The sequence below is a fragment of the Hoplias malabaricus genome, chromosome 11 (genome assembly GCF_029633855.1).
Source record: "Hoplias malabaricus isolate fHopMal1 chromosome 11, fHopMal1.hap1, whole genome shotgun sequence".
Lineage (NCBI taxonomy): Eukaryota > Metazoa > Chordata > Actinopteri > Characiformes > Erythrinidae > Hoplias > Hoplias malabaricus.
Window position 1 is genome coordinate 15,938,250 of NC_089810.1, and position 236,298 is coordinate 16,174,547.

Below are 236,298 nucleotides of genomic sequence, written 5' to 3' on the forward strand. Positions count from 1 at the left end.
GTAATTATTCACAAAATAGAAAGAAAACAGAAGTGCTCTGACTGTGGTTTTTATGCAGAGAAGATGTGAAAAGATTGATATTCTGTGAAACTTTATTCTCCTGACAATCAAACGTCTTATGCAACACTAGCTGCACTTGGGAAAGGTCAGAGGCAAAGTGGGTCAAACTGATCTTTGAGCAAAACAGTGTGGTGCGCAACAGTCAAGGTAACATGGTGTTTTCTCTTATTCAAAAACATCACAATTTCGAAGCGATTTTTGCAGTTTTGCTGCTCATCATCCCTTAGGTTCATTATGATTTCCGTTTGAATAAAAACAAAACAGCAAATCATTTAAGGCCTGCTTTTAATTGAAAATAGTACAAAGACATTATTTAAAATTAAATCTATACTTATTTTCAATTTGATGCCAACTGACAGTTATGTAATGCTCCTAAGAAACAAATTAGCTTAACTCTCAACACTTCAGGTCAGAGAGAGGGGACAGGGGTTCACCAATCTGAATATGCAAAAAAAAAAAAAAGCAACAATTCAAGAATCATGTTTCTCAAAAGTAAACAACTTGGGGATTTCATGATGTAACCTAATGTGGGAAGGTAGTGGGAATCGCTGCATGAGCTCAGAAACATTTCCTAAACAAATCTCTGTCAACACAGTTCTTTGCTGATTCCATAAATGCAGGTAAAAATCAAGAAACCACATATAAACATAATCTAGAAATGCCAGCACATTTTCTAGGCCCAATCCGATTTAAGATGGACTGAGATTAAGTAAAAAAAAAGTGTCCTGTAGTCAAAATCATGGATGATGTGTCCTCTGGGCTCGTTCAAATACAGCATCCACAGTGGTCTGGGGGTGCATTAATGTACATAGCATGGGTGGTTTTCTCATCTGTAAATGTACAGTTAATGCTGAACGATATGTACAGGTTTTGGAGCAACATGGTGCCATCCAGACAATGTCTTTTTCTAGGAAGACCCTGCTTATTTATGTAGGACACAGCCAATCCACAATCTGCATGGATTACACTCTAGTGCACTGTGCTGCCCTTGAGCAAGACACCTAACCCCCAACTGCCTCCCATGCCCAAGGTGGGAATGGCTGCCTTCCACTCCATGTGTTCACTGCCCCTAGTTCACTAGTGTGTGTGTGTGTGTGTGTGTGTGTGTTCACTGCCAACTATGGGTTAAATGCAGAACACATTTTGTTATATGCTGAAAAAATTTTAAGTTTAAAAATGACACTAATTGTTCTCTTCAATTCCCAAACGTTTACAGAGTGTTAAGAAAAGTGGTCTTGCAACACAATGATAAACAAGCCACAGCAATCTGTTTTTATTCAATTTATCACTGCTTTCTGGAAATGGGATCTTCTTTTCCAATATTTTGATGTAATATGGCAAAGAGTCTAGATGCTACATTTAGTCCATATTTGGAAATTAAATGTTTCCTTACATACCAGCTTCTTCAGTCTCCAGCACTTTAGCTCCTCCCATTCCCACCAAAGCTAAATGAACTGATATTATTTCTGAACATCTGGACTTCCATCAAAAATCTAAAGGACAATTTTAGTAGCCTCAGTGGGGATTTGCCACAAGAAGTGGAGAGTTGTGATGTTTGCAATGTCACTGATATAAACAGACAGATGTACACCTATACACAACACACATGCCCTTCTCTTAAGACTTTATAACCTTCTAAACTCCCAGACAGTGACAAAGCAGTAGTCAGAGCTTTTTAGGAATTTAACAGGATTTGACCAAAAAAAAAAAAAAAAAATAAAAATCAGAGAAGGGCTCCTGATCAGACACAGGCTAAGCTCCAGTAATGGAAGTGTATGCCTTCTTCATATCCTTTTTCCCCCCTTAGCATTACCATATCCATAAAAATCACATTTTCTCCTTCTGTGCCTTTTACTGAATCTGACTAGGCGGCAGATGCCAAGTTTTAAATGGGTGACCATATTTCTTTTCCAAACCTGCTGTTACTAATAACCTGTTTATTCCTTAATAACCCACTGCAATGTTTCTCTTTTTCATACACATCTGAAATGCAAATACTACTGTGAAGTGTACTGGAAGGGGTCCGTATCTTTTAATTTTCATAATTCACACAATGCTCAATGGATTTTCTAAGACTTTTATTACCCTCTTTGCATCGTAAACAAACAGCCACCAGAAGATTCTAATGACAGTCCAAAAAATCTGCACAGTAGCTTCATTTATTCATCCATTATCTGTAAGCACTTATCCAGTTCAGGGTTGCAGTGGGTCCAGAGCCTACCTGGAATCATTGGGCGCAAGGCGGGAATACACCCTGGAGGGGGCTCTGGTCCTTCACAGGGCAACACAGACACATTCACCTATGGACACTTTGGAGTCACCAATCCACCTACCAACGTGTTTTTGGACTGTGGGAGGAAACCGGAGCAAACCCACGCGGACACAGGGAGAACACACCAACTCTTCACAGACAGTCACCTGGAGCAGGAATTGAACCCACAACCTCCAGGTTCCTGGAGCTGTGTGACTGCGACACTACCTGCTGCACCACCATGCCGCCCTAAAGAGCTCGCCAAACAGGAACTTGAACCCTGGACCCTCAGATTAAAAGTCTGATGCTCTACTGACTGAGCTATCCAGGCTCTTCAGTAGTTTCTCCTATGCTCATTTTATAATGTTATACATTCTTTCACTTTCATATATTTACTTTTAATGTTCTTATTCAACAGAGAATGGGCTGTATCCAGCCTGCTATAAATATGTGTATTTTCTGATTCTATGTGGGCCCCACATGAAGAAACCTTACAGGTCTAAACATGAAGCCCCCCCAAGCACCCACACCCCTTTCCACATTCCCCATACGACTTATATTTAAGGACATGGTTATGTACAGATATCATTGATGAAACTTGTTTTCTGAGTATGTTTGCTTTGTAACGAATTAAAGAATCATATTCCTTTTTTGAGGTAATATTATATTTGTTGGTAACAGCATCTTTTCTGTTTGTGATTTGCCATTCTTTAACTCTGGTGCCTTAGCATTTTATTATAGACCTTTCAGTTTCAGTGCTGATACATGCTGGATATTCAGTGCTAAAAATGCTGCACATTCTGCTGTTGCACTGTAGTTCTGTATGTTATTCAGTGTTTGCGCTCATACTTCTGTAACTCCACTCAGATTGTTTTCTGGAAATATATATTTTTATTGAGCCATTATTTTGGCCCAGTAGCACTACTTTGAATTGACGATAGATTTATGCTTCTCTCTAACTATAGAGTAAATAAAATGAAACACACAGAATATAGAAATTAATGTGGAGCTGTAAAATGATAAACAACCCAAAAGAACTGGGTACAGGATGCTCATGTATCTGTCACATTACTCAGTGTGATTTCATTTCCCTGTGTATTTCACACAGCTTTCTGTAAAAGTTGTTCTGATTATATCTAATCAATGCATTACATAAATTAGAATCTAGTCTGGAGTCAGCCCTGCTGATTATATAAAGGATAAAGGATTGATCTAATACTGTAGCCTTTGAACATTTTCAAGCTTGAGTCATAACCCTTTATAGCATAAACCCATAATCGTTTAGCATACAGTAGGAAAATGAAGCAGCTGGTCTCTCTGGGGAGAAAAAAGAAAAGAAAATTGTGTTATGTCTTTCTCTATTCTTTATTTCACATCCTAAAACAATCGCTGAGCAGAGGCCCAGGGCTGAAAAGACAACTTTAAAGTCTTTAAAGAGATAGTAAAGCATCTCACAGCAGAAATGGTGACTATTAAAATATCTCATCCTTTCAGAAAGCTCATGTCCAGTCTCGTTACTATATTAAGTGTATTACAGCCCATTCCCTTGTTAGCGGCTCCTTTCTCTTTTGACCTTTGTGCTCTCCATTGTTCAGCCAAAACACCCAGCTCCAGACTGTAGCACACTGACATTTTGCAGGTGTTAAACGCTACATTGAGTCTGACTTGTAGGACATGAGAACTCCAGCGTGCTTTCTTTACGCATTCATGGATTCAGTCTCAGCTGATTGTTAATCAACACCATAAAGTGTGTTGTGATTATTTGCAGCTCTGATGTGGATTCACTGATTAAATATGAACTCTCGTGATAAGACGTGCAAGGATTAGAGACCACCTGCTAGGGCTCATTTAGATGTTTATTAGACTTTGAATATTGTATCTCATCTGTATGTTGATGTGTGTGTGTGTGTTTGTTTGTCAGAGATAAAATGCAAATGCTAAATCAAACTAAGCTGTAGTCCCTGAAGGTTTACATACAATCCTCCATTGCTCTTCTATTGACTGACTCTCTTATAATCAAGCACCATTAATTATCACATATTCCATTTACAGTGAGGAACTGAATTTGAGTAAGTTACTAATGTTGCACTTGTATGCGGGGTTATGTATGTTCATCATTGCTGTCATGACAAACCTTGCATCTCCATAATGGTTACATTACAGGAAAGATGAAATGCCTTTGTGACCAAATAGTATTCTGTGATATACATTAGCATTATCTGTTAGATACAACTCTTTCAATTAAGTAATTAACTGGAAAGTATGAAATGATATAAATGAAATGGGGTGACCTCTTGAAGCTAAACATGAGCTTGTGGTCACTATGCTCAAATCAAGATTTATTTATTTATTTATTGAGTCTAAAGCCTTCCAAGAAGATTAGCAGCTGTAACTGCCACAGAAGGGAACCCATTAACTCTAATTAGCCTTAATTAGTGTAGTTTACAGAAACGAATGACAGAAACCAGTCACACATTGGTGTCTTCACACATAATGTAAATATTACCTGTCTATTTTCAAAGTGTATAAAAATGACAAAAATTACAATTGTTCATTGCTTTATTGCACCACACAGCAATCATGGATTGTATAAGGGAACATTCTATAGTGGTTGTGGGCTGGAGTCCATAGTGAAAAAGTATGAATCTAGACACGATGTGACTCAGAGTGCCCCTTATGAGCACAAACAACAGTGAGCAGCTAAATTTATCAGAATGAGGGCGGAGACAGGTTGTAGGTAAGATGCCAGTTGTCAGTGTGGGTGAAGTTAGCGGCTCCTACAGTACTAACAGCAACGTTGTTGGTGTGATTAGTGTGATAATTTTGAACTATATTATGAGTATTATCTGTGGAGCAGTGAAACTGTGTTCTCTGGAGCAATTGAGTTCCATTCACTACCTTTAGAATGTGTTAGAATGGCTCTAGCCAAAATGATCCAAAATTAATTAATCATAATTATCAGAAGCTTTTACCACAAATGGGTCAAACCTTAATGACCTTTTGTACACAAACTCTTGGCCCTGTAAAGTATATTGTGCTGTTATAAATTGCATTGACGCCCCATAGATATTTTTATGATGTTATATAAGTATACACACATGCATCTCTCGCTTTACCACATTGGTACACAGTGGTACAGTTACATTTTTTAGCTTTGGAAGTCATGGGTAGGCACTGGGAGTACCCCCCCCCCCCACCCCCCTTAGACAAGAAGGCTTGGACAAATGGCTAATAGAGATCTTCAAAACAATTACACATCCTCAAAGGTGTCTGCTGTTTTTTAAAAACAATCTGAGACACATTCTAATTAGTGACTTCACTCATTAAAAGCCTTTACCCGCACAGGTGATAGTTTATGCATGGCTTGTATAATCTGTACAGAAAAGCATGAAATTAAATAATGTGCTCTGGAGCAGCTGAAAGGGAGCTTACTTATAGTCACTGTTCAAAGCTAAGCATTAGAGGTCTTTGAAGCCCATAGTGCTGTTTTTGGAACAGTAGATTGATGTTTTCTGGAACTCCATGTAATAATTTGGGGAGGAGTCAGAGTGGGTTTTGTAAAGTGAAAAATAATCATTCACCATCTGTACTTGGCGTAGCTATTGTCCTTGCTATCAGTCCAACACAGAGTGTAAAGCCTTTTCTGAGTAGAGGATGTTTATATTAGGTAAAGGAAACTCAATTCATTGTGCCCATATTTCTGTACACAGGCTGTGGTCATGGTAGTGCTGAGATTCAGAGGCTCTACTATTATCAGAATTAGCAACTGATGTTGCAGAATGTTCAAGCAGCACTGGGAGTTCTGTTTATTCCAAAATGGCTGAGTGTCTAAAACCTAAAGCAATCAGCTGTGAGTTCATACCTGCTGCCATAGGCTCTACATGAAAGAAGTACCTTTGACAAACAGAGGTGGAATCAACAGCAGCTTAAACCACTGTTTTTCAACACAATTCACTCACACGTGCCCTCAGCCCTCCAGTGATTTCAGTGGACATTTAACACACGTCAACAGCATATCACCATAACAATTACCAGCCATGCTCTGTGAAGGCAGTGTCAGTGGTGGGGTGGGAACGGGGTCTCCTGTTACCATGGTGACAGAGATGTACAACACTGGCATGCCAGCACTGAATAATTCACTCACACACTAGGCACATGCATATGTATTGCTGTCATCCCTGTCATCCCATCTCCCACAGTGAACTGGAAGCTGTTTTGAAATTTGTTGTCTGAAACACATGTATGTTTAAAGAGGCTGGTGAGTGTATTTGTGTGAAACTCTCCCCATCATACAAGCCTTTCTTGTTCCTGTCCATTCACATATATGTTAAACTCAGAGAAAAAACAGTTTATTCCAAGTCTGCAGTATCACACTAACATGCAAAAAGGCCTGGATTTAATGTGCAAGTTTGAGTAAGACTGTTCTCTGCTGAAAAATACAAGAGAATAATTTCCTGCACCTTAATATGCTGCATGACCCGTGCCAGCTACAGAAGTGTAAAGGAAGAGCTTAGCTAAGTGGGTATCGCAGCAGACTTTTTTCAAAAGCGACGGTCGCGTATCGCAATATTTTGGTTGCCATGGTAACCACGTTTAGCGGGTACACGTAAAGCTGTATTGGCTTGATAGTAATCAGTGTTAAAGAGGGGACATTCCTATAGCTATATATTTTCGTGCAGCCCCTTTTTTCCTTCTCCAAGGCCACTCTCAACGCCACTTTTTTTTCTATATATAAGCGCTGTGATGGGCTTTTAGCATCACCTAGTGTACACGGCCTGGAACTGTATCTGCATTTATTCCATGGGAGTTTTATTTTGGGTGTTTTGCTAGCTCCATCTTGTGTACAACCTTCGGAAACACAGCTGCTGCGTTAATGGAAACTTAAGAGTACAATTTCCATGCCAGTATTAACTAGTTCATAGGTAATTTGCTCCCTTTGCTTCAGTAATAACATATTGACTTGTGGTACAATATGTAAGAACATTGCTGTGAGGGTTTGATGTGATTCAGCTGTAAACACACATTAGTGAGATGTATGGATGTTGGAGTATTAGTTTTGGATCAGTTCATACATGAAATTAAAATATTGAGCTCATCATAGCAGTTCCACCTGTTGCAGGGGTTTCAGAGCCCTATAGCAAACACTGGATAGTGAGGCTTATGTGTAGCTGCTTCAGAGCATCCCATTCTATTGTATGCTTACAGAAGTGATTGCACAAGCAGTAGATGTAACACTGGTGTCCACGGGTGCAGTTCAGCTAATTAATTAATTCAAAACATTTGGGTGTTTATTTTAAATGTAGTACATATAATTGGTAGATAATACAAGAATTAATTAGGCAATTTGTCACATTCACTTTTATTGTAAAGGTGGAATATTCCAAAATATTTTTTTTGTGTGTGTGTCAGGGGAGCAAAGATGGTGAAAGACAACTATAAAACATCTACACAACACTTTGGTAAGAATCTTGGATTACAATCTGAAAAAAAAAAAAAAATCTCAGGACAAATTAACACTGAGCGAAAACGTAAACTAGAAATATGGCACCTACATATTACAGCTGGGTAAAACTAAAAACCACAACAGTTTTGTTTCTCTAAAAACTTTTTGGGAGGTTTAAAAATGCTGGAATGGCTAGTTAGCTGTGCTTTTATATATGAGGGATATGACATTATATACGATAAAACACTTCTATAACTCCTGAATTGATTTATAGCCAATATCATAAAACAACAACTTTACAATAAATCTTGCAAAATAATTCTCTATTCAGCACAGCTAGATTTCACGCACTGCAAAATCACCTCTAAAATGAGTCCAAGATCTAAAAATGTTCAACTAAAGTAGTGTAACGTAAACAGTCTCATTGCTCCATGGCTGAAAGGCAGAGGGAAATCTCTGGCACTCTGAGAATTGAGTAAAATCCTCTGGAGCTTTACGGTGGTATTGTCGTGCTTTTATACCACCTGTCAGTCCAGTTCCTTCAAGTTAATACTTCAGATTCTTGTCTTGGCTGAAAAGATGAGGCCTTGCATTTTACATGGCATTGTATGGCTGTTACTTTGTTTTTATTTACTTATTTTTAAAGTAATCACTGAGGCAGAAAATATAAAGGGCATGTCAGCCAATAATTTAACAAATGCCATTGCTTGCAGCGCTCTGAATAAATGTATTGACCACTTTCATCTGTGAGCCATATGTAACACTGGCAGCGACGTTTATTGAAATATTGAAAAAAGGTATACCTCCCTAATAATTGTTCAGTTAGACCATAAAGCGCACACAGTCAGTTTCCTGCCCATAGGTCAAGTAGGAATTCTGATGGAGAAACCCCTATGACTACGTTCGGCACGGGTTTAATGTTTATCTAGACTGAAACATACCCTGAATAACTGATTCCATTTTTGTCTCAGATCAGTGAATCTTTGTATGCTCACTGCATAACAGACGATCTTGCATTTGCCTTGGTCAGCACTGTAAATGTAACCTCTAAACCTCACCCCTTCAAATCCTGTCAATGGAAGGTAATTCAGCAGTCAAACTTAGATAAAAATGTACTGGAAATCAAAAACTATTTAAACAGCAACTCTAAAGCTATCCCTTCATTCCTTTTCCAACAAAATGTGGCTCACTAATATTCTAGTTAAAAAAAGGAAAAAAAAAGGCATAAAAATGACCAAAATGTTGCACCATGCCGACCCTAAACAGAGTGCCTCGTGCCACTGAAAGTCAGTGATCAACATTAAAGTCCTATCTCCAAGCCACAACATGTCCCTTTCAATGAGCCTCTCCAGCCCTAGCAGGGATGGACGTTACACGCTCGGATCTCCTTCCTGTCCTTACAGCTGGTTAACTGGGAGATCTTGAACCTCTTCTTGGCTGTCATTAGCCTCTCCTGGATCCCGCCGCCACACAATTTAGTACAGTCTGTCCACCCAGACCATGGCTTCATCTTGCAGCCTGTTGGAAGAGCCAATGTAGAGTAAGAGGAATACGATTCACGTAGCTCTCTCTAATACTGAAAATACATTACCATATGTAATAACATTGTTCTCTAAGTTTCAGGTAATCCTCTAAAAGTTTGAACTGGGATGTGGAAGTCAAATGGATAAGGCTAAAATAAATGACTGGAAAGAACGACACTGATGCCCACATTTAGTCAAAACTTAAAAGAGTAATAATGATGTTCACCTGCAAGCTCATCGGTAGCCTCATCTCTGCCCTGTTTGTTCTTCCTTTTCTTGCGAGCCTCTTTGCGTTTCTTCCTCTCATCACTGTTGGCACTACCTTGGTTACATTTCCTGATCTTGCATTTTTTCCTCTGGATGGTCTCGGGGCAGGGGTCTCCCCCAAACTGAGGCTCCAGCTTTATCATTCGAGTCCGGATCATGTGACCCTTCCCACATGATTTATTGCACTCCGACCATTCAGCCCACTCAGACACCATACAGTCTGAAGCTAAAATTAGAGAAGAAGAAAAAGAAATTAACTGGGTTTAACAACTTTCACAATCAACGCTTCTTTGCTGAGAAATGTATTTATATTCTAAAGTATTACAAATAAACTGAGCTTAAAACTATATAAATAAATCATACTGTCATGCTTGATCCTATTTGTCTGACGGATGTCTGTGATTTTCGTATTTTCTTGTTAAACCCATTTCCTTAAAACATTTACAAGTTCAAATTTATAAAAACTTTCAGCTTTTATACTGACTTTTCTAGCTGAGGCTACAGTGGCAGCCAGGCCAGGAACTAGCATTTAATCTCACTTTTCGTACAGTGCATTTTGTATTACATCATTGTATTCCCTAACCAAAAGTGTGTAAAAGCCCTACAGTACCCAGCATGCATTACTCCCATAACTGTGAAATTAAGCACACCTTCAATTATCCACTCCAGAGTGCTTTTTTCCCATTTGCTAGAAAATTCCTAGTTTTTAAAATAGGAAAATCTCACTTTGGAGATTACTGCAACAAGGAAATAGTTGAGCAGGAATGTTTACAAGAGTGGCAGCCGTGGCCTAATGGTTTGAGAAGTTGGTTTGGGACCACTCATTCCCCACAACCTGCAGAAAAATTTAAATTTGAATTCAGTTTCCCCGCTCAGCATCCTCGGCTGTCCCTACTGCACTAGTTTGTGTGTGTGAGTGTAAGTGTGTGTGTGTGTATGTGTGTGTGTGTGTGTGTGCATCTACAGCATGTCTGAGAGCCAGTTACAGTTTTCATTTTGGCTGGAGTTTTCCTTTGACATTTATATGATATTATTTCAGAGCAGACAGCTCACTGTAGGTGATCTGACGTGAAAGTACATCATCTAACAATGTCTATACTCACTTCTTCACAATGATTATCATGATCATGTTCAGACAATTTAAATTTATTTTAAATTTCAGTATAGTCTCCTGTGCTTGCTGCCAGTGTCATCATTGCCGTAGCTGTTTGAATCAGTCTCACTTTGCATCCTCTGACCCTTGGGCTGGTTGGATGGTCCAGGGACGTTGTCATCCTCCAAATGATCTGTTCCACTGTGTGGAAGGCTGTTGTATAATGGACACCATGCTGGAGAATTATGTTCACCTGAGGCCTCAAAGGTGAGTCCCAAGCCATCTGCGTTTCACCGAAGTGTGTTTTCTTGCACAGAATCCCCCTTATACCATTTATTTCTGTTTGTTTCGAAAATTTTTTGTTGCACTTGCCAGCAGCTTGCCTTTTTGGACGCACCTCATTAAGCTATTAATTGCTTCTTCATTATAAGACCCGAGGGAATGGATCCAGCCCAAGGATCCTGACATGCTCTCCTGAGCCGGGTTCAACACAGTATCCATTTCCCACACATAAACAATGGGTGGAAATTGAATTTCAAAATCTCCACTCTGCACTACAAGGCCCAGTGAGATGTCGGGATCCTGACCCTTAACCTTAACCTAATCCGATAATTCCTCCCATTCATTCTCTTAATCTTCATCATTACCATCATATTCAATACATTCTTCCATACTTTCACCACAGCCATCAACCTGTGCCTCGTCCTCACTGCTGCCGTAAACAGCACTAAAGTCCCCACTTTGTGGTTCTTCCCTCTTCATCACTGAGGTTTCTGTCCACAGGAGCTAAGCCAAGCAATGGAGATTAAAGATTTTCTTCATTGTCACTAAGCATGTTTTCTCTGTCCTGCTCCAGAACCATTCAGACCTGAGCGTGTATGGCATCATTAGGCCTGCTTGTTTACTGTTACAGCGGCCATGACGGTTCCATAAAACATCATATGGTTCCTACACATCAGGAAACACTTCTAGAATATTGTAAAGCTTTCTACAACATTCCAAACTGCGCTGTCTACATGGGTTTTGTATTTTAAAGAATGGCATAAGAATAAAATGAAATATTAATTAGGAAAACTTTGACCATAAAAGTTCATTTTCATTTAAATTCACATGAAATATAAATAAATAAAATGATGTCATGTCCAACAAGCTCAGAGGGGTTAAACGTTTCTGAATTCCAATTTATTTTTTGAACCTTAATCTAATTTGAGGCAAACAGAGTTTTTCTGCTGCTCTGCCATCTACATGATTTGTATTGATTCCCCGGTGCATGGTAAGGGCACAACCGCCTACCTCCATAAATAATGAGTTTTTTGAGATCAGATTTTTTTTTCTTGTTTTGCGTTAAAACACACAATACAAGCAAATGGATTCATTTACAGGGATGTGCTGTGTGTGAGTGTAAAGGGGAAGGGATGTGCCTAAAAATGCTTTTTTAAATATGCACATTACATATTAGACCTCTGAGGTTATACAGTCAAAGTATTTCATAATTTTGGCATGAACATGTGTTTATAATCATGGCACTTTGGCAGCGTGCATTTCTCCACTTGAGGTGTTAAAGGAGGTGCAACAGACTGCATTTTAACTATGCACAGCATTTCATACAAAATATCACTTCAAAATGTGGTTCAAGTGTCAATATTTAGATATCATCCACTGAGAATACACTTATGAAAATTTAAATGCAAAAAGAAAAGAAACATCTATACAATATCACCTGTGTAAATGTTAAGGCAAATGTTATATTTTATGTTTTTTTCCCCTCTCCAATATGTTAAACTCAAGCTAATAAATTGTGCATTCAGATTTACAGAACATCAGAAATACTTTAAGCGTGTGTCAGTTTTTACTCACGACATTCTGGAAGCATGCATTTCTCCACTTGTTCCAGTTCCTCAGTGCACTCTCCCAGTTCCACAGGGGATTTAAGCATGCGTTGGCGTGTGCGTGTGCCTTTACCACATGTCACACTGCAGTCACTCCAGTCAGACCATGGAGACAGTAAGCATGGGATTGTATCTGTGAAGACATCCATCATTTATGTCAAAAACTTTAGAACATTGAAAAAAGAGATTCTGTACAATTCACATTTTTAATTTCCATAAATAAGATAATACAAAAATACTGTATATACCACACACACACTCAATTCAATAAAAACTACTGACTGTTTAATAATAAAGATTATTGCTTTAATTCTGATGGATTCAACTCACGACACTCTGGCATCATGCACTTCTCCACCTCCACCACCTCTGCCCCGCAGATGGAGCCATCAGATGGAGGCATTTTTACCATGCGCTCCCGGCGCTTCATCCCTAACCCACAGGTGGCACTGCAGGCATCCCACTCCCCCCACTCCGTCACCAGACAACTGCTAGGAGCTACAGAGAACATACAAAAGAGAGGAGGTTGATTGATGAGGTAATGTTATTCAGACCATGATTATTACTGATTAGGACTGTCTGCATATGGAAATACCAGTAACTAAACACCCTACAATAAGGGTTCATTAGAAACGTGCATACTTCCTTTACCCCAAACAGCTGGTTACCAAGAAGCGTTTAGTGAACTAGAAATGAAGTTATAAGGCTATTATAGATCATTTGTGATAGAAACATTCACCCCCGGCACTTTTTTAGAAGAAATAACTAAAGCGCACAATTTCCTTTGAGTTAAGGGACACAATGCTGATATAAAGTTTGTTCAAATGCTAAAAATAACAATGGCATAATACAATTGTTTTCAGCATTTGCATAAATTTAGTGGATATACTGTGATAATTCATTATAACAATACATATATTCTTTTATGTAAACTGTCCAAAACCAGCTACACAAAGAAAACCTATATGAAGTCAAAACAAGGCCAAACATTTTGTGGAAAAAAGCAGGATCCATAACAATTTAAATATTGTAAAGGAGAGGACCAATTAATATCAAGAGTTTTAAAAACAGTTTGTGTGGATTATACTCTGTGGGCAGGTCTCATCTCCAACAGCCAATGACTGACTAGAACCAGCTCTCTCTTCTAAAAGGGCCAAAATTCTAGAGAGAAACTGTTCCACCTGAAAGTGAGACTGAGAGACGCGGATGTGTTAACTTATGTGAACATAGGTTAAAAGCATATAAAGTTAAAAAAATTCAAAATTCATAACTCTAAAGAAAACTTCATAAATGGTAAAAATGTGTTTCTCCACTAAATATCAGCTCCTTTGAAAATAGGCTTTTGTCCCATGTTTAGAGAGAATTTCAACAAAAAACATGAATGACATACAGACTTCTCTCACATTACTGTTGCTGGGTTTGTGATGATTATTAGAATGTGTAGCTTTTTGGGAACAAACTGTTTTAGGTTGGTGAAATTTGTTAAAATGTCAAAGCATGTCAGAACACCTCAGACGTGGCTGAAAGGCCTCAGACTCTAGGGGGTTAAGGATTCTGATTAACGGTTCACATTGTGTCTCGTATTGGAACAGTGCCAACAGAGCCATTTCAATTCAGATCTTTTGGACATTCAATACCTGTGCTTTTCAGTGAGAAGTTTCTCCAGGGAATTTACATTTTCAAAATAAGACTTTAATCTCTATGACTTTAATTTCAAAAATCTTTTAAACTTTATGACATGGCATATTGTTTATTTCATATTTATAGACACTCTGTCCATTTAATGTTTTAACTTTGTGGGTATATATTACACTGTAAAAAAACCAAACAATAATTAATCATTTATGCTTATTTTAAAATATTCCCTTCAGAACAGTGCTGTGTACTCACAGCAGTCTTCATTGACTGTGCATGGCTCAGTCTCCTCAGTGGGTAGTGTGCAGGTGAAGCCATCATCAGGAAACTGCTTTACATAACGTTCTCTGGAGCGTGTTCCCAGACCACATGACACAGTGCACGGAGACCAGGTGATCCACTCTGACATCATACATGTTGTAGCATCTAGAATTTACAGACAGGTCATTTCTTGCTGGTTTTAAAGTGTAATACAGTTTAATTCAAGTATTAAACAACACAATGGATATTTTGCTCTTTTATTTTTATTTTAACTATTTACTTAAGGTCACTTACACTAGTGTCCTCACTGCACCAGTTCTCATTTATTTATTTTAGTGATAAAATACCCCTAAATAAAATATATTTTATAAGTGAATCTGTTTTACATTATCACAGTAATCTAATACCCTGCAGCAACAATGCATTTAAAGTGGACTTCCCCTTATTATTTACAATGTCTGCAACAATGAGATTTCAACAAAAATGAGTGGGATTCTGTGAAATGGTGCACTACAGAGAGACTTAACGTCTCACACGTCTTATTGTCTATATGAGAAATCAACGTATCTCCTTCCCAAAACGTTGTAATAAACATGTACTATTTATACTGGTACAATTGTGGTAAATCTGAAATAGAATGTAGCTTTTGTCCAGTTTTACTTTATACTGACCTGCTTGATTTACGCTGTGCTGAATGCACATTCATTTAAAAATTTTTTAGACTGAACATAGTAAATGATCTGAAAAAATCTAATGATCCTCTCTGAAAAGCAGAGTCCAATCACTATGAAGTAAACAGCTGTAAGACATTTTAATTTTGAGGTATTACTTAGCTCTATTTTCAAGGTCAATTATATAATTAATAAAAAGCTATCATTACCCTTGCCATTTCAGAAAAGCTTTTTCAGCTTAGACACAATCATCAGTCAATAAGAGCTGTTAATGACCCATTAAATGCTAAGGAAACCAAAGCTGCCTAGTGGGGAGTGCTCATACGTGACAGTGGGATAGTAAAAGACTGACACCAGACTATCATTTTGTTGAAAAAAGAGGGTGGGTGGGGGTTAGTATGACAGGACCAAAGATGAGCTCCAGAGTGGCCTAGCTAATCTAAATTAAAGGGACTCTTGCATGTGTTCATTTTAGATCTTCAGCTCCCTGCAGTGAGAGTCAAAAAACACTGTAGTTCTATAATTTTGTAGGTGACATAAAATTTCTATTTCCTACTCTGTCCCCCACTCTAGACTACCTAGAGCCTCATTAACACTTACTCTCACAGCACAGTCGCTCGCTTTATTGGCCAGTGTACAAATGAGCCAAGGTTTTCATTGATCCCTTCTGGCAAATAAAAAAACTGTATAGAACCAGCTTTGACCTTTTAGTGTCTGCAAGCAGAAATCAATGCAGCAGCTTGTAAAAAGCAAAGCCAGAGGCTTGTCCAGACATGATATGCAGGTTCTGACTCCTAATAAAACCTTCCCTTATTATGACTTTGGGAGTTATTTTTCCCCCCAAAATGTCTTTCAGTAAAACATGATGACCCATGTCCCATTCATGCACCTCTAACCACCAACCTGGCATGACTATGAAAGTTCTGCTCCCCTTAGAATGACCTAACATAAAGCTAAGAAGTTTAGCTCCCTACAGGGGAAAGTACAGTGTTTCATACAGATTAAGCTTCCTTGTCAACAGTTAATATAGTTGTAATTTCAGAATGTTCTCACTGATGTGATATAAAGGAAAATAGATGGATATAACTAAGAGTTATAGGGCAGTATCTAATATCAAAGTTGGCTTATATTAAGGTCCATAATCTCTGGATTTATTTAAGTAAAAAGAATAGATTTTCATGTAAAACCTTATTTTGACAAAATATTTGTAAATATTTTAAATAATTTGAATATATAACAGTCACACAGCTCCAGTGATCTGGGTTTGGGGTTCCAGTCCCACTCCAGGTGACTGTCAGTGAGGAGCTTAGTGTTTTCTTCCGTGAAAGTGTGAGTTTCATCCGGGTGCTCCGGTTTCCTCCCACATTGGTAGGTGGATTGGCGACTCAAAAGTGTCTGTAGGTGTGAGTGAATGTGTGAGTGTCTATTGCTCTGTGAAGGACTGGTGTCCCCTCCAGGGTGTGTCCCCGCCTTGCACCCAGTGATTCCAGGTAGGCTCCGGACCCACCGCGACCCTGAATTCGTTAAGCGGTTACAGATAATGGATGAATGAATGAATAAATATTTAACTAAATAAATGTCTATCACAGTTTACTGTCAATGTCCATACAAAAATATTTATCTAATTTTAGTCAAATTAAAATTTTTAAATGAAGCACCTCATGCAACTGGCTTGTAAATTGTGATGGAAAAATGCAGATTAACACTAATGAGTAATGGTTAATGATAACTAATGATTTATATTAATGATATAATATATTCAGGGAGTAATGGTATTGATTAATCTTTATTTCTTACTAAATTAAGTGTGCAGCTTAGTGTGCTTGTGACCTGAAAGGACTTGTTACATTGTGTTGTGTTACTGTGACCCAGGAGACAGCGGAGACTGTGGGAAAGTGCTGAAAAGAGCAATTCTGAGAGTAGTAGGGGAGACTAAATGGAGTGGAAGAAGGGTGTCAACAAACTGAAAGACACCCCTCACCTGCAACCATTTCTCCTGACAGTAATACATTAGGATCCACCAATAAGGGAGTGTTTGGGTTGATGTAATAACGCATGATGGTGTACGTGACTGGGGTCATATATATACTGCATGTTTTTGTTCAATAAATGACAGATAAGAGAAAATCCTTGACTATGTGTCTTTATTCCTCTGGTCTCCCCAAAGAATTCTTTGAGCATTGATCTTCTTTCCTGGTGATACTTAAAGATTAATTTTAGATTTGCCATAACATAAATTACTAGCTCATATACATACACACTAAAGTTTAGTAACTGCTCCATAAGGGACACTACTCATTCTTCGCTTCAATGACACTGTATCCTTGTGTGTCATTTGATTATATCAGCTATACATTAAACTGAGTTGAGTTGCTTAAAAACCTCTATAAAATGACCTGCATTAAAACACAAGGACATTATTGTTTTCTGCTGTGAATTTAGCCATTTACTGATTTTCTGTAACATCTTTATCCTGTTCAGTGATGGGGAGTGTCCCAATGCATGAACAGACCCTTCAAACTGGCATGGAGAGTGCAGTTTTGTTTAATTTGTCTCCATTAAAATCCATAGCATTATAAGTAATAACTTCAGTTTCAACCTTCTACCACACAGAAGTCAGGATGCTCACCTTCATCACTGCAGCCAGGCCCCATACAGGGTTCAAAGTCTTGTGTGTGAGGACAGGGCACACTGAGGTCCAGCTGGGCTTTCAGCATCCTCTGCCTCATCCTTTTGCCCTTTTCACAGGTGGAGGAGCTACAGGCCGACCATGGTGACCAGTTGGAGTAAATACATGTCTCAGGAGTGTCATCTGATGAACGGACAGCAGTAGATAGAGAGAGTTTGAAGCCAAGTAGAAGAAAAAAGGGAAATGTAAAATCCTTTCCTGTGGGCTCTAATGTCCTTCCACAAGGACAGGAGTCCAGGACTGTAATATATGCAAAACTCAAACAACAAACACAGCACTTTCATCCACAACTTCAACACACACACACACACACACGCACGTGTGCCCCCTGATTTAACAAGACCCTGCACATTTATCAGTACTGCCAAAATCCTAACAATAAACCTCTGTAAGTCTCTAGGGATTTTATGCTTTTGTTGGCTGCTAAACTGGTTTATGCTAAATTGTAATACCTGGAACATTTAAACACAAAAATTGGTTAAATAAAAGGTCAAATATAGAATGAATCCTGTGTCAGTTTGGGTTCAAATACAAATAAGAGCATATTAATACTAACGAAGGCTTGGGAAGCAGCACAACAGTCAATATTATTACAGCCTTTTAAAAATGTTTAGCATTTCTCCAAAAGATATACTTGTGAAACTTCTGGTGCCTGGAGACAGCAAATTAAAAGTATATAAAGTTCACATCTTGCACAATGAACAGTTTTGTGAATTAAAGTATAATAAAATTAATATCCAGGGGTGACGTATGTTTCAACTGTTGAGATCAAATCTCTAGAGTCTAGAGAGACATCTTATAGCAAGGCTAGGTATTAGCTTCATCTTAAAATCATTGTGATTCTCTGACCTGTAATGGGAAGAAGCCTCTAATTGTTACCTTACACACACACACACACACACACACACACACACACACACACACACACACACACACAGGCTGATTTAATGTCCTATGTTTCATATGTAATGAAATATATGAAATATGCCGACCTTCCTCCTTCTCCTCCTGGGCGATATCTGCCACTATGTCGTCCACGTTATCGGGCACAATGTTGCACTGCTCACCCTGTGGCCACAGAACACACAAACCAAAGCACACACTCACCTGTTTGCAGATGTTTATCACATCAAAAAACAAAGATTCTACCCACCCCTTGGATATCATGGATATCATAATAAAAGACAGTGTTCAACAAGCTGAACATTTCACTTTTGGTTGCACAGTAGCCATGGACCCCACATCTGAGGAATTCATTAAAATAAAATCCAGTGGTGCCCACTGGGTCATGGACTTAATTCGGCAAGCATAGTAATGGTGTGTATCCAGCAGAGTATTGATTCACACACCGACACAGGGCGAGATATTAATAACTTATAAGTATCTGTCCTCAGACAGCAAATAGACATGTCTGCAATAACAAATCACTGAGCAGGGGTTAAGGCCAGCTGTCTGGCTGTGGGGCAACTGCTATACACTGCCATTTACAACAAAAATATCCAATGCCTCATTTAATTTATAGTAGCTCTTTCAAAGGGCGCTACACGACTCATGAACACCTTCTGAACTGAGCTTCAATAAAGTTTCAGAGAGCTTCAAAAAGTAAAAATAGAATTTTGTCAACAGTAACAGGAAGAATCCTCTGTATATGAAGCACATAATCCTATTTACAGACTGATGGCAGAACATACCTTGCGGGCAATTCTCTCCACCACCACCCTGGCCACGGGTGTTATAGCGCCCCCCTCTGGGTCATAAAATGGACTTTGAGGATGGTCCAAACTAGTGAGAGGACGAATCTTCTCCTGCGGCACCGTGGGCTTGTTGGGAGACTGTGAAACACAAGTAATGCATTATAAATGACTTATTTAAAAAAAACAACACTGCTTTCTAAACTTCCTTTATGTTTTATAATTAAACAATGTATTTGTTGATATAGATTTGTTGATAAGAGAAATATAAATGATATGTCAAAAGGATAAAGCCGATAAATCCTTATAGATGTGTGAAAAGGCAGAGCTAAACCACTGTATCCTGAAATGGTGGATGTACATTTCATTACAAAAACAATGAATGCAAATCGACCTGTTTGAAGTTTGAAGTACATATCGAAGAAATAAAATGAGGCAAATCTGGTTTTCAAATGAATTGCCATTTAAGTTACTGTACAACATGTATCACACTTTCATGTGCTGTTTTATTGACCATAAAAGTACTGGCGTTAATGGAGTAATACAGTTCACATTACTGTGAATTTTTACTTGTGCTCTGAGCCTCCACTGTGTCTCTGAGTGTTAAAATCCCATTAAACTCCAACTGCAGAACTGTCATCGTGGCCCTTTGGGCTTCACACAGTGAGATTTGTTGTATTCTGCTGGGGCAGGGTCAGTGACAGGGGACAAATCCACCACACACTGCCAGGGGGTCTCACAAATTACACACATATCAGCTCCCTACAGAGTGGCCAAACTTCACAATCCACAAAAGATAAGCTACCTGCTAGACGCTTTCAGTCCCCAGGGCTCCAGCAAAAACAGCATAGTGTATGACAGGGATTTGATCAAAGAGTCTCATGTTTTATCCATAGATTTGGCTCTTTAATGTTTATGAACAGTTGTTTTGCTGAAATATTATGAGCCACTGCAAAGGGAACTGTCAGAGTTTACTGAAAGATGTTTTTTGTTCCCCTCACATAATCTATCACACCAGCAGATGGCAGAGTCATGCTGTGGACATTAGGACTACTGTCCAAATCCATACTCATAAAATTATGTTTGCATAATCTTTGTGATAATAAACATATAAAAAGCTGATTTTTTCCTGTTTACTGTCTGATTGTGTGAATGTGTCATACATTTTCAATGAGGAAATATCCTGTGCAGGAAATCTAAATCAGTGTTACAAACAGCATGACAGCATTTTTTTCCGGGATCATAATTGAATGTGTAATAAAAGAGCAAACAAATGTGTTTTGGTAACTAAGGTTGAGAACAGACTTTAGTAAAGTTTACTGTGAGCTGTCTTCTATAACGGGCAGCAGGTAATGTTGCAGTCACACAGCTCCAGGGGCCAGGAGGTTGTGGGTTCAATTCACGCTCCGGGTGACTGTCTGTGAGGAGTTGGTGTGTTCTCCCCGTGTCTGCGTGGGTTTCCTCTGGGTGCTCCAGTTTCCTCCCACAGTCCAAAAACACACATTGGTAGGTGGATTGGTGAATGTGAATGTGAATGTGAATGTGTGTGTGTGTCTGTGTAGCCCTGTGAAGGACTGGCGCCCCCTCCAGGGTGTATTCCTGCCTTGTGCCCAATGATTCCAGGTAGGCTCTGGACCCACCGTGACCCTGAACTGGATAAGCGCTTACAGATAATGAATGAATGAATGAATGTCTTCTATAACACCAGGAAGAGTCGGAGTGGTGTTTGTGACTCAAAACTAATCATCAAACCTCGGTACCAGAATTACTGCTGTTTTCTTGGCTGAATGCCATCCAAACCTCACCACAACATTCCAACATCTACTTGAGATGACATACTCAGGGTCACACATGGAGAAGCAGCATATGTTGCAGGATGTTCAAGGTCCTACCCTTTTTATGGCTTAGCCCTTTTGTAGTACATCTAGATGCCAAACATTCTTTAATTAATTATGAATTTATTAATTAATAACCTTTATTTCCAATTCCTATTTCTGTTATATATTTAAAAGTTTTTAAAAAACAAAAACCTTAGTAGCTTAGCAATCTCTACTTATTGGCAGAGTTTACAATTTGGGGGAATATCTATAAATCCTGTCATAACTTTTACATATTGTATGCTTTATATTTGTTCCATAGTTTCAGCACATAAACATTTTGCAGAGGGTATACTTTAAAAAAACCCTTCATTGAAAGGTTCTTCAAGGAATCAAATGTGGTTAAATTGTAATGAAATTGTAATGACACTGCACCAAACACAGCTTTATGGACAATTGTTTTTACAATAGTAAGATTAGTGTCAGAATTGTAATAGAGAACTATATCAGGTTGAGCTTTATGGGTTTAAAATGCCGTGATTGTATTAATGGGCGTGTATGCGCTTGATTGTATTAATGGGATTTTATTAATAAAATCAACCCAGAATCATCAAGGGCAAGGCAGAAACACACCACGGATGGAAGCCAGTCTACAGGGCATCATACACTCACTGACATTTATGGCCACTTTTGCACGGCCAATCCACCTACATTTGTTTCTGAACTGTGGGAGGAAAGCCACACAAACTCCTCTCAGACAGTGACCCGAGGCAGGGCTTGAATCCACAACCCCAGGACCCTGGAGCTGTGAGACAGTGACACCTGTTGCACCACCATGCTGCCCTCTCTAAAAATATATATTTAACTCCTTAACATGCCACACTGTCTTGCCTTCAGTCACACCCTCACACTACTCTAAACCTTCTGAAAAGTAGTAGAAGCAGTTTCTGCAGCAAGCTTTGAGAAAGTACCACTAATAACTACTATTATTAAACCTAAACTACATTTTGCCATTTGCTCCCATAGCTTCAACTTCTTCCTGTATCCCTGCAAATGTGTGTGTGTGTGTGTTTGTTTATGTGACTGTCAAACCCCACATTAACCAGAGTCTCCAGTGAACACTAAACTGCCAACTCCTGCCCACAACATGGAAAGTCATCTGCAGTTCAGCAAGTTTAGAAATGAGCGCCAGCCATCGCTCAAAGTCACACAGAGGGCTTTCCCTGGAAAGATTTACATAACAGCATCACTCATCAGTCTGACAGAAGGGAAGTGAGTCACATGGACACTGACCTCATAAGTGACCCCACTGTCTGTGCCTGCATCCCATGGGATCATATCCTGGACCAGCTTCTGGACCCAACCGCATTCTTTGGTGCAGAGGTCCTCAGCTGAGAGCCCCACATTCCAGTCAGGGCTGGGCCCCAGCATGGTCAGGAAGGACATGAGGTGGCGTGTGCGGTCCACAGAGAACTCTGCAGAGGGGGCCGCCCGGCTGCATGAGAATAGAGACAAAAGGCAAAGATATATTTAGATGAGGGTCTTTATTTCTTTATTTTAAGTTAAAACCTTAATACCTTAGCAATCTCTCTTTATTTGCCGAGGTTACAATTTGGGGGAATATCTATAAATACTGTCATAATTTCCACACATTTAGATTTGTTCCATAATTTGAGCACAAACATTTTGCAGAAGATATTCTTTAAAAACCCTTCTTTGAAAGGTTCTTCAAGGAATCAAATGAGATTATTTATAATGACACTGCACCAAACACAGCTTTATGCACAATTGTTTTTTACGAGTGTTGTCACGGTACCAAAATTCCAACTTTTACCTGCCTAAATATCTCGACACCAATATAGAAACAATACCATGGCAAAAACGTCAGGAAAAGTAATGCCTTTTCTCTACAAGCGGAGGGTGGTCTGCAAAATCCCTAAGGAGGCCAGCGCTGCAGAACCAGAAATCCATAGGGAGGAGTTGGATGTGATCCAGCTTCTCCCCCATTGAGTTTTCATTGGATTAGACTAAAACTGGCTCCTCCCAGTACAAGCTCACCCTTATCCTAACCTCCCAGGAAGAAAGAGTTGGATGTGGGCGGAGCTGGATGTGATCCGACTCCACCCAGTGGATTTCTGTCTCTGCAGTAAGGAGCATTTGGGGGGAAATCCCTGGTGTCTGCTTGTTAAAAGTGAAGCCATACGTGACGTTTTGCCATTTCTGGGTCCAATCACGCCTTCTGCTCCACGTCGTACATTCATAAGGCATGTTTACTGTTTGAATAAAGCTGAATGCCTCGATCAATTATGGGATCTCAGTTCAGGAGTTCAGAAAATAGGAATACATTCAACATAAAAGGATGCAAACGTGTCTTTGGCAGCACTTTTTGCACATTCGCAGCTCATTCTGATCTGTGTGAGCTGTCATGTGGACCGACAGTGCTACTCCATCTCTGGAGCAGACGAGCCGTGTTGAGGGAGCTGTAGAAGCCGTGGAGAGTGAGAGACGTCATTCCCGCTCATGGTCAGTCCTGGTGTTCTAATGAGTTGTGCTACAGGTGATTCTCTATATAAAGATGTTAAGGTTTGTACAGAAAGTTGCTGGTGCTAGTCTGTTTTTTTAAGTAACTAACTAGAAGGTCCAAAAGTCGCTAAGGGAGGGAGAGAAGGCAAAGCACTGTGGGTGCCCCCTGTGGCACTCATTGGAAATACAACTCATCATATTATTCTTAAAGTACTGGTATATGTCGCAGTCACACAGCTCCAGGGGCCTGGAGGTTGTGGGTTCGATTCCCGCTCTAGGTGATAGTCTGTGAGGAGTTGGTGTGTTCTCCCCATGTCCGCGTGGGTTTCCTCTGGGTGCTCCGGTTTCCTCCCACAGTCCAAAAACACACGTTTGTTGGTGGATTGCGACTCAAAAGTGTCCGTAGGTGTGAGGGTGTGAGTGAATGTGTGACTGTGTTGCCCTGTGAAGGACTGGCACCCCCTCCAGGGTATATTCCCGTCTTGCACCCAATGATTCCAGGTAGGCTCTGGACCCACCGCGACCCTGAACTGGATAAGGGTTACAGAAAATGAATGAATGAATGAAGTACTGGTATTCACTATATGGGGTATTGTACCATTTTTAATGAAAAAGTATTGAGATACTTTTATAGTATCTGTGTACTGTGTCTAAGTAAGACACTGGATAAAGATGCCAGAAATATATATAAAAAATAAATAAATAAATAAAAATAAATCACTTCTCTAAAAACTGAAAAAGGACAAGGGGAGTAACGAATGGTTTAAATAATGGCGGAGCACAGGGAGGTCAAGGGTGTGGACAGAATAACAGAGACTGGAGAAATAGCTGAAGTGAGGGAAAGGTTGAAAATATTCTCTATAAACAAAAACAAAAACTACATTGAGTAAAAGAGGGCTGAGGGGAGAACCCAGAAGCAGAATGAAGTGGAACAAAGCTTTCCAACAGTCCAGAGACAAAAAGGGGGATTAAACCCCAATAGGTGACAATTGTGTTTGGTTTCATAAACAGCCCTAAAATCAGGCCTATGTTATTTAATCATTGGATGAATTTTCTTACGTGATAATTGCACTTTGATGGGTCCACCTACCCCCACCCCCCTCCACTGCCCCCTGATCCCTTCTCTCCCTCTCTGCCACTCTCTCTTTCTTTCATCAAAGCATTTTGTTGTGGCTGGCAGCACTAACTTGGTGCTGAGCAGTAATTGTTTCAGTAATCAGACATAAAATTGCTGTGTGATTGGAGATGTTGAAGTGCCAGTTTAAAGGAAACAAGCTAAGTGATTTTATCATGAAAAAACTGAAAAGGGGACCATTAAAATGACATAAAGAACCTTTCGGTCTATACATTTAGTGATTTTAGAGGAAGTAAAGTGTATAGCAAAGGTTAGCTTTTCCTCTGCTTGTGAGACTCACTCCTGACTTTCAACAGAGTCCACACAGGCTTCCGTTTGACCCCTGTACCGAAGACTAGGGTTAAAATGGTTAAAAGTTATCTGAGAAATTTTATTGGATGGAATTTGTTTTTTTTTTCCAAATTGCTGAACCCAGTGCACTATATCTATCTATCTATCTATCTATCTATCTATCTATCTATCTATCTATCTATCTATCTATATATCTATCTATCTAAACAATTTAAAGGTTAATGCATATCTGCTAAGAGGCATCATATCCCAAAATGTTGAATTGAAAGTAAATGAAATGAAAGTAGTTTATATGAGCCATTTGCTGTTGATATTTTGTGTTATAATAGACTGGAAAATATATAGCCTTTCCTTTTTAAATATCTTTAATAAGACTTCAGAAAGCATCCCACAGAGCAAATACACAAAGGTATAAAGTCTTAGCTCTGCCCTTGCCCCACACACACACCCAACCACACACACACACTTCACATAAAAAAAAAAAAGAGTTGTTAGTAGCAAACTGTGGTTATATTTCTTTCTTCAGGGCTTGATAACCCTCCCACCTCTTTCCCTTCCCTGGCAATTACAGCTCGCCTTTGTGTTGCCCCAATATGGTCGTCAAAGATAAAGCTAACACCTATGAGGATCCCCACAGAATGAGGAGGCAAACTGATGCTGGATTTGTGTGTGAGAGTGAGAGTGTGTGTGTGTGTGGTTGTGTGCGAGAGAGAGAGAGAGAGAGAGAGAAAATGTGTGTGTGTGTGTGTCACGCTGGCAGCAGGATTATGGAGCCAAACGTGTCGTTACACACTCTTATTAGAGTGCACGTAGGAGTGTGAAGAGAAACTACAGCTGCTGCTAATTCATTGTGTCCCTCTGGGGATAAACTAAGAACTAGCACCCACGTAACTGTCTTCAATGTGTCTTGCATCCATGTGAATGTACACAGTGCCAGAGGCAGTGACCACACATGATACTGCATTGCACCAAGTGCACAGGCACCTGCATGCAACAGAAAATAAAATGGAGAAGAATTCACTTTAAGGATTAGCATGTTAACATGTATAATGTTCTCTTACTGCTTGACCATATACACAACTCGACAGTACAAGTACTGCCAAAAAAACAAAACAAACAAACAAAACAGCAATTTGTAAATTTAACCTGAATTAATTAAAACACCCTCATTTTCTTTTGCTTTTTTTTCTTTTGCATTCTGAATTGTAATTGCAGCATGCAATGTATACAAGAAATATTGGTAAATGTTTGTGACAACAGTTAGAATTCATTTTCAACAGGTGTTCAGTACCAAATGAATATAAAAGGTTGATCCAGGAAAGGCCTGGAGAAATCTGGAGAAATGTGAAAGCATAAAATTCAAGTTGCCTGCAACCTTCAATTCCTTTAGACACCACTGAATTAAAAACTGTCAGGCTATTGTGATGTCAGCCTCAAGAATACATGTGGAAACACTGCAACAAAGTGAACACTGTACAGGACTGCTGCATCTGAAATGGATTGACGTACTGTGGAGACATACACTGTGGCTTGACAAGTTTAGAACATAAAACATAAAATACCATACTTGTTTGTAATAATGTAGTAATACTAATGTACTGGTATCAAATTAACACCACATTTCATCACTGCTAAATGCATCTTTGTTTTGATTTGGATTTCATATACTGTCCTAACTTTTTTTTTGGAACTGATAATTGCTATATGCAGTACATTACTGAAAAAGACCCAGACAGTATTATTTGTTAATGTCACGTCCATGCATACACACCCATGTACTTCAAATCATGCAGCTAATTTAAGACATTTCTTGAATTGACAACCCATTATTTCACTGTCTGCATGTCATCATACTGCTAATCAACTCAACTCAAGCCTTCCACAGCTTCTGGAAACTTCTCCAAAGAAGACTTTTCTTTGTTTTTTTTTCTTTCTCAAAAAAGAAAGCTACTGAGTCACAAGACGGCGTGGAAGGAAATAGACAGAAACAAAAAAGGACAGTGAAAGGTGAAAGTGCATTTCATTTTCACATTTGAAACATTTCTGTATGGCAGAAGAAAGATTCCAAAGTGACTGAGGTTTCTGGCAGTAAATAAGTCAAGTCTAGCTTTTCATGATACTTAGAGGAATGAAAACTTGAAACGGAAATATCTAGCATTGTTCAATAAAGCTGGAACTCAGCAGTGGACATAATTTTTGGCTGAGTGAAACTGGGCAACAATCTATAAACAGCACAAATCATCAGTTACATTATCTCTTATGAAAAAAGTGTTAAGCTGGTCTCCAGTCTGTACTGTGAAGTTACACTGTAGATGCTAATTTAATACTGGGGATTTTGCTGTGAAAAGAGGTGCAAACGATCTACAGAGGAGTGAAGCATATCAGCTGATACTTGTGTCAGCTCAGAACATACACTTGCCATGAGTCCAACTCTAAATACAATTTCAAGTGTCATACCACAGGATTGGAATGGTGCTTTTGACCCTTAGCTAATCACCCAAAATCAGTGGGGGTCTCATTGAGGAAATGTTATAAAATAATCACAGTAGATGATCCAACATCTAATCTCAAGTCTTCCCAAACCAGTAGCGGATGTTACTGCGGCATATAGAGAGAGACCTACCTGTTAATGTACATGATTTGAGAAGAAATGTTGGAAGAGCACGTGTCATGCGTTTTGATCATGCTGACTGAAGCTTATGGTATTAATATATGAACTCTAATATCACATCCTCAATAATCAACCAGTAATCATTATTAATTCAAAGTGATCCAAAAGTGCCACATTATGATAAAAGAAGTAGAAGTGCTATTATAACTGAACGCCTGAACTAGTGCCTCTTAAAGTTAGAACAGATTAAACATCTATTTGAACTCATGGGCTTCAGTATGTTTCAGACATTTCTAATTCAGCACATTTCACATCCTATTCTGGAGCCTCAAGAGAGTCAAAACTGATGATACGGACATCATATCTTTGGAAGCCACAGCTCTCTCCAAACCTCCATTAAGCAGTGAAGCAATACATGATTGGACATGAGAGCAGGAGAATATATTCCAGAGATTCATTGTTTTTCTTACGTTGTTAAATGTAATTATTTTTTCTCTAAAGGAAGAACATTTCTGTGGCTTAGTTGAGAAGCACAGGTTGAAGCTTTAAATTTGATGTTGTGATATATATGGGCCACAAGGTGCCCATTAACCTTAATAGCAAAAAATAGAAATAAATCACTCGGTTTTTCACTCAAAACACACACAGAGAGAGGGAGAGAGAGAGAGAGAGAGAGAGAGAGAGAGAGAGAGAGAGAGAGAGAGAGAGAGAGACTTTCTCTCTTTCTATTGGAGAGTTCACAACAAGGTCTTCACTCGGTACTGATTTATAAAATGGTACAGTTAACCCACACTCCCACCAGGCATGAGTTTCATTTAATAAAAAGCTCTGTACAGTAGACTTATTCATCTTTGTTTTTTGTGGGTTTGTTTTTTAGCTAAACTGTTTGTTCAGATCTCCAAACATATAGATAATTATGGTTTACCACCTTTTCTTTGTCTAAGATGCTTGACTGGGGGTTGAAAAGTGACAGGATTTAAAAAGATTTCGTAATGAAAACGTTTTAATATTTCTTTAATTTTTATTTCTTTATTTTTATTTTTTATTTTTTATATTGTGCTGATTAAATGATGAAAATTGGTCGTAGTCAATCTGTAGAGAGAATCATAATTTGGCATTCATCAACATTTCATATTCAGTAATGCAGCAATGCCATTAACTGAAGTTCTTTTAAGGTTTGATGAGTTTTACATTTTACATGATAAAGTGTGGTAGTGTAATTATACCTAGAGTATTGTATAATTTTAGCCCCGTCTGAAGGCACTAGGGAGCATACCCGGAATCACTGTGCACAAGGCAGGAACACACCCTGGAGGAGGGGTCAGTCCTTCGCAGGACGACACAAACTCACACATTCATTCACAAACAGTTTTGAGTACTGTCCTGCACCCAGAGGAAACCCACGCAGACACAGGAAGAACACACCAAACTCCTCACAGTCACCCGGAGCAGGGCTCGAGCCCACAACTGCAGGTCCCTGTGATATTACGTAAACAATTTTTTAAATATATGTTTATATATGTTTTTAATGTTAAAATAATTTCCCCTGCTCAAGGCCCAGTAAATATGTTCACAGAGTTTGTGCTAATTTAGATCGCATTTGCATTGTAGGCATAAGATGAAATTAACTTCCCTTCATATAAACAAAAGAGCAAGCTAATTAGACATCACTAATATGATTGCTTCTTTGCATCACTCTTTTTAAAGATGCCGGCAGTGCTCTGTGTGTCATTGAGGAGAGACAATTTTCTCTGTTAGCACAAACATTTATGTCTTGCTATAAACTCAATCTACACAAGCAAACATGTAAACAAGCATAAAGGACACACATCACACACAGGAGCTGCACCTTATGGATGAATCCTTACAATCTCATCAAAGCGGGCGAAAGCTGCCTAGGGAGATTTAGAACTAAAAGCTTCTGCAAATGGCAAGAGCACACAGGGTTCAAACGTGCCAAGAGATAAACAAGTTTTCAAGAAGAGTGCTGATGGAAGTTTGTTTTACATGTTTTTCAGTGAAGAGTTGCAAAGAGCTGTTTGTGCGTCCTCTCTATCTCTCTCTTTCACGTACACACACAAAGGTGGCAAATAATGGTACTTACACATTCAGAGGCTGCCAGGCAGGCCACTGGGCCTTCATCTTAATGACCGTCAATACTTCATCACCCTTTGAGAGAGAGGAAAAAAAAGGCACATAAATAAACACAGAAAAGAAACTCCCTAGAGCTGCTAAGATTCATTGCATCTGTGCTCTTAACATGACACAGTACAGGGGAACACCAGATCTTTAATACTTTCATTCTCAGTCTCTCTTTCTCTTATTTTCACCCATCTCTCTCCATCTCTCTTCTGCTCCTTTCATCCATTTCTCCGCATCTTTTCTCTTTCAGCATCTTTCAATCTCATCCTCTATCCCCATTTCTATTTCTCACTCTATTCATACTGAATAATCCCTCTCTCTGCATTTATTTTGCTATTTTTTCTTTCTCTCCATTCCCTCTCCTTTCTATCTTTCTTTCAGTTTCTACACCACTGGTCCTCTTTGCTGAAGGAATGATGGCGTCAGAGGCTCATAACGTCTATATAAATATTTAATCAAATGCTCAAGGCATCCAGGTCATCTGTGTCACACTATGTCTATTACAGAGGAGGAGTGAGGGAAGTGAGAGAGAGAGAGAGAGAGAGAGAGAGAGAGAGAGAGAGAGAGAGAGAGTTTCTCTCTTTCTATTGGAGAGTTCACAACAAGGTTTTCACTCTGTACTGACTTTTAAAATGGTACAGTGGACCCAGCTACAATCAAAGCTCCTTAGATATTCTTGTAAGCCAGAGCTGGCAGGGTACTCTTCTTAGCATCACTTTGAAGAGACTCTGTCTAATGTTACAGACTATGTTTACATGATTCTGTAAGATTAGTCTTAAACTTCATATGTAACTTCTGTCTTCACTATTAAAGTTTCAAGGAACATGAGCATAAATAATTAAATACATTTTTAATTTGTACAATATTAAATTAAATATACCCTCAGGAGGATGGTACACATTTTGAGCAGAGATATGACAGGAGAGCAGGGTCAACTTACCCACCCAGACAGCAGTCATTTGAGCTCATATGGCAAACTGCTATTACATTAATTTTTGGAAACAAATAGATATCTGTGAATCATTTTACAACTAAACATAGTATATTAAGACATCAAAAAAGGTATTTTGACTCTTCAAAATCTGTAATATGTCTGGTTACACAAAGTAATGTTAAGTCTTGCCATAGTGCCCCCAGCCTTGAATATCTGAGCAACCTCAAAGGTTCAAACTCCAAATGAAAGGGTTAGATGCTTAAACCGCTGGACCACTCAGAACTGGATTTCAAAGAATCACAGGAAAAGCATGTTTCCACGAATATTAAACCATATAAAATATGTGCCACAACCACCAGTAAATGACAAAAACACAGCTCTAATCAGAAGGGGATTTAGTTAGGTTCACTCTTTATATGAGAATGCCCTGAACTATGGTTATACTTTTTGCAGAGTCAGGAATTTGCTAAAATCTCTCCAACCATACTGGAGTTAATATGCAAGTTGGTGTAGGGGGTGCAGAAAACATCCATTAAGACTACCCAGGAAGCTTCTTCTGAGCAGCTTGTTTGACTCATTTTGGAAGCAGCCGTGACAGTCTTAATCATAAAGTGAAAAACAACAGAATGCGAGTGGCCCAGTGGCATAGCAGCCCATTTATTTCCACAAGTATTCATTATGCACGCAGTTTATGACATCACATTTCCTCTGTAATGAATCTTGGGCAAGGCCAAGAACTGTTGGATGTTGGCACAGACATAAACCATGATGAATTGTGCATGATACACGCATTGTTTTCCAGAATAAAAGGAGTATGATATACTGCACTGTGTACAGTTGGTCTGTAGCCTTCCTGATATATGAGTCTTAAGGAAAGAGTCACACTTTTCAGAATATATGGAGATATTGTTCAATTAAACATGTATCGCCATTTTATGATTAAGGGACCAATATAAATGTTCCAAAATTTGAAATTGGTAGTAGATTCCAAGAATTATTAATCCATCTTACAGCCCAGATTTTTCACAGAGTGATTTTTATCTGCTTCCAATTATTATTTTTTTTATTTCTTTTTGAGTTAAGATGAAAATGGATCTTATTTCTTTCAGGGTATTCAACTATAGAAGCCTGGAAGTGTAAGAAAGTTGAAAGTGAATTGCTGAAACTAAGTTTTATTACATTATTGGATTTTTTTTTGGTTGGTACAACAGACAAATATCAGATAATGTTTTTTTTTTTCCTGAAGAGCTAAGTGCTAAAAATTAGCATGCTGCACCTGCTTTTAAGCAAAGGGAGCAGTCCAACTCAGTCTGCCACTGCAGAGACAAGTTTGTGGGCCATCATACAGCCACAGGTGAGAGAAAATTTTCAGCTGTCCTTCATTGTAAATATATCAATTGTAAATAATAAATAACAACTGAACAAATTGTCTCAATTTATTCATAACACTGTGACCAGTAGGCAGCAGGGTAAAAAATTCTGAGGGTCAAACTGGCATAGCTTGCTAAATGTTAGCAAATATTTCTTTCTTTTTCTGTGTTTTATTTCATACCTAAAATGATACATGTATGAAAATGCAGGCATCCAGTCTTTCACATGATGATCGGTGTACAGGAGTGATGAACTTCAGGGCTTATCTTATTTAATTTAGTTTTACTTGGTCATTATGCTTGGTCATTATAATGTTTTGCAATATGCAGTCTTCCTTTGTGCTCAACATCCAATTTCCTCTTGAGCTAGAAAGCTCAAGCAAAATTATTTTCCCTTTGCCTTGTTGATGGGGATCTTTTTTGATCATGGTGCAGGTGTGGATAAGATTTTGGTGTAGTGAACTGCGTAACAACACTGCTCTCTACCCAAAAGACTAGGATTCACACACACTGCATGAAGCAGGCCCTCCCATTACTGTTACATTGCCTTTGCACTGCCAAACGATTATTTTACAATGACCACTAGTCACAGTTCTGACATTCCCAGGGCTATTGTCCCCACAAATGACCACCCAGGCTGGGTCTTAATCCAAACAGATCAGTGTGGAATTAAACAGCATTAATTAGACCTCTGAATGGACTTGCCTTAAGATTTCTGACCATGCTTCTGCAAAGCGCTCCACCACACAATGGGAAGTCGGTGAACAGAGCCTTGGCAGGAAATACATTATTCATGAAAGGGCTTTCAAATGCCTTTGAGGTTGCTCTTTGCATTGACTCTTCCTGTGAGCTATGGCAGTGATTGAAACGGTGTAGGATAATCTCGGTGACTCTCTCCCAGTGCTCCGCAGAAGCATGCAGAAGCACTTGTCACTGATAAAGCCATTTCAGTATACATTCAAAGTTCCTCACAAACTCGGCTCATTGTATCTTCTTTATTATATTTTTTTCAATGCATTTCTGCCTGTGAATGGTGACAGTTAACAGAGTTACCAAGGGTAATAGCTTCACTGGAATGAATTTATTTCATACAAGCTTCACTTGTATGAAATAAATGAACAAATTAGTTTTTAATCAAGTGGTAAATGAGATTCTGTCATAAATACCATATGCACTATCTTTCACTGATATTGTGTTTAATACAACAAACCCATTGGAGATTGTTCTGCAAATACAGCTGTTGAGCTGAGCTAGTTAAACATGCTCAGTGATGCATGTAGATATCATGTTCATTCTGTAGGATATCTTTTAGGTTTCTGACACCAGACAAAACAACTTTAGGTTTTGGGAAGAGTCCACTCATGCTAATCTAAAACTGTAGATGATACTGTTCATGTAACATTTGCAATTCCATTCTTCATTAATAGATTAATTTTTGTTTCAATGTCAAATACAAAAGCAATATATAAAAATCCAAAGTGTTTATTGTGGTCTTTCCTTTGCCCATAATTAAGCTTGAACTCACTGTGTCACTGTCTTGAACCTGTTGTCCACTTCAGTTTAACACACTGTCACAAAGAAGCATGAACATTTGGCTTTTATTAATAACCATTTACTGTGGTTGGTTTCCACACTGTTGCCCACCTAAAAGCATACTCTTAATGATATAGACCTCATTTCATTTGAAGTTATTAACACACAGCATTGCAAAACGAAGATGTCAAAGTTTGCAAAAACAACAAGGCAACATATGTTGCTTCAATTCAAAAACAGAGTCTAAATCAGCAGAAGACAGGATCTACAGAAATCAGTGACCAGCTAAAGATCTGATCCTTGATCTCTCTGCTTTTCCTAGAGAACATTTCTACATTACTATTATCCTGATTGAAGACATGTCATTGGCTTTAAAGGCAATCTTCTAGCAGGGCTTTGGGGCAAAATCAAAACCAAAATTGCCTCCACAAAAAACTGCAATTGTCTGCACTCAGCTGTTTCTGCTTGGCACATAGATATAATGAGAGGTTTCACAAGCAGATCTCACGCAGAGACAGGGAGCTCTCTTGCATTATTATGCAACACCATCTGTCAACATGCAAACATCACAGCACATATTCTAGATATAACTATCCTCACTATCCTCCTGGTCAAGTGGATTTATTCCATTTCTCAGAAATCTCATCCAGCACAGCATGAAATTTGAAAAAAAAAAAAAACATTTCTATTTACCTATAGGAGAAATAATATGTCTAAATCTCTGGGCAAGAAAATGACATATATATATATATATATATATATATATATATATATATATATATTATATATTGCTTTAGTTCAATAGAACACAAGCATAAAGCTGTTTTGTTGTGATTACAGAGACATAGGTCAGTACACATTCTGAGAAAAAAAAAATGCATCTTTGGTTGGGATTGTTTACTATGAAGTTCCAAGTTTGCAGTTCCAATAATAACAATCAATACCATCTTACATTAACTTTTATGAGCTCATAATAAATCCTCTTGTTTAAAAATAAAAATAAAACACCATTACTAGTTAATTCTGGTATGGGACTGGATCAACTGGTTCATGATGTTTGACCATCCCAACAACATCCATATGACAAAATATGCTAGTTATGTTCTTAGCTGGCCTTAGCTGGCCAGGGTTAGATGGTAGAATGAGGTTAGATGGTAGAATCAAGTGTGTGAGCAAATGCAGTACTAAATTCACTATGTAATTACTACAGTGACTGGGGATAAGCTATCACTGACAAAAAAAAAGAAAGAAAAAAGTGTCAGAGTGATCAGATAGCACTCTTGTAGTTGGAATTCAGAATGCTTCATTATGCGATATTAAACAAATGGAGGCAGAATTTGAGGCAGGGCTCTATGCACAAGTAAAGGGTTATTCCTGCACTAGAGCTTCCAGAAAGTACCAGCTCCCCACTGCACTAGAATGCACTCTGAACTGATAACCACATTTCTAAGCTTCTGCAGCCCATGCCCCAGCCACTTTAAAATCCATTTGATTTAATTGAGGGAGCATGATTCATTTTTCTGAGAGAACGAGGGAGGGCCCCCACTGTTACCTTCATCCTGTTGGGGAGAGAAAATGCATTAGAAATCCCTTCTTATTGTCCCTCAATGGGAATGCACCACAATAGGGCTATGGTAACATTGTGGATGAAATGGATGTATTTTGAGTGAAAATTATACTTCATTTCAGGAAAAAGAGAAAAAAAGAGTAAGACTCCTAAACTCTCTGAGTCACCTGGACATGTGCTTTTACCCAGAAAGATATGAAAGAGAATAATTTTTGCCAAGACATTCTATTGAGGAGGGTATTAACAGTTCTGGTAAAAAGCATACTAGCAAATGTCAAAAGAAAAGGTACAAACACAGAGTCCTAATTGCAACAGTTGGATTATATGAGAAAGTATTTTGTTGCAAAATCAGATTACATTTACACCTTCCTCTTTTCATCTTAGCACAGGCCTTTCCAGGAGCAGCAAGGTTGCCAGGTTGCTTCAACAACGAAACAAAAAAATGCATGGGGGAAAAAAGGAAACACTAGGAAAGCTACCTCTCATATGCACTAAGAGCACAGCAAACACGAGGCTGTATTAAAGAAAGGAAAGCACTAGTGATTATCCATCCATCCATTATCTGTAACCGCTTATCCAATTTAGGGTCACGGGGGGTCCAGAGCCTACCTGGAATCATTGGGCGCAAGGCGTGAATACACCCTGGAGGGGACACCAGTCCCTCACAGGGCAACACAGACACACACACATTCACTCACGGATACTTTCGAATCGCCAATCAACCTGCAACGTGCGTTTTTGGACTGTGGGAGGAAACCGGAGCACCCGGAGGAAACCCACGCGGACACGGGGAGAACTCCTCACAGACAGCCACCCGGAGCGGGAATCGAACCCACAACCTCCAGGCCCCTGGAGCTGTGTGACTGCGACACTACCTGTTGCGCCACCGTGCCGCGCTAGTGATTATCATATAGCAAAAAAAAAAAAAAAAAAAAAAAAAAAAAACTGGGATGTGTATGTATGGCTGTGACATGAATACATAAAGAATCAGAAACACACTTGCAGTCACAGTTATGTAACTTTATACCCACCTCTGTTGTAAGTATAATGGGCAACTAAGAAATCACTTTAGAAACTGCTGCAATAGAACAATACCCTATTTATATCACAGGTATTCTTCTCTTATTCGTGAGATTTCTTTTGTGTTCGTCTGTACAAGTGTTTTATGGTATATCCAAGTAGCAACAAAAAAATTGAGAACTTGGTGTGCAGCTTATAATGTATACATTTGTGAATGTGTGTGATTTTGTGATGATGTAGATGTAGTATGAAGATGTAGTATATTTCAAAAATGTGTGTGTTACAGAGAGAAAAAAAAAAAAAAAGAGAGAGAGAGAGAGAGAGAGAGAGAGAGAGAGAGAGAGAGAGAGAGAGAGAGAGAGAGAGAGAGAGATAACCTGGCATAACCAGGATTTTTTATAAGGAACCTGGTTACAACTCGAGGGCAGCAGCTAGCAAGCTTTGCCCCGGGGACACAGCTCAACTCCATGAATCTGAAAGTATGTGAAGTATGTTTCTTTCCTGAGAAATCTAAATAGACAAAAATCAGAAATGAAAACACTAAATACTGAACAAATTATATTTATGTATTTGTCTATTCACATTTCACAGGAAGGGCTTTTTGCAAGCTGCATTTTTCTGTTACATTTTTTAATTTAGATGGATTCCAAATGTGTGGACTACCTAAACCCTTGTGTGCAGGTGTATGTGCATGTGTTAGGTGGCATTGATGAAAGCATTTCATTGCAACTCCCAAGCCCTTTTTGAAGCACCCCCATTTCAAACTGTATTCCCATGACCAAATGTAACTGCTGTTTGCTCTTATTGCAGCATAAACTCATGCACAAGAAAATCTGATACTATAATTATATATCTGTAAAATGAGATGTTCTAGAGTACATCAATATAAATTCTCCTCAATTCCAACAACATTCCACAATACCCAGTGAATGCTAACAGAAAAAGTGAAATTTTTCTAATGAAATCTAGTGAATCCTAGTGAAATTATTATTTATAATTTACTCAGTGGAGGGAGCTGAGAGAGACATAAGGACACAAGACTGATGCATTCTCCTTGTTTGAGTAGTAAGTAAAACCACGTTGCTGCACTTTCTTGGTTTGTTACTGTGTTAGTTAGCGAGACATTTTGTTGAACAAATGTTAACTCGATTATTGAGAGCAACTGGGCAGTAAGTCATTGTGTACAGCTGCTAAGTTTAGTTTAGTTACACATTGTGTCAGTGGAACTCAAGCTTTGTTGCCAAGCTTAGTTATAATCAGGTTTTTGAGAGCTACAGATGAACGTGGGCCAGTGGTAGCACCTGCTAACTTTAGCACTAGTCATCATTGCAGGTAATAAGTGCTTCTTTGATACATTTTATTGTTGTAATAACGAGGCCCAGTACATATTTTGAGTGATATTTAGCTTTATCATGTAGTCAACATTTTATTCAATCACACCCATTCCCCAGGCTCAACGCTCTAACAGTTTAGCAAACAGTGCAAAGAGAGGGAGAGAGAGTGTGTTTATCACTAGAAGAACTGAGAGCTGTTGACCAGTGTGAATATCTGTCAAAGGGGTTTTGTGTGTGTGTGTGTGTGTGTGTGTGTGTGTGAGTGAGTGAGTGAGAGAGAGAGAGAGAGAGAGAGAGAGAGAGAGAGAGAGAGAGAGAGAGAGAGAGAGAGAGAGATTGGTGTGTATTGATGTCACAATAGTACTGTAAGTGTTAATTACACTAAGCAACAGGTAGGGGGAGCCCAGGTGACCAAAAATCCAGTTCTTACATAGTATTCCTTTAGGGCTGATATAATGCATTTTAGCAACTAGTGCATTGTCCCCAGTTCTCACCTTTATTGTATACTGTTCACAATGAAGAGGGTAAAGAACACCTCTTTTCTAATGTTAGGCATATGAATCTTATTCAGGATCAATAGACAGCATTACTCTATTGGCAATACATTATATTACTTTCATCTCAGCAGCTTAATGTAGTATTGAATCTTCCTCTCTTTGGAGAGAGTGAGCAACATCAATTACCCAAACAAAGTCACAAGCGAACATCAGTAAGGAGGTTATTTTAGTCAGAAGATGAAAAGAAAGAAATTAAAAGAGAAAAGTACAAAGTCAGTTCCAAAAACAGTAAGCGGTGATTAATTAGTCAAATATAACTTGTATTCAGAAGTAATAGTCAAAGATGATGTAAGAATACATGGTATAAATCCTGCCTCCGGGTGTGGTCTACTTATGAGTAAAGTTCAACGTTTGCCACTTTGCTAGAAAAACACTAGCAAATCATTCTGCAGGTTAAAGTATTTTAAGTATTTGACCTTCTACACTGCATGATATCATTAAAATATTCAGGAAATCTGGGGAAATCCCTACATAAAAATTAAGGAGTAAAATACAACAACGAAAGCCCAGCATAATTCCAAAATAGTCAATTAATAGCATTAACAGTTAATGCAATTTTTTATTAATTGCTGACAAAATATTTTGCAGTAACATTTTTGATGAAAATGTTCAAAAATATACAAGAAATTTCATAAGGAAGTGAGATTCAAGCTTTCACTTAACAGTTAAATATAATCATATTTGAAAGCTCTCCAGTTTTATTAGCATGCAATTGGGTAATGAAATTCTAGCACCAGAAAGGGGAGGGAAGAAGCCTTATATGAAACGAATAAGAGATTATGCAAGGGAACCAAAGGCGAGGAAATCTCAGGGGTTAAATAAGTGAGATATGCATTTACTGAGAGTGGTGTGAGTGGGAAGCACAGGAATGAAAGGAAAGTGTTCACAGACATCCTCTGAGTAATCTAAATGGACAAAGTGATCACTGGTATTTAAGACCCAGACGTGGCACTGTAACGACACTTATCAGTGACAGTAAAGCTGCCATCCAAATTTTGCTTCCTCTCTGGGGAGGCGCCAGCATTCATCTTGGTAAAGCTTTAAGTGTGAAGGGCATTAACAGCCTATAGTAGAAGCTTCTTGGCAGGAAGGAGCTTGTTAATCTCAGAAGACAGAGGACATCAGAACATAACACAAAGCCTCCTGAAATGACTATGAACAGCAGCAATTGTGAGAAAACCTTAAGACTGTCTACAGTCAAATTTGAGCATTCAAATGTACCCTTGGAGGGAGAAGGGATGAAGAAATATCCAATACTGTTCACTAGATTCAAACTAGAGATGGAAGAATACCACTTATTCTCTAATACCAACACTGAAACGCTGATTATCAGTCTATACAAATGCTGAGCTTTAAAATGTGCTACTTATATATAATTTTAAGATGAGCATCTAAAAAGGCTAACATGTACAAACTACTTAAATATTATCATTAGCCCAAAGGAAAAATCCAGAGCTAAAGAAGGCAACAGACCTAAAGAAGAGAGTATATAGCCACTGTCCATTTTTTTTTTCTTTTTCCACTGTTTAAAATGTTCTGGCAAAATGGAATATATTGACTGAAAGAAATGAAGACATTACCTCTACATTAGCCTGGCTTATTAACTCACACATCTTGTTTCTGGAAAATATTGGAAGTAATAAAATTCAACAGAAACAATAATGTGAGAAAAAATAATAATTATCTTGAACCTTTTAACAATTTAACTGACAAAAGTACAAAGAAAAGATATTCTGTGCTTTCATTGGGTAACTAGATTTTTGTTGAAATAAGTAAAGCAAGCAGGCAAAAAAAAAAAAAAAAAAAGCTATAGACATGTTAACCACTATCTTACATCACCTACCCTTTTAATTACATTTTTTAAATCATCTGGGAACAGATGATACTAATCTATGCAGTTTTGCATATGTAATTTATGGCCATTAGTGCTTGATATAAGTCTTCATATGCTATACACTCTGTAATGACTTTTGTCTGATTCACTTTCTCATAATGTGCCACAAGGAAAAGATCTGGTCTGCAGGTAGTACAGTCAAGCACACACATATATATATACACACACACACAGTCTACAAAGCTACATATGTGCAAAATGTGACCTGGTATTTTCTTGCTGAAATAACCATGGACTTCCTGGAAAAAAAAACATTTCCTTTTTAGCACTGTGTATCTATCTATAACACATCAAAAATAACTTTACACATATACAAGTGAACCATGCAATGGGTGCTGATACAAAATGAACGTTTGCCAAAAACAACTTGGAGCATTGGCTCATCTGACCACAGCACACATTCAATTAAAAACCTGAGATGAGCTTGGGCCCAAAGAAATTGTCATTGTTTGATATATAAAAATGAATATATGGCTTATTCCTTGAGTAATAGTTTCAGGGTGCAGTGCCTAATGAAGCAGCGGACTGTTAAGTAACAATAATGAATCCATGTGGCTGAATTAATCACACCAGAATAAAGGTTTAACATGCTATGCCATCTGAGGGCTCAAAGCTGATACATATACAATATTGTTTTCCAGTCTGCAAGGACTGAGATTTGTCTGTATACCCTGAATGTTTTCACTATATTGTGTGTGCTCTTGCTGAATTCTTCCTAAACATGCTTTAAGAAATATTCTTTTTGAACAATCAGACCATTTTTTTTACTCAAACGTGCTCCTTTTATACCTTAAGTTGGAATATTTCACAACATTGTAAATAGCTTTTCTAATAACTTTTCACTCTTATTTGGCCCCTGTTCACTCAAATTTTTAATGTTTAATTATGTTTAGAAGTTGAAATTTAGTATCATTTTGTAACTTGTAAAGTCACTTGTAAGGTTTTGGAGAAAAACAGTTTTGTTTATGATGGACATATGATAGACACAAGAGCCGATTCCAGCAGTTCACCAGACAAAGAATCAGTATGTGGACAATTTTATTGCAGCTAAGTTCTTTGTTTAAAAGGAGAAGATTTAAATGCCAAAGCTGTGAAAAAAATCCTCTCACAATTACAATGATGAATCATTTTGTCAAGCAGTCATTAAACAAAAATAAGGCAAGGAGTCAGCTCTCAGAACTATGCTCTGACATTTAACAATGTCTGGGACTTTTACCCACAGACTGAGCAATGCATTATTCTCATTTCAGCACAGTGGTACTGTCAAATATGATTTCCTGACATGAATACGGCTTACTGTGCATTTCTGATTGCAGACCTATTTCCATTTTATGCTAGAAATGGTTATGGTTAAGATCTGCGATTGGAAACTGTCTAGGAAAGAGCACAGAGATGCAGCTGTACATTTTCCTGGGAGTGACTGCAGTAGGGATGAGCAGGAATATTTCACATGCTGCTCCAGCCAAGTCCACACTGGCAGCTTCTGGAATATATCTGTAATATTACAGCTTCCATCAAAAGTAATAGGATAGTGCCATATAATTTAGGGCACAGGAAATAACTTCTGGCATGGGAGTTTATATCTGTAAGCATTAACACTGCTGCAAGCTCTGAGCAATTTTAAGATATTACAGCTTTAATATGCATGTCATAACTGAACTGTCACAGTTCACTGTTTGTTGTCCTGAACACAGATGTACGAACATGACGAGCAGAAAATGCTAATTCTGTTCATATCAGCAGAACATCGCTCTGATTGTTGTTATCCAGTGAGTGGGTAGCTTCCCTTAGTCTTCAGTACAACATTGTGAGTATGCATTTCACTGGTTTATGCTTTGAGAGCATTGACTAAGATAAAAAAAAAAAAAAGAAGAAGAAAAGGCAGCTGTATAAAAGTGCTTGGTTGCCTTGCCTGCTGTCACTCTGGATTATGAATCACCATCCTATTTCATTGCAGAAAAAGCATGCCTGACCATGCCTAGTACCATATTTAATTCCTTAATCATACCATTCCCTTTAGAAAGCACTTCATCTTGGTCACCCATGAATCTTGCTCTAATCACAGTCTTACATTCAGGTGTGTTTAATATTTGCACTAATATAATTGCAGCAGTTCATCAGTAGTATGACTTATTGAAAAAAATGACATAAAAATTGAAATTATATATTCAAGGGAAAAAAATAACTGTAGTGTTGAAAAATAATAGTGTAGTGTTGTAGTATTGACAGGAACATGAAAAACCTTGACAATTTCCAATGAAAGTAAACACTTAATTCCAAGTAATGTTGGAGCATTTGTATTGATCTCTTCAGCATGGAATTTTAACACAATATGAAGGACATCTGCTGTGTTCAAATGATGTAGTAATCCACACACACATATGCACACACACCCACAAAAATGTATCTCATTGGATCAATATGAATTGTGGAGTTGGATATTGATGAATCATATATTGTGTGGTTGAAATGCAAGATTACAGATACAAGATTCAGGGTTGTATGTAGCATATATATGACTAAAATTTAAACTTAGAGTGAACATGAAATGAAATCCTTTGACTGTAAGCCAAAATAAATGAATGAATGAATGAATGAAAGAATGAATGAATGAAAAATGCTGTATGATTTTAGTGTTTCATACAAAGTCAATCCTTCACAGCAGGTCTAAGCAGTTGGTTCAGAATTCCCTTGTCTGCTCGAGATTCAATCAGCAGCTTATTTCACTCTCTTTTGGAGACCCTCAGAAACCCTGGCTGTGTCAGAGCAAGCTGCCCTGGTTAGTGAGAATTATTTCAATTAGCCACCTGCACTTCAGGCCACACTGCTGCCTTTAGGCCACATTAGCAGTTGCCTATTTTAAGGTCATTTCATCATCATATGGAGAACTACGATGATTAGTTATATACAATATATCCTCGGACAATGTATTGTTTGCTGATATGTGGAATTTTTTGTAGTTAATCTTAACTGTCCGATATTGAACTTTTAGCTGATATTACAACCGATAACTTGGCTCCCTTGTGTGATTGTGAAAAAGACACTGAACTACACAACTATGTCTGTTGTGTGGACATTTACACAGTTTCTGCAGAGAACTGGCTCTGGGACTAAAGTTCTCCTTTGCTGTAAAGTATTTTGATTTTATTGTTGGTTTGAGGGTAAAAACAAAGGTGAAGTGTCAGCGAATCTCAGACATCAGAGTAAACAATGTACAAACACACACAGCATGTTAAATGACAGAAAAATACTTTCCATGACCACATGGAATAGTATAATATAAAACACATGAAAAATTAGATATACAGAATGCATTGCTGAAACACAACTAAAACGATTACACACATTCACTCAAACACACACTGTCCCTCACAATTCCTTGCTCTCAAAAAAAAAAAAAAATGATGTTGCACTAATTAGCAACTCTCTATAATTTCACGTGGAATCATCAGTAAATATTTGATAAGGTATACATGATTTGATAAGGTATAAACTACACATAATAAACTTAAATGTAAAATTAAAAAGTAGAGCAAAAGTATCTGCCCCAAAATTTCAATATTGGTGCATCCCTAACAGAGATGCTGGAATTTCAATCAGTCCTCTTATGTTTTACAAAACGAAATGATTATAAATCACTACTTTTCACAATGAAAAACAGGACCTTTTCAGACATGACGTTTGTGTGTGTTTGTGTGACGTGCTAAAATTCTTACTTACCTCTCAAACTCACTATCAATTCTTTAACACTCAACATAAACCCTCTCTTACAACCCACCAATATTGAGTTTGATAGTGAATTTTATCAAGCATAGCATATTTGGCTATATGTGAATAAGAAACACAAAATTTAAACAATAACTCTTTCGGCCAATCAAAAAACATGGACCATCAATCACTCATTACCAAGTGTCTCAAATTCACTGTCAAACTCTTATACACTTACTTTGAGAGGATGTGTAGTATGTGTGAGAGAGTTTGATGTTGAGTGCGAGAGGATAGGTAGTATATATGAGAGGTAAGTTTGAAATTTGGCATAAATTATATAAATATATATATATATATATATATATATATATATATATATGCTCTCTTGGGTAAAGAGAGGCCTATCTTCTCATTACAATGGAAGCATCTCACAAACAGCAAAAAACGTAAATAAACTCATCGGCTTAAACCATTACTCTCTCCAGTTTTGCTATTATAGCTAATGACCAACATCAACAGAATTTATTGACTTAATGACACATTGCCTCACAGATCATTAGCTTATCATGCAATCTGCCATCACAGACCACATTGAACATTTAAGGAATTGGGAGGCAAAGGCATCCATTTGTTTGTTCAGCAATTTAATAAATAAACAGCAATACTCTGAATATTAAAATTTGTATTGCTTTCCAAAGTTGAAGCACAAATTTCTGGCTTGAATGAGAACATTTCTTTTAAGGAGGTGACCTAATCTGAATGCACAACACATACCCATGAACATAAGTATCTGTTCATTAGATGAGTGGGGTGGAATCATGGATCAAAAACAAGTACCAGTGTGTTCTTGCTATGAGCGAGGTAGGTGAACAAGTTGAAGATGAAATATAATCCTTCAAATACCTACTACCTGTTTAATCTGTCCAAAATTCCCATGGCACCATAAACAGATATCTAAAATGGAACTGCACAAGACACGATAAACACTGTTACAATCAGATAAACGGTATTTAAAGTTTTCGTCATTGAGGGACAGGAGAAAAATCTAGATGCATTTCCACAAACAAAACTGTGGATTCCAAAGTATGTGTAACAGTCAAGAAGCAATTACTGAGAGAATTAAATATATTAAAAACAATAGCAAATAGAAATTGCTTATGCACATAAAGAAGCTGCTGGTGTTTTAGAGCAAAACTCATCCCCAGAGCGAAGAATACTTATTACCTCTAATAAATGTGGAATTGATCACATTGGGATTACTGAGGTATTTAATGAATTTATTCATTATTATTTTATTTGTTTATTTTGCCAGACAATTAAGACTACTTTGTAAGACTACTGAATTCAGCATATTTTACGAGATGAATGAAAAAATGACTAAATTACAGCAAACGATTGCAGATTTAACAGTCTTTCCAACAAAATAGCATGAGCAATAGCAATAGTAGTGTAATGAAAAAATAGAAAATCCAGTCAAGTGACAGCTGGACCAAGCTCATAAGAGAAAGCCTCAAATGGACAATTCCTCAACAACCACACCTCAGAGCATCTAACCCTTAGTTACTAATAATCTCTCACGCTCTCTCTGTACCACCCACACTAAATGCAAATTAAGCACTTAAATGTGTGCTTCGCAATTTTGTAAGCTTGTTTTGCCTTTATGAATTGTAGCATCATAATTTTTGTAGTATTATTTTTAAGCAAAGTGTCCATGCCAAATTTAGACCATTAAAACTTCCCTGCTATAAAGCAGTCCTTGAAGATTTCATCATTTTTAATTAAATAAAAAAAAAAACACTTCAGCATTCGCATTAAAAGAACAAAAACCTACTGCATGTGTTTTCTTTTTATGATCGACAAGCAGCAAAATACTTAAAAAGCATCTAAAACTCTTAAGTTAATAACAAATGGCAGAGGAGAAGTGGTGACATTTTGTGATGGAGTCTTGTCCCTCATTAAACAGTGCTATGAAAAACAAGAAAATTACACTGGACTAAATAGCCATCAAGTTGTGTTTCCCCAAGAAGTATGCATGCTTTAAATAATACGCTAAATAAGACACAATGGCTGCTGTAAGTTCATTATCTTGGTACTGCAATATTTATGGAGGAAAGAGCATCAATCACATGTGAGATGTGGTGTTCTTCAAATCATTTGGCAATTTGTAATAAAACACTTGACAGACCTCTCTGCAATCACAACAGTTTCTAAGCAGTATTTCCCCTAGTTTATCCCAGTGGTGCTTCTCAGAACAGAGCTCCACAATGATGTAGAGAAGGCTTCATTCACATCAGGTCATTCATTCATTCATTATCTGTAAGCGCTTATCCAGTTCAGGGTCGCGGTGGGTCCAGGGCCTACCTGGAATCATTGGGAGCAAGGCGGGAACACACCCTAGAGGGGGTGCCAGTCCTTCACAGGGCAACACATTCACTCACACACTCACACCTATGGACACTTTTGAGTCACCAATCTACCTACCAATGTGTGTTTTTGGACTGTAGGAGGAAACCGGAGCACCCAGAGGAATCCCACATCAGGTCAGCCATTATGAATAATGACCTTAGGTTCATATGTGATATCTATAGAGATATAGATCATCCCGAGATATCTGCATGTAAATAAACAGGTAAACAATTGGTGAACCTTAAAATAAAGCTGAATTCAATTATTAAATCTGCAGTGAAGGGAAACAAGAGACTCCAGAGTATCTAGGTACTGGCCATAACAGGAGATCGAGATTTTATTTTCTGGTGATGACACAGTCATTGATTTCCAGAGGCACACATAAATGGTGTCCGTCTCTGAGGTTGTCTGATGCTAACAAATATAGCGGTTTTCCTATAAGTATGCAGATATGACCAATGATATTGCTGCAATTGCTGTTCAAAAGGATGCAGTGCTTAGCCTCATTTCTTGGAAGAAGCATGTTTGTGTTTGTAAGTAGAAGAGAATTAAGATTTGAATTTCATGAAAAGCTGTTGTGTACAGTTTTGTTTTTTGCACTAAAATAAATTCTGACGTGCAAACTTTAGCCTAACAACAGTGAAGGCAAAAAAGTAATAGAGCTCGCTATTCCACACGGACTAAGAAACATGAAAAATAAAAAAAGAATATAATTTAAACTGCTGGCATTATGTAATATTCAATATCTGCTTTCAAGCTTAATTATATAGTTAAACTCTGAAGTACATGTCATGTATCTTAAAAGCAGGTCTGCATTGGTAAAGCAATAGATATATCCTGGGTTATGCTTGAACTACCGTAAAACTGACAGCAATAAATTGCTGCATGCTGCAGAGCAAGTTGTTTCTAGACAATGCAACTCAATTGCTTTTGTTTTCACAGGTGCAGATTCAGAGCACTCACGCAATTGGATTTGTTATTAGACTCTTCAACCTCTCAACCATGAGCCATGATCTGCTCTTCAGAACGTCACGCTTCCTTGCTCACTCTCCATGTAACCTTCAAAAACATATGCAGGCCATCTGGTACATTCTACTTGAGTACATTTAGCAAATTCATCTATTTGTGTTAGTGTCTAAGCCTATGATCTGAATCTTTCATTCTGTAAGTGTAGGTTATGTGTAATTTGCTTTTTCTTTGCACAAGGTCATTGGAGCAGGAAATAGCCCTCTAAATTTCTAAGCCTGCATTCACCACCAGCAGAACTCCCAAGGACACTTATGAATATTAAAGCCGGCATTAAGTTTAATTAGCGATTATGCGGAGGCTTTATGCATACTTTAATTTGCTCTTGACCCATTAAATGGGGACAGTAGAAGCCGAATCCCCCTCGTTCTCCCTCTGTGGACCCTTGCTACAGGGTTCTCTTGTCCAGGAAGAATTGGCCTGTCGTGGGTAAAAGCTGAGCAGATCAGCCATGAAATTGGTTCAAGATGGGTTGAAAATAAAAACGAACTATAGTTTAAATATGGACCCCGCGGTCAGGAGGGCAGCTCTCAAAACAATAATAAGGCACTGTGTTTGTTGTCAGCGAAGAGCCAGGAGCAGGAGGCCCTCTTCCTGGTGAGAAATTAAAAATCAAAGGTGATTTACTTTACTTCATCCTTTTTGATTTGCACCAGTTACCACAGCATTTTTTTCATTCTGTCTGAGGTGGTGAAGTCGTTGAGATGCTAATTCTCTTACTAAAAGTGTGCTTTTTGTAGCACATTGAATTTGTTTGACTAATCTTCAATTAGCATAGCTAAGGCAGGGACTGGTGACGACTCAAAAAACACAAAAGCAGAGGGTGGCTCAGCCATGCACAGAGCTTCACTGGAATGGCAGAATATCTGTGTGTTTTGTGTTACTCCTCTGCTGGTTTTCTAATGCCAATTTACTGTGGTGTGGTGAGATAATGCAGAGACATACATGCTCCGGTGCTTCATTCCCTATTTATCTGTAGCCGATTGGAGTCTAGTTAATTAGGCAAACAAATCAGAGCAGTGAGCGATGGTGCAGTGGAGCACAGCAGGCTTGGTGATGATGTATGACAGAAAACTCCACACCATGTTTTTTTTTTCTTTTTCTTTTCTTTTTTTAAAAACACTTACTGCCTGCTCTGATGAAAACCAAAAGATTATTTTACTGCTGGTAAACAGCTGCACAAACTGTTGTTTACACCGATGATCTTGATTTATTACTATCATTTTTTACTATACATTAATCAGAATTTAATGTAGCAAGCTAACTGAAATATCATTGCCATAAATTCCATTAAGACATTACAACTAAAAGTCGTTTAGGGTGAGATGCAATAAACTAGAAACTTTTTCCTTTAAATGTCATAAGATTGATGATGGAAGGAATAAAATGTTATGTGCAAAATTTCAAATTTGCCAAGAGCATCCTATCATACTCTTAGTGAAAATGTTTCTTAACTATATATATATATATATATATATATATATATATATATATATATATATCAAACAAGCCGAATTGTTTGCTATTATATAACTACGTAGTCTGTGGCTATGTTGTACTAGAAGGTTAAATATTTTTTTTCAAATTTCTCACTATTAGTTTTAAATACATGTGAAACCATTATGCCTCCATATTTCACTTGTTAACTGCAGTCCTCTCTGAAAATCATCTTTAGCAAATCATGTCATTATCAACCTTTAACAAGCATCTCTAGTAAGCCCTTACCACAGAATAATGAAAGGAAGCATGGTTCCCCTTTTTTCTGGCATGAAATAAAGTACCTGCATGGTTCTTTGCTTTCACTCTTGTTCAGATGGATGTATTAATTAGTAATGTAACATTATTCTTCAAGAAATCAATTCATTGCATATCATATACCTATGAATACAAGGTGTTCATAAAAAACAAACAAACAAATAAACAAACAAAAAATGGTTGTTTTGGAATAAACAGATGGAAAAGCAATAAACATAAACTAGAAGTAAATTGATACATTTTCAAATGTAGGAAAAATGTAATCTAAAAAACATATATATTATGAAATATAAACTAATCGCATTGTCTAATGCACTGGCATTGTACCATAATATTATATTTTATTTAAAGTAATAACAATATATTTGTACCATAATATTATTTTCAAAATAAGTATATCAAGCAATTAAATAACTGTATATATTAATTTATATTTATATTATGAACACTCTAGTTCGCCGTAATATGCGACTTACATTTGTTGACATGAAGCATGACTTCTGACAAAACATTTTGCTAAGTGTTCACGCTGTAGAACAAAAAATGAGAAAAAAAATCTTATCTTAAGGAAAAAGGAACTGTGCTTGTAATTTCACCAAGAATGTATTTTCAACATGAACTCCTACACACACCAGTATAGTTAAATTGTAGACAGCATTTAGTGACCTTGTGTGCTAACACCCTAATAAGACAAATTTGACTCCCCCGTAAATTAGGCTCAACAGGAGCTCTTGGGTGAATAAGATACCTGTAATATGTGCCCATTATCTCGATCATTCCAATCAGGTTGGGCTTAATTGCTTTGACCTAGAGATGCTACAGACCTTATTGCTAGTACTGTGCACACATCAACAACAGAGAAATCCTTCATTGAGACATGTTCCATGATGATTTTTAAGTAAAGGCTTAAAAAATCATTTTCACTTTACCATTGTGATCATAGACTTGCTATTATTTATTATAATAAATGCCTTACTATTTGTATTTGGAAATAAAAAATATATATTAGTGAATGTGATTTAAATAGCTAAAGTTTCCTAAAATTGTAGGTCTCTTGTTCTACTCAAGAAGACAACCACATCCTCTCTACACAGATGGCGGCTTGACTATATCATCATAGTTTGTGATGTTAGAGCCCCTGAGTTGCAGCTGCAGGTGTTTAGGCTGAAAGCTTAGTTTTGCTAAGTTACACTTTGGAACTTAAAATTTATAGGCTGTCAATAAACACTTTCTACACAGCCAATTTCAGAAAACCTGAGATACTTTGTAAATTTCAAATAAACATGAATTTGATTTTTTAATTATCTTGAAATTTAATTTAACCGACAAATTTACAAAGAAAAAAATTCCAGTGTTTTCACCAACCCACTTGATTGTGTTTTGTTAATAAAAACATTTTGACTCTGATGCTTGCAACATACTATTATTGGGGCAATATTAGAGTGAAGGTTTTGTAGAACATTTATGCCACACTGTTCTAAAGGATTACAATATAAGCAGGTGAATACAAGAAAAAAAATTCAATAAATAAATTTATAAAATTAAATAAAATAAAGAGAGCATTAACCAAAGGCTCAGTGTTTGCAAGCAAATATAGGTCACTGCACATCATTTTATGCCTAAATTTATGAGAGGATTGTAACACAGATGTAAAACAGTCCCATCAACCTGAAACTGTATTATGCAAAGAGGAAAACCATATACTGATGTGCACAGTATATGTCTGCAAATTCTCTCACAGAGGACCCAAAGTCATCTGTGACATTGGAAATGTGTTCTGTGGTCAGATGTTTCCACATTTCAGATTGCTTTTGGGGGAAAAACGGATGTCTGTTTCTATGGGCCAAAGATGAAAAAGACCATCCAAACTGTTAGCAAGGAAAGTACAAAAAACAGCATCTGTGACAGCATGGGGGTGCATCAGTGCCCATGACATGTGTGATGGGTGATCTGTGTATATGTGAAGACACCATAGATGCAGAAGCTTGTATTGGTGTGATATGTTGCCTTTTAACTCCATGTCAGTTTCATCAGGACCATGTCAAGCTTCTTTCTGCACAAGTTACAAGGGCTTTATAGACAATGTATGTGTGCTTGACTTGCTTTCCTACAGTTCAGGTCTGTCTTCTATTAAAAATGTATAGTGTATCATGAAGCATGAAACACCCCCCCCCCACAATTTTTTGGTGTGGTTGTGAAGGAAGCTGAAGGCATCTATCCCCAAATTTGTTTTTATTTAACAAATAGACTTAAGATCATTAGTGGACACTGAAAATATTATCTGGGTCCTAATGAATTGAAGTACAGATTAGTTTTTTTACATTATTCCCATAGAAAATCAATCATTTCTCAGCTGTAGTTCAATAGTCTTTAAACCCAGCATTTGTTTAACCCGAAACAACACCAAACCAATGATCTTATTTACAAAAGCAAACTCAAACTATTACAAGACTGTGAAGCAATTTGGGGTATTGCATGATCTTACAGCAGCATTTATCAGATGAAGAGCCACCAACCAAATGCTACAATGTTTGTAGCTATACAGTAAACTGAAAATAAGCCTCATGGATAATACATAAACCCATTCCTCTGAATTACTACTAGTTAAAATTTCTCCAAGAATTTATAAGGCTTAGAATATCTGCTGAATCATTTCCTCCCTTGTGTTTGCAGGGAAAACATAAAGGTAAGTAATGCTTTACAATTGTGACATTCATTAACGCCTCCTGCAAAAATAATAAAAGAATGCAAACTTAATGTAGGATTCATCATGAAATAACACTGTAAAGGAAAAACGATGTCGCTTTCCCATCTTCCTTGATAACAGACTCTTCCTAACCTTAATTAAAAAACTCACCCTTTGCTCACCCTTCTTAATAGTCTGTTTGGACAATGGCCCAATTAGATCTCAATCTATTCCCCAAAAATTTTAATCTTCTTGTTTTTGCCTACATAAGCAGCCATAACCAGCCTAGCTGAGCATCATTCCTAATTCATGGCTTCATCTGATTATTCATGAAATGCACAAGGGGCATCTTGGGTGATTTTCTCTAAGCTTTTTCACCCTGCAACGCCACTGCTCAGCAAACAAAACAAGTTGGACCATCTCTCCAAGCATAGTCCCCATAGTGTCCCACTACAGCCTAAAGCAGTTGGAGAAAAAGGTTATCTAAATTAAAGCAGAATATCCATCAGCATTTAACAACATGAACTGCAGGGACCAGTGTGTGATACATATTCATTTTCTTAATCTCATTATGGGACAAAAATCTCTCCAAAAGTAATGAACTGCCTCAATCTTATATCTAATCAAACAGTTTATCTTCCATCTAAGGCTCCCATGGAAATTCAGGAAATTTCAGTCATAAATTGTTTGCTGTTTCTTAGACAATTCAACAGAGAAAGCAGTAAATGGGAGGCAGCTGATGACAGAAAATTTGACCAAAAAGTAGCTTGATGTTTTTGTTTCTCTCAAAATCTTCAGGTGCATTTTCTAAGACTTTCCATTGGCTATGTGATTCTTGTGAAGCAGAAACGAAGGAAGTGTTCCTAAGCCTTTTGATACCTTCCTGAAAGATATTTTAACTGTTCTGTTAAATATAAAACCTTTTTACATGGCTTCTGTTTAAACAACAACTTCTACTTTTAAAAATTATTTAGTTTTATTCTCTCACAAACACACACAGCTGTTTACTGGACATTTTTGGATATACATTGTTTTATTTTTCTAGCTCCATTATAAACTATTAAGCCCTGTTTGGAAAGATGCTCTGAGGGGTTTTTTTTAATGTGAGGAGAATTGATGATTTAACTGTTAATCATTGCAGCTTTTGTGTGAATTTTTATTTTATAAATTGAGAATTATATCTCATACATATTATACCAATACTGAAAATGGTCTTATAGTCACATATGCATGAATAAGCTACATATTGGATACATATACATATTGATATTACTCCAACTGGAAGTACTTTTGAGTGTTCACCATGTGTTTGAGGGGCAACCGTGGCTTACCAGAGGGTAGCTGTGGCCTAAAAGAGAAGCAAGCTTGAGATTGGAAGTTCGAAGGTTCAATCCTCAAAACCAGCATGGAAATTGGGGGAAATGGGGAACAACCCTGTCCTCCTCCCACGACTGTGGTGCCCTTGAGCAAGGCCCCTAATTCCCAAGTGCACTTGTGTATGTATGTGTATGTATGTGTGTTCACTGCCACAGATGCCCGCCATAACTGGTAAATAAACTAAGACATAAATATCGATATAATATTCTTCATGTGAGTCAAGGTGTGAGCCATTGTGTGGAATCAGGAGATGTCAGTTAATCTGTCATTCTGACTGTGATATACCTAGATGTAATGTGGAAAAAGTTGGCCTGGACTGAACACATTATGCTATCAACAAATAGACATATAAAGTGCAGTGGTCCCCCCCGCCCCCCCCAAACAAACAGACAGGTTTGTCCTAAATCTGAGAGGAGCTCAGCAACAGCTGGCGAGAGCTGGCAGCTGCCTTGTGGGACACAGTACCTCCCTCAGCTAAAGGGGATGGGTGTATTAATGCAGTGGATGGAGGGATAAAAGGATGAGTGTAGCATGACAGACAGCCAAGCAGATGGCCATTACATCCCACAGATAGGGAGGGATCAACCAGAACGTAAACCAGAAAAATGTTGAAAATGTTGACACCAACTACATGTACAGGAACGCTCAGAAAACTTTGCTGCTAACTTGATATTCTTCTTTTCACCTTGGTAAAGGATGGAAATTCAGGGTTTGTTTTCTCAGAATATAATGTGTTTTTACATTTTAAACCAGCCATAGCGTTTGATTGAACTTATTCATTTAGCTAATTACCAACAGTCTATCCACATTTTAGCGCTTACGGATGTTGACTAACTTAGTGGGTTATCAACTAAATAAATTCATGCAATGAATTCAGATGCAAGGGACAATATAACCCCTTATCTGGTTCACTATTTTATATTTCTTAATTTTTTATTGATTTATTTATATGAAAGCTTATTTTCTTTCTGGTTCACACTGGGATTTTTTTTCTTTTTAGTAACTGTGTGAATATCTGGGTTAACTTCTAAAGTTTTTATGAAAGCCTAAACAGTTACTATGTAAAATATGTGATTATGTTGATGTTATTTAAGATAATAACACATTTACAACACAGTATTTGAGAATTTCCATAAAGTAGTAATATACTGTATTTTACATTTGGTTACAACATGTTCATTTTGTAGTGTAAAGAGCAAAAATAGAGTTCTGTGTCAAGTGCATTTGGAAATACTGAAAACCTAAATTCTATAGAGGCATTCTATCAGTTTGAAATGTGAAATTTGCAAAACATTAAATGTGAAAAATGATATTGTCATTGCACAGCAGCAGAAAAATAAATAATGAAAATATTTAACCCACCCATGGCAGGATAGGTGCACACATGCACATACAAACAGTTGTGATTGGAGGCTATGAACACACAAAGACATACGAAGCAGATGCGGTTTGGGTGGCTTGCTCAAAAAAGATCAGAGGTGGAAGCTGAGGGAGAAGGTAATTCATCTTTTTCATTAACTTGGTAATAGTCCTTTTTTTAATCACCAAAACAGGTTTGTAATGGTGCAGAACATCACTAAGTCTGAATATATACAGCACGCTCATGAGTGACAGATTGCATGTATGGATAGGACATCTGAGTAATATTCACTGATTTTTTTAGTGAATGACATCTGTTTCTACTTTTGAGGCTCCAGGGAATGGGTGTTGCCTCATATGGAGACATTACGTGGTTAAATCACAGAGCATAAACGGCTGGTTTGATGTATGCAAGTAAGTAAACCAGTACACTGTACTAATGTTATAGCAATAAAATGGGATTGAGATAAGTGAAGAGGTTTTGTTTTCAGTGATCTGGAGTATGTACTCTGGGTTTGGCTCCCAAATGATGTCTAGAAACAAAATGGAACAAAGCAGAGAACAATTTGATTTTGACAATTTGGTTTTGACATGCAACATAAATTCTCTCATTTTTGAGAGTACTGCATCTTGTTTGCCACTGGATTTGCCACAATAAAATAGGCTGCAGTTGAAAACTAGATATAAAAAGAGAAATTGAGTGGATGACATAACTCTTGGGGGAACTCATGGGAACAGATTAATAAATTGTGGCACAATCAAAAGAAATATTATATGTAAAAACCTGCAATTCATTAAGAAATATCAGCCACAAATTATGAAAAAATGAACTGCAACAAAAAACATTTCTTATCCTTGGACCTACTGGGACAAGACAGTAAAAATATACCGTGCATGACTTACTAAAAAGTTCTTGCATTTGCTCTTCATTATAAGAATCATTGTTATGCCAGAACCATTTTACTTCAATAGTCCCCCAGCACTGAGTTTTGTTCAGACATGGGTCAGAGAAGTGACGTGATAAGAACAAACACTATTCTGCTTTCTGCTGGAGGCAGAGGAGACAAAACTGGCACTGAAGAACTTATATAGCATAAATAATTTGCATTGAGCAGTGACAGGCACAGTGAACTGTCATTTGAAATGCTTGAATTAGCATAACTAATTCCTCATAAGGGCAAGTACAGGGAGTGTTACCCGAACATGATTACCAACTTGTAATGGCTGGGAGAAAAGTCAGAGTGTTAATATGTAGAAAATTCACTGCTTTGGTCCTGTAGGCTCAGATATGATTGAGTGGGATGATGAGCAGGACGACAGATTGGATGCTCTCTGCCTGTTCTGCTCAATAGACACTCAGCCCAACGCCTCATTTACAATGCCATTTCTGACACCGTTTAAAATCCAAAACAATTACTCTAGCCACTAATAACTGTCACTGCATGGCAAGCCTGACTGGACTAACAAGCATACGCAGCAGAGAACTGTGTAACTGTCTCAGCTCTCTGAAGCTGTGACAGCACTGGTCTTGTTTAAGAAGTCACTTAAATCTATGATAGACACTGGGTTATTTGATTCTTCTGGTGCACACTGCAGCACCAGTGATGTGCAAAGAAAAGCTTGAACAGGAAGTAACCAATGCACCATTTATGTGAAAAGAGAGAGGGTTTAGGTGCTTTTTTTTTTTTTTTTGCTTTATAAACATGTACTTCAAATATTGGTATGTGAGTGTCTGGTTTTGTGACCGATACAAATACAATTTGGGATGCTGGACAATATGTAATTAGAAACAATGTAATGATGGACAAATCATTAAAACCCTATGTGCAAAGGACTCTATACACTATAGTACACACACATAATATTTTAATAAATCTATTATTAAATAAATACATTTATTTATTTATGTCCATTTGAATTTAGTTTGCAATGGGGCAACAAATGACTAGTAAAATTGTTGTAATGCTATGCAAAAAATTGGTTATTTGGCAACAGGTTTAAAAAACAAGCATCTGAGAAAGACTGGTGAAAAATTCAAGAACAACACTTCTCAACTTAAGATAACTTTCCTCATCTACCATAAATATCATTAAATGATTCAGAGAATCAGGAAATGTCCCAAAATCAGTAGTAGCTGACTGTTGTCTTTGAGCCCTCAGGAGGCAATGAATCTCTGTTGTGGGAATGGCCTCAGAAACACTTCCTAAATCCACTGACACAATTTGTCACTGCATTCACAAACAAGTTAAAACTCTATAATACCAAGAAGAAACTCTATATTAGCAGGATCCACAAACACCACTGCCGACTCACAGCCTGAGCTCATTTATGATGGACTGAGACAAAGTGGAAAAATGTCCTGTGGTCTGATTTATTTTTCTTTTGGAAATCAAGGATGCAGCATCCTCTGGGTTAAAGAGGAAAATACACTATTCAGATGGTTTAAAACACACAGCTTAAATAACATCTACAATGGGGGAGCAATAGTGCATATGGCAAGGGTGATGTGGACATCGGTGATGGCACTGTAAACACATACAAACGGAGCATGTTCCTGTTTTATTTCCTATTATTTATTTATATAAAACGTAAATGACACCGTCCAGCTCCACTGGGCGATAACGCTGTGTGAGGCTCTGAGCTCTTTCTTAAGCTACTGAAACTTGACACCACCACGGATGAACGGTTTTTGCTGAAGAATCTACTGTTCTTTGGTTTCAGCCAAAATTTTTTCTGGTTCACGAACCAGTTTATGTTGGTGCAAACGATTCCAAATTTAGTTCACGAGCTGGAACCATTCTGTTTCCTTGCTGATGGAAAATCACTATGTGAAATATGGCTGAACTAACAGCAGAAGGTGAAATTTCTACTTGTGCATGCACATTTCAACATTAGGAGTCAGACAGTAAAGGACACATTTTTCAACCAACAAACTTCCTCAGTCACAACTTTTTAAATTTCCAATTAGCAAATTAAGGCTTTCAATTATTTGCTAAACAGTTTAAAGTATTTGGGGCCTAAGAGTATTCTCGCATGTTTTAAGAACTTTTTCTAATGACTGTCAGCTATAAACATTTACATAAAATTAAGAGCTATATGACATTACTCAACCCCGCATCATAATCTCATAACTCTGGATGAGAGCAATTTACAACCTCTAAATAGGATAATCAGGCTCTACAGTGCTGTATTATTGCAAATATACTAACAAAACATTGATAAACATTTAAAGTGACACCTGGGTATATTCACAGACAAAAGGTTTACGTTTGTTTTAAGGATTAGTTTTGAAGTCAAACATACTGTGAATTTTATGCATCACTATTCTGTACTTGTGAACTGAATTGCCATCCAGCATTTACAGGGAATGACACTCTATAGCCAATATTATTAACATCTCTGTCACTGTTTCAAACCCAGAGTGATTACTCCAGCCATTAACAATTGTCACACAATGGCAAGTATGCAGAATTTACAAAATGTCACCTGTCCTTTGAAATAAAAAAAAGCTAAAGCTTCTAAATATGCAAACTGAGCTGCCATCTAGCACTTGCAGGTGATACCTTCAGGCACTGCCCTTAAGGAATGCATGGATGGTTAACTGTGCCCAATTATTTCAGTCTGCCTTGGGGTAACTTCACATTTTGTCCAATGGCTTCTCCGGAGAGCCTGTGGCTTTAGACTACATCATTGCCACTCTCCGACTCTGCACATCCTTCCTTGACACCAACTGCAGTTTGATGGAACGCTGTCTGCAGAAATGTGCAGAAATTTTATTCTCATGGGATTTCAAGGACCTCTTGGTTGCACTACCATAGCAACCGGGTCTTGCACAGTGATGAAGCATTCTAATAGTTTATGGCCATAATGAGCGCTGAGGCAGAGAGAAAGTGGGCAGGCCTTGCATTCTAATGCTAATGTAAAGCATCCACTGGACAACACTATTATAAACAGTGCTGAGAGGTGAAGGTATGGTGTTCATCAGGTGGATACCAAGCCGCAATGAGCAACAACAGCTGGAACTGGAGCTTCTCTGTGGTACAGCTGATTCCCAGCTGCACAGCGTGGAGATAATCATCATGCTAAAAGATCATTACGACTAATTACCATGCAGATACCTCATTATTTATTCACACCATTAATACTTGGAGGGAATCCTCCATCAACTGGAGCATAAACTGCATCAATATAGATTATTTGTTCTCTTTCTTGTTTGCTACAGTGATATAGATTTGTGCAAATTTGTGGCTCTAATGGACAGATTCATGTCAGCATGGCTGATCAAAGCTGTATTTTTAAAAAGGAAATTAAATTCCATCATTTTCAGATTATAAGCATTTGGATGAAACAATATTATATTTCTAAAGAACAGATGAACATTTCTCAGTTGATTAAATTACCGTGCTACCATATACTCAAGGTTCAAAAGCTGCTCTAATTAACAGTGCTGTTTTTATACAGCAAAAATACTCTAAAGGGGATAATAACTCTTATCATTGGCAGTGAGCACCAAGAACTTAATTCTCTAAGCAAGTTTAACAAGTGTGGCCAAAACCAACACAAAACAAACCACATAATAATATCCATTTGTGTGTTGGCTTATTTTTCAACAGCCCAGCACCACTCTAAACATTTGTCTGGGGAACTATCTAATTTCACATAGTTGCTAAAATAGATTGTTATTCAATTATACTTTCAAACTTATAGTAATTAAATTCTCAGTTACTGAAGAAGAGCTAATTCTTCTTTGTCACTGTGCTGGTACTGCTAGCTCTGACCATTGGTTTGCGCTTTTGGACATACTGCAATTTCCTTTATGAAATCACAAACCCAATCACAGTTTCTCAACCCATGAGAAAAGGAGAGAACACAATGTAAAACAGGTGTGACCAGAGCGAAAACAAGAAAATACCTGAAAAAAAGAGAACCATGAAAAAAACTACAAAAATAAGCCAAGAAGGAAAATAGTTAAAACTGTGATTCTTTTTTTGTTTGTTTTGAACTTCAGTTATGGAAAATTCTGTATTCCCATTTTATTTTCCTTTGACTGTCTCCTTTGGGCAAGTGGACTCGTATAAAAACATTTTGAAAAATTAAGCATCTGACATTGCCATGGTCTGTAAAACATTTTGCATCCACGTTTTTATACAAAGAAATGATATTGTTTATGAAGCCCTGAGTCTGAGTGGTCTATTAGATAATATGTCATGTATGATTATCTGGGACTAGTTCATTGTCCTTCCATGTGCATCACATGGAGTTACTGGCAGTAAACTATGGAGTATCTGAGACAGTTGCACCTTTAGCACCTCAATATCTTAACACTCCATCCATTCCAGTCATCAGCAGGTGTTGTTCTAGTTTTGTCTAGGACAATGATCCCTAATTTCCTGTGCTTACACAACAGTGTCCCAACAAACAATCCACACAAAAAAAAAACAAAAAAAAAAAAAACAAAAAAAAAAAAACAAGGAAACAAGATACTTGCTTTCATGAGGAACACAGGTTCTGCAACTGAGTGAAGGAGGGCAAACCTCGAGAGAGCTCATCATGTGTGCTCCTCCTAAAACAAATCATGTTGTTAGGTAGAGGTAACTAGCCCGAGTGTGGGGAAAAAAACTTGAGCTCAAAACCAAAAATGCTTTTGCAGAATAAACACATTTTTCCAAAGCAAGTAAAGAGCTGAGATTTCCTTGCTATCTCTGAGAACAAAGGTCTTTACAGTAGGACAGTATCCTTTTTTCTGGTCTATAGAAGCAGCCAGTTCATTGGAGCAACTGGAGCACTCTGATGTAGTAGTCAACATTTGCTCACTTCGATTTGAAATGCATAAAATAGAACAAACACAAAAAGCAGTCTCAGAGGCTACTGGGATACACTCAGATGGTTTGTTGTGTACACTGGCATTTACATTAGCCCTTGCTCTTAAGGTCAGTATCATTGTCATTCCAAATCTATTCCATCCTCTTCCAGAGAGTGATATTTAAAATACAGCAAGAAAAGAGCAGCTCATAAATTTTTTCATGAAAGGGTCTACATTTGCTGCACAGGAACCAGTTTGGCTTTGACAGGGTAAAATATGCCCCTCCTTTAAACCGATAAGTTACAGTGGTATGCTCTTCTCTTTGGGGGTATTTCAAATTGATTAGCTGACTATAGGCATCCACTGTGGGCCTCACAGAGAGCACACCATCTCACAAGGCCCTACACACTCATTCATCAGAGCTCAGCAAGTGACAATAAAGAGAGCTTAAGAGGGCGGAGGAGGAGATTTAGAGTCAGCTAAGTCATGGTAACTGGCCAGGCTGACCTAATTTGTGCTATCTATCTATATCTCTCTATTTTTTCCTCTCTCCTCCTCCCTGCTGAACCTTTGTTCTTTACGTAGGTCAGTGTTTCTCATGGCCTCGTATTGCTAGCTGCAATGCTTTGCTCCATATAAGCTGTGGCCATTGTTTATGACTCCAAACGGAGAGTCCCTATTTCCTATTTTACCTGTTTTAGAAACCTGTCAGTTAATGTGAATAAAAAACTTAAAAGGGATATGGGATATTAAAATTATGGATATATATTAAAAAAATTATTATGTTTATTTGCATGGGGAAATCTTTAAAAACATACATGAGACATCCCATTTAAAATAAAATATTACTAGAATTAAAGTTAATTCCAATATTCTTTGGGCATACTGTAGAGTAAGGTTCGATCCCTAGCGCTGACAGGAACACTGCGCTATACTAAAGAGACCCTAGGTAAGACTTAACACTCCATTAGTTGGCATCTGTTTCTGGGTAATTATGTCAAATGTAATAAAGTAAATGAGAAAACAGCCATCTGAAGTGTATGTGAAAATGCCTTAGAGTCCTGCTTGATCTAGCAGGACTCCGCCCTCATAATCTCTTCAGTGTTCCATGGTCACAGAGAGCTTTGGCCTGCTGTTCAGTGACATCAACCCCCTCATTGCCATCTCCTCCCTTCACTGCCCTCAGCCTTCTCCCCAGCAGCTCTGCTGATGAGCACTCTCTGCTACTGCCACACTCACTGGCCCTTCTCTCCTCCAATTAGGTCAGCTTCTCCAGGTGTCAGCTCTATGCCTACCCTAAAGAGCACCGCACCTGACAGTCTCCCTCTCAATGTGTGTGTGCTGCTACCTAAACTTAGCAACATCTTTCTCTCTCTCACACGCAAGTAGATTTCTACCCTACATACTCTCCTAACTCTCAGGAGCCACATACCCTCATCATCTCTCTCCATTCAGAACAATCCTCAGCCTGAGAGACAGGCAAGTGTGGTGGCTTGAAAGGCACAGACAATTCAGGCTTTACGAATATTTTATTTTTTTCCTATTAATTCAGAAATTCTCCATGAGTCTACACTCATTGCATATGCACCATACTTTATGTCTGTAGGAACACCACAGTCAACATCAAAGAAATATGGTCAAACAAGAAAAGCTCTTGAAAATAAAGGGACAAAGTTGTTTGTTGGACTGATGCTTAGGGGAAAAAGATTGGTTTCTTAAAGAACAATGGAGGCTTTGCTAAAAGAATACTCCAGTACCTTCACATGTAAAATGCTGCACCTGTGGCTTATATGTATCAAGTCTTTTAAAAATTCATAGCTCATTTACTTTATAGGCCTCTCCAGACACTCAGAGAAAAGAATGTCAAAAAGAAGGTTCAGAAGTGCATTTCTTTAGTTCATATACATGAGGATGTTAAGCAATTACACATAGTAATGTTCATGTTTATATATGATACGAGCTGTGAATCGAATACATTAAGATTTTACTTTAAAAAACCATTCTGAGTCATTTGTCAACCTGTGTTGCAGCCATCTACAGAGCAGGACATGGTTCTGAAGCGTGCTATAGTGTCATGTGACATCTGTGGCATGATGTGTAATAGGAATGCGGTGCTACTTTGACGATGCCGGAGAAGTGTTTAGAGTTACTGGAAAACAACGCCATGCTATTGTTGTGGTTAGCCTGTTGGACAATTAGAAATAGATGGGTTGGAAGTGAAATGGCTAGCGATGAGGGCAAGACTGAGCTGGAACTAGTGTTGCCAACCATCCCATAAAATACGGAATCGTCCCATATTTGGACACTTAAAGATGCGTTTTGTTCTGTATTTTTAAGGTCACACTTATGGCGATGGTTTGAGACAAAAACACATTCTCCACGGCTCCTAAACAGAGAAAGTGCTTCCCATTGGTCTTCGCCCATATTTAGCCAATGAAGTCACAGTCCCTCCTACAGGCGGTTGTTTTGCAGCGGCGCTGAGAGCAGCAGGTCAGTGCTGAAAAACTGGGAATTTAAAGCTCTGCTTTTAGATAGAACTTATGTAAGCACCATGTCCCCATTTTTTATATAATAATTTTTTTATGAAAAAATATACTGCTGTGTTTGTATTGGCCTCTTTGTGCTCTACATCCAAAATTAAAATGAATTAAAACCCCTATTAAGTAATCACAGTGTGATTAAACAGCTTTAGCATTTGTGGCCTGAGGAGCTGATGTTATTATTTAAAAAATACTAATAAATAAATAAATAATAGGTACTAGCCAGACATTTCAGACAGAATCATTTTAATTCTCACATTATTTATTTTGTTTATAAAGTGCATGCAGCGATATTCATATTTCAGCTATGAAAAAAAAAACATGAAGATTTAGTTACTGTCTATGATAGTGTATGCAAAGTAAATCGATTAGCATGGAGGATCCTTGATTTCTCCCTTTGAGTACTAGGCATTAAAAGGTTCTTTTCCGGAACCAAAGTGGTTCCAATGCTCCAACAGACCCTTGCAACATTTTTATTTTTAAGAGTGTTGTTTATTTTATGTGTTAGGTTTCAGCTATTTTACACGTAGCAGCCACACAACAGTCTGGTCATTCCAGTAAATCTGTGTCTGCTTCAGAGTCTAAATAATAAAGACGACACCAGACTGCATTTCGGAAAAAACACAGAATGTGTGGTTGCAGATGTCTGAGTTGGATTTTGTGGCTCTAAATTTAAACACATACTTGCACACATACACACCCTCAGTATTGTCACTGCTTAATTAACTGCTATTGTTTTTGTGGTTGTCTTTCTCCAGGCGCGCCCCATGTTGCATTAGGCTTTCACCACAGCGCTGCTGATGGGGGCTTTGCAACAATCATTTTACAATTACCTGAGGTTGCATTTACCTCATAATTAGCTGTACTCCAAGCTGCAGTGCTGAACGCAGGCAAGTATAGACAAACTGCTTTGCCTGCTTAGAATGAAATATTGGATATAAAGTACAGGACATCTGTTTGCTATTGTCTTGTTTTCATAAAACTTACACAACTGCTCACTACACCAGGAAATCTCATTAAAATGCATCTTTTATGTTAACACTTAAAACATCACGTTTCATTAGCCTTAGAACGTACAAAGTAATGCAAATCACATTCAAGAGGAAGGTTTTCATCCACACAAGTAAGTAGTGATGAATTATGGATTAACTGAAATGATTTATGAGCAAGGCTTGTATTCGCTAAAGCTTTTCTGTGTCAGTCTCATAAAAACATCACAAACAGTGGAAATAAACAGTAGGACAAACAATCTCTACTCAATGTTTATTTCAATTAGTCACCAATCACCTCTTTCTCTAAAATGACCAGCATGGTAATGCAGCAGGTTATTATGTTAGAATGATACTATTTATTATATTTATTATATATATATTATTTATCTAATATTAGATTTAATTACATTTAGAGAGATATTATAACACATTTATATTGGTCATATTAAGCTGTAGCAAACATCCAGTTGGCTTATTACCATTTAATTAAGCAAAAGAGTGAATAATGCCTCTTCCAGAGCATTTTTGTTAATTTTGAGTTTTACTGCTATTACCATTGTTAATGAAAATGTATTAGTGTTATTATAGGTCACAATTAAGACTGGAACCTGTATAACTTAGCTTATTAACATTGCTTCTAGGCAATATCTATCCCATTAGACTGAATTACAGATCAATTGGATGTCATTTTACTAACATTTTTCTGTAAAATTGAGTGAGTTGCTTCATAGACTATTAATTATTCTCTGGAAAAGTAGTGGGCTGATATGGTGGATTTGAGCTCGTAATGGAAATTTTGTCCTATCCTCATTTCCTGACACCTATTGTAGGGAAAACTTTCAGTTCTGTGTCAATGGACAAAAGCACTAAATGCACTTTAATGAGGAAGCCATTTTGTGGCAGATGGCATCAAGATGACCAGAAAAAGACATATTAGTAATGAATGCTAATTACATTCATTCATTCATTATCTGTAACCACTTATCCAGTTCAGGGTCACAGTGAGTCCAGATCCTACCTGGAGTCATTGGCCGCAAGGCGGGAATACACCCTGGAGGGGATGCCAGTCCTTCATAGGGCAACACACACACTTTTGAGTCGCCAATCCACCTACCAACGTGTGTTTTTGGACTGTGCGACCGTCCTCACAGACCCGGAGCGGGATTCGAACCCTCGACCTCCAGGTCCCTGGAGCTGTGTGGCTGCGCCACCGTGCCGCCCCATGCTTACGCTCATGTTCTTGTAAAGGAGTATCAAGGAAAAATATTGCACATATCCTACAACCTATTTTTAACTATGTTGAAATATATGTTCTCAGACTTGCTGGTTTATGAGAAAGATGTCAAGGTAAATGAGGCAAAAAATATTAATAGGTTAAGAGTCTTGAGATGTAGCTGAAGATTGCATATACAGATCTTTTATGATAGCAGGACATCATCAAGTCAGGGGAAGGGAAATTACTTCACATCCACATGGAAATGAGCCCTGTGTTGAGTGTGTGTGAGCATTTGTTTACATTAATGTGCCTTAGAAGAGAAAACAAGGGAGGTTCAGAACTTAATTATTTCTCCACTATCTCAGCTATCAGTCACAGGTGCATATGGGTTACAGTGTTGTCTTTTCTCCCAGCTTTATGCCAGGTCCATAAGATGCTGCAATGTGGAGCCAAAGCTCAGTGACTGCATAAATCAGATGCAGATTACAGCGGACAAAGGCCTCTGTAGTGGAGGGCTCATTTGCATAGTGAAAAGAGGGCAGGTATGGACCATTACAGTAAACAGATTTATGAAGAGCAACTCATGAATTAAACATGAACCATAGGGGAATGATTGGGGTTTATAGTTTTTACAAGAACAGTGAGTCTATGACGATCTTAAGAGGAAAAACAGTGCGAGACAATGGCTTTATTTTTCCCGTGTGTGTTGTGCGTGCATATACTCTTTACATTATTAGATTCATGGGGATAAACAGTCTGACCACAAACTTTAATGCATGCAGATTTAGGATATTCCATAGTCATTTGCATCCTCAGTGCTCTTAGTCAAGGACACTCAGCACACTTAAATTACATCAGTGGCAGCACTGGTTTCATCAATGTGCTTCAGTCAAAGCTCCTGCTTGGAGTATATGAAACTGTGTGTGTGTCTGTTTGTTAGCTCTTTATGCCTGAGGAACTGACTAAAGGAGTCTTTATTTAACACTCACCACACAACATCAAACAACTGCCACGATAAACAGAGGATCAAAGCTTTTTGCCCTGGTTAAAAGATTTGCTTGAGAGAACAGCGTAGGTTTGTTAGCCAAGGTTTTTGATATACACCTTGGAGATGAAAAGTGGCACACATTTTGCACATAACTACAATGCATGTTACACTCAAACTGCAAAGTCTGGTAGTGATTCAGGACAGAAGAAGCACATTTTACAACAATTAGATGCTCTCTAATAAATTATGTCTAAGATTGGCTTCTAATCTACAAAAGCAGTACTACGTACACATTATGTAGTAGACACGCATTATTCAGCTGGTCACACTGGGGACACGTTAATCTGCAAAAACAGTTTGTATAATCTAAATAAAATAAAATGGAATGAGACATTCTGAAAAAGCTGTACATGAGCTTAAGTCTCATGAGCCCTATGATCAATATCAGGCATGAAGCACAAAGCATTGGTCTGTGCAGCAGTGGAACGTGAAACTGCATTCTCTGGTGTGATAAAGCACCATCCAGTACCTTTAAAGTGTGTTGGAATGGGGTAGAGAACCACAACTAATCATCAAACATCAGTACCTGACCTCCACCTGAACGTTCCAACAGCTACCAGAAGAACCAGCAGGTTTTGCAGCAGGGAGGATATATATATATATATAGTCAATAAATATCAACCCACAATAAAATATTCTTACCTTCATACATACACACAGTATATGTCTACAGCAGAAGTCTCACTAAGTCTGCACTAAGGTCAGGTAAGCACGACAACAGCTGTTGGTGACCAGGGCCTGGGAGTGGCAGCATGTTGTGAAGCATGGGGCTACAGGGGGCTGCAGGACTCAGTGAGCCGGACCCTCCCTCCTGGCCAGGGAATGGTGTGAAGCACACAGTGGCAATGAAGAGATAGATGAATGAAACATGAGCATATGGAGCCAAGTGGCAGGGCCTGCTCACACACGTTCGACCACTCTTCCACGCACAGCTCACACTGACGAGAATTGCTAGAGAGCTGTAAAACAGCAGAGCACTCTGCTGTGGGAATTCGTCATGCCACCTGCTGCTGTCGAACACCTCTGAAACTGTGCTGAAGCTGATGGTGATTTATATTTTTGTACTGTACAGAAATGGTGATAACTCAGGCTGATGCTTCAGAGATACATGGTTCAATGTGCTAAGACTGTGGTAATTTCAGGCACAACTTGGACACAATCCTGGCAGGCATTGTTTAAGATGTAAAAACAAGCCTCATCACAAGCCAGAATATGTTGTTATTGGGCTGTGTGTTAGAAAAATACAAAAAAAAGTTGAGTGAAGATATCACACATGGCTGATAACATATTGCACTAAGTTTCCAAAAAGTGTGAGAAGTTCATGATGGTCAGTCCAACACTAGGTGGCTTTATACTGTACATGTCTAGCCTGCACTAGGAATTGAGCATGATGATCAGCTACACATGCACAAAACATGATTTACTGTTTGAATTACCAGAAAAACTCATTTGCAGCTTGAGCTGTTAAGATCTGTAACACTTTCAGTATGCATTCACTTTCATTGAAAGTCAGTCAGTTCCAACTTGGGTTAAGTAATCCATATAATACAGCAAACATAAGTCAACATTACCCACCTGTGGAGCAGGAACTGAGTAACATCCTCATCTCATTTCTTGCTTTTCAATGTTTGGATGTATCTCCACTGCCTTAACACCTCCAGATTCCGTCTCTCAGTCAAGGCTCTACCAGCAAACCAGTAAGGGAACACCTGAGCCAGTTTGGAGAGAGCCACCTAGTTTCCTTCCTATTTACTAAGCCTCTGCTGCACATGAACACTGAACCTTTTTCCAGTGCACAAACAGATTGGAGAAGTAGTATATGGTGAGGAATTATTATTATTATTTTAATATACATAAAAATATATTGGAATAAAATTGTAAACATCACCTTTAAAGTTGTGAAATACACTACCTAAAATTACATTATTATTTTGCTAATAATAGTCTCAGATGAGACAAATGGTATGGATGATTTCTTGTCACTTGCTCAACATCCTGCTTAAAATGCTTCGTTTTTATTCATATAAGACATAAGCTTAAGGACAGTACATTGCAAGGCCAGAGAACTTTTGAAAAGGCAGCCCTTTCGTAACCAAGTTACCACAGCTGATGGTCAGACTGGAAAGCACAGACTAACTGAACATCTGCTGAGCTGAATGTGCCTGAAGAACTGCAATCAAAGTTAACAAAGGCACAGCAGTTTGCACTGTCAAAAACGCGATCTGGTACACACACCTACATATGCAATTTCAATTTTAGAATCTGCTTACCTATTCTTTACAGCAAAGGACTGCAGATTATAATAACATTTTTGCTTGCCAAGGCATTTAGGCATTCTTATTCTACCCTCCATCCTTTTTACAACCGTCTTTGTTTTCTTATAAGACACTATTTCAGTCCAGTTCCCAAATCCCACTTGACAGGCTCCCAAAAAACTGCCAGTTGACTGAAATGAAACAATAATGCCCAGCGATGTGCAGGACAGCGTTCTGAAAACAATGCAAGAGCCTGGGGCAACACAAAGGCTCAGGAACCACAGCGATGGCTCCAGAATGGCCGGAAGACAGAGAGGACAAGGGGAAAATGAGAGAATGGAGGGAAGAATCCGATGGCAGTCATCCAAACCTTAAACAGCTTAAGACTGTGTGTAAAAAGGCATTGGAGAATATGCTCCCTGTCAATGTGCTGGTTGAGAGCCACATCTTTGTTGGCACTGTCCCCTAGATACTCGGGCTACAGCCAGGGCAAAGGTCGCTGCTAATGCCCAGTATCATGCTTTATTTTCTCCCTACTGTCAATCCAAACTAAGCACTAACATTACTTGAAGGGAAATGTTATTTACCTTGTTAAAACAAGCTCTTCGTTTGGCAGGTGTCCTAACCAGGAATCCAAAAACAAGAAAAGAAAAGAAGAGAAAATAAAGGCTTGGCAAGGCCGCGAGTCTATTGAGACATTCTGCCCCTGCATGCTGGCCGCCTCGTTTACGAGTTTGTGTCCAGAGCCTTAGATCTCTCTCCAGTCTGTTGCTTCCAAGACTGAAATGTGGCACTGCAGGGACACCACATACACAAACAGAGGCCGCATGGAGCAATGAGAGGACTAGCCTGGGGATCCATCTTGTTATCGGGACTTCTAGCATTGAAGGCCACAGATACAGAATGCCATGTCAACAAGTACATGATCAAAAAGACGAAAAAATACATCTGTACTGTAAAACAGTTAAATCTCTAAAACTAGAAGGGGGAAAAAAAATCTTAATTCAAATTAGGGCTGGACGATGCGTCCAAAATTTATATCATGATATATTTCTAAATTTTAGTCTATATGATATCATTCTGATATCTATATAAGCAACATTAAAGCCCACAGAAAAACTGTTAAGAACAAACAAGGGAACATCACAGTCAAACATAGACATCTTAGATTTGTCAATATTAATATTTTTAAACTAAGTTTAAAATTGAGGTCAGCACCCTGTAAAGAACATCAGTCAATGACTGATGTTGTAAGTAATGTATATTGAAATATTGAAAATGTGTTTAGAAATCATAATTGTCATTGAAACATTTTATATTGTGATATATGTATTAATATTGAGTTATTGTCAAGCCCACATCATCATGCTACATTACATATTGATACATTACAATGACCAAGCACTAAACTTGAAAGTATCATGAGTTTTTTACACACAAGCAAATAGAAATGGTTCAAAATTACTTCAAATAAACTCTTAGGAACCACAATTTGAACCCAGCTACATAACTGATAGAACCATGACATTACCATCTGTCACAGCAGATACCATATGCTGCCCTAAGTTTTCATGAGCAACTCACCATAACCAGAAACTTCTAGGAAAAAAAAAGATACACAATGATATGGCAGCAACATTTCTGGCTATTAACTGTAGAAGATAAAATGGGGAAACTGTTTTGCTGTTACATAAGCATAAAAACGAACAGCATGTGTAGTTACTTTTAGAGGCCATAACTAATTCATGTGAACTGTGGGGAGAGGAAGAGCTTAGAAACAGATTTCACCAAAATATCACTCTAAATATACAACATCATATAAGAACCTGTGATATCAAAGTCCTTCAAAGATCTGTGCTGATGTGTATAAGAGATCTAAATATAACTACAAAATTTCACTACAGTGGGTTCACAAAATATGTAACACTTGGAAAAGATTAAGATAAATGCATGATAAATCAGATTAAGAGATTATTCAGATTAGTTCAACTGTTTTCATAATTTCTGGTGCAGTGAAAGACCACTTCATGTTTAATGCCCAATGTTTTTCAAAGTCTGGACCTGCATTATAAGCATTGCTGTTTTTTTTCCACTCTGTCAGTGTTTGCCATGGCACTAAGTCAGTGGAGTTATTTTAAGGCACTCAGCTGGAGTGAGAATTTAGTACACACTCGCTCCAAACAGAACAAAACCCCACAGCTCCCTTACCCCATTTAACAAGCCATCCTCCAAAGATAAACCAGCCTTGATGCAGCTCATTTAAAAATTAAAGTCCCTGGTATCTCTCTGCCATGTCCTTATTTGACAGCATTTTATGGATACTGTTAGGACGGGGGAAAACAATCAGGATTAGGCATTGGCAAAACATGACTGAATGAAAAAAAAATTAATAATGTTACAAGAAGAAAGACACTAAGTAAACTAGACTATATTTTAACTCTTAAGCACCCCTGTGTTAAAATGAAGAATTTAAAATATGTTATACTTTTGTATGTGTTTCAAAGAAATAAATATTTGCACAAAATGTTAAGATGTTTAATTCCATGAATATTGACTTTATTCTTTTAAAATATGATGGCACTGTCATGATTTAGTATCTGGGAGTTTTAACACTCATATTTGGCCTCAAAATAATATCATAAAAATAAATTATTAAACACAAGTAAAAATACTGACAATCAATGTTCAGAGTCTTTTCAGTTAATCCGCAATTATACGTATAACATTTTTCATTAAGCTTAATGATGAGAGAAATAAGCGTGCAGTGGTGAGCTACAGAAACAGAAACAATTCATTAAGCACTCCTTGATGTAAAGGACCTGACTTGGGGAGGCTGGAAGAGGAGCAGAACAACTGGTCATTACCACCAAGTCATCCATTAGTGGAGAAGAGTGGAAAAGGAGTCAATGGGCTGACTGAGGAATGATGAACACACTCCTCTCAGAGCAGTCTCCAGGAAGAAGGACAAGGGAATAAAAATAAATAAAAAAGGAATAAACGAGGGCACTTCTAGCTGCACAGACAAAGATAGACTTTAATGGGTTATACAGCTCCCACTGACACACATGGAGTAAATCATCAATATATACAACCCAAACACCTGTGAGGCAGTTGGATATCAAAGATCTGATTTGGGACTCCTGCAAATAGCACACAGTTGCTTGAATTGTAACTTGGCATAAAGCATTAAAGCAGGTAATGTGCTAACAGTAATCACATTCAGATTAATGTTAACTCTGGGGCAATCACTAGCAGTTAGATTTCTTTCATTCTAAAGATCAATCACAATCACAGCATTGTTCCAATATCAGGTGTAAAGCCTTCACAGAAGAAAGGTTGTTACTGCAGCAAAAGGGAGGAGACAGTTCCATTTAATTCCCTTGACATGAACATGGAATTGTCTCAGCTCTTTAAGCACAGTACTTTAAGACCTTAAACAGAGTGGACCAGCCGCTTCCCATTTCAACATCAGTGTCGGTACAGGTCAAGAAAACGTGGTATTGCCCCATATCTGTGCCTGATTCAGCAAGACTATTTCACAAACATATGACATCCAAGACCCATAGCAAAACATACACCACAAAATACAGACACACCCACAGTCACAGTCAGCATGCTGTGTTAACACAGTTCTATTATCTGACAATTCCTTTACTCCTCAAATCCATCCTCCCTTCACCTCCCAGTCCTCTCCATCTGAGCCAGCAGAAACAATTCCTCAAATCTTCTCGTTTTCTCTCAGATTTTTTTTCATTTGTTTTTAACATCCAAGTCTGATCGATATTGCAGTCTGACTAATGAAGGCACTGTCAGAAAACCACCTTCATACAGTGTGTCAATTAAAAGTGTGAAAGCGTCAAAGTTAACACCGTAGATTAGAGCAAACTGCACCAAGGCCTGGAACAGAAGCCGCACAAAAGTGTTCTGAGAGTCAGTCTGAGTGTGAATGAGCGTGCGCTCGCTGTTCTAAAGAGAATATAAATACCTCTAGAATGCTGACTGAACATTGTTTTATGTCATATCTGTCATAATGTCAAACATCAAGGCAGCGCTCTTTCAGCTGTTCCACTACACACAGCACATGTCAGAACAACAACCGCCTTTCGCACCTACGCAAAACAAAGAACAACGCTTGCTCTTACACCTTATAGGAGCCTCATCCCCTTCATTTCTTCACACAAAGGTGTAAAGCCTTTGCACTTTTCCAGTGCAGCAAAAAATAAAGTGACGATAATAAGTAAGAAAAAATAATTCAGCTGAACTACAGTACACCAGAATATAACATATCTAAATCTACTCCAATTAACTAGATAGAAACAGAGTACTTATAGCTACAAGGTGAAAGAACAAAATCTGTTCATTTCATCTGAAATATAACCTTACATGTCTGTGGCAAGGAATACATATTTAAATAGGTTACAATAAGTGTAATTCTTAAAAATCAATCAATCAAATAAATAAATAAATGTATTATTTAATTAATTAACTAGAACATTTCAGTGCAGTGTCCAATGACCAAGACATGTTTTCATTAAAGTTTCAGATACTGAAATTAATGAGTTAACTGACAATTTAAAAAGTAATAAAGGTATATCAAACACAGCCAAAAATATTAACAAAAAGTTCTAAAAATGCTAATCCAAATCATTACATTCATCTCCAAAATGTCAATGTATGAAGATTTATTTCCAAGATATTTTAGAGCATTTTTTGGTCCATTCATTATGAAATTTTCAGACAATGTGAAGGGACGCTACTGCATTCAGATGATGTATTAAAATGAAAATCAACAAAAGTGGATATATGTGTTTGTCCTTGGACAGAGACAAAATGATTTCCACTGTCTAAACTGGACTAACTGCCAAGGCCATTTGAACGTATCAGTGATAATTAGTTCTTAAGAGCAGAGTAAACTTCATCCTAGAAATGGTCCGACTTTTTCAGAGTCTATTGTATTTGCAGAATGTTTTTTGACAACAGCCCCGCTTTAGGCATAACTCAGAACAATTATTGGGGATAGGTGGGCTATAAGGTAAAAAGAATAAAGTAAAATAAAGGTCATAATACTTAAATGTGTTTTCACAATATGCACTATGTATCGTGTTTTTTCACATACTGCCGAGTGTAAACAGGAATACTAAATTTCTCTATAAAATTAGACAGAGATACTGTTTACCACAATGTAGTATCTCACAATACTGTCATCTTATCCACTTCTAGCCAGTGGCTGACTTTTTGCATTTTAGTCAACTGACCTCTGTCTGGTGAATGTGGTTTTGACAATGTTGAGCACTGTAACCCACCAGACTGCCTGGCAGTAGTCATAAGGCTGGCTAGTGTGTGTAACCCATAAATGACAGCAAACCTGGCAGAGCCAATACTTCAAAAAGGCCTGTAAGCTCAGAGTTACACAGAGCACCTGCCAACACAGGTCAGCAAGGAGATGCTTGAGATCTTAGGAGCTTCAAGTGCAAGACCCAGACCCGCTGCTGTGTGTCAGAGGAACTTAGAGCCAACATATGGGGCATTTAGCATGCTACCAGACTGATGGCTCAGCTTGGAGACACTAATGGAGAAGTCAGTGTCAGAGTGCACAGAACTGAGAAAATGGAGTTGTGGCCCATAAAAGGGGGTCAAGAGGTGAGGTCCGACTGACGACAGATATAGCCAAGATGGCTGGAATCAAGAAGAGAAAATGGCAGAGAAAGACTAGAAGCCTCATCTGGATCACCAAAGTAGAGTCTATAACTTTGTGCATGCTGCAGAAAATAGCAGCTCCCTCTCACACTGTTAGAGGACATTGAGAATTTCACAACCCATCAGAGGCCCACCAGTGGCCTGTGCCAATGCACCCTGAGACAGAGGCTAGGCTGCCATTAAAGCAGCCACAACAGCAGCCTTCTCATTAGCACCACACTGAGCCAAGGTAATAGCTGACTGCATACACAAATTACTGACTGCTGCTATGTAGGGAGGGAGGAGCGGGCTGGGCTGTCTAAGGGATTTAGTTTTTTTTATGTTGTTTTTATTTATATATTTATTTATTTTTATGAGAGAGGTTTGCAGACTTTAGCTGGAAAATGGAAATGAACACAGCATGTAGCAGCCTTAAAAATGGACAATCACTTTGTTAGATGTTTTTAGCTACAGAGAACTTACTTTCAAAATGTAAAAACTCATTCCTTATGTTTTTAAGCATCAGGTTTTGGTTTTATACTGTCCCACAGGGCAGCCTGTTGGCTGTGGTCTGGTTGTTAGGGAACTGGGCTTGTAATCGGAAGGTTGCCAGTTCGATCCCCAGAGCCAGCAGGTCATGACTGAGGTGCCCTTGAGCAAGGCACCCATTGACGCTGTGGCTAGGGCTGTCCACACATTAGTTGACGTGTGTGCTCACTAGTGTGTGTTCGTAAACCTTTGTTTTTCATGGAGAACAATTTTCTCTGTGTGCAAGCACAATGGTGATTAACTGAAAATAAATAAAGTGATTCTAATTCTAAAAGCTCTTAAGACCACTTTTCAATCTCATTCTCAAAAGAATGAATTAAAATCAAATAATGTTTCAATTTTTGACCATGAGCCATAAAATACAAGGCACAACCATGAAGTGTGTCATTAAACATTCAAAAATGCAAAACACCACTAATGCCTGCTGCAAATCAGGTGTCAGATTTTGTGTGGAAATTCACAAGCAATCATATTCTCGCCACTGAAAAGAGAACACCTGGGATGCTTTTGATGGACTTTAGAAAAGGACAAATGTTTTCCAGGGAAAGCATGTGTTTTAATTGTGTTTTAATGGCTGAATTAATCTATTGAATCATTTTTTTCCCCACTGAGATTCAAAACCGACTTTGCAAACAAAACAAACAAACAAACAAAAAAGATTATATAAAAAGGTTATAAATAAAGATAAAAAAAAAAGTATTTGGAAGAGCACATCAATATCAGCTTCTGTTCAGAGCTAGTTAAAGAGTGCTCACATATCAGCAGATTCTGGCTTTTGTAGAAAAACAAATGGCAAAGATGCTATGAGATCAACAGAAGGAAGGACAGATGGGCGTACACATATAATGCTGCTCTTTGAAAGGGCTGACAGAGACTGATATACACTATGATAAATAAAGCCATTATTGCCATGCTCGTCATGCCGTTCGCCTCATCTGAGGTACCACGCCTGCCTGGCTTGCTAAATGCAACCTTGCACAAACTGAAATCACAACACTTCTGCCACCCACTCTGCCTTTTTTGCTTTCAAATTTCACTCTGTGCATTCGTGTATGCACCATCACCCACCCACCAACACCACCATCCCTCTCTTTCCTACCCCTGCTGAAACAGACACAATCTGCGTTGGTGTCAATTTCTACTAGAAGTGCTTTCCTGTATTCATGCCCAAATTAATTTTAGTTATACCATAACCTTTGTCAAGATCATATTCAAAGTCATAGACAGTAGGGAATGCATAATAACCATACTACAGCCCAAATAATATATTGCTGGTCCTCTGCAGAAAAGAAAAGTGACAAAACTGACTCCTTACAAAAAATAAATAAATGGCTTGAGTGCAAAACACCATTTCTTCACATTTACAGAATTTTGCAGACACTCTTATGCAGAGTGACAGAGTGACAAAAGTGCTTTGTCGTCTTATTCAGAAAACACAGGAGTCAGGCTGAACATTACATAAAAGTAAGTGCAATACAAAGCTACAATCAGTGCTGGAGCCTGGGAAAGAGGAACAATACAAAACATTAAATAAAATCCACTAAATCCTGATGCATGGGAAGCACAAATACAGTTGAAGAAAGAAAGAATTACTGGTCATTTAAATATTGTATAAGGAGATGTGTCTCCGGTCTGAAGAAAACAATTCGGACAATCAATGAAAGTTCATTCCACCATTTGGGAGCCAGGAGTCTTGATGCTTGTGGCCCATATGACTTGAAGAGTGGTAATTCATATACTCTACAACTAAAAACATAAATCCTTCACTGGAGCAAGGCTCCTAGTATTGCTGTTCTGGTTGTTCCAATAAAATGGAATTACATGCTTTACAGTGCTATTGTAGAAATAAAAATTTAAACACAAACAAATCCCCAAAAAGCAACTGCCTTAGGAATGAGAATGGAACTTTATTCTGTAGATGTCACGCTAGCGGGAGAGCTGCAAACGCGCATAGGTTCACTCTCCTCATATCAGAGACACTTTCCCATTTATATAGTCTCTCAGTGTGTGTTTGTTTCTCCATCAAATAGTTCATTTATCATTCACGTGAGGTTTCCCATTCCATGAAGTCATGCACTGACTGTACTAACAAAGAGCAAAGTCTCTATCAGACAAATGGTCTGCCCTGCAGGTATCAAGTCATACATTTAAAACGTTGCAAACATGCATTGTATCTGGAACCGCTGCAATTATCAAATCATAAATTCTACAAAGCAGGAAAGAACTGTTTCTCCTTTACAGTTCACAAATGGTGCTTTTCCACTGCATTGGAACCTACACAACTCTACTCGACTCATGGCTCTTTTGCTTCTCCCACTGGCAAAACCTGGTACTTGGTCCCTGGAACCAGGTAACTTTCCAGTCCCAGCTTACCGCTGGTTCCTTCTGAGTAGGTACTAAACGGTGACATGTTAACCCTGCAGAGTGCTGACTGGCCAGAGCAATATCAATCACCATGAAATGCAGAGCTCATTACAAACATTTATTTTTTATCAGACTTGTAACTTTACCTTGAGGTAGAAAAAAGTGTACAAGCAATAGGGATAACCACACCCTGGAGAGTATTGTGAAACAAAGACTGGACTGCAGCTGGAGTCAATGCTTCAAGAACCACCACGCACAGACGTATGCAAGACATGGGTTTCAGCTGTTGCATTCCTTGTGTGAAGCCACTCTTGAACAAGAGACAGTATCAGAAGCGTCTCACTTCCAAAAAGGACTGGACTGCTGCTGAGTGAATGTTCTCTGATGAAAGTAAATTTTGCATTTCCTTTGGAAATCAAGGTCCCAGAGTCTGGAGGAAGAGAAGAGAAAGCACGGAATCCACATTGCTTGATGTCCAGTGTAAAGTTTCCACAGTCAGTGATGATTTGGGGTGCCATGTCATCTGCTGGTGTTGGTCCACTGTGTTTTCTGAGGTCCAAGGTCAAGCAGCCATCGACCAGGAAGTTTTAGAGCACTTCATGCTTCCTACTGCTGACCAACTTTATGGAGATGCAAATTTCATTTTCCTACAGGACTTGGCATCTGCACACAGTGCCAAAGCTACCTGTACCTGGTTTAAGGACCATGGTATCCCTGTTCTTAATTGGCCAGCAAACTTGCCTGATCTTAAACCCATAGAAAATCTATGGGGTATTGTGAAGAGGAAGATGCAATATGCCAGACCCAACAATGCAGAGTACCTGAAGGCCACTATCAGAGCAACCTGGGCTCTCACAACACCTGAGCAGTGCCACAGACTGATCAACTCCTTGCCTCTCACAACACCTGAGCAGTGCCACAGACTGATCAACTCCTTGCCACGCCGCATTGCTGTAGTAATTCAGGCAAAAGGAGCCCCAATTAAGTATTGAGTGCTGTACATGCTCATACTTTTCATGTTCATACTTTATTTTCAGTTGGACAGCATTAAAAATCCTTTTTTTTTGTATTGGTTTTAAGTAATATTCTCATTTTCTGAGATAGTGAATTTGGGGTTTTCATTAGATGTCAGTTATAATCATCAAATTAAAAGAAATAAACACTTAAATAAAATACAAAAAATATATATCAGTCTGTGTGTAATGAATGAGTATAATATACTAGTTTCACATTTTGAATGAAATAAATCAACTTTTTCATGATATTCTAATTTTATGACCAGCCCCTGTAAAGCTGATCAGTGAGAACTGGGGCATGGGGTGGTGTTTAGTCCAAAAAACCAAAACAACACATAAATACACCATGAGTAAACAGCACCTGATGTGGAAAAGCGAAAAGCTTTAAGCGTGCTGAGCCAAGCCTAGTTGAATCAAGTCATGTAGAGCCGGACCCATGCGGTGGAAAAGCGCCATTAGTTCTAAACATATAGAGTTAATACAAATTAATTATGTATTTTCCCTTGGAAGGAAAAAGGAAAACAAAGCAAAGCAAAGCAAAGCAATAAAAATAAAAAATATGATGAAATGTACACCACACTACCTTTACTACTCCCATATATTACCTAGAAAAAATATTAAGGCAAATGAGTCTTTTATGTGGTAGGTAGCTTATAGCATATATCTGTGTACAGGCACAACTACACAAGTAATGCTAGGAATTGTGAATAAATCTAAATGATTTACTGATTAAAGCTTTGATGTTTGTGTTCATGGAGAGTGTAAATTGAGACCTGACAAATATTTCACAGCTCACAATTAACAGTTGTATGTTTGCTTTAATTACATGATATTCATCAGGGTTCTCCATTATGAACGTTTTTAGCTCATCAGTGTGTCACACAAGTTTCAAGCTTAGGAACAAATAAAGGAAATTTCACTATAATAAGTGACACCTGTTACCGGTTACTGTTACCTGTTACATTTCTAAAGGTATTAACCATTAAAGGGATAGTGAGGAGAGGCCAAAAAAATAATGTTCAGATGATGATCCAGGCAAATAGCACCTTCCATTCTACTCAGTTTACAAAGAAATTCAGTGCCTTTCCAGCAGTAATGGCTTGATGCCAGTCGAGCACCAGCCTGTGTGAAAGTTATTAATGGGATTCTTTGTTTCCACTGACAGATGAAGGTACAATAGAGATCGACCTCTCTATATATAATAAGTGGTAGCAGCCATTGTTAGAGAGTCCTTAAAGCTACAAGCACTTTGTTGTTTATGAATCCCAGCGACATAACTATTTCTGTTAATAAATGTGAAGGGAATATACAGTGCTCTACTGGGCAAGAGCTGATTTTAGAGCTGATCCCAGAGAACACACTGTGAGCACTGATATCACTTGTATATGGAGCTGTGTGACAGGCATGGATTCAGCTTTTATCACACAGCTACCTGCCTCACATTTTCAAAGATGAAGGAGAGATCTTTTATTTCCCCTCATGATTTGTCCTCTTCACAGCGTGAATGTTCAGGGAATGGAGGAGTTCAGCCCTCCCCCAAGCCAAGGAAACCTGTTTCATCACAGATATATATCCTAACACATCTCCCTCCAGCCCCTTGCCACTGGTTCCTGCTGCAGCCGTTCGATATCAGACCCCCCTGATAGAGGAGTTATCAGTCTCCCTCAGTGTTAGTCCCCCTCCCCATCCCCATCTCCCATCCCCTTTCTGTCAGGGATCTGTTCCAATGTAACATGCAATTGCATTGCCTATGCACACTGAAAGGCTTAGATAATGAATCCGTGTTCTCAGAGCTACATCAGGCAACCTGAGTAAATGCTGAGATCAAAATGGATTCAGTCGGGAGGAAAGATTTTATCAACACCATTGTCCAATGATACAGAGAACTGAAACTCATAGGACAGACCTTGGCTAAGTGCAATTGTAACCACACAAGTCACACTTGAATGCTTAATCTCTTAAAATTAAGCTATATGTGTCCAAATGTTTGTCATCACCACTTATATTAGTGAATCCATCTATATTAAAGTATACACAGATATTTCGTGGTGCACACACAGCTTGTATAATCTTTACAGAACAGCATGAAATGTGATGCTCTAAATCCTCACAGTAATGCTCCAACATCAATTTAAATGACTCGATGTTGAGTTGAGAGATGCTGCAAGAAAGAGGGACAAAATATAAACTAATATCCTTTGCTTAAAAAGAAATACTGGTTGTCTACAAACTACATAGAAACCGCATGTAAAAATATACATGATTAATTATTTTAAAGTTACAAGAGTGAAGAATGGAAGCATGTGAAGAAATTAGGGCTGCAAAATGGCAGCCCATTCAAATGTATGGATTTTAGTTTGGAAAATTAATTGTTAGTCCCAGCATGATCCAGACCAAGGGGTAACATTATCACACATACAACAACTACTAGATGCACAGAGGATCATGCCGCTGCTGATCATAAATAAATAAACATCAAAAGCTCTCTGTCCAGTTTTAATTAGAATTCAGAATCAAGCTAGACTTTTTCATAAGAGGAATAAGGATAATAATAGGAAATATAGCGCTGTGCAAATGTCACACGCCACTCTTCATTTTACTATCAGCCAAAGTGGCCATTAAGTTAAACATTCTCAGGAAGTGATCCGGAGAAGAGATTACTTTATCTAACTACCAGGAAGAACAAAGTCAAAAGAAAAATAAACAAAACTTCAATTCATAAAGTTATTCAAAGTTAAAGAGAAAAGTAGGAGACCAACAAAACTGCCACCATCACAAACACTTAAGCTTTCAATTTGTGAAAGAAATAAAGACCTACTCTTGCTACAGATCTGAAAAACAATCCACCAAAAAATGTTAAACCATTAAAAAGCCATTACAGATGGAGGAAAAAAATACACATAAAAAAAACTCTTAGTATTTTCAATTAATACATTTCAAAACAGACTGGTCTACATAAAGGTCAAACCTCAGTATTACTGAATGCAATTGGGATCACATGGCTCATGAGAATACTGTAAATGACGGAAACTTTTGAAATATGTTACATTTACAGCTCAAAATCATAACTAAAACCAGCAACTGTCAGACTGTGACCTGACACTCCTGTTGTCCTTGCTGCTTTCTCTGTACAGGGGGAAGAGGGAGGACAAAGGGAGGAGGAGAAGATTAAGGTGAAGCACTGCTGAAGAGAGGCTCTGATGCACACTCAAGAGAGGGAGTAATATGCTCATTATCCACCCAGACACCATGTCTGCTACATCACTTTCATCATCCAATACTTTCCAATGTAGCAAAATGCTACATGGCAAAAGTGAGACAGACACGGGGATAGAGCTGGAGATATAGAAAGAGATGTAAAGCCAAATTCAATTCTGTCCACTTGCACCTTATTCGCAGCACTTTATCACTTAAAAAATCAAGGAAACTGAAATCCAAAAAGCTTGCAATAACCTCTGCACTTCAATTTGTAGGGAACGCCAATCTTCAAGAGATCTAAAATACATCTGTGTGCTGTGCCCTTGTGGATTACAGCATTCCCTGATATTCATAACCATACAGTGCTGTTTTTTCATTACGGTCCTGTGAATGAAGCCTATTATTCTATGTATTATTCTTATCACTATTATTAAAGGACTACAGGGATACCCATTTTGCAGCAAGGTAAATTAGCATTAAACCAGTACATGTTTTGACCAGCAGGTTTTTCACTAGTGTCTTTGGTTAAGACAAGAGCGTATTAAACAAGCAACATAAAAGGTTTTACATTGTTTCATCATACAAAAAGCTGCTTAGACAGAACATAAAACAAAGACACCAACACCTACCCTAACACAACCCCCATAGGCAAAGCCTGAGCAATATTTAATGAAAAGTCTCACAACCATTATAACCACTATATTACACAATTTTAATCCTAATACATTCATTTTTGTTCAGGATTCATAAACCATATTGCTTCACACTATTCTGAAAGACTAGGCTCAGCAGAATAAATGCTCAAAGACACCATGATTTCATCTTGCAAATTCTCACTACTAAAAATCCCATTACCTTCTGTCGAATCTCTTCCTCCATCTTGACTGGGGACCCTAGCTCTGCGACCTGTCTCACTCCTTCACTTGAGTAACCTCCATATTCCCACAGCACATAGTTCTTCGAGTGGGATGCCCCGATGATGGCGGACCAGTGATTAGCTCTCCCTGTAAAATATGATGATATATCATGAAATATCATGATTAGTATCACATTTGTCAGTTCATAAACTTAAATCCATATGATTATATTCATGTATACTACTAGTTTGGAACTGTAGTTCAAATGTTTAGAAAAAAAATGTTATAAATATAAAACCAAATAGGATTTAAAAATAAGAAAGATAGGAAACTGCTTAAAAAACATTCTTAATCTGGTCAGAATTATGAGCCAGGCTGTAGATGAATAAAAGGAATGAGGAAGCTGTACAGTATCAAGTAATAAGCTATGATAACATGATATTATTTATGTTATCATAGCTTATTACTTGATGTATCAAAACTACTTCCAAAATGGTGATATGATCTCAAGGGAGCTAAAATGCATCCTAGTGGCACCCCACCAACTGTTAGTCATATCATTTGGAAATAATGGGTCTGACCCCTGACAATGCCACAAGTTACTATTTTAAAGAATATAAAGTGTACTTAATATAACAAGTGATTCCAAATCATTGACTAGCGGAGCAGGTTTACTTTAACTTAATGTCCATTTCGTAGGATGGCTACCTAATATGGCAATAAGTGACCCTGTGCTTTAGGCATGTGTGTGACATTTTTTCCCAGTAAAAGACAAAGTATAAGAGGTTAGGTAAACTCCTGGCACAGAGGTACCATCTGTCAACCTCTGACATCCAGCCCCAGTACACACCGCTGCCCTGCACAACCCAATCGATGCCAAACGTGCTCCGCAATTACTCCAGCTCTGACCAGTAATTAGCCTAGCGACAGCCATGACAGATGTCCCATCAAATAGCCACCACAAATAGCTCTCGCTGAAGACATTCAACGTGGCTCTGAAACTAACTGTGCTTAATCCCAAGGCCTCATATCTCTCCCTGCTACAACAGCTCTAATCTTGTGATGCAGTGAAAGATAATAAATTATGCCTTAAATAACAATTTAAGGATTCTCTGATGGTTTGTGCAAACCAAATGTTTTGACATGTGTGTTTGTGTATGCTAAATGAACTGATGAACAAAAAACATGTCAATTATCTCAAGTCAAGGGAAACTCAGGTATGTACAGGCAATCCGTTTCTGTGAACTATTTGCCTGTTCTAATCCCATCAACTTTTACAGTGTAATTATAACTGAGACTAAGCCTGCAGAATACCCAAGATTGTTGTAATATGAATATGAGCTGTTTTTCAGCTCAGCTGATTAAGGTCCTTCAGGGAGACATAGCAAGGTGTAATAATCATAAACCACTATAATAAAATCTTTATGTGATGCATTCTCCTAAATAAGCAATAAAAGTTTCAATATCATTAGTACTCTGCCAAAGTCAGAAACCACCATCCATTTATTTAATTTCTAAAACAACATTAAAAGTTATGCATGTTATATTTATATACATTTCAATTATTTGTTGTGTCCACGCTTTTGTCTTTGTTTTCATATTTTCAACTGCTCCAAAGGTTTGTCCTAGTAGCTGGTGGGGGGGTTCTCATAATACACATTAATACATTCAATTCTGTATATCAATGTTATATCCAATGTTTTACATGAGCCATTTTCTCTCATATTTTTAAAAGATGAAAGCTTGTAGGTGACAATCTTTAATTATCTATATTTATTGTATTCAATCCTAAATGTCCAGGATTTGTCCATAGATTAAGGAAACAGCAGTTGAAGCACTGGTATCTCTGAGAGCAGTAATGAAGCCTGTATGTTCTCTTTGTGAAGACAGTATAGTCACATTACAGTTCAAACACACTGGTTACACCAGTACACACAATAGCAGACATGAACATAGCATCCTTCAGCCATGAAGTAACCAAGGGAACAGAGATAATGCAGAAGTACAGATGACCATGTATAGAAGAAATGTGTAAACTGTTTGTTTTAAAGAAATTGAAGTGTTGTATTTTTTTAACAAATAAGAGGTAAATAAGGACTGTTATAAAACCTAGTGCTATCTTTAGGGTTGCATAGCCATCTCTTTAAGGTGGAATAGAGTTTTCAAGCAAGAAACTGGTGAATAACGCCAATAAGACTCAAAAACAAATTTAAGGTGGAACTAAATGTCAGGAATTAAAAAAAATTGTGAATAAGAATCAAAGATCTGCCTACAATGACATTTACATTATGGTTGAAGGAAAAGGCGATAAATAGCACCTGCCTTGTCTAAATATTTAAGATGGATTTAGACAGTAAATGCTAGTAAAAGGTTTCCTCAAACTGACAACCTGGTCAATCTGAGAGGAGAGGAAAAGGCAGACAGCTCTCTCCACTGTTTTGAACCTATAATGTTCCTATTTTAAATGCTTGGTGTCAGTATTACAGATATCTCCTTAAGGTACTCTTTATCTATGGATTTACTGGTCCACCAAAGACTACATGTTTGTTAAGAGACCAGTTTATTTTGTTGTTTTTGTTTGATTATTTTTTTTAAACATTTCCTTTGACCTTCCTCGTTAATAATGCAAGAGTATTAATTGAAATGGTACATAGTGACTGTTTGACTGCTTCTTTGTTGGAGTTCATTTAAGTGGCAATTTCATATCTGAGTAGATAACTGACACCAAAAAAAATGTTGCATGTTTATGACAAAATGACAATATATTTTTAGTCCAGTCCTCTAATCCAGAACTGAATATTACATAGCATACTCTATGGGGGGGTATTAAGTGGAAATGCAGCATCTTCAAAGATCATATGCGCAACTGAAACCCAATTATAATAGCCCAGGGACAGAGAGCTCCTCAACATTGTGGGATTGGATGAGACTCCCCAAATGGCAGCGTTTATTGGTGAAAAGTTTTGTTGCTAAGGAGGCCTGCAGTTAACAGGTTCATAATTCTCCTCCAATTTCATAAGGTGCTGCTGAAACACTGAAATCTATATCCCAGACCACACTTTATCAGTCTGCCGCGGGAGTTTAAAGCTCCAAACTAATTTCCCTCTGCATTGAAACTGTTTTGGTGGCATGGCAGTGCATGTGAGTGTGTGTGTGTGTGTGTATACAAACAGCCAGTGCAGAAGTGCTTATCACACTCTCTGTGTAAGGTTAATCCCCCTTACCAATCCATCAGACCTGCATCACATCTCACTGACAAGCTCTGATGTTCAAACCCATATTTTCATATATCCTGTCAAACACAACACCCTTCTATCTCTCTCCAGGATTTTTCCTGTGCAGGTAAACAAACAGCTTTCAGACATTAACCCTTCGAAGATATATTATTCTTCCTTTTTAAATACAATTTGAACACTACAAAATAAAATTAAATAGTGGGTCAGTGAAAAATATTTTTGTACATTCTTTTTCCAGTGGTTTATTTACTCATCCAGAACCATTTATTCATTCTTTCTCTTTCTTTTTTGCTCAATCCATTTAAATTTCAAGCATAGCCACTATGTGCAGACCAAGGTCCAAAAACCCACACAATGTTAGAAAAGGGATTCTTGGCAAAAAAACGGCAAACTGACTCAGGTGATTAAAGTTTAGTGCAGTTCCTATAAAGTCTAAAAAGACAGCACTAAAAAAATGGTCTTTCCTCAAACCATAACGACAGATAGACAGTGAGGCCGACAAAATCTTGCCTACCAATATATATCAGGAAATATCCTTAATAAACTATAATATTCAGGTTTGGGCCAGATCTGTGCATAGCATTTGGGTCAAAAATACAGGTCTGTTTAAGCTATGCATGCAAGTCGGGCATGTATGCGTTCAACAGAATTTCTACACTTATTTTAAAGAGTTAAAGTGATAATTACACTGCACATATATTTATGTAAAAGAAAACCTTATTATTTTTACTTTTAATCAAACTACTTCAAAGCAGAATACTACAAATTTTAAACATTAGACATTTAATGAACTGAACATATAACCAAAGCATGAAATGCTCCCATGGAAATGTTTCATGTTAGAGATGATGCTTGGTGCAGTTTACATTGTACTGGCTGTTTGCTTGGTTTCTCTCGTGAATGACTCTTTCAGCAAGTGTGTTCCGCCTCCTAAACTGGAACAATCAGACGACTCGATGTGCTTCCATTTGTCTCAGTAGAGATTTCTGAGTGTAAAGCAGAACATCATCCATCTGTACTGGCTTCCTCACATTAGAGAGGCTTTTTTTCAACACACGTCTTGGTAAGATTTCAATTCCCTGACCCTCTCAGCCATCTGACTCAGCTCTGCTGCCATATCAATCCAGTCCCATTCTCCTCCTCTCTGCTATTGTCTTTTGAGGACCTTGACCCATATGGAAGGAAACTACAGCATGATCACAGCTGAAAGACAATGTGCACAAAAGCCAGAGGCTGATGAATGAATACAAAGATAAAGATGAAATATGAAACATGCCAGAAAATCACCTACACTACTAGAAAGTGTGTCAAGGCTTGGATATCTGAACTGGATAAAATGGTGTTAAAATTAGCCAGATGACAGGTGGTTCTGTACCACACAGAACCTTCATAATCTGTCTTATAATGCATATTGTTTTCAATGGTTCACTTAGCAACAGTTTCTTAACTGGTAGGTCTACACATGTAAACATGTGTGTGAAAAAGTGACCCTCACCTTTCCACCAAAGATAGCATTAGCACACACTGTTTCTTTCTGTTGTCTAAGCTCATAAATTTTAGGGCAGCTCCTTCCTGAGGTTTATCTTACTCTCAGAGTCCATTCTAATCAGTGTATTGATCTGGGGTGCCAGCGTGCAAGCTGAAGTGGAGAGTGGCGGTAATCCCCAGGCTTAATTTACTCTCAATGAGGCAGTCTCAAGGTTATACCCACAGCCCACAAAGACAACAGCAGTTTGGAGAAGGATAAAGGGATCCACACGGGTCACATACACTATGAGCAGTTTCACAGAAATAGTTCAGTCCTGATGAGAAGGGTTTAACAAGAAGAGGGCGTACAGTGTGTCAGAGACAGATTTGAAGTGAGTCATGAGGGAATGTGTGAGGCGTAATAAATAAATGAGCTAAATGCATTTCTGGATCTAACACACCTTGATAAGGACTCCTGTTATAAGTCATTTTTGTCTGTGAGAACTTCATTAAAAAGGGCTAAAAAAGGAGAAAATATCTAATTAAAATCTGTCTGATCAATATTGCGGTTATGACTTAAAATGCATTGTTCAGGTGCAGGCATTTTTACAACAAAGACAACCAAGAAGACCTGACTAGAATTATGAAAGATGTAATGTAATTTAGTTTTTGTCATTTGCACAGCAGTTTTTTCTTCTTTTCGTTGTTCAAACTCCATATGTGTGTGTGTGTGTGTGTGTGTGTGTATGTCCCTTTTTAAAATATGTTAAGGAAGTGGTTCTCAAATTTTTTGACCAAGTATCAAACCAAATACTTCAAGTCCCACCTCTCAGTCTAATCACAGAAACACGTCCGCCTCTGGTTCTTCTTCTGTTACAGAGGCAGGTGAGGGGCATGAGGCACAATGATACTTTTATGAGAACATATAAAATTTATGGGAAATAAGCATTTTGAAAGAAATCTATTTAATATCATTTTAGAAGTCTATTTAATATCATTCATGAGCACACAGGTTAAAACATGGGGGAAAAACTTGGGAACACTGTCCCCAACCTGTTCCCTTACAGATTTAATCAACTATGGGGTATGCTTAGCAAATTGTATGTTTTTCTTAACACAAATTAATTTAATTGGGGCATGATTATGAAAACTGTGAAACCGTGTAATTTACACATGAAAACTTTAGATTTTAATCTACATTTAAACTTTAATCAAAATTTAAACTAAATCTAAATTTTAGAATTTAATACTAACGGCCAAAATGATGCTCCCTCAGAGAAACCTAGAGTTCTTAATTCAACAGCTTGAAAGCAAAAACTTAAACAAAAACCTGTGTGCATTTCAATTTGTTTTGAACTTACTGGGGTAATCCTTGGGGTGAAGTTTCTCTGACCAGTTCCCATAGAAGGTGACCCTGTACTTTGCCGTCCCACAAGCACAGCAGTCCAGCAGTGGTTTATCTGTGGCCTCTCCATAGAGCGACTCTGGAGCGCAAGTCAGAAAATATAACTTTATTTATTTACATAGGAATATATACATACACGTAGAGGCATGTACACACACACACACACACACACACACACACACACATGCACACCCACACACACTCATATTGTAGTCTCTTTCCGTGCACCATCCAATGTCATGCACAGCAGGAGGTCTGCACTCATTTATGAACGTTCCCTTGCAAGGCATTGCCATGACAATCAGAGATCTGACGCAACGAAGGCTCTTTGAGGAGAGAGAGAGAGAGAAAGAGAGAAATCAAGTGAAAAAGAAAAAAGAGAGGACTGAAAGAAAAGAGAAGATGCTGTTAGAAATATCCCAAATAGAGCAATGGTGCCCAGATGGGAGGTGAAGGAGATAGGCCTTCTTAAAAGGCTGAGAGGATCTCATCTCCTTGCTGGTAATGAAAGGCTTACCTTTCTCACACATTCGCTTTGTGAGTGAGCCCTCATCCTGGAAGGAGATGATTTTCCTCTGAACGATGCTAGCCCTGCAAAAGAGAGAGAGAGTGAGAGAGAGAGAGAGAGAGAGAGAGAGAGAGAGAGAGAGAGAGAGAGAGAGAGAGAGGGAGCGAGAGAGAGAGAGGGAGAGGTGGAGGAAATGGAATGAAGTCATCAAGAAATGAAAGACAGTAAAAAGTGAAAAAGTTGGAGCAGAATTGGGAACAGTTGAGTAATTGCGAGAGGAAGAGATGAAGAGAATGAGTAAGAAGGGCAGAGGAGAAAAGAAAAGAAGAGAAAGGAAAAACAGAAAAAGCAGATGAAAGAAGTGAGAGGACAAGAGATGGTGATCGAATAGAAGACATGATGAAAAGGAAAGAAAACAGAAAAGAAAAGAAGTTGATGAAAGAAAATGAGAGAAGAGGAAAAAAGAAGAGAAGGGGAGGGAAGAGAGACGAGAAAAACAGCATTAAAAAGTAGTACTGCTCTGAACAATGGTGTAATCAGGAACCCCTATGGACTGACTGTGGTCCTGAAAAAGAGGCAGGTGTCAGAGTGAATAGTTCACAGTTTAACAGTATGAAGAGAAGCAGGGTAAAAAAAAACTCAATACAGCAGCAGAAAGCAACTATATACCTATTTGCTTTTGCCCCAGCCCATGTTAATTTTTAATCGGTAACAAAAATATAAATGAGAAAATCTCACACAGGGCACAGTGCCTCAGGTCACGAGAACAGCTGTCTTTCTGAGGCTATTAGTTTATACCTGATATTTTTTGAACAACAGAAATATAAGACTAAAATAAAAGAAACGTAATGGGACAGGACGTGGGGGGGGGGAGAGAGAGAGAGAGAGAGAGAGAGAGAGGAATCAATAGATAATACTGAACATTAGTTTAAGAGAAAAGAGAAGAAAGAAGAGTAGAAAAGCCTAGACCAGATGTTCCTCTGAATGAAGCATCTAAAATGTTGTATCACTGCAATTGGCATCCTCCAAGCAAAAGAAATTAATGCTGATTTATTCATATAACTCCACCCACTACCAGAGCACTTGTACGCTGCAGCTTTAAAAAGTAACCGTGAAACAGGAGCAAACACCAAGCATGTCCTGAGATAAAACGAAAGTTACCAGACAGCACAAAACATCATTCTACCAAAATATTAGAGTTGTAAAATTATAGCAGCATTACACAGTAACACACTAACAAGACGTACTCCAGCTGCTTTACATCTGACAAATGTTCAGTGGATGCTGAGGCTTGAAATCATGTTTTGTTAGAATAAATTCTTGTAACATGTGAACAAGGCTCCACTTTTTTTTCTTCTTCTTTTGTACACACCAGTTATGCTTTACATTTCATCATGAACTGACAAAAGAAAACACTCCTAAACGACTTGCACAGACAGTTAGGAACAGTGTATGCACACCATGAACTGCAGATTCACACGTGTCAGTTTTACACATAAAAGGCATGCAGAATGCCTCTGATTTGAACCTGAAGCTGCCGCCAACACGTTTAGAAACCAGGCCCAAAGAATGCCAAATAAAGAAAGAAAGCTTTTTTGTGAGGAAAGCAAAGAGAATGGGAGCTTGTAAAAAATCAAAGAGAAATTAAAAAAACAAAAAACAAAAAAACACACACACACAAAGAACACTCAAGTGCCATTGTTTTCTGAGCCCTTTCCTTATATCTGCTTGGAGCTGGGTGATGTTATTTGGCTTTCCTAATTGAAAAGAATGGTGCCGGAGGGCTGTTGTAGCCTCGGAGGCCCTGCTCTCAGCCACATTATGTTTGATGATGTGAAGCCTGGACAAAATGACAGCTTTTTTATTTTTTTTTTATTCTCATTGTTTGTTTATTTTTGTGGCAGAGACCAAGGAGCATGTACCTCTGCATTGACAGGTGCTTCACAGAAACAGTATTGTATCAAAGCACACTTTATTATTCCCATGTCCTTTGCTTCCTTTCAAATAGCTGTAAAGTCCAGAAGGGGTCTATTAATTTTTGTCTTTCATATTCAAATAAATGCCAAAAAACCAAAACAAATACATACATAAATAACTCCTGAAAGGCTCTATTTCACATCAGGCCTTGGTGGCAAGGACATGTCATAGTTAAGCTAATGTACAAAAGGTGGGTGAAGGAAAAGGGCTAGAAATCTTTTTTGTGCTCTTTTTTTAAACAAATAGAAGGCACACAGTCATACACCTACAACCCACACACACACATGCACGACCCATTCCCAGTTTTGTGTAAAGATGCTGCCAGATCCACTCTAATTGTCCATGCTTTAATTCAATCTCACCCCAATTTCATATATCTGGGAGAGAGAGGCACCGGAAGAAAGCCTCCTCACTTTCTAGGGCTGGCCAGGCAATCAGGCGCGGTAATGGTTATTTAACATCCAATTTAAATTCTATCAATGAGATGTTATTAAGGGCAGCCTCACTTTCCTGCATTTACACTGCTGATGCTAATCGCCTGTGTGTTGGGAAGGAGAGAGAGAGAGAGAGAGAGAGAGAGAGAGAGAGAGAGAGAGAGAGAGAGAGAGAGAGAGAGAGAGAGAGAGAGAGAGAGAGAGATTTCTTTTCAGGCCACTGCTCAAGGCCACGAAGTATAAATTCAAGGGAGCATATCAGGCCCATGGATCACTCTAAGTTAGATCGATGGAGAGCGCTGCACTTCGTGGATGTAATACTGCAGATTTGGTTTAAGGCTCATCATTAATTCATATATTTAAAAAAGAAGAGTTATCGTGTCTACACACCACAGGCTAATGCAGCTTCAAAAACAAATCCCTCAGAGTTTCTCAGACAGAAAGCTGCATTAGCTCTGTCAGGCTAAAAATATTACCTTTTATTTTTTCATTCATTGTCTATAACCACTTATCCAGTTCAGGGTTGTGGTGGGTCTAGAGCTTACCCGGAATTACTGTGCCCAAGGCAGGAACACACCCTGTAGGGGGCAAAAGTCCTTCGCGGGGCGAGAAAAATTCACACATTCATTCACAACCTCATGCCTATGAACACTTGAATCACCAATGCACTGTGTTCTTAGACTGTGGGAAGAAACAGGAGCACCCAGAGGAAACGTACGCAAACCCACAACCTTAGGACCTTGGAGCTATGTGACAATGGCATTACCTGTTGCCTCACCCTACCACCCTCTATAAAATAATAATAATAATAATAATAATAATAATAATATTAATAATAATAATAATAATTTTAAAAAGAGAAACAGATTCTGACAGATACAATTTTCAAAAATCACCTTTTTCCCAGTTAAAATGGCCATTTATTACAAGCCATTCAAAGTCAAACAAATTTTAGAATCCAGTTGCACTGTCATCTTTTCCCAATTCATATTATTTCACCTGACAAATCTGTACTCATCACATTACATGCAATTAATGTATTTTCATTCATGAAGCACATTCTTTGATTCCTATCAGAGAAGTGAAATCAGTTTCTTAACTCCACTGTTAACTTTATACTTAAGAGTGAAGTTACCTTTATCAAAATAAAGAGCATAGGTATTTTATTAATTTGTTAATTTATTTGTTTTTTTGTGGACTACCTTAAATCTAAAACTACTGCAGTGTTTTTGTACCTTTAAAATTATTCAGAGAGACAAACAATACAACTCTGGTGCGCATGTTAATTATTTAACATCTGTGTAAACAACAGCTTTGTAGTTAATCAAACAATATCGCTGAGAGCATCCGTGCCCTCTATCTGGAACTCCAACGTACAGTTTGTTGTCATGGTCCGAGGTCTATGTTTTCATCAACATTTAGCCTTAAATTTATTTATTTATTTATTGTCCCTACAAATTTTGCTGTGAGCAGATTTGAATGAGTTAGCAGGGAGTAAACATCTCAGAACGTATCCACGCAAGGTGCTAGGTAAGATTACAATTTCTCACTTTTATGAATTCGGTTTAAATTGTGTGTGTGCGTGTGTGTGTGTTGGGTGAGCAGTTGCCAACAATCTTTAAGCCATGTAGCATACCTGACTAGCACTAGAGAGAAATGTGTGTTGATGTGTGTGGGAGAATGAATGTCCCAGCCTGAACTTAGAATAATCACTGTTTAGATGAGAGGTACTAGTTATTGAGACTCACTTTTTCCAGGCATCAGAAAAATCCATGCAGTGTCATTACTCCACAATTACAGCTGCCCATGAACAAAATACAGCAGTGTGACCACATAGTCTGATGGCTCTCTGTAATAGAAGAAACCTTATTCCATAAATATACACCACAATTATATATATATATATATATATATATATATATATATATATATATATATATATATATATATATATATATATATATATACACAGACATGCTCATTTAGAACAGCCTGCTTTCAAATTCTCCAAAAACACAGATGATGATAGGATACTTACTGAATCAATTTAAACACACAACTGACACCTCTGAGGATCTATATATGTATATATATCTTAAGCCATCTAAAATGAATTTGTATATTTCTGACCCCTCTGTTTGAATTCCACTACAAATAACACAATACAGATTACACATTTCTGTAGGACTAGGGAGGCTACATGACAATTACATAAGCCTATCACAGCATCTGACAAACATATAAACGATTCATTGACACCAGTGTCAGTTAACAACCTGTATACGTCATTTCACCTTAGAAAGGGTCATAACTGACACTTGTTGGAATAAGCCATAGATTTTGTTTTCAACTGTCTTGAAAAGCTTGAGTGTGTCCTGTAGTCTAAAGAATGACACCATAATACATTTCTTTCACTCATTATTTTTGAGCACATGTGTAATGTTTAGGGAAGAGCCAGGCCAAGCATTCTAATGTGATCGGCAACCGATGTCTCAAATTAGCATGACTCTTGTACGTAATACTAATTTGTGCTTGCTACCTTTAATTGCTAGTGTCATTAGGAGAGAGGGGGAGGGGTAGAGGGAGAGGGAGAGAGAGAGAAAACAGCAGCTTCATCCAGGCAGCAGGGATGTGTAGCCTTTTACAAATGAGATATGCAAATCAATCTATAACAACTGAATTTATAGCAAGATGATATCAGATCTTTGCTTTGCTGATTCCATCTCGATCACTGGATCACACACCACACAAATGCTGCTATTAGTTAAGATTCCTGGTTTTACTCAGCCTTCCAGGTCCCAAAAATACACAAAGTAGTCTATTCTCTTTCCAGGACAAGGTCAGTACAATCCCACTTTAGGACTCAGCTGGATTTTGCATCATTCATTGTCTTTAACCGCTTATCCAGTTCAGGGTTGCTGTGGGTCCAGAGCCTACCTGGAATCACCAGGTGCAAGGCAGGAACACACCCTGGAGGGGGCGTTTTCACTCCCACACTCACAGCTATGGAGTTGCCCAATCCACCTACCAACGTGTGTTTTTGGACCCTGGGAGGAAACCGGAGCACCCGGAGAAAACCCACGCAGACACAGCGAGAACACACCACACTCCTCACCGACAGTCACCCGGAGCGGGACTTGAACCCACAACCTCCAGGTCCCTGGGGCTGTGTGACTGTGACACTACCTGCTGTGCCACCGTGCCAAGGCTGGATCTTCCAGCAAGATTAAAAAAAAAATTACATCCAAATGAATAAAAATGAACAAAATAAATGAAATAACCACACAGCAACCATAAAAAACAACAACTGCTAAAGATATATTTATTGGTGAGCAAGAAAAAGTAGTTTTTATTGCATCTGAATGCACTTTTATTTCCCACCATTTTCCCCTAGCCCACATTTGTGGTTGGTCATGTCAACCTTAGGCTGCAGCTCCAGACCATTCCATTTCATTCTGTGCCTTCTATGGAGATTATACAAGCTGTGTGAGCACAACTGAATGTCTGTGTCCACGAGAGCAAACTGTGAGGAAGCTGAATTCTGAGTTCCTGCAAACTTGTATATATAGTGTCTCATTTTCTCATCATCACATTTTTGTGTGCAAGGTCATGTGTTTTCTTTATGATGTGAACACAACATAGGTGTTGTGTAATAATAATAAAAAAAATAGGTCAAAGCCGGACAAAATGGCAAGTCTTATCAAAAGTGAAGGGTGTCTGATGAAAACCAATTAGCACTAACACACAAGCTCAAAGGACTTAATCCCCACTCTGGTAAAGGGGTTTCTGTGAGCACAGTTCTTTCAAAGGACAGTACTCAGCAAGACACAATTGTATTGTCAAACTAGTTGTTAGAGAAATTACACATGCAGCGGATGATCAAATCCGCAAACACTTCACAAGCAAGCCGGGCTCACTGTCATAATCACTGCAGATTTTGACATGTTTTCAGGCTCTGAGAGTGAAGGACAAGAGTCTAATAAAACCAGATTTATAAAAAAAAAAAAAAAAAAAAAAAAACAGCTCCATTATTTAGAGCTAATAACTAATTTAACAGCAGTAACATTGGCATGTTGCTGTTATTTCAACCTTAATCCTAAGACCAGTAAGAAAATAATCTGGAGTATAAAAACAATACAAATAACATCTCAGATGAAATTCGTTGGTTTTGTTGTTTAACACAGGAATGTTAACAAGTTGCCAGATCATCCGTTCATTCATCATTTGTAAACATTTCATCCTGATTAGGGTTGTGGTGGGTCCGAAGCCTACTGAGAATCACTGGGCACAAGGTAGAAACACCCTGAACAGGGCACTGGCCCACTTTAGGGCAATTGCCAGATCAATCAATGAATTAGACAAAAACAAATGTAGGATGGAGACAAATTTTATTTAAAATAAGAATTTAAATAAGTTAAGAGTTCCTTGGAAAGGGGTAATGGTGGATACATGGTTCAGAAATATGAGTAATGTGGCTTGATTTAAACTTTTTAAATGGAACTATCCAAAAAAATTTTGCAGAGCTGAAGATGAGAGAATGACAAACAACAGAACTCCGGGGTGAAGAACAAAATACTGAAAACAAGATCATTATTAGGATCAGTGTCCTTTTTTGCTGCAGTAACAGCTTTTAATTTTCTATGAAAGCTTTAGACAAGATAGTGGAACATTGCTCTGGGGAACTGATTGCATTCAGCTATTAGAGCCTTAGTGAAGTGTGGTACTAATGTTGGATCATTAGATTTGGATAAAAGATTTTAAGCTCTTCTCAAATGTATTGAATATTGCTTCATCCTTTCAGAAAAAGCAGTAGTTTTTTCTTCAGGAGGGTTTTTCCCTCTCCTCTAGCCAAAGCTTGGTACTGGGCATGGTGAAGTTTCGCTCGTCTGCAGCTGCTTCAGAGAATCCCATTTCGTTTCATGTTTTTCATTACACGAATAAACAAATAATTCACTAATTAAAGAGAATGTCTGGAAAGTATAGTACACATTTAGCACATTTTCTTGGTAAGGATGCCCCAGAGAAAGTGAAAGGGAGCCTATAACTACTCTCATGACAGTCAGTTTGTTTTAAAAGATGATGCAATTCTGCCCCATTTAAATCTGTTCAAAATGTGCAGAGCATCTTCCTGAGAAAACCGGTGTTTCTCAAAACAACAAGCCGTCCAGCCCCTTATTACTGCCAGGGTGTGTATGTGCGTAGGTTGCCTGTCTGGGGAGATAGAGTTGCCTGACGGTAAGATGTTTACCTTGTGGGTTTTGCAGGTGCACATGTCGCTCTTTGCTGGCAAACTTTTAATTGGAGTCAACCTTATGAGTTTTGAGCTCAGACAGACTGAAGGGCCATGCCAAAATAATTAACCCTGTTACACTGCTGGCCTTGCACTCTTTACTTAGCTAACACTTCTCCACCTACACATCAATATATCCCGCAATCTTCCAATGCACTTTTTGTTTGACTTTTTGCTCCAATCACACAGGTCACTGCAAACACGGAAACCCAATTTGGATTCAGCTGAACTCGTAGTCACAAGCCTAAACATCACTATCAATCCAAATGGCAACAACACTAACGTTTCGTTACTGAGCCATACCTGTCTATTGAGAAACTTGATTTATCAAGTTCTACACAGCTTTGTCTATTCACAGTGCTCTACAAGATTCTGCGATATTCATTCTTTTCTACAACCCATATGTTCATATTCAGCCTGATAATCCATTAATAATATGACAAGTGGCCCAGGATGGATGGAATATAACTATGTATATATCACAATACAAGATTTCCATCAAGATATTTGTTTGTGTGATGACCAAATGTCTACATACTCTTATTTATACTGAGAGTACATTTGCATATAGCTAGATGAATTATTGTTTTCAGTCAGCCATTATAGGTTTTATTCTACATAGGTCAAGATGTGTGGTTATGGAATGTATTAGTTTTAGAAATGGAATTGAGTTTAATTATACGTGCTACACTTTATGCAACAATGTTCATCTGTATTGTCCCTGTCAAATAAAATAAATAAAATAACACTTTCAGGATACCATTTTCAAAAGGTCTCAATATGGTTTTACAGTTCTTCTCTTAAATATTCTACAATGATTACCAAGCTGTGAATTTTGGTGTGCAGTGGGTCTGTGTGCTCTGGCCCTGGGAGCCTTGGCTTCATAGCTTCTGTTCTTCCCTGTAGACTGAGGAATGAACAATTACAGAGGTTCACCCAGACCAACCTCTGTGTTCCTGAGCCCAGGCACAGCGCTCCCCTCATTACTTCTTCCTCCACCTCTCCTGCCCCTTTCCTCCAGCTCCCCTCAACACACTGCCTCCAGCACTCACTCTCCTTTCACACTCCACTGTTTTCTTTTATACCTCTTTTTTATATCCTTTTATATCTCGCTTTTCAAACATCCCCTTCTCACTGTCACTGTTTTCCTCACTCAGCTCCCTTTATTTCCCCTGCTGTCAGTCTCACCTACTCAATAATTCGCTCTATCCCTTTTTTCTCTCTCTCTCCATTTTTTCCCCATTTCTCTACTCTCTTACCTTTTCTGTCTTTTTTTTCTTCCCTCTGCTTCTGTCTCTTTCTGTTATATATTGTGTCTTCTTCCACCATCATCTTGTCTTTGGCCTTCTCTTCCTTTACTCTTTTGCTTTCTTTCTTCCTCTCCCCTTCTCGGTTCATTTTGTCTTTTTCCATTTCTCCTGTTCTCTGATCCCGTTCTCTGTTTAGACAGAGTTAAGGGGAGTTGGTGGGCACCAGAGAGACATGAAGCTCATCAGTCATCCCGACAGCCACATAATAACGTACATTAATAAGAAATGCAGGCGGCTTTTATGGCAGTGCATCGCGTTGGTCTGGAGTGACAGGCTCACTCCACACTTTAATAATGCAGTGATCAGAGTGTCATGTAGGCCACATCCCCTCCATTTCTCTGTCTTTTCCTCTCTTTATCAGATCTATCTCTTCCAGCGAAGGACAATGTCCCAGAATCATTAGCCAGCACAATGCTTAATTCAGCAATCTGAATTACCCATTTGAACACTGCTTGAAATATAATTTCTAAAAGTTCAGACCTTCAGCTCAGAATAACACAATATACCCGAAATTTTGCCAGCAACTTTTTTACAGAGTGAATTCTGTTACTGCATTGTGTACCCGTCAATGACTCCTACACAGAAAGCACTCAACAGAAAGAGATGCTCTGGAGCATCCACACCTGAGCATAAAACACCCAATGCCAAGTGTCAGCTAGAGGGGTTTAAAAAGCCTTACAGCACTGGGCAGACAAGACACAGGACTCCATACTGTATAGTGATGAAGCATCTTCCAATACATTTGGGGTGAGTTGGGTGAGTTGGAATGGCATGTGCAATACAAATGTAATCATCAAAAATCCCTGCATCACACCATTGATGTTCGAATGCATTCATTCATTCATTATCTGTAACCGCTTATCCAGTTCAGGGTAACGGTGCGTCCAGAGACTACCTGGAATCATTGGGAGTAAGGCGGGAACACACCTTGGAGGTGGCGGCAGTCCTTCACAGGGCAGCTCACACATTCACTCACACACTCACACCTACAGACACTTTTAAGTCGCCAATCCACCTACCAGCATGTGTTTTGGACTGTGGGAGGAAACCGGAGCACCCGGAGGAAACCCACGCGGACACGGGGAGAACACACCAACTCCTTCAGACAGTCACCAGGAGCAGGAATCAAACCCACAACCTCCAGGTCCCTGGAGCTGTGTGACTGCGACACTACTGTGCCGCCTGTTTGAATGCAATCAAATTTTTCAGCTTCAAACGCATAGCCTCTGTTTGTTATCCTTAAAACTGTTAAGTACCCTGAAATGACTGGGTGTTTGTTTGTTTTTTTTTTTTTCTCCTCTTCTAGCCATTAATTTGGTTGTAATTTTTGCAGCTTGCTTTATTGTAAAAAATGAAATTGAATATTGACCTCAGAGCAACAAATCATGACAAACCTGAAACCACGCGTATAAACCCCCGTCTAGCTTTGGAAGACTACACCTGGATCATGACAAAAAGCTCATTTACATAATAATGTCCAAGCAGGCACCAGATTTTAATTTAAAACAGTATTTGCCACCCACTTTACTTATGTTTAGTGTTTATTAATGAGCTCTAATACATAAGTGTCTGGGCTCAAGCTGCATCATAATTGTTCATTATTTTCTTGCCAATTTGCTGAAAATAATAAAGCCTGTTTCTGCCAATAAACAAAAGATATGAAACCATGTCTTATATTCACCCAAACTTCACCAGTTGACCCTGAAAACAAAATCACTGCATCCATATTATATCTAATAAATAGTGAAATTGGCTGTACTTTTTTAAAAACTTTCTAATAGTGACTTGATTTCTGAAGATTAAAAAATAATAATAAAATTAAAATATTAAGTGATGAGATCAGTGACTTACTTCAGCAGTATACAGCCATTGCCTGAGTGGGGAGCTGTCCAGAACACTTGTATTCTGGTCCTTCTACGTGGTGTACTCTCCGTCACAGCAGGTGGGCAATTAGTCATAAACTGTGTGTCCTCTTCATCAATGATCTGCCGAAAAAATGAATGCACACATTCACAAATCCCAATCATAAATGTGTAAATATTTTCATATCTTCCAGTCTAAACATTTCTGATCAGTTAACACATAGTTGCTTTAAAGAAATCCTCAAAACAATGAAACAATTCAAAAAACAGACTGAACTATTCATGTATATAAATATGTTGACCTAATTACACATCAGTCACCCCAAACAAACACAACTGGTAGTTCCATATTAAATTACAGATTTTTGTCATTAGATTTTTTTTTTTTTTTTTTTTGCCAGACCTTCCAGGCCAGCCTAGAAGAGGCATTTTCGCTTACTGTCTGACTGACACCTAATGTTGGAACATGTAACGAGTTGGAACGAGTAGGAACTGCTAGTTCAGCCACATTTCACATTCCAGTTCGTGAAATAAATTTAGAACAATTCGACGCATTTTTACCGACATATACTGATTCGCAAACCAGAAGAATTGGTTCCCAGCTGGAGCCAACAAACAGTAGGTTCTTCAGCATGGCTGAATAATAGGAAACAAGACAGGAACACGCTTGGTTTGTGTGTATCTCTGGGGCTGTGTTTGGTGCGACACTATGCACGTTAACCTGAGCCTCGGCTCTCCGTTAGTTAGTTCACAAGCTCAGCAGGACGACATGGAACTCGGCAACATTTACACACGCATTACATCTCACAGAGAGAGGACTGCAGAATTTGACTTATTTTGCATGAGTGTGTGTCTTTGTGGTGGAGAGACATTTTGTGGCGTGTTTTTAAAACTCCATATAGCTACACACAGCCTCATTAAAATCCATTTGTTTTACTCTAACGAGTTACATTACATAAATAAGAATTGTACATTTTAAAATCAACCAAATGTTCTTGGTCTTCTTTGTTCTTTGGTGGTAGATCATCTAGTATTTATTTTTAAATACAGAAAAACACTGATGGCGTTATATATTATGAACAAAACTCTCTGTTCTTTTTTCATTTCTGCATTTATTAATGCATTTATAATTTATTAATATATAATATATATTATATATATATATATATATATATATATATATAAAAGCAACAAATAACTTTAACTCTGGACTGTCACATGCCGATCTGCTATGGTTGTAAATCCTACTGTTTACAGTTTGTTTAACAGAAAAATAAAAGAAAAAAAATAACTAATCATAAACATCAGAGTTGATTTTGGTCTAAATATGCAAATACAGACCTATTTTGTGGTGTATTATAATAATTATTTTCTATAATAAGACAAGGGACAAACAATAACATTTCCCATGTGCTTGCACATACGCTATACCCGGAAGAGACACGTTAGTGTCAGAGGTTAGATGTATGACTTTTCAGCTCATAGTACTCTGAAACATGTGAAGTGAAGTGAATGGTGACGTTATGAACACATACAGGTCAGAGGCAATTCCCATTATCTTATCATCCTCCACCTAATAACCCCTAATAAAATCAGCTGTTGGTTTGATTAGACACTATTCACAGGGACATGAACTACAAACACAACACAGAAGGTTACCACTGAGGGCTATATTTATAAGGACAACACTGACTTGACTACAGAAAAGGACTCCAGCCTCATATCATAAGCACATTATTTCTGCAATGTCTTTAAAGTAAAATTGTCTCTGTGGTTCAGTTCTCATACTCAAGTCAACACTGGCCTTAAAACTGCTGACCTCAGTGGTCACCTGTGCGCTGTATTTACAGTTCATTTCCCTGCGACTATATAAATTCTGTCTTATGCCTGGCCCACCTAACTGATATTGAAAAAGGAAGACAGCCCATACACAATATTTTTCACATTTCTTAATCCTTGTAAGCCATCAAAGTCCCCACACTACATAATGAAAGTACACACACATTCAAATTATGCAAGCATGACCAACGGTTCTGGTACACAAAACCTTGCAGGTGTTTCTCGCAAACTTCTACCTTGCAGGAGCTGGGTGGATTTTCTTGCAAACGAGAGGCAAACAAACATGGCAGATACCAGTGAATTCTTTGCTATACCAGGGGTGTGTGCTTTCTGCTCAGAATAAATTCAAGAAAAGGAAAATATCTGGATCAAACCATGGCTTAAAACAAGGGGGAACCAGGGCTTGTATGTACTGAAACGTGAGCTTGGGATGAATAAACATGCATATTATACTGTGCAATATTTAAGACACCAGAGGGGAAAGAAAAAAAAGACATAAAAAATGCTTAACTGAGCATTAAGTATTTGTTCAAAAATAAATTCTAATATATGAAATAAACCAAATAACATTATTATAGTAAGTAGTAATATTGTTTGTGAATGTGTTGATTAAATTCTCTCCTTGTGGCAGTCCAGTATTATTTGAGGTTATCATCCAATATCTAGTTTTTCTAGTTGATACATACTACATTATGTTAAATGACGTGTGCTGTCGATTCAAGAAGCCCATATGATCTAAAAGAATATTTGCAAAATCTTTGTTCTTCACATTATCTCTCAACACATCTACTAATATTTAGGAAAAAATATTCAGGTAATATTTAGGTATAAATAATATTTTTACCTAAAAAAAAAATTCGGATAATATTTAGGTAAAAGAATATCGTTGGTTGAGGGTTTTTCTGGAGTTTCACTCCAGAGAATAGGCATCCACCCCACACTACATGATACAGAGTGGTAAATATTGGAGATGTTTCATATTTACGATTCACAATTGGGAAGCCTCACCTGCACCATGAGATGATCAGGGGAGTAAAGACTGGATAATGGACAGCGCACAAAACAGGATAATCTGGGAAGATCATTGTTTACACTGAAATTGGGAGACTGTTTGCGAATCAGCCTCAAAATCAGCCCAATTATCCTGAAATGTGAGCCAGGGATTATCAAGCAAACATCTGATTTTAAGGGCAGCAAAATAGGACAACAGCCTCATATGAGAAATTATACAATGACTATAATTAAACTCGTCTTTGTGGTACAGCGCTATTCATATGTAATTCTTCACACTACAGCATGGAGTGATGATGATTCAGGTGCCATTTCAATTATTCTAAGATTTTTCCAAAGCCAGGAGGCACGCGCAAGTCCTTTACTGAACTATACGTCTGCTACGTTCCACTTGCAGCTCACTTACTGAAATAGGAGATGAATAGCTCACTTATTCTTACAGTACAACATTACTACTTTTCAAGTCGTCGGTTTATAGAGGCAAAGTGCTTATGTAAATGGTGCACGGAAAAGAAACTTCAGATTTCATTTGAAAAATGCTGGTCAGGTTACTTACCATCCAAAACAGCCAGGAAACCTAACTGTTTCTTTCTTAAGTGTAAACAAAATAATAATAATAATAATAATAATAATAATAATAATAATAATAATAATAATAAAGTTTTTAAGTGTAATTTCAATCACGGTAAAATGCTGTTAAATCTATTTATTTATCTATTTATTATACAATTATTGTGATGCTCTTTTTATATGGATTTTTATTAACGTGGGAATGTTATAATGTGATATGATTTAATGCTTTGAGGTTATAGAGGTAGTTTATACTTAGACACGCAAAACTCTAAATAAGTGCCAATGATCACCCAAATATTTGAATGTAATTATGTCTCTGCTTACACTGTCATTGCTCATAAACAATTAATCCTATAATGAACAGGCATTAATTAAAGCTGGAATGATAATATGAAATTTGAGCTCAAGGTGCTTAATAATGGCTTTAAAATTAAGGAGTGTGCATTTAATTTTGGCTCCCTCTGAAAAGTCTTTTACAGAGAGGAAGCTCTAAAATTATCAGCTGATGCAAAGTCGTTTTTCTAATGGAAATCAATTATTATAATATGTATTCACACATATTCGGAAATAAAACAGAAAACAGAAAGAAACCTTCCCTAATGACAGGGTACACTGTCTGTTTTCTCATGATACGAATGAGAATGCACTGAGTGTTTAGCTCTGTCTAAAAGGCCTGAATTTTGACCAAGCCTATGTGAGGGCTGTGTGTGTGGTGTGTATTCATTGCTATGACACCTCGTGAGAATGCAGTAAAAGGCCCAGCTGTGAAAAGTGTCAAGCTGACCTTTGACCTGCCGCGTTTGGCTGACTGAGTGAGGGTGAGCCTGCTGGTCCAGCTGAAACAATAACACACAATGTCAAACAAAACCAGACCGCCCGAGTGGCCCACCGGCTGCACGGCTGGCCAAACACAGAGAAAGTGATTGCACATGTCACGCACGTTAAAATAAAGGTTCTCGCAGTCTGGAATCATTTCTCAAAGCAAGTTGCAAGAAACCTCCAGCCATTTAAGAGTGAGGTCGCAAAGGACACAGCCTGGATTTCCAGCTGGATGGAAGTGAGACCACAAAGCTGTCGACCAAGGATCACACCCAACTGGAAAATTAGCTTCCTATAGGCAGGCGCAGAAGCTTTGCGCTAATATGGAGGTTACAGTACTATGGAAAACTTTGGTCAAACGATAGGTTTTGTTGATTTTGCAGGTGAAAAATATATCAAAATGTCTTTTACAGGGAATACAATAAAACACTTAGTTTTACACACTAGCCCAGTGGGAAAATAATCTTGAAGGATAGCATGCCATAACTTTTGCACATGCTAGTTTGTTAAATTAAAAAAAATAAAAAATAAAAAATAAAACAAATGGGCATTCAAATGTGCAATTAAAAAAAGTGTTCTCTATAGAGAATATGCAAAATTATGTTCATTCAAAAATCAACAACACCTGTGATTCAACCAGATATTAATTTTGCATACAACTGCAGAATCAACACTGACTCTGTGCTCCTGAGAATTGTATTTCTTGCCCACAGCATTACCAGTGCAGAGAAAAGTAGTCAGTCACCACTCAGGCACTGTTCCAACTGACCTCCCGAGAGGGCCGAACAAAAGTGTTTTTAGAGCAGTCAGAATCCAAGCAGAAATGGCTGAGATGGCGCACGCTTCCAGATTTCAAATAAGCTGCTCTTCAAATAACCCTGTTTGCAAGAGCGTTCTGTTTTCCACAATTCTAGAGGCAAGGCAAGACAAAAAGGTACACACCCCTTTTGGCCACATCAAACTTCGGGCTAGAAAGAAAAGGGGGGAGCAAGAGTGCTTCACCCCAGACTGAGAGAGACAACTAGGCGGGCAGTGTTGGGAGGCTGATCCCAGGGTGGAGGATTGATATGAGCGCCAGCCCTGACACAAAAAGCATGCAATAAAGAGGTCTCCAGTCTCTAGAGCCCACAAGTCTGTGAAGGGACCCGAATGCAGTGAAAGAGGGAGGGAATGATCAGGGATTGAGAGGAAATAGGGAACAAGGGACTAGGTCTGGCTTTGTGTTATTATTTGGTGCTCTTTCCTTCAGACTTTCAGAAAATCTCAGGAGACTAAAGATGAGAGGAACTGAAAGAAACCTGAGATTTCAAAACTGGAGAGGTTCAAATACTCTATTGGGCTCATTTTATATGCTCATTCATATGGTCAAATGCAAGTTTGTTATATGAAATTCAACTATATATACTTTGACCACAAATCCAATCATTGTTTATTAAATAAAACATTTTATTCATGTAGAGGCCACTTTTTCAAAGGTGTTAAATACAACAAACAAACTATAAGACGTGCAGAAATATGAATTTTTGCAAATGATGTGTACTTCTTGACTTGTAGAAAATAAATTAGACTAGTTGCACCTAATCATTTGCACATATCTCTATGGAGAACTAACCCTATGAAATCTGTTTAAACACATTAGAAAAAAAATGTAGGGGACAATATTTGATGTAATAGATTGTAAGGCAGCAGATCTTTGAAGCATTTTGTAGATGTTGTCCCAAAGTCAAATAAGACAGGCAGCAGAGCCCTTTCTCTCCCAGCTGTTATACATAATAAACCATCTAAGAAGCAATTTATTTTATTCAGAATCAGGGTGTTTTTCTTTACTCTTGGCTGCTTGCACTCCGGTGGGAGTCAGGTTTTTTGGAAATAATATGCTCCGCAGGCCTTCATTATTTCTGGATGCAAGCACAGCCAGACAGCGTATTGCTGACACATGCTTTGACTGAGTGATTTCCCTCTTCCCTTTTCACCCCTGACATTCTTGCAGTGTGTGTCACTCCACGGCACTACACTCCTTGCAAACGAGAACCTCCAGACTGGCACTAAATAACAACGGCATGAAATCAATTTCAAGAGCAAATAAAAGTCTTAAAACAACAAGTCTCAGTGCAGCCTGCTTCTGGGGATAATGAGAAAAGGGCAACAAAACGGAAATAAATACAAGGCAAAATAGGCCGCTGTCCTATCTGGTATTTTTATTTATTTATTTATTTTTGAGGTTCAAGGTGAGGGCCACACTCCTAATGGCAAGAAACACTGTGCTTCGAATGAACGCTTATCAATTAGCTCCTTAATGCAGTGCAGTGGAGGAGCATGGGAGAAGTGTAAACGCAGCATATTGTTAAAAGCAAAATAGCTGCAAGGTCTTAGCATTAAGCCGCTGGAATGGAAGTAAAGCCGCTGTTAAGAAGCCCTGGCCTTGAAGGTGCCTCTGCTTTCAGTGACACTTAAGACCTCAACATTAACACCAATTCACCCCTGGCCAAAACAGCACAGGGTGAGAAGCATCTTTGTCCAAGGGCATTTAAAAAATGTGATATGTCAGCATCCCGTTGCTTACAGTCATTATGGAGAGTCTCACACAGGTAAGGACTATGGGGCAAAACCCAGCATTGTCAGAACTGCATGAAGAGAGCAGAAATGGGTGGCAGGGGGTCAGGAGATGCAAGTAGGCTGCTTTCCCACAAAGTCTGACCTTTCTGTCTCCCCCGGCAGCTTGTACCCCCCCGGGACAGAATCACTTCGAAGAGATGTTGTTAGCCAGAGTAATTACAGCTAAAACAGCCACTGCTGAGACCTGCTCCACTCAGTTACTGCACACAGTAGCATCAAGAGCCATAAAGTCGTTTTATGAGGGCAGTCCAGATTCAATCAATTCACCTAAGTGTTCCCAACTTAATCAAAAGTGCCAGAGCACAAAAAAAATGTATGACCAGTTGTTAGCTTGTTTTCAAGATATACACCCCACCAGGGGAAACATCATGAACATATTAGCTTTGCCCTGGGTGCTATATCTCTCTAATTAGTAGCGTTAAAGTGAATGCATTTATATAGCAGAAAACCAATGAATTAAGGTTACCTTGAGAAGTGGGAACATACAACAACTGCTGCCTTCACTGTACTTTGGTGATGGAAATGGAAATGGAAACTGGAAATTGCATTCACTTAATTTTCATATCAACATAACATTCATGTGGTACTGAATTTCTGGAACCAAAAAATATACTCTGCAAGCTTAGGAGAAAAAGAAAAACAATGCAAGATTGTCTCTTTACAGTCAGAATTGAGTTTGTAATATAGAGTTTGTAGTATATTATATGAGATCAACAGAATAAACCAACTCAACTAATCATTTGATCTACTCATTACAAACAGACTCACAGAACACAAAACTGTATATGCTTATATAAATACTAATTCCGTAGCTTGATTTTGTTTTTAACGTAATGAAGGTTTTAGTCAGGGGAAATGCATTATGAATATAGTATTTTTTTCTTTTACAATGGCAGACCTTTAGAATCATCATAACAATGTACCATATGGTTATCCAAATTGATTCCATCAAGCACCTGCCACAGCATCAGGCTGTGGTACACCATGATAGAGTGGCTAGGTCCCCACTTGAAGTGCTAAGAACTTTAAAGTGCTAATTACTTTAACTGTAAAGCTTGAAAATTACCGATGCATATCAAATGAAATCACAGTATTAAAAAAACGGGAGCAAATTATATTTCACAATTATTCCATCACCATAAAAAACTGACAGCAAATAACTGCACGGGTGAATAACTGGAAGGTCACATTTCTTACATTGTGATGATGTCTAAATTCATATCAAGATGAGGTTTTTGTGAAACTGTTATACATAATGGCTAGATTCAGCCAGTGTTGCTTTCTTATACTTAATTTGAAACGAACATCATTACCACTTCTCCTGATATCAAATCAGAGACAAATCCCTGAGTTGAGAGCCATGAAGTGAGATTTATAAGTGTGGGAAAGAACCGCTAATGTCCTTCCTTTCACTTTGCTAGTCTTTTGTTTGCTTTGGCGCAAGCTGACATAACACTGTGTCTGGGTCTCTGCTGCAGACAAGGGGTTGGATCATGCATGGGCAATGCAGTATGGACGAGTGCAAATAGATGTGGAAGAGTATTTGTAAATGAACAGAAAAAAATGTATTACATTTAGTATTTTTTTCCAGTTACACTGGTCAATTATGAAGGCAAGAACTGTTTAATCTGTTATGTATGCCCACTTCTGCTAATGTTTGACACTTTGTCTGGAAATTTTAAATGAGAAAAAACATAACAGTTTTGGACAACAAAATTTAAATATATCCCTGTTTTGTTTGTTATTTCTGTCCTATTTCATCAAATATATATGCAGCATACCATTGTTTTTCTATCATTCAGATTGCTATTTGCTGTATTCTGTGCCTATTTTCTTAACGTTTTTATTAGGGAATGTCTAACTATAAACAAATATATTTAGCTTTGGTCAACTTTTATAAGATATTGAGACTACTTTGAATATTTCCACACATTCCAAATGTGAGGGACATAAAATCTGAAAAGACCCTGGCCAAGGCCTCCACTGGAGACTTGGAAACTATACAAATATGTGGCCAAAAGATTGTTTGTGCCTGTAATGGTGACAACCCAAGATTCCTGTTTGTTTGACACGAGCAGTAAGGAACTGTCAGGCAGAAGGAGAAGGAACAAAAAGAACATCATGCACAGCAAACTCTGAAGTCAGCTTAGAATATCAAATCCTTTGAGATACTCCTAAACCCAAGAAACAAAGCAGAAGCAACTGGGGTCAGTATCCATTACCCTGACCAAAGTCACTGAGGTAACTGGGTGTAGAAGAGTTCTGTGGTTGTAATACACTAAAGGGGAGGCTTTGTGTGTGTGTGGTGTGTGTGTGTCACATGGACCACTGGATAAGGTGGTGGTCACCATTTCTAAGAAAGGCAACCAGAGAGTTTGTAGACCACAGAGGTAAGACATTTCTCAGCCTGCTTGGGAAGGCCAATTTCAGAGACAAGCCATGGATTCAGGTGGAAAACTGTAGCTCAACTCCAATAGCAGCACTTTCCCCTCTCTCAGACAACTGGGAGGACATAAACATTTGCCACATTGTCAACATGCGTTTTGTGGATTTAGAAAAAGCCTAAGTTCCCTAAAAAAACTCTGTAAAATGTAGTCAGTGCCGCCACTGTCATTAAGTCTTTGCACTCTGAGCATAAACCCTGTCCTCATTCATGGTGTTAAGTCAGGCCTGTTCAGTCAATCCTGGGCTCTGTCAAGGCTGTGGCTTGTCTTCACTCCTGTTCATAATATTTATGGACAGGATGGCAAGGCGTAGGCAAGGAGAGGAGGGCTTCTGGCAGGGAAAGATAGTGAGAGTGAGGCTCTAGCTATTCTCAGATGGCACTGTCTTTCTGGCTTATTCATATGGAGGCCTCCACCATGCAACTGGTTATCTCATGGAAAATGACATGATCCCACCAGGTAAGGGGTAAGAACCTGCCCCAATGGACACATACAGTGGCTGCAGTAATGCTGTCACTGTGCTGGCTGTAATGGTGAATTGGGAGATAAACAAAAAAAACAAAGCTCTCAATTTATCTGTCAATCTACGTCCCCACCATTACCGTTTGACACGAGCGATGGATAAGACCAGAAATAAGAGCTCGTATATATAAGCAAGTAAAAAATGATTTCTCTTAGTTGGACAGCTATGTTCACAGTCCATGACATGGGTGAGGAGAAATGTGGTCTGGGAGTAGCTCTGAAGAGCCATTTCCCTTTCATGTCAAAAAGAAGCATCTGATAAGGATGCTACGTGGTCACCTCCCATTGGAGTAATACCAGGCTCAGCCTACTAGGTAGAGGCCCTGTGGCAAACCGAGGACCTACTAGTGGGATTAAATTTCCCAGCTGGGATGCCAAGACTAAATTGCTTACCCTATTTCCACCATGAGCTTGAAGTGGAAAAGAGGATAATATGATTAGATTCTTTAAAGGTAGCACATCATTATTTTTATTTACAAGGATTATTTAGTCTAATACTGGATATTTATGGTCAACTAGGAATGTAATATATATTTTTATCTATTGCTAATATTGTTTATTTAGTCTTTGATGTCAATGTTTATTTGTATTCTTTGTTTAGTTGGGGAAAGCAGTGTTCATGATTTTAATCCTAAACACTTTTTTTAGAAAACTGAGAGAATCTTTCCTCACCATTTGCTAGGTCTGTTTGCACACTTGAAAAATTCCCAGTATTTGTATGTAGCCCTGGCTCAGTAAATGAAAAACAAACTAAGTTTCTCGGTCTGAACTGGCTCAGGCATTATCTTTTTGTCTGTGGCTCAGGCGCGGCTGAGAAATGGCACCTGGAGGTGTTTGGATGGTGGAGAGGATGTTACTCTTTCTACTTCAAATGTGGGTAATATTGACTTTTTGCAGTTTCAGATGCATTACTTGCATATTGCATTGGATCTGAGTCCAAATTCAGGAGACTGCTAACTGCATGAATGTAAATACATTTCCAAGGTGCTTATTGTTTGTGGGAGTGGCCTCATTCTAATAATTAGAATTTATTAGAATCTATAAATTTAGAATAATGCAGAATTATCTGTTGGTTATTGAGCTGACTTGCACCATTACATTCCTTTCTTTTTCTTCCCATTATTTAGCTAAAAAGAAAGCATCCTAATACTGGAAGTATTGGCCAATTCTGACTACAATTATTTAATCAGTTGGTCAGTAAATGTACACTATTACAGTTATTCAGCATGGTTAGTCTGAATCTGGTACACCATTGTTTAGCCACTGAATATTCTTCCTATTTGAACAGTTATGTGCCTCTTTCCTTGTATTATTCACTAAGCTAAGGAAAGTGGCATTATAGGCTATTACTGGGCATTTCTTGGCTTTGAAACCTAAATCGACAGCTGGCGAGCCAAATCCCTGACTATTTATTCTTGGACATTTTTTTCTTCTGACTCCTCTCATCTTGCATCATTTTGGAAATCTCAGCTTGAAGAGTTTGGCTTCCCTCTTCTCTCAGAAAGCAAATTATATCCCTCCCTCCTCCCCTTAGCCCGTCCAGCTGGCATAAGGTAAGAGCTGGGCCCTCACTTTGAACTTCCGCCCTTCAGCAGGCCCGCTTTATCTCCACATGAAAACCAAGTACACTGCACAAAGCCATGAAGGACAGGGAGGAATGGAGAGGGGGAAAGAAAGATGTACACAGATGGTAGGAAAGACTTAAAAAAATAGAAAAGAGACAATAGAAAGATACAGAAAGGAAATATTCCTGTCTTACAATGTGGCTCCTGTGCCAGTTATGGTGTCCACACCTCTGTAAAAGTGATCCTCTGTTGGCATATTGGAACTCATAAACCAAAAGGATTCTAGGCAGCAAGGTGAAAGTTATCAAACAACCTCAACGACCCGTGCCTGAGACAGGAAATCACTCTAGTGAAGGAGAGGGGTCTGGGAAGAGGAGCTCTGTCAGATTTACTGTTTATGAGATGCTTTAAAAGCCCCTGGCTGCTGCCTCCTCTCCTCCCTGGTTTTGCGTGAGAGCTCCTGCAGTGGAATCAGTCCCAGCAGCAGAAGCATATGGTGTTGATGTAAGAGATCTGCCAGGTGTGGTTGTCTGTGCATTTGGCTGCTACTTGCAGAAGCATTAGAGTTGATTCTCGCACTTGGCTTCCTGAATGAATGCATTACGTTTCACTGGAGCATCAGCATAGGAGTGAGAGGCTGCACAAACTGCTTCTCTTTAGACTAATTATTTTAGTTTTTCTCAGTGGTTGATGACTCACTTTAGTTTCACTGAGGACGAAGAAGGTTAGAGATCCCACTTCATTTACTTACTTTAAGTCATTTCTCAGCGTTTAAATGCTATCTTTAGAACTTTAGTGTTCAAATGGAAAAGTCCAAAATAGAGGTGTTTGTACTGCAGTTTAAACCAGAATTTAAATAAATTAAGGTAGATCTCTAAATATTACACTATACTCCATTTACTCTGTTGCACAAAAGCCTTGCCTCTCTATTTATTTTTCAAATTTTGCATTGTTTTAAATGCCTAGCTACCCTTTGCATTCAAATAATTTTTCATGGCGACACGACTATAGATATGTTCCAAAATTATATGCAAAAACAATTTACTTTCCACTTTCCTTCCATTAATGTTTCTCTTTATTTTAATTTCATATATATGATGTTAAAATGCCTGCATTAACAGTATTTATGGCAGATATATACATGAAAACTACAAGGTATTATAATCAGTCCAAAATCCCTGAATGCTGCATCCCTAGGTATCATTATATATTACATTCGATATATTACACAATTACGTTCATGAAACTACCCTGGATACTTCTTAAAAGCGGAACAGCTGCATGTTCTTTTATTCATCAGTGATTTGAGAAGGAAAAGGCTGGCTAAGATTCATACCTGGAATGTCAGAATTCCAAGAGTGCATAACTGGACCTGCTTAATTAGATTAGTAGTAATGTTTCAATCATAGACTTTGACAGAAAAAGTAAAAAATGGGGCATATCATGAAAATTTCTTCATGTTGCCATATTGTCCAGCAGCAGTCCTTACATTCTGCCAGTGTGCCAACTGTTTACGACTGCAATATAACAGGAATTACCAACATTATATAGGACAAAGGCAGTCTCTGTTAATGGGAGATTGCCAATCTTAATAAACTCAACTTGACAGAAAAGGAACAGCTTAGCTTCACAGAACAACATATTCATTATTTATATTAAAATGTTACATTAAAAAGTAATTGTTATTGTTGTCCACCCCTAACCTTGAAAACATAGAAGCCAATCTGATGTCATATACAGAGAGTAAATCCAAAGCTTTCTTTGTTTAGACAGCAGTAGAACTTTCCGTACAACAGTGTAATATTCAGTGGGTTTAGTTTATTTAGCCCCAAATCTCAGACTGCCACCATTTACACTATATGCCCAAAAGTGTGCAGACACTTTTTAGAACTTTTCGGAACACCTATTGCTAACACAGGTGTTATTCTTTGTCCACACAACATGTGTAATCTGACTAAAAAATACTAAGCCATAAGTTGCAACGATCTGCAGTAGCTGCATATGAAACAATGGGTTACTTTACCCAATGCCAAACATCAGCTATAGAGGTGTAAACCCCCCAGCACTGGGCAATAGAACAGTATTATTGCAAGCTCTACAGTGAAACAGAGCCTTCCAATACCCTTGGGAATAGTTGGGAATGGCTTTTGTGAACCAGAACTAAGTCATCCAACATCAGCACCTGACCTCACAACAATAAACACAAAGTGGATGATGTACAAGAATGCAGAACACATTTATACCTGAAAAGTGCCGGCATAATCCTCCTCCTTTTCTCCATTCCTTCCCTCCTTTAGAGCAATGAGAGTGAAACCTCTGAAGTAAGCCGGGTTGGTTGCATATAATGTCACTACAAGTAAAAGATAATACCAAGGCATTTATTAGCGGAAGGTAAATAACATTTACATAATGTACATATATGTAGCAGAGTGTCCCTACATTCTGCCAGTGTGCCAACTGTTTACGACTGCAATATAACAGGAACTACCAACATTATATAGGACAAAGACAGTCTCAGTTAATGGGAAATTGCCAATCTTAATAAACTCAACTTGACAGAAAAGGAACAGCTTAGCTTCACAGAACAGCATATTAATTATTTATATTAAAAACTTACATTAAAAAGTAATTGTTATTAGTCCAAGCAGTGTGTTTATTAAAGCTGTTATTTCATTCAGGTCTTTGTGTGCGGACAACTGAATTATACTGACCATTAAAATGACTTAGTCAAGCCTGACCAAAACACTCTGCAAGCATCTGTTAACATGCAGGAGTTGCCATTTTAACTCATTTAGGGTGCATAGGAGGTCAATAATGTGACTAAGCAAAATATAAACTGTTAATTACAGGTCTGTAATATTAAATGCAAAATAATTAACATTTAACATGGTGATCCTGCTCTATACCTCAGACATATATACGTAATGTGCTTACACGTTTTCCCACCAAGCTGGGCACACTGTCAGTATGAGGAATTTACTCCTTAAACAGTTATTAGCAAGAATGAATAATCTCATAGTTTCATAAATTCAGTCTTACACTCTTAAAAATGTGTTTCTGTAGTAAAGGCAATACATAAAGAACCGTGTCAACTTAAAAACACAGGTGAATTCATAAATGGTTTATGGCTTGATTAAGTGGCTCTTCTCTATCACAGAAAACCAGTGTGTCATCACGGTCCTAACGCATGCCTGAGCAGTTAAAATATGAACACTGTTATCTTATCTTAATTTAAGGCCATGTTATGTGACCATTTCTTATGGTTCATTTGTCCTTAAAAATTCAAACAATAGAATGGGTATTTCTTCTACTCAAATGATGTAAACAATGGTTCTTCAGAGAACCTTTTAGAAAATGACTGCACAGTGCCACAAAGGCTTCTTTGAACAATGCCATATTAAAATAATAATAATAATAATAATAATAATAATAATAATAACACACTTTGTTTCCATTAAGAAGCTTTCTTATGAAACTCTCCTCCTAGAACTTTTGTGTTAGAGTTATTTGAAGTTTATAAACAGTTCAACACTCTAAAGATCTGTTCAATCGAAGCTTCTACATGGATCCTAAAATGTTTTTTCTGTAGCCTTGTGCAAAGACCTTTTTGTGATGCCTTTAAGAGTGCATTGTACAAACACAGAACCTTCTAGACACTCCTTTACTTTCTAAGAGCTGTTTGTCTGACATTGGTGAATGCTGACACTATAATCACTGATCACTTAAAACCAGAGAAAGGCAGTGGCTGATTGAAAAGATTTGTGAGATTTAAGCTGCTATCCTGTGCTGGGTGTAAAAGTTTGAGTGCCCCTGCTTCTATAACAATAACACATTCGTCTGTGTTGAAATACTATAAAAAACATAACATAAGTTACATTCTGCTTTTGTTTTATTTTCCCCATTATAACATCACTTGACCAGGGGTGTCCACATTTTTTGCACGACTTTGTGTTTGCTTGGCTTTAGTATAACAATGGATAGGCATTTGGTCTGAACTAAAACTGTCATACCACTTGTTATCAGACTATTAAGAAATCATTGGATTATAGACTGATAAACTGTTACTACCACCAAGAGTCCAAACTGAGAACAGACTCAAGTTGCTTCAATTCCCACATTCTTCCATACTTTACTACACTTTACTGCACCATGCCACACGCTATACTATAACTACTATTGTAATGAATGTGATTCTGGTGGTCGTCTACTCTGACGTATTCAAAAAGGCTGCAGCGGCAGTTTTGGACTCGAGCCCGTGTCCGTACCTCTGTAGGTGCTGCCGGGCTGATAATTGTCCGGTTCTCCCTCCACGCGCAGCCTGAACTCGCTGTGTGTCTCTCTCCTCGCGCCTTGCGGCTGCGCGCGTAAGATCCAGCTGCAGAACGCGTCCGGTTTGTGCGCGCGCTCCGCGGGCTCCTCCGTGAAAGCGAGCGCGGCACCCGGGACACCGACCACCACGAGCCACTGCAGCAACAGCACGCGCCAGCGCAACTGCATCTTCGTCGACATTGTGCGCGTTTCGACGCCCGCGAGCACCGGAGGCACGTGCAAACGGGAACTGCTCGGTGTACCGCGCGCCCTCGCGCTCAGTCCACGTGAACGGGGAAGAAAGCAAAACAAACAGACAATAAAAGGAGGCGGAAAAGTTGAGCGCCGTGGAAACTCGTCGCGAGCTGCCTCGAGTTAACGCTACTCAAGGACGGCGCGATCTCCGCCTCCGTTAAGGAGGTGCCGCCATCGTGGAGGGAATCCAAATCGCCGCCGGTCGCGAACAGGAGGCGCACGCTGATTCGCTCGTGAGCAGCAGTGGCGCTGTTAGTACTTGGGAAGTGGGGGGAGGGGGGGGGGGGGTGTGAGCGCCCGCGTTTGCCTGTGTGTGACCCGGACGGGACTCCCGCGCATATCTCGAGAGCCAAGGCTCAGACAGAGCTCGCCTCGTTCTTGTTGCGCTGGGATTTACAGAGAATAAAGCTGACGTGCAGTAAAAACCATGGGTGGATTGAGAAAATAAGTGCAGACGCATTCTTAGGTTCGGAATATATAGTAATAAAATAAGAAGAATTATGGCAGTAACAATATGACACTGTGGAGGACCTTTCAACGGGTTCTGCTGGTCAATATTAATAAAAAATGAACAAATGAATGATTTGGACTGGTTCACAAACAGGTATTTAAACACCTTTAAACTGGAACGTCGTGTAGCTGTCCTGCTTTTCCATTGACTCTATTAGATCCATGCTGTGCCTCGCCCGTTCAAACAGGAAGAACACGATAGCATAAAACAGCAACATTTCCAATAAATAAATAAATTACACATACAAATAAATATATTTATTTAAAATCTAACCAAAGTGAGCATCTGACCTCCCAGAACTGAGATGTTAGTATTCTCCTAATGCACGACCAGTCTAACGGCTGGGTGTGAGCTGAAAAAACAAAGATACGATAGAATCACCTTTCACATGAAGTGTGTTATAGTCTTCCAGCGTGGAAGGACTGTGTGATTGAGGACTCCAATAGCTAACAGATGGAATTGGCAATTACTAAATAGCGGAGAACTTGACTGAGAAGTGGGAAGTTGGAAGTCAGAACTTCATCACTCTGCGCATTCGTTGGAAAATGGGAAAAGAAAACTCATTAGCCTACAGGAAAGCCGCTATGGTTGGCAACACGCTCGTCGGCTAATGATAGTAATAAAAAGTAGCTGATGAAGTAATAGAAAAATAAATGTAGAAAAATTGCATGAGGCACTGAATGCACTCTTCACGATGTAAAACTTTTTACCAATTACTGTTATATGTCGTTTGATCTAATGCTTATTTATTTTCCAATTACAGAAAAGATGCTCTAATACTGTTGAGCAGACACGGGCCATGATGATTTGTGATCATACACTGAGAACAGCCTAATTGTATTTCCATCCAGAAATTCTCAATTTAGATGCTGTGATCTTGAATTTCGTTCATTTAAAAGGTGGCATGCTTGAGGCAAACAGCATTCAAAGCGCTTTTTGGAGGAACCAAAAAGGTAAGACTAATGAGTTCTGAAAGTGTTCCTAAATTATACTTAACATGGATGTTTTTACTGTGCTTCACAGAAAGTATTTGTGAATGTGATGAATCCTTTTAAAGTCCATGGTTAACACACCTCAGAATGCTGCATGCAGATTATTGACTAGAACCAAGAAAAGAACATATTACACCAATCCTTGCCTCACTTCTTTGGCTACCAGTTCAATATAGGATACAGTTTAAGTGCTTGTAGTTGTTTTTAAAACACAAAATGGTCTGGCCCCTTCTTATATTGCAGATCTGCTCACATCCACAATCACGCAGCACTCGCTGAGATCTTCATCCCAGAATTAGTTGGCCGTTCCTAGGGCTTGTCTTCAACTCAAAGGTGAGCAGGCTTTTTCGGTGCATACTCCAAGACTTTGGAGTAGTCTACCATCCAGTGTTCGCCAATCTACCTCTATCTCAGTTTTTAAATCTAAAAACTCACATATACAAACTTGCTTTTGAACAGTGGGACTGTGATAACGAGGTGTTCTATGGTTGTTTGATTCATCTCTTATCTGTGTTTTGTTTCTTGTTACTTATTTTAATTAATGTTATTTATCTGATTTATTTTACCTGTGAGTACGTGTTGTTATTTTTCATTTGTATGTACACCACTGGTCAACGTAGGCTGTGTAAAGAGTGCTTTATAAACAGTTTGTTTACTTACTACTCTTTTGTCCACAGAATATAGCTAACTAGTACTCAGGTCTAGCCAAAGCTAATTACACTTAGAGCTGGTATCCCTCCTAGCTCCTTGGCACAGTAGCTAACATAAACCCCAGCATGACTTCAACACCTGTCTACATTGTGTGGCCGCTTTCTCCCACTAACTTTCCCACCTTAGCACAGAAGGTAACCATTATTATTCTGGCTTTACCTGAAGCAGTAACATTTAAATTTACCTTGCATGGCTCAAATGTATTTCCTCAGCAGCCATACCATTTTAAAACAAAAGCAGGTTATTACAGTATTCAGAAAGCATGTGTAGGCTACAAGTTGCAACACTCATAGTGAGGGGGCAAAAGTGCCTATATCCACCTCAAAATTTTTAAAAGACTTTTGATCTAGTTCTTATTAATATGAACCATACAATGCATACATAAGTATAAAAATAAAGTATTTAATATCTCCTAAAAATAATCCATTTGTTCATCCCCATCCTTCTTCACAAATGTCTTTAAAAGCTAAAAACAAGAAAGAAAATGTGAGTTTAAAAATGATGCATATTTATTGAAAGTAGAGCCTTTTTTTCTTGAGCAATGTACTTTAATCATATGAAAAAAATATGCTTTATGGCAATTATGAATTTATGTAATGAGGCAGCTTCTCTGCAAATAATGGGGCATCAAGTGATACATGAATGGAACATGCATTGGGACATAGTAGAAGAGAATTTGTCATCAGCCAAGACTGGTGGAATGAGCCAAAACTGAGCCCCAGAGCTTTTTAAATAAAAAAACAAGCTTGCAGGTTCTTATAACAGACACAACACAGCTGTTATTGCCAACAATAACATCTAATTCTAGGTGTATTTTCCCTTCACAAAAAAATAAAAATAAAAAATAAATAAAGAATACATGTTCATCAACAACAATGGGCAGATAACAAGCATTATTTATTTGACATTGACATAGTTCATGCTTTTTGTTAATGAGCTAATACTGGGGTGTTTGGTCATTAAGTGATACAGAAATGGACCAATGGACATCTTCACTGAAACAAGAAAAAACAAATATTGCTTTACAATTTTAAAACTTTGTAAAATCATGAGGGACACACACTTGTGGTAAAGTGCAGTACATCTGCCTTGAAATGAGCATTTACTAGATTTATGTTCCCAAGCTCATGTTATATTTCCTTGTACAATTCTTTCATTTTGGCTACACTTTAGTTTGATTTGTTTAATTCCTTTCCGTTTTGTTGGCAACAGCATCTGCGCTTGATTGGTCATACTGACCTTGGAGCTTTAACATGTTTGACCATTTCAAAAACAATAAAATTGTACTGCTTCTGCTAAAACAGATTTTTGCTTGGCTATTTTAATATAATCCATATTTAACACAAGTGACAATATTTTCAGAATAGAGACTAGAGCTGTGATTGTTGGACTGTTGGCCAGCTGTCTGGAATATTTCCTTAAGTATGAGAGCCTTTTCAAAACACAATGCATTTCTGTTACTGTTAAATATTTCAGATTAGAGTGAAGATATAATCAGTACCACTTGCTGCAGGGTTCAGTCTCCACAGCTGCAGGATTGAGGTCCCTTCTCTAGCTACACTAAAGGGTGTTTATCATTATTGTACTGGCCATTTAATCTTTACGGCACAAGAGATTCAGCTCCTTTCTTAAGAGAATGAGGTGCCTTCACTCGCTAACTGCATTGAGACGTCTCCAAAGGATTTAATATCCTAATCCTTAGAAGGTTCAACAGTCCGTTACACCATGTATACATTACTGAATGTGCACTGACATGGTGTTATATTTCTGTACGTACGTGCTGGTACACACATATGCCTACCTTGTATCTACACTTGCTGTCCATTTTATCAGCTCCACTGACCATACAGAAGCACATTGTAGTTCTGAAATTACAGACTGTAGTCTTTGTCAGGACCACCACAGAGCCAGTATGATTTGGGTGGTGGCACATTCTCAGCGCTGCAGTGACACTGCCGTGGTGGTGAGGTGTTCTGCTAGTTGAATGGATCAAACAACGACATCTTTCTCAAATGTAAAGTGAAAACATTTTAATTATTTGGTGTGTGTGTGCTGTTGTCAATGAAATAAAACTTCAAGGGATTAGAATTAACAAATCAGATTGTTTTATTTCATTTCACAAAATGCCCAAACACTAAAAGGTCTCAATTGGCCTAATTCTTTATTTCAATGTAATAATTCAATAAGAGACAGATAGTCTGAAGGAGGGGGAAAAAATGGGCCCAAAAAAGGGACTTGTATTGGTATAGCGTGGTACTCCTGCCAAATAAGGACTTGAAGTCTAGTCCATAGACTATACAACAGCATGCTATAACAAACTGATTCTGGATTACCCAACCATCCATTATCCACCGCTTATCCAGGTCCAGGTCGCAGGGGAAGCAGTCGGAGCAAAGAAACCCAGACCTCCCTCTCCCCAGCCACTGCCTTCAGCTCCTCTGGGGGTATATCGAGGTGTTCCCAGGCCAGTCGAGACATGTAGTCTCTACAGCATGTTCTTAGTCTGCCCCGGGGCCTCCTCCCTGTTGGATATGCCCGGAACACCTCACCAGGAAGGGGTTCAGGAGGCATCCGGACCAGATGCCCGAACCACCTCAACTGGCTCCTCCCGGATGTCCGAGCTTCTAACCCTATCTCTAAGGGAGAGTCCAGACACCCTGCAGAGAAAACTCATTTCAGCCGCTTGTACCCGCAATCTCATTCTTTCGGTCACTACCCAAAGCTCGTGACCATAGGTGAGGGTTGGGACGTAGATCGAACTTCCAACCTGGAGAGAGAGCACTCCACCCTTTTCCGACTGAGTACCATGGACTTGGACTTGGAGGTGCTGATCCTCATCCCTACCGCTTCACACTCGGCTGCAAACTGGTCCAGCAAGAGCTGGAGGTCCTGGCTCGATGAAGCCAACAAGACCACATCATCCACAAAAAGCAGACATGGAATCCTGAGACCACCAAACCGGACACCTTCCGCCACTTGGCTACGCCGAGAAATTCTGTCCTCCTGCTCTGTTTATACAGGGACTGGATGGCTCGTAGCAAAGAGCCCAGTACCCCATACGCCCAGAACACCCCCCACAGAATATCTCGAGGGACACGGTCGAATGCCTTCTCCAGATCCACAAAACACATGTAGTCTGGTTGAGCAAACTCCCACGCACCCTCCAAGATCCTAGCAAGGGTGAAGAGCTGGTCCTGTGTTCAACGACCAGAGCGGAATCCGCATTGTTCCTACTGGATCCGAGGTTCAACTATCAGTCGGACTCTCTTCTCCAGTACCCCCGCAGAGACTTTACTGGGGAGGCTGAGGATTGTGATCCCCCTATAGTTGGAACACACCCTCCGATTCCCCTTTTTAAAAAGGAGAACCACCGCCCCAGTCTGCCAGTCCAGAGGCACTGCCCCCGATGTCCATGCGATGTTGCAAAGACGTGTCAGCCAGGACAGCCCCACAACAACCAGAGCCTTGAGGAACCTGGGTCGAACTTCATCCACCCCCGGGGCCCTACCGCCAAGGGGGTTCCTACCACCTCGGCCAGATTCTGGATAATTTTTATCATTTTTTTTATCTTCCAATCAGGTCCATTATAGACTCACTGACATGATTTGATTAGGTAGTCTTAAATTACTGTACAATAATCTGTTATATATATAGTGTGGAGCAAATCTAAGCAACAATGTTGCCCTGTAGTGAATGTGCAGTGAAACCACTGAATCGGACAAGGATATCAGATTTATTTATTAAAAAATAGGAGGGGGGGGGGGCATTATTTTCCACAATATGAAAATGAGGAAGGAGAATCTAATTTAGGGAAGGAAACATCAAAAGACAAAGACACACTTCCTCATTGTCTCATGTTTACCTGGTATCTGCATCCTATTAAGCAAATACACAGACCTAACTACCAGCCCAGAAAGAGGCACAAACCAGAAAAAAAGCTGCAAAGGCAGATAAACAAGGCTTATGCTGATTAGACCTTATCCTCACACAACCTTCTATATTCAACTTTTAATTAAAAGTCTTCCTTTAATTGCATGACATCAACAGATCTTTGAGGTTTTGTTCCTTTGGTCAGTGTGAGGCTGTCAAGTCTGGATATAAGAAAACTTGCTGATCTCAAAGTCATACCCCATCTCCACCAGCGTAGGTGACCTTTCCATAGCGGCAGAGGGGCCCATTCCCCCATGTCTCTCCCCACACTTTGATGATGGTTTTGCATGTTTAAAGAGTATGAGGTCAAAAAGCAAAATCAAATTAGATTCATTTAATCAACTCTGAGAAGGCCAGAGATCGAGCTTCGACCACATGCTGGGGAATCATTAGGTTGTTTATGAATAGTTTTTATCTGAAAAGCAGAGGAGCTATGCTTCACTTCCCATTTGAAAGGAGTCAGAAAAGCCAAAGAGGGGCATTTGCCATTTCCTTGACATGCCAAGTATACGTGTGTTTGTGTGTGTGTGATGTCAGATGTTGTGTAGGCTGCACATGATCTTAGTATGGACGGAATATATTAAATTAGATTTCAAAGACTGGTTCACAGAAATTAAAATACCTTCAGCCATGAAAGCATTTAGCTTTGCATCTGATAATCTGCATCTTTATTTATTTATTTAACAAGAACTATAAGAACATCATGTATTGTCTAGTGTCTGAAGGAGGGTCTTGTTTAGATAATCCATTTGATTTACTTATTTAACACTGCTTTCACAGGCTCAAAAGCTACTTTAGAGCATGCATATGCAGCTTAAGACGCTGTGAAAACTTCAGAGACATTCTTCATTTTATTCACTTTCTGAAAAAAAAAATGTAGGAATCAAATGTTAAGAGCTTTCTTTATATTTCAAACATACATAGCTTTAATAATAGAATACATTCTCCAACTAAATATGCAGGGATATTGTCTGCTTCAAAAACAATTCAGATAATCTCATATATAATCAGTGGTGAAGATGTCTGGGTTCTGGGAAAGTCAGGTAGTTTTCTGGCAGCTCCACATCCTATAAACTGTTTTCTCACAATACAAGGATGGATTGAACCATTATTTCATACAATCACTGGGAGCAATACACCCTGTCCATCGCAGGGCAACACAAACTCACACAGATGGACATATTCTAAGTAGCCAATCCACCTACCAATGTGTGTTTTTGGACTAGGGTAGGAAACTGGAGCACCCAGATAAAACACGAGGACACACCAAACTCCTCACAGTCAGTCACCAGGAGTGGGTCTTGAAACCACAACCCCAGGACCCTGGAGCTGTGTGAAAGTGACACTACCTGTTGCGTACCCACAAGAATAAGTTTTTAAAATACTGCTAGTGTAATGTGAACATTTTGGTGATTCAATCAGATTTTATCATCGTCTATCTTTTTTATTTTCCAGTTTTGAAACTTCTTTCATCACAATGTTCTAATCATCTTCTCTGATCTATTGCTTGTAATACTTTTTATTTTGTCTAGTCCAAATAAGCATAATGTCATATTCCAGAGCTCTTCCTATCTACATCCTGAATTGTGGGAAAACAAAAGAAGGTGGAGGAACTCTGATGCTCTTTGTTATGTTCTGCAGCAAATTTCTACATTTGGGGATATAAATGGATGTCAGTTTGACATGTGCCAGATACTTAAACACGTAAAGAGTGCATGACATTTAAAGTGTAAAGTGTACATTGACATTTAGCATAAAATAATAATGTTGTGATGACTTGAGTCTCCTGTCTGCCGAATGTTCATGAGACCTCACCTTACTGTACAAGGCTAAAGCAGCTAAAATTTCAAGTCTATGTCAACATAAACATTGTGAAAAGAATAATTCCATTGCAAAACGGTGAACCAATTGTGTGGTGAAGAATTCCCTTAAGATGGAAATGTGTGCCCAGTATCTTGGAGTAAAACCAGCAACAGCTAGGAAAGTTATCTCAGGCCATTCTGTGGTTGCATAATTGCATGAAGAATACACCATTGCCAACTCCAAAGTGGCAGAACTGAAGTGAAACAGCTGAGAGGATTTAACATCTTTATTCTGAACTCTCTGCTTTCAGGAGCATACACAGGTTCCCGTCATGGGTTGACGTAATGCATTTTGAAGTCCTCCTAAACGTCTGGCTGAAATATCTGCATTCAGAGTGTCTGTGGCCCTTCAGAAGCCATTATAGCTAGTCAGAGTGGATGGCTGGCAGTGGAAATCCCCAGGTGCAGGGGGGAACTCGAGCGTTACTCATTGGGTTTTTGTCCTCCGTTCCGAAGGGCTGAGTCACATCCGTAAGGCTCTGAAGGAATCACACACCCTGTCAGAAGCTATTGAACCCCCTCCACCGAAGCCTGGCAGGTCATAGAGAGTTTGCAGTATGGGCCTCTTGAGATACCACTGAATTATAATGATAGATGCTAAAATACATGTCAAAATGTGACTCAAATTGAATGCTATAATATTTCATTTATAAATAGCAGCATGTCCATGTCAATAAAGTAATCCAGATGTTTCAGAGTTCACCCGGATGAGCTTTATTTGTGACCAGCACCTCTTTCTCACATGAACACTGATGTAGTTGCGTACAGGAGAAACTCCTGAAAATGTTCTTACATGTGCCAACTGGAACTTTACCCAGAGTCTTTACTAGGACAAAGAAACTCTGGGTAATGTACAAGATTAATATTATTTCTTCCCACAAAAGTGTAGTTTTATAGTGGTTTTTTTAATGTTACTGCTTCTTTCACATAAACGCTGGGGAATTTCTAGAGAACTCTGGAGTATCAGGTCTGGAGATGTCCTGGAGTGGTCTTGCACACATGCACTGTACAGCAAGAGATTTTCTGTGTCGGGAGCGCTCTCACAGCAGGAAATAAAAACACCTGCTTTAGGCCTGGAGCAATGCCTGTGCAGTGTGTGCAGGAGAAGCTCTGGGACATTCCAGAGCACTATTCTTACATGCACTGACTCAGACTATACCAGGAGTTTTTACTAGGGCACTACCAGGATAAAGACTGAGTAATATCCGGGACGAATGTTGCGGATCGCGTACAATCGTGTTAATGCATACAGTTCCTCTGGGTAAACTCGGGAACCTTTCTGGATTATCGTGCATGTGTGAAAGGGGCATGACGGGTTTGTGAGTAACACCAAAAAAAAAAAAAAATCAAGAATCATCCAAGCTACTGTGACAATGTCAGTCATCTCAGTCACTCACCAAATAAGATCAGACACCTTGACCATGAGTGAATATATTCTGAATGACATGGCATAGGACCTCCAGGCTGTGCTAGAGGGAGGTGAGTAACATTATGGACATAAACAATATCCTAATCACACCCCCATTTCTCAGTGTGTAGTTGATGTGGCCTTCTGGAGGTATGTGTCCCATATTTTTGTAACTTTCAGATAAACAAAGCAGTATCCTAAGTATGTAGAATTAAAGGTTAAACTATATGAAGAGTACACTGGAAAAGTGTACTAGTGGAATAGTGGAACTATACGAAAAATGCTGATGAAATGAAGACTGATGGAAGCAATAAAATGCAAGTGAATTAGGCCTAATAATTTGAGTCAGTTAAAATGTAGTTCCAAAGTCAGTTATTAATTCATCACTGGGTTTAATGTATGAGGGTGTTACAAATATTCACATTGTACAACTGTAAAAAGGAGTGTGGTTTAAGATTATCATAAAACAAACATGGCTTATTGTAAATAGCATTAATATTTATTAAACATTCTAAATTGTGATGATGAATAAGTTGGTGGAAACATGCATCTTTTAATTTGAAGGATTTTTGTTGTTTGCACCTCACAGTGTCAGTCAAAGTTCTACTCTTGCTACTTTCCACCAAAATTTGTTTAATTTACATGAAATTCAGCTAAACATTACTAGCTGGCAAATTCTTCATTGATCACTGCTCACATTTTCTAAAGGGCACCACAGCAGCTACATTGCCTGAGGGCAGACATGGTAGATGACCCCTAAGCATGTGTGAATAGGTTCACAGCTGGCCATGGACACTCAGACAAGGAGAAGGGAAAGTACATCTCTCCACAGTCTAGGACAGAATTTTATTGAGACATCATGAGGAAGATCAATAGTAGAGTGAATGCTTAGTATTCTGTCCATCTTCTTTCTACTCTGTCTATCAGAATTCATAGTCAGACTCCTGCTAGAACTACCCACAGAGAAGACATCTATATTTTAAAATGGACACTTGGTACATGTGTTTTGGATACACAGTTCTGAGACCATGCTGTTCTCATTTTGAAGCCACCAATGAAAATTATTTTGTTTGTCCAATTTTAAGCTGATATTTAGAATGAATTCTACAACTTAAATGACATATTAAACAGAAGACTATGACAAATCATGGGTTTTGAACTTCATGCTGATAATCTGGAGGGTCCTTTTCTTGGCAAACTCGGTGAACAAAATGTCTTTTTTCTATTTCATACAAAGGCTAAATGCTAATGTTATACTACAGAACATTTATCTGTGAATCTGAAATTTCAGAAGAGCTAAAGCTAAGAGAACATGGATGAATTTATGAATTGTTGAAATATGTCTTCTACATTGAAGAATAAATTAATAACAGGAAATTAAAATTTTCACTAAAATAGGATTTTTCTCCATTATAATAACTACCATAAATATAATTAGCAAATCTTGCATTTGGAGATGCAGCAGCAAATGCATTCAATTAGTATATTGTCCTTCCATTCAACAAATGATAGCACCCCTCACCATTCATCTGTCACTCACCCACCTGGACAGTAATGATACACATGCCCAAATGATTTCAGTTTAGCATTCAGCACAATCATTCCTCAGCACCAGGAAAACTGAACTTCGTGGGCCTGATCTCCCTGCTCTGTAACTGTATCCTAGACTTCCTTGGTGATGCATCAACAACCTGTCTTTGATGGTAGTCAAAACTAAAGAGGGTCAGCATCTTTATAGAGGATCTGACTCTAGCCAAATGGCAAATAATGTGTGGGCACTTAAAACACTATCCACTAAAAGCTGCAGAACTATCACAGCAGCTTTGAAAATGGGCAAAGTTAAGAAGTGTTGTCCAGATGAGAATTCCACTTTCAAAATGGTCTTTCCAGAGAAATGATATTTCTAGGGAAATATTTTCCTAATTGGCCAGACTTTGTCGATCTACAAGGTACTATAGCTTTTCCATATCGTAGAGATGTTATGTTTCAAACATTAGCAGGTTGAAGCCAATATACCTGAATAAGTGAAATACTAAAAGCGAAGGGGCGGCACAGTGGCGCAGCAGGTAGTGTCGCAGTCATCTGGAGGTTGTGGGTTTCCCGCTCCGGGTGACTGTCTGTGAGGCATTGGTGTGTTCTCCCCGTGTCTGCATGGGTTTCCTCCGGGTGCTCCGGTTTCCTCCCACAGTCCAAAAACACACATTTGTAGGTGGATTGGCGACTCAAAAGTGTGTGTGGTGTGTGTGTGTGTGATGCCCTGTGAAGGACTGGCGCCCCCTGCAGGGTGTATTCCTGCCTTGCGCCCAATGATTCCAGGTAGGCTCTGGACCCACCGTGACCCTGAACTGGATAAGCGCTTACAGATAATGAATGAATGAATGAATAAAAGCGAAGGCACATATCTGACTATTTACTTTAGAGCCAAATATGAGCAAATAAAACTGTACATTATTTTAACTGTTTCACACCCCTAGTGTATACAATTCCATAATATGATTAGCATAATTCCCACATTGGATATGGCTAGGACATTGGTACATGATATGTCAGGTGATTATTTTGTCTTGTAAGCTTTGCTGCTTTTGATGATTCTGAAAGCCTTATATGCCTCTAGTTGTTCACAATATTCTTGCATTCAGTTTGCAAAATTCAACAGTTCTGACCTTTTCTTAAGAGTTGGCCTTCCATTTGTACGGCTGACCTTTCAGTAAGGCTTGGAGCATCGAGGCATTCATGTGTTATGTGGTGAATGTCACGCCTGAGGTCATGTTGCTTCTTACCAGGAGTCCATGAAGTCTTTAGGCATTCCAGATTTCCTGCAAAATGCACACACAGAGAGAGAGAAAGAGAGAGATATTCACATGAGAGAAATGGGTCTTGTTAAAGCTCAATTTTGAAGATTACTACAGCATCAAGGTTGCGAAAAGCGTGTGAAACTTCAATCATGACAATATTTCTCTGGTTTCTCAACTTGGTGAATTCACCTCTATCTAAGGAGCTTTGATTTGGGAATCAATGGTCAGTGGAGCATGTGCTGAGTAAGGTAAAGTGAAATTTCATTATATCCCAGTAGTGTATATACTATAGCGTAGAGTCTGATTTGCATGTTTATCACTTTGGATACGGGCCTGAACACTGGGTTCTGTAAACTTTGCATACATTTTGCATGCTTGTGTTTTTTCTTCATAAATTTACTGGAGCGGGAATAAAGAATTATATTAGGTTTAATGAAAAATGCACACTAGGCCATGCATGCACAACATCGGAGAGATGCTTAAGGCCATAGTTTCATGTAGGTCACGGATATAAAAGAGTGCTAGTAACCTCAGCATGCTGCATTGCACATTAAATCTGAAATCTACACCGTGTCTGAAGAGCTACAAAACATGGCCCAAAGGCTTATTGATTACAACAATACAATCTGTTTAAAAAAAGCCAGATCAGTTCACACTGGTTAGGAAGAAGTTGTGTACACACCAACTGGACAGGAAAATATTTTATATTTTCCTGAAGCACAGAAAAAAAAACCCTCCACGGTTATCATCATCTATACCATTGCTGCAATTCTTCAGTGAAAAGCATTATTCAGAAAAACAAATATGAGTAAAATATCACTGACACATGAGATCTTTTGTCCTTTATTCTGGGACACTGAAAACTTTACATTTCCCCTGACAGATTCTTCTTCCATGTGTGTCATTTTTATTAGAGAACTAGAAAAGTGGAAAAATACCACATTGAAGAATAAATAACAGGAAATAAAATTGTTCACTAAAATAGGATTTTGCTCCATTATAATAATTAACAGAATTATAATTAGCAAAAACAAACAATTTGTATTATTCAAAAGTGTGGAAATTGGATTTGTATATTAAGAAGCCAATTAGAAAATACAAATCAGTCAGAACCATTGCGCGAGTGATCAGCATTGATTAAAACTCACCTACAACAGTTTAGTCATGAGCAAACTTACTGCTTCAATTTTGAGAGTGAGAGAGAGAGAGAGTGAGATAACAGCCAGAGATCATAACACCTACACAGAGCTTTCCCATCAGCTACACCTTTAATGCACTGAGCTACCTCTCTAAAGCATTATTCATTCATTTTCTGTGACTGCTTATCCAGGTCAGTGTTGCGGTGGGCCCAAAATCACTTGGCACAAGGAGAGATATTCTTGTTATTTTCACATTAGCATTGTAATGAACTCAGTCAAGTTTAAACATTTAACACATTGTGAAAAACTGGCCGTTTCTGCCACCTGATGTGCTGTTCTCTGTAAATCATGTGATTTCTCAGTGCTGTAAAACATGTATTTTTAAAAGACTTAAAAGATTTAAAAGAGTACCTTTCTTTTTCTGGGCCTCTCAAGAACATTGTGTCCAGAATAAACGTGCCTAATTTGTTCTTGGCTTTGTAATAAAGTTCTAGGAAACTTTTAATAGGTGTTATGTATAAGTTTGATCTAGGAAGCAGGGCTGCACTGACTGGCACTGGGCTGTTGCTGCATGACTCTCCTCACTCAGGTTGGCTCTGATTTCCTGTTGGTGCACACATGATGAAACTCACCTGACAGTGATACAGTGGCTGGTACAAAGCTCAGAGGAGGAGGAAGAGATACCTAAATTTGAGTTATACCCATGCTTGCGTGTAGAGATTTTACTAGGATAGCTCCTTTGGTGATTATTGGGGTGGGCAGGAAAACAAAATAGCTTGTTGTAAATACATAAACATGTATAATCATATTCTTTGTGCAGCTTCTAGTGCTAACAGACACTAACAATCCATTCTCGAAGAAGTTACTCTGTGCCAATAACCACCTACATAAAAAATTAAATAATAATAATTTTTTTTTCTTATTTTCACTCTATGGCCAAATTATAGCTTTGGATAATGCCTACCCCAGCCCACATGCACATGCTTATGTCTAAATACACAAGAGACAGAGAAGGTCAACCTACTTCTGCCTCTGATACCCTCTTTCATAGACTGGCATGGCATGGAACATTTACATTACATGCAGTTGCTAAAAATTTAGAGGATCACCACATTCACCCAGCCAATTAACAAGAATAGGTTTGAAGAACACACTGAGAAGCTATTTACAGAATCAGAATTGGTTTTATGGCATTGTTTTAATGACAATTTTGGAATGTTGATTAATAAACGTTTATTAAATGTTAAGAAATCATCCAAACATCACTGGCCGATTTTGTACAACAGTGTCTCTATCCCCTTACCAAGTCCACTACCGAAAGGCAAGCAGGAATAGCTATGAGACTCCAAGTGTTACACTGTGATACATCTTAAACTTTAATGCATGAACAGATGACAGTAGAACTACAGAATCTGTGCAGCAGCTTTAGACACCCTATGGTAGATCTCTATAGCCAGTCTGTCCATCTTTGGAGCTTACAGAGGCTTATGCCTCTCTTTCTCTCTGACAGCCCTGTCTGCCGAGTGCATCTTTTATTAATTCATCAACGCTAGAAGCAAAGCACCGACAGCCACCTGGCCTGCTGCTCGGGGGCATGTTTGTGTTCAGACATGAAGCTATAGAGAAAAGGACAAAATGATGATGAGGTGCAGAGAGGGGGGAACTGCAAAAGAAGTATTCATCTATCAGCATGATGACTCTGGATATATTATCACCGATTACGGGCAGCGAATTCTGGCATAGCAAGACACAATATGGTGGAGCCAAACTTTCAGTTGAGCAAAAATGTAGAGGCAAAACTTGTCAACAGCAGAGATCAAACCATTTAATTTGCCTGTACAAGAAAGAGAACCAAAAGACACTTACCCAGAACCCTGAAAATGCACTTCTTCAGCATATGGACAATCTAAAAACATCACCATGCATAACATCCATCCATTATCTAAAACCACTTATCCAATTTAGGGTCGCGGTGTGTCCAGAGCCTACCTGGAATCATTGGGCGCAAGGCGGGAATACACCCTGGAGGGGACGCCAGTCCTTCACAGGGCAACACAGACACACACACATTCACTCACACCTACGGACACTTTTGAGTCGCCAATCCACCTGCAACGTGTGTTTTTGGACTGTGGGAGGAAACCGGAGCACCCGGAGGAAACCCACGCGGACACGGGGAGAACACACCAACTCCTCACAGACAGTCACCCAGAGCGGGAATCGAACCCACAACCTCCAGGTCCCTGGAGCTGTGTGACTGCGACACTACCTGCTGCACCACCGTGCCGCCCCACCATGCATAACAATACACAGAATGCTCCAAGCAGAATATTCAATACAATAGTTTTAACAAAGTTATGAAAGTTACTGAACAAAAGCAAAGAGAAAGTAGGCAAGCCTAGTTTAGTAGGACAACCATTATCCATATAGCCATTGTCACAGAGGTGTTCTGGCATTTCAAAAACAGGAAAGCCCAAAATACATACCCTTGTCTTTGGAAGTTCTGGAGAAGCTTTGGTGCTTCATGTCAATATTTTTGTTTACAATAATAACTAAATAAAAATAGTTCCTTGTCAGTTGCTGACAGTGTCTATGATCATGGAAAGCCTGCAATTTTCTGTTCATACAAAGCTACAAAACTTAAGCACTGTGTCGAGATTAAAGCAATTAAAGCAATTCGTTTACCAGAAAGTAACACAATAACATTTAAGTTTTTGAATATTTCTATATCCAAGCACATTAACATTTTATCAACCACGTAATCTATACTTGATAAAGGAACAGGGCATTGCTGGGAACTAGATATTTATTACTGACTTATATTTCAATAAGGGTCCAACTGATAAAACTGTGCTGTCACTAATTCACAGCCTCATTTATTTTGAGTAACACCTCTCTCTGGTGTTCTGGCTTTAAAAATCTGGAGATTTTTTTTTGTGTAAAGTTAAACAAAAAGCTGTGCAGATGTAATTTACTTGTCAGAAAGTCAGTAACGGTGAGATGTGTCTGTGGATTTATGTTGTTATAGGGACAGACAAGAAGACTTTCGGTTTGTTAAACATACAGTTGAAAACAGAAGGCTGGGTCACAGAAACATTCACCAAACAAAGAGACTATGATAAATATTGCCTCAACAACTTTCAACACAGGGCGGCACAGTGGCGCAGCTCTGGGTGACTGTCTGTGAGGAGTTGGTGTGTTCTCCCTGTGTACGCAAGGGTTTCCTCCGGGTGCTCCGGTTTCCTCCCACAGTCCAAAAACACACGTTAGTAGGTGGATTGGCAACTCAAAAGTGTGAGTGAGTGTGTGTGTGTTGCCCAGTGAAGGACTGGTGCCCCCTGCAGGGTGTATTCCTGCCTTGCACCCAATGATTCCAGGTAGGCTCTGGACACACCGCGACCCTGAACTGGATAAGTGGTTACAGACAAGGAATGAATGAATGAATGAATGAACTTTCAACACATTTCTGTTTGAGGCTCCAGTAAAACACTGAGCTGCACCGCGGTGGATGGTGGACCTACAGCACTAAAGCAGCACGAGTGTGTCCCAATTCAGTTCTCAACTCTCTGACCCCTTGAACATGCATTTTTTAGATCCCAAAAAGAGTCCAGGGAAAAGATGACCTTTGTTCACCACTGAATGGTTCCAAGTTTAGGTCATGAACTGGAATGTTAAATGGCTGGACTAACAACAGAAGGTGTAGTGGTGCCACCTCTCTGTGAAATGCAACTGAATTACTCTCTCAGTTCCTAATCCCACATGGGCATTTCAACATTAGGTGTCAGTCAGTCAGTCAGGAAGCGTATATTCTTCTTCTAGGCTGGCCCAGCAGGCAGTTGGCAAAAATCATTTTAAACAAAATATCTATTATTATAGTTTAGTTTAATTTTATATTAACAAACATCTTTGTCATCAAACATTTATTTGATTTTTATTTATTTATTTTTTATTATAATTTCTGCCCTCACGCATGATCAAATCAAATGAGGTTTAATACCTTAATGCCCCTGGGAAATGCCACTGGCGTTTTGAAATTTTGTGTATGGTACAATTCTAAACTTGGATGTTATGTGAAATGTTCAGCGAAGTTGAAATAAAAAACAACAAATATGATAAATCTCTCATCAAAAATGACCAGCACCGCTCTTTTCTTGATGTAGAATGGGCAGTCCTAAATGTGGGTAATGCTTATGTCAGTATTACCCTAATCAATCACAAAGCTACCATAGCAACGCCTCCTCTCCAAGTCGAAGAGACTGGTGAGATAAAGCTTAGGAGCCTTTAGTGAGCGAGCTACTGTAGCTATCCAGCTATTCAACAAGCTATGGGGAGGGAGTGAAAGAAACAGCAAACACAGAACACAAAACAATACAGAACGAGCATGAGCATGAGTACAGCAGAGATTGCAGCAACATTCGGTCGGCGTGTTTAACAGTGTATCAGCAGCCGCATAGGGCCGGTGCACAGAGCAAAGTAGCAGCAGGGATGGCAGACCCACTCAGTCAGAAGTACAGCGGAGACAGTCAACACACTCAGCCGGCGCATACAGCAGAGTAGCAGTGAGGGCACCCATTTGGAGACACTTTAGAAGGTATCCAGTTTGTACAATAATGTTAACATATACAATAATAAACATGGAACAAAAAGTAAGGAAGTTGGTGTTTGTAGATTATTTATTTGTTGTATCAATGCTGCTTGGCAATAAATCTTATACTGTTGGAAAGCCTATTAATTTCTCTTTTAAATGGTGTCACATTTGTAAGGAACATGCATTTGTGTGATGAGCAGTAGAGCTGAGTATGTGTGTTGCACCCATGAAATTTTTTGCCAAATCCTCTCTGCCAAACAGCTTATTTTGTGTGATGGTGTGGGACAGAATCTCCCTCACTGGAAAAACAAGGCTTGTTGTCATTGGAGGCAATCTCAATGCAGACAGATATCAAGATGAAATTCTGCAACCAGTGGCAATTCCATATCTCCACAGTCTGGGACCGAACTCTGATCAGAGACTACCTCCAAAATTTGGGAGTGGACAGGATGGAATGGCCTGTCAGCAGTCATGACCTCAACCCCATTGAACACTTGTGGGATCAGCTTGGGCGTGCTGTTGGTGCCAGAGTGACCGACACAATCACGTTGGCTGACTTGATTGAAATGCTGGTTGAAGAATGAGATGCCATCCCACCCCAGTGTGTGACCAGGCTGGTGACCAGCATGAAGAGGAGGTGCCAGGCTGTTGTGGCTGTGTATAGTTCTTCCACATGCTACTGAGGCTCCTGTTTGGTAAATGAATAAAGCTTAAATTGCCAAAATGTCCTGTTTCTTCAAACTTTAATCATCCATTCCACAGAAAACCAAACGAATCAATGGCAGAATAAGCTGTTTGGTTTACTTAACTCTACTACTCATCCCACAAATGCATGTTCCTGATAAATGTGGCACCATTTAAAAAGGAAATTAACAGGCTTTCCAACAGGCTTTACCAAACACAAGTCTCCTTACTTTTTGTGCTAAGTTTATAAATTATCAAACCATAGACACACAAAATACAAAAGACATTTGTAGCCTTGTACAGGCCAATTCTACCCACTTGTGCCATTTTATTGTGTATCTTGTGTAAAAAGACAACTGCAGTTCAGAGTAAAAACCCAGAGTGCAGAGGAAAAAAAAACGGACTTCTGTCTTCTCTGTTGCCATGGTAACATAAACATCATTCTGTTCTCCAGTGATAGAGAAATGTCAGTCACACACACCGTTATTAGTATATCGGACCACGCCCACATCATTCTGAGCGCACGCAGGAGAATATTTTGGTCATTTTTAAGGAGAGATTTATCATATTTCTGTTTTGTGTTTTTTAATAAAAAAATTTCCTGAACCTTTCACATAACACCCAAGTCTAGAATTATACATTAAAACACAAAATTTCAAAATGGGTTCCCAGGGGTTTTAAACCATTCTTCTCCATAGAATTCATTGATGTTATTTTCAGCACATTCATTTTTCATCAATTAATAAGCCATTCTTCCTAGACAAAAACAACTGCTCAAATGTGTTCTCAGAAACTAAATATCATTAATAAACAATAATGTCAGGATAACTCTTTGTAAGCATAAATATATACATCAGTAAGGTTCTTTTAATGAGCTATAGATTATTTTCCATGCATATAAACATATTACCATGTCACTGCTTACTATTATTATGCCTTTAAATGAATAATGACCTGTGTGTTTGAAAAAAAAAAATACAAATACAGTACAAAAAACAAATAGAGAAACAAAAAATACTCATTGGTAACACTGACAATGTTATCTTAATCATAAATCCATTTTTGACACTGACCTATAAGATATGAAAAAATTGACAATTTTAGAGCCAGAAGAATAACAAGAATACCAGTTTAAATAATGACCACAATAACCAGAATACTGGAACATTTCCTATGAAATGCTCTCTTGTATGCAAGAAAATACTCTGATACTCAATTTCAGAATTCTGCTACCTTTGAACTCAGAAGTATCAGAGTATGAATAAATACAGTATCAAAATCAAGACATGAGTTTGAGAAAAATCTCAGTTACAGTTTTAATTACAGTTATAATTTGTTTTATATAGTTTATTTATTTGTAGCTTATATAATTATATTTGAGCAATGTTAACAGTATGGGGTTACAGGTGTTTATGTATACCATTATGTATGTATATGTAGACTATTTTATTCTGGCTTCAAAAATTGCTTAGATGGAAAATAAATGAATAAATAAATAAAAGTAAGAAAAATAATCACAAAAAGGAGGATGCAATATAAAGGTATTCAGAATTCCAGATAAAAAGTTATGGTGAAAAACACATAAAATGATCCTAACTTACATCCAGTTGACACTGTTAGGGCAGTTTAGGTTCTCTTCCACCCAGTACAGGCAGAGCTTAATGAGACAAAGCGACTGGGTGGAACCATAGGAAAAGACTGTCATCTGATGGATGTATTTACCATCCAGAGCTAATGTTCTGTGGAAGTTCTGGGAGCAGCAGCCATTCTGCTTTATATCTTATCCTAAAGCATGTCAAATGGACTCCAAAATTACAAACTATTCACTTCTTTTCATAGGTTTGGTACCAGTCAAGCACAAATCTAATGAGCTTTTGCAGTATTTTCCACAATTTTATTACTCTGACTCCTATAATACAGGCACCTAATCAAGAAGATAATCCCTGTAACAGGGATTTAGATTCCAATAAAAGGCTTGTTATTTTCTGTCCATGCTCAGGTCTTCATAGAATGCAAATCGTAATGGGAGGATTGCATGGCAGCAGGGTGTAATTTGATGTGGGAAATAAACCACCGACTGCACAAAATGAAGCACCTTAAAAACACATTTTTGGTCCCCTTCTTTTTCACATAAAAACAATTTATGTACAATTTAAAAATGTACATTTAATTTAACCAAATAACTCAAAATGGATGCCATGTGAGAAGATATTTACTGAGAAGTTTTATTTATTATTATTTATTTATTTATTTTGTATTTTGTAATACACAAATTTGTCACCTGCCACACATTCCCACATTGACCACATTTATTCAAGTAAGACAATGTTAGGCTTCATTCTGAATGAGCTACAGTGGTGCGGCTTCTTAGACCCAGAGTGCGTGTTTAAATGGACTGCTGTCCAAATCTGTCAGTGCAAGTGAAGCAGGTAATCATTACAAAAAATAAAACTTAGAGCGATAGCAGAAGCTTTAGGAGTGACCAAATTAAGCACATTCTTGCAAAGTTAGAATGATCTCTTTTGTTCAACAACACCAAAAACCTGGAAGACCATGGAATGACCACAGTGAATAACGGCATTATATTTCCTTAGAAAAGAAACTTCTTTCATTTAACCAAGTCTACAGCACTCTTGAGGAGGTAGGCACAAAATTGCTGAAAGTACAAATAGAGGCCTTTATAAATGTAAATAAAAACTCAGCATTTAATGATGTCCATGGCTTTAGGACTTTAGAAAGTCACTACCATCACTGACTACAAAGCATTTGCATCCAAACATTACAAAAAAATATGTTTATATATATGTGAATTTCTTTAAAGATATTTGAGACTATGTAAAGAATTTCTAAACAGTTCATTCTTTGTTTGGGTTAAACCCATTGAATTAAAGCTGAAAGTCTACCCTTCAACCACATTGTAAGCTTTGTTTCAAATCCACTCTGCTGGTGTACAGAGGTTATATTATGAAAATTGTGTCATAAATATCGTGAATCTGACAATATATTTCATATGTAAATGAATATTAATGGCACTGCATTGCAGGTAGTTTTATAGTCACATAGCTCCAGGATTCAGTCACTGTTTGAGGATATTTCTGAGGATCTGAGGATATGTCTATGTGGGTTTGCTTCTGCTGCTCCAGTTTCCTCACACAGTCAACAAACATGTCAGTAGATGGACAGGCAATGCGAAATTACCCCCTGGTGAGAGCAAGTGTGACTGGATGAGTGTGTGATGGATTGATGACTTGTCAAGAATATTTTCATGCCTTGTACCCAGCGATTCTGGGTAGGCTCTAGACCAGGGGTCACAAATAGTCGAACCATGGTCCGGGTCCAAACCCAGACGCTGTCCTATCCGGACCTGGACCTGCAGCTGATAAACTATTAAGAGCTGTATAACTTCAAAGTGTGTTTGCTTTAAGCCATGCGACTCTTCTAGTCATTACGGTTCAGGTTTACTGCTCCAGGAAATTCTCATAATGCTGAACATGGATTCTATTTATGGATCAAGTCTCATCATTCAGCATAAAGATCCAATCAGCTTGCTGTTAACAGATAAAGTTCCACCCTGCAGCAATAAGAGCCAGTCAGAATGCTGGTTATTAAAAAGCAGTAAAGTCTAAACTGGAACTTCATTTAAAACACGCATTTTTCCCCCAAAATCATTGTTTTGTTTGTAAATTTTACTTGAAATGAAAAAAAAAATCATTTATTTGAAAAACATTTAAGAACTTGGCTTGAGAAAATTCTCTAACTGAACCTTAATGAATTTTAATTTATGACTCATGCTCTAGACTGAATATGACCTTGACCTTGAAGTGTTTACGGAAAAATTAATTAATAACAATTATTTAATTTATGTTATGTTGAATTAGTGATTTTTTGTTTTCACTCTAGCAGTTGCACTAACCACATTGTCCACAAAGACTAAAGCCCACTCGAGCTAAACTTGCTCAATATGCGAGAGGCATATGTCTGAGCTAAGAAAGGCAGTTAAATCCTTTGAACTTTAACTCCTAACCACAACACGCTGTCTCTCAACCCACGAGTGGGAAGAGTAAATAGCCAGCTGGAGAGCTGTAGCCCTGTGGCTTGTGAGAGGAAGCCAGAAAATGCCCCCTGATGAGTGACTGAGGAAGAAGAGAGGCAATGAGAAGGGAAAAGGGGTCCACTAAAAGCACCATAATTGCACCTTTCGTGGTGAGGTGCTTCAGTGATGGGGAGGGGTGTCGCTGACAAGACACAATTCCCTTTGAAGCTGCAGAAAATTCCATTAATCATTACAATCCTGACACATCCATGGTCTCCACATTATTGACCGGAGAGGAGAGGAGAAAAGAGGACAGATAGATGAGAAACTGAAGTCAAATATAAAGAGTTAAAAGAAAACACAAGTGGTTATATGAGAGAGAGCGAGAGAGAGAGAGAGAGAGAGAGAGAGAATATATACACCAGTGGTGGTGATGTGATGAGGAGTTCTATGTTTCATGTGCTTCATCAAACACTAATGCTGCAATAATGCCCACAGGGACGAGAGCGCAGAGTACCCAGCTGCCATCCTTTAGCACTGTGATGAATGCCCCATGTTCGTACGTGAGGTACACAAGGCTAGTCATGAGTAAATATTTCTCTGCTTGGGTCACATCCACATGTACCTTCCCAGCCCCAAGGGCCCCTCATCATTAGAATGCTATCAGTAGCATCAGTATTATTCTGCCACTTGCATGGGAACACCACAATGACAAGTGCTGTGGGGGAGTTATGCTGGAAGTGGTTGGTGTAGTCTCGTGAGTACTAGAGCTGAGAAAACTAGAGTTCAGCACACTACAGCAATTAGAGCCTTCGGGCTGGAGCCTTAACACGATTAGTCTGCATCTTAAGAGTGTCATGTGAGGTAAATGTATATAAAATCCTAAGTTGTTCTTAAATGTTGGGCCAAATAGTTTTTGCATCCTCTACTATACTGAAGATGCATACTTTATCTTTTTTGAATACCATTTGCACATGTAGTGTTGGAAATTAGTATCAAAAGGAAAGAATATCTAAGAGTTGATTAGGTTTCGTTTACACAGTGGACACGGCTAGTTATATCTGAATATGCTATTTAAATCATTACTATGATTATTATACTGTATGCAAATATCTGTGAAGATGAATAGCTTCAACTAACTAAGAATTCTGTCAGTCATGTATTATAATCGCAAACATGTTAAAAATGTAGCTACTGTTTAAACTTATGAACTGCAAAAATTCATAAGAAAAAATACACTTTCTTATTCAGTTACATTGAATACAAATTTGCATTAGCATAAACAATGTAGTGACCCCAATTTTTTCTACAGTCACTCCATTTTAAGAGCACTTTGTATTTCTGTTGTACAATGAACATAACGCCCAATTTCACAATTACAGGCTGTAATCCATTTTCTGCTTTGCACAAAGCATTCGATCCATTTCACTCTGTTCTACAATGGTAAGGACATTTGCAGAACCACCACAGAGCAGGAATGAAGTCAGCACTACAGTGACACTAAAGTGGTGGGGTTTTTTAGTGTATTGGGCTGGTATGGGCAGATACAGCATGGCTGCTGGAGATTTTAAAATGATGTGCACTCTCATTGCTCCCTGTACTGACTTGCCTACCTCACTGGTCGACCTTGTAAATATAAAGTAACTTATTTTTTGATACACATTATGTAGTTCCTTTAGTCCACCAGTGGTCACTATTCAGTTCAGCAGTGACCCAGAGGTGTTTAAAAGCTCCAGCAGCACTGCTGTGTCTGATCCACTCATACTGAGTGACACAAACAAGCCACCACCACTGCTGCAACACAGAGAATGACCCACCACCTCGATATATGCTCTGTGGTGGTCCTGACCATTGAAAAACAGAATGAAAGGGGGCAAGAAAAGTATGCAGAACATGTAAACTACACTCTCTAATTGTATGTCAACAAAACCTGGTAAAAAAAAAACTAATAAAATAGTTTTATTAGTTTTTGACATATGCAAACAGTGGTTCTGGTCTATAAAAACATTATTGACAAGTTCAACTGACATAGTTGGTTCAGTCCTTTCCACATATTTAATTTGTATTCTTGGGCCATTGTAGGAGAATTTAACATTAACTCTATTTTAAAGTATCACCTGTTGCAAAATAGCACCTCACTGCCATCAAAGTGAAACATACTTCTGGCTGTGAGAAACAACCTGCGTGAATTTTTTGCTGTCACAGGACTCCAGAACAGTTGCTTATTTCTCAGCCTCCAGGAGAAAATGAGCCTGTTGAAAGCCATCTGAAATGTTATGAAGTGCATACATGACTTCGGGATTTTTGTATTTAAACAACTGCACCAAATATTTTCTCTTTATTACACTGATGGTTTCAGCAACAGCGTCCTTCTCCCAACTCAAACAACAAGCAATGGCTGAATTTGGCCTCGCATTAAGCATTTCTACATTATAAACTGATTCCTGAAATAGGTCAGTGGCAAGTGAAAGACAGCAGTAACCACACTGCAATCAGTAGTAAGCTATGCATATAATGTTAACCAGCTGTTAGAAACCACTATTACATTGTTCAGAATAGCATTATTGCTGTTCTTTCAATTCTAACTCTGAGAGAGAGAATAAACTAGAAATTAAAGTCCAAGTTATATGCAGCTGTATGTAAATGAAGCACTGCTTCTTTCTACATTCTCTCTGTTTCCCTTCAGTAATACTATAATAGTCTTGAGGATGTGCCAAAGCGCATATGTCTAAATTATTTGAGCTAACTCATAAAGAGTGTGTGTAAAAGTTTAATGTACTCACTGTGGACACAGATGATGAGTTGTGCTCACATATATCTAATGATCTCCAGAGGAAAGCGCTGCATAAAACAGAACATTCTGAATTAGCTAAATGTCACCATGCTCAATGCCAAGCGCAGACTATAGATATAACACGCCCCACATCAATGGGCAGAGAGCAACAGAAATACATTCTCTGGAGCACCTTTAAATATGTTTGAGATGAGCTAGAATGACTTTTGTTATCCAAAATCGTTTAAGCATTCTCAGTAAGTTCCGTCACACATGTTCTCTTACAATAGCATACAAATGCCACAGTAATATTCCTATATAGCACCTAAAGCCTTCCCTGAAGAGTAGAAGCTGATGCTGGAACAAGGTACCAATTAATAAGGTTTTGTCCATGTAGTGTTAACAATAATAACATTTGTTCACTCAGGTCCCCCAAAGACACACTAAAAAAATAAATTCATATACAGAACACAAACACACAGATCAACCATTACATTATGACCACCTCCTTGTTTCTACACTCACGGTCCATTCTTTCATCTCCACTGACCAGTCAAGAGCACTTTCTAGTTCAACAATTCCAGACTGTAGTCCTCTAGTTTGTTGGCTCTCTGTCACCCTTTTCCTCAGATCTGTAGATCCACAGGACCACCACAGAGCAGGTATGATTTTGGAGCTGGATTATTCTTAGCGCTGCAGTGACAATGAAGTGGTGGTGGTGATAGTGTTAGTGTGTGTTGCATTGGAATGAGTGTATCTCAAAATTTCTCTTCCTAGAGCCATTCTAAAAATACCTGCCATAATGTAGATTATGTCAATACCAAGAACGTCTGGAATGCCCCATAAAGAAAAAAGAAACACTAGTAGACTTAAAATTTTCCTCTTGCAATTTTATGATTTCTCATCAGGCATTGAAGCCAATTCATATAAGTGGCTCTATGGTCGCAGAAACACTGAGTTCTCCCATTGGCCCAGTAGTACATCCTGACCTGGTGCTTTTGCTGCAGTAATGTGTTCTAAAAGGGGCATTTGTAACAATGCCTGCAGAGAACATCCAGCTTCAGAAGCACACCTTCACTTGTCAGTCTATAAACTGCATCACTATAATCAAACAGTGGAAGAAGTCCTCATTTGGACCAGAGTGATTATGACAGCATGGGTGAAAGAAGAACAGCCTTGACCTTGGCCATAACATTTGACTGTAGCTTATAAACATGGGTAGAGCAGAAGAAAAAACTGTCCAACCCAATGCCTAGATATGTATACGTTATGACCTGTTTCAGGATAGCTCCCTCATCTGAGGTCATTTTAAAAGTGGGGGAGGTCAAAGCATTTTTATTCATGAATAAACCACATTAACTTGTCCTTTTAAATGTTGAATGACAATTTAATGAACTTTGAACACAGGAAAAGTGTTGACAGCACAGACTTAAGGGAAGAACCAGTGGCATAAGAGTGTTGCAAAGGGATGGATCATTTCTGATAAATTTCCAGTAAATTAGCGGTAGATTTCCATGGTAACTTTACCACGGGAACTAGATAGCTAGCCTATGCTAACCTTGGTATGCTAACCTTTTGCTAGCACTGAGCTTTTCTCATTTAGCAGATAGCAAGCATCTGTGAAAGATTCCACCTTGATTTAATAATTGCTTAAATGTTTCAATGCAATTATTGTCAATAAAAAATATGAACATCAAACTTGACTTAGGTAGTGCTTTGGTCCAAATGTGTGCTTTCAGTAGTGGTGAGTGTCAAATTTCTAGAAATCATCTGGACATATGCTGTACATGTGATGGAGGCATGGACATTGCGGGGGTGTAGTCTCATTAGCCCTTAGTGTATATATTAATGTTTGATGGTGAGATGTTTCTTGTTTGTTCTTGGAAGTTTTCAGTTGTTTTATATATATATATATATAAAAAGAGAGAGAGAGAGAGAGAGAGAGAGAGAAGGAGCCAAACCTAACACAACTGGACAATTTAAAACACTGAATTATAGACATGGGGGGTATGTCCAGGTCCCATTAAATGTTTGCTGAAAATATCAGCCATGCATTTATCAGACTGTCATTACATCTACGTAATAAGAGTGAGGATGAGGGTTTAAGAAAGTTTCCTGTTTTCCAAAATGGGTGTGTGTCAGAACCACAACATTTAAACTGTTAATTTAAGTAATTAGCATTGTATTGATACACCGTTATCAGTTTCACAGAGGGGTCCTTGCATATAAAAGCTATGAAACAGCAGTCACTTGTATTGCTGCAAAATACACCAGAGTATTACATATGGGTTAGTTTGTAAGTACCATAGAGCAAAAGAGCCTTATCTGGGGTTTGGGATCACATCTGGTAAGATAAAATATAATCTATTTGATGTTCAAAGAGTCTAACTATTGTGCTATTTGTCAGGTAGTTTGAGTATGTCCCAGGAAATATAGCCTAGCAAAACTGACACAGATCTTGTGAATGGAGCCTGTGCCTACACTTGATGTCAAAAGTGCATGCTGGTACAGTATTACCCAGCCAATGAGAGAGAGATAATATCTGATATTATACAACAGTTAGTTCCGGTCAAACACACTGATTGGTTGAGAAGTATTGTAACTGTGCTGTTGTTATGCAACAACAGTACTGTTTTTCCACAACAACTGTATCACTCTGCTGAGCTCTTGGTAACAAACTTTATGCTGCAGCTCTCCTTAAGACATGTATTCTCCACTAAAGCTTCACCTCATGCTTCAGGTTACTTCGAGAGTATACACTGGTACTAATAAAATAAAAATACAACAAAAATCATGTACCAGTTAAACTCGTTTTCACTGTTAAAACTGTTATTTAATTCTTGGAATAAATGTAGACTGATGGCAGTGACTGGCACTCAAGAAAGTTTTATTCAGCACAAACACAAAATAAAATAATAATCATTCATTCATTCATCATCTGTAATCACGTATCAAGTTTAGGCTTGCAGTGGGTCTAGAGACTACCGGGATCACTGGGTGCAAGGCAGGGACACACCCTGGATGGGGCGCCAGTCCTTTACTCACACCGATGGACACTTGAGTAGCCAATAAAGCTACCAACATGTGTTTTTGGACTGTGGGAGGAATCTGGAGCACCCAGAGGAAAACCCATGCTGACACAGGAAGAACACACTCCACACTGTGAAACATTAATCAGTGTAGCTTAAAAAGAGGGGGGCAAGTATTATCCTTAATCAGAAAGAGTATGTAAGAATAAAGAAATTATGAACTAACAAACTAAACTTATTTGACGACACTTTCTCTGCTCTGTTTATTTATTTAATTATTTATTAATTACCCAAACTGTTGTAAAAAAGCAATAGAACATTTGATATTGTGTGTTATGAAAAAAAAAAAAAAAATAGCATGGCTGAGATGAACTTGAGCACTATCCTTCAGGTTGTGCTTGTGCCACATCACAACCATGCTGTTATTTCGTGATAACAATCCCTCTTGTGTTCTATTGCTTAAATAAAATTTGAAAATAACAAATTAACAATTCAAACTGTTTGGGAATGGACTTGGCAGCAGAGTGTTCTATTGTATAAATTGGCACACCACCTTTTGGCAAATTATCTTGCAGAAACAAACTGTAGCCAAATTGATTTACTTCAAGGTAGAAACAGTTTTATTTAACCACAATTCAACTGCTAAAATGGCAGGGTTATGGCTTTCAACCCATGCTTTAAGCTGGTCTATGTAACTAACGTCTTGCACCAACATGCTAGATGTGCCAATTTTCTAAATGTTCTAAACCAAAATAATCAATATATAACCATGAACTGTCGTTAAAATTTGTTAAAGCGAAACTCAGAAGAGGACCAAGGTAGACATGAACATTTCCAGACCTCACAGGCAGCAATACAAGTACACAACAGAAAACTTAAGAAGCAGAATGTTGTCCTTTAATACTATACCTTCTTCAAGGACCCCCCCACACACACACTTTTCATTCAGGCAAGCTGTGCTGCACATAGCTGGGTGTAACTGGAGCTGCAGCACTGGCATCGCAACAGTGTAGCTTGGCATAGCAGGAGCACTCCGTTTATCAGCAGTCTCGCAACAGTGTAGCGGGAGCATTTTAATGAGTCCTATAGGAGTTCTTTACTGCCCTAGCTTGGTTGAGATTTGGTCAATGAAAGCATGGCTGAACATCTCTTATCTACCACAAAAACAAAGTAAAAAATTGACTCCCTCACTTTCAACTGTCTGAGAAGAGCTTGAGCTTTAACATCCAGCAACTCTCTTGAGTCTGAGATTATTGATTCATGCTCTTTCATTCTTGGGTCCCATTTATGCCTCTTGAATGGTCTCAACTAAAGGGGAGATGGGGGGAAAGAGGAAAGAAAAAATATCATGCTGTCAACTATTGCAGTACATACAGGATTTTCTGAGTCATGAGTCTGAAAAAAAAAGAATTAGTGAGCATCTGAACATTGACTAGTGGAATGAGATTTAAACACATGACTTGGCTCGCGAGGCTTTGAGCGTGTCACTTTCGGAACTTTTCTGATTAGTTTGATTTTTTTTTTTGCAAAATGCACCCTTTTTGATGTAAACAAAAGATGAAATGGTACAAGTAACCCCCCAAAACATAAAGAACCATTCCCTTTGATTGACTGGTTAAATAAGTGATTATTTTGATGACTTTTTTTTTTTTTTTTTTTAACCTCCTCATTCCAAACGTCCAGTATGCTGGACATTTTTTTTTCTGGCTTTTTTAACTCGACAGCAAGTTTTTCAACGTCCCACCCACTTTTATGGGTTTCTGCCCAACTACGGCTTTCTATTGGTTGGTCAAGTACGTTTACTTTTTTTTGATTGGTTGTCGAAAATAATCCTGGAAATGGCAGCACCTAAGAAAGACGCACCCCGCCTTCGTGACCGAACAAAACGTAAGTTTTTCTTCATTATTCCACATTGATAACTGAAAAGTCTTTGTACATATGTTATTTTAGACGTATACTGATACGAAAAATAATTATACCAACAATGGAAAGTTATTTTCACAGTCCAAAATTTCGAGCGAAACATTTATGTCCAGCTATATGGACATTTGGAATTAGTCTATGGAATGTTGATGACTTTAACATTCTATGTATTGTTAGTATGCGCATCTAATGATCGATATTACATTATTGTTCATAGATTTCCTGGTATGCTTATCTTCTCATGTCTGTTTAGGCCTAACAGTAGAAGATGTTCTTCAGTTACTAGATGATAGTGACTGTAGTGTTGAGAGTAGTGAGGATGAATATACACAGGACAGGGAAAGTGATAGGGACTCCAGTGATTCTGAGGACATGCCAGATGAAAAGGAAGAGGTAACTTAAATAAAACTTAGCTTAATGTTAAAATAAAAGGCATTGTAATTTTAAATATTGTTGAATTTTGTTAATTGTAAGCATATTATGTAGTAGGGGGTATCAGCTCCACATTACCAAGCCTGGTCTAAAATTTTTTTATTTAACCTAAGACTGCACTTAAAGCATGAGAAACAAATGGGTATGTACACTGTATATTTGTAATTGTAAATATTGTTTTTGAATTAAGGTGGTCCTTATGAAATATTTTACAGGAAGCTGAACAGTCTGGACAATCACGGCTCTTATTCAAGCATGCAGCATTCAAACCTTTTGATGTTCCAGCATATGTGGATCCACAGTACACACCTGATGCAGACAGAGAACACTGGACACTTTAGAACTACTTTCAACAGTACTTTGATGATGAATTTTGGGGTCTAGTTAGTGACCAAACTAACATACGAGCTTTGCAAAATGGTACACGGCTCAAAACATTCATTCATTCATTCATTATCTGTAACCCTTATCCAATTCAGGGTCGCGGTGGGTCCAGAGCCTACATGGAATCATTGGGCGCAAGGCGGGAATACACCCTGGAGGGGGCGCCAGTCCTTCACAGGGCAACACAGACACACACGTTCACTCACACCTACGGACACGTTTGAGTCGCTAATCCACCTACCAACATGTGTTTTTGGACTGTGGGAGGAAACCGGAGCACCCGGGGGAAACCCACGCAGACACGGGGAGAACACACCAACTCCTCACAGACAGTCACCCGGAGGAAACCCACGCAGACACGGGGAGAACACACCAACTCCTCACAGACAGTCACCCGGAGGAAACCCACGCAGACATGGGGAGAACACACCAACTCCTCACAGACAGTCACCCGGAGGAAACCCACGCAGACACAGGGAGAACACACCACACTCCTCACAGACAGTCACCCGGAGGAAACCCACGCAGACACAGGGAGAACACATCAACTCCTCACAGACAGTCACCCAGAGGAAACCCACGCAGACACAGGGAGAACACACCACACTTCTCACAGACAGTCACCCGGAGGAAACCCACGCAGACATGGGGAGAACACACCAACTCCTCACAGACAGTCACCCAGAGGAAACCCACGCAGACACAGGGAGAACACACCACACTCCTCACAGACAGTCACACGGAGCTGTGTGACTGCGACACTACCTGCTGCACCACCGTGCCGCCTGGGCTCAAAACATCACAGTCTGAAATCACACATTGTGATGGGATGCTTGTGTTTACCACGCATTAGATTGTGTTACAAACCAGTAGTACAAATTCCAGCCATTACTCAGATCCCAAGGGACAGGTTCTACAAATTGAGAAACAATTTGCATTTTGTCAACAATTTGGATGTAGCAAAACTGACGTGCTGAATATTTTGACCGGAGGTTTTAGTAATTCTATTTTTATTAACAAATTTTTATGAAATAAATTTAGTGCATACTACATGGATTATATGAAAATAAATCTAAGAGAAATTAAAGAAAAAAATAGAAGCAAGATGCTTAATGTGTTGACTTGAATAGTGATAAATGAGGAACATGAATAAGATAATTCAGTTGTTTTAAACTAATGGAAATCTACTGCAAAATATTTATATGTACTTCAATATTAGTATGTAATTTTTACTGTAAAAATTTATTACATGATTCCCCTAACACTTAACATAGAAAATACACATGCTTTGGATCCTGTGTTAGTAGTAATAAATATTTGAAATTTTCAAACTCATGCGGAGTCTATGCCCTTACTTCCAAATGTCCAGTATACTGGACACTGAATATCTTAAAGTCTCCATGCAATTAAAAAAAAAAAATTGTACTGTGACTTTTAAATGGCTGTAGTAAACATATTTCTTAGCAAAACATCATTTGTTTTTGACGTGTCCTCTCTCGGGACTGAGGAGGTTAAACGTTTATTGCCCAACTCTAAATGAATTCAGCTCCTGCACCAGGTCTGTGCTGAGTATGTTCCAGATGAAGAGATCAGCATTGTGCCTCTATATACCTGCATATTTTAGAATGAGGATTTCAGCTGCTTAGTTCCACTTGAGTTGACAAAAGCGCTGGAGGTGTAGGCATATGAATGAACATGCTGAGAATATGGAGATGTGTCAGCTTGCTAAGTAGGCTTTTGCTCAAAGTGAAATTTAGCTGTCAAAGTGAACTTTATAAGTCACCTTTGCAGTTCCCTTGGATCAAAACAACACCCCTGAAAACAAGAAAACTAGTAGACCCACCCGCCCCCCCCAAAAAAGGAAACTTAACCAAATCTAGTTTCTGCTAATGCCTAATATTTATAGGATTTCTGACAGCAGAAAGGTGCTAACAATGGTCCACGTTAAAATATTTTTAACATTTGAATATGGGTGCATGGGTGGATAATTCATTGCAGCATTCTACCAGGGTGGAGTAAGATGTCTTGACAGAGAGCTATTTAAGTTAACATTCGTTTATTCATTCATTTATTATCTGTGAGCGCTTCAGGTTCAGGGGTCGCGGTGGGTCCAGAGCCTACCGGAAATCATTGGGCGCAAGGTGGGAATACACCCTGGAGGAGGCACCAGTCCTTCACAGGGTAACACACACACTCACATTTACTCACACCTACGGACACTTTTTCAGTCGCCAATCCACCTACCAACGTGTGTTTGAAACCGGAGCAGGAGGAGGGAACATGAGGAGAACAGACCAACTCCTTACAGACAGTCACCCGGAACGGGACTCGAACCCACAACCTTCAGGTCCCTGAAGCTGTCTGACTTCAAACACTAACTAAATTCACTAAATATACAAGAAGAAGAAGTGTTTTCCAAGTTTTATACCAAAGTTAAAAGTTATGCAAGTTAGAAAGCAGCTCGATACAAGGCTAAGCATGGAGAATCCTCTATAACAATATGCTGAATGATCACTGGATTAGGAACACCTACCTTGTATCTACGCTCATTGTCAACTTTATCAGCTCCACTGACCACACAGGAGCACTTTGTAGTTGTACAGTTACCGAATGTAGTCCATCTGTTTATCTGCATAATTTCTTACTCCCCATTTCACCCTGCTCTTCAAATGGTCAGGACCCCCACAAGACAAAGGCCAGAGTAGCTATGATTTGGGTTGTGGATTATTCTCAGCACTGCACTGATGTTGACATGGTGGCAGTGCAATAGTCTGTGTTTGTGGGTACAAGTGTAGACAGCAGGGCTGCTCGAGTTTTTAGTGTCCTCAGTGTCACTGCTGGACTGAGAAAAGTGCACTGAAGAAAAATATGCAGTCAACGGCATCCTGTGCCCACTGATAAGAACTTGAGAATGGCCAAAACTAACTGTGCAGCAACAGATGAGCTACTGTCTCTGACTTTACATCTACAAGGTGGAAAAACAAGATAGGCGTCTAACAGAGTGGATAGTGAGTGACACTGTTTGAAACCCAAGCGCGGCTGTGTCTGATTCACACGTACCAGCACCACACACATTAATGCCACATCAGTGTCAAGGCAGCACTGAGAGTGATCCACAACCCAAATCATACCTGCTCTGTGGTGTGTCCTGTGGGGTCCTAACCATTGAAGAGCAGAGTGAAGTGGGGATAAGGAAATGTTTGCAGCATTTCAAGAAGAAAACAAAGGCAAATCTCCACAAAGCATTTAAATAAAATGTGAAAAACTAAAAACACACATTTGCACTGAATTCCAAAGCAAACAATACTTCGTAGCAAGTTGAGCCAAAATCTGCTCTATTGTTCTACATTATGCCCACCCAAAAAAACTAAAAATCCATTCAATAACCTCGCTCTAACAATCCCTTCAAGACATTATTGCTTTATTTGCTCTCAGACAATAATGTTTTTCAAATGTGCAAGCATCAAGTGTGGCTTGAATGAGAGGAATGATTGCAATTTATTTCTCTCTCTCTCTCAAATGAATAAGAACTAGTCTATTTGCTGGAGCAGATCTGTGCACACAATACTACTGTAGGCAAAATACTGTAATAAAGCAACAATTTTAGATGCGCTTAAAGCATTTCTGTAAACTCTTTTAGAAGTTTCCAAATTTTAAAATTTAGCCCAACATACTGCTACTAATTCCCGAAGAGACATATTACACATTTTTAATATATCGGCTCCTAGTCAGAAGAGCCCCTTCCTTTACAAGTGAACATGCAACGAGGGAGGGAGCTTTGGATTGAGGAGGAGAGGCAGAGGGAGGAGTTGAGGTCAGCGGATTGGAGATCAGACAGATGAGGCTGAGCAGACCTCCTGGGCTAATTGAGGGTAAATGTCCTGCTGTGTCACAGGCACTTCACTCAGCATATGTTTCAGATCTGCGGGCATCAGCTGGTATAATGAGCTCTGGACAGATCCAATTTAGAGCCAGCGAGGCAGGAAATAATGCAGGAAGGCAGCAGGCTGCATGCTGGGCATATAGTATTCCTTTCCATGAATCCTCAAGAAAATGTAGATAACCTGATTTGCACTTCATGTCGATTTTATTATTACCTGCTGAAAAGCGCAACCTAATTATATTCAAAAGGCACGAAGGATGAATTTAAAGTATTGTTATTCTCACTGCTGACACTATTAACCTGAAACCCATAGATCATCAAGGTAGGAATTGATGTATTGTCAGTTCCTTTGTATTCCTGAGGCTTTTTCCTCCTTGGTTTTTTTGAAATACATGTTCAGTGAGGCTCATCCAGGGTGACTTGTCAGGTAATTCCAATTTTTGACCCTTAAAACTCATGTGACCTCATGCACAAATCTCCTGCACTAGCAAAAAAAAAAGAGTTTCAATCTATTTTCCCTACCCTTTGCCAAGAAACACTAATTTGGAAAGGGGGTGGGGACAAAAAGAAAAAAAACTTGCATCATGTCAAGTCATCCATAGCCAATTCCCCAAATGCAAATTCACACACATGGGTGGTCTCTTTCCTGGCTGTTCCATGTACAGTTGTGCTCATAAGTTTACATACCATGGCAGAATTTGTGTTTTTTTTTTTTTTTTTTGGTCTTTTTTCAGCAAATATGAATGACAATACAACAACTTTTTTATATTCATGATTAATGGTTGGGCGAAGCCATTTATTATCAAACAATTGTGTTTGCCCTTTTTAAATCATAACAGAAAATACCCAAATTACCCTGATCAAAAGTTTACATACCCTAGTCCTTAAAGCCATCACTGATGTCCAAGTCTTCTGTGGTAGTTGTGGATCAGGCACTTTATTTTCTCAGCTGGTAAAACTGCCTCTTCTTGGCAAAATGCCTCCAGTTCCTGTAATTTATTGGGTTGTGTTGCATGAACTGCGAATTTGAAATCTCTCCAAAGTGGCTCAATGGCTACGTTGACATGCAAAGATTTCCTCCAATCAAATTAATTCTGATTACAGATTCAGACTGAGGTGTTTATATGTACACTGCACCAACCAATCTGATTAAAATCGCCATTTATACGCATGCTACAAGTAGTCTGAGCAAAAATGATGCACATGCGTAGAGTATCACTTAGTATACGTTACTGGAGAGAGGGAGAGACAGATCTTGTGCAACAGTGTTTCTGCTTCCTTAAAATAAAGTTTTCACTCATCTGGATTTATAAAGCTTCATTTTGCCTTAGCGACTCAAAACCCCTTCCTGGTAAAGACTAGTGGAGGATAGGAACACTGAAGGAATTCACAAAATGGAAGAAGAATTTCCATGACATGGCAGTCTCATGATTTTATAAAAATGTGAGTTGATTAAAGTTTTTTATTTTTTTTTCATTTTTAAAACGCAGTAAGACCCCTATGTCAGTAACGTGTGCTGTTGTTTCCTTGTACAAGCTCAGCTCATGCGCAGGATGGCTATTACATGGCTATTATCCTTCTATTTAATGGATTATGTAAAGGATCACCCACTTTGTTCAATCTGAATGGTCGGAATGTAATCAGATTGGTATAGAAGGACCTATTCTATTCTGATTGAGCTATTAGTCAGCCTATTAATGGATTATCAGGCTGCATGTAAATGTGGCCAATGATGCTGAGGTCTGGAGACTGAGGTAGACTCTCCAGAACCTTCAGTCTTTCCTCCGGTAGCCAATGACGTGGACTTGGCCTTGTGATATGGATCATTATTATATTGGAACATCCAAGTGCTTCCCATGCATAGCTCCTGGGCTGATAAGTGGACATTTTCCTCCCTTACTGTCTGATAAAATGCTGCATTCATACTACCATCAATTTTGACAAAATTCCCTGTACCTTTGTATCTCACACATCCTAAAACAACAGTGATCCACTGCTGCTAAACGACACTGGCATAGTAAAGGATTTCTTTTGTTGACTCAACAATGCAGCTAATTTTTCTTTAAGTGCATCCTTATTGTGCCTCTTGAAACAGCCACACCACCACAATGTTTTATTTTTTTTTAAGAGAATGCTGTACGTTATTTGTAAGTTTTTCTTTGCATTTTACAATTGTCCTGGCAGTTGTACCTGAAATTAATGTTGGTCTACCTGACCCGACCTTGGCTTGGTTTCAACAGAATCTCTCTTTTTCAACTTATCAGAGTTTGGCATTCTCAATTCCTTGGATATCTTTTTATATCCTTTTCCCAAATCACATGTTTTATAAAGTTCAATTATCTCCTCCCACAGATCCTTTGATAATTAATTTGCTTTCCACATGGCTCGTAACTTACTGACTTTTTATACACACACACAGACATATTAGAAGCAAACAGATCACAGATGATGACTCTTAACTTCAGTAGCCATTTAAATCCATCTGTGTCAACTTGTGTGTATGTTATCATGCCTGAGTTTACAGGGTATGCAAACTTTAGATCAGGGTCATTTGGACAAATTCTATTGTCATTATTATTTAAAGGAGGACAAACAATTGTTTGACAATAAATGGAAGCCCTGAAGGTCCTTTGTGTGATTGGTCCTATATTGTGTCAGTCAAATCTTTTATCCTGCATTAGTTTTATCAGCAGTGGGGTGCGGAGAAGTGAAGCTATGTTCTCTGGAGTGTTTGAGCTGTAGTTAGTACATTGGGGATATGTTGGTGCACTGTTTGTGATCCAGAACTACACCATCTGTCTGTGCCCGACCTTAACGTCTAAAGGAAATTCTGTCCCAGAATAGTACACGCTATTACTATAGGAATGGGGCACAACCTAGGTAGTAATGGTTTACCTTTAGGAAGAAAATGCTCAAGGAGCTGTCCACAAACATTTGGTAATAGTGCAGTTAACAGGCAGCAGACAAGTCTACAGCAGCACTACAGGGAAGTGTCACATCTGCCAAATTAAAATGTCTGCTGTCTGCTTCAGAGTACATCCAGCCTTGAAGCTTCTTTTACTGTTAACTTGCAGTGAAGAGCACTGGGATCTGTCAGAACTTCTTGTGCCACTTGCCTCTGACACTCGCTGAATCTCAAAGAAAGTAAAATGCAAACCTATCAATTTGGTGTAGCTCTGAAAATAATGGAATAACAAAAACAATTAGAGCTTTGGTTTGTCTGTGTGTGTGTGTATTATATTTCTATTGGACTGTTGCTGTGTTCAGATGATGTAGCAAACATTTTACACTGGACAGCAATAATGATACATAAGATATAGGTTACATGGCGAGTGCTTTTTCTCCAGAGGGTTCGAAGAAAGCAAAATATACTACACATCTCTGTGCAAAAAGGGGCTTCTAATTAACAATCTTGTGTATATTGATTATTTTTATTCTGCTATGTCCCCTCTGTGTGCTCATGTACTTTCTCTTTAAAACCATGGTGCCAAGCTGCGATCACGTGATTCTGCCCCTATCTGCAACATGGTGGAGAACCTAAACGCAGAGGCAGACCAAGCGATTCAAGCTGCTAGTATCAAAGAAAAACACATCTGTGTTTTTGACATTAATTAATACAGTGTACAAAAAGATGTCAAACGTAATCTCTGAGAAAAAAGTTTCAGCGACCAAAGCACAATCAAACACCAAATATAAACAGTGCTCAAAAAACAAGGGGGACAAGCTCCCAGCAACATTAGAAAAAATATCCCAGCTTTAATACTGGAGCATATTTAAAAGTACAAGCTTCGTCACTGAGCTGAGGATCAAAAATACAAAAATAAAATAAGCGTTAATAATCATAATTAATAGTATTTGTGGTAAAATGTACAATTAATTGTAATATTCACAGTGGAATTACAACAAGTGACAAGCATTGCATGTGTTCATGTGTCTGGCTGCATACCCTAACCCCACTTTAGGAACCACTGCTGTAACCTGGATTTATTTAAGCCCAGGGAAGACACATAATACAACATGAAAGCAGAGGACATGATGGTATTTTTAGCCAGTACTCCAGGAAATTGTAGTGCGTTATTTAGTGGATGGGGAGTTGAATTATTAGTATTTTTCTCACAAAACACAAGGTAATACTCAGCCTGGATCTAACCAGCCATGCATTTTTTTGTGCAAAGGTCAGTGGCTCTTGCATAAGTGCTCTCTCAATAATGTGTACTCCAGCACAATGAAATGATCGTTGGGTTAAAGTGCTGTATCCTTTAATTTTAAAGATGTTGTTTCAAGTAATTACAGCCCTTTTTAAAGACACTGTTGCAAGGGTCATACATGTTTAGATACAGGACATTACATAAAACTTAAGTGATATGGTTTGTCTCAAATTGCGAGAAGTACACAATCTGTCACTATACACTGGATAACTTCTTTAGGGAAGTGGTTCCCAATGGTTCCCTATATTGATCAAATTGTAAAGTTTCACAATGGCAAAAATGAGACGTTATTCTGGGCTAAATTAGTGATGTATTGGCAGTTCCTGTGTTTTTGAAGCTTTCTTCTATTGAGTGTTGTGGAATAAGTGCTCAGTGGGTTTTGTCTGTGCTGAATTTTGCTTTCTCCTACATGTTTTAGGTCAACAAACAAAAATGTTTTAGGTTATTTTTCAAACAATTCACTGTATCTGTGGGAGATGCTTGTTTCTTTGAGAATTCATCCTGCAACTGCACTCACATCAATAAGGAAGACTGAAGCAGGTCCGCTGGAGGCCACATTTGCACATAACATCATGTTTCACCAATAAGCTGGTATGTTTTGGATCATGAGGAGTTTTTTCCCCTTTCACCCTACCTCTGCAATTTCCATAACTATATGTCTACTCTGTCTGGCTCATCTGTCCAAGAGCCACCAGCTTGTATGTACTTTGTAGCAAACAGTAACATTTCTTAAGGCTTCTCTGTATTTATATCTTGAGGTAACATTCTGAGATTGTTAGTATTTTTTTTTTTTTAATGCAGTCAGAAATGCTGAAATCTTGCTTCCATGGTTTGATATTTCATTTATTGACATGTCTGTAGATGGTTTGCAAGCTCTTTTGTGCATGAACTAATAATGCAAGGATACCCAGCTGATCACATAACCAAAGAACAGCCAACTATCCTGAGTATACATGTATCATCATGTAGAGCTGTGTTTAAAGTCTTAAACATTGCTATTTCTGTGGTCCAATCCTGCATTTCAGAGTCTTCTCCCCTCTTCAGCTTCCTCTCCTATCACAAACATGCACAAGCTATGTTCATTTCACTGCCCTTTTGATGAAATCAAAAGTTATTTCCAGCAACACTACGGTCAGGATTTGTTCATCACTGAAGTCTGTTGTGTTTTCAGACATAATTTACAAGCAAAACACAGTGTTGAATCTGGCAATATCGGCAATTCGGCAGAATACGCTGGACAGTGCTCATGGGAGAAATGAGGATAAATCAATGAACAATCAACAAAGCAAAAGCAACAGAAGCAACGTCAAAGTGGAAAGCTACAGTTCTCTTGAGACAAGATGGAACATAGCACCATGAGAGTGACAGACTCCAATGTTGCAGAGGAACATTGGGAAAAATCCAGCCACTGTTGCCATCTCTGTGGAGTAAGTGATGAAAATTGAATTCTGCTCTATTAACATGCTCAGGTTCATGTGGACTCTGCGTTCATACGATGGTAACGGTTTAATAAGGATAATTGAAGGCAATATATGAATTGAGGTGTGTCTTCTTGTATCCAATATATTGACACTAGATATTAGAACGCTGCATTGAGAAGTGAATAGCATTCAGCCATCAGAAGCCATGTGAGGTCAAGCACTTATGATCTGGATCACAAACCCCACTCAAACATTGAGAGCACAGTTCCACAGCCCATACTCTCCACTGAGCTTAATGACAATAGGTTCATCTGAAATTTCTCCAGCGTTTGTCAATGTTGTGTATATTACTGTTCATTTGCATGCACAAAGAGTGCACTTTAAACTAACTGAATTCACTAATTAGGAGTCTACAAAAAGTCCACTTGGAACCGAAGAGTGAGAGAGTGACCGAAAATGAGAGAATGACTTGGAAAGATGAATTGCTATTCTCCTTCGGCCTTTATCATTCTCTCAGCAAAACCCATCACTGTAACAGTTATTTTAAAGTGGTGACTCCATCTACCAAAAGACTAGGATTTCTTTTATGGAAGTCCACTCTAAGCCTCAATTTCATCCAATGATAATAAATCTGCTGTGGCCATGAAGCAGGGAGCTTCTTTAAGGTCACATTTCTCAGTGGACAGATTTCAGAATTCTAATTTAAAAAAAAAAAAAGAAAAGAAGAAGAAAGAAGTGAAGGTTTCCTTGGCTCATCTGGAAACTAAATTCCAATGCTAGGCATCATTAATTTGAGATGACTATTCGCAAGGCTAGGCAGAGGGAAATACAGCGAGAATGAGCTTTCCCCTTTACTCCATCAAAGCAGATGCTGCACTGGCGAGATTTATCACTGGTGAGATTTATACCTTAATACACTCCGAATCCCCTCACTCTCCAGATACAGGCGACAGGACAAGCAAGGCAATAAATGTTTGAAGCTGAGCAGTGAAAACTTAATCTACGCGCAGTAGTGTGAGAATGAATACATCTTGGCTGTAAGAAGCTCTATTCCTTTTTAATTGAGGTTTAATGGGTTTTTGTTTTGTCAAATTGAAATAATTTCTGGTTTGTTTCATGAATAAATATTTAATATAAAAATTCAATAATATAAAAGGAACTACTTTCCATTTTCCCTTTTACAACGGAACAGACATTTTACTGTACCTTTAAGATACATACGTAAATTACTGGTTCTGACTGCTTTGCTTTTCAACTCATCAGTAAAGCTTTCCAGGAGGAAACACTTTTTATTTTTTAGGATGAGTAGGATGAAGATGTGTATATTCGTAAAGGTATTCCTAACAGGTCATTTTTGCTGCTCCATTCCTGAATGCAATACTGTGCAAGTGATACAAACAAGATTACTCAAGTGACATTTACACACACTACTGTATATAGCATAAGAGTGGAGTATGTCAGGCTTATTTCTAATAAGTATTAGTTTTCCCTATTAGTGTTTTTATGGTTTCACTTATCGCCAAAACATTAAAGCCTGCTCCTTGTTTCATTGTCAGTCACACCAGCTACAATTATCATTTGTAACGCTGCATACGTTGTCCCCTTTCACTCTATTCTTCAATGATCATCATCAGACCACCACAGGCATCATGTGAGTGGTGGACCATTCTCATCATGATCAATGATAGCCTACATCCTTTATTTACAAAGTGCACTTTTATGGAATGTAGAAGTGATAAACTGGACAATGAGTGTAGTAGGGCTGGACAACAATGCAATATCAATATATATCACAATATAAAATGTTTCAAAAACAATGATCTACACATTTTCAATATTTCGATATATATAATTCTGTTAATTATAATATGATAAATTATATCATATTGACCGAAATTATGATATACACTGTGACATAAATTTGGCCATATCATCCAGCTCTAATATATATCTTAGTGTCTTATATATTTTATAAACAGGATCTAGAGTGCAGGTGGTCAGCGATTAATTAATTTAACCCTTAATATTTGTCTGTGTACTCGACAGATGACTCCATTTCCTTCACAAGGGTCAAACAGGAAATGTTCTTAAAGCAGGTGAGTTTAATTTGAACTGTGGTCTTCATATTCAGGCTCCTGAACAAAAAGCTGTTCCATGGTAACAGAATCACTGTGTCAAATGAGAACTAGATGATTAGACCATGCATGGAAACTCAAGAAGAAGCATTGATATTCATCCTGTGTTCAAAGCCCTTTTACCCTCATTCAGTGCGTCAAGTGCCATCTGCTTCATGCTCTGCATTAGGCCAAACAGGAGAGCACAGCACATCCCATGATCACACTCCAAAATCTGTGCTCCTGCATAAAACCACCATCCTGAGGAGCAGCCTGCCAAACAATGAACTTGTCAACCAATGTCTAAGCTCACTGTTGGGCAGTACAAGTGGATGGTCACTTAACTATGGAGTTCTTCCTGCAGAGAATACTGATGAGCCAATTGTTTTAATCTCCTGAATTTCCCTTTTTAAAAAAGCAGCACACTCAAAGTCAACTGCTCAAAAGACTACAAATGCAGTGAGGAGGTCAGGGCTTTGTCAGAGGTTAAAGTGAACCAAGAGAGACAAGGGCTGCACTCAGCCCTCATCCTCACATTTTCTTTCACAGGTTCTATGACTTGCTGTTCTTTCCAATTACACACACTCATCTCTTTGCAACTTATTAAATTTAAATGTGCTTGTAAAGGGCCTACACTTTTTTGGACAATGAAAAATCACATTTAATATAGACATGAATAGGAAGATTACTAAATTAAAAATAAGGACATTACTTGTACTACAGAGAATTTCAGCTGATATGGGTGGCCAATTTAGCAGTACATCTAATAGAATAATGTATATAAATTAAAACTTGCCATTTTGTCCGAAGTAAAATAGTTTGGTTCACATGCATTTTTGTATTAAGGGTGATTTTGTCTATTAAGGTTTATAATTCAAATTCAATAATTAGGTCAACATAAGGCCTCACTTTCATAAGATTTGAAATATTTAAAAAGTAATCATTACTGCAGGAAGAAAGAAAAAAACTCAGCATTGGAGAAAACATTGACATTATCAGAATTTGAAAACTGACTACAAATACAAATGTTGATTTTTATTGATTATTTAAAAAAATAATGATTTATTACATGCACTTTGAACAAAAATGTGAACAGATTACACATCTTTTGACAGTTTAATTTTACAAAAACTGAAAAAAGGACCCAAGGAGGATTTGATATATCAATGATCAAAGTATTGAAACACAAAAGAAGAAAAAAAATAAAAACAACAATCTGGAATGATAATATAATCTAGGGAATACACCAAATGCACTGAGCCATTGTTTTGTCTCTGGAGGAAGCTCTCCAGCGCTGCTGTTTTTAGAGCACAATATCTGAGAAAATACAAGGTTAGGAGTGTGTCTGAGCTGAGGAGAAAGAGAAAAGTGCCTCTGAACCTTAGAGCAGCATGGCCTGGCATTTAGTTGCCTGGAAACTCAGAAAGCTTCATGAGAACCTGGCTCAACTCGCTCAGTAAACTACTCCACAATCACCCACTCAACACCAGCACTGTCCATCCATGGCATTTAAGGCCTGATATACTCTCAATTTAGTGTGGTTCTATTTAATAAATGAAAATTGTCTATATTTTAATGATTTTCTTCTCCGTTAGGCAGAATTATAAAAATACTGATTTCACTTCACTGCATGATCAATGGCCAACATGTTCTCGTTAATTAAATCAGCAGGTATTCCTGCCCTCCTAGTGGGAACATGTTGTTAAATAAATAAATAAAATACAATAAATAAATTAATAATTAAAAAAGCAATTTCATCAATTTATGCAACTTTATCTTGCAATAACATCATTTTTAAAATATATTGTGTACTCTAAGATGTTTTAAGGGGCTCTCACCTGTCCTAAACTGCATGCCGGTGCTTCTCTCTCTAATTCAGGTAGAATACAGCAGTTCATATTTGAATTCATAGCAGAAGAGCAAATAATTTAGATTAAGACTCAATTATGGCATTGCAGGAAGTGCTGTAGTAAAGCAGCGTCTGAATTGAGTGAGCCTGGCTCCAGGTTGATCCACTGGCAAGAACAGTAACTGATGAATGCAGTAAAAAAAAGGGTCAACACACCCATTCTCCAGAACATTAAATAAAGCCAAAGACCAAACTCCCTTTATATTATAACAGCAAGTGTTCAATGATAAAGAAGGGTCTCTATCTAAAAGAAAGAATTCTACCACCAGAAACACCAAAATGTTCCTATCAACCGTGGCATGAAATAGTGTATGGTGATATATTTAGGAAATGGTGGACAATAAATGCCTCATTTTTGAAGAGCGGGGCCTTCATTATCCAACACAAAATTAACTGCATCCTCCTGCCCTTTTCCAATTTAAAGAATCAACACTGCTCTGAACCAAAGCTCTTCCCTACTAATCATCTACACTGTCACCATGGCAACTTTTCCATGGCTGCAAACCACCATTGTCTGTGAACTGCTATTATACATGAAATGTCATGTAAAAGCAACAAGAAACAAAAACGTATATGACTGATAGTCTTAAATACAAGGACACAGTGTCTGATATGAATCAATTAAAAGCACCTTCTTGTATAAAATATTCCTTAAGATAGAGAACTAGTGCCCCTTGTGGAATATTTACTAAAGGAGTATGACAAAAAAAAAAAAAAATCATACTCAGAATGCTGAGTATAAACAACCTTTATTAAACAACTATAACAAATAAAGATTGCAAAATAAGTGGGTGAGAACAGAAAGAAGGCTCTCCGTGACACCAAGGTGAAATAAAAAATGTTGAATTAATTAAGTCTTAAAATTCCGTCCTCCTTTCCAAAGTATAGCATTAGCATTACAAAGATGGTAGTGCCTTCAAAAATGGCAAGTATGCGAATTTAGTCATTTGCAAACTGAACATTCTGGTTTCCTGCCTTTAATACAAGACTCTGAACCATAACTTTTGCCTTGCAAAATGTTGTACATGATGTATTAAAAACCACACACATTTTCTGGTTCACACTTGACATAAGACATTGCAGTTTAATGCCAAGAAAATATAATTGTATTTTTATACAATATATTGTAATATATTTTAAATTATATAAGTAGAAATTGCAGTAGAATGAATTACAAAAGAAAATTATTATTCCTCTCATGAAGGATCAAGGAAACTCAAATAAATGTTCACACCTCATTATATGTACACTATATCTAAGCCATGCTGTATATTAGAGCACATATTATAGATGTCTTTGTTCTGTCCTGTAGCCTACAGAACTAAAGCATAAGTCAACACACAAAATAACCAACAAATGATGACCCCTCCCTGCCCTGCATCTCAGGAATAATTTGATTATGCTCTCGCTGGGAAAGAGAGCGGGTGGTAATTTTATATATATATATATATATAGTGAGAGAAAGAGAATGCTTCTCTGCATACTTGGGTTTTCAAATTTTTGTTAATGGCATATTTTTAGCCTAAGGCTTGTTATTTTTATTCAAACATAAAAACCCATGCATATTCCATGGAAGATAAAAAAGTGACCTTCAGAATGTGCATGTTGGGCTTGTGATTTCTTCAGAATTGCTTGCCTGTTCACATCAATAATTCTAGCCAGATGCCCCCAGTCACAATAACTAAGCACCCATGGGCAGCCACTGTATTTTCCACTGTGGATGGTAATGCCTTTGGTGTGTCTCAATTCATGGGCTGCATCATTCGAAGGACGCGTATGTATGCCAATACGTCACAGTGGCATGAGAAGGCAATACCAGTTTCAGAAGCTCCTTCATATTCGACTGTCAAATGCGTCCTCCTTTTCCTGAGAAACAAAGAACACAACAGGTCTGTCCTTCACCAACTAAAGATATCGCACGGTTCCTTGAGTGCCGTGGGGATTTTAGAATATTGCGGGGTCAGCAGAAGAGTAAACAGTGTACTGTATTTAATATCAAATAAAAGTTATACAAATATTAAAGAAGGGATATGTATTCAAATATTTCCTTTGTTTAAGAAGCAGTTAATTAAACTGTGGGGGGATATAGTGTTTATCTGTGAATGAACCCTTTTATCTCTCGTTTACCTCCAGCGGTGTTAAATGACACTGGTCTGAGGTAAATACACAGTGACTGAAGTAAAAGCGCATATATATATATATATATATATACACACACACACACACACAAACCGGATTCCAAATAAGTTGGGACACTTAACAAATTGTGAATACAAACTGAATGCAATGATGTGGAGGTGCCAACATCTAATTCAGAATACAACACAAATCACAGATCAAAAGTTTAAACCGAGAGAATGTATCCTTTTAAGGGAAAAATATGTTGTTTCAAAATTTCATGGTGTCAACAAATCCCAAAAAAGATGGGACAAGGCCATTTTTACCACTGTGTGGCATCCCCCCTTCTACGCTGATATATATATATATATATATATATATATATATATATATATATATATATATATATATATATATAAAGAAATTAAGACAACATGTTTCAGTAGTTCATCCAAAAATTGTGTTTGGTCCTGTCATTCTAAACTAAAATTTAGACTTATTAAAGGGTGTCTGAACAAACAGTTCAGAATTTAAATAATCCAACTCTTTTCAGTGAAATCCACTACAATAAAACACTTACATTTCCAGCGCTAATAAAGAGAGAAAAATAATAAAATTAAAGTTCTGGCTCTGCTTTTAAGGCACAGGAGTCATCAGGAGTGAACAAGAGCTGCTTTTAGTGACAGTAAGGGCAGGAACAATGGCCATACACTGTCCCATTTCGGTTTGGCATTCGAAGGACAGACCTTCGTTGACGGTGTCCTTCAAAAGGACGCAGCCCCTGAATTCGGGATGCACCTCATGACATTCCTGGCACACACATGACATTGTGGATTGAGGAATGCTAAATGCCAATACAACTTCAAAAATGCAATGTCTTGTTCATCTGGCACCTACAATCAGCTGTACATACTGCCGTCCCATGTCACCGATTATGAGCAGTGAACGTCTTCATAGCAAACTAAGTTTCTTAGAGTTTTCTTGGCAGTCAGCAATAGTAGGTCACCTCATGGTACTTAACTACAGCAGCTTCATTATGAGGAGAGAGGAAATTACCTCCCCCTGAGCACTTGCTCACTCTGCAACAAATAAGCATCTGTCCCAGCAGGAGATAACTGTCTCTGTGGCCACTGACCTCCTCCTGTTGCCCCCCAGGTATGCCCCCAGTGCAGGCCCTCTACAACAGCTGTGGAACAGATCCTCCTTATTGACCTCTATTTAACAGCTCTGCACATCACTTTCACCATACATCCTGAAGGGAGGCATCATTCTCCCCACAGCCACTGCGAGTAATGGCTCTAAAATGGCCTTGCTGTCTCCGTTGCACTAAACGAACTCTAATTGCCTCACACACAGTTCTACACAGAAACATAGTCCGTGCACACACATTTTCCACCTCTTTTCCCTTGTGAGAGTTTTAATTAAGATTTTACATGCAGACAAGTTGCTTTCAATTCAGCGCCTCTCACTCTCCGGCCTGTCAGGTGGATCTCTCACAAAGAAGGGAAACAAACGTCTACGGCGAAGGTTATTTTAATTACACACATCTTCCAGTCCTCCTCTCTGTGAGTGTTGCCTTCCACTCATTGTCTCAGCAAATAGAGCTAATCAGCAGAGACAAAGCACAGCCCTTATTCCCTGGACACCTGTGCTAGTCTTTCATGTATGCTTGCAACAGAGCAAATTCTCAAGCCCTGTTCACATGGCTTTTTTATATACTAATTTATTTTGCCATGCAAAATTGTTTCTGCATTAACACTAGTACGACCCCCACCAGCCCCACACTCTTTGCTGTAGCTGGTCTCAGCTCTATTGGAAAGGCTGTATTTGATTGCATTCAGCAACATAAGTCAGGTACTGATCTTGGATGTGATCAGAGAACAGATATTATGCAGGGTTTTATTTTTTATAAATACTTCTAGTCCCCTTTTGGTTATTTCACATAGTCAATGTACTTGCCAACACATATTTCCGAACTGTGGGAGAAAACTGCAGCACCCAGAGAAACCCACACAGACAGAGAGTGAGTACACACCACACTCCTCACGGACAGGGACCTGTAATTGGGATTGAACCAAGGACCCTAGGACACTGTACCTGCAGTGCCACTATGCTACAGACAACCTTTTAGAAAACATACATTCATTGTCTAAAACTGCTTACCCAGTTCAGGAGTAAGTGGGTCCGGAGCCTACCTGGAATCACAATGCAGGAACACACCCTGGAGGGGGCGCCAGTCCTTCACAGGGCTATGCACTTGCACGTATGGAGACTTTTTGAGTAGCCAATCCACTTACCAAAACATGTTTGACTGTGGAAGGTAACCGGAGGAAACCCATGCGGACACGGGGAGAACTTTTAGAAAAGTTTTTTTTTTATTAAATAATAATCATTTAATTGATTATAGGCCTTCAGTCAGTGAGGTCACTGAATTACAAATAACAAGCAAGTTTGAAATTCTCACAGTCTCAGAGGAGACAGGTTCTTATGGGTAATTGAGTTTGAATATTTATAAGTACTTTAGCTTTAATTAGCCATTTTTTAAAATGTCTGACTTTGTGAAATAAAAAAAAAAAACCACAAAATCTGTTTTTGGAGATCCACCAAATTCGGAAACATGAGATAAAACAAGTAATACCGATGTTGTGCAGCATGTTATGTAGACTTCAGAGAACTGTATATATTGTGGCATGGGACAAATTCAGTGTCCTGCATGGGAGTGGGTGGCTAACCATGCCCGTGACCAAGGGTGAGGGACATGCAGAAAAACCTGCAAATGAAAAAAAAACCCTGTCTAAAAAAGATCATACAATCAACAAAACAGAAAACAGATAAATAAACCAATAAGAAAGAAAGTAATTAACTGTAAATATTTGCAGAGAGACCAATCACGTGAACACCAAATTAATTGTGCGTTACTATGCAGAAATGGCCTTTAGACAGTCTGCCAGCGTATTGTGTGTTTGTTCTCCCTATTATCTTTATAGGGAACTGTACTACATTATTTCAGATGATGCTGATATTCCTGTAAAGTATGGATTGCGTGGACAGAAATGTTTGCACACAACTGCAACTGATTTGGTGAAAGCAGGCAGGTGCAGGACGAATTCAAAAAGCTGGTTTTAAATAAAATTAATTAATTAATTGAGGTTCAATAGTGCAAAGCAAACAACCAGAAAGGAGTAATAAGTTTACTGATTAAATATGCCAAACCAACATAACTGAGGAAAAATGTCACCAGAATTACAAAATTATTTTGAATTACACCAGAATGTCTGTTCTTTACACATCACTCCTATGCACCTTGCATTAACATGAGAGGATGTGTGCTCAAACCAGTCAGTCAAATCAGGACTATTTAGATAGGTGGAAAATGGGGCTGTGCTGTTTTATCTTTGTGGTATTTTGACCAAAGCATGTCACAGACCGTTTATATAGAGCCCACGGATTTGTTAAATTGACCAAAATGGGCCATATTCCTTTTAAGGACAAGGCATGAACACGTGATGTAGGGTACAGTGTAAACTGTTGCTATTCCACTGATCTCACATTGTAACATAAAAAGAAAAAGCTAGTACACTAAATATAAAAAGACTTGCACCCTGAGAGGGAATAAACTATTCACTGCACCCTACTCCAAGAACAAGGCTGCTCTTTACAGAACTTGGCAGAATTCACACTGGTACGTGAGTGTGTTTTGTTATTGGAGAGTAGTTACACTGATGCTATGGACCAGAACGTCTGCTGATGGTCATCAGCGCTACGGATTGCTACACAGTGAGGACATGGGGCAAAGGGAGGAAGAGTAATGGAGCAAAACGACTACATTGTTTTACAAAAGTACAAGTGTCTGGGTGAGGCTTGGTAAAATACTTTCTTACTGGATTTGCTATTTGGTGTATAATTGTGATCAATGATCAGTGATGTGTAGGAGAGATTTTCCAATTAAGTCTGTAACTACAATTTAATTATCAGACTACTAGAGTTCAGACCATTTCAGACTACTTAAAAGCAACCCTAAATGGTTTAATTCATGAGAGACACTCAAAACCAAGGACTAGCCAGGAAAGCAAGACACAAATAACTAAATTAATATAGAATTCCTAATCACAAAAGATGAATAGACTGGTTTAGAAGTATTGTTACTTGGGTACAATAATTACTCGTAAAGCAATACTTTCATGACAAAACCTCATGTTCCCAAAAATGTAACTTTAAACAAGAACAACAACAAATGTTTAAATGGGGTAAATGGAACATGGTTATCGTGCAAATTTTGGGTCATATCAATACATCAATTTATTTATTATAAAATATATAAAATGTGTGAGGAGTACAAATGTATCAAATCTAAAGTACGTACATTACTACAGTTAAATGCCTTAATATAGAACTTACAGTTTGTTTTTTTAATTAACAAATTTTTTATTTAATTAATACATATTTAATTTTATCTTATTAAAATGTACACGAGTAAAGGCAACTAGAAGAGAAAAGCATCTGTTAATCACAATTACAAACATACTACATGTTATAATCATGGATTGTACATCATCAGAAGCTAAAGGTCAAAAGTCCAAAAATGCAATTACATTATTAATCACCACCAACTGAAAAAGTAAGTAAAACTGCAATGCTCAATGGGATGTTTTAATTAAAATCCTTGTCTGCAGTGATAGGATCAGAGGTAAGAATGAGCCGTAGGGAAGAGAAGAAATACGGTAGGAGTTATTTCAGCAGAAAGACTCCTCAAATTATCCTGCTCTAACCTGTGCATTATTATTGCAATAAAACATTTTTAGAAAAACGATTCTGAGGTAAAAGTTCTCTAAAGCACTAAGTGAAGACTTTTCTGAAATGAAATTCGTTCTCTCTGCAGGTCGGCAGAGCTTTGACAGTTCAAGTATAGCTTGGATGAATAATGTGATTACGAGGCAAATCAGGAACAAAGGCGAGCCTAGTGGGGTGGGGACATAAAAAAAAACAAAAAAAAAAAACAAGATGTGCTGATCAATTCTTCTAGACTTCACAACCATATGCAGAATGAGGAAAAAAAATATACCACAGCACTTCCAGGCTTTTAGCTTCAAATCACCTGGAAAAGTCCCGTAACTCATTCTTACCCACTCCCTCATTCATAAAATGTTTTTTGCACCAATGCAATACTCAAAAGTACAGACTTTGGTACACAACCCTATGCATTTGTGAGGGCACTGACCAAATTACAGCAGTACTACAGAGTACATCAAATCAATCTGTGCCAAATTCTGGTTAAATTGTGACATAGTCAGGGCAATCACAATCTGAAAGCTTATAACAAAACTCCGGAGAAGGGAACTCAAGATAATTAACTTGTGTATGTGCCTGATACCTGTCACTCTTCACAGTCTCTTAAAGTGCACAGGTGCCCTTCATAAGTGCCTGTTTGAATTAGGTCAGGATATATGCAGTAGTCCATTTACAATTATAATCAAGACAACGGTTAATGCAAATGGACGCGCAGAAGAATGCTAAACTGCACAAGATTGTATGTGTAATGTGAAATGCAAGATGGCCACTGCAACTGGAGCAAAAACTAGGTCAAACAAACTATACCTAAAGGGTGTTAAATTTGAAAGCCAAGTCCACTGACAAAAATTCTACTGAGCTACTGACAACTTGTAAAGTAACTCTGTGTAATCCAGTGTGGGGGGGCATTCAAACTAATGGTTCAAAATGCATATTTTATTCTATTATTATATCTCATTTTAATTTTAACTCAATACACAAACCACAGTTTTAATTTTGAGCTGAGATTTGTGTCTGAGAAATGTGATATGTTTTGTTACTTGAGAGAGTAAGGTACTGAAATACGTATTGCTGTGTACTGGTACTCCAGTTCAAATGGAAATGGAACCCAAACCTACTAACACACCAGAACCGCATCACTGTCACTGCAGTGTAGAGATTGGTTGATTCACCACCCAAATCATACCTACACTGTGGGGGTTCTGATCATTGAACAACAGTGTGAAAACAAAGTATACAGAGCAACAGATGAACTACAATCTAAATTTGTAGAACTACAAAATGGTCCTTTATGATTAGTTGAGCTGAGAGAATAATCAACGAACAGTGTACAAACAAGATGATCATAATTTTAATGGTATAAGCAACAATAAAATCCATTATACTGGGCATTAAATATACATAAAAAATAATGTTTTTCTAATACAACCCTATGGTCACCGTCACCTAGTAGATCCTCCCGAGTAACAATTCTAAAGTCTTGATCTGCATACAATCCTGATTATTGGGTTTGAGATGGATTAGCGGGTTACATTCAAATGAAGGCTGAAAATCATGATCTGTGAATCAGGTTTGACCTGTATTTAAATTTTTTTTTAAAAATTGAATGTTTTACATTTTTGGTAGGGAAAGGAGGGGGGGGGGGGCAGTTGGAGGTGCTGAGGGGATAGCTCCCAGTAATTGTACCAGGAGGAGCTAGGTACAAATAATTAGCATGCTGTTCCAGCATTGAACATCAAGGGGGCAGCAGATATTTTTATTTTCTCTTTTACCTTTCAAGGCTTCAGGAGATGAATGGTGTAGGGATTTGGAGGAGCTATGTGCTAAGAATTAGCATACCTAATTTTTTAAATTCTTAAACAGACCACAAAACAGCAGTCCAAATTAACAGACTGCCCGCTTTGATCGTGTTTCTGCCATGGGCAGTTTACTGAGTTTTGACCCTTGCGGTCAAAGCTGGTACAGCATGTTAATTCTTAGCACATAGCTCCTCAAAAGTAGTCCCCACATGCTTGAACTCCTGAAACCTGATCTGCAGAACAGAATGCCATTTTGTTTTTAATCACCTGGCTCCTCAAATTTTTCCCTCATTTCAATTTGTGGTTTCATTAACAAATAAAATTTAAGACGGTACAATGTACAGTGGGAACAATATGTCAACAATATTCAGAAACAAAGATGACACATCTGGGCTCTAGCCTTTAAAAAGTGAACCGCTGAATGTTTAAAAAAACTGTTGTGGTCTGAGGAGTTTCCAAGTGTTATATTTATTTATATTATTGTCCTTGTTAATTTAACTGATATGTTTTCAGGCTAAACTCAAAATGTTCCATCTGGACTTTTACAAGTTAAAAGCCATGGTCGATGACTAGAAAGATGTGTATTATGTAATGGACAACTTGCACATCTATGAAGTAACATTATGTTTTACAACTCTACAACAGTGTAGTTAGTGTGCAGGTGCTAAAAATTAATAGCAAATAAAGTTCATATGGTAAAACATCAAATATTTGTTTTTGTTATCAAACCATGAGCTTGGCACAGCCCACCAATAACTGGAACCCAAGTTTTTAGAGAGACAAAAGAACACAGAAAAAGAGAAAACTACAGTATTCTCCTATGATGCATTTACCAAGTCTTCTAATCAGTAGACAGTCAAAACTCACACAAACTTGCTAGTAAAAGGGCATCTGACGACAGCAAACAAACAGGAGTTGAAGTGTGGTAAAGGCCACTGCCGCTTGGTAAAGGCCACCACAAAAGGCATACCATTGATCCTTATTGGCATATGATACACAGAAACACAAAGAATAAGATATCAAGAAATGTAGGTGGAAAACATTTGTGTTTTGGGGCTGTTTTGTTCGAGTTTGGGTCATTGTAAAGGTCAATGGAAAGGCTGAATGAAGTCTACTATGACAGCAGTGAGGTTGACTTTGTGCATTGATTCTGTGCAAGGTCACAAAAAAGACCTGCCTAAAATACCTCACTAATCCAATGACAAATGTCTGACCATGAATTAAAACAAATAATTTTTTCCTATATGCAAGAATGCTACAGAACTACTAAAACGTTTAAAAGATTAAGGATCCAAGTGTGCTGCTGTTATTCCACAAGATGTTGCACTATGTATTACAACTACATTTTGACAACTTTTTAGAGGAATCATTGTTTTAGTACACTAACAAAAGAATGCAGTCTTGCTGTACTATGATGATTAAGTTAATAAACATCCTGGCTAAATGTAAATAAATATATTACTGACATGCAGCTGCAAGGGAACTTTTTTGATAAAATCTTCTTAAAAACATTTACTGCTGGCAACTTCCACATACAGTGCAACTCAAAGTATATTCTGCTCTGTTAAAGGTCAAAAATGTTTGTTCTTTTTGGCTCAAGGATTTTGATAAGATACAGCTCAAACTCACAGCTCAACTAATATATGTTTGTTCAAGTCCAACTCTTTTCTATCCTTTATTTCTATACTTTGTGCATGTCTAGAACATTGTCAGAACAAAATATTTCACTGTGGTAATCCATTTAACTTTCACTGTTGTGGTACCTTTAAGGGTCAATATTTTGTACCTTTAATGATGGGGCATTACGATACCATATTCCAACTGTAGATTATAAATTTGTGTTGATTTCATACACCCAATTTCACCTCCAGGACTCCAGAAGCTCTTATTGAAGCTAACAGAGAGAAGCTCTAAATAAAAATCCTTGATTTTCGAAGCAAAGTTGGATAAACAGGCTTCCACAAACATCTGGAAATTGTTAATTACAACTGTGTGTAAAACTTTGGCCACAAATGGTCGAATTAAATTTTGTTAACGGAAAATAAATACACATCATGAGAAACAAAAACATGTTTCTGCACATTATATTTACTATAATATATAGAAATATAAATAGAGAGAGAGAAAGAAAAAAAGAAACATTATTATTGTTTCAACTAAAAAACATAAATAAGGGTTCTTTGAAAATATTGCATATTTCATACTCTGATGTATTCATATTATATGTTTATATATATGTCATATAAGATTAAAATAATAACAATAATAATGACAATAATAAAACACATAAATATATTAATAAATACCCCAAAAAATAAACTCTTAACTAAAAACAGACGTGTCATCAACAGTGTTGTCTTACCATGTTTGAAGAAAGGAAACCTAACCCAGTATGGGGTTTATGAACTGTAGAGGAGTTATGTCTGACACAAACACCCATGGGTAGAAGAAGAAAATTGTGCACTGGCAACTCTGGTCACAAAGCCAATGAATCTACAGGAAAACATTATTAAAAAATATTTACATTTGTAACAACGGGACTGCTGAATATCATAGTACAGTAACTGTGCTCGTGTTGAATGCCACAAATGTTTGTGAAAATTGGGTTTCTTGAACAATTACATTCTATTAAATGAACTTGTAGTGCCTGCCTGTGTTAAAAATGAGAGACGTATTTGACAGAACATTTCAGCCATTTTTTAAAATCCTATTCAAGCCACATTCTTTCACTCAACACTGAACCTTCAAATATTTTTATTTTTTAAATAGTGCTCATCATTATCCAATTCCTTAAAACTGATAAAGGCAAGCTTTTTCAAGGCAAATGAATAATCAAGCCACCAAAGCACTACAACAATTATTTCTAGAAAATGTAGGACATCATGTAGAATGCAACACAAACCAGAATAACATAGCCTCCGTCAGTGAGCGCATGTGCAGTTCAGATCTGTCTCCTATGGTGCGTCATGAATAGGAGAATAAGGCAATGGTGACCATGAGCTGCATCAAGCCATAATGGGCAAAAAGTCCATGTGTGGTAAATGAGACTTAGAATGTTGTTTCACATGAACAATTGTGAAGAGACTGCTGTGGCACCAAAGTTAAAAGTAAAAACATTAAAAAATAATAATAATTGTCGTCTGACTTTGTTTTGTTGGAATATCTGTTGTTAAACAGTGCAATGAGCCACTATTCTACCCTAAAAAAAAAAGAAAGCATCAATGGGCAGATAGAGAGGTTGTCTTTTATTATGTTCATGGAAATTATTGCAGGTCTTCATCAGAGAGCAAATGCAGGAGGGAAATTATATTGTAAAATGCTAGACTATTTCTTTATTAGAGGTCTGTCCACAGTGAAAAGGAAAACCTTCCATTACAGGAAGACTAGAATGCTCTAGTAGATGATACACAGCAGCCCTTTTTAACTTTTAATAGTGCAAAATATTGCTTGGGCCTAAAAAGGTTCACAGGTTTTTGTGGGACTACTAAATCAGGGACTTGTCATTAAAAAAGTGGTGCAGTGCAGTCATTTAAGACACACTAAGACACACCCCCATTCTCTGATCATATGCTTCATCTCATATAGAAAAAAAATATGTCCAACACTGCCGAATAACTGCAAGTCAATTTAATTACTTTAAGCAAACACACTGGGGGTTACGGCTCAACTCATTTATGAGGTGTAATGACTTTCTAGGCACGCGGTGCAGAGCTATTTATCAAGTCTGAGCAAGTTGAAGTGGCAGGGCTACTTTGTTATTGTCATCAAGCCAGCAACATAGACGTATACCACTCGTCTTTCATTTCATGAGTTTACTAAAGCAGACCTCAAAGCCTGGAACATGTTATTAATTTTAGATGAACTTCAGAATTCATTGATATTGTGTTTAATTTATGACATTTAAATAATTCAACTAATTCATAGTTTTAAATTACACAGCAAACTTCTATATATTTATATCAGAAGTGCACTTAACATCCATTTCTCCAAATAAAATATCTGCCCAAATTGTTTTTATTTTATTTTGAGTGTATTGCAGACATAAAATTTGTTTCTATTTATAAAATACAATCTAGTTTTTTTAATGTATAAATTAAAATCCTATGGAAAAAAAATTAACCTAAACATATGTAATTTATTCATTCATCATCTGTAACCATTTTTCCAAATCAGGGTCCCGGTGGGTCCGGAGCCTAACCAAAATCACTGGGTGCAAGGCAGGAACACACCCTGGAAGGTGTGCCAGTCTGTCACAGGGTGAGACACACACACACACACACACATTTTATATGGACTCTTATGAGTCACCAATCCACCTACAAACCTATGTTTTTGGAGGAAACCGGAGCACCCGGAGGAAACTCACGCAGACATGGGGAGAACACACCAAACTCCTCATAGACAGTCACCCGGAGCGTTATTGGAGCCCACAACCTCCAGGTCCCTGCCGCCCATATGTAATGTATGTGAGATTAATATGGATTTACACAAATTTGGGGATGGTACAATGAACATTGGAGCCTGAGATAAGCCTTATGTACTGCACTTCTTTGCAGAGAGACAGAGACGACCTAACCATTAAAATACTTGATTTTTTTTTTGTCTGGGTACAAAAATTGTAATTCTGGATCCAATTCTAGAACCTGATGTCACCTCAAGCAAAAGCTAAATTAAAAACAAGCTGTGACTAAAATTCTGCTGCAACTGACATATCAAAACAATACATTTTACCTACTCACCAGGGTGTTCCCCAGATTTTACAGAATTTGCAGACACCATTACAATCTAATTTACACTATTTGACCGGAAAACATTTAGCTTCCAAACACAGTGCAGTGGCATATTAACCCAGGAATAAAGATTAAAGTTTCCTTCAGCACAGATTTACAGACTTTTGAAAAAATGCGTATAAATAATCTGTACATGGGTCAGCTACTGACGAGCTGAGACAAGGGTCTGAGTCAAACACTCAATGAAGTAGCACAGCTTTAATCATGCCTGCAGATAGTGCACTCACTAATTACTAATGCCATTGTCGCATTCACTGAAGCTGCCCTGAATGTGGGCAATGAACAGCTTTTATATTTCAGCTGTAAATCACTTGAATGCTTGCTGCTGAGTGAAAGCAATTGCAGTATTTTTTTATGTTTTAATTATTCATTTTAAGCCAATTTAAGCAATGGATGAATACATTCATACATACATCTAAATGTAGACTGACTTGCATTGTAGTACATATTATATGCAAAAGACATCTAACCATAAAGGTGTGTAAAATGAAATTTTAAATCTATAATCCATCTCTGAAAGCTATCTTTCAACAAATACAGCTCTGATGATAGTATTCAGTAAACTCATTTTTGATCACCCAACCCCCAGAAATGTGTGCAGTCTATGATGAAAGCGTTTCACGTAAGTGTTGATTGTGTATGTGGTGTTAGTTAAGGCTGGATAAATAGGGTGATAACTAATCGCTCACTGTAACAGAGCCTGAAGCTTGCTAAACAGTAAACTTTGAGGTGTTGTTTCCTATGTAACACTATTGTTAAAATGCAAAGCGAGTCAATCATGTTCATATTCAACTGCTGCCGAAGCCTCAAAAGCATTTCTCCCCCCACCTAGAGAAGCAAAAACAGCACCAGATAAGGAATGAAAAGTCATGTTACCTTTCACAATGAAGCCCCTGTAAATATAGGCTAATATGTCTTCTTTTCATCACATTGAGGATTTTGGGAGTTTGCTGACACAGTGGAGCAGTGGAGAGATGAATTAAAGAGAACATAAATTAAATGTATATATTTAGTACAAGAGTGCATTAGTCACCGGAAGCACATTTACATTACCGTCCATAGCCAAGATTTTGCAATGATCTCTAAAGTTATACTCCAGTTATACTCATCCCTCAACTCATGTTCCCACGTTATATTTTTATCAGAATGTTGGATCTAATTAAACATTTTGCTATTTTTATACACATTCTTTTAAATAAGCCAAAATATTACAACAAGGGCAACAATTAGATTATCATCATGTTGAACTTCACAATCTGCTCCTTGAGCTACCATGAGACAGTTAAACCTTGCTTCACCTACTCGGCTAGTGACCCCCATTTAAGTAAAACCCTGGCAGTATTAAACAATGGCAGTATAAAAGTATTTATTAAAAGAAGTCATAATGAAGAGAGTGTAGTGCACAGTAAACACTTGGGCAGGTGCTTAAAGTTGGCTTTGTTGAAATTTGTATAAGTTTTGACCAAATTGTGACAGTCCTTAAAATCGAATTTATTACAACCACTAAACACTAATCAAATCATATTTTTATTGTTTTGAGATTTATATGTGATCTAAACCTCCAAACACTGCTGTTATCTGACGAAAAAGTTAATATCACTATTTCCTGCATACTCCAACTGAATAAGAGATCACCATGGTCACAGCCTCAACACATGAGTCTCCCCTCTGCAATGTCTAATAATGTGCAAAGCTTCGAAGGCTATTTAGAATTTTACCAAGTTAAAAAAATTAATATATAATTCAATAAAATAAAAGACTAATTACTAGAGGGGGCATTGATAAAGCCAGTGTTATGGGGGGGGGGGGGTCATATTTAAAAGATCAATACTGACAATATTGATATTGCCTGTAATACACTGTATATACACCAAAAAAACAAAAACAGTAGTTAGAGGCATCTCAAGATTCTGTTGTATATGTTTTTTCTGCTTTTGTTCCCTGTCTGTATATTGCACTATAAGTTATTTTTAAAAAGCACATTAAGTGGCTCACTGATAACGACCACATCTGAGAATGTAGAAATGAAGTGCACATCTTTCATTTCCTCATTAAACTCTTCACTCCTGAGGGCATTGGCTGTTCCGTTTCATCATCATAACATTTTTCTTCAATGGACAGTCATTGTTGCATGCTTCTCGTTCTCTCAAAAATGTGTGTTTTATGTGGTTCAGTAAGAGAAAATCTCTTTCACATGTCAATACATGTCTCTTTATAACAGTTTTAGGCACATAAAAAAATTACATCCATTGGATATTCAATAATATAGTTGTCATATTCCGAGATCACAATCAATGTTACAACAGTAAAGATGTAATGCTTTGAAGCACCCATTGTATTTTAAGAATAAAGTCACACTACATTAACATTGTTAATATTAAGAGTAAAAGCATGCATTTTTAAGAATAATGCATACAGTTCCAATAATAAAACTGGAATATTAACCCCCCCCCCAAAAAAAAAAAAAAAACATTCAATAAAGACAAAAAGTAAGAGAAGGGTCGTTATTTCCAGTAAATGTCCCAATATTGTAACAATAACATACAAACGTAGGAAGCAGCCTTCACACGCTACGTTCAAACTTGTGGCCATACACATATCTTAGTGCTATAAGGGTAGAGACAGTGAACCCACTTTCTGCTTCCCTTCCACAGTTGGGACTTAATGCGAAACTGCAGGAGGGCTTTCCATGTGCTTGTTAAACAGTACTATTCATCATCAGTTTTAAAACACCTCAAATATACAGGATCAGTCAGATAACAATAAAATCCCCTTTTGAGTCTTTGCTTTTCTCAAGATTTCTTCCATCTCAATGATTTCTTTCCTTGCATAAGTGTCCTGACACTTGTGGAAACACTGGTTAAATACATTCCAAATGAAATGAATATGACTAATAGACAATAGAGAAAAACTTTGCCCTGCTTTTAAGCCATTTAATAATTATGCTAATTTCCAACATAAAAATCCAACAATGTCTAAAAACAAAACCTGTTTAATCAACCATTAGACAACATTTTAAGCAATGCATAAATTACTTAAATTAATCTAGATGTAATTATGACTACTACCAGAAACTTCTGCTATTTCAGAAAAGGCTAAGTCAATTATATAAACCTAAAAATACAAATATTTAATTTTAAGGTCAGCTATTACGACACATTATCATAAACTGAGCCCCTCTATATTTTGTATTGTCCTCCTTAGTAGTTCTGCTAAATGTCCATTTATCCAAACCTCACACTTTTGTTAACTGATCCTTTTCTACTATTGCACCCCTATGTGCATCACATGCATTTTCTCCATCTGTGTGTGTTGTTGTTGTTGTTTATTTGTGTTTCATATGTGCGTTTTCTGAAATTTAGTGTTTTGATTTTGCAGGATTCTTCAAGTAGCTGAAAAGCACTATGGGAACCAAAAGTTTTTTTTTTTTTTGTATAAACAAGTTCAATTTATATAGTTTAGACACAATGTCAATTAAAGGAAAAAAGAAGAAATGCTGTTCTTACTAGAAGCAAAAGAATAAATAAATAAATAAACTACAGCTCCATGTTTTTACCTGTGTAAAATGTTATGTTTTGAGCTGAAACATGGAATATAGAAATATATATTTTTTTCCTTTCCTCATTCATCCAGAGTTTATCCAAAATTATAGAAGATATACAATTTGAGATAATATAGACACACAATTTTCATTTTCCTAACTGAGCAAACAAACAGTAATTGCCCAAGCCTTTACTCACTATTGTTTATAAACGTACTTTATACGATCAATTGCAAAGTTCTATGGAGAACCAAATGTGCTTCTGGCATCACCAGCTTTGGTTTGGCATCACATTACTTTGGATTGTAGACTAGTTAGCGTTTGGGCAAAATTACAGTGGTCATCACTTAAACCCTGGTGCTATAAACTCCAGCTTGCAGCACAGTCACTAACTATGAATATCAATCAGTCCTGGGATTCAGCCCTGTGGTGGCTGGCTCTCTTCTCTTTGTGCCAGGCTATCTGCCGACCTGGCACTCTGCTGCCACATGTATCTCACCAACTACCCGACTCATCTCCAGATCACACCATAAGCAGTGTAATTAAAGATTGGTTGGGAGCATGTGTCATTTATCAATCTACACTATACAAACTGTAAGCATAGGTCAGTTCTGTTTAGAACAATAAAGACAACATTCTTAAAAAAACAAAAGGAGCCTAGGGGCATTTAATAGATTTGTTTAAAAGAAAATGTCCTTAGAGTTATGTTTTATTAATGTGAAGTTAATAAATGGTGCTACAGTTAAATGAGTATGTTTGTAATGGTCTATAAATGGTTTACAAATTGTGTATTAATGGTTATTATTAGAATTTTAACACAATAATAATTTATGACACAAAAGGCAACAGTAACCTCTTTGCCAAATAGTGAACCAACATCCATTTACACTGTTAAATCTCAGAACTTATAGAATACTCATTTTACTTTGTCTTCTCCATCAGTGGACATTAAGCCCATTGGCTTTAGCATGTATTTGTAAAATAAGTTTAACCATTTAACCACCAAGTTTTATCCATTAAGCACTGATTGAATGTGTTTCTAGACATTGATGACTATGTGGTGTTTACCTTAACATATGAATTTATAAATTTACTTTCCCGGGTATTCTTTAACTCAACATTTTCAGCAAGTTATCTGACACACACTTAGAAAGGAAAACAGTGATTTTTTTTGTCTCCTTGTTACAAATGATTCCAACTTAATAACCATGTAATAAACAGATGTTTAAACCATTAATAAACCTTTAGAACTATAGTCTTATTTTAAAGTGTTAGTGTTTAAAGAATACCCACATTACACAAAAGACTCAATATCACTAAATATAACGTTTCCTAAATGGTTCTCAGCATGGAAATAATTCTCAGATTTAAGAACAAGGGTTACCCATTTAACCTCAAACTTTAGTTTTGTCAGGCTTCATTCCAATCTAATTTGCATCAAATTCATAAAGAAAGGATAAATGTCAAACATTGAAATCAACCAGAGAGATAGTGAAATATTGATGTGTTATGGAAATCCTTAAACCTTAAGACTATATTACCGGTCACTGATTTAGAAGAGTAATTGATCTTCCTACTATAACCAACCTTGCAGTACAATCTCTGCACCGAGTCCTGATCTTTCCAATAAAGTTGTCATTTCTATCAATATGTAGTATTCATTGTTTTCATTTTCCAAAGTTTATGAATTTTTAAACCCCTTTTCTCTCTGTAGTGATGAACAAAAGCAGGGTAATCAAAAAGTCACACTGTTCCATATTCACACTTGGAGCATCAAATGAATGCCTAGAGATCGATATTTTATTAGAATCGAGTGAGGTTCATAAATAACACACATGGTTGACCTTGGCTTACAGTGACAAATTCACTTTTCAAAAGCACTCTGCTTACTGCTGTGGAGAAACCAACACTTTCATCTCACCTTCTAATGCATATTTAAAGCTTCTGGTTCTGGTGCATACCTGTGATGCAGTTGTTCCATAGTATGTTTTTTAATTTGACTGCAGAAGTCCCATGTGTTTCTACACAGTGCCTTTCAACAGAGAAACAGAACGGGGGTATTTTGGCATGCATGAAATGTGTCTGACCTGTGTTTCTAATGAAAATTTACAGAGTGGGGAAAAAAGAGGGAGGTGAATCACACTAAGTAGAAAGAGAGGAATGTTTCAGCTTCCTAGCCACACAGTTCATAATAGCTCTGTGTTCCTATTGATCAAGAAATGAGGCTACCTAATTGCAAACATCATTTTAACAATAGCAAATTGTGCTTCAGACGATGTTTTAATTAGAACGGAATTAAGGCTTTGAAAGCAAGTTGCCCAAGAAATGTGTGAAAGGAGATGTGAAACCAATTTATTCTCACGCTATTCATTCACGTAGCTTCAGATTGCTCAGTTTCCCAAACTCATCTTTGTTCTGCAATCACAGTCCAGCCTGTGGAAACACTTGCTGAGATGGAGTTAAACCACCTTGAATTCTATACATATTTAGAATGGGCGAAAATTTCCTGAACATCTCTGGCATTATCATGTCCTAATTACTATGTTTATGATAGATAATGAAAGGTCATCATAAACTCATCTCATAACACATTGCATAAGGGCAAGGTAATGTAAGGGGATGTCGAGGGACATGCTATTGTTAAAGGTATTAGTAAATAATGTCTAATGTTAATAAAACTTGTGATTATATGACGTTTCAATTTTATTTCAATGAACTGAGCATATTTGTAGTTTTTCATAATTCAAGTTCTCAGACAAAGTGAAGTATTAAATCGGAGCTTAAAAACCAAGTTGTGTTTGAGGGTCATCTATATTTGTGAGCACTTACACAAGTGTTAAGTAGTTTCCCCATCTTGCTACAATAACATTTTCAGCTCATCTGGGAAAGCTTTAGACTACATGTCAGAACATTTGAGTATATTATTGCTCTCTGCTACAAAATCTTTAGTGAGGTCAGAAACTAATTGTAGATTACAAACTAATTGTAGAGTGGACCCTTCCCACTCATCCCACAGAAAGATCTCATGTATAGAATAATGAATTATTTTGGTTATAATTCAGTAGTCATATATTTTAGAGTACTGACTTACATTATTTGTGTCCCGAGAGTCTGTCCATTTGACTGATGTGTAATATGTGCACAGTATGTAAACAACTTATAAGAACTGCAGCAGACTGAATGTGCATGAGCATTATCCAACAATCCCCCTGTGCTGGTGTATTGTGGACAAGTTCCTATCTTTCATTATCTGATATCGTCATATCGCACAGCCCTACATGGATGTTCCTGTCTTGGGAATTGAACAGGCAAACTTCCCGTACCAAGCTGTTCCTTTAACCATTTCATGTGGTAATGATCCATCATGTCTTTTAAATCTGTTACATAATAAATAATGATTTTTAAATTGACTGTAAAAATGATTGCAAATCAAATTGCAATATCTGTCAGATTGTCCACCAAAAGAGGAAAAAAAAGTGGATAAAATGTGCAATTATTTGTCATTGTACAATGGACAACGAAATGTGCCTTCCGCATGTAACACATCTGTGGCAGTGAATACACACACACACAAACTAGTGCACTAGGGGCTGTGAAGACACCCAGAGCGGCAGGTAGCCATCCCCAGCGCCTGGGGAGCAGTTGTGGGTTCAGTGCTTTGCTTGAGCACACCTCAGCTGTGGATTGAGCGAGGAGGAAAATGCTGTTCCTTCACTCCCACCGCCCTCAATTTTCCTGCCAGTGGTGGGAATCAAACCAACAACCTTTCAATCCCAAGACCTTTTCTCGAACCGCAAGTCCATGACTGCCCAAAACATTCAAATAATAATACAAAAAAAAGTTAGGTGAATTGGCTACTCTAAAGTGTCCTGGTGTATATGAACATATGTGTGTATGTCCACTCTTATCCCGGGTGTAATCCCTAGTGTTGGATGTAGTCCTCCAGGTGGATGGTCATTCCTGGTTGAGAGTACAGTGTGTGCATTTGGCTGTCGCTTCCCACCAGTGTGTATTTTCTAATGATACTACTGCATAGAGTGTTAGATAAAGTTGGACAAAGTGGAGGGGGGACTTGGAGTTGCCAGCATTATCATCAGCATGAATGATTTAACAGCAATGGCACCCAGGCAAATGAATATTCAAAGTGCAAAAATCAAATGAGTAATACATAATAATCATTGCTTGTGCATCTGAATTGATTTATAATGGCCATTACTGCCTTATTACGATACTACACAGGCAATTTGTTAATTTCAACAGTCTGCAGAGTTCACTGTGAGCAAAAACTCATGGTCAGGAAAAGAAATGCTGCAGGGAGCTCACAATTCAAACTGACAGAGATGTTACAGTTAAAAACAACATTTAAAGAAGGCTACAGCTCTCTCAGCTAGAAGATAAGACCATGGCTAATTTCTTTTAGGCAGTAAACACATTTCCTGAAAACTCACTTCTTTCATAAACTTGCTTGAGTAGAATACACAAGCAGGCTTTCACTCATATAAAGTGATTTCAGACCACAGGACAAATTAACAGATAGCTAATGTCCACATGTTTTGGACAAAGATTTTTGGTACATGCTCAAAGAGTATTGCCAACATGATCTACTGGAACTGGAAGGTTTTCTCAGGATGCAATAATCATAACAGTGTTAGCCTTGTTCAACAGAACCAAAAGAATTCTTGTTCTTGAACCGAACAGGACAGAGGATCCTTCATGCTCTCCAGTGAAAATGATTATCAACAGGGGACATTGTGTGATTAGTGCCAGAGCCAATGATCAACATAAAGAATCATGGTTAATTCACTATTTACAACAGGTTCATACCAGTGTGATATAAGCCATCATGTGTAAATGTTGCCAAGCTCTGAACTGTCTTATTGAGCTTAGCAACAGTAGAGAAATGTAGCCAACACTCCACATGTTGCACTTAACACAATCCAAACACACATACAGTCCATTTTTAGTTTACTACATCATTTGAACAGAGCAGCATAACATTTTTTGCCAATTTAATGATGAATGGAACAATAGAAGTACCACTGTGCCATAAAGGCTTATGCAAGTCTGTGGTCATTCTGGAGTTTCTTTATTATCACATTGTAACACTTACTAGTCTTTGGTTCCAGCAGGAACTAAATTTTCTAAATTTGTGAACAAATTTGTTTGGTGAAAATTAACAGTTCCAATTTAGGCTGTCGATTGGGAACAACATTCGTGGAAAAGGGCTAAATATAACCTTTGCATGTTGATGTGGTGAGCACTTTTTTTTCTTATTCTTTTTTTTTATAAATTATTGCTTTAAAAAGACCTTGCTTATTAGCATTTTATGATAGCTTCCACAGGTGTGTTTTTTCTTCAATTACCACCCAATTTATAGAGAACATAATTTGCTTTGTTTGATTTTGCACACAACTGTATAAATGCTGATAGTTGTTTATACAAAAACATGCAGTAATATTTTGCTTTAGTAAAAATGTTGAGCTAATTATTGGTAGCATGTACGGCTTAGTAGCCCAATTAGAATGTCAAGTGACGTAAAATATTTGCCAGCTGATTCTATCTATGACACATATAGTTAGAATATAGCTAGAATCAACTGGCTAACTCAGTTTCCAAATCAAACAGTTTTAGTTCTTAAAAGGTGCAGTGAGAATGCAACCTAAGTTAACAAAAACTGTGATGAACTGAATCCAAGCTATTTTATCACATACAGGAATAGACCAGACAATAACACTTTCCATACAACTTCAATTAAGAAAAGCTGGAAAGTTATGAGAGTAAAAATTAAAACAAACAAAAAACAAAATGAAAGCAGTGTTGGAACAGAGACAATCTAGCACAAGTTGATGAGGTATAAATAATGACTGCAATCATAATTTGGTTTGAAGGGACTAGTTTGAAAGACGAATTTGAGTGGATTAAAAGGGCAGGGAAGGGCAGAAGTGTAAGGTGAACAACTGAACCATCATTCATTTTTAGGCACGAGCTTAGCATTATTTTGGAAATATTTGTCAAACACTACAAAATATAGCTACATTCACAAATGCTAGTTTAACTTTTACTATGCCACAATGAAAATAATGTATATTATTTACATAAATGTATATTATTAAATAACTGCAGAAGTATCACTGTTAGGGGAATTGATGTCATGTGCTCAGGACAAAAGACGACGAAAACCATCCAGACTGTTACAGCAGCAAGTCCAAAATCTAAGGTTTGTCATGGTAAGGGCTTTCATGTCAAAGGTAACTTGCACTTTTTATGATGACATCAGTAGTGACTAAATGTACACACAGAAATATATCCCGCAATCAAGATTTTATAAAAAAAACTGCTGACCATCAGTATTTTTTGCACTTAAATTCCTTTAATGTATTCTTTCTACCCTCACTTGCACACATGCATGATTATGTGCATGTATCCAATGTGTACACAAACTAGAGAAATTCATTAATGCACAGAATTGGCTCATCATCTAAAAGCTGCTCTTATAGCACAAGCTGCTTTTCAACTGACATGTTTACACATATCCTTGGGAACCTTCAAAATCCTATTAGCGCACAGGAAAGACCTATATCATGGAGGCAGACAGCTTCCATTATCCACAGGAGGTATGCCTAAAGGGAGAGATTCAACATTATCTGCACTCCAGATGCTTCTAAATAACATCTTAAACATTGCTTTGGAGAGATGTGTTTGCCATGTTAAAAAAATACATTCAAATGAAGTATCATCCTTTCAAATTAAAGTATTTGTCATTGCAGAATCTACTAATCTGGACCTGTTCCACAGTCACAGCATTCCTACCTTGAAGTGAAATTTTTAATTGCCCATTTTTATTCACTGTTTAATAAACAACACTTAACACTGGCTGAGCATTTTAAGATGAAAATAATTGCTTCAAAATCGTGTGGAATGTTTTGAGTCACGGATCAGATCATTTTCGGATCATTTAATAAAAGGGGGTGTGTGGGGGGGTAATTTTAGTTTTCAGTTCGAAAGTATTGTAGTGCACTCTCGTACTCTCCAATATTATAGTGAACATGAATTTAAATACCCCTTAAACAGTCCTAAATAAATCCAAACAGTGAAAGGGGAGAAACCAAATACAGCAGCTTCACTTTGTCCAGATTGGCCCCCGAGCACCCCAGCACCCCTAAAGCCTTCGCACGGCGTCTATCACTGCTATGCAGATGACACACAGCTCTATTTATCCTTTCCTCCAGGTGACACTTCAGTGGCAACTCGAATCTCTGACTGTCTCTCTGACATATCTACATGGATGAAGGAACATCACCTCCAATTGAATTTGTCCAAAACTGAACTACTGGTCCTCCCAGCCAAGCAAGCTATTCTCCACAACATCAGCATCAAGCTAGAGTCCCTATCAGTGGCTCCCACCAAGGTTGTAAGAAACCTGGGTGTCATGGTTGATGACCAGCTGACCTTCGCAGATCACGTTACCGCTGCAGCTCGATCGTGCCACTTCTCCCTATTCAACATAAGGAAGATTAGGCCATACCTAACTCAACATGCAACACAGCTCCTTGTTCAGACGTTAGTAATCTCCCGTCTAGATTATTGCAACGCCCTCCTGACAGGTCTTCCGGCCTGTGCTGTGAGACTGCTACAGATGATCCAGAATGCTGCAGCACGCCTGGTTTTCAACCAGCCTAAAAGAGCACATGTCACGCCCCTATTAGTTGAGCTGCATTGGCTACCCTTAGCTGCTCGCATCAAATTTAAATCACTAATGATGGCCTTCAGAGTATTCTCTGTTTCTGCTCCCATCTACCTCAATAGACTCTTAAAACCATATGTTAGCGCCCGCCCTCTCTGTTCATCAAAGGAGCGCCTACTAACCCGACCAACCCCCCGTACAGGTCAGTCGAGGCTATTCTCATCTCTGGTACCACGCTGGTGGAACGAGCTTCCAAGCACTATCAGAGCAACAGAAACCTTCTCTGCATTCAAGAAATCCTTGAAGACCCAGCTCTTCCGAGAGTATCTCTTGCACTGAATGTTTTTCTTTAATGCACTTATTACTTCCTGGCATATTGCACTTAATGTAAGGTATTTTGTATAAATTGTGCTGTAGTTCGAATGTTAGATCCTCTTTTGTAAGTCGCTTTGGATAGAAGCGTCTGCCAAATGCATAAATGTAAATGTAAATGTTAAAGACTTAAGTCCATTGCTGATGCTTCGGTATTTTGTGTTGCTGCTTCATTTGTATGACCAATGTTTATTTTGCAGCAGTCCTTTCCACATTCAAATTTAACAGCAGAGTCCCTCACTCTGAGATTGATTTACTGATTTTTCCTTTTTACCCTCAGCCTGTTTCTATGAGACACCATGCCAAACAAGCTCCGTCTGCACATGCACCGTAACCCAGAAATTGTTCAGTTTACCCGAAAGAGTTGTATGTGTGAATGCAAACACCTGCAACTTTTGTCTTGGACTTTATCCCACTAGTGCCTTAGTAGAAATTCTGCACTGTAAAAACCGTTTTTTACAGTGGAAAAACTGTAAAACCATGACATTAAATGACTGTAAACTCTAGGTTGAACACAGTTTCTGTAATGGTGATATACCATAAATACATTTATCGGCCAAAACATAAATTTTTTACATCCCTTTACTGTAAAAAAAAATACATTATTTCACTGTTAAACACATAAACCATTAGGAGCAGTACAAGTGTCCAAGTACTGGGAAGAGGGGGAGTTTTTTTTTTTCTGTCTTTGAATCTTTTTGATTTTGGGTTGCACTGGGACGATAATTTTGTGCAATTGTGTGTGTGTGTTTGCGTTTCTGTGCACGTTGTGACGAGATGTGTGTTGGTTAGGAAAGTTGACCATCAGCCTGTGTTCCGAGTGCTGGAATGTGGTGCCCCAATACCGCACATTTCTTTATTCCTTTCATCAATATCTCCTTTTAAGGGCTGAATATAGGATGCGGTGGCTATATATAATGTATATGGCTATAGCGTCAACAGTAATGCGGGCTCTGTGCCGGTCCGTTGTGGTGAAGAGAGAAAGCAAAGCTCTCGATTTACCGTTCAATTTACGTCCCAACCCTCACCTATGGTCATGAGCTTTGGGTAGTGACCGAAAGAATGAGATAGTGGGTACAAGCAGCTGAAATGAGTTTTCTCCGCAGGGTGTCCCTTAAAGACAGGGTTAGGAGCTCGGACATCCGCCAGGAGAGACTCTGAGTGGAGCCGCTGCTCCTCCACGTCGAGAGGAGCCAGTTGAGGTGGTTCGGGCATCTGGTTTATATGCTACATTACCAAGCTGTGAAATCGAAATATTAAGCAGGTTGGAAATGTCAGTAACAACATAATAAAACATAAATATCAAGTGTCATTATATACATATAGACAAAATATTACTTCATATCAATGCTCTGTGTATTATTTTCTCATTATGTTGAATGAGATTTTTGCTAATGTTCTGTAAAACTTGGATGTAACATGGGCAGGGTACTTTAAAAAAATACTTACTCTGCACTTAAAAAAATAAATGCTTAATTCACTTAATTTTACTATTTACACACACCACTTCATGTCCCTAATAAAACGTGTGTTGATTTTTACCTTGTGTCAATGAATTTTCACTTTAGACATTTGATGATGACTGCAGGGAATAATATCTCTGGAGGCAGACAAGTCCTTGAAGAACAGCTCGTAAATAGTGTAAGCCCAGCACTTTCTTCCTCATTGTTGAAGGTCAAGACGCAGTTAGCTTGCTGCAAAATACTCTTGGAAGTAAATAAGTTCTCATAAAAGCTATATTTAAGACTAATGGCTCAATTTTACTGCATGGAGATCAGAATGCACTGTGCTCCAGTGGAGAGAGAATGCAATCAGAACTTTAACTGAATGCATATGGGAACAGAAGAGTCCAGCCTGCCCTGGAGGATTTTAGGTTGCGGTAATAATGTGTCACCCTGGTCTCCCCTGCTGACAAAATTCATTAAGCAGAACCTTAGCTTCCAGAGTAATCTAGCACAGGTGGAATATGATCCCACTTCAGATACTGACCTCTGCAAAAAAAAAAAAAAGTCAAGGATAGCTATGAGACAAGTCTAGTCACAGTTCCAGCATCAAAATAAAAGCTTTTATCTAGTAAACAGTTTAAAATCATAGCTCCCTATAGCAACATCCCAGTTCTCTCTGAAGTGCAAACTAATAAAGCATGGGAAAGGATACGCTGTGTGTGTCACACAATTGAAAACTTTAAAGTGCATAGGGCAAATTGGCATTTAAGTGTACTTCAAAAATCAAGCATAAATAGATGCTCAGGAAATGTGCATGCTGCCATAAAACACCACAAATAATTTATAAATAGAAAGGATTATATGATAATTCTGCCAGTGATAATCAATCTGCAATATACTCATTTTTAATTAATCCTTCAGGCTAATGGGCTCACATAGAATTAGCATATTATCAGCCGATTTCTCTGTGTGAAAATGCAAAAGTGTTTTCATGGTTATATTTTTAATTACTTTATTTATTTTGGTTGTGCATGTTGTACACATGATCACTTTCAGTTAGACTAATTGCAAAACATTAATCAATATGGTGGCATTCAGTACATAATACCCACATTCAATTTTAATAAGTACCTTGTAATCACCAGTTTCCTAAGGACTGGTGTCTTGGTGTACATTATTCTGCTTTATTACCCCCAAACCTGATATAATTGCATAAATTAAATCATTAACTACAGTGAAATTCCCAGAGAATATTTGTGTATTATACATTAATCTTATGCACAGCTTCTTGATGAAATTAATCAATAGCCAGTAATTAACAAGCAGCTCGTTATTAAGAATGAACAAACATCTTATGTGCAAAAATTAAAAACAACCTGAATGTTTCACTTCAAGGGTCAAAATAGTGGTTATTACTGATTTATCACAGAGACTTTGACACAAATCAAAGACAACACTAGGCTCGTGACATTAGATAGAAAGATTTTTTGTGCACTTTTAGCTGTCCGTTGTGTAAGGTCACTTTGGAATCCTTTTAGAGGTTTTCAATGTACTGACCACAGGATTTTCAGATATAGCACTCACTTCCAAGAGGAAAATTACAGTGAAAGTGGTAGAAAATTGGCTCATTTCCTTTTTGAAATCTGAAATGATCTGATTTAATCAGTCAGTAGATGTGGTTCAGCCACAAATGTCATGGCATGTGTGCATGTTATGTCCTTTGTCCCTGTAATTTAAAGAACAAAAAACTTGACTAGCTGTGAAAGGAAGAGGCATCAGTACAAAAGGGCCAACCCCACCAAGTGAATCCAACCGCGAATGTTGATAAATTAGGAGAAAGGAAGGGCAGATAATCACTCATTGTACACACTTTCTCCACAATAAATCAAATTACAGGCCCTGACAAAAGCTTTATTTAACAGGAGAAAGCACAAAGAAAAAAAGGAGGGGGGAATATGAAATTACATGGTCTTTTGTACAGCGGCGGGCAGTTAATGGAGGTCACTTTGGTGGCCAAATCTGTTCACAAGACCCTATCTTTTAGCTATGACTTTGAAAGGATGCTTAGAGTAAGAGAGTTTTTGAGCACATGTTAACTTGCAGCTGAAATTCATCATTTATAGTATGTTCATCACTGGAGAGAGAGAGAGAGAGATAATAATAGAGAATAATCAATATTGTATTATTAATGCTTTGGCAATACTGTATCTAAATATGGTCATGCCAATAAATCTTATTGAATTGAATATGAGAGAGAGAGAGAGAGAAGATGAACATGTGTTTGTCCCAGTAGGGGTGCTGAGTGACACCTGTGTGGGAAGAGTGTTTGAAATGAGCCGTGAAGTAGTGTGTAGGAGTTGGGAGATGATGTATTCCACAGTAGAACTCTGACAGCATTACTTAGTCTATGACCTCTTAGGCACTAAAGACTTTTATTCAGTTGCTTGTCTATCACTCAGCTTTACTCCTTGTGAGTTTTTATTTATTCATTTATTTAAGTTAAAATTTATCAAACATTTAAACATGCATGCACACAGCATGTAAAATGTTGCCAAAAATCTGACGCTTCTTCATATGTGACCTGTAATGTGTGAACAGCAGCAAGAGACCAAGAAAAAAAATGGATTGTAATGAGTTTTTACATCAATCCATGGATCATTCTCAATGCCTAAAATGCAGGTCTAAAACTCTTTTGTAGGTGTTTAGGAAACGGAAGTGGACTGGTCAAAACATATGTTTGTTCAGTTGAGAAAAAGAGGGGGAGAAGAAAAGAAAATCTTGAAACTTGATCCGAGTTTTGATAAGACTGACTTCAAATGTTGAAATGTGCATGCACAAGTAGGAACGTGATTTCGGCCTCTGCTGTTAGTTTAGCCATATTTCACAGAGAGAACCTAAGGTGCTGTTACTACAACCTCTGTTAATAGCTCAGCCATGTTTCCCATAGCATTTTTCCACCAACAATGAACAGGAACTGTTTCCACTGACAAACTGGTTCGTGAACTGGAAAAATTTGTTCTCAGTTGGAACCAAAGAAAATTATGGTCTTCAGTGCAAACTGTGGGCAAGTCAAGGTTCAGAAACCCAAGAAAGAGCTCAGATCCTCAAATACAGTGTTATCGGCCAGTGGAGCTGGAAGGGATCATTTATAAAGTTTTAAGCACCAAAGTTTCTCCAGACCTTCCAATGACAAGGGTATGTATTTTGGGCTTTCCTGCTTTTGAAACACTAGAAACACCTCTGTGACAATGGCTATATAGCTTGCCTAGATTGCCTTGTTCATGTCTGTATGATGGCTTCACAAATGTGAATAATGAAAATATTAAACTCATTTTGTTGGTGATGGTCTCTCTCTACTATACAAAACACTTGGGAAAAAGAAAAAAATGTAGTTTTGTGATAGAGCGCTGCACAGCAAGACACCATTCATTCATTATCTGTAACCACTTATCCAGTTCAGGGTCATGGTGGGTCCAGAGGCTACCTGGAATCATTGGGCGCAAGGCAGGAATACACCCTGGAGGGGGCGCCAGTCCTTCACAGGGTAATACACACACTCACACATTCACACTTTTGAGTCGCCAATCCACCTACCAACGTGTGTTTTTTGGACTGTAGGAGGAAACCGGAGCACCCGGAGGAAACCCATGCAGACACAGGGAGAATACACCAAACTCCTCAAAGAAAGTTACCCGGAGCAGGACTTGAACCCACAACCTTCAGGTCCCTGGAGCTGTGTGACTGCGAGACTACCTCCTGCACCACCATGCCGCCTGAAGCATAGTTCTATTGTGTATACAGGTCAATTTAGGACTGCTGCGACTGAAGGAGACTTGTGTTTTCTCCTTGCTCCAGTAAGTGACACGTTTGGATGGAGGTATTAGCACCAATGATATTCGAGTTGAGCAAAGTTTACACACAGTTACAGTTTGGTCCACCATTCTTTGCCAGTCATTGTTGTAACTGATTTGAAAATTAAAATATTCCCAAACAGGAGATTGATGCGAGGATTATTTTGTTTGTTCCAGCTCAGTCTTGCACTCTCCGCTAGCCATATGACAGCCAGCTAATCTTCCAACAAGCTAACCAAAACAATAGCATGCCGTTGTGTCCCCAGTAGCTCTAAACACTTCTCTGGCATTGGTCACAGTAACACAGCATTCCTATTACACACTGTGCCACTAGAGGTTGCATGAAATTACAGTGCACCTCAGAACTATCTCCTGCTCTGCAGATGGCTGCAACTCAGTAGCGTTATTAAACAGCTCAGCAAAGATTTTAAAAATAAAATCTTAATGTATTCGATTCATAGCTCGTATCACAATGAAACCCCTATTTCAAAAACAATTAATATTATTGTGTATAATTTGACACCCCTAGAACATAGCATAGCGTTCTGCTGAATATTCAAGATAAGGACTTAAACAAACCAAGTTCTTGTTTGTTTACCACCTGCTTAAAAAAAAACAGGTTAGAAAATTTTTCTCTAAAATTACTAGTTTGGTTTAAAGGCTAATGTTAACTTTTAATAATATATATATCTTAAAGTAATAATACAAAATGATTTACATTCTGTTGTAGTTGTTGTATCAAAGTTTAAATGAATTTCTTTTGCTGGCAAAGACCAAATGAGGACACTTTGTACCATTATGTCACGCTTGGGGCTGATTATCAGCAGATAACAAAAAAGCATGGAATTAGAATAGTTCATACTAGACAGAGTGCAAATGAAACAAGCAAAAATAAATTCCAGTTTCCATGTACCAAAGTTTTTTCATTTTTTCCCCTTCTAGCATTAAAAAGCTACTATAGATTATGATATACATTTATAAATCACTAGCTCCCACTGTTAGACACTGACCCAATGTGGACAGGGCTCATATTTCCAAGAGTTTTAAGATGGCACAAGTAGGTAGAGTGAAAATATGGTATAAAATATATCAATGTCTCAGAAAACATTAACAGCCCATATAATGAACTCCCATAACACACCTTTCAATTCATGTCCCATGTTGGATTGCTCCAGCATGTGTTATTAACAAGTACACTCTCACTGTTGGATCTAGAAGTCCATGGCAGTCTACCACCTTCTGACCCACCTGTCACAAACACATGCAAGGCTCGTTTGATTTCTCTGGGCTCCTCTGGGGGATATTCTCACTCCTGTCTAGACAAGTCTCTTGCTGCTGTGCTTGCACACCTTTAGAAGAGGACGTGGGATCAATGACCCTGACCAAGAATATCTAGTGACCCAAGTGTCCCTCATTTAAGTTTCAGTTTGCTTTGAGTATTAATGACTGCAAGGCTTCACTGAGTTTGGACCTCCACTGACAGATATGTTAAATCCCCCTAAAGTCATATTTTAAACCTAATTTATGTTATGGGGAGAAGAAGAAAAAAATGTTCTATTCAGTCAAATGACTAAAACTGGCCAACTCTTTATGAATGTAAAAATTTATAATTATGAACTGCACATACATCATTGGTGCACACTATTGCTGGCCTAGAACAACCTTTTGATCTGACTGACTTTAATCTTTTTGAAAATCTTCCTCTGCACACGTGTTCCGCCAGCATGGAAGAAGGCATTGATATCCAGTGATGTCTAAGATGAGAGGTAATGTTAAACACAATTGTACTGCTTCATACTTTGCCTGCAGTATTATAGTAATAGACATGGTCGTTAATATCTGCATTTACTGTAGTTGTTTTTGCTGACAACAATTATGTTTTAACACAACATGCATGTCCTCAAAATGTGACAAAAACGCAATGGCTTGTAAAACGGACTTGTTGCTGATGCAAGTCTGAAGTGTGTTTACAGACCACATATGCAGAGCTACAGAGCAGAGTGTAACATATGTACAGGAGTGGCCTTAAGGTGTCATCACTGGTTGTGAACTGATGCCCTGGTGAGGTAATGTGTCAATAAAGAAACCAGAGGTTGAGTTGGAAAGCAGTGCCTGGAGCCAGGGTTCCGGGCACATGAGACTCACTACCAGGCCCACTGCTAAATTTGTGTTACTGTAAGCTCAATGAAAAACATTTGGCAAAGACACACTGGCCAAAAGGGTGGTGAGACTTGGAGAGTGGAACATAAAGCCAAAAAGCTTCTGCTTCCAGCCTTCTCTTTCCAGGGATAGCCAATTTATTGCCATAAAAGTTTTATTTTTTTTTTAAACTTGTATCCATGTGCCCCATCTCATATGACTCAAAATACTTTACCATGCAGCAATTACAAGATTGTCCTCTGCACCTAAACTGATTATTAGGTCTAACAGTCATTTAAGGATTAGTTACATGTGCACATTTCCTGGGGTATAGAAGGCAATCTGAGATTTAATATGAGACTTTTAGAAGCACAAACAAAATATATTTGTGACAGACTAATTACTATATATATATATATATATATATATACACACACATATATATATATATATATATATATATATATATGTGTGCTTCTATTATTATATATGTGCTTCTCTCTGCACCCCAAATGTAGATGAGCAGGGTAATTTCTCTGATGTTTTCTTCCATGCAGTTTTACACCTGTGCTAATCTGTGTTAGTCTTATTTGCTTTTCCATATTTTCCTCTTCCTCTATTAAGCAAGGTCACATGAGTTGTTGCATGAAACAAAGTAGATGTTACATTGTATGCAATTTATTTATTTTTTGTTATTAAATGGATATGACCCACAGGTCTCTCAATTACTCTCAAGACCTTGTAATAAGAAGGATGTACATTATGGACCCACATGAATAACTGCTTCCACTTTACTGAAACATGAGTTATATTTGCATTTCAAAGGCTTTGCTATTTACAGAAAATCAGCAAAAACAGCCTTGCCCTGCCTGGTTTTAACAGATACGTCAGATCGTAATCTGAAAGCATAATTTATTTGCTTACCGCTGACATGGTCTAAACATCTCAAAAAGTGTATACTTTACTGAAAGCATAGGCTGTTGATGTGTTCTATAGCCAAATTGTCACGTCGTGTCTGTTTTCCTCCGGCCATGTGCTCACATAACACATGGCTCTGTTTGTTATTGTTCGTGTCTCCGCTCTTGTCCTCATCAGTCTTATTTGTATCCGTCCCCCTCATTAGCTGTTCCAGGTGTCCGTTGTCTGTGTTTGGTATTTAAGTCCTCGTGTATCAGTTCCTAGTTGTCAGTCATTTGTATTGTTTCGTTGTCATTACCTTTGTCATGTTATCAAGTCTGTCTGTCTCTGTTGTTTCTCCGTCATTGTTTTCCACATTGTCATTTTGTTTCCAAGTCTAGTCTGTCTCTGCTGTTTCTCGTTTGGTTTCTTCTGTCGTTGATTAGTTTCTCTGTCATTGTGTTTCCTTTCTGTTGAAGTCTATCTGTTTTGTATGGTTCTGTTTTGTTTAAATAAAGTTCGCTGTGTTTTTAGCGAGTGCGTCTGCCTCCGTCAGTCCGCCCCCGCGACCCTGACACAAATCTTAAAGCTCATTAGAATATTTCTATATATTGGAAGTGATAGATTTAGGCTCCTTATCCATAACATACAAAAAATGTAGGCCTCAATTTTCTTAACTATAATTTATTTATTTTTTAAAACCATAAGTCCTACTGTCTTCTACTGGAAAGTTGATTGGTTTCTTGAAATATGAATTCTTGCCAATGAAGTGTAACAGTGAAGAAAAGGTAACCATGCTCTGTCTAGCCAGTCGAGCAGGGTATGTTGGTATGTTATGTGAGCTTCCCAATTAGAATGCTCTATTCTATTCAAATAGAATTTACTGGCATACAGAAATGTCACAGGCTTGCCCACAAGGCTATAGAAAAGAAGCAAACACTGTTAAATCTTGAGGCTGAAACTGAAATAAGAGACATTCGGTCCATGAGACATTCCACTTTGTAAGGCAAGGTCAGATCTCACCTACTCCTATTTAAATAAATAAATATCCAATAAGCGTTGTCTAGAGAGAAAAGAAAAAAAGTCCTCAGAAGAGGAGCCTTCTGACAACAAGCCTGACAACCTTTTCCAAAGAACAAGACCCTAAACCACCTTCCTACACAGATGTAATCCTTTAAAAATCCCTGCTGTATTAACATGCCACCTAATATTACAAAACGAGTCATCAGCTGATCCTTCCTTTCCAAAAAGGAGTAATATTTTACTGCATTTGCAATACTGCATATTTTTGCTGCATTTCACAGTTAGAAAAATAACACATGTCCAGAAGTTTGAGGACACTTGTTTAATTCATTGATTTCCACTATTATAAAAGTGCACCCAGTTAGTACAATCTCCACAGAAAAGCAGACATGAATTCTGCACTGACATCATGAATGGGCAGGCAGTGCTTGAGAGGTGCACTCTGTGACAAAAATCGAATTGTCTGTTGGCGTTTGGTGAATAGAAGAAATTAATACATTTTCACGTCACATGCACATTGGTATTAATACATGACGTGGTGGTACTACATGATGTGCACGATCAATGTGAAAGACAACACTGATTAAAGAAGTGTATCACATGTAACACGGCAAGTGTTGGATCATGTGTTCCACGTCTGGTGTGAAATTAGCTTTGGTAAGAATTTGGTAATATTTGTTTAACCTATATGGTAGCAAAAATATAGTTTTTGGCTGTTCTACATATTTCATGCTGGCAAAGAGTGCATGTGTACGTTTCATCCTGGAGGCAATGTGTGCAGCTGACAGGAGTGAATGTCTGCAGCCAGAATCTACAGGAAAAGCATTCATCAAAAGAAATCACACACACACACACACACACACACACACATACATATGCATGACATAATTGGCAGCTGATGTGTTATTTGCCTATATGTCTTTTATTTAAAAAAAAAAAACAGTAATAATAATAAAAAAAAAAAACCTGATATGGGTCCGGTATTGAAATTTTAGCCAATATTATTCCAATATCTTGGAGCATTTTTCTTGCGCATATGCACTGATGCCTTTAAATGCACAATAGTCTGCAGTGTGGACGTTTTTCACAGTTTCTGCAGAGAACAGTTTCTGGGATTAAATTTCTCTGTGGTAAAAACAAATATAAAATATCAGTGATGCTCAGTGCACGCACAAACAGATACAGTGTAAACAAACACACACACCAGGTTAAACGACAGAAAGCTACTCTCACAACCACTACAGTGCAGGAGTCATTTTTATATAAAAACACATGAAAATAGAATATTTGCAAGTGTGTTTGTAAGTGTTTGTCATCGTGTTTCAGTAATAAATTCAGTAATAGTGATTTTCTCCCTCGCTTTGAGCTGCTTTATGCCACTCTCTCCAAAACAAACCCGGTGCTGCAGTAATTAGCGCCCCTCTAGAAAACATTCATGCAGAACCAACAATAAACCTTTGACAAATGTATAAATGAACTGCAATTAATGTTCTTAAAATATGATATTAAAAAATACATAAGTGTACAAATACTGAGGAAAAGGCTTGTCCTATGACAATATGTGTATTGTTATTATTTTTTAATGTATTTATTTAATTTCTTTTTTAAAAATCTGGTCTAAAGTTGTGTTACATCATTTTTCCCCCTCATCCCACTGGAGGAGAATGTGTTTAGAAACTGTTGGCCCCGTGGTGTAGGTGATAACATGAAGTTTCTCCAGTGGGAATAACAGCCCTTAGCTCTACTTTTTTTGGTTATACTTCACTGGTCTTGTGCATTGTTAGATTTAATGGAGAACTGAGAAATTCTCTTTTGCGAAATACCCCTGAGGTAAATATAACAGTACAACAGAAACAATAACAACTGTGAACATTAACAACAGTTGTCCAGCAGTCCTCCAGTACCTTGTTTGACCACCTAGTGTAGCCATCACTGCTGGATATCTCTGGCACATAGAGCCAATTATCCACTGCTACAGCTGTTAGTCCCAGCAGAGTCAGGCTGCAGACATACACTCCCTTCCTGATGTGCCCACTGCCTCCGTGACATCACATGCACATACACTGCCAAAATAAGAGTAGAAGCACAGCAGAAAGGTTCTGTTAGGCTGTTTTTGCTCAACGATTTGAGAGAGATCTTTAGACAGCTTTATTTTTATAGATTTCTGGTGCTATATATATAAAGACAATTTCATTATTGTAGCGAATGTATGTACGTAACACATACATAGCTAGAGAAATCCCACTGAATTTGTTTCATGCAGCAGAGCAGTAGCTTGCAGGTTCTGCTAATAAAACCAACCCAATATACTTATTGTTGTGGTGAGACTTTCTTTTAAAAAACTTTAGCATTTCATTCCATTATTATCAGTATGACAAAGCTAATGTCAATTTTTGTCAGGCATAATGCCAGTCCAACAGTATGCAATGTGTTTTGGCTCAAACTGACTGGATATACTCGTGGTAGCTGTAAATCCCTAAATCCTGTTTATTCAGTGTATTCCTCATATAAATATTCTATCAAATTGTGGTTGCATTAGAATAATCATGGGCCAGGTTAATTCAAGGAGTTATCAGCAACAGCTGAAAGGTCTAGTCAGTGGTTGTGGATAAGGAAAACAGAATAGTTGGGGAAATGCACTGTAGAGGTGCTGTTGTGGTGGTTGGTGATGTAGCATGTTAAGATCACATTAGTAGCACTGAGCATGCATTAACGGTGACAATGGGACTAGATACAGCCTTAGGCACAAGGGAGGCTGGCGTGGATTTACTGTTGCTGATACTTAAGGGTAAGGTAGGACTGTAAATCTGGCTTGGAGGGGGGTGGGTCTGGGAGACTTCACTGTTGAGCCTTCTGGAGGTGTTGTGAGCTTAATTTAGCAAAACACTGATGAGGGGAGGTGCCTACCTGATGACCCCTGTAAAGAGCTAGTGATGCAGTGGGTGGTTTGAGTACTCATGGCCTGGACTCAATGTGTAACTGTAGATGTTAAGGGTAGCTGGTTGCTGATAGGATCATAAACAGCCACAGCAACCTTAGGGTGTAGCTGTAGGATTGAAACAATAGAATTACGTGGCTGCCGGTAGGAAGAGTGTAGGGTGGGCACTATGTGAAACTCTAAAGGATTGGCATAGGATTTTATACATATTTTATTGTGTATGATTATAATAAAAATGGTATGGTCTGCAATATATACATTACCACAATACAGAAGCAGTTCAAATATTCCAATTTATTAAACGGCAATTCTGAAACCCAACTAAAATGTAACTTACATTAAAATAGTTATATTTTACCAAAAAGTACATACAAACATTACAAATATTTCACAACCATAGCTAATTTCATGCCAGGCCCTAAATGCTCGCACACACCACAAAATGCTACACATATCATGCAGGAACGCATTAAAAGTGCAAAAGTATTCCTTTCTCCTCACCATAATTTAGTTTCAGTGGCAAAGTGTGTACTGACGTCATGAATCGGCTGGTGGTGCATGTCTAGAGCCAGACCTTAATTGTTATTCCAGTTCTGCAGAAGAGCCTGGAGTGGCATATCTCAAGTGTCAAGACAAATTTTGGAAATGTCAGTAGTTCATTATTACTAGATGTGAATTGCTTTTATTAAAAAAAAACATCACACACATTATCATGTCATTACAATTTTAAAACATGATAGGTGCTTAGCCAAACAGCTAACAACTTATATTTATTTTAATATGTCACTACAATGCCAGTTTTGTAATCACTGTCTTGGTAGAAGAGACAAATAAAAGTGTTTGCCCTTTCAGATGCTACAGATTCTGAACCATTGGGGATGGACTGGGAACGAAAGCTATAAAAAGTATATTAAACAGTAGTAGTAGTAGTAGTATGGTAGAGAAGTACTATTATATAGAGTTGGCCATAAATAAACAAACAAACAAACAAACAAACAGGCCCAAGGCAACATCTGTACAGAAACTGAGACCACTACTCACTTTCCTATCTTCAAAGAACAGGCTGAAGCATGACTTGCCCATAAAGATCTAATTCAGAGTGCTAAAACACTGTCTATAGTTGGGAAAAAGCAAAGTGATTTACTCTAGTGTCCTAAAGCACTGGCATGGCCTGCAGCATGCCAATGACCTTCACTTGTCAGAAAAATTACAGAAGTTATCTGTATAGAAGTGGGCCATTTCTTTCTTGCGGTGACCTAAGCTCGGAAGAAGTCCTTTATAAAATTGACAAGGTTCCACTGGACCCCTTTAGGTAATAATGCATGATTTGTGATTGGCATTGTGTAAATGTTTCAAGACAGGTCAAAAAGCCTAAAACAAGCATTACGTAAAGGTGCATAACCTGTAAATGTTGAGTTCTCAAGATAAAGTCCTCTGGAACTGTTTCCAAATAACGGGACATACATACATTCCATATTAATCTTTCAAGTAATATAAACTGACAACAAAAATAAAAGGATTTTTCATATTAATGTGCAGGCGCCAGTGTTTGGATCATTTGACAGATTGCTGTGTATGCATAGAATCTTTTTAGCATAAGATATGTTTGCTTATATCTCATCTTTTTATCTCCTTTATTTCCTAAGTTCTGTAAATTTGTCTAGTGATTCAGCACTGATTGAAGACCCCACAAACCATAATCTTTTGATAATGAGCACATAGTTTCTCAGCTTTTAGCCATATACTTTGGTATTATCACAGGCTGCTGTGTGTTTGACAGTGCATTTCACAAATTATTATCCATCAAAGTGAGCTGCTTATATTTTAAAACATCAGTACTGTACGAACACTTTGAGCATGAAGGGAACATCCAAACAAATCTAAAGACTTTGAAGATCAAGATAAAATGCTACCGTTGAGGCCCATTAAACTTCATTTTGTATATTTTGTCTATTAAGAAATTATTCAGAAATCATTTCTCTTTGGCACTGGCATCTACAGCAATACACTGTACACAACTATACACCACTTTATATAAAAAAGCATCTAGTTATATATACAGCTGCCCTTTAACACAAACTCCTCCATATTCTGTTTTTGTCATAATGTTGGTTCTAAGTTTTATATACAGGCAAAATAGGTTAAAAAAGTGCTAGCAAGGTGGCATTGTGCATAGCGTTGCTGCCATACATCTCCAGGATCTCTGAGTGATTCCTGGGTGAACGTTTGTGGCGTTCTCCCCACAAATGCTTAAACACTCCAGCCTCAACTGTCTGAGCCACTCATATGAATGCAACATAATGTACCACCTCCATAAATGGTTATTTTAGAACAGAAGCTCTATGTTTAATGCATGAAATAAAATGTGCCAATGATAATTACAGTCAATGATATGCTCATATTAGGCAAGCAAAGAAGTTTTAAACCAGGTAATGTCAGTTTCCTCCGATCAACCCCATGTCATTAATACTATATTCACATCTGGGGAAATATTACTTTAAGTTAAAAGTTTAAAAAGATTCAGATATGCTGTTTCTAGCCAATGCATAAAGAATATAGCCTCAGGTGACACAGTCTTTAAAACCAGACTGCTGACTCCAGCTACAAAGATATAATTGTGGCATGAAAAGTGTCACCTTGACCTCTTGGTATAAAAAGAGCTTGTCTTGCATTTTCAGAATTCAAGCCATCTCCCGAGGATTGCCTAGTCTTGACTGAGCTGTTATTTTCTGTTCCTGCCTGCTTACATTAACCTAGAGTTGAGAAGCCAGCACAGTGCACTTAGATTTCTTACAAGGTAGTTGTGACATGGCTGTTTGAAACCACAAATGCTTTAGCTACACAGTCAAACTGGGATTAGTACAGTGTACACATCAGCAAGAATATGTTTCAATTTCTAGAAATTTGCAGTTTCTTTACAAAACAGGCAGGGCCAGAAGATTGGTGCTCATCAACAAAAAACAGTATTAAGAAAATAATAAATAAATAAATAAATAATTGCAAAAGCTATATATAATCAAATTAGCTTCAGACAGACTGTGTATAAAGTTGTGCGTTTACACACAGCTACAAGTTTCCTCTATTTTTGGATGTACAATGCCCCATTCTTCAGAATCACCACAGCCAAAGCAGCAGTGCTACTGGTCAAGGACATGTCAAAGTTCACCAAATCGGAGCCAAATTTCAATCATGACATTTATTTGTCCCAGATGTCTGCAGAGTGAAATAGGCCACTGTGGCAAATTTCATTAAAGTGAATGGGATTTCACTCATTACATTTAATCACTAATGTCTAGTCTGATCATGGCTTTACAAGTTGATTGGATTTTCTAATTCTGCCAATCAAATTAACCCAAAGAGAGCGATTTTGAAGTCTGAATTTAAGCCTCCTGACAGCTATATCTTCTTAAAAGATACATTGTCTGCTCACAATAGAAAGATGGGCATATGGCTGTTTTTGGCTGAAAAATCTTAAAAAATCCCATAAGATGATGTGACAGTTTGGTCTACTTGATGCAGCAAGGTAATTACATCTTCATTTTCCTTATGTATTTGTACTCTTTAACTCTTTAAACACCAGAATTTGGAGTTTTACACTTTAACACATTTTCTATTGACATTCAACCTGCCTAAAAAGTAAAAAGTAGATTATCTTGAATTGCAAAAGTGCATAAGTACTTCCTGAAAAAAAGAGTAACTTGTGCTTAACAGCAATCTGATTGACTTAATAAATGAAGGGAGTCTACAGAACTATATATGGGTCCAACAAACTTCTGCTGGGATAATAAACCCTGGTCCTGAAGGGCTCGAGTCCAGCAGTCCCCTTATTCACTGTATTTAACTATGATAATGCCAGAACATGTTATTCTGTCCATCATAGAATACCAGTGCTAGATCTAGGGAATATTACATTACATATAATATTACAATTTTTGTAGCAAATTAGAACCAGCAGAAAAGTCATTTTAAACTTGTAAACACAATATTATACAAGTGTAGGAACAGACATTTTCCTATAATATAAATTTGATGAAATTTGACATCTTGCTGTACAGTTCTGATTTGCAGAAAGTCACCTTTTATATCTTTTGCAATGTTTTGTTACGGACCACATTAAATCAAATGGAAAGTCAGAGACAGTAATAAAATGAGGTACCCAACAAAAAATATGTCCAATCAGTTTAGGAAACACTCAGCCAGATTGAAAGTTTTAGTTAGTATGTAATTCTAGCCGGTGGAACGATGGCGCAGCAGGTAGTGTCGCAGTCACACAGCTCCAGGGACCTGGAGCTTGTGGGTTCGATTCCTGCTCCGGGTCACTGTCTTTGAGGAGTTGGTGTGTTGTCCACGTGGGTTTCTTCCCACAGTCCAAAAACACTGGACTCAAGTGAGTCAAAAGTGGTGACTCAAAAGTGTCCATAGGTGTAAGTGAATGTGTGTGTCTGTGTTGCCCTGTGAAGGACTGGCACCCCCTCCAGGGTGTATTCCTCCCTTGTGCACAATGATTCCAGGTAGGCTCTGGACCCACCGCGACCCTGAATTGGATAAGCGGTTACAGATAATGAATGAATGAATGAATGTAATTCTAGCCTCTAATCAAGTGGTCACCAATCTTACCCACAAATGGCCAGTGTGGCTGCAGGTTTTCAGCCAAATCAGGAGCACATCCTGTATAACTGTTTAGAGACTTAGACTAGTTAATTAAACATGTAGAATGAGGTGTGCTTCTGCTTAATTGGAATGAAAACCCACAGGCATGCCAGCTAATGCTTAAATGGGTAAATAGATTAAGTTTAACATCTAAGTGTCATCTCAGTTCATGATTATTTTTAACGCTTGTGGTCTCTTCATTGTCTAAAATCCTCCAAAATGCCACTTTTCTGCCTTAAGCAGAGAGAGAAAAAGCATAGCATACAGGACATTCAAAGAAACCGGTGATCTAATGAACTAAGTTAATATTAAGAAATTAAAAACAAATAAATAAATAATTTTTTTAAACCTGACTTCAATCAGTCAAACAGGATTTTGACTTCATTTTAATCTCACTTTAACAAGATCCTGTTTAAATCATGGATTTAAATCTGCAACTGATTAAAACAAAACTTAATTTCTAATTTGTACATGGATGCCTATTTTGTTAAATACTTTGGTAAGTTGATGAAAATCCAGGTCTTGAAAACTTCACACAGCACAAATCTATCCAATATTGTACAGAATTTGAAAATCCATGTTTGTCATTCAAGACATTCATTTTATTTTTGGTTATACAGTTTATTAATTAACATAAATAAAGATGGGCCATTAAAATGGTCATAATTTGGGAATACAACAAGTTACATTCAGTAACAATAAAAAAGATTTTTATTTTGTAAAGCTACCAATATGGAGATATAAGAATGTGCAAATATAATCAATTATCTCCTTTATGTGATTTTTGATAACCACGCACATTGCTAATAAACAGCATGAAGACTGTTGAATGACATGTGGGAGAATCCCATCTACAGCGGCAATCAGAACTCAGCGTGAAGCTGATCAACATGCAGCTGATGAGTCACAGTATTGGAGCATCTTTCATCTGAACAGTAATTATCTTAAAATAACCAACAAAAGTAATCAGGAGCTATTGTGTGAAAGCAGTTCTCAAGAGCTTTCTCAGGAAATGACCTATGAGTGGAAAGGACCTCTGCTCAAATTGAATGCAATCAGAGATAAGTTGCGGCAAACATGCCACAGGAGGATATAGGCAGGAGAACAGAGCTGGAACAGGAGGCACAGAGAAAAGCAGATGTGTGAACTGCCTAGTCCACATTGAGGGCAAAGACAATTACGCCGCCACCACAAAGCTGAGATAACAGCACTTAAAAGGAATACTATGCTAGAATTATAGTGTTGAAGAAGTCTTACATTCTTCAACACTAGCTGTTGCTGGGTGTACTGTAAATGTGAATTACTAACATGAAATGAAATCTCACACACCCATCTTTCACACCAGAATTATAAACAAGTGAAAAAAAGAAAGGGAGATTCAACATTTGTATAATCCAAACAGAGATGTGACAAACAGTGATGAGAGAAAATAAGAAATTGGAGAGACAGAAGCACAGAAAATATAGCAAGCACACAAGGCAGATTGAAAAACAATATGAGAGAGAGAGAGAGAGAGAGAGAGAGAATGAGAATGTAAGATGCTGTGTTCCTCAGTAGGTGGGAGCTGAAGCGTTGAGTCCTGCTGACTGTTCCACTTTGAAACAGCTGGTCCAGGCAAAACTCACAGCAGCCTTTTAACAGCACTGAGACACAGTGCCATGGAGGGGAAAAGAACAGGTAAATTCCAGCATTAAAATGTCACCAGTGAGGAATTCAGGAAATGAATCTTAATACAGGACTGAGTTTTAGCACCTTATCTCCACTTCCCCTCTAACAAACCACTAAAGGATCCATTAAGAAGAACACACAGACAGTGTTTTCAATTAGAGCATGGGACCTGGGGGAGTCCAGGTCAAGCAGTAAGACTGGTCCCAGCTGGACACATCTCAGCCCAACTACAGAGAAGACATTACGCTTAGACCCCCAAGGGACATCCTTTAGAAAAGAAAAGAATCGGAGTGCTCATTCAGTTCAACGAAAGAATTCTGTAATGGACCTGTGACTCTCAAAACAATGAGGCCTGTGCAAACTTAAAGATGTGCACTATTGGTTCTCACAGATTCATTCCTGTAATTGGATTTTATACATGATCTTTATTAGATATTAAATCAGTACGTTTTAAATTGTGTTCAACTAGAAAGTGTTTACTTCCGCTACAATAAAAGAGACAACTACAAAACCTCTTATGTATTTAAACAGGACGGTATGTAGGAGACAATTAATTATATCATTTTACTCAGTCAAAATGCAACTGAAGTCTGGATATGTCTGGGGTTTGCTTTCTAAATCTTGGACTAGAGCTATGAGGCTAATGTAGCTAATAAAGAGAAAGAGAGAGGGGAAAAAATGTGTGTGCACATGTATATATATATATATATATATATGTCAAAATCACACACACGTTTGCTGCAGTAATTCAGGCAAAAGGAGCCCCAACTAAGTATTGAGTGATGTACATGCTCATAGTTTTCATGTTCATACTTTTACATTTCTAAAAATTCTTTTTTTCATTAGTTGTCAGTTAAAATCATCAGATTAAAATAAATAAACACTTGAAATATAACAGTCTATATATATATATATATATATATATATATATATATATATATATATATATATATATATATATATATACACACACACTTATTTCTCACTAAAATGTACTCACTACCACATCTGAAAAACTGAAATTTATCATGATCATAAGTATTCAGACCCTTTGCTGTGACACTCATTTAACCCATGTGCTGTCCATTTCTTCTGATCCTCCTTGAGATGGTTCTGCTCCTTCATTGGAGTCCAGCTGTGTTTAATTAAACTGATTGGACTTGATTAGGAAAGGCACACACCTGTCTATATGAGACCTTACAGTTCATGTCAGAGCAAATGAGAATTATGAGGTCAAAGGAACTGCCCAAGGAGCTCAGAGACAGAATTGTGGCAAGGCATGGATTTGGCCAAGGTTACAAAAGAATTTCTGCAGCACTCAAGGTTCCCAAGGCCACAGTGGCCTCCATAATCCTTAAATGGAAGAAGTTTGGGCAACCAGAACTCTTCCTAGTCTTGGCCGTCCAGCAAAACTCAGCAATCGTGGGAGAAGAGCCTTGGTGAGAAAGGTAAAGACGAATCCAAAGATCACTATGACTGAGCTCCAGAAATGCAGTAGGGAGATGGGAGAAAGTTCCACAAAGTCAACTATCACTGAAGCCCTCCTCCAGTCGGGGCTTTATGGCAGAGTGGCCCGACGGAAGCCTCTCCTCAGTGCAAGACATATGAAAGCACGCATAGAGTTTGCCAAAAAACACATGGCGGACACCCAGACTATGAGAAATAAGATTCTCTGGTCTGATGAGACGAAGATTGAACTTTTTGATGTAATTCTAAGCAGTATGTATGAAGAAAACAAGGCACTGCTCATCACCTGCCCAATACAATCCCAACAGTGAAACATGGTGGTGAAAGCATCATGCTATGGGAGTGTTTTTCAGCTGCAGGGACAGAACAACTGGTTGCAATTGAAGGAACGATGAAGTACAGAGAAATCCTGAACAAAAACCTCTTCCAGAGTGCTCTGGATCTCAGACTGGGCTGAAAGTTCATCTTCCAACAAGACAATGACTCTAAGCACACAGCTAAAATAACAAAAGGAGTGGCTTCAAAACAACTCTGTGATCATTCATGACTGGCCCAGCCAGAGCCCTGACCTAAACCCAGATCCAACCTGATGGAACTGGAGAGGATCTGATATATATATATAAAACACAGTGAGATGACTAAGGGATACTATAATATTTCCATTTTCCACAACAAATCCATGCATTGCTTGCATATGTAAAGTTTACTTATTTGCTAGCTCTTATTTACATTAATGATTCCAACTTTAATAGTTGAACCCATTACACTGGCTGGTTAATGCTGTGTTCCAAGCCACACAGGCATCATTTTACCTTCTACTGAGTGTCCTTCTGAATTGAATATTTTTTAATTACAATTATTATTTTATATCCCATGCAGTGCCTTACTATGGGTTTTGGGGGAAAAGTAGTAGTAATACATTGAGTCACAGTTGTTTAATTTTTTGGATTTTATTTTACTACAGTAGCTCACAACATTAAATAAAAAGTTTGAGAGCCTGGAGAGAAACTCCATATTCTTCATTCTGAAGCTCTGCTCTCCAAAGCCATGCAGGCTCAAGTTTGCCAGTATGTTTGAGTAAGTAGTTGACTGTAGTTGTTACATGATTACAAATGGTATGTTTTACTGTAGCCTTTCATGTTTGAAGTTTAGAGGTATTATTTGCAATTTTTATCCAGTAGACTTTTATTATTTTTTTTTTTATAGAAATCAGAAAATATTTCTTCAGAATGTGCTAGCTCTGCTGTGTTTGAACACAGGAAAAAAGGTCTGGTGCTTACACAAAACTATCTGTAAATGGGTCATTGCCAAATGGTTAGCCATGGCCAGGAAACCACAAATGTGGGACTGACTCCCAACACTAACTTTCCATGAAAACAAATGCATACCAAAAGTGCTACAAAACTAAACAGATTGAGTTCAAATGAGATTCTCTGGTAATTTAAACTGTGAATAAAAACTCTCTTTTTTTTTTAACCCAAAGTCAGGGCTAAACTCAACTTGAGTTTTCCCCATCCGTTTTCTGAGTGTGACATCTCCAGTCAGTGTGCTCCCACTACCCCCCCCCCCCAACCCCACCCCCAGGTGACACTCTCAAATATATAAGTAAAATCTGGCTTTGTACTTTACTTACATACAGAACACATTTAACCCACTACATACGTCAATTTTAAAGTAGCGCCCTCATTTTGAGATACCATTCAAATTTTTAAATACCGTGGCCCAAATAAGGTACATGTGAAAGCACAATAAAACTAAAAGAGGCAAAGGCATCACATTATTAATATATTTGAATTTTGTAATTGTTTAAATTTAACAATGTGATCCTACCTCACAAAATGTTGGTAATAACAAGGTTAAATATGCAGGGTATAGAAGTGCCAAGAGGATGTCCTGCTGTCTCCTGGCACGTCTCGTAAGAGTGATGGTAGAGATGGGCATCTCTAATTATATTTACTTCAGTGCAGCAGAACTGTACAAGCCAGTCTATGCATCAATATCTCTCTCCTTCTCTTTCTCCTTCTCCTTGCTGCCTCTCACCAGCTGCTCATACACTATGGACAAGAGCATACCAACTGTGTGTGCAGAAGAAAGGAAAACAAAGAAGCAAGGTTGTGCTGATGGAGCAGAACGAGGAATCTTGGACAGTATGGTCTGTCAAATGATGCTACACCGTGAGCTTCTGACTACAGAAAATACAGAGATGTGTCAGGGTAACCAGAACAGAACTAGGGGGAACCAATTTATGAGTGAAATTCGGTAGCATGGAAACCTATCCCAGGAGTACTGTTTAAAAAAAAAGGACAATATTAATAAGGCATGGACATCCTAGATACAGAAGAAACTGAACATTTTATATAAAAATGCTTTTTATAATGCCCTGACATTTATATAAAAAAAAATATTTTGACATTCCATTTACCCAGCACTGTACACAGATCAAAGGTTATTTCAGCAACATCCCTCCCCCATTTCTACTGCACTAAACTGTGTTTCTCCTTTATTCATTATGTGAGAATCTACTGTACATTCAGCACCATGAGTCTTTTTTTTTTTGCCACAACTGCTCACCAAAGAAGAAAAACACCAACAAACATTTCAAGCCTCCTCCAATGAGAAAACAAAACTTCTCTCGTTTGGTGCAGCAGGGTGCAGCATGTCATTTTGTTCCATAATACTTCAATCAGAGACACACTTCTGCATTTCAATACAACACACCAACGTGCACAGCTGCAGTTCCAAAAATACTACAGCAGGATGACACAGAACGTACAGGTGTGGGATGAATGTGGGGTGCAAGAGGAGATGAAAAAGTGGGGGAGAAGTGAAGTGAGAAGGGAGCACTGAGCTTTAGATTAGAGCTTTCCCTGTAAACCTCATCATTAACTCAAAGTATGAATCATACCTGCTTTCCAATCTGCACATTACCACTGTACTCCTGCTTCACCAACGCAACCTTTTATGTAGTGGTCAATCACAAGAATAAAACCACAGACAGGTCAAGTGGATAACATTGACATAGTACAAAGTGTGATGGTCATAACATTTCAGTCAGAGCATCTTCAAAATGGCAGGCATCTTTCTGGCATGCTATGGCTAGTGCCTACCAAAAGGTTAATTGAACAACTGGTTAACCAGCAACAGGTTCATGGGCAACTAAGGTTCACTGATGTGTGTCAGGAGTAAAGGCAAACCCATCGGGCCACAGAAGAGCTACCATAGTACAAATTGCTTAAAATGTTATTGTATGGATGTTGCACATTATATCAAATTGATTGTATTTCTAGTGGTGCCACTAACATTAGACTAATCCCTACAGGGCAAGTCATGCTGTCCAAACATGACATTCTGGAGAAAATTGAGCTCTTGCAACAAAGATCCATAAATCATCCGTGTCATTTTTTATTTATTTTTTTTGGTAGCACGGCATAATTGTTTACTCCAGGCAGTGAAAAATAACAATTTTTCAGTGCAAGCATATGTTTAAATGGAAAAAGAGTATGATAGAGAGGAAATGCTTTAGTCACTGCTATATTTGAAATGGAGGGCAACTAACAATATCAAAACTAATTATAGACATAATTGATACTAAAGATGGGTGGTACCCATAATTTTCAAAACTCAAAATATTAACACATTATATTACCATGGGGTGGGGTGCACGTCAGGTTGTGCCGAGCCTGATGTGTGTGAGATATATATATATATATATAAATTCAAAAAAGCTGTTCACTGGTTAGAAGCTGGCCAACTAACAGGCATTAGTGGTTTAGTACACCAAAGTTCTTTTAAAAAAACACCCTTATTGATCAAGCTTGATAATGATAATGTCATTAAAATTGCAAGCATTTAAAGAAGAACTCTATGTTAATTTACCATAATAGCACGAGTACATGTGTCCGACGGTATGCTGCAAGATCAGGCTGCTTCCATCAGTGATAACAGGGATTTTATTACCAAAAGCTCATCATTGTTATGAAGCAGAAATTCATCAAGAAGCAAATTGAGGTTATTTTACCATCTGACACTATATAGAGCTATTCCTTTAAAAAAACCAAAAAAAAAACATCCACTATCTCTAAAACTGTCATTTATCATGGCAGTACAACAGACCTGCAACAATAATAAATACATCTGCTACATATCTGCATTTACTTTGCATTTTCAGTCATTTACCTTAGAATCCAAGGCCTAACCAACTGTTCCCCAGGCACTGGGGCTGTCTGACTGTTGATCTGTGTGTGTACCAGTGGCGGATGCTGGTCTTTCAAGGAGGGGAAGCTCAATTTCGGCATACATCATAAAATTTGTCGGTTTATTTATACGTAAATTCTACCCTCCTTCCCTTTTTAAGAAAATGATCTGTGACCCTGTCGTACCAACAAGGCGTCTTTTCCAGGGACTGGACTAGTGGCCTCTCAATGGCCAGCGGAGCTAGGCTGCATAAACGGCCTTGGCCCATGAGAAGTGTGTCCGCCTGTGAGTGCTTTGTGACGGTGGAGGGGCTCAGTAGCACCCGCTAGAAACTGCGATAGAAGTCAGTCTCCAAACACAAGAAGCTACAAAAAAAACTCCACCAGAAATAGAAGTGCAAATCAACTTTAATATCTTGGTCCGTTATATTTGAATAAAAAGTGTCGCTTGCATATAACTGTCTGTCAGAAATAGGATTTGAACCCACACCTCCATTCGGCGACCAGAAGCCTCTGCCTTAGGTAAGGTTCACGACCTTGAGTCTGGCGCCCTAGACCTCTCAGCCATTCCTAATGTTAAAATGCTCTAATCTTCAGGTTATTAGTGCAAATCAACTTTAATATCTTGGTCTGTTATATTTGAATAACATGTGTTGCCTGCATAAAATTGTCTGTCAGAAGTGGGATTTGAACCCACGCCTATATTCACGGGAAAGAAATCTCTGTCTTAGGTAAGGTTCACAACCTTGAGTCTGGCTCCTTAAACCGCACAGCCATTCCTACTCTTAAAATTTTCTAATCTTCAGGTTATTAGTTCAAATCAACTTCAAACATCTTGGTCATTTATGTTTGAATGAAATGTGTTGCTTGCGTAAAACCGTCTGTCAGAAGTGGGATTTGTACCCATGCCTACATTCGGGGAACGGAAATCTCTGTCTTAGGTAAGGTTCACAACCTTGAGTCTGGCGCCTCAGACCGCTCGGCCATTCCAACTCTTAAAATTTTCTAATCACTTTAAATATCTTGTGTTTGAACGAAATGTGTTGCCTGCGTAAAACCGTCCGTCAGAAGAGGAAGTTGAACCCACGCCTATATTCAGGGAACAGAGATATCTGTCTTAGGTAAGGTTCACAACCTTGAGTCTGGCGCCTTAGACCACTCGGCCATTCTGACTTTTTAAATGTCCTGATCTTCAGGTTATTAGTGCAAATCAGTGGCGGATGCTGGTCTTTCAAGGAGGGGGAGCTCAATTTCGGCCTACATCATAAAATGTGTCGGTTTATTTACACGTAAATTCTACCCTCCTTCCCTTTTCAAGAAAATTATCTGTGACCCTGTCGTGCCAACAAGGCGTCTTTTCCAGGGACTTGACTAGTATCCTCTCAATGGCCAGCAGAGCTAGGCTGCTTAAACGGCCTTGGCCCATGTGAAGTGTGTCCGCCTGTGAGTGCTTTGTGACGGTGGAAGGGCTCAGCAGCACCCGCTGGACAGAAACTGTGATAGAAGTCAGAAAGAGTGATAGAAGTCAGTCTCCAAACACAAGCAGCTACAAAAAAAAACCCTCCAGAAATAGAAGCTCGATTTGTCGCTAGTCGTTTTTAACAAAGAAAATGTCACTAAGAGGTTTAAGAAAGTCTCCAGTTCAACTCAGAACAGAATGAAAATGTAATGCTCCCACTGATCTCTACACCAAAGGATCGCTGATTCGCTCATTTCGCTGTCAATCAAAAAGGGATTCAGCCTCAGACAGAGCATCCAATCATCATGCAGAAGCTGAGCGTCTGGGCCAGCCGAGGCCAGCCCACTGCCCCGTAGACCCCCAGAGACGCTGAGCGTCCGATGGGCGGGACAAAGCCCAGCATTTATCCAATGACTCGTCTCGTTTCGCTGCCCTTTCTCTGCTTCGCTATTGAACTCTGTGGACGCTGTTTAAAGCACTGTGAAACTACAGGAAAGCCGCGTCTTTACCAGTGATAAGAAGTTGATTCTGAACAAAAGTTGAGCGCGTTGTTGTGCATATTAATTCAATGACATGTACACACAACAGTATATATTTGATTTTTTTTTTTTTTTTGACATTTTAGGGGAAGCTGATCTTCCCTTGCAGTCTTAGAGCAATCACCTCTGGTGTGCGCGCTCAAATAAATGCACAAACCAAATGTTTTGGTTTTTATTACACCAAACTCTCCCTTTAGCTATTTTCATAAAATAAAAACATGATTCTGCATTACTGTTTTTCATCAGATTCAACATTCCACCAATGATCTGCTCTGAATATAAATACTGTACACTAAATGAAATGTGTCTTACCATTCCAAGAAATTTGAAGCAGTAATGTTACTGTAAATTGGTGCTCAGTAAAAACATGCATACAGAGCTAGTCCTTTTCTTTTATATTCCACTGGAGTATGCTGTACTAGACAAACAAAGCGTTTTTACAGATCTGCAAGCTCGGAAATTAGTTTAGACAAAGAAAAACAAAGGAGAGATGGAGGATGATAGAATGGAGAGGACAAAGGGCAAGAAAGGGAGGAATGAGAAAAAAATGAGAAAGAGGAGAGTAAGGCTGCACGATTATCGTATTTTTATCGTAATCACGATATTAGTTTTTGCAATAAACACATCGAAAAATGCATCGATAATGCCTTGAATAACAGCAGACTCAAACTGCATTACCAATGTGCATTACCCTCTTGCAGAAGCAAGGGAGCTCGTCATGCTGCATCTATTCTCACTTGACTTAATGGAGGCAAACCTGGGAGGAGGGCTACAGTGAATGTACACACTAAACACGCAAGCTCTGAAAATAAGTGCAGCTGGGCCAAGAGCTGAAAAACCTATTGAAGAGTGAAGACATAAGTGAGAAATATTTTTTACCAAAAGGGGAGACAGGGTCTAGGAACACTTTGGTTTTAAATGAGATGGCCATGCTCAGGCAAAAGATTTCTGCAAAGCATGCCGACCACATTCATTGGAGTTACCATCACAGGGAACACAACGAAGTTTACCATTTAAGGCAGTAGTTTCCAAAGGGTTTGGAAGCAACAAGGCGATGAGGCCGTTCAGTTATAGCGAAATCCCTGCATGCGAGGTCATGCACACAGACAAACTCTGTTCTGGGCACGTTCCAGATGAGAAGTCTTTTGCAAAATCTAAAAGCCCTTTTAAATCTACCTCTCATCACGATGCAGCTCCAAAATTAAAGCAAATGTCGATTGCTCAAAACAAAGTAAATATGCTGGGATTTTGCCAAAAATATGATTTTAAGCATCAAGTTGGATAGTTTGTCACTAACTATACATGAAAATCATTAGACAGAAATCAGAATAACTAACATGCATTTAAAATAATAATAATAGTAAACAGATTCTCTCTGCTTATTTGGGGGTGTTATATGTTTATTTTTTTAGTTTAACTGTGGGGTTCTACACTAAAATCTGTCCTGTTCAATCAAAAATGTTATTTCATGTGGTAACAGACCATTCAACTGGGTTTATTCCAGTAACTCAGTAAATATTTTGGATCAAATAATGGTTCATTCAAAGTATTTATTTGAGCTGAATAAACCCTGTTCATTATTGTCACAGAAAGTCATTTTTTAGGTTGTATGGGCAATGTTTTACAATGTAGACCTAACATAACATTTAAAAAAAAGAAAAGGTTTTGGTGTTTATAAAGTTGGCTACCTTGGATCTGTGATCCATTTATTGTATGTAATCTTGTATTAATACAAGAAAGTATATTTATTTAGATGCAGATACTTCTATATCTATTATTCACTACGTATTTATTTGTATTTTTATTTGTGGTTGTTCAAGGAATACAGCCTTGCACAAACTGCATGCACTATTACAATTTAGATACTCCTTATCTAATTTGTTGAAGAAACATGCAAAATAAATGTAATTATTCTGATTTCATTACACAGTAAAAAAAAAAAAACTTATTTTCAAATTATGAATGTACTGCTGTTTAGAGACACTTTTTAAAAATGTTAATCTTTCACGAGTTTCACATCGATATCGGGATATCCAAGAACATTATCGCACATCGCATTTTTTGGTCCATATCGTGCACCCCTAGGAGGAGACACAGGAACAGAAAGGTAGAGTGAAAGTGCAGCCTTTTCTGGCAGCATATAAGACAAAGGTAGTTAGGTGAAGACTCCCTGAGAGACGTTTGAACACTTAACAGTTGTTCTTTCCAGCTTGGTTCTGCATTTACTTGGCCAGTAATAACTTGCCTGAATAAAGTTGAATCTCTTCAGACTAGTGTTGCACAGTATACTGATACTAGAAAAGTATCACAATACTTTGTCATTACAAACAGAACAATACTCCATGAGTACCGGTACTTCAAGAATATAATAAGAGTGGGGGTGGGGGTGGGGGGGGGGGGGGGGGGGGGGGTCAGTGTTTATAACAGCTGAACAATTTGTCTATCCTATGGCGTACGGTTGGTAATTTGCTCGTGTTATTGCTGTGTGTAGTCTAATGTGTTGTACTGCTCCCTTGTGGTCAAAGGTCAAACAACATACATACATTTTAGCATCTAGACCCTCAGAATTTTCTCCATTTCAATGAAGACCTGATGGGTAACTTAAAATAAATAAATAATTTTTTAATTTTTTTTTTAAATAGTTAATTTTTGTGGCTTAAAATGTAAAAGTGGGGCTAGTAGTATTTTTTAACAGGTTTTGGTGTGTAGAAATGTGGAACTTAGTCTCAGGAACACATTTCAACTTATGTATTTCATCTTACCTTCCAGGGCTTCCATACCTGTAAGACAAGAACAAATGCATTTTTTTAATATTGGTTCACAGTGAGACAGGAACACCTTTCTTTCACTTTTTGTTGATGAAATGCGCTGATAAAAATGAAAAAAAAAATTTGTTTGATAAAGTTTTGCCAGTGAACTCTACTCAATTAAACCTCATTGCAGCTGTCCTCAAGAAAAGAGGGAAAATAGAAAGACAGAGAAAGGATGATGGAAGAGAAAGCAAGACAGATCGAGAGAGAGATAGAGAGAGAGAGAGAACAAGAAGAGGTTCTTTATTTTGAGTTGACCCCTTTCATGGTATTTTGATTACCCTCTCTCTAACCTTCCTCTGTAGTCTCCTCTTCACCCCATCCCACAGTGAAGTATTTACCCAGGCTGATGAGAAGCACGTCTGTGAGTGTGCCAACCCTCCGAGCTGACTGAGAGACAAGCAATTACCTCCAGGGTTAAAGGAGAAACGCAGCCAGCCTTGAGAGCTACGAATGGGGGGATTCATGCATGGTCAGGCCCTTGAGTGGACCTTATAATAAGAATGTACAAAACAAGGCAAAGAACTAGATTAGCGTGTTTAGCTGCGATCATGTTACAGGTTCATCACTGCTCGCAGGCCCTTGATGTTGAGTTTGTTTTAAGGTTACACTTAGCCAACATTGTACTTTCAAATTAAGTCATTACACACTTCAGACTCTAAGCTACCAGGAGTGAAGTATAAATAAAGTTCTTTCCTGCTGTTAAGAGGGCCATCTTCAGGACATCAACTTGAACACTTGGTGCTTCAGCATGGAGGCATCTTGCCTCTGTAGTGAATGACACATCCCCTTCCCTTATAAATAAGGCTCATGCACTACAGATCTGGCTAACACACTGCTCATTGTAATTTTCACATACAGAAAATGAGATTAAATATGATTAAGTACGGCAATTAGACAATTGGGACATTCTCTTGCTTACTGAACCCACTGACCATGCTGTCTAGGTCACAAGAAAGTCAGTTTAGTGTGATAAACTGTGCAAGACGAAGGATCAACATCCATTAATAAGAGTATATTTGAAAGCACATCAGTCATGCCTATGTGAAGACCTTTGAAAATGCAACCTCAGACTTAATCAGGAACTACACTACTTTACACAGGACAATGAATAATTGCAGTCTAAAACCACAGCAAGACCCTGAATGGCTTTTTAGGCATTGCTGTAAGTCCATTGCTTCATTACAGGGAAGTGCAAAGTCCACCCTTGAGAGGATTTTCTTCATTATGGACAAATATAGCTCCAGATCATGACTCTGAATTATGAAGATGCATGCCTCTTTTCTCACTTTATTGGCAATAAATAGCAAGGTCTTCATTTTTACGATCGTTAGCTAAATAAATTTTCACAGAAGGACAATTACCATGTCTTTTCCAGAGCCAGTTCTGCATATTTGTTCAGCTGATTTGATGTATGTTATCATAAAAAGCTCTATTTTTCAGGCCTCCAATGCTAATTACTGCAGGTAAAATGCATTGACAAGGGGGAAAGAAGCAATAAATAAGACGAGAGGAGCAGCAGAGAAGACTGAGTGGGATAATTTCTGCAGGGTTTTGGGTGATGGAACGTAACCCTTGCTGGGATATGAGAGGAGACCTGCCCTGTTTGTTGCTTTCATTAATTTGGAAGGAGGAGGGAGGTGAGATTTATACCTGTAATCAGGCAATGGGGATAGGGAGAGGACATTGTGGGGACTGCTCCGGGGAGATAAGTGGTGGTGTGCTCGGTGGTAATTGTCAGAATGGCAATACAGTGCAGAGGCGCCATTAAAAGCATCAAAGCCCTGTGGGCCTTTTCTTTAAATCAAATAATGAGTCCGTGCACAGCCATGAGGACGATATCCAGGCTCATTCAACTTCAGTGTGTGTGTGTTTCTTTCTCTTCCACGTCCATCTATATTACATGGCACTCAATGCTCCACTTAAATAGGATGAAAAATGATGTCATTGTCTTATTACTACATATGAAGTGTGCCTAGGCACTTTTATCACCATTTCCCCAATTGCATAGAAACCTTTTAAAAAACAAATAGATAAATAAATAAACAAATTCACTTGTGTACTTCCCAGTACCTTTCACTTAGAAAGTACAGTAGTTATTTTCAAACTAGTTTAAAAATGTGTGGTGATTAACACAAGTGTAACTGAACACTGGCTTACAGTCATGATAAAATAAATAATAATAATACAGTTACAGGATTACTAGAAAATATTTAGTCTTCAATATTGATAGAAATATAATCACATCCAGCTTTAACTTTTCAGGTATTTGTGCTATGGTATCTCTTCTATTGGACTGGACCACATAGGCTAGCCTCGATTCACCTCAGGCATCAAAGAGCCTTGTGAATTTATTATTGTATCCGCGGTTAATAGGTTGTCTTTGGCTTGACCAGCCTTAGTAGGAGGTGCTCTGTCAGGCTGAGCTGAGCCTTTTATCTGTGAGCACAAAGTCGAGTGAATTTAACTAAAAGGCAGCCCCGATAGTGTACACCAACACGTATCGATGATAAAGACCCGTGTCTGAGAGACCAAGTTTCAGCTGAATTAACAGAAAAATTCTAAAATAAGCGAATCAAGAGGGTTCTACACTGTTTAGAAGCACAGCTGGCACCAACAGGCACTTGTGGTTTAGCACACCACAGCAGAGGATCAAAACACATCAGCAGTCACTGAGCTCCCACAACGCCCCCTCCAGGTGGCTCTCTCAAATGCACATGAACATTTTAGCTGACTTTTAAAGACACAATAGAAATTTGACAACACACACACACATTATAAATACCGCCCTTATTTTAAAGATACCGTGCACATTTTTAAATACCGCGGTATACAATATTATCGTTACATCGCACAACCCTTTAACAAACAGTCAATCTGACGTTTGTCAAACTCAAAAGTCTTTGTGCAAATGAAGCATAAAACAAAGTAATATAAAACAGCCTAACATGCTAAAACAACACACTTACAACGAAGTGAGGCGACACATCAGTTTTTGTAAGCTTTGTGCCTGAAATTAGACCACCTCCACTCAAACCGGTTAAACTGTATACTCTGTGCCGTTTTTAGCGAGCTAGTTAGCAGGATAGCGAGCAAAACCACGCTTTGAGCCACAATGCAGCCTGGAGAGAAGGATATTAAAGCAGGTGTCGGAAGCAAATTTTGTTAATGACAACAATATACACCACCCCACTCAGAGTATTCAAATTTTCACTGAATATCTTGGCGAAACCAATTTGAATTAAAATTGTTAGCTTTAAAAATTATTTTAAAAATGTTGTTAGAGATATACTTGCTGTTTGGCCTTGCGTTCACGTAGACCAGATGTTCTCAAACTGTGGTACGCATACCACTGGTGGTACATGAAGCAGCAAGTGGTGGTGGTACCTCAAAAAAATTATTACTTAACTAAAGAATCAATTAACAAATCTGAAACTGAAAAATGTTTGTGTGTAAACTACATAATGGCTGAGCTTCATTCCCCAGCTTATTTCCAGGGAGGGAACGTGATCTCCCAGCATTTTCCAAGATTCATGTAAAGAAAGCCCAGTTTCTTACTGAACATAAGCTAGAAAGGCTAGAGACAGACATGAGTATTTTGGACTTTATTGCAAAAAAGGGCAAAGTGGAAAAGAGAAAAATAATACCGAGACCAACCCCAAAAAATACTCCTAAGCCCTTGAAAGACTAAATCTAGAGGCATAGAGAGAGCACTTCACTAAAGGACAACAATGTGGCTGATTTTCACATCATTACAGTCTTAAACACTGTTTAACCACGCTGTGCCTCCTTCACCTACTGATACAAGTGCTGAGAGCCGCTGTGAGCACCTGCTCCAAGCGCCATGCTGTTCTCGTCTATAGTCTATTAAAGTGCATATTAAATTAATCTCATGTTTTTATTTCTTTCAAAATGCTCATTTCCCCTAAATTGTAGCTTATCGTTCTCAAACATATAATTGAGTTTAAAACGTACAGTTTAGACCTAATTTTTTTGTGTGCTCTATAGTTTTTAGGAATTATTTTAGAATAATTTTGTGTAATGCATGTAAATTACATGTAAAGTCACTCATACGATTCATAGGTGCTACTAGGGGGCTTTGAGTTGATAATAGGTGGTACTTGGTCTAAAAAGTTTGAGAACCACTGGGGCAGACAACTGTTTGTGTCATGAACCATCTTCACATATCTGCCCATGTGCTATGATTGTAACTGGAGGCTTCCGCTAGAGGGCAGACCAGAGAAAGACTCGGTTAATTTAATAATTGGCATTGACACAATCTTCAATACTTTTTGCTATTGATAGCACCACCCTTTACCATTTGTGTGTGTACTGCATTTTGTAAATGTTTAGCGTTTATTTTCACCAAATAAATGCAAGATATACAAGGCAGCCATTAGACGCAAGCATTGTTAACAGCAAGCAGCAAGTATATGTCTAACCTAATAAATTAATTAGCTATTTACACTGATTTGAAAAGAAACAGTGAACGTGCAGTATTTATAAACAGACACCCAAATGTATGTTAATATATTACAATGCACTAACCAGACTAGAAATCATGAATATTTGCTTGGGGCTCAAGCTTCGGGCAAATCTGTCATGACAGAGACAACAAATGTCTGCCTCACCCAAATATGCCACAAATCCCCTGAAAACTTTTACAAGCAGGGTGTAAAATAAATAAATAATAATAAAAAAAAAAGAAATAAAAGAACAAAGGCTGCAGGAACAGAGGTATAAGAGGTCAGTGGCAGTGTTGAATTAATGCATATCAATGTGTTTGAGAGATGAAAGTTATGAGAATTTAGACAAGGGCTCTCTGGCTATGGTGTTATTTTGTTTTTCCCTCGTTTTTTTTTTGACATTCCTGGTACCTCAGCTGCAATGATACATTACTTGTCCAATAAAAGAGGCTGTACTCTGTGAAAGGTATTACAATTTCTTGCTTCACGTTTGATGCAAGTGAAATGAGGTAAAGGTCTGAGTCTTTCGGGGGAAAATGTTAGGACATACTGGTAAAGGTCACAAACAAAAATTAGCTGTGCCTGAAAAGCAGAGTCGAAAGTTTTGTTGCAAGGTTAAGGTGTTGCTTGATAGGCGGCACAGTGGCGCAGCAGGTAGTGTCGCAGTCACACAGCTCCAGGTTGCGGGTTCGATTCCCGCTCCGGGTGACTGTCTGTGAGGAGTTGGTGTGTTGCCCTTGTGGGTTTCCTCCCGCAGTCTAAAAACACACGCTGGTAGGTGGATTGGCGACTCAAAAGTGAATGTGTGTGTGTGTTGCCCTGTGAAGGACTGGCGCCCCCTCCAGGGTGTATTCCTGCCTTGCGCCTAATGACTCCAGGTAGGCTCTGCACCCACCGTGAACTGAACTGGATAAGCGGTTACAGATAATGAATGAATATATATATATATACACTTATATATATAAGTATATATATATATATACACACATACAGGGGTTGGACAATGAATCTGAAACACCTGGTTTTAGACCACAATAATTTATTAGTATGATGTAGGGCCTCCTTTTGCAGCCAATACAGCGTCAATTCGTCTTGGGAATGACATATACAAGTCCTGCACAGTGGTCAGAGGGATTTTAAGCCATCCTTCTTGCAGGATAGTGGCCAGGTCTCTACGTGATGCTGTTGGAGGAAAACGTTTCCTGACTCGCTCCTCCAAAACACCCGAAAGTGGCTCAATAATATTTAGATCTGGTGACTGTGCAGGCCATGGGAGATGTTCATCTTCACTTTCATGTTTATCAAACCAATCTTTCACCAGTCCTGCTGTGTGTGTATTGGTGCATTGCCATCCTGATACACAGCACCACCTTCAGGATACAATGTTTAAACCATTGGATGTCCATGGTCCTCCAGAATTGTCCGGTAGTCCTTGGCAGTGACGCGCCCATCTAGCACAAGTATTGGGCCAAGGGAATACCATGATATGGCAGCCCAAACCATCACTGATCCACCCTCATGTTTCACTGTGGGCATGCAACAGTCTGTGTGGTACTCTTCTTTGGGGCTTCTCCACACCGTAACTCTCTCCCTGATGCGGGGAAAACAGTAAAGGTGGACTCATCAGAGAAAAATACATGTTTCACATTGTCCACAGCGCTCCCTGAACCATTGAAACCGATGTTTGGCATTGGCATGAGTGACCAAAGGTTTGGCTATAGCAGCCCGGCCGTGTATATTGACCCTGTGGAGCTCCCGACGGACAGTTCTGGTGGAAACAGGAGAGTTGAGGTGCACATTTAATTCTGCCGTGATTTGGGCAGCCGTGGTTTTATGTTTTTTGGATACAATTCGGGTCAGCACCCAAACATCCCTTTCAGACAGCTTCCTCTTGCGTCCACAGTTAATCCTGTTGGATGTGTTTCGTCCTTCTTGGTGGTATGCTGACATTACCCTGGATACCGTGGCTCTTGATACATTACAAAGACTTGCTGTCTTGGTCACAGATGCGCCAGCAAGACATGCCCAACAATTTGTCCTCCTTTGAACTCTGGTATGTCACCCATAATAATGTGTGCATTGCAATATTTTGAGCTAAACTGTGCTCTTACCCACTGCTAATTGAACCTACACACTCTGCTCTTACTGGTGCAATGTGCAATTAACAAAGATTGGCCACCAGTCTGGTCCAATTTAGCCATGAAACCTCCCACACTAAAATGACAGGTGTTTCAGTTTTATTGCCCAACCCCTGTATGTATGTATGTATATATATATATATATATATATATATATATATATATGTAGCCTGACAAAGGATAGTTTTATGAGCGATTAACAGTTATAAATGATGGTGTGGCAGCATACGTGTGAATCCTCTAGAAGTGACAGAGAATCGTTGTTCTTTAAAAAGTTAAAGATCAACAATGAATTCATTATGTAATGATACATTACAGCTTCAAAAGATTAGAGTGACCTCTGCAAAGGTCAAAAGAGATTCATAACCCTCACTGACCTGAAAAGAACATCTGGATTAATGTTTGCTTCATGTTCACTGCGTTTCATAAACGTCTGAGAAGTAACACATTGAAGGGATTGATGAAATGTAACACTGCATTGAAGGGCACTGCTCATATGCAAGAAAGATGATGTCCTTCAGAGGCTGATTCAGGGACACAGAAACAATGTCTTGCCTATAGCATGAATTTCCTTTTATCCTCCACATCTAATTACAGTGATTTATGTCATGACTCAGTGTACTGTGCTCCACAGTGACTGACTGTCAGAGTGAGGTTGTGGACACAATGTGCTACAATGATTTACCAAGCATGTGAATGTAAATAAATAAATAAAATTAAAACTCACACTGACTATTTGCAGCATCTTAAGTTACCTGAAAAATTCAATTGGATGAATTATAACAGAGAGAGAGAGACAGAACATGTCAGTAAGACAGGGTGAAAGACTGAAGCAGAACGAGAGAAACAGAGGCAGAGAGAGAGGGGACTCTTCTCATTAAAAGAGGAAATAGGATTAGAAGATTAAGCTCAGTGCCTGTGTATCAGTCATTAATTACTGAGGGGATGTGATTACACATCTCTCATTACACTCCACCGCCCAGCACCACAGGACTGCTCCACATAACACTCACTGTCTCACTTCACCTCATGCCCGTATCTCACACACGATGAGAGAGAATCAGTTTGTGATCAATCACATACTCTTCCCTGCAGAGCACACACACGGAATGTAATGATACACTTAGCTCTCCATTTTATTCAGTTCATTGAATTGGGGTCAACAATTCAACATTCTACAGATGAGGCAGTCAACTTCTATGTATGAATGTTGTTCACCCCTACCCCCTCCCAACATACCCCTATCCACGCAGGAGTGTTTTAGCCTGAACAGAGCAGAACGTTTATTCATACAGCCTGCAGTATCAATCTCAAATGTTGGAAATATATTTAAGACTTTTCTTTAAGAGATCAACAGAAGAATATTAAGTACATTAAATGTTTATTTTTTTCTTACTGTAAATAATTTAACACAGTTCCAGGATCCTGGGGTTGTGGGTTCAATTACACTCTGGGTGAGGAGTTTGGTTTCCTCCGAAAACACGTTGGTAGGTGGATTGGCTACTCAAAGTGTCCCTATATGAGACTGTGTGAGTGAATGTTTGTTACCATGCGAAGGACTGGTGCCCAGGAGGAATGGGGTGTCGAAGGTGAGCCGTTATGTCACAATAACACTCCCCTTGTTCTATTGCTTCAGACGCACACACACAAATAATATTATAACCACCTCCTTGATTCTACAATCACTATCCACTATCTCAGTTTCACTGACCACAAAAGAGCAGTTTGTATTCGACAATTACAGACTGTTGTCCACTATTTGCTCGGCGTGGTTTGATCAGAAAACACAGGACACGGGATTTATATGCTAATACTAAAGCAACAATTCCAGTCTGACTGTAGCCTTGTACATTTTACTTCTCTGTTTAAGTTCTTTTCCATTCAGTTCAGAAACAGTCTGAACTCCAGGACAGTGAAGAAATGATCACCGGAGGACGTGGAATAACTTCAAGGCAGTTTTGAAGCCATAGAATGGGATATTCTGTGTGGATCCTATTATACCCTCAAAAACTACCCAATGCTTTCTCCCAATAACAACCCCTGAGTTAAAAGCAACAAATTCTCCCTTAAAACCAAAGAGAGTAGACAAACCAAGAACATCAGCAAATCAATACCTCTCCCGAAACTTGAATGAAGGCACAGGACAAGGGACAAAGGGTAGGGAAAAAGGCTCAAATATAGATTCATTTTAGGAAGAGTAAAAGATTATGCTGGAGGCCCAACTGTAGCAAAAGAATGCACGCAGTGTGTGGAGAGTCCTTAAAAAGATGTCACAGGCTACAATCAACACCTGGAACAGCAGTGGGCAACCCTGAATGAGCAAATGAGTTAGCCCAGTTCATCGGTTGACAATGACTTTACAGTTGCCATGCAGCTTAACGCCCCAACACAACACAACAGCTGCATTCATGTATAGTCCTTACCTTCAACACTGAACAGTCATGCCTCATCTGCATCAAATGATCCAGCCCACACCTCCATTCAAGATCCAGTTCAGCAGCACTGCTCCTTCATTGGCCAGGAGAAGGAAAAGTCGAAGAAACTCAAACAAAAAAGCAACAATGCAGAATTTCATGGAGCACAATATTGACACCGGGTGCTAATCAGCTGTGTAGAACCCTTCACCACAGATTTAACCTGAGCTGATGCCTAGGAGGAGCCCCAGTTAGGTTGAAGACTTCTCCAAGGAGCAGCAACTGGTGGCACTAAATGACTACCACCCTGTTGCTCTGAAATCTCACTTAACCCTCACTCATGAGGCACATCCACTGTTTCATTATGAACAGTCAGCAAGTTAAAGTCACCTAACAGCTCAGTGCTTTGAAGGAGCATGTAAACTGCCTAGATCTGTCACAGCTGACATATGCCAATGCCATCTACCACCATAAACAGAAAAGGGAAGAGCCTCCACCTTACCTACCAAGAGAGCAAGACATTTTTTGTCTCTGTGACTTCCCTCAGATGGCTGGGCAATATGGGGGATAAGACCCTAAATCTCCTGGTAAAAGCAAATCCCTGACCCACTATGGAGCACCCCTGGTGTACCCAGTTTGTGTCACTTCAGACAAAGTTTTTCAGACATGGACAAATGTAGTACCTGAGCCCCTAAAAGGGACTGTATTAGCACCATTCATGTACAACCTGTAGATCATATCAGTAAGGCAAAGATGCTGCTGGTACTTAGGAAGTCCAAACATCCCATCACCATTAATGCAAAGGATGTCTGCTGTCGCAAGTGTCATATTCAATGCTGTTGTGCACTTGGGCAACAGAATCAACAAACTGCTCTAAAACTAAATAGGAACTGGCTTTCTGTAGGAGTGAAGCTGAACTCACTTGAGGTTGCGGCAAGAAACAAACTTAGTATATTATTGACAATACACAACATCCCCTCTAATCAACAGTTGAAAAAAGAAAAGAACTCCAGCAGATGACTGCTATTGCGGCACTGTACTAAAGAATGCTGCGCAAGATCTTTCCTTCCTACTGTAATCAGACTCTACAGGGAGTCTCCTTACTGCAAGGACACTACTGATCTCTCTTCAAAACCATGCTGCGTTACACTTTACAGCAACACCTTTAAAAAAATATAAGAATGCACCACAGTTGTTGAAAGTTTAAAAAAAATAATAATAATAAAAAAAATCCAACTGCCTGGCTTTTCTAATCATTGCAAACGATCCTCAGAGAGAACAGAGCGGAAGCTGAAACAAAACTGAGGATTCTTTCTTTCTGCTACATTTTCCATCAGGATCAGTCAAGTTATCTTGTCTTAATCATAAAATACACTCCATCACTGTGGTAAGGTCATTATTATAAATGCTGTATAATACATAAGCTAGACCACTGTGTCTATGGTAACATTTTAGCCTCTGTAGATACTCAGAACACTCTCTCTCAGCATTTGTAAGAAGAGAGCCAGCACTATATATAATCACAAAGCTAATCATAGCAAGTGGTTGAATGAAAGTGGTATTAATATCAGGAGCTGATGTGTGGGTGTTGTCAGTGATTACACTAAATATCATCAACAGCTCTTAGTGTTTAATAATGTCAAATATTATTCATTTGCTGCCTCTGCCCGGGTCACTCCTTGTGCGATTTCAAAAATGAACTAAAGCATTATCAACAGGCCTCCACAAGCTCAGTGCTTTTGTGGTCACGCCAAACTTGCAGAGGCTGCCCATCTATTCTAATTCAATTTGGAGAAATCAATGTACTTATCAGTGTAATTGGGGACCATGACTGCAATCTCATTACTGGAGGAGCAGAAGGAAGGTGAGCACTATAAGGAGGTCTGTGTTGTGTGGTGTGTGTGTGTGTATCCAATGAACTGAACAATCCCACTCCCTGTCTGTTCAAAAGACAGACAAGCGCACATATGAAACTCACTTTTTAAAATAAATAAAATTAAAAAAATTTAAAAAGTGCAAGCATTTTACGTGTATCACAACTGTGATTTTTTTAGTCCAACTTTGCATTATAATATTTCAGAAGCACTACAATAATAGACACACAAACATACACACTGGATTAGGAACACCTACCCTGTATCCACACACACTGTTCCTTTTAATCAGCTCTGCAAGCCTGCAACTAATTGAAAAGCCGATAAGGGGCATGGAAGGAACTGCTAAACAGCATTAGGATAGATGCCCACATACTATCGCCTCTGAAGCCTACTGTAATGAGTTATGATTTGCTGCTGAGTGCCTGAGAACCTCCCCATGCTCTGGGCAAGACCTCCCCACAGCAATCAGTGTGTTCAGTGAATCAGATTAATAAACTGATTAAAATGTAGGGTACTATCAAACATACATGTGAAAGTCCTCTGGATTCACTGCACTGTATAAAAATAGATTTCAGGGGCCTAACTGTTGGGTTTTTCTTGAACTTTACTTTACTTAGGTTCACTTATGGTAGAATAGGCTGGGCATACCAGCCACTAAACCAATAAAACAAGTCATTTCGCAAATTTCAACACCACTGTTTGAATGTGCACATACAGCCACTAACATTCACCCACTGAGTCCCACTGAGCACCATGCTACATATTTTCTTTATCAACATTTAAACCCAAGATTACACAAAACTGACAGCAGAAGCCACATCTGAGTTTTCTCCCTGTGTCCACGTGCTCCTGTTTCCTCCCACAGGCCAAAAACAGGTAGGTGGATTGGTGACTCAAGTGTCCATAGGTGTGAGGGAATGTGTGAGTGTGTGTCACCCTGCAAAGGACAGGCGCCTCCTCCAGTGTGTGTTCCTGTTGGATAAGTGGTTACAGACAATGAATGAATAAATAAATCTCTCTTGGCACATCCTATCTACACTTAGAAATTTGCATTATTATTGAGACTGTTATACATCATTCAGAATTAAAGGCTAAATTAACCTTGTCCAAATATATTAAGAACTACAAATTCTCTAATTGGGTGGCTCTGTAGCACTGCAGGTATTGTCACTGTCACACAACTGCGGGTTACTGGGTTGTAGATTGTCTCTGGGGCTTTTTTTTTTTCCAAGAAATGGACTTTTAAAACATTTTCAAGAAAACTAGACAGAGAGAATATTAAAAATGTCATGATATTTGAGAGCTAAAGTATATAGTGCTGTAATAATAATCAAGACTATTCAAACCAAGATGAAAACTCTTTATAATGCATAAACGTGCGACTTATCACAGCTGGGGTTGCCGTGCTGAGTAAATTGATGCCTTTTGAAAAGGCACCTGACACTATCACACCAACACCTTAACACGAGGGTGAACAATAGAACTGATCGTGCAGTGAGAAAGTGCAAGGGATACAGGAACCTATAAGCTGTGAAGCACAGAGTAAAAGATTGCATTATAAGTGGTGCTGTCCAGAGGGTGTCATTTACTGCTGAACCAGAGCACAAGGGTGATGAGAGCTAGGTAAAATAGCCTCTGTATGAACTAGGCCAGACTAAGAGATCTGGAATACACAGGGATTTATAGAGGTTCTGATTCTCCTACAGAATAAGTACCCTGTTCTCTCGCTGTTTTGCTACAGAGTACATGTGACCCCTACTGGAGATATTAATAATTACATTTTAATAAAACATTCACCGCCTGTATGGAACGTTTCCACAACTCAATTGTAAATCTATATAATTAGATCTATAAATGTTAATGCACGAGAAAATTCCTTTTAAACTTTCAACAGCTCAACGTTTAACATACAATAAAATTAACTTATATGGACATTCACAGAGAGCTGTTTTCACTGACCAAATTACTCTGGGCCCATATCAAGGGATATTACATAGAAATACACACTGTCCTGAAAAGTGACTAAAATATTCTGACCACCTAAAGCCAAAAAAGGATAAATAGTCCACTTCAAGTGTTTTTGCTCTTTCAGTATAGTTGGTCTCTCTAAACGGCACACTTTTAAGAAGCTATCTCAAAGCCGTTTAGAAACAGTTCTGTCAAAGTGACAACTCAATGTTGTTTCCGGTTGCTATGCTCAAAGCTAACAGTGACACTGACTGTTTATGCACAAGGCAGAATGTAAGAGTGCAACTTGTCTGAGAATATAGCTACATGCCCCAGTTCCTATCAAGTCCAGACCCAAGCTATTGTTTATTGCAGTTTTCACTTCTTGCTGTTTGAAGCTTCCAACTGGTAAAATAATTCATATTTAAAACAGAAGGTTATATATATATATATATTTGAGAACACGCTTTTAATTGATACAGCTGTTCATATGGCACTGGGAAGCTAGAAGACTTAATTCCTGTCTGGGGAAACAGGCTCCAAGTCGAGACTACATTTTAAAAAAGTATTTTTTGAGAGTTAATCCCTATCTGGGAAAATTGACACTGAGTACTACACTAAACATATGTATCCCGTCAATCCACACTGAATATTTACAGCCGATGATCACATATTAAACATATATGCAACACATTCTCACTCACATCCTCGGACAAACACGTCACATTACAACAGACCTCACACACATCTGCCTTATACTGACACTCAGACCCTACACACAAACTAAAGTAGTTTAATGCATTCTCCACTAAAATGTGAGGTGGAATCCATTACCAGCATAACACAGAATCAATCCCCCTACAGCAGCCAAATGAAGCACATTATTAAGGAATAATGACCTCCTTCAGCATCTGTCAATAACAATTTGTGTTATCTTTAAACCACATCTCCTAGCAGGTGGCCTTGAAGTATCTGCATCAGTAGAAACCAGAGGGCTCTAAATCAGCTGTGGCAACTGGACAGGTGAGACACTGAAGGGAGTGTCACTCTCCAGAAAAGTTAAAATATTCATCTATGAATAACAAGACTACTGGAAGATAAGGTCATATTTCTCCAGAGGACAGTCTGTGCCTTTTCTTCTTCATTTGCTCTTTTGAAGACCATGGAATAAGGAGTGTGTGTGGATTTGAAAATATTTAAACTTTGTTAATCTTTGTTTCAAACCCCTTTCCACCGTAATAAAGAGCCACAGAAGTGAGTGACAGATGAAGAGAGACTTACCTGCCCACTATTGGTCAATGCACATGAAGCCATCAGTATTTGGCTCCGGAGTGAAGTTATACCAAATCTAGGAATCACTGCTTTATGGCAGAAATCATGGGTGGATATTGTCAGGACAGTCAGGTTTGACCCGAACATAAACACGCAGTAGGCCTTACCAGACAAAAGTTTTACAAAATATCCCAATAAACATATGTATATAAGAAAGGGGAAAATATGAAATAAGTTTTACAGAAGTTGTTCACATTAGCGCATGTTTTTCGAGCAATTATACTTTGCACTTATACAAATGAGTTTCTTTTGAAGGTAGCAGATGTTGTGAATTGTTATTTACATTTAGGTACCTCAACTCCATGACTCTCCAGTTTGGTGATGTCTCGAGGCTGAAGTTTCTCATTCACCCAAGAATATTGTGTGCATTTTCCGTTCCTCCTTAAATGATGCTTGCAGCTTATTTTGACGCCCACCAGATGAAATATACACCCTTTCAGTCGTAAATTAAAAATTTGAACTGAATTATAAAGCTGCCGAAAAAGTTCCCTTTTAAACGTCCATCTACTAAAGCCTGTATTCACTGACTTAGCCCATGTTTGTAACATATAGATATATCACATTGCTCTTTATCTCAATTAGTTACGTTTCCTCACTGCAGGTAATGGAGGCGTGGTCAGGATTAATTACGAAGCTGAAACAGCGCTATGAATTCTGGAAGAATTTTTAAAGTTTAAATAATTAAAAAAAAAAAAAAACTTTCAAAGCAAAATCATAGAACTCTGTAGTGTAAACCTTAAAGGCTAAATTTTAATAACATCATGGCTGTTTCCTTTGAAAAATGACGTATTAATTTGGACAAACATGTTTAGTATCAGCATAGCTCTAGCTAACCCCAAAGTCCATATGTGGCTTTACTAAAAGCTTAGATATTTTAAATGCATTATATTTTGAAATATTGTAAATTTCAATAACAATTCAGACAACAACTGGTCTATAATAAAATGCATTTTAAGTTAAAAAATATATTACACAAATGTAAATAAATATAAAACCAGTTAAATAATTGAATAAATAAATAAAAGGATGGTGTACCTCTCTATTGAACTCATCACTCTACAAAGTAAAACATGTACAGGTGCTGGTCATAAAATTAGAATATCATGAAAAACCTTTAAAAGATTTATTTCAGTAATTCCATTCAAAAAGTGAAACTTGTATATTATACTCCTTTATTACACACAGACTGATATATGTCAAGCGTTTATTTATTTTAATTTGATGATTATAATGAACAACTAATGAAAACCCCAAATTCAGTATGTCAGAAAATTAGAAAATGTGGGAAAAGGTTCAATATTGAAGACCTGGTGCCACACTCTAATCAGTTAATTAACTCAAAACACCTGCAAAGGCCTTTAAATGCTCTCTCTGTCTAGTTCTGTAGGCTACACAATCATGGGGAAGACTGCTGATTTGATAGTTGTCCAAAAGATGACCATTGACACTTTACACAAGCAGGGCAAGACACAAAAGGTCATTGCTAAAGAAATTGGCTGTTCACAGAGCTCTGTGTCCAAGCACATTAACAGAGAGGCAGAGGGAAGGAAAAAATGTGGTACAAAAATGTGTACAAGCAATAGGGATAACTGCACCCTGGAGAGGATTATGAAACAAAACCCATTCAAAAATGTGGAGGGGATTCACAAAGACTGGACTGCAGCTGGAGTCAGTGCTTCAAGAACCAGCATGCACAGACGTACGCAAGACATGGGTTTCACCTGTCGCATTCCTTGTGTGAAGCCACTCTTGAACAAGAGACAGCGTCAGAAGCGTCTCAATTCCAAAAAGGACTGGACTGCTGCTGATTGGTCCAAAGTTATGTTCTCTGATGAAAGTAAATTTTGCATTTCCTTTGGAAATCAAGGTCCTAGAGTCTGGAGGAAGAGAGGAGAGGCACAGAATCTACGTTGCTTGAGGTCCAGTGTAAAGTTTCCACAGTCAGTGAAGGATTGGGGTGCCATGGTATGGAAGCAAATCTGTCTCATCAGACTTTGAAATATTACCACCTTTGAATTTGTAGCACTGAATTTTTTTGCACTGAAATGATGAATCTGAATATAATTGCTTTTGAATAAAACTCGTGAATTTTCAAGAACACGTTTTCACTGTTATTATTCAAGGTTAATAAATTCAGATAAAAAAATAATTCAAGACAATACATTTCGAAGTTGATCAAATTCAGTAGACGAAATTCAGATACGAAATACGAGTTACAAAAAAATTAAGATAAACATCCGGGACACGAAGGATGAGCAATCGATTCATTTGGATTTTCTCTTTCACCTTAAATGATGCACTAGTTGCATTCTGTCGCCGCTAGATGGCGAAATACGAACACAACTTCCATACCGTGGAGAAACTACACGTTGAGCTTCCTTCCCTTAAAAGGCTCACTAAAGACACAATATAACAGACTATTGATATCCTGAAGATGAAGAAATTTTACTGTGGAGATTTTTTGCAATGGCCCTGTGATATAGCATAGTGTGAAAATTAGAACACCCCATGAAAGCCTGTGTATTTTTAAACATATTTGAAGATATATGTACATTTGACTTTCATTTGAACAGCACTACGAAATGGAACTTATGTGACCTCCTTTTTTCCGTCCCACCCAAGGAGGGTGGATCCACCAGTTGATGGATGATGAGCCCTTTATTCACTCTACAACAAGTCCAGCATTCACATATAATCAGCCCAATGCATGGTCAGCTAGCCAGTCCACAGCAGGGATATCAAACTGCTGCAGATCTCCCAGCATTCACTCTGATTAATATGAAGACACTGGTAATAATATACTAATTAACATTTATTTATTTGTATATACATACACACACACACACACTCATATATATATATATATATATATATATATATATATACACAGAATTGTATCTATTCACATATTTTTTCTTTATTTTACCACATCATTACAAACAGTTCATATTACAAAAAAATAATTGTTACATTTATGTTGACACGGTAATATTAAAAAATAAAACATACCCTTACTTCTCAATCTTTAACTACATCATTCAATTGATCTATTTCCATAGTAAAAGAACATTGAAAAGGTGCACGTTACTACCACCTGGGGGTGAACACCGAGTATAACAATGTTAGCTAACAAAGCTAGTCTAAGCTGGAGCACATTTTTCACTTGTAGTATAAACAAGACAAAACACCAAAGAAATAAGGGGAAAACCCACCTGCAACGAGTCCAGTATTCACATATAATCAGCTCAGTGCATGGTCAGCTAGCCAACCTAAACAAAGCAGGCTAATCTTAGTAACTGTGCGTGTGAGGTTTACTAGCTTAAAACTGTAGTTTACAAAAATGCCAAATGGCTATACATTAAACTAGCACATTCATCAGTCACTTAGCACTGTTATTTATTAGAATGTAACATTTATACTCTGTTATAAGAGTGCTTTTCTTCTAGCCCTGCTGAGAGACAACTTATCCACAGCAGGGACATCAAACTGCTGCAGATCTAGCATTCACTCTGTTGTAGTGATGTGTCGGTCGCGAACGAACGGGTTCAAAGAGCCGGCTCTTGTAAGTGAACGATGAGAGCCGGTTCCCGTCTAAGACCGAGCCATTTTTCTAAGGCTTGTCATTCAACCAATCAGAGAACAACAAGCAAAGCTGAGACACTTGGTTTTCAACAATAGTTGAAGAAAATGTTAAATCAGTTAAATGTTTGTTGACAGTTGTGGTTGTTTTAATCACTACCGTTGAATGCTGCTGTTTTGCACTTTGCAGAGTATTTGTTTATTTTATTACCCAGAAATGGATGATTATTTAATTTAATAAGCTATTTTGTAATACCTACCTTTTGGGTTCCATTGGCTATATGTCAGAGTTTATAAGTGATTTTTATTAAGGTGTTTAAATAAAAATCCAGTTATTTATACAATTGAATGTGTGAGTGCAATCAGTGAGTTATTACAAGACAGCCATTAAAACAATTGGCCATTGCAACACTATTTATTATTTTTAATATTGAACAATAATATTTTGTCAAAATGTAGGTAATATTGTTCTGTACCAGTGGAAATAAGTGGTAAAACAAAGAGCCATTTAGGAGCCAAAAGAGCCGGCTCCCCAAAAAGAGCCGAATTTCCCATCACTATTCTGTTTTATATGAAGACGCTGGTAGCATTTGACCAGCAGGTGGTGCTGAACTCATTTGCAGGCATTTCACAGAACTATTTATATATAAGAATTTTTTATCACTGTTACACTTATACAAATAAACCTGAAGAAATTACTTATAAACATAGGTTGTACAATGTAAATGACTTTGGCAGAGAGGATCTGGCAAATTGTACATGGGTGCAACTGACATCCTCAGCTCTACTGCTCATCCCACAAATGCACCATCATACAAATGTGCACCATTGAAAAGGGAAATTAACAGGCTTTTCAACTGTATACATATAAATAACATTTATTGCCAAGAAGCATTGTTACAAACAAATAAATAATCTACAAACACAAATTTCTATATAAATATTTATAATAATATTAAAAATAACCAGTCATTGTTAATATACACACTCTGCACTTTGGGATATTATATTTGTACTACACCTTCTGTAATATCAATTTCAGATTCTTGATAATCTGACAATCAAAAAATATGGACATATACTCCAAAGTTCATGTTTCCACATTCTGTCATATCACACGCTATATCACAGGGCCATTACAAAAAAATCCACAGTAAAATTTCTTCATCTTCAGGATATCAATAGTCTGTTATATTGTGTCTTTAGTGAGCCTTTCAGATTTTTGAGACACTTTGAAAATAAAGAGATAATATCCGCGGAAGGACGCTAAACGTGTAGTTTCTCCACGGTATGGAAGTTGTGTTCATATTTCGCTATCTAGCGGCAACAGAATGCAACTAGTGCAGCATTTAAGGTGAAAGAGAAAATCCAAATGAATCGATTGCCCATCCTTCGTGTCCCGGATGTGTATCTGAATTTTTTTGCAACTCGTATTTCGTATCTGAATTTCGTCTACTGAATTTAAGCAACTTCGAAATATATTGTTTGAATTTTTTTGAGCTTGAATATTTTTTATCTGAATTTATTAACCTTGAATAATAACAGTGAAAACGTGTTCTTGAAAATTCACAAGTTTAATTCAAAAGCAATTATATTCAGATTCATCATTTCAGTGCAAAAAATTCAGTGCTACAAATTCAAAGGTGGTAATATTTCAAAGTCTGATGAGACAGATTTGCTTCTATACCATGTCATCTGCTGTTGTTGGTCCACTGTGGCTTCTGAGGTCAAAGGTCAATGCAGCCATCTATCAGGAAGTTTTAGAGCACTTCATTCTTCTGGCTGCTGACCAACTTTATGGAGAAGTAGATTTCATTTTCAACACGACGTGGCACCTGCACAGTGACAAAGCTACCAGTACCTGGTACCTTTGGACCATGGAGGACCGTGGTATCCCTGTTCTTAACTGGCCAGCAAACTCGCCTGACCTTAACCCCATAGAAAATCTTTGGGGTATTGTCAAGAGGAAGATACAATATTTCAGACTCAACGATGCAGAAGAGCTGAAGGCCACTACCAGAGCAACCTGGGCTCTCATAACACCTGAGCAGTGCCACAGGCTGATCAACCCCATGCCACGCCGCATTGCTGCAGTAATTCAGGCAAAAAGAGCCCCAACTAAGTACTGTGTGCTGTACATGTTCATACTTTTCAGTTGAACAGCATTAAAAATCCTTTTTTTGTATTGGTCTTAAGTAATATTCAAATTTTCTGAGAAAACTGAATTTAGGGTTTTCATTAGCTGGCAGTTGTAATCATCAAATTAAAAGAAATAAACACTTGAAATATATCAGTCTGTGTGTAATGAATGAGTATAATATACAGCTTTCACTTTTTGAATGGATTTACTGAAATAAATATTCTAATTTTATGAGCAGCACCTGTAACTATATTTTTTTAATTGTTGATTTTTAGTTTACTACACAATTTGAACATAGTATTCTTCCACATTGTGTGCAAATGTCATGACTACTGGACTCATAGAAATGCTCCAGCATTAGATTGAATAAAACCGTTGTACACTGACTTCCATAACAGAAGGTTCTGGAAAACAGAGGTTTTTAATAGGACAACAACTATATATATATTTTCTTATTTGAGAACTGAAAGCTTGTAAAAAATAAACAAAGAAAAATAACACGAGAACAAATAAAGGTTTTTAATTACTTTATAAGTACAGTTCGTATTCGCAGCCGTTGTTTTGGTGTAGTAGCGTGCTGTGTGTGTTTTTGAAAATAAGCAGACCGTTCTCCACTAGTCTGGCTGTGCACTTTACCAGAAGAGCCAAGATCAACCAAAGATGAACCAGCTGATGTTCTTTCCGTCGCTGTATGACCCTCCGTATACAGAGAGTATCTGGGGCTCCGTATTTTGTCCAGAGAGGGACTTACACGGTCTTTTAGGGCCGCAACCGTGGCCCGGGAGTTACGTGCTGTTACAGGCCGAGTACGATCCGCTGCAGTTTTACTCTCCTCCGCCGGGAGGAGACACGGAGCTGTGCAGCGAACTGGACGACGTCTGCGAGCTCCATATTCGACTAAAGGAGATAGAGGTGCTACTTCTGCTTGGAGAATTGTCTAACGAGAGAAGCTCCAAAGAATCCAAACAATACTAACAACTGGAGCAAAGGACCTGTTAGGTAATGCTCTCAATCAGAGCTGTCACACATGGCACATCACTTCCTACCACTGTGTTTTTTAAAAAGAAGTTTCAATGATATTCTCACAAACAACTTCTAATTTTGTTTTAAACTTGCATGTTGTAATAGAATTAGCAAAAACACAAAAATGTTGAACCCATGCTTTGATGATTTATTTATCAGAGGTCTTCTAATTTGGACCTTTGCTTTATGTACCAGGTCCAAGATCCATATCTGCTCTATAGTAATCTTAGCCAAGTATTGTCTTGTTCTTGAGCTACGCCCTGCACCTTCAAGCCCTGAGCGTGTCATATTACCAGGTTCACAAGTGTTTCTAATGTGTCCACCTTTATAAACTCCCTTTTCTCCAGTCCCCGGATGTAGTGCTGAAAACGTTGAATCTGAATTTGAAGAACTGGTCTTCTCTTTTTCTGCATATGAAAATGAATTATATATAAATATGTATTCAACATACAGAATACAAATTCAAAACTCCATATACAAATTCAGATCAAGAAAAAAAAGCCATATTCAAATCCTGTTGACAATAAAATATCTCCTCTATATATTTTGTCATATTTATTGAAATGATTATTTTACTGAGTTCATAAAACAATTATTTTTTCCAGATTTTCTATAGTGTTCATTCATTCATTCATTATCTGCAACCGCTTATTCAGTTCAGGGTCGCGGTGGGTCCGGAGCCTACCCGGAATCATTGGGTGAATTGGCAGGAACACACCCTGGAGGTGGTACCAGTCCTTCACATGGTGACACACACACACACACACACTCACTCACTCACACCTATGGACACTTGAGTTGCCAATCCTCCTACCAACTTGTGTTTTTGGACTGTGGGAGGAAACCGGAGCACCCGGAGGAAACCCATGCAGACACAGGGAGAACACACCTCAGTCACCCGGAGCGGGACTTGAATCCACAACCTCCAGGTCCCTGGATCTGTGCATCACTGTGCCACCCTGCATATCATTATATTAGTGCAAAATATATAAGTAGCCAATACAACCAT

General features: G+C 38.2%; 1 protein-coding gene and 1 long non-coding RNA gene across 2 annotated transcripts; both read right to left on the bottom strand.

Moving 5' to 3' along the window:
- Positions 1–7,665: 7,665 nt before the first annotated feature.
- Positions 7,666–115,682, bottom strand: spon1a (spondin 1a). The gene is made up of 16 exons (XM_066685222.1): positions 115,176–115,682; positions 113,154–113,260; positions 99,511–99,644; positions 88,658–88,731; positions 88,097–88,219; positions 82,031–82,179; positions 29,955–30,019; positions 22,584–22,785; positions 19,474–19,614; positions 18,775–18,850; positions 17,723–17,905; positions 14,417–14,587; positions 12,857–13,024; positions 12,495–12,659; positions 9,504–9,770; positions 7,666–9,272 (listed from the first exon to the last, which is right to left on the bottom strand). The coding sequence occupies exons 1-16, from the start codon at positions 115,417–115,419 to the stop codon at positions 9,109–9,111; spliced, it is 2,433 nt and encodes an 810-aa protein (XP_066541319.1). The 5' UTR covers positions 115,420–115,682; the 3' UTR covers positions 7,666–9,108.
- A 6,666-nt stretch (positions 115,683–122,348) lies between these two features.
- Positions 122,349–232,039, bottom strand: LOC136709221 (uncharacterized). Its single transcript, XR_010804463.1, has 3 exons — positions 231,760–232,039; positions 127,551–127,703; positions 122,349–122,479 (listed from the first exon to the last, which is right to left on the bottom strand). It is a non-coding gene; the product is annotated as an uncharacterized lncRNA (long non-coding RNA).
- Between the last annotated feature and the right edge of the window lie 4,259 nt (positions 232,040–236,298).

Bases quoted from the DNA above. Each gene is read 5' to 3' on its own strand.
- spon1a (XM_066685222.1), bottom strand. From the start codon at position 115,419: ATGTCGACGAAGATGCAGTTGCGCTGGCGCGTGCTGTTGCTGCAGTGG. The intron at 22,786-29,954 runs GTAAGTACCATT...ATTCTCATGCAG, and splicing joins GCCTGGCAGCCTCTGAATGT to CCGGGCGGCCCCCTCTGCAG. The intron at 12,660-12,856 runs GTGAGTTGAATC...ATGTCTTCACAG, and splicing joins GTGCATGATGCCAGAGTGTC to ATACAATCCCATGCTTACTG.